At 38.4% G+C, this 262,744-nt stretch overlaps 5 protein-coding genes and 1 pseudogene across 5 annotated transcripts in view; 2 read left to right on the forward strand and 4 right to left on the reverse strand.

Moving 5' to 3' along the window:
• Positions 1–4,886, reverse strand: part of LOC148158198 (excitatory amino acid transporter 3-like) — a 12,163-nt gene extending 7,277 nt beyond the window's left edge. The window contains exons 1-7 of the mRNA XM_088006837.1: positions 4,613–4,886; positions 2,683–2,823; positions 2,323–2,415; positions 2,105–2,216; positions 1,770–1,812; positions 1,616–1,678; positions 121–308 (exon numbers count right to left, since the gene is read on the reverse strand). Coding sequence (XP_087862963.1) covers positions 121–308; positions 1,616–1,678; positions 1,770–1,812; positions 2,105–2,216; positions 2,323–2,415; positions 2,683–2,823; positions 4,613–4,670 — 698 coding nt within the window. The 5' untranslated portion in view covers positions 4,671–4,886. The remainder of the gene's footprint in view (positions 1–120; positions 309–1,615; positions 1,679–1,769; positions 1,813–2,104; positions 2,217–2,322; positions 2,416–2,682; positions 2,824–4,612) is intronic.
• A 1,947-nt stretch (positions 4,887–6,833) lies between these two features.
• Positions 6,834–35,484, reverse strand: LOC106908697 (microtubule cross-linking factor 2-like). The gene is made up of 19 exons (XM_088006838.1): positions 34,146–35,484; positions 32,757–32,910; positions 31,777–32,326; positions 30,476–30,782; positions 30,065–30,298; positions 27,890–28,024; positions 25,912–26,034; positions 25,108–25,338; positions 24,681–24,782; positions 24,375–24,542; positions 19,363–19,515; positions 19,073–19,189; positions 17,272–17,339; positions 16,329–16,470; positions 15,596–16,201; positions 15,043–15,301; positions 14,733–14,951; positions 13,428–13,846; positions 6,834–12,308 (listed from the first exon to the last, which is right to left on the reverse strand). The coding sequence occupies exons 1-19, from the start codon at positions 34,413–34,415 to the stop codon at positions 12,174–12,176; spliced, it is 4,392 nt and encodes a 1,463-aa protein (XP_087862964.1). The 5' UTR covers positions 34,416–35,484; the 3' UTR covers positions 6,834–12,173.
• Positions 35,485–74,273: 38,789 nt separating this feature from the next.
• LOC106919985 (nephronophthisis 4) lies at positions 74,274–242,961 on the reverse strand (the record flags this gene model as incomplete). The annotated part of the gene is given in 30 exon segments (XM_014990696.2): positions 74,274–76,290; positions 80,366–80,509; positions 81,768–81,947; positions 86,602–86,773; positions 88,374–88,459; positions 88,688–88,764; positions 89,145–89,301; positions 94,194–94,277; positions 94,904–95,093; positions 102,690–102,904; positions 103,777–103,967; positions 107,962–108,096; positions 120,497–120,680; positions 121,928–122,088; positions 131,479–131,666; positions 136,268–136,459; positions 138,708–138,865; positions 145,968–146,105; positions 159,789–159,841; positions 163,509–163,641; positions 164,146–164,364; positions 187,208–187,343; positions 192,123–192,307; positions 206,645–206,712; positions 206,715–206,771; positions 209,615–209,764; positions 221,122–221,186; positions 223,604–223,773; positions 241,791–241,925; positions 242,773–242,961. Coding segments are annotated over 30 exon segments (4,353 nt in total), but the record flags the coding sequence as incomplete, so codon positions are not given.
• A 1,372-nt stretch (positions 242,962–244,333) lies between these two features.
• Positions 244,334–247,643, forward strand: LOC148158199 (DNA fragmentation factor subunit beta-like). Its single transcript, XM_088006839.1, has 7 exons — positions 244,334–244,489; positions 245,439–245,565; positions 245,659–245,844; positions 246,475–246,554; positions 246,634–246,807; positions 247,030–247,130; positions 247,214–247,643. The coding sequence occupies exons 1-7, from the start codon at positions 244,367–244,369 to the stop codon at positions 247,461–247,463; spliced, it is 1,041 nt and encodes a 346-aa protein (XP_087862965.1). The 5' UTR covers positions 244,334–244,366; the 3' UTR covers positions 247,464–247,643.
• On the reverse strand, positions 247,557–253,039 carry LOC148158200 (uncharacterized). The gene is made up of 4 exons (XM_088006840.1): positions 252,839–253,039; positions 250,973–251,044; positions 250,472–250,831; positions 247,557–249,530 (listed from the first exon to the last, which is right to left on the reverse strand). The coding sequence occupies exons 1-4, from the start codon at positions 252,848–252,850 to the stop codon at positions 249,390–249,392; spliced, it is 585 nt and encodes a 194-aa protein (XP_087862966.1). The 5' UTR covers positions 252,851–253,039; the 3' UTR covers positions 247,557–249,389.
• A 1,686-nt stretch (positions 253,040–254,725) lies between these two features.
• Positions 254,726–257,702, forward strand: LOC106905177 (UDP-GlcNAc:betaGal beta-1,3-N-acetylglucosaminyltransferase 7 pseudogene; annotated as a pseudogene).
• The last annotated feature ends 5,042 nt before the right edge of the window (positions 257,703–262,744 follow it).

Genomic DNA, 262,744 nt, shown 5'->3' on the forward strand with positions numbered 1-262,744 from the left:
AGGTATGGTCCCAGTGATTTGCCCTTGTGTCTGACCTGAACTAATTAAGATCATTTTTTTGAATATTAAAAATGAACCTAATTTGGTAAAAGAGAGAAATGATGCAGTGCTTGATCTTACCACAGGATCCAGTTGAATATGATTTTTATTGCAGTGTTGACGCTTTTAATGAACGTCACGGTGACTTTGGCCTGGCCTCCCACATTGCTTAACAAGATGCCAATGGCAAAAGACCAGATGATCAGTCCTAGCATGTTGGTACCAGCGACATAGCCGCCCTTCAGTCGCGTCTCAATGCCATTGTGCACCTAGAAACACAAATGTGCTGTACCTAACTCTCTAAGAGCAGTTTTATAGGAGTACAGCGCATTGTTGGACAGTACATATCACTTTTTCACAATACGTCACACTAAAGCCATAAACTTTGATGCATTTTATTTGCATTTACTTTGTAAAATACCAATCCAAAGCACTGCATAATTGTGAGATGTAAAATTTACATGTAAAAATCTAAAAAGCATTTGTGTATTTAGCTAAACTTTATGCTGTAACTCCTTCATTAGCCAATGCATATCCAGTTATCCTCAGGTGTGTTTATTTGCCTTTCTTCTGCGGGGACAGGGAAGCTGACGGATGGAGCTATGTCCAGGAAAATTCAGGTTTAGGTTCAGATTTATTCATGTCTTTAATGGGTAATTGATGTTACAGTAAGTATAACAACTAAAAGACAAAGTATCAAAGTTAAAAAATAAAAAACAAAAAACTTATCAAAAAAGACATCAAATATAAATCAATACGTAATAAGAAGAGTACAGCAGTGTCGACCGACAGTTCATACAAACACTAACAATCAGATGCAAGTCCCCCTACCTTGTCTTGCACTAAAAAGAGAAATTGCAGTAGGGACAAAGGAGTGCTTGTACCTGTTACTGTTCATACTAAGAAGTCTGAGCCAGAGGCCAAAAGGCAGAAACTGGAACTCCGCATGTAAAGGGAGAGATTTGTCAGCAAGAATGGCATTAGTTTTCCTTACGATCTGTTTATAGGACAAATTTAGGGTGAAAATGAGGACATTCGCCTTGCAGCAGAACAGCCACATTCAGTCCATATCTACAATGGAATGGTTTAGGTGAAAGCATGACCAGATTATGGCTCCCTGTAGTCAAATCCAGGCTTAAATACAACAGAAAATCTGTGGCAAAATGTGAAAAGTGATGTTCCTCGCTCTTCCCAAAAAAACGTATTGTTGGGTCAGCTGGTTTTGTCTTAACCCACAGGTGTTTTTTCATGGTTGTTTGTCTGTCTGTTCCCCGGTGATGTATACCTCCTCACACCCAATGACCATACAGAAAGGCACGTCTGTCCCTCAGGTGGGGTGAGAACAAGCACCACCTCTCTCTTCACGTTTTAATTTGAAAGAAATTTAAAGCCGTCCACCGTTTTTCTTCCTCTTCACAATAAGGTACCCTTTTGTGTTGGTCTACTGTTTTAAATCTAAACAAAATACAGTGACGTTTGTGGTTGTAATGTGACAACATGTGAAAAAGCTCAAGGGATATAAAGACTTCGGGAAGGTGCTCTAGAAAAAGAGCAAAGATCAGAAGAAAATACTCACTGCTGTTAGATCAAGGGAGAGGTTAGAAGTTTGGATTTTAACCTGAACAATCTGTGTCTTGTACTGCAAGAAAACAAAAAGAAACTTTTTTAAAACTTTCCAAATCAAACATAGAAAGTTGCACAGTGAGTTGTGGAGCTGAATAAAAACATACCTGTTCGTAGAAAGCCTGAACGAAGCTCTCTGGAACCATGTTCCTATGCGAGTCAATGGAGAGTCAGACAAAAAATAAAATAAACTTGCGACCTGTCCAGGGTGGACCCGCTTCTCACCCAGCACCCCTCGCAACCCCACTAGGGATGGGCGTGTTAGATAATGGATGGATGGAACATGAGGATGTTTTTTTTTTCATAATATCAGAATTTCACATAAACCAAGAAAGTTTTAATTTATGATGGTCAGAGATAACAAAAATTTCTATTTTAACTTCTTCAGATCACAGCCTGAATATGCAAACCAGCAATTGTGTATAAACACTTGTCTTCTCACCTAATAAGATCCATGAAAATCACATGCATAGAGGAGGACGGCATATCTGTGTTAATGGTTGTGCCAGTTGTGTGATCCATACCAGGCTCGGTCAGGAGCACAAGGCTCATTCCTGCAACACAAAGTCACAGGCAGTAGGTCAAAACAATTACACAATACAATTACACTATGACTGTTTTGATAAATCTGTTAAAATGTGCTGCCCATTATAAAGTCACCAAGAATTACGGCCAGAATGGTACAGCCACAGATGTACATTGTTGTGTAGACGGCTGTTCTTCCAGGTAATCTGCTGTTTATTCCAATTACTCCTGAGAAAAGAGATCAGAACCAGAAGTTCACCTGGTGCCTGAGCAATGAGCAAGATAACACACAAATGTCTGAACTGATCTTCATCTTTCAACACTTTTTAGCCACAACAAATAAATGGTAAAAATGTCAGATAAGTCTTATATATACAGTCAAGCGTTTTGAGCAACATTGATACAGAATATCCACAAAAGAAGTGAGCATCTTTTACATCTATTTCTCTAACATTTTACAAGTTAACACATAAAGTGTCTGTATTTTTAGCTTGCCTGTAATCACACTTGTCACAATGAGAGGGACAGCAAATAGCTGAAGCACGTTGAAAAGCAAATCTCCTGGGAGTCTGATCCACTCCATTTGAGCTTTCGTTACAGGAACCATAATCCTCACCAAAAACCCAATGCCTAACCCTACGAAGGAAAAATCACAAATATAATAGATATAAGATAAAACATAACATCAAGATGTAAAAACAACCTTACCTTAGATAGACTTCATAACAGTCATGAAAAATAAATGGGGGTGCTTTAACATAAATGGTAAATGATATATTTAGTAGATATGTTTTCTAACATATTAAAGCTTTAATTGGGAGCAATATTGGCCAGAGAGCGCAGAAGACACAAAAAAAACATGTGAAGCTAACCAGAACAACTTCAGTTTAGACGCAATTTTTTTTTTTACCCTTTGTGTGGTGCAACAGGGTGGCACTGATCCAATGTGAGCTTTACAAGATTAATTTACTTTTTTGGTGGTTTCGGGAACTGATGGTCTGACTGAACAACCCTCTGCTTTCCTGCAGCTTGTCTGTGTCATTTGTTCCAGTCCTCGTGAGCGGCACACTAAGACGCCAAAAGGGTTAAATGAAATGGCTTCAACATAAGCAAAACTTAGTGACGGCGTAAGGAGCCATTGGGAGGCCCCCTAAGTGGAAATGTTTTTTTTTTTTTTTTTTTTAGTATTACATTAACAAAAACACATTATATATTATTATAAAGTTGTGATTTTTTTTAATAACATTTGACCATGTAGAAATCATTTTTCATACTGGCAAAAAGAAAAAAATAAACTGCTCTTGGGAGCCCCCTTGTGGCCACCCGAGGCCTCGCTTCACTATGAGCTGCAGTGCAGCATGTTCTTTCTCTCTATGGAACCATTTCATCTTCTTTTATTCTTTTATTTTCAGCAGTTTTTCCACCTATTGCTCTTTCAGTGGCCTTCTTCCCCTGTTACCTGCCAAGTTCTCTTCTTTCTTCTCTTGCCTCATTTTTTTCTTTTTTGCCACCAAACAAGATTTTGTCTCTACTTTTACATCCTCTGTCGTATGCAATTTGCAAGCATTATGAACTTTAAAAACTGCCAATCTAAGAAGGATATAATAAATTGAAATGAGAAATAATGTAGAAAATTCACATAATCAGTGATACGAAGAAGTCTTATTCTCATTGTAACTTTTTTGTTTTGGGATGTCACAAACAGGTATAATTGGGCCAGAAAAAATGATAAGATATCAGAAGATTTGGATTTTCAGTACATTGGTAGGAATAAGTTAAGATGTAATATTGAACAGCTTAAACAGTTTTATTTTGAAGGTTATAAGCGTAAGTGGGCAGTTGATATCTTTCATAAGCCAAAATTACCTTCTTATATTTTATTAATTGATGCCTTTAGTCTTGAGCCATGTGCATCATGGAACAAAGATCTATGTGCGCCCAGTTTAGATCTGGCACTTTGCTTTGGAGACCGGACGTTTCCGTTCAGTCTCAGAGGACGACCGAAGACGTTCTCTGTGTGATTTGGGGGAAACTGAGAGTGAAGCACACCTTTTGTTTTACTGTCCTTTGTACTTGAGTTTGAGAAATGATTTATTTACTAAAACACTTGATGTTTATCCAGATTTCTTTCTTGTATTTAACTGATGGAGACAAAAATGCGTCACTTATGTAAATATTTTGTGTTTCAGTTAGCACAGTTTATTTTGAAGGCCCAGCACCTTAAAAATAGGACACTTTTTATTTCAAGACTATTTATGTGTGTCCACTCGTATATGTATTATTGTGTCCTGTAAGCCCATGTGGGCTGGGCACCTGTGAGAGGGTGCACGACACATATGAAAATAAAGTCTATGAAATAGACTTCATGAAATAAACAATAAGAAATCACAGGATGATCAGAAGTAGAAAAAAAGTTAGTACTTGCCTAAGGCAATCATCAACAGGGTAAAACCCTGAAACAGGCTCTCCTTCAGTATAATCATTTCACGGTGGTCCAGTGAGCTGAGACAGATGGGCCAGTCTATCACAGCCGGTAAAGAGAATCAGTTACCGTTTTGTGGCCAACGCTGTGTAACTGCATGACATTTGTCCCCCTTTTTAAAAAATGCTCTGAAAAAAATGTATTTGGTCTCCATGGGTACCTTGGTAGAATAAATAACATAATACTTTAGAAATATTTTTTTTAAAAATACATTAGATTCTCAGTAATTTGCCGTGCTTGAAAACGAATCACGTTTCCATTGAATCGGTTTGATTGATTCATTTTTGCTCAAACAGTGTTCAAGTGATTTATGACGTTTCTGGTTTAGGAAGATCTTATTGTTCATGTTGGCATCTGAGTTCTGGGATTCCATTTTTTTTTGGAAAATGCAGACAAAGACTTGCATGGTCTCCTTGGATACCTTGATTTTGGTTCAAATATTCTAAGCAATGTTTATAATATATATATTTTTTTTAATGAAAAAGATAATGCATGTACAATGAGCAGATCAGACCCAGAGGATCTGAGTGGTTTGGACGGTTGATACAACAGCAACGGGTCTTTACTGTATTTTGGTGCAAAGCCCTTAAGAGATTTATAAACCAAGAAAAGTATTTTAAGGTTTAGTCTCTGAGCTGAAGATTTTCCCTGTGCTCTCATAATTCTTCTGACCCTGCCACAACAGCTCTAGCTCATGTCTCCTCCACGGCTGGCAACCACACAGCTTCAATCAAATCCTCCTCTTTCAAACACCAATTTACATCTTGGTACTTTACCCCCATCAGAGTCTTGACGTCCCGTCACGAAACAGGTCTTACCGTCCCCCTTTCAAAACCAAAGGAGACACAGCCTTTCTTTTTGTTCGTGTGGCTCCAGGACTTTGGAACTTCCTTCCTCTTAGATGGATCTCCACCTTTGCGTATTTATAACCTGTGTAAATAAACTTTTGCTGATCCATTTTCTTGAGTTTCGTGCATGTGGGTCAGAAACCTTAAAACCACGATGCCTGTCTCATCACTTCATGTGTCAAAGAACAAAGAGGAAATATTGCCAGGAGAAATATGAGGGCAAAGACCAACCAGTTCACCACTAGAATGAATCCTCTGTCACACTGAGCCAGAGGTGTCAGAGAGGACTTAAACTCCATCATGTGCATTTGTTGACTTTATCAGGGAAACAAACTGGAAAAAAACAAACCTTCCTTGACTCTGTCCAACAGCCATTTTATTTTGTCTTTCCATACATACTTTAAATAAGTAGTTTTTTTTTTTTTATCTAGATCACTAAATTTGTTAATAATTGCATGGCCAAAGTTAAACCTACAACATTTTGACGCTCCAATGCAAGAACCTCAGCCCCAGCCAGAGCTTGAATCACAGGAGGAGGTAGATTTAGAGGGAAGGCATGAAGTCAGCGGTAGAAAAACTAGAGCAAGCAGAGTCCAGTTTTCCAAAAACGACTGCACAGGCCCCAGGTATCCAATCTCGACAGCTTTCTACTACAGATGAGAGAACAAGAGTTCGAGTTTTCCTTAAGACGTTCCGTCTGCGGCCGCTCCGGTGGGTCACCCAGAAGACCAGCAGGGGCCGGCTAGATGATCCTTAAAGCAGGAGTAAGCAGACAGCCATGGTGGCTCACACGACCTTCCATTTTGACCCTGTGGCTCCCTCTACTGGTAGGAAAAAACACCTTGGTGACTCATGAGGAGTCTTTCTTTCCTCAAAAGGTTAGTTCAAAATCCTCCAATTGTTATTGAATATGACCATAATGAACTGGCAGACGGTTTACTTTCCTACTCACAAACTTAAATCCTCCACAAGAGGATTCAACCCAGATAACTAAAACACAAAAGTTGTTGATTTTTTTTTTTTTTTTTTTGCATGCTGTGTGCTCAATTTGTTGTTTCCCTTTTCTTGTGAGAAACTGAAGCTCATTTGGAAAACAAATAAGTTGGGCCCTTCAACGTACATCGGACTCTTTGTGTGTGCATCACAACCAGCTCTCACCGCATCATCGGGGGGGCTTCTTGATAATGTAGAAATTGCATTAATTATTATTCAAGAGAACCTCATTATTCTCTTGAATAATGAGGTTCTCATTATTCAAGAGAACCTCAGTCTGATCCAATGCAGAACAGAGAGGAAGCAAAAAGGCAGAGACCACATCAAAATCCATGACACGTTTATTTGTGAATTCTATGACAAACAGGAGGCAGTTTCATCTTATTTTACAAGCTACCACGGTCGGAAAAACAAAAATACCTTCAAAAATCCATTTGGACGTCTTTTTCTCACATCTTTCAATGTTTGCTATTGTTTTATTTCATTTCATTGTTCTTCCCCCCCGTCAGTCATCTTCAAAATGCAACTATATACATGAAAATGCTCAAGTGCCGTCTAAAAGGGGAGAGAGCTACATATTTCACAGCGACCTGCGTCAGATCAGCTGTTGACATTCAGCTATTCTCAAAGAAACAGAAGGGCAGGGAACAAACCGTTTCACTTTCCTGTTGCTTTACAATGTAGGTGGGAATTCTTCACCAAGTACTCGTTTACGTTTTTCTCCTTTTATTAATCAAGCACTGTTAAAAAGAGATTATAGTATGTTAATAAAGCTAATATACAGACTGTCCTTAATACCTCAGCTAAGAATAATTTACATAATCCCAGCATGTAATATTCTAATTAGTGGTATGGAAACATTACAAAAGGATGGAAATATTCATGTTGCTTTACTAGGCTTACCTAAAAATGGGTACAGGTGATGCTTGATACCCCAGAGCCTTTAAAAAAGTCATTGGCTGGTGATGTTTTTCTGCAAAATGTTTTAGTTAATGGGTGAAATACAATTTAGGGATTAGGGAGAGACGGATATCCGCCTCTACCAAGCCACATTGTATGTTGTAATGCAATTTAAAAATGATCAGAATCATTATGCGCGTATCATTCTGCCTCAAATCAAACAAGTATGTGTCCAGCATGTTTGCATACTTCTGCAGAACACAGCAAAAATGAAATAACAATAATAATGATTAAATAACGTTTCTCATCATGTGTTTGATTCTTCATATTATGATGCTATCTTAAATTTAGACCTATTCTCACGAAAAAAGAAAGAAAAACAGTGTAGGCTACAGACATTTATTGAAAAAAATGTTCTATTCTTCTTCATTTTGACACGTTTGGAAATCTGATAAATCAAAAATATTAATATCTAAGGGTTCACTTTAGCTCTCGTCTCATAAATCCCTTATCAATTGTGCAAAATACTACAGCTTTTAGATTTAATTCAACATGTATCTAAGCTGAATATCTGAACTAAGATGTGGTGCTTTTTTAAAAATAATGGAATCTATGCAGATAAAGGAAAAGGTTCTAGTAAAAACAAGACACTTTTGTAGAGGAAAGGCACTAAAGTGACCCTCTTGTTGACAGAATGACGTTGAAAATAAACCCCCAAGTATGTAGAGATTACATGAGTTTCCACTGAAAACATTTTCTGGCAGATTTACATGAATTTAGTTTTTATGTTTATTTTAGTCTATAGTCTAAGAGGTAGAACAAAATTCTGTAAACTGTCCACTTTTACGTTTGTGCAGACAATCAGAAATATAGTTTAAAATTACAATATAGGAATCATGTTATAAAGTCGCTTCTTATCTGGAACAGCACAACGGATATCCCATAAATCCCTGCCACAGTGAGCTGTTTGTTGGTTCGCAGTGTATAAAGCCAATCATGTTAATGTTCTGAGCACAACCCTGTTTTGTTGGTAGCACACAGTTTTAATAGCTTTGAGTTCCAGATATAAATGCAAAGGAAAGATTGAAAAAGACAGGTTATTATTTGAACGTGTTTGGAAATCTTCTGCACGCTAATCAGTTTGGGTTTTTGCAGTCTGGAGAATGAAACAATCTTTTTAGGATGGTACATATCCTATGAGCTGTGGCTGTCTTGTTAGCGTGCTAACTGTTTGTATGCGTTTGAAAGAAAGTTTAATATTAGTCCTCAAATTATTGGTTTATTGAAGCGTAGTGTCATTGACTTATGTAAAATTAACTTGTGCCTCCAATAGTTCAATTATGGTCTGATAAAAAGACCATAATGCCACACTGACAAGTAATTTAACTTTTTCTATGAGTATCTAGTGATAAGCTAAAGTTAACAGTTATCAAAGTCAAAAACGGTCATTTCTGGATAACTCTTCAACAGTGTGACAAACAGCTGCAATAATTTGAATCATATTGTTATGAAAAATTTCCATTCCAAGAAAAAAATTCAAATCACAGAAAGCCCTTTGAGTTTATTTTGGGTTCTAGAAAAATACTAAATATCTTAATGTAAATCAGCACTGAAGGAACAGTCTATCATTTAAATTTTTTGGTCAGATTTGTATAGTAGAATATTTTAATATATTTTAACAGGGATTTGCTTTAAATAATCAGGAAGAAATGTGGTCAGAATGACGGCTTTGCTAGATGAACATCTCAGCTAAATGTGCTAGCTTGTTGAAAGTTAAGCTTGGAGTTTTTGCAACAAAACCAAGGCGTTTTTCCTAAAACGGTTCAATAGCTCGATTGAAAATGAAAACATAAAATATCCAAGTCATATTTATTGTGTTTTCTTGTTGAGTTTAAATCGAGATTAAATTATAGCTTGTGCAGGAAAACGCAAATGCTTTTAAAAAAGTGAAATAAGAAAAAAAGGAACAGTAAATGAGATTTTTGGAAACCGTTGAAACATTGCTTAGCTGGTAAACCAGTCAGACATCAAGTACAGCCATTAAATCGAGGCCAAAACGGTCTAGGTGAACTCATGTCAGCGGCTGGAGAGGCAGCAGCTGGTTTTATGCAGTTGGTTTTGTACCCAAAATGAGGGCTAAAATCGAGACAGACAGTAGCACAGAGACTGTGGGTTTTCCTCAGCATGTTATTTAAGTATATGTACTTTCTGTAATGCCCTACTTTTAAACTGCTGAGTCATTAAACTGTGTGCATACACAAGATGGGTAGGTTCTCCGTTGAAGCCCACAGAAGGCTGCACACCAAGTAGCACCATCGTAACAAAACAGAGACTCGACAACAGATCAGCAGAACATCAATTAAAAAGTGAAATAGTAGATATTCCAGAAAAATGACTTTGTATTTTAAAAATGCCAGATGTGCAATCTATGCCACATCCAGCTACAGTTGTTAGCCTCTTGTCGCTTTAGCAGGATACAGTACATTAATGAAGAAAACAAACTTCACGAATAAAAGAAGTTTGTGTGTTTTAGAGAGTCTGGTTTTAGTGTGACAAAATATAAGACACATAATCCAACAGACCATTTGAATAGCAAATCCAATATATAAAAAAGGACATGGCAAGGTAATGGACTCAAGATTCGTGTATAAAATTATTCAGAGTATATTTTTATGTCTTGTCCAACATCATATTTCTGCTATTAGCAACCAATCTTTGTGACTTTGCAACAGTTCTGTTTGTGTTGATTTATGCTGCCCATTATGTCCAGCTGTTGCAGGAAAACGAACTCTGTGGTCCATCTTATAGTTAACTTAGTATTTCATCTTCATTTATTTATATAGAAAATCAATTTATGGATCTGTTTCAAATAAGTTAAAACTTCAGATATTTAAATATTAAAAGTCATATTTTGCAGATTAAAAAAAAAGGTTTAAATAACTTTTTAAAAATCCTGAAAGAGATTCCAAGTTTGTTGTAATGCTATGAACCAATTCAATGAGCTTTATTAGTAAGAAAGATAGGTGTTGGTGTATGTTTGTGACAATAAGGATACTCTGATATCTCGACTTTGACAGCAGCCAGTTAGTGTGTCTGTTCCAAGTATCTAAACTATGGAGTTCACTGCCTTGCAAAAGTATTCATACCAATCGCCCTTTTTTTTTCTTTTTTATACCAACCTATAACTTTTACTAAAGCTAGTAAAAGTTCATGATGGAGAAAATTTCAGGAAAATCCCGAAGGTGCAAAAGACTTGAGACTGTGGTTGAGGTTTACCCTCCAGCAGAACAACAATCATGAACATGCAACCAGAGCTACAATGGATTAGATGAATGTAAATATATGGTCAAGGAGTATGAATACTTTTGCAACGCGGTAGTTTATTTTTCCCAACCGTGTGATTATGATCCCAAAAGACGTTTTGATTTATTAGTAAAACTGGAATGCCTTTAATTTCTTGCTCCCACCATTGACTTGGGCAATCTGAAAAAAAAAAAAAACAAAACAAAAAAACCCCCAAAAACAACAACATAATAAATAAACATTAAAAAAAATTACATTTCTATCCAATGTGCCATAAGCTTAACAAAAAGGATCCTGGTTTAACTTAACAAGGAGGAATGATTCCCAAAGTGTGTCAGAACAGAAGCCATTTCAAGATGGCGCACAGCAGATATGTACATGTGTTTACCAGGTTGTTGCTCTAATGTTAAAGGATGCCAATACAAGTCTATCTCTGGCCGTCTGCTTCAAAATAAAGACATAATTTCTATCATCAAAGGTCAAAGTCATGGCTTTCATTTCACCCACGTTGTCTGTATTTCTGCCATTGTTCATTAAGAAAGACGGCACCAGAAAACCAAGCCATAAGATACATTTGCTCTCCAGGAACACTGGTTAAACATTGGTCTCTATAATCATTTCTATGGTTTCATTTTTTTGAGCCGTTAGATACCAACATTCTTCATTTTAGTTCAAATCTGGTCTTCATGAAACGCACGGCCCAGTGGTTTTCAACGTCTTCCTGTGCTAATAAGACACGGCGTATGCCACTCTGCTATGTGTCATTAAGCTGTGGCATTTTTTTTTTATCTGTGAAGTCAATTGTGCAAAGCAATCCGACACTGCGTGGCGTGTTAAGTGTGGGTCCAACACTGTGAAATCATCGAAACATTTAATTGTGTCTCGGTTTGCAGACAATAAAAATAATAAAAAACTGCTTTTGTTTCATACCCCCCAAAGTAACACATGATATCTAAAATAACTGCTCATTAAACAGCATGATGGTGGTAACATTATAGCATATCGTTGTGAATGTGTAGTATTAGCAGACTGATTGTAGTACCTGTTACTCTGATAGTTGGAGGTTGTGTTTTGAGTCCTGACATCATCATCATCATTATTTAACCTGTTGATTGGTATCTGTAGTGTTAGATGGCAGTTCTGGTTTCAGTCCTGCTGGTAGGTTTGGGATGCTGGCGCAGTCCTTGGCATCGGTCGCACGTCTAGAAACCGGAGTGGCGTCTCCGGGGTTCTGATTGAGAGAAGGTGGCAGTAGCTTTGTGTGGGGGTCCGGGGCAGGGGGCAGTTTGCGCTGTGTGCTGAGGCGGTGTGTTAATGTTTGGCAGTGGGCCTGTGTGCGTGGCAGGTTCTAGGTGTTTGTGTGCATTTGGTGCTCTGGGAGGTGCGGGGAAGCGTTTCCAAGGCAGTCGTGTTTGTGAAGAAGTGAATTTCCTCCGTGAGCGTCTTCGCTGGGAGGCTCGTCACTCGTTGCAGGCGTCTCCTTTCTCCTCGGCTCCAGCTGGAGAGTCCTGCGGACGGTGCTTGCAGTGGCGAGCAGCTGCTCTGGACGATCGGACGAAGCAGGAGGACGGAGTAGCACAATCGCAAGGTGCCTCCTGGGAGACAGAACAAAGTCACTTCATGCCCACATCATCGTGCCATGGTGTACAGAGCCTTGGAAACGTGTTCATACCCATTTAACCTTTGCACATTTTGTCATGTTATAACCACAGACTGTCATGTACCGTCATATTCAGTAAATCAGAATATATACGTCTCAGTGAGTCTCATTTGTCAGATTAAACGTATCTTTTGAAAATAATAACCTTTAAGCAGCAAACATGCTTTTCATTAAGCACACGTTCTTTGTTTTTAAAAAAAAAAAGTTTTATATTGCTCTGATGTGATGATCTGATTTTAAGTGCCATGTTTTCATTAACTATAAGTGGGAAATGACTGTAGTTAGCAGAAATAAAAGCTCCCAAACACCCGTATGTGTAATTAATCTGTATGAAATGAGATGCTCCTGAAATAAATGGGCCGTTCAGTAATACTCTAATTTTTTGAATGACTCTGCATTTTACTGGTTAGACCAACAGAACAAACTAAATAGTTGTGCTTTAGAATGAAAATGATACATGGATGTTTAAAAATTACAGCTGAAACTCTTGGGTTATGTCTGCACCTGCTTTTCATGTTGAGAAACTCAAACTTTTGCCTTAACAAATCACCCCGGGCTGATTCAGACTGGATATACATCATTTCAAGAGGAGTTTTCTAGTCTTTGCAAAGTTGACTTAATGCATTGATCTAAACTCTTTTGTTGTAGCCTTGGATGTAATCAATGCTCTCCTCCTCCTGGCAGTTCAGGCCATCATACTGCTACCATTTTCAGTAAACACATTAAGAGCACTTTTAAAGCTTTCTTTCTGATCAGTCTACTGTATTTCTTGGTCTTTGTGATGCTGTTAGTTCACTGATGTCCTCAAACACACCTCTGAAAACTTCACAGAACAGCTGAATTCATACTGAGATTACACTACACACAAGTGGACAACAAGTACTTATTCCATGACCTTCGAAGGCAATTGGTCAAAGTGGACTTTATTAAAGGAGATTTACCACATTTAGATTTTAAGTCCCTCTATAATAGGCTGAAGTTTATGGTTGTAATATGATAAAATTTAACATGTAGTAAAAAACTACAAACTGCCATTTCATTTAAAAGCACAAACCTCGGTTCCAGGTCCTGCAGCCACGCTGTTGCTCGTTGCTTCCTTCCCTCCTCCCATGATGCTGATCATCTCCTCCCCGGCCGTCTGCCTCATAAACCGCTTATTAACAATCCTGGTCACGCTGTCGTTGCCTCCGCTCAGTCCAGCCAGCGCAGCAGCCCCTCCGAGTGTGGGTTCGTCCACGCTGCTCAAGCCACCCAAGACTCCCACGCCTCCGAGGACAGCGAGGGAGTCTCTCTGCACTTTCTCCACAGACAGGGGGGCTCCACCCGGGCCGCGGCTGTTGCACACATTCCTGAAGAACTCCTGCACCAGCCCTCCATACCGCTGAGGGTTGGAATCGGAGCCGCAAGCAGCAGCGCCGGAGGGTTTTCCGGCAGCGTGAGGCTGCCGAGCCGGGCTGGCCGTCTGGCTTGACCCTATAGCAGCGCAGGGATCACAGGTTTGGATTATCACCAACAGGATTAACTGAAGTTACTGTGGGTTTAAGCCAGAACAAAACGACAAGACGTTTGGGCTTTTTTCTGTTCCATCAAATTACGATGTTTCTCAGTTTGTTCTTATGTAAGTGTTACTGCAGGGATTGACCCTTTGCTCGTGATGTCAACGTCTTCACGTACCACTCCACCACTACGGACGTCAAAACATCCGATGTGCAAGTAAACTCTTGTAAAGCTTGTCAAAAAACAGACAGTCGAGAGCCTAATATCTCTTTTATTTAGATGATTTCACTTTAAAAATGGTTCTGCACAGACAGACAGACAGACAGACAGACAGACAGACAGACAGACAGACAGACAGACAGACAGACATGGATGCAACCAAACTTGTCATTTTATTGTAAACCTTTGACAAGATATTGCAGTGTGGCGTAGTTACCCATCTATTCATTAGTAACCATGGAGAAAATGCTTCGCCTTGTAACTTTTGCATGCTTTTAAGTCTGCTTCGGTGTTACGGGAAAACGCCTTTTATAACATAGTGGTATAAATCATGGGGCGTGAAACTGGCTGATTAAACAAACAAATATGTCAGGAGAGGGAACTTATGGGTCGCTTTATAATCTGGCTTTATCAAACATTTGTAAGTGCTGCCATGTATGAGCCCCAAATAAATCTGTGTTACTTCGGCAAGACAAATTAGCTCGACTTGAACAAGTGAAAGCCGTGGCTATACAGGCAAAAACAACTTGGAAAAACAATCCCTCACTTCCAACGTCGGTCATGGCGCCTCAATGTGATTGGGTGGCGTATTTTGCAATACTTGAAAGACGACAGATTTACAGACCTAGATTATGCATCTCACCTATTTCACTCCTCCAAAGCGACTCTGTGCTTCCGGAGTGCTCCACTACGCTGAAGAGGCTGGAGAGGCCGTCGGTGAGGCCGTTCAGGACGGGGCTGTCCCTCGTCGTAGTGGAGCGAGCCCAAGCAGAGCCGCCACTCCCACCGATGGGCCTCTGATGTAGGCTCCACATGCTGCGGTCCCTGCTGGAGGAAGCGCCGTCCAGTCTGGAAGTGGAACCTGAAAATAGCGATTTGCTCGATCATTCGTCTAAAAACGCTCCAAAGCACCAAACGAACTGGGCTCAGAGGGAAGTGAGGAGAAGTTTTACCAGAAGACACTCTCCGCTGTAGCTTAGGCGACCCATACTTGGGCGAACAGCATGGCCTCTCAATGCGGCTGTGCACTTTATCCAGAGATGTAGAAATCTGCCGAGTTCGGGCGGATACCAGCGAGGAAGTGGTTGCTGGTGTTGGCCGAGGTGACCAGGATTTGGAGTGCAACCCCGTTGCCCTGCTGGTCTCTGTCTGCAGTCCGATGCTGACACCCTGAGCTGCAGTCTGGGTGGACTTGTTGGACACTCCAACGGGCTGAAGGAAGTTTAAAATGTTTCGGATTAACCTTTTTACCTGGACTTTTTTCCAGTAGAGCTAAGTTCGCAATTAGAACACGGAGATCTTTCTGTCTAAATCAAACATTTATAACATGTTTTAATATTACATTTTATTTACAAAGCACTTTTCAATACAAAGACAGGCAAGCTCATTGAGTTTGGCTTCCCTGCTATGAAGTAATAAGGACTAAATTCAACAAAAATAGCAGGAAAATATTACACATTCAAAACATTTACTGGAACGAGAATGAAAATGAAGGAGAGACGATACCTGACTCCCAGGCTCCTTGCTGGATTTCCTCTCCAGAGAAGAAGAGCGAATAGCTTGCCGGACACAGTTAGTCATCTCCTTCATGTCGTCACTTAAGTTGGCAGAGATGTCTCCGATCTCCAGATCGTGGAAGGGAGAACTGGATGTCATCCCGTCCACCACCCTGTTAGCCGCGCCGCCGCTGACACTGCTGCTGAAAACGCTCGGCATCGACGTGGAAATGCTGCTGCCTCTGCTCTCCAGCAGCTCCCGGTGCTGCTTGGACAGCGAGCTGAGCCACTGCTCATAAGAAGAGGTGAACGATGAGGCGGGTTGTTGGCGCTGAGCATCGAGAGCGTCCAGTGAGGCCACGCCACCGTCCGTGTCATTCTGCTTCAGAGATGAACCCCCGACGCTGTATTCATCAGAATCCAGAGGCTCCTGGTATCTTCTCCGGTGCTCCATACGCCTCACAGCAGGAGGGCTGTAGTAAATACGGATGCCGGTCCGGTCCGGAGCAGTGCAGCTCCTCTGCACAAAGTCCAAGTCCATCTGAGAGGCTGCGGAGCTGCTACAAGAACCACTTGGACCATCCCAGGTTTTACAAGTGTCAGCCATCTCTGGGGTCTAGACCAGCAGACAACAGCGTAGGTTTAGTAAATGTTCTGACTCAGTGTGTTTGTGTCACTACAAAAACCTCAATAAAGTTTACAAATTTTAGACCAGCGGCCGTATAAAAACCGTAGTTTCAAACCTCGTTGGTTATGCTGGTCCAGTTCTTCACGGTTACATCCCCAAACTCGGCTCCAGTAAAAAGCGGCATTGAACCAAAATGTGCTTTGTCCTTCGCACAGGAAGATCTGCTACCCTCCGAGTCCTCCAGTGTAGATTTGATCCTAGTCAAAGATGCAGTAACAGAAAAGTTATGTTCAGATGTCACAGTGACAAATTCAGTGTGATCTGCAAAAGTATTCATTCTTCCACATTTGCGACATTCCAAACCGCCCACTTCAGTGTTTGTTAACTTGGATTTTATGTAACAGATCAGCACAAAATGTTTATAATTTGTGAACACACACTGATCGCGCCTTTTTTTTTGCAAGTGTTAGGACTGTGGAAAACACTAACGCTGACCTCTTCTGGGTTTATGTTAATGGTTTTCTTTTTGCCTATTTTCCGTGAAAGCTAAATTTGTGGACAACACACTTTTCCTTTTATTTCTTTTCAAGTTTTTTCATAGGTCCATCTGAGCTGTGGACCTATGCCGCGCCTCCATTCTTTGCCTTGGATTTTATTTCGGGGCATCAGTGTAAAGAGGTCTGACTAATAAATGCACCCAATGCTTATAAAAAAAATACAGTACAAAGAAATCTGACAAAAAGTGAAAAGGATAAAAAAATATATAAATATCTTTGTGAAGCACCTCTCTTACTTTATCCACCTGCTTATTTGCACGTGTGTAGATATTGTATATTTTTCTTTTTCATACTTTACTTATTTTTTACTTTTTAGGTTTATTTGCACCGTGAAATCATTGAAAAGTCCCAGTGAACTTGTTCAAACAGATTCTGACACTGGTTTTGACTTTAACTTAAAGCACCGATGATGAAACGGCCATAAAAAGTGACGGTGATGACAACAACTAATGACTTGTTCAAGTACGTGGTAAAGTAAGCATGACTGTTTTTCACTGTCACCTCGGCGATGCTGATCCGTTAACAACACCCGCCGTGTCCACAGTGGATTCGTCACCTGGAGGCTTCGACTGTGAGGGGAAAAGAGAAGAGTCACGTTGAAAAGACTTGATCTAGTTTTTGCAGTCAACATTTAAACGACCGTCATGACACGTCTGAGCATCACGGCTCCTATAGCATTTCATTGTGAGCATGAAGTTGCCAGCCGCCTCCTTTGGAGTTTCTAGAAGTGAACTCTATAATCAGTCTGTGGCAGATCGAGGTTAAACACGGATAGCTATGCTGAGTCGGTGGTTTTTGCACTGGAGGTGAGATCTGAAGCTAAGAAGCAATTTCCCCTGTGAGCGGAGGAGGAGAAGTGGAAGAAAAGGACATCTGCAAATGCTGTGCCTATAGCTGCACTGACAACCTTTTTTTACTCTCACCGGCAGCACTGTGCAGCCCGAACTATCCGAATAAACAGAAATCTAAATGCACAGCAGGTGCCTTTAATCGGCAAAATTAGATACTTATGTGTAAAAATCAAAAACTGAAGTATAGTAACTGGCCGTCTTTGTTCTGCTTAAGTGTAATAAAGCAAGGATTACACTAAGTTGCCTGTTGGTGGCACTACAACTGCATCCCAAAAGCTTGAAAAGGTCCAAACAAATGACACATTCATAAGACTTGAGGAAGGCAGAGCGTGATAAACGCCGCTATCAGAGTGGCTGAGACAAAAAGCTAAATGACAAGCTGAACCTCCTCCCAGTTCTCCTGCACAGGCCTGGAGCGAGACAGGATGACAGCAGAGAGGGGGAAGGAAGACGACGGAGACAGACGCGGAAGTGGAAAAAGCGAATGAGTGGACAGGAAACGGGGCGGGAGAGGAGGGGAGCTCTCTGCAGGCTGAGAACTTCAAAGATGACAGAAAGACCTTAAATGCACCTCTGGGGTTTGAGTCAGGCACGGAGAAAATCCCTTTAACCTTAGAATCCCCAGAAGGTCGCAGCCTGCCTCAGCCCTCACTGACATGTTGCAGCAGATATGAGTGACCATGTCTTTCTGCTGAGCTGAACTTTTACAGAAGGATCCAGAGTTGGATGGTAGCCAGATACATTTACTCTGTCACATTTGCTTGAGGAGCATTTTGGGAAATGAATACTTTTAGGATTATTTTTACTTACTCTGGACTTTTTACTTTTACTTGAGTCGTTTTATTAAGAATTGTCACTACTCTTACTGTAGGAACATCTCTGGATACTTTATACACTGCGAGTAACTTCACTGGACGGAGAACAAGCTTGTTTAAAAAACAATCATCAGACACCAGCAGTTTCATCAGTTTTACGTTTGGAAAATTTTTTCCTTTGCCTGACTTTGTTAATTTGTAATTATACTATTTATATAAATTATTTATCTTTAAAAAAAACAAAAAAACAAAACTAAATTTAAACTTATTTTTATATTTTGGTCCATCTGATGCAGTATTTTTAAAGTATTGATTCATGTTTTGATCAGTTTACCAAAGACTTTTTCTACCTAAGTATTTTCTTGGACAGCTATATATATATATATATTTTTTTTTTACTCTTACTTGAGTTAAAATGTTGTCAACTAGGACTACTCTTACTCAAGTACAACTTTTGGGTACTCAGCCAGCCTCTGCTCATATCATGGCATTAACATCTGTGCAGTTACTGTTTCCGTCCACAAAAAGATGAAACCCAGAGCAGCAACCTGAACCAGCAGCATCGTGGACCCAAGACGTCCAGAGTGTTTCTCACTCTCACGCTCACATGGACCAACAAAGACCCACCCTTTGCACCTTCTCCTGTTGTGTGGCAGCGTCTCTCAGCCTCTGCTCCCACTGAGTTCTCTCCTGGCTGAACCTCTCCAGCAGCTCCAGCTTCTCTCTGCTCCAGTTCCTCTCTCCGATCTGAAGCTGAGCCGATCAACGGTCGGACGAGCCAAAGGAGGGAGATTCAAAAACAGCAGGATCAGTTGAAATCAGATGGTGGTGACGTACATCCATATCCACGTCCCTCGAAAGTTTTTTTTGTCTGCAGCATCAGCGCCAAAGAAGTCGTAGGTTTTCATGCTTAGACATCAGCTCACCTGCTTGGTTAAGTCCATCACGGCGGCGTACGACTCGGCGAGGAGGTGCTGGTGCTCCTCACGCTCCTTTTTAAGAGCCACCTTCAGGTCAAGAGGGTCCAGTGTTTCAGTGGAGGAAAGTGCTGCTGTGGTTTTCCCGAGTTTGGTCTCAAACTGGAAGGTGAAAACCAGTAAATTGAGTCAGAGTTCTTTCGAAAAGGAAATGGGATTTTCTTTTTACTAAGCAAACATGAGATCTCCCATTTCAGTGTCATCCACTAAAGTTATAAGACTCTAATTCGGTTCCCTGTTTATTTAATTTGTCGGAGATATTAATGTTTGACCAAACATGGAAAAAACTTGACTGACATTCTTTTTGCTGCGACACTTCACGAGATGCTGAAATGAAAACGTGTAAATGGAAGATTATAAGATTAGAAGTCAATTTAAATTAACAAATAAAAGGCAATGTATGAATTTATTGTTAAGTATGAAAAAGTGACATTGAGAAAAAAATAATTTTGACCTAAAGAAATAATTATAAATACCCTCTAATTCTTCTGCTCATCCGCGTTAGCAGCAAAGCTGCAGGTTCGGCCCCATTAGTTCAACATAGTTATGATTTTTCTTCTAATGTGGACTATTATTTTTGCCATTATAATCATGGTAATTGGAAATGTGTCATAATTGGACTGAAATGGAATATGCTTAAAAATAACTTTAATTTGCTTAGTGATTAAAATAATTTATACTGGCTTGTGTTGCCTAATTGCACTTTAAAATCATCCGGTCGGCTTTATAGAGTGAAATATTGGAGATGGGAAAATTGAATAGAAAATGGGAGAATCAACAGTGTTATAGGTTTTGATAATTTAAATTACAAATAACTCATAAGAGGAAGTCTCAGGATAGCAACATGTCTCATCCTGTATTGGGGTATTTGTGGACTTCCCTATCATCGCCTCTCTTCCTCTTTAGCCCCGTTTCACTCTGTCCTGTCCCTGCAGACTTCTCACTCTCTATTTTGAGCCGCATCGCCCCTTTTTTCACCCTCTCTTCTGTTCCGCTGTTGCAGATTCTGTAGGTGGAATCCCCTTAAATATTTATGAGCCGTTTTACATTTTCTTCTCAGCGTCTGCGTCTCGCGTCTGTGCTTCTGACAGTGCCGGCACATCGGCCTGACAAACGTGAAAACTCAAATGCCCACACGCCCACACCCAGACCTCCCAGACCCATCAATCGTCTCGTTGTGCCTCGGCCTGGCTGCCCGACTCGGCGGCATCTATGTGTGGTACTAATGAAACTGTCAGGCAGCCAGTCACAGTGAAGCACACTCTGACCGAGCCCAACTCCCGTCTCTTACGGCCGCGCAGTATTTCTTATTAATGACGAACACAGCTTAATGAGCCCCACAACTCAACGTGGTTTACTGCAGAGGTGCTGAGAGGGAGGCTATTTCACTGGATGCCAAGTGTTTACAGACGTGTTTGGGTCAAAACCCGATACTTACTGTTTAGCAACTTTAACTGTGTTTATGGAGGTAAAATCTAAAACAGTAAAGTGCTTCTGGAAAGGAAGGAAGGCAGCGTCTGGATCTTTACCAATAAGTAGGACGTACTTGTCACGTTTATGAGTATTTCATTTTTTAATATAAGAAAACTTGCTAAATTTGGTAACATGTAGGCCTAAGAAGCTGTTAAGTATTTTTTACAACATCCCCAGACACGTCTGTGATTCATCATGGCTGCAGAAGAATGAGAGAAAGTAAGACTTTGGAAGACGACAGGAAAGCCAGACGTTTTATCCATCATAGCTCGTAACCTCTGTCTGCTACGGAGCATGCTGGATCTGGAAATATTGACTGTTGGCAGAAATAGCTCTCCGTTCTCTAGGAATATACACGGGGACAGATGTTTCTCCTTTGCTTTATAATATTAGTAGTGCTGTTTTGCTGTGACTGCTCATAATATGAATTAGTAAAACCCTTTTTTTAAAAATCTATTTAACAACTTGCAGTGATAATGTTCTCTTTGCAGAGGTACTATGTAGGGAACAACAGTATTACTGTAATTAATGGTCTAATAAAAGCACAATCCTGTGAGGCTGATAGCACGTCTGACCTTTACATTACATAATAATTAGCAAAGCTGGTTAGTTAATCAAAAAAAAAAAATCAAGTCAAGCAGAAAGGGCTGAGGATAGAGTTACTTCTGAACCATAATAAATGGAAGATTGATGCATATTGATGATTTTGATGATGTCACTCATAAAAATGTAATGTTTACTTGTTTCTAAATTGTTGGTGTTTTTTGATTACTTTGTATTTTTGTGCTTTTATGATGTGAATCACTTTGAACTACCTTGTTTCTGAAATACAATATAAAGCATATAAACTTGACCGATTGAGCTTTTCCCATGTTGATGTTAGAACAACATGGATACATACGCCAATATACATACATATATTGGCGTATGTATCCATACGCCAATATAGTATAAAAAAGATGTAAACGGTTCTCCGGTTAACCTTCACAATAATCGAATAATTAATGGTTTACTAAATAATCATAAGTCCTAATGAGACACACTAGTGATAAAGACATGGAACTAAAACAAATATGTATTTTCAGAGCCACAAGGAGACATTGGTAGGCATGTTTCTAGTTAAGCTGCCTGTGTTTTATCACACATTAAACAAACAGAGCAGAATGTTGCGACCGCATTTGATTTTCAAATTAATATAGCAGATGTCCGCCTCCCTTCATGAGTGAAGTTAATGCCACAGATGTGATGAATGAGCAACAAGAGCTTCCAGCTGCTCAGCTTGTCATCACAGAGATGTTTGTAACAATCCCACAGTCAGCAAGGATGACTGGGTAACCTGCATTAAACAATATGAGGCAGCATCAGAAGGGAGGCCTCAGGCCTTCACAGGTTGGAAGAAAGCTGCGTTTGTCCTGCAAGCGCTCAGGGATCCTGAGATCATCTGTACGCTCTCTGACCGGGTTTGTTTGTCAGGTCGAACAGTGAAGATAATTTCCTGTCAGGCTGTTTGACAGGGAGGACAGTGTTTGAAATTGAGTTGACTTGTTCAGTGAAGCAACAGCTGGAGGACCTGCTGCGAGTTGCCAGGAAGTCTTGGTACTGATGTGGTCGGCTGTTTGTCGTATGGCTACACACACACACACACACACGCACACACACACACACACAAACACGCACACACACGAAAAACAAACACATGCACACACTGCACACTTTACAGTTTGCATCGTTGGCAGAGAAAAGATTACTTCCAAATGTGGCATCTAGACGAGAGCAACACCCACTCACAGACACGTCCAAGTGAGTTCACATGGCACGGAAAAGCCAGAGGTGTTCAGGTCTGCACAGACAAAGCAATCGATCGCTTCTTTACAGATTACAACGATTTGAATTTTTAAAGAGGTCTCGATCGGTCTCCGGTTTTTCCATCAGTGTTTTTTCTGTCTCGTACATACGGTTTAAAGATACGACAGGTGGTTTAAAACCTTTACACAATAATGCAACTATTTTTGTTTCAGTCTCCAAAATTTACTGTAAAACCTCCGAACATTACAACTTACATCTAATAATTAACACTAAAGAGGTCGCCGTCAGGGAAGGGAAAAGCGTCTCGTCTCTCTGAACTCAGGCTCTCGTCTACGACTGGCGATCAGGAGACAAATGATCTGGCTTCCTAGAATGAGGCCTGAGTCGTCGAGATTGGACCAATGATTAACGACGGCTGTCGGTGTCGGCGTGCGTCTCTGTGAGCGTTATTAGATTGGTGTGCTGAGAGAACCCCAATATCGCGGAGAAAATCCTCCACTGTGGATTATGTTTAACTTACAATGTGGTGACACGTGGCTTTTTATAAAGATGTTTATTTTATTATTTTTATTTTTTTTAATCACAGAAGGCCGATGCATATGCATTTTTTACAGGTAAATGACGTCGTAGGGACTTTCGAAGCAATTTCTTCCTACAGGCAGGTTAAAAGGCAAAATAAAACTCTCGTTGGGGTTGGAATATTTCTAAGTGACCCTTTTCACTCAAAATATTATTTGCGTTTAACGTCTTCACTATCCAACAGTGAAAACTGCACAAAGAAGAGAGAGCCACACCCCCGAAAAAAACAATAACACGAAATACATGCGGGGCAGAAAATGCACATAATCAATTCCTAAAGAAAACCGTAGACATATCTGACCTGCAACTTCATATCGATTATGTCCAGGACAGAATATGCATTAACATATATACAAAAGGAAAGAAGGATGATATCATACAATTAGCTCTGTTTTAATAGACCTCCCTGTCGGCAATAATTTATCTCTCATTCCTCCCCTGCCCCATTACACACAGGCTGTGTTTTATCCTAGAGGCTGTTAATTAAAACTATTACAGCTTCAGCTGCTGCTATGAGACAGAAAGCGAGACAAAGACAATCAAGAGGGGGAGGAGCCAGTAAAATCCTTGTCCCAAAGCCTATAGAGGAGCTGGAAAAGGTTTTACAGACAAATAAACTACCTGACCCCAAGGTCCGCAAAAATGTCACTATGTTTGTGTTTTGGAGATATGGTAAAGCTGGTTTAGTACTAATCATAAAAAACATTTCTTATTTTATGCTTCTACACCCCATCTTATCACCTCGCTCAAAAATACAGTTTTACTTCCTGGAAGAAAAACAAAAGTCTGCTCTGAATGTTCAGCCCTGCAGTCAAAATTGTCGAGCTGGACTGATTCACAGGGGGCCATACACACTCGTGCAAATTCTAAAATTGTAATTTTTTATGCAACCAAATTAAAACATGACTTGTAAACCCCCCTTGAACTTCAACAATCCAAGATAGCTAGTTACCTTCCATCTTTCTTGCATTTGATTCTCTCCAGCTCTTTTCTGTTCACACAAGCTTTGCTCATCAAGATATCAGTAAAAAACTAAAAATTGTCTTTGTCAAACTTAGTGAATTTTTTTTTTTGACTTTTCTACAGCAGCTCTGTTCTGTTACCTGCATGATGAGGCTCTTTAGTTCGGTTCTCTCCACCTCCCATGATGCTTTGGCCTTTGCGAACTGCTGAGTAAGTTCCTGGGAGCCTTGTCTCTCTTGTCTCAACTCTGCACTCAGGTCCTGCAGAGCAACCTTTAGGTCTGCCAAAGTGCTGCTCACAGCACTAGACTGTAACAGCACACAGACAGATCTAGTAAGGTTTTAGTCATGCACACATGTCACTGTGAGAGCAACATGTAAGAAGCTGTTCAAAACGTAAGTCAATGCATGCCCTATGCATTTTTGTGTGTGTGCTGGTCTGCTTGCCTTTATGGTTGGGCTGAGAGGCTGTTCGTCTGCAGAGGCTCTCTTGTCCGCCTGACTCTCCTCCTCCTCCAGCAGCAGGTACAAATCCTTCAGGCTGTTCATCTAAGGAGCCAATGAAAGAGCAGCGTCATCTACACTCCTCTTTCCAATAGTTCCTCAACCAAAAAAAAAAACAAAAAAAAAAAACAAAACACATAAAAAATATTTCCTATTTCATAGCCTCACATGATGAATTAAATGATTTAGAGCTTTTTTTTAGGGATTGGTGTTTTATATCTTGTCTTAGTTTTATCTTGTGAAAAACACAGCAAACACTTTTGATCTGTCTGAAATTTGTAAAAAAAAAAAAATATGTGAAGAAACTTTTTTTTTTAAGTAAAAGTTACATACTGCAGCTTTAATGTTTCTACTCTCCATCCACTCATACCTCCAAAACATCTTTCCCCTCTGCATCCTTCTTGCAGCCCAGCCTCCACTGCTTGAGGAAGCAGCGCAGTTTCAGACTCAGCAGCAACAGAGCCTGTTTCAGGTGCTGGGACTCTTGAACGAGCAGAGTCCTCTCCTGACCCCACAGCTTCTGCTGAAGTCGAGCCTGCAGGCCCAGGCTCTGAAGCTGGAAGTCCCGTCGGAGCAGGGCCTTCTGGTGCTCCTCCTGGAGCTGAGAGGGGAAGAACGTAGACAGTCAAGTTCAAGGCTGATGCATCACTGTCGCTGTCAAGCAATCCACAAATCTGGTCATTATGGAAGATTAGCCAGAAGAAATCAACAGAAGTCCCGTTTTCAGTTTGCTACAAGCCAAAGCGGGCGACACAACAAGCTGCATCACATCAAAATTAAACTCTTTGTCCTTTGTGCAAGACCATATAATTGTGACGGCAGAATCATCCTGTGGGGACAATTTACATCAGTGGAAACAGGCAAGCTGCTTAAATTTAGAGCAAAAAGCTATAGAGACATTGATCTTAGCCACAAAATGAAATAAAATGTAAACAGTTCAACACTTTTGCAAAGAACTGTAGTTAGTGACCAAGAAATAAAAAAAAAACAAAGGAGGACACAGAAACCACCCGAGGTTCTGCTCATTCTTGAGAGGAAACCCTGAAAACGTTGAGATTCACTTTGGAAATAATAAAACAGAAAAAGAGTTCAAGCACAAACACACTGATCCAACAGAACTAGATTTTTGGGGAAAACTTACTATTATTATTGTTTGCTCCTCCTTTAAACTGACCTGTGAGAGTCTCAGGCTGATTCCTTTGTGGTTCTGCCTTTCTCGCTCCAGCTCCTCCAGAGTTCCTCTGGCTGACTCCTTTTCTGTGGACAGCTGCGCCTGCAGGTCACTGAGCTGGACAGACTGGAGAGAAAAGGAAATGAGAGTTGACAATTATAACGAAGGGGAATTAATAAGTAAACATGTGGAAAGAGCAAATAACTGATGGAGAAGAAGTGACTAAGGAGGATTTACAAGAAAATGACAAAAATGGACCCTTTGGGTAAAAGAAAAGAGATGTGCCTCTTCACCTTTAAATCAACCCTGAGCTGTACAAGTCTACTGCGAGTCTTCACAAACCTCCTACATCTGTACTCATGCACTCTCCCATGGCTCATTTAGCTGCTGAGTGAGTGCAATCCATCGACCCTCCACTGTACCATGAATGTCCTTTTTTACCCTCCCCTGGGCTTGGCTCTCTACCTCCATCAACCCCAACCAAGAGCAACTTCCCACTCGTAAGAGAAATTACTTCTTCTGTTACAAAATGACTCTGGTGCAAAGAAGTATATTGAAAAATTAGGAATTAATTGATACAATATTAATTTCATTCACATTCTAGGCATTTACGTGAAGAAATAGAGTCCAAATCCAGTAATTCCAATGAATATGACTATAAAAGAATATGAGTTTATAGACATATTTGTCCATTCAATAATAAACTGAAGCTGAAGGTTTCAGGGGGGAAATCTGAGTGGAAGAATACATCTGTGCTGTCACACTAAAACCTGTTGAACAGATGGACAGACCAGATTTACTTTTTGACCCCGAGGCTCAGCACTAAATACCGATTTCTGGGTTTTTGCCATCCTCTGTCATCGCCCTCCACTTATCTGCCTCTCTCGGTTTATTTTGGTGTTCCCTGACCTATTCACCCTCATACTCATGGATAAAGATGCAGATGCATGAAGCCCTGGTTGCCATGGAAGCACAGCATAAAAAGGTCAAGCAAACAGCGGTCTAGTCTTACTCCTGGTGCCACTGCGGGACGGTGCGGTAGCTGTTTATTTTGGTTGTGACGATGTGCCGATAAAGTTTGTCCGACACAGAGCGGCATCTCACCCAAATCTTCCAGCTGGCTCACCCATTTGCTGCCGTACCATTGAAAAGGCTTCGAATAATTAGTTTATATGGTTATCAATTATTTCTATGAAATGCTTATAGAGATCTAAATCATAGTCAAATTTGAACTCGTTAAACCAATGCGAAGATATAGAACTAAATCTGTTTGGTTCTATGACTGCAAACTATGACTTTAAAAGCATTATATTTCAGCACTGTAAAGAAAGCAAACACACCCCCTGCTTCTCTGCTTAGACATCCCACAATCCTGCTGCGCTGCACCATTGTCAGTGTCACTTGCCCAAGCAAATACTACATGGCCCACCTCCAGAATCACATGTACAAACGGCGACAACGTGTAGATAAACATGGGTAACTAATGTCGGCCCGGTTTTGCTTATGGGGCCGATAATCTTCAGCACTCTGATGACTGCTCACACAAACACAGCTGCCAATTTGTAGCTGCCTGAATATGTAGCTACTGTATTTTATGGATCCCGATGTAAAGTGGAGTCGTTGTAAAGCGACATTAAAGCACAGCCTCTTTCTCTTCTAGCTTCATAAATGATCTTGTCTTGTGAAAGTAAAAATATAAAATGTTTGGAAAATTAAGTGCACCTCAGAAATCCTAGATACGTACAAAGTACGTAAAGCATGCAAGTGCTTAGAATGTAAAGGCGTCGTACTTTCTTTTGCTTTGTTTGGCTAAAGTATTATTACGCCGGTCAAAGTTTTATGCTTAGGCTTTTGGTGTGACCTCCGCTGCTGTCTGGTTAAAAAATGGCGCTGGCTTTCAGCCAAGAGATGCACTGATGGCGGACATAGTGGGTCTCCAGTAGGAGTTGTTTGCTGTCATGTTGTTCATGATTGAGCGTACCGTGGAACGATCCGTCTCCTTCTCCTGCTCCGTTTGTCCAGCTGCCCGATTTTGCGTGTTGTTGCTGATGGATTGGCTGCTCTGGTAAGTGCCATCTTTCTCGTCTGGATCTGATTGGTCCCTATAATCAGGCTGCTGCATGCATGGGCAAGTTAATGAAGAAGAAGAAGAAAAAGAAGAAGAAGAAGAAAGAAAACACACAAACAAAAAAATCATAGAGAAAAGATGTAGAAATGAGGAAGGAAACATTTTGGGAGGGGGTAAAAAAATTGAAGGTGACAGAAAACATGACAATAATAAGAAAAAACAATACAACCAAAATGGTGTCCATCAATGAGACATCAAGAAAACTAGGGGAGAAAAAACTTATGGGCCTCACAAGACAAAGAAAAGGATGTAGAGGAAGAAGAGCTTGGTCAAAGAGGAATATGAAAGTGTGGAGAAAAGAAAGAAAAGGACAATGGAGGGTAGAATGAACGGCTGAGGGGCAAGGAGGGAACGTTTTTAATGGAAGAGGACACAGAGTAGTGCAACAGATGGCAATACAGGGTTAAAATGGGAATGAGCGATAACGAAGGGGGACGGAGGGAGAGAAGGAGAAGAAAAGAAGGAATGGGAAGGGAAAGAGAAGGAGTAAGGCAGTTAGGATGAAAGGTCAGAGCGAAGGGCGGAGGGAGCAATAAGGCGCAGAAGAAGAGAGAGAAACGAGTGACGTGAAGCAATAAAAGGGACGAGTTGCAGCAAAAGATGTGAGGGGCGTAAGGAGACGTCAGAGAGAAGCAAGGTGATGAAGGAAGGAATGGAAATGAGCATGCGTGAGCGGTGGCAACAAAGGTGGTGTGAAAGGTGGGAGAGGAGGCGGGAGGGAGCCAACAGCAGAAATCGATCGGATATGGAGCCCATGCAGACAGAAGGAGGGACAAGAGAGGGAAGACAGGGGAGGAGAGATAGAAGGGGTTGGAACTGGCCTCTAATGGAGTATCGTCACTTGAATCTACCGATCATTTAATCACACCTTCTTAAAAACCAATAAGCTGGACCAGATCAGAAGAGAAAAATGATTTTACAATGCATGACTCTTTTGCTATTGAATCAGCTCTATGAAAACTTTTGCGATTTAAATGCCATTATCTAACTTTACTTAGAAATTTCAGTAGATTATTCCATCTTATCAAACCGAATTCCCCCATTGGTGAAGTCTAAGAAAAAAATGACGTCCATCTGTAAAGTCGTGTAAAGACAAAACAATCGAAGTTAATTCAAAATCTCTGCTGAGTTTTATTGTACTTTCTTGGCTCATTTATTGAATTTTACAATAATAAGTTACATTTAAATTTTAAAACAATCCCCACCAAAACACCAATATAGATCTGAAATAACTTCAGCTTGCCTTTACGTTTTTCAAACATCTGTGCAGGTTCCAAATCCAGCCAGAAAATAATAATAAAAAAACCTATTAAATGTTCTGATGTTCCCTCTGATCCGTTCTTGATATTTCAGAATCTCTAACTATTTCTTGTAAATTGCGTTTGCAGACCCACAATCAAATCATCCAGTTGTCATGACACAAAGGAAACAAGAACCACCAACTAAGACTTCACGATGCCAAACTCCAATAAAGGTAGACCTCTCATAAACGATCAATATTTGATAACCTCTCTGACCAGGCAACTGGCTCCATTTGAGGCTCCAAGCAGCATTAAACACAGGTTAGGAGGCATTAAAACAGCATGCAGAGGACATGCAGAGTTTGGTTTTGTTTTGCTTTTACGCCAGCAGCTCATATCTGACTTAATACTCTGCAGAGACCGGAATGCGTCCCACAGTTTTCCGGCCTATGCATGATGAGCATTGGAAATTGTGAATTTGGATCAACAGCAACTCCAATTAAACAGCTGATATGGCCAGGATGTTGCCGCAGATCTGAGCATGCTGTGTAAATGAATTTTTGCTCTGTGCAAAGAAACTCAAAAAGAAAGTAAGGTGGAATGGGACTGAGAGAGAAGTCGGCCAAAACAATGCTTAGGCACTAGAACAACAACAGATCAACAACAAAGAAACTTAAAAAAAACAAAAAAAACATACTAGAGAAATATAATTACCTAAGAATTCAATGGATCAAAGCAAAACAGTGGTAAGGAGTGAAGGAGAGGACTGTGCTTCGTGTATTTTTACCTTGTGCTCGACTTTGTTGTCTTGATCCTGGCTGTCTCCGGAGCAGGGGACGGAAGCGCAGGGAGACGCTGGAGGGGAGGCCCCTTCCACCTGAGCGTCTCTGCCCCCAGATGGAGGTTTACCCAGGCCGTCCACCTGCTCTACAAAGGCCTGCAGCTGGGTGTGCAGGGCCTGAAGCCTGCTGGTCAGAGCACCAACCAGAGGACGGTCCGCCAAATCGGAAAGCTCCGAGATCTGAAGAGCGGAAAGCGCAACCTTCATCACACGGCTTGTCGAAACCGATAGAGGGGATCAGGTAGTGTAATAACGAAAATGTATTTTCTATTGTCACAAGGATTTGATAAATAGATTTAAAGATGAATAAAATTTCACGTGACGCTTTCAAAAACAGACCGAACGGAGGGCGCGTACCTGGCAGTGAGGCTGAGGTTTCTCCAGGTCGCACGGCTCTGCTGCCTCATTGCTGCAGACCTTGTGATACAGCGAAGGAGAGGAGGAGGAGGACAGGCAGTTGGACTCGGGGGAGGTCAGCAGCTGTATGGCAGTGGAAACCAAACGAGCCTGGTCCCTCATGGCCAACAAGGCATCGCGGTCCTTCTGCCCCAGGCACCCAGAGAGCGGAGTCGTTGCCTCAGCGTTGTCCTCGATCTTCTTTTTCTGTTCGTCCATCTCCTTGGCATCGTTCTCACCACCCACTGGCTCTTTGCGATGAGGCGGGCTGACAAACAAGCAAGAGGGGACCTGTTATCGCCTATGTAGTCGTTACTGAAGACGATTTGTGTATCGAAGGAAATGTAAAAAAAAAAAGAAGTGACTAAAACTAAAGAGATAATTTGTAGTTTTGTTTCAGCTGATAATGCTGTTAAATGCAACAACTGAACGAAATTACATAGATGGGATGCACACTACATCTGCAAACCGATCGTAACTGATGTGTTCTTACTGACAAATATCTGGACAAAACATTTTGGCTGCTGATTCTCAGCTGAATCTCTGATGTAAACAAAAACATATAATCCGATAATACTGTGCAGATCATAGTTACAGGTCACTGATTAAAGGTTTGAAAGTGCAACTAGAGGATACAACTTGTTACAACATACATATCAGTAACTTTGGCTTGACACGATTTTAGATAAAATCCAGTGTCAAGGGTTGAGAAGCTTATTATCACATGCCATCACAGTGATACCAGACCACATCACAGCAGCTCTACAGTCCTTCCATCCCTTAGCCAGAATTCAAACGTGGAGAAGCAGCATTCAGCTTCAACGCTCCTCTAACATGGAAGACACTTTGAGAAAACCGCTAAATCTTCACGTCTTGTTTGGGCACGGCGGATGCGAATTGGCGTTTTCAATACTCTGGTACAACCCATCAAATGGCGGCATTTATGTTTGAGTTGTAGATTGTGCCTTTTTGAATAAATGAAATCATCAATGAAATGAACCAGCTGAACCACTGAGTTCCTGCAGGTCAAGGCTAAAAACTTGTCTTTGATGAGCAGCATGTGGAACATTGGTCAACAATTTGATTTTGACGATGACATTTGATCAAATCTAATGTTTGTTGCTTGTTTTGTAATTCATTGATATTGTTTGTATGGTGCATAGCACTTTGACCTGCCTTGCCGCTGAAATGCGCCATACAAACTGACTTGACACAATAACAGCATGCTGAAAGAAGCATCGGAAAACGATATCCAGACATACCTGAGAGGGAGGCACTCAGCCGAGTCTCCGGCTTCTGCATCTGTCTCCAAAGCCAGCCTCAACGAGGAGGAGGAGGACGAGGAGGAAGGAGCGTGGTACGAGGCGAGATCGCAGCGCTGCAGGTTGGACAGCAGCACGCGGTTCTCGTACTGCAGCTTCTTCAGTTTCCCGCTCAGCTCTCCCACCTGAAGCCTCGTCAGCCTCAGTTCCTCCTCGGGGGTCGGCGTGTCGGTGCTGATGAGCACGGCCCCGTCCTGGACCGAGTGGCTGTCGTTCAGCAGCCCGTCCGTCAGGGACATCAGCGACTCGGCGGACAGCGCGGACGTCGCGGGCGGGAGTTCGGATTTGTAGCGGTTGATCTCATTCATCAGCAGCTTGTTTTGCTCCTCCATCTCGATCAGAGACCTCCTCAGCAGCTCGGCCTCCTCCTCCACAAACTGCAGGTGTCTCTGGAGCTCCATGACGTTTTCGGACGAGGCCCCTCCGCCAAGCACCACGGCCCCTCCGAGCCCGGCCCCTGGACCAACGCTGGAAAGTTCTTGGTGGCCGTCTAGGAGTAAAGACAGTCGTTTCAGAAAAAAACTTGGAAAAAAAAAAAAAAAAAACTGTCGACAAAATTCTGAAAGAGAAAGTATTTAAGATTTAAATAGATATAATAAAGATTTTCACATGAGGAAACAGCTGACAGATTTTAATTAACAGTTCTAAAATGTGTCCTGGCACCTCGGCTGAACAGCATAGGATGGCAAAACGGGCAAAACAGGGGGAAAAATTGCTACTGATGTTAACAATGTGTAAATAATTGCACAGTCAGTGATGAGAATGTGAGGTTTAAGTTTCATCTATTGGTGATGTGTGTACCGTATGCAAGATGTGCAATATTACTATGTCAATTGACATGACTAAATGTTTCCTTATTTATTGTTTACTTTTTAATCGAAGGAAATAAAATAAAATGAACAACTAATAGGAGTAGCCACCTTGTGAGCCCTTCATTTCGTCCATTTCGGCTCGGAGTCCCCTGTTCTCCACCTCCAGCTCCACGATGCGTCGACTCAGCAGGTTGGCCTCCTCCTCCACTAGCTTCAGGTGAACTCTGACCTCAGCTTCGCGAGTGTGTGGAGAGTCGGCAACCTGAGACAAGTCAAACAGGGCAAACAGTGACCTCAAGCGTCTCGACGGATGTTTGCCTGAAAATGTTTAGCTGAGAGTCTGTTTGCGTCGCTCGCACTGTTCAGTGCTTTCTTTTTTAACTCATCTGGTATTTATCCCTGCTTTGTCGTGATAAATGTTGTTAGTAAACCGTGTTGTCTGTTCAGATGCTTTTGAAGATTTTAAGGAAAATAAAAAGTTAATACATGCACATACAAGCAATTAAAATTCTATTGAGTTGTTAAGAAAAAAAAAATCAGTTTAATAAAATACAAAAAGTTTGAGTTTAGCTTTAAAGTGCTTTGGTGGTTTTTAAAGCAATGCAACTTTCCCTCTGCAGGGTTTTTCTCAGGCACACCCACCGGCATATAATGACCACATTGGCCTCTTGAGTGTTTTGTGGGAAGAAAAGAAATGCAATAGTTTACCACTATAATACACTAATGCTGTAATGAGACTGTTTACCAAACCACAACTTGTACAAAACAGCCAGCAAAGACGTAACATTGTTTATGGAGTTCCCACACATTTAAAATGCTAAACTTTTCCAGATACAATTTTTCTTTGTTGTCAGGAAGGAAGGAAGGAAGGAAGGAAGGAAGGGAGGGAGGGAGGGAGGGAGGGAGGAAGGAAGGAAGGAAGGAAGGAAGGAAGGAAGGAAGGAAGGAAGGAAGGAAGGAAGGAAGGAAGGAAGGAAGGAAGGAAGGAAGGAAGGAAGGAAGGAAGGAAGGAAGGAAGGAAGGAAGGAAGGAAGGAAGGAAGGAAGGAAGGACGGACGGACGGACGGACGGATCCAACAACAGAAAATTATCATGGGAGGCAAAACAAAAGGAAAGAAGAAAGCAGGGAAAGATGGATGGGCAAAAGGGAAGGAAGAAAGGACAGAAGACAGGAAGGTCACAGCAAAGAGAGAAAAACAGGGAAGGAATCAGAAAAGTCTAGGAGGGAAGGAAGAAAAGAGGAAATAAAAGCAATAAATAATGAAGGAAGGACAGATGAAAGGACATTCAGAGTCTGGAAAAACAAATATTTTTCAACATTCTTATTTTCTGTCTCCATACTCAGACCTGGAAAACGCGGATGTTAAATTCCATACTTCTCCAAACTGAGTTTACAACTATTTACTACTCATTAGGGTAAAAGATAATCCTCCATGCTTCCTTTTCATATCGTGCAGCTAGCAGCCTTTGAGTCCTCGTGGTCCGTCCTCCTCTCACCTCCTCCACGGTGAGCGAGCTGTTGACGTCTCCGTACAGAGACCTGTACTTGGCCAGCTCCTCCTTCATGGCCTCGCTGTCCTTCACCAACTTGGTCAGCTTCTTGCACATCAGGGCCGACTCCTCTTTGGCAAAGTGGAGCTGACACTTCAGGTCTGAATTGTCTTCCTGGAGTGACATGACAAGAGGGAAGAAAAGCACTGGGGTGACAACGACAAAGACGCTACGCTCCCTGATGGCAACTCCCAGTAATTTCTGTTTCTGATTCATGGTCGTGTAAAAATGTAAGACCACCACATCGTTTACCAAAACGTATCGCTTGAATCACTTGTGCTTGTGGTGCCGTGGAAAATACATCCATAAAAATAAATAATAATAATAAAAAAATAAATAATAATAATAATAATTACACACCTACGTGTATAATTTAATGCCCATGGAACATCACAGCCAGTTACTCATCAAACCTGAGTGTTTACCATTTTACAGAGAAAGGAGTTGCATATATAGAGAAAGGCCCTTCATGCAGTTTGTTAGACGGGGAGGAACAGACAACCTGACAGCACAGATATACACAAAGCATGGCACAACAACAAGCTGACCAGTCAGATCACTTCAACCACAAGATTGCTCCTCTTTGAGCCTGTAGCATTTAAAACTAGCAAAACGAAGTCCTGAGCTTTATGAACTTCAGCGCTTTAGATATCTTCACGTCGTCTTGGACGAGAGCAAAAGCCTCTCCGACAAACTCTTTAAACTTTAAAGGAAGACATTTCCGAAGCTCTGTCTGACCGACATGTGGACCGAAGCCACTAAATGGTGAGGTCGGAGTCCTGCTGCGTTTGTATTTTGCTTGAATTACAAGAATAAAAAGCTCTTAGGGGGAAAACATCAGCAAACACACTCATTAGTGGTTTGTCTCAGACGTCATCTATCATCTGCAGAGACTATTCGATACCTCGACGGCGAGAGGAACATAAATGTGCTGGCAAATTGTCGAGGAAACGTTTAGTTCGGCCTTCTTGTTTTAAAAAAAACTCTTAAATTTGAACCTAAATGCATCTTTCTCTCATCCCAAACCCGGCTGCTCTTGCTGCAGCTGACCTCAGGTGACCGAGTGCACACATTCCCCAGCAGCAGCTCTGTGGCTGTTTGTTTTACAGCCCGTGGAGCGCTTCCAACCACATTAAACGAAGCGAGGGCAGCTGAATCTACAGCCATTTATGGTATGTGGTTTGAGAGGGGAAGCCAAGGCACGTCTTGGCGGCGCAGCAGAGACTTTGGTGAAAAGAAATACCTGCAAACACTCAACGCGCTTCATTCTGCTGGGTGTTCACCTCGTACATGTGTGACTTTTCTGACCTGACGACAACAGCTAGTGCGTCCTGGGATGTTTCAAAGAGGGACATTCATTTGCTACAAAAAACTGATATTTATGGGGCTCCAAAAGTACAATTTTAGAGATCGAAATTAGGGGGGAAAAACCAAAGGCAATGCTTGAGAAAGCAGACAAATTAGATTTCTCAAACCTTGCATATAAAAGTGAAGGAATCATCAATAATTAACTATTTATGTTCCCCTCCTTTCTGCTTGTCTCTCTAACGATGCAAACAGAAATCGTGTGTCAATCAGAATAGGCAGATTTCCTGCATTATTAACACCAACCATTATTGGTGTTAATAATTATTAACACTTGACCAGCAAGCCAGAAGCTGAAACATCTGAACACACCATTTAGAAGTCATAAACACTCTTTGGTGTGGAGGTTCTTACTGCAGGGTGAAGCTTAAAGTTGGCCATTTGCCGCATAAGTGAGATGTTTAAATATAAAGCCAGATGACGTCCACAGAAGTAAGAAGCTATTTAAAAATACAGTTTATTGAGGGAATGAGACGGCAATACTTTCAGCAGAGGAATGCTGGGCAGAGGACAGCAAAGCTGCTCTGTTCAATCCGTATGAGCTTTCCATTTCTGGGAAAGCTCCCTCTTGATCTACATTCAGGAGGGAATACAGATAGAAGTAATGCTGGACACGGTAAACAAGATAACGACAAAATATATGATGCTAAACCCTTGTAAAACAGGGTTTATTTTACTATAAAGACACAAAAGATACTAAATTGGAAAGGTGATCACTTTAAAACAACTGCCCCCCTATAGAAGGGTCATAATCCCTTCTTTGCTACTAATATAAACAATTAATAGCTACTAAAAGGGAAGGTATTAACACATTTTCAATGTTGTTTTTCTACCTTTTTTGTAACTGTTTATGAGAAATTGGAATAAGCCCAAATTTGTACAAAAAGTTTACCAAAAAAAAAAAAAAGACTGGAAAGTAACCTCAATGCTCTGATTTGTGATGTTGCATTATATTATTTTTGACAGCTAAAAGCTTTCCCTACCTGATCTCTGATGAAGAAGTGCCACTTCAGTTTTCATTTTAATGAAAGTGCTTCTAACAGGAAGCCAAACTGGGAAACCTAAGCTGTGTTATTCTTCTCCTGGCCTTGGTTAAGACGTCATTGCTATGGCGATGCTGATCAATCCCATGGCGATCCTAATCACTGCAGGGCCGCTGATAAGAGCGCGGACTTACAGCGCTGAGGTGGAGGTAAGGCCTACAGAGATGCTGACACACACACACGCACGCACGCGCGCGCGCGCGCGCACACACACACATACACACACACTGTCTGTTCATCCAAGCATTTGTTCTGCCCAGTGAATCAGACTCTAATCAATCATCATTCCTCCTCTCAAAAGGCAAAAACAAACCTTCATCATGCAAACACACACTGCACATACTCTGCAGTGCAAGTAACCAAGCTTATCTGGCTCAGCACGTTTCCATGGAAACAGGCTACTCTCTGTCTCTCCCTCCCTCCCTGTCAGTCTCGCTCTCTGGAACTCATCAGCAACAACAAAAGGAGGAACGGAGAGACAGGTGAAGAGGGTCGAGCAAGAGGGAATGGCAAACAGCTGTTTAGATTATGATGGAAACATGAAGTTAAAATAAATCTCCTTCGTCATGATCAGAGGAACAGCAGTTAAATCAGCACAGGGGCTTTTTTTGTCTGGTTCTCCGTCTCGCCATCGGTCTCCACCTGCTCTTTCTTCTTCACCACCTCATCCTCCAACAGAAAGCCCGATTCCAACCACTTAACTTTCCATCTCCTGCTGGGGTGTCCTCACCATCGCCCGTCCCCTCAAACCCACTCGGACACCAGTTTGTCAGGGGGCAAACGGGCTATTAGAGGCCCCGAACCCATCAATACGACCGTCCCCTGATAATGGAGCCATCGATTCTGGCAGCACTCGTGTGGGAGCTGTCGGGTCGGACTCTCGGCTCGGCTCTGAGACTCTGGCAACAAATGGAAAACTGCTGGTGGATGTGCTATTAGAGACATTAGTGTACTTGTTTAGGTACCACAGCTGGACTTAAACAGCCTTTAACAAATAAGTTGATTTTTTGTTTTAAATATTAATAATAAAAGTACAAATATATTTCACTTGAAAGCAAAATAGCTAACTTCTCTACACATTGAGCCATTGGTGATATTCATTTAAAACTTTGAATGCATGTAAATAAAAACATTTACTCCTCTTATATTTGAATCCACTTTATTTTATGCTGAGACACAAAACACAACAGGCCTGTGACGGGAACCCGACTGAGGCATCCTTCCTGCAAACTAGACTTTGTAGTTTTCTAAACCTGCACTGATTTTCTATGAGCAGCGCGCCAAGAATAAACTGACTGACCGGTGCGTGGAGCATACAGAAAACTAGACTTTACCATGACAATTAAACAGCTCAACAAGATTTGACACAAGATGCTGACTCAGCGTGCCAAATGCTTTTCCTGAAATGTGTCGCAGTTCTCTCAAATTCACAGAGTGTCTGCAAGATGCTGAAATGGCAGAAACGGTTTATTTTTCTCAGTCTGTGAAGGAACCGTTTTAAAGATTAAGACTTTAAAATACATTTTTTTATTTATTTTTTTTTCCTCTTTACTCCTCTTGTAAAGAGGAACATGACTGCAGGTCTGGAAGAGAGACACTTACACCACATTATACACCATTTCCCATAGATTCTCTATAGGATTTGGGTCTGGTCTATAGACTGAGTTATTTTAAAACATAATATGCCTTGATCTAAACAATTTCGACATCCACCTCAGAGTCATTTGCAGCCACTAGCAGTTTTTCTTTTTTCTAGAACTGCTGAGCTTTCATCGATCTCCCCATCACCTCTGACAGCTTCTCTTGCCCTCCTGAAGAAAATCATCGTCGTGACCAGAACGCCTTCCTCCACATGTTGTAGCAGTAGATACTCACACCTGTCGCACCTGTCCCAGCATACTTTGCTCCAACGTGGTGTTTTCCCTCCCACAGAGTTCCTGTTTTTAGTTTACTTAACATATGAATAACACATTATTCATATGTTAAGTGTCTAAAATCACTTAACATATGAATAATGATGTAAAATTAGGGCTGTTGTAAACGAATATTTTAGTAATCGAGTAATCTATCGATTATTCTTACGATTAATCGAGTAATTGGATAAAAAAAAATTATAAAATGAAATATTGGTAAATCTGGCATAATACCGGTGTTACTATCAGATATCAATATCAGTCCAATTTTTCATATTTGAGCATCCCTAACAGTTGCTTTTTTGTAGTTTAGAAAACTAACCTGTAACAATAATAGCTCACTTTCTAAGTTAACCAGAAGAAAAGTTATAGAAAAATCTGAAATTATATTGAATTTAATAACAAAGAGGCAGGCTCACAAATATGCTTATAAAAAATGTCTACAATCCAGCTTTTAGTTTATGTATTCATCTTCAGTGAGTTTAATAGATTAATTAAACTCACCTTGCCACCTAACCTGTCACGCTTTGGGTTTGAAAATACGGGAAATGCCGCCTGGAGTGGGAGGAGAGGGCGAATGAATGAACGAACATGGGGTGGAGCGGAGGAAATAGACCAGCGGACTGACGAACCGTTAGACCGGGGGACGAACACGGGGGGAAGCAATACGGGATATTTACGACACCTTCACTGGTCACACTCAGAAACTCATCTACCAGCCATGTACGATGCGCTCCGCCACCCGTTTCTTCAGACCGGGATATGAAATTTATTGTGCGGTTCGTCGGTAAAGCTACATTTCCACGGTAAGCATCAGCTACTCAGCCGCCCGCCCTGTTCAGGCTATCCGCTCACCTCAGCGCTCTTCCCGCCGTTCGCTTTCAACCAGCAGCCCCGGAGGAGAAATGCTGCCGTACTCCAGGCATTCCCCCAGTCATTTTAAGGTCGGGCATTATCATCAATCAATAAAATCCCCACGGGCCAATCTTGAAAATTGGACTTTATGCCGCTGAGACTTAGCTTTTGTCAACAACTCAGAGGCGGAAGTGAGAGCTTCGCGCAACGCAAATGAAGTCCCGGCCGGAACACGGTGCGCTAACTAATAAAACATAAATTAACGAAGCTTCGAGGCAGGTAAATTTTCCTCGAGGAATTTTAGTAATCGAGGTACTCGAATCATTCGAGGAATCGTTTCAGCCCTATGTAAAATCATAATCAAATGTTTCCTCCTTCCTTGTCGACCTTACGGACAGATTCCAGCATGAATAATCCTCCTTAAAATAACCAATCTGTCCTGTGGTTCAGCTGGGCCTTTTCATAAATAATATGCCGAAGCAACACTGAAAGTGTACTGGGGGCTCTTCATAATTTATCGTGTGGAAGCCCACACACTGTGACCAGAGCCCAGCTCTCATGTTTCTGAGACTGCAGATCTCCAGTTACGCTGCGGATAAGATAGCGAGTTGACTTGCGTTGCTCTCTGATAAGATATTCAACAGCTTCTGAAGTACCCTCCCCCCTTTGGCTGTCTGTCCCTGCAGTGGAGATCGGTCTGCAAGAATTTATTTTCATATCTTTCACGACAACTAGATTCTAAACCAATACAGCAGACATGATGGTGGAAGGAGAGGTGGAGGGTTTTTGTGAAATCATTGGCAGAAAAGACTTAGTACAAGATTAAAAATAACTGAACTTGTGGAAGAAGGAAAAGAACCGGATGGTTCAGGGAAGCAAACAAATGACAGAGTCAGAAAAGAATGTGGAAATAAAAAAAAGACTTAATTTCTCTTCACAGTAGTGAGGACTCTCCTCTCCTCCCTCTCATCTGATCTGATCTGATGTGCGGTTCAACCAGCCATAACACACAGGGCAGGGCAGGACAGGGTTGAGTAAACCAAGGAGATCAGATAAGAAAACAAAACAAAAAAAAAAACTCCCTGCAATATGAAAGTAGGATGGTGAAATATGATGACATGGAATCAATAACAAACACAGCCAAAGCAAAAACTGTGAATATGCAAGTATGAAAACGAACCGTCAACATGAAGCAGCGCTAAATTAAAAAAAATAAATAAAAAATGTTCAAGCAGTCAAAACAAGAGAGAAGTTTAGAGGAAAAAAACAACAACAAACATTTATTCTGAAGATGTTCAAGTTGATCCAATCGAGTTGGGTTTTTGATGGACTGGGGCAAAAGATTTCCCAAAGAGAAAGCGGAGATACGGTTTGTCTCACTGGGAACGACAATGGATGAGAATCAGAGAGATCGAGAGGAAGCGGAGCAGAAATCAGATTTGATTCTATTATACAGACACATGAACCAACCAGGCATGAAATCCAGAGAGTCGCATGCAGGGAGAACAGAACCTCTAAGTTCGAATTAGCCTGACAGTGGATGGCTTCTTCTTGATTTACAATTACGGTGGCTTAAAAAAAGTACAGATACCCTCTGTGCTTTTACTCATTCATGTCATGTTCAGCCATAAACCTCAATCTGTGTTATGGTGCATAACTGTGAAGTGGAAAATGTGTGTGCATGTGTGCAGATAATGGAGAAATTAAAAAAGAATTTGGCTAACAAAGCTTTGCACTAACACACACTCCATCTTTGTCTCCGTCAGGCGAAGGTTTGGTCTGAGAAACAGGACACCGGCATATCAGCATTACCATTACACACAATGGGACAAAAATTCGCCACAGCGGAGCCACACAATGGTTGCATAACCAGCGTGTGTGCTGAATGTGACTGCGTGTGTAAGATTAAACCGGATGGTAGCAGATAGAAATGGATGATTGACAGATCAGAGGAAGGGCGATAATTACACCCCACTGACCATTAGGGAGCAGCAAGGAAAAATCAAACCAGCAGTCTTTTTTTTTTTTTGCCAAGAGTGTTCCACCCCCCCAAATAATCTTTTAGCAAAAAAAAAAAAAGGTGGTGATTTTTTTAAATGGCTTAGGCCATAATTTTAGGAAGGTGACAGCGTTGTAAAACGACTAAATTAGTATATTTGGAAAGGTGCTGGATTATTATGTGGTCGGGGAAAGGATTTACGTGCGACAATAAAAAAAAATACACATCCTGCCATTTGCCACATGAAGTGATTGAAAAAGCACAGACTGCTTAAGCTACACAGTGCACAAACCCTAACATGCTATTTATTCTCAGTGAGAGATGTTAAGTAGCTCCCTGCAGTTGTTTGCAGGCAAAGCGAAGCGGCTCAGCGCGCGTCAGAACGCAAAAGATAAGAGGGAAGCAACGCCAGTGTTTTCCCAAATCCCCAGGCTTCTCTGCTCATTACTAAACACACACATGCAAACACTCCACTTCCACACCGAGCGCATTGACACACAGTCTGTCATACGCCCATCCCGCTAATGCTGAGGTGGGAAAATAATCAGCCAGTTTGCTATCAGCTCCCGGAACATCAGATCACTTTGGATGATGCAGAGTGAACTGAGAACCAGAAATGAAATGTACCAAAATACCCAATGCAGAGGTTTCAAAGTGTTGTATCAGGTTAAATGTTGCATATCAGCAAGCAAGGCATCTGGTTTGAATGTTTACCCCCCTATTTATGAGCTCTGCAAGAAAGAAATTATGGTAATAAAATTAAAATGGGAGAATGCAGCAATCCTGGACTTTACGGGGGAAAAAATGTTCATGAGAAGTACAAGAAAAACTACATCTGATAAAAGCTGCACACAAATGTTTAAATAGCAGCATCTCCAGCATGATGTACCTACTTAAAGATAATTGTTTTTTTGTTTTGTAAGAGAACTTGGAAGAAAACTCAAACTTGGGCAACAAACCAGAAAGCGAGCAGTAATAAACGCAACTCCCTCCGAAGAGCAATGAGTTCATGTTTGTGTTTTATTTTTGGAGTTGAATACTTTGAAGGCAGAAATAAAACAATTCCTTCTGTGTTCTCGTCACAGGAGTGGAGGTGTGAAGAGAGAGAGGAAAAAAAGATGGAAGTAAAAGATGAAAGAGCTAAAACGCGAGGAGAGAAAAACGCGAGGAGAGAAGAGAGGGAGAAGAATGTAATCTGAGTGCTTGCATTATGCAGAGAAGGGGGAGATGCACAGAGCGAAACATATCAATCAAACCGTTTCTGGCTACTATACTGTCTGAGACGTTAACTTCGTTTAGTTTTAACATCAGCATGAAACACCAACTGAGCTTCTAACTCATCAATGTGGTAAAGGGCTATTTCACAGCTTTCTTTGGTAGATGGACTTGTATCAGCTTAAACACTGAAATGAATAATTTTGTAGATCTGAACTGGCTAATCACAGCTTGTAATCTGTGACTTCTGTATTTTCATATTTCTATTTTGTTCCTTAAACAAACTACTTGACAACCATGTAGTTAAACTATCCGCTTATTTTTTGTTGGAGTTAAGTATTTTCATTTATTTCAGGCATATAATCAACAAACCTCACATCTAATTTAATTTGATTGCAAATTTATTACCTGAAAACCTTTTTAGAGAACCGTTCCCATTGAATTAAGCTCTGATCACAGTTTGGCCAACTCGACTCTTATAACATCTGACAGATTGTGACTCCTGATCACACACATAGCAACTCAAGCCAGAAACTAAAACAACGCATGAGTTGGACAAAAACCTAAAAATTGAAATACAGATATACATTTGTTGATCCTTTTTGAGAGTTGTTTACTTTGACCAAATAAGGAAAAAGTCCATAACAAGACAAATGTTTTACCATTTGTCTTGTTCTTTCTTTACACTTCTATATTTGGATAAAATCAAATCTCACATTTTTCTAGAGTATTTAAGACAATGTAGGAACCATGTACATAAATCAGGTGGTTCCCCATCGAACATTCAGTCCTGACAGACTTGGAAAAATTCTAAAATGTATCTTTATGCCTTTCCTGAACTACAGTGACCATACAGTAACAGCTAATGTCGTTCTTCAGATTCCTGTTCTTCTCAGTCCATCATAACGCATGTTTTAAGTTTTCCCACCATGAGGAAACAAGTGATGCAACAAAAGTGATGTAATTCAGCTCTCACTGTCTCGTGTGTGTGTGTGTGTACAAGCGCAGCCAAAGCCAACAGGCTAAATGCTCAATTAGCATAACATTAGCATAGCATTAGCAGAGCAACAAAGAGCCACTGGGCCGACTGGAAACGGATGTGTTACCCTGCATGCAGTTTCCAGAAAGAAAAATATAAACTCTTGCTTCTGTTGCTTTCATTTGTCACAAGTAATCACAGGCTGTCTGAAATATATGTAACCAGAGGAATAAAAAAATTAAAGCAGGGTTAGGGCGTTACAAAGAAAGAGAGAAGAAAATTGAGGAGAAAACAAAGAAAGGGGCAGACAGGAGGTTCCCTTTGTTACCAGGAGCACCGCTGCTCACTCCCAGCCTCTTCCATCAATCGAAAAGCTTCCGTTTATCTGCCAATAAGTGTGTATATGTTTGGGCCGTACGCGTGCGTGTGTGTGTGTGTGTCAACTGTGTGCTTCTTAAGGGCAGTGTGTTAGTGGGTAACCTTGAGAAGAAGAACACATTTCAAACACAACACGACTGCTTTGACTGAGCTGAATTATCCATGTGGTGAGTATACAGCCATCATCTGGGTTTAGCTGCCACTTTTGGTTCTCTACAGCTGTGAGGTAGATTTAAAATTCAATACTTTAAAAGTTTTATGATTCTCTTAATTTTTTCAAATAGTTAAAACATTAAAGTCCTACGAGCTCAGTGAGTTGGAGGATAAAGAAGAGGTCAGACTTTGTTTTATTAATATTTAATGCCATCACCTCCTCTATTCTGAGGAGCAAGCAAAGAATGCAGCATCCATTTCAATCTCCCCCTTATCCTCCCTACAAATACATGCATCAGCAACCACAGACCATGGTACGTTGCCGTGACGACAGCTTCTGCAGGCTGTCGCCAAAGCACACTGTTGGCAGCACATTAATGAGAAGACAGAAACAGGAAGAGGAGGAAGGACAGTAAATGGAGAGGGGGTAAGTGTTGGCGGACGAACGACAAGCGATGAGAGAGGAAAGAAAGGAGGACTGAAGGAGTTGAATCAAAAACAAAGTCATGAGTCGGGATTTGAAAATGTCCAGACATTTGTTTTGTTTCTTCTTATTGTTTTCAGAAAGTGGGAGTAAAATCATCTAAGCGTATCTCCGGAAAGCAATCAGCTGATCCCGATTTACATGATTAAACATCAACAGTAACCTGAAAGCCCGCTCTGTGCATTCAGCGTTGGACTAACAACCATGCGATAACGACAGGGCGTAAATAAGGAAAAGGCTCACGGAGGGAGATGAGGCTCATCACAACAATACAGCCAGTCCTCATAAAGTGTAAAACTGTAACCTCAATATTGACACAGAATGAATTAAAGACCTAATTGAAGGGTGTGAAATGTTTACGGCCACACTTTCTGCTCTTTCATTAAGCTTCTTCCTCTACTTCCTTTTGCAGCGAGACAAGGGAAACAGTGTTCTTCTGGGCGAGCTTAAGAGTAACGATAGTTCGCCCTGCGGTTCAACTTTCACAAACATGATTTACTGTTCAACATCACTGCACATTATTGTGAACGTGCGAGCCTTTTATCCCCTTCAGCCATCACAACAAGCAAAACCGAAAAGATTAGTAATGATTGTCTGCATCTGATTTCCTCAAAACTAAACAAAGAAAAAGATCCGACAATAATGAACAAATTACCCCATTTACAGCTAAATTCACAGACGGCAAATTCTTTAAGTTGTGTTGCAAACATTTTTACCCAAATGTTTTCGTACAGTTTAATGTATCACCATTAGGGTTTCTGAGTCATTTAAATCTCAAAACTAGCGAGTTTTCAAGACATTCGCTGTGCCAGTGTCACCAGCTGAACGGTTTATTTGAAGGGCTTAAAGCAGCAAAACCTTTCTTTCGTCTAACTAAAGCTGATGCCGAAACCAGGCGTGGTAAACCAGATTTTCAGATGCCTAAAACTGACAAAACACTCACTTTTTAAAAATCCAGATCGAGGTTTGTTCCTGAGGTTTCTCGTGTCACTTGAAAGAGTAATGGTTCCTACTGGGTTGTTTGGGGGTTGACAGATTGCTGCAGCAAGGTAAAGCACTGAGCCTAATGTTAACATGCTTATGACTGATAGCTCTAATAATAGCTTAGTGGGTAAGAATTAATAACCAAGTGGCTGAGAAAATGGATTACAGGAACGTGACAGACTGAGATTATTCTGCCGGCTATGATTAGCTGGTCTTAGCATGTTTACTAACTGTAACAGTATTTTCTATTTCACTCAGTTATCACCTGTGTTCATCTGTACTTATGAAATCTAGACACCTGATGAACACACTTTACATTAAAAAGCACGTGCCTGTACAAAAAAAAAAAAAAAAAAACATGCTGCTTTTGATATCTTGAAAACTAAAATAGTCAGGAAGTTAATTTTAAAATGTCACCCTGCAATATCAATACAGGGTTACACAAACACATCTCCCCCTCCATGCCTACTTCACACAGAGAAACCATATGTGAACGCAACACAGCAACACACAGGGTCTCCATCTGGTGAGTGTGACACTGTGGACGTCCCAGCGAAGCCCAGAGCAGCCCCCTTTTAGACGCTATAAATAGAGAGCGTCGTGTGCAGTTCACACCTCCCTGCTCCCTTTCTGTCAAACTGAGCTTTGTTGATGCTTTCTGACAAGGAAGCGGCATCTAATGAGTTGAAATCTGAAGTTAACCTCCTGTTCCTGAATTGCAAAGATTAGAATGAGTCAGAGTCTGAGATCTTAAAAGACAAAAGAGGAAGACGCCTCATGCAAGTGCCAGATGTAACTGTAACAAGATGACAAAAAATAAAATAAAAAAATCCTCAGATGCTTCAGGATTATACTTGGTCCGTCCAAATATGGCAAACCCCCCCCCAAAAAAAACTGTATATAATTTGAATGCTCTATCTCCATTCTTAGACATGGTGGTGGCAGTATCATGTGGTTCATTGGAATTGACATGGAAGATGTTAATTTTACAAATCCAGTAAAATGTATAAAAAAAACCTGGTTGTAATATGAGAGTGAAACGTCCATGAGTCTGAATTGAATTTACTACAATAATCTAATATATAAAAAAAATAAATAAATCTTGCTACAATAGTCAACATTTTGACAGTACACAGCTTTATTTATGTTTCAAACAGGCCTCTTTTCCTTATTTGTGCCAACACATGCAATACATGCAAGGGTAGCTTAGACACCCTTGCATGTATCTAAGCTACCCCTATTTAGATCCATGCATGGGCTAACATGCATGTCCACAAACTCACCCTTCTGACCTGCATGTGGCTGGTAGGAAAGCGTGATTCACAAATTTAATTAGTCAGAATATCTTGTCACGCGCCGCCTTACACCTGACAAACACACAAGGCAGCAGTGACAGCTGCTAGTTTTTCACAGGGTGCTGCATAAGAAAGAGTGAAGTGGAGCACGTATGACAGCAAGCTGACTGGGTCCTTCGGTAATTGGCAGTTTGAGCTGCATCAATGTGTGTGTGTGTGTGTGTGTGCGTGTGCGTGTGTGTGTGTGTGCGCGCATCACATCCAGCTGCAAATAGTCTCCTGGATAAAGAAAGCTGCAGATACATTAAACACTATCAATGACCACAGACGTAGTAATAAATACTGTGTCAAACATTTGGCTAATAATTATAACTTTGGTCAATTAATTAGAGTATATTTGATTTAAGGTACAACAGATAAAAGACAGATAAGCCCCGAGTCTGTCATAAAAGCCAACGCGCTGAACCTGGTGGTGCTTTAAATAATAACCGCCTGTTTTATCTCGGTGAAAGCAGAACAATATCCGGCGCTGGCAGACATAAAGGGCTCGGCTGACCTTTACATGTGACTGACAGTTCAAACACAAAGACCAACGCGTTCACCACACACACACGAAGCGTAATTTCAGCAGACACTCATGACACTCCTAATGTAAACGGCGTGGCCCCACAACTCATCTTGCTACTGTGGCGACGTCTATACAGCAGAGAGAGAGAGAAAAAAAAAATCTTTTTGTAGAAGTTGAAGTAGTTTTTGTTTTATTTATTTGTGGTTTAGTTTTGGATTTTAAAAAAATCTTCCAGTACCAGTGTTAAGTTTTTGGGGGTTTTTTTGTTTTTTTTTTAATAAAAAATAAAGTTTAATGATGTTTAAGAGTGCTTGAAAATGGTTTCAAAACAACATTATTATTTATTGTAGTAATTGCGTGGGCAATTTATCATCCAGATCCAGATGCTACAGCTGTAGAGTTGTTTTTCCTTCATAGACCTTTGAGATTTTGTTGGAGAAAACTGAAAACGACACACCAGTGGGTCTTTGTACAGTATAATGATCTACAGTAGCAGAAGTTGTAATAAATCCTCCTTTGTGACCATCTCAGTCACAATACTGTAGAAAAACTGTGGAACAGAAACTGTCAGTGATCCCTCTACCTATGTGCGTTACTGCGAATCGCAACTTTTTCAAAACGAGAAAAAATAAATACAGTATTTTTTTCAATTCTTTTGCAGTAAAATAAAACATGATCATTTTAAGTATTTTTTACACGTCTTTGTCAAGGGTGTCAAATCACGTGTCTTCCTCTCCATCTTCTGGGTTTCGTTCCCTATCTTTCACAGCATAAAATTAGATCCTAGAGACCATAATTGTGTTGTTGTCTGTGATAACAAGCGTCTTAGGTGAGCACACGCTTATGTGTCATCCTTTCACGCCAGCTGGGACACATCTGTCTTCAGAAGTTCATCACAGGGCGCTAAACGCATCCGTCTTCTTCCTGCCACCCCGTTTGTTCCCTTCGTTCTCCTCGTGGCCCTCCTTCCATCCCACTCCAGCGATCCTGGAAATCGCATGTTGACAGGAAATCAAACAGGATATGACAGGCTGATTGGAGGCCTAACTTCTTGCTCCGAGCGAAAAGAGATGATGAGATGCTGTCTTGTCCGTAATCGTTTTCGCTGAAGGGCAGAAGCTGTGCCTTTTCCAGGAGTTTAAAATGTGTGAAAACAGTTAAGGGGAGGGTGTTTTTAATGAATTAATTGCGATATGCAAAGCAAATGCTGTGTGTTGCGACACAGTTTGACCTGATTTTATCCAGTTAGAGAGGCGGCGGCGGTCTGGTTATAAAAACGACCAAGGCAGATGCTGACCCTGGCACAGAATCAAACACAAATGAACACAGGGCTTTTAGCTGTTAGCTTTGGGTGAAGGAATGAGCTAAATGTGGTTTTAAAAGGCCGGCTTATCGACTCGCAGCATGGTGGAGGTTATTACACAGAGGGGGATGAGTGCAGGATGGACGGCGCTCCTGATAGCTGATAAGCAACCGAACAAAGAGGCAATCATACAGGGTTGTTGTGTGGCTGTTGCTGTCTGGTGACCAGATTTAGAAGCTACAATTGTAAGCAGGCTAAACATAAAGTACAAAAAAAAAAAAAAAAAAAACAAGAGTCAAAAAAGACAAGAAGATAACTACACGGTTTGTGGAAAGTTATAGTCAAATGGAAAATATAAAGTAAGCAACCTGCTAAAACAAGAGACATTTTGGTTGTATCTTTTTTTTCTGAAGGGGTGAGCCAGTTTTATAAAAGAAAACACACATTCAGTGTTGCACCACTAGGGAGTTAAACCCAGAAATCTGCTCTCACTTGTTCCACATAAAGGGCGTTGGGTCATTTTCTGATTCTGTTGCAATATTTTTTTTCTGCGGCGAAGGCTCTGGCAGAGATTAAGACCCCTGAGAGGAAGACACAGAAATGCCCGTATGCGAGCGCTCCCACTCAGCCACTTGGACTCGCTCCACTGCTCCCATCAAATCAGTGCTGGGACCAACTATGTGGTGGCTATTAATTTTTGACCTCAGTGTGACAGACGAACACAAAACTGCATTACTGAACCTCCAGAAAAGTGCAGGGGAAACCCCCGGAGTGCCCAAAGAAAGCTCGGGGAGGGAAAGTACCACCAAACACTCATAAATCCTGGGAGAAGCCGACCTGTCTGCGCTTAATGATCAATTCACTCTACAGTCAGATACCTTTTCTTCTGTTTGGCAAGGTTAGAATAAGAAGCTAAAAGTTAGGAATGTTATTTAAGCCACTTGGGGATGACACGAAAAATTGAAATGTTTTTTAGCCACTTTTTAGAGATCAACCTAGCATGGCCAATTGGAGTTCGCTGGATTTCACCGTAGACATTTTTGCATGTGTGTTACACTCTGGAAACGTTAGTCAAAGGAACTCAGAGAGCGAGGAAACCCTTTCAGTAAATAGCCACTGTGGAAAAAGTACAGACTAAATTCTCATACTCATCTAAATAGAAATGATGCAGCTACATTCCTTTAGCATGCTAATTACATTTAGCTTTACAATTCTGAGAACAACTTACAATGTTGCCGAGCTAAGGCTAATAAGTGCATTTTTAGCCAACCTAGAAGCATGTATAAAGTATATACAAGGTTTTTTTTTTAGTTAATCTTTATTTATCCAGTTATGCCCTTCAAGACCAGATATCTCTTTTATAGGTGAGACCTGGCCAAGACAACATCAGCTTCCTTAAAAAGCTGCCAAGATATTCCCATATTTTTAAAATCTCTCAGCGTAACAAGGGCATGAAGTTGAAGCTCAGATTGTAAATTGTTCCAAACACGAGGTACAGGAAACCTAAAAGCTTTCTGGTCCAGGTCAGTTTGTACTTTTGGGAACAGCAAAGATTGTAAAACATCCATAGATCTAAGCTTGTAACTCCCATGTTTCCTTATTAAGTGACAAGACAGATAAGAAGCAGTAGCACCCAGAATAGTTTCATAAATAAACGCATACCAATAACTGAGCCATCGAATATATAAAGATGTCCAGTTAGCTTTAGAGTACAGCAACCATATTTGCTCCCCTGAGGTTTTTTGTTTGTTTGTTTGTTTCATGAAGTTAAGTCAACTTCACAGTTTCTTTTAACTGTAATCACACAGGGTGCACGTCCAGAGCCTGCTAGGCTGCTGGGGATGTTTGTGCTAATTATGAGAAGGTCTATTTGAAGGAGCAATGGAAGCTATTTGTAAAACAGGCCATGGGGACATTTCATATCCGCCTCATATAATTAATGGGCAGTTGACTCATCAGTTTTCTTGAAGCCCCGCTTATTACTTTTCCACCCGTGCAATTATGCACGACTATGCCTTCCCGCTGGATTTAGAAAAACTGAAATCTTTTTTCAGACAGTGAAACTTCTCATCGGCTACAGATGGACGAGTGAATGAACTGTAACAGGGCTGGCTGGTCATTTAACCACTGATGGCTCGGCTCTGTGTCACGATTCCCTTCAGTGTCCGTGTTTTCACCCTGATGACCCAAGACATTCTGTAAAAAAAAAAAAAAAAAAAAAGTTGAAGAGGACAAACCCTCAGTAAGCTGACCTTGACAATCGACCACTTTCAAAGGATTTGCTTTTCAGCATCACGCACAGGCCAGGTACGGCAAACTATACAGCTTCAAGAGGCATGAAATGTTTTTGAAGTTCAGCCCAGATGAGTTAAAAGCAAATCCACTGAGCGCTTGTTTGCCAACTCCACAGAACCAGTTACTCTTTTTTCTTCGTCTCAAAGAGGAATACACACTGAGAGTGGTGTTTTTATTTTTAGGACCATTTTACGTTTAAAGACATATATTAACATGCTGATTCTTCTTGTAACAGCTCTGTCCAGTTTATGTTTATTAAGCACTGACCTGGCATGGGGGTAAACTTTAACAATTCTGATTTAAATGATTTCAAAACATGTTTTCTTAATTGCAAAGTTATTTTTACAGAGTTCTCGCAAAATAATATATAAATCAAACAAATGCTATGTCAAATTATATGTAAAATTTGAGCATTTCTACGACTATGTTGAAAACTGATGGGTGAAATCTCCACATACTAGATATTGTTCTAATGTGTATCTTGGATGCTCAACAATCAATGCTAACTTACAATAGCTGTTTTAGCTAAAGGAGCACTCACGTTTCCAAATTCGCCATTTTTACAAACTTATTCACAATATATTTCGAGTAGATGGTTTATTTTGGAAGAGAAATCTGAGAGAGAAATTGCTTCAAGTTTGAAATATGAGCTCACTTCTAGCCGCAGACTGGGCCAATAAAATGATAGTTAGGATCTGTCCACTGATGTGCTCAAGCATAGTCATTTTTATCAACACTTGTAATGCAGAAAAATTCAACATAACATAATATATACATCTCCTTCCTGCAGTGCTTTATCGGTGTGGTCATGTTTTCCTGGTGAAAATGCGATCTCTGCAATGTTCCTTGGATGTCCTCTAGAGCAAAAAGGACAATCATAAATCGTCTTTACTGTAGGATTACAGAGTCATCCAGTCCACTGAGCATGTCAGCCCTCTCACACCAACCAAACCCGTATGATATTAAGTACCTAAATTCTCATTTTACAAAATTGAAGGTTTTTTAGGTGCGCCTTATAGTGTGGAAAATACGGTAGTAGCCATAGCAAATGGAGGACAAATACATGACCTGCTTCCTTTAAAGATATTACAGGAAAATTCACAACTTTCCCCAAATCATCTGGCGTCTTTGTAGAATGATCCTCAAGACCCCAGAGCTTTTAACCTATGGATATTCAACAATGCCGAAAAATTCAAGTAATGTTAGGAAATACAAACTGAAGAAAATACGATTTAGAAGATTTCCCCTTTTCAAACTTCATTTAGTGTGGTGTGCTCCTGACTGTTGAGGTGAGAGCAAAACCTATTTTAGGATCCAAAGATCTCTGTGATTTACTCAGAAGGAAGCGTGCACTAGTATCTGCTAAGGGGTTTGAAGATGTCTGAGAAATACTGGAAACTAGCCGTTCCACTGTAATAAATTGAAAGTGGAGGCCAGTCACAACAATTGCCAACACACTTAAGTCTGTCTTAGCAAGTTCATTAGGAGGTGTCTATCAATGCTTTAGCTCACAGAGAAAACATTGATAGACAAACCTGTCGGAACTGAGTTATGTGAATATGACAAGAAGACATTTTTGGCATAAAGCAACAGAGTTTTCTGGAAACGAACCAACCAGCTAAGAAGCATGGGGCTGGATGTGTCATGGTGTGGAGACGCTTTGCTGCTGCTGGACACTTTTACAAAAATAATTACAAAAGATTAGACAAGAAAAATTTGCTTTTAACAAACTCATTTAAGGTGCTTCCTATTTTTTTATATGACTGTTCATTATGTTAGAACACATATACCTTTATACCCCAGTGTTGCCTGACCTTTGCTTCTGAACAACCTTTACTGTGCAGGAACCAGAGTTGGCTAAATCCAAGTCTTTAGACAGCTGTGTATTACAGTGTCACTTTATTTGTCCACGATGATCACCTTAAATGGGTGGTAATTAGATTTTGTCACCACAGTGCTGTTCCAATTTTCTCATTTAACATTCATCTCACTGCCTGTCCCCGTTTGACTCGATTATTATCCTCTTGTAATGCTAAGATGGGATCCTGATGGGCAGCGCCAAACAGCTGACTCTGAGCTCCTACTGTTAATCTGCACTGTCAGGTTATTTTTCAGACAGGATAATGTGCTTTATTGTTCGATTATTAGCCAAGTCAGGCTGGTGTTTGGACAAGACTGTTCTGACAATTTACAAGACAAGATTTAAAGCCGTTTCTCACTTGTTCCTGTCCACATACGTTTTTCCAAGTATATCAACTGAATACGTTTGTCTCAAGGAACAGATTTAAAGATCAGAAAATCAGCCCCAAGGTTTTGGCTCTGGATTAATGAATAAGCCGTTGCTTTCAGTGAGTCACTGTATGGATGCCATGTGTCGTGTCGTCTCTCTCCCTGCTGCCTCATCTCTGACATCTACAGATGTGCTTTCTGATCTGCTGTTCACTGTAGTTTAAAGACTAATGCTACATTTGTGACGGTAGCGATGGGACTCTCCTGACCTACATGAAATGTCTGCTGGCACTTATTCATCGGCTCCATCTTTGATCCAAAATGTTCATCTCTCGTGTCACCTCGGCTGACACAGAATGTGTCGAAGTCTGTGAAACAATTATGTCGTTCCCCTACGCTACCCACTGCACTAATAGTGTTATTTAAGGTACTTTGCAAAAGTATTAATATGCGTTCAATTAAATTTACATTACAATAAAGTTCTCAACTTTATTACAATGAGAACAAATGTCCCCGTAGAGACTTTAGTTTGTACACTCCTAACTTCATTATGATTAGATCCTTGTTTTACATACATTAACTATAAATGAAGGTGACCCGAATGTAGATATTTTCTCTACGTTAAAACAAGGTTGTTTTGTTAGTTCTTACATGTACTAATTATTAGACATGTTATGCATGTTTGATTAAACTGGTAACTTAAATGGATCACATGATTGGGAAAGTCAAGGTAAAATTGATCTAAGGAGTCCAAATTGAACATTTTAACATAAAGTCCACAACATAAATCACAATGCAGATATCAAACGGCACATCTAGGACAGTTTCCAAGAGGAACTATAGTAGCACTTTTGCAATAATAAAAAGAAAAAGGTTTAACGATAACAAGCTGCACATAAACAATAAACTCAAGGCTCCTGTTTTATTGTTATCCCAGTCTTTGGCAGATAAAATTCATCTCACGGATATTGATCGTTTCAACCCAGACAGTCGTAATGAATCGGACAACAGATTCATGAATAAAATATTATTCACTGTTAATGGTGCGGTTAAAAGTGCTGATAGACTCCAAGAAGAAGAGGCAAATTCAATCTAGCCAGCGTGTTTTTTTTCCTCCCCAACAGCTCAAAGTCACTTTGTAATCTTTAACAGGAATTACCACAGTATAACTGATCTATAATAGAGGACTGAAATGCCCTCCAGCTTGTTTTCCTCGTGACAAAGTGATACTGAAACGGAGCAGTTTCTTGGTTTCAGCGTCGCATTAGTCAAGTTTCCTCCTGAATAATGGATAACGGGTCCGGCGTTGGGTTTGTCGATGGGAGTTTGTTTCCCTCTCCGTTTTACAAATAGCATTAAAGTCACAGCAGCTGCAGTATTGAGGATTATGTTTCCAAAATATCATTTGCAACTTCGCTATAGACAGTAAATACTTCCTGCCATGTGTGTTTGTGCATTAGAAATGCTGGCCACTCTCTACAGCACTCCCAGTGGTGCATTCATCAGCTGCAGGTTGCAACTTTTATGTTTGACAGTTTTTTGGAACCATCACCCTCTATACCAACTATAACGTAAAGTATAGTTTGTGATGTTTGGAGGAGGATCATTTTATCTAATCATAACTACTCAATCTGAGACATTAGTGTAATGACTTCATATTATTAGAGTTGCAGTCTCTGTAGAGTCTTTCAGACTGAGCTTGACTGGAGATAAAATGTTTGACAGTCCCACAGAGAAGGAGAAAATGGACGCCGTGTCCCTGAAGCAGGAAACTGGGATGACGGCTCTTTATGTTGTTTACAGTGTCAGCTGGGGTTGGTTTGGGATCGGTCCCGTCCAGATCTCAGTATACGGCCCACAACCTGATACATTTCAGACAGATGAGCAGCAAACACAGATTTGACATGATTTGATTCGTCCCTCATCCTGGACTCATCCTGATTCAGAGGTTTGATGCACCACAACGCAGATGTGAAAGATTTGGATGATGCAATAGAAAGATGTTTTGCAAAAGAATGGAAATGTTTTTTTTTTATTATTATTTCTATAACAAGAAATCCTGGTATCATAATTGTTGTGGTATGTCTCCATAGTAATGATTTATTTGTAGTAAAGGTCTTTACCAGGGTGCTGGGGGGCAGTAATAGCAGGTAGAATATATAAGATAAATAAAGCTTCTCTGTAAAACTTGTCCTGTTTCACGTTCGGTTAAATAATTAACAGAGGCACGGTTCTTAACTTAAAATATGACCTATGGTCCTTTACTTTATTATCTTTAATATTTATATGCAAAATTTGTCATATTCAGCATTTGAATTATTAAATCAGGGCCACAAAAAAATTTTCTCAGATCACAGTTGATCCTTAATTTCAATTATAAAGAAATTTCCCTGAGGAATTCATGTGATATTCAAGACAGAGGAAAAGATGGATGGTGAGTCTGAAAATATATCTGAGAGCCAGGAAATCTCCTGCATTTAAAGACACTGAATAATAATAATAATAATAATAATAATAATAATAATAATAATAATAATAATAATAATAATAATAATAATAATAATAATAATAATAATAATGGGAGGGCGGATGTTTCAGCGATGGATATTTTATGTGTTTCACCTTCACCTTGAATTATTTAATTGAGCATTTGGGTTTAACAGATCATAACATGCATGAATATTCACTTATACAATAAAGTTTTGTAATAAAGCAGCCATATTATCCAGTTACAGTCAGAAGTTTATGGACTTACCTCTATGAATGTCATGTTCATTTTGAGCTGTTAATGAAGCATTTAAATCTCTCTCCTCTCTGCTCTGACTCTCCTGATAGAAATAATTACGGCATTAGTAAAGGCCTGTTAATGACCAATAAGTTATTATCAGCTGTGCTGAGGCAGGAAGCACACAATCTCTACCATTATTTGCTAACTATCTAGATCTTCACTAACCTTCAAGTTTTAGACCCCCATGTACTTTTTTATAATAGTTCTTATATGTTTACTAGAATACCACTGCTTGGGGAAGTAAAATCAACCAAGATGCAGATTTTCACCTAAGCACAAGCTTAGTTACTGGTAAAGAAATTAAAATTCATGCAACATATTAATTAAATGAATTTCACTTTAAAAACACATTTTATGTCACAATGTGAGCCTTTTCTCTTTTGTTTTACAAACACAGTAAATTAGATAAAATAATAGAAAGCTCAACATTTGACTCTGCCCATGACTGAGGGATCTCTTGACTCATATGTCATGTGTCAAGGTCTTTTGAAAAATGAGAGCACCTGTGCAAATTTGTTTCCATCCAGCCTGACTGGTGTCTTTGTTCCATTTAAAGTAAAAGAACTGAACATTGTGAAGGACGTATGACGTACTGGTGCATCACCTGACAGCACATCTGTGAGGTCCCCTCTGCTTGAGGAATCTCGAGGTCTTGGAGCGTCAGAAAAATTGATGCCCTTCATTTTTTCCCCTGATTTTCTGTAAACCAAGCAGGCAGCTTTTATTGGAAAGTTGGTGGACGGGAAAGTAGAGAATGACACGCTTGAACCGGGTCCAGCTGTGATCAGGGAATTTAGCCTCTTTACACTGCATGAGCTGCACATCAACAGCTTTTAGTTATGTAAAATATTCATTTAAAAACTTTGTGTATGGCACGAACATTTATTTCATTAAGTTAATAAAATTCAACCAAACAAGTAATAAAGATGACTTTTAGTAAAGAAATGTGAAAAGTGTCTCCTTGTGTAATTATGTTTGCATTCAGTACTTGAATCTTTTGCATGAATCAGGTAGACGTGCTGCACTGCTGACGTGTTCAGGAAGCTCATGTGGTTGTGATAGCAGCCTTCAGGTCGTCTGTATTGTTGTTTCTGGTGATTCTCATCTTCCTCTTCATATTTCCTGAATCCTCAATGGGATTTAGGTCAGGCTGGTACGCCGGCCAATCAAGCACAGTAACACCACGGCCATAAAACTGAAAAGTGTACGATGTGCAGCACAGCAGTGATGTAATTTCATGTATTTCAAGACACTGTGGATGAAAGTAAAACCTATGTATTTATGTAGAGTAAAATATGAAACTCTGCATCATTTAGTCTAAGTTTCCATCCAAGCCTTGGGACAGAGCCGTGTCTATTTTTATCAAGATGAGATGTTTATTTTTAGCTGCACCTCTCCCAAATGTTCTCAGCATAATGTGTGGGTTTGGCCTAGATTTGGCCTGCACACAATTTATAGGGATGCTTCAATATTTACAATATTTATGTCAGGCTTACGCTTTCTGTGTATGAGCACTACAAGTCTTTTCTAATGGCTGAGAAGTAATTAAGAGCATTAAATTACAGACACAGAGCAACTGCCAATCTTGTGAATTAATTTTTTATGTACATGGAGCAGTCTGTTAGAGATACGAAGTTTAACTAAAACATTTGTATAAAGAATTATTAAGTTATCAGCTTGCATATAGGTAGATTTGGACAAGTAAAAACGTTTTAGGGGAAGAAACTGAAGAAAACAGTTGATTCAGTAACTTTGTTCAATTTACTTTAACTGCACCAAACTCAACGTCTAACAGCAGTTTTGATAGCAGCATTGTTCCTAGCTGTGACCCTGATTGACTGAGCACAACCACTATAGCAGTTTACTCTCAGTGCTAATAATCAGTTATTAAAGCTGATACTGTTGAATCAGTTTGTAGGATGGATTTAAAAGTCAAGCATGGCCTGGGTGGTGCAGTTAGTGCAATATATATGTATGCTATAGTTTCTTCCCTTTTCTCCTGCCTCACTGCTTGTCCAGACAAACCTCTCTGTGTTTTGCACCATGCAAACGCTGCAGCTGTCTCCATGGTGGGCAAATGATGCTGAAGCTGGTGTCTGATTTGTAGCCTGGCTCGCACTAAAAGTCATGGCTAAATGTAATCACATCTAGTTCTGAATTACTTTAGATGTTTCAGACCTAAGCATGATTGTCTTTACACTTCACAGATTCTTTAAACATTATTTCACATTCTCAAAACCTCTATTGTACTTATGTTTTTTTTTTTTTTAGTTTTTATTTCGAAGATAAAGGGTGGAATCAAATAGATCTATAATTTGTAGTTTTTAGTTCTTTAAAGTTCTCTTTAAGGACGTTTTGTTTGAACTGTTCTGATAATTCACACAATTTCTTTATTTTATCTTCTTTTTTCAGAGCGTATAGAGAATAAAGGGCTTACCAAGGCCAGTATTCATGCTACAGCCACCCAGCTCCTCTAGCTTCTCAACTGGAAAAAGGTAAATGGCTCCTTCCAGGTATGATATCATTGTTAGAATTAGCACAGAGGTTCAAATGTCCTGCTGATTTGTTCATAGTGGAGAAGGAAAGGAAGACGGACTGGAGCCTGACGGCGCTTTCCCCTGTCTTGGTGATGAGATATGGGTCAAGCTTCCTAGACACGTCCTGGGTGGAAACCCTGGGGCAGTTTCAGATTTATATTAGAGGAATTTGAAAACATGAAGCCATTACTTAATTAATGATTCGACTTTTAGTAAAGGATATTGTGCTTTAGAACTGGCAGGATCAGAAATAACTGGCCTCACACAACCGATGTTTTTTCCCTTCTTAGTTAAATGTTTGGTCCCAAGAATTTTCAATTTAATCAACACCTTTTCTCATTGTCCTCATGACATTTTTCCTTTCCCGTTTATCTATGTTCTCTGTGTAACTTAAACTGCTGATTTATGCTTCGTACTTCTCTAAACATCGTCACAATCCTGACCAAACACCAGAGCAAAATCCACTGCAAAAGTTTGGGCTGGGTAATAAATAAGTAAGTACCACCAAACAAAAAGTCTTGAGTGCTCATCTCCTGTACAGGTGCTGGTCATAAAATTAGAATATTGTGATAAAGTTCATTATTTTCCATAATGTCATGATAAAAATTAAATTGTCATATATTTTAGATTCATTGCACACCAACTGAAATATTTCAGGTCTTTTATTATTTTAATTTTGATGATTTTGGCAAACAGCTCATGAAAACCCAAAATCCCTGTCTCAAAAAATTAGAATATTATGAAAAGGTTCTCTGAACGAGCAATAAAAATAATCATCTGAATCAACAAAGTAACTCTAAACACCTGAAAAAGATTCCTGAGGCCTTTAAAAACTCCCAGCCTGGTTCATTACTCAAAACCGCAATCATGGGTCAGACTGCTGACCTGACTGCTGTCCAGATGGCCATCACTGACATCCTCAAGCAAGAGGGTGAGAAACAGAAAGAAATTTCTGAACGAATCGGCTGTTTGCAGAGTGTTATATCAAGGCACCTCAGTGGGAAGTCAGTAAGAAGGAAAAAGTGTGGCAGAAAACGCTGCACAATGAGAAGAGGTGACCGGACCCTGAGGAAGATTGTGGAGAAGGGCCGATTCCAGACCAAATTAAATTTTCATCTCCATAAAACTTTTCAGCAGATGGAAGCATGAAGTGCTCCAAAATCTTCTGATAGCTGCTGCATTGATCCTGCCCTTGATAAAACCCAGTGGACCAACACCAGCAGCTGACATGGCACCCAGACCATCACTGACTGTGGGTACTTGACACTGGACTTCTGGCATTTTGGCATTTCCTTCTCCCCAGTCTTCCTCCAGAGTCTGGCACTTTGATTTACGAATGACATGCAAAGTTTGCTTTCATCCGAAAAAAGTACTTTGGACCACTGAACAACAGTGGTCCAAAGTGCTGCTTCTCTGTAGCCCAGGTCAGGCGCTTCTGCCGCTGTTTCTGGTTCAAAAGTGGCTTGACCTTTGACCTGGGGAATGCGGCACCTGTAGCCCATTTCCTGCACACGCCTGTGCACAGTGGCTCTGGATGTTTCTACTCCAGACTCAGTCCACTGCTTCCCCCAAGGTCTGGAATCGGCCCTTCTCCACAATCTTCCTCAGGGTCCGGTCACCTCTTCTCGTTGTGCAGCGTTTTCTGCCACACTTTTTCCTTCCTACTGACTTCCCACTGAGGTGCCTTGATATAACACTCTGCAAACAGCCGATTCGTTCAGAAATTTCTTTCTGTTTCTCACCCTCTTGCTTGAGGATGTCAGTGATGGCCTTCTGGACAGCAGTCAGGTCAGCAATCTGACCCATGATTGCGGTTTTGAGTAATGAACCAGGCTGGGAGTTTTTAAAGGCCTCAGGAATCTTTTTCAGGTGTTTAGAGTTACTTTGTTGATTCAGATGATTATTTTTATTGCTCGTTCAGAGAACCTTTTCATAATATTCTAATTTTTTGAGACAGGGATTTTGGGTTTTCATGAGCTGTTTGCCAAAATCATCAAAATTAAAACAATAAAAGACCTGAAATATTTCAGTTGGTGTGCAATGAATCTAAAATATATGACAATTTAATTTTTATCATGACATTATGGAAAATAATGAACTTTATCACAATATTCTAATTTTATGACCAGCACCTGTATATTCTCAAGTTGAACATTTATATTAAACAAATACATTTCCTGCATACATTATTCCATCAACTTGACTTTCTGCTGCTATTCAAAGAGTCCTGTGGTTGATATGCAGTCGACATAATCTCTACCTGATTCATCCATCAGCCACAACATGGCAAACACTCACTCCGCTCAAACATCCAACATCACTCCTGCTGTGCTGCCGCCCTCCGTCACCCAGCCTACTCTTTTATCAGAACTGCTTATGTATTAGTATTAATTAATTCAGAGTTGGATAAGCCATGCCAATATACTGCCGGTTGTCTTCATAATTGCTGCTTTTAGCATTTTTGGAATCAGAGCCACGCACTTCATCATGATGAGAGTGCTCTCTAACTGGAAGCTTTAAACTTGGCGTCGGTCCATTTGGTACTTTGGTTTAAGCTCAAACTGTGACTGCTTTAAAACTTCAGTCATGACGCTGAATACATGATTCACGGGTTTGGCTGTTTGAAATTCAATCGTTTGCATTAGAAAATCATGCGTCTTACTTGCACAAGCAGCAGGGATCCAAGAACGGGAGAGTCAGTAAAACGTTCTGCTCGCTAATGGCGCCGTGTCATTCTCACAGTGTTAAACAATGCAAATGTAATCGTATATATTAATGCGCAAAATAAACCTCATCTCCTTTTGTGGCTCTGAGATCATTAAAGACGAGAGGGATCATAATAGCTAATCATCCAGCAGGTGCTCCAGCAGAGACAACCCCAACGCTGTTAATGTTTCTGGACTTCCTGCAGATGTTTAATGATGGCTCTTCATTAAACTCCTCATGTTTAAGATCTTATAGGAGCCTGTAATAGCCTGTATCACCTTCATGTCTCAGAGGCAGGTGTCTGGCCATATGCTGCATCAATTACACTAAGATTTGAAATGACTTGTAATGTCGCTCATTACAGGAGTGGCTGGCAAAAGGCTCTCTGTCCTCAATTTCTGACATTATTTATACTGCATTTGCAAGGTAAAGTTTGGATTCATGAGTAAAATGTAATGTTCAGAGAAGCCCAGTGGGGATTCATTCCTTATTTACTTTTTTTTATTTTTACTTCCCCCATTTCCGTCGTTTGAAATGGCCATCATCAATAGTTCTCCAGACTTTCTGAGGTTCAAGTTTTTTTTTCTTTCCTGCTGTTATTACTTTTTTTTTCACATTTTTAAGCCCTTTCCACTTTGTTTCCAGGAAGCCCGACGAGAGAAAAACAACAAAACAAACAAAAACATCTGATCTGAAAATGTATCCACAGCAGAAAATCAGCATCTTGAAGAGGATGGAGCATTTATCCCTGTAGAATTCAGCTATGTTCCTTATATTCTAAAATATTTATTGCAATAAAAACACAAACGTCTGTACAGTATTTATAAATCACAATCTACCGTACCACTGTTTTCAAAGCTGCTGAGTAATTGTTAATCACATTTTTGTGACACAATGAGAGACTGTGACGGTGAGCCATTATGAAACAGAAAGTGCACTGCTTTATGTGGAAGATGGCGTGCCGCGTGGCAGCAGAGGGAGAAAGCCGGTCGTTTCATGGAAATAAAAGACTTTTCTAATGAGAACATGTCAAATGGATGTGTGGTGGCTTTCAAAGACAAGAAAAAGGAAACTAGTTTTCTTTTCATGAGCACTCTGGGTATACAAAGGCTCTGCTGATGTCCAATGTGAAATCACGTTATTAAATAAATCAATAACCACTCTCTTCAAATGCTCCTCTTGCTTATTTACGTATGGTATTTAGTAATAAGTTGTTTTTTTTTTTTTTCTTAATGTCTTGGACGAATGAATGACAGATGGGATATCAGTGTTTAAACTTTCTATCTAGAGGCTACATGGTAGCATTTGCTTAGAGGGAGTTTTTAGCACATCATTAAGATGTAAAGTCAATTTTAGACTCACAGACAACGAACTTAAAATCACACTTTGACAGCTACATTACAGTGGCATAGTTAAATCCTTAGGAATAAGATGTGTTAAAAAGTGAGACTTTCAACTGCTTCCATCCAATGCTGCGTTCAGCTACACAGCCAGGAAAATATTGTTTTTCACGTAGTTTTTGGAAGAAATAAAAGTGTTTGTGAATGCCGGTCCACTTCAGAGTAACAGTACTTATCAGAGCGAGAGCAAAACCTACAAAATCTGTTTCAGTTCTGACATAAATTACGTTAGAAAAGCATAATTCAGCACCGTAGTGAATCACAAATGGTGTGGGTTTGTGACTGAGCACTTTTAAATCTTTGGGTATTGTGCTAGTTCGCTAGGAATCCAAACCCTTCCTCTTAGACAACATTTCCCCGGACGGACTTCTTCCTGCTCATTGAACGAATCACCACAGACATATTTCCAATATGAACATATGAACCCAAGATGGGGAGCCATTGTGAGTTTGGCGTTTCCTACAGAAGTTATCACTCTCCGGGAACTTTCAGCTGGTTTGTTTTTCTTTTTTACACATTTCATACATATTTATGGTGAAATATGCCCTTTGACACAGAAAAGACATTTGTCAGTAAAATAGTAGGAAATATATTTACAATTGGTACAAATCAGCTATATTCACCACCAAGTAACTATGGAGGGGCAAAAAACATATTGATTAGGTCAACTTTGATATTTACAGTAAAGTCTGGTTCCTTGGAGGCAAAGGAGAACTCAATATCTTTTGCACAGTAGGTTACTGTGTGATGTGAGAGACGTCCAAAGACTTTCAAATATTTCCTATGAAGCTTCAGATCCTAAGGTCACAATAAAAAATGTTTCTATTCTTTGATTCTTCCACGATATCCTTATTATTCTAAATCAAAAGTACAAAAACTGACTAATTAACAGACTACTAATTAATCCCAAATTTCCATCAGAGAGCAAAAAATGAGATTATAGAAATATTATTTTATTTTTTTCATGTTACTTCACTGCCCAGACACACTGAGGAGCAGGAGCAATATGTGCGTCTGAAGAGGTTTTACTGCTCTGTGACTTTTGGCACCACTGCAGCAGCCAAGTGGGCCCAAGAGAAACACAAGAGTCCTGAACACATCACACAATCTCCCACCTAGCAATCATAACATACTTATTTTAAAAGTCCTTGAAGTCACTTCCACTGTAGAACAAGAAGGTGACAGACAGGAAGTGTGTTTAAGCACCCACTCAGCTGATGTATATAAAAAAAAAAGTCCCTTGTGTTGTCCACAGTGGGTTTCTGTCTGCTTTAAAAGTTGGACTCCCATGTATGAAACATTGATGCTTAAGTGTGTGCACACAAAAAAGACAGAAATAAACAAAAACTTGTCTTTTTTTTTTTTTTGCTAAGAATAAAATGACAGGCAACAGAAGCAGACGTTTTCAGGCTCTTTCATTTTCTTAAAACTTCCTAAAACACGCTGCTAAGTTTGAAATGAAGATCCACTGGTCCTTCAAACAAAACGAGGACATGGCTGCTATACCGCCGCTTTGATTCTGACCATTCAGTTTTAATCTGTCTCTTGCGAGTCCTTCAGCTTTATGGAGGCGGAACATTAGACCACTGGAGAACCCTTTAGGAAGTGGGCTTTTATGTCTTTCTCTCAGATTTTCCATTAATCTGAAAAAGCCCCTGAATTAGCATTTAGACCATGTGGCATTAAAACCCTCCATTAAATCCAAGTTAGGAAATAATGAAGATGTTTATAGTGCGGAGAGGGTACATGTGAATGTGATTTTATGTCATCCTAATCTGGAAAAAATAAATAAATGAATGAATACACGAAAACATGAACTGCATTAGACCGTTGTGATAGCTGGAGATGGTCTGTGTGATTCCGCTGTGGAGAACCCTGCTGCTTTATGAACTGTGAGCTTGTCCACACACATCTGATCACTTTCCCTCTGAAGGGTGGATGAACCTCCATTGACCACAGGCACTGGAGGCTGACTGGTGGGGGGTGAATAATAATGTTTGGCTTTCTGTCTAGAAGTGGGACATACAGTCTCTGTGGAGTCAGGGCAGCAGTGCAAACAGATAAAACTCTGACTTTTGCCTTCATTAACAGAGCAAAGTGCGAGAATGGCGTGAGTGCCGTTTAAAAGGTCGCCGGACAGGACACACCCTCCCCTGTGCACTTGCCCTACTTCTTAACATGTGACTTGCTGTTCAAACGGTGTAAAAGACCTCAACAAGGGCTCCGGGTTTGAAGAATTAATATTCAGAAAGTCCTTCCTCAGCACACTAGCTGATTCCTAAGTTGTGCACAAACACAGAGGGTAAAATGGAAAGGCTGGTTTGGTTTTCCTCAGGCAGGATTCAGTTACTCAGAATAATCCCAGAAGAGAATCAGGAAGATTGACAGGGGATGCCACTGCAAAACAACTTCTGTTTCACAAGATCTAAGTGAACGTCTAACTCCCTGGACAGAACGGTGCAGAAGTACATTTCAGTTTGATAGCCATAAAAGTAACTGATTATGGCGGCGCTTTGTTTTTATGTCAGAGGCAATTGTGTTCAAAAATACTTGCAACACAAGTAAATGGCTTAATTACTTTGTTGAGGCATTTGTTGAAAAATTACATTCTCCATAGCAACCAATTTACTATACTTACTTTAACTGAGAGTAGTTAGAAAGGAAAGTGAGGAACGAATCTTTATGTGGGTTGTGCGTGTAACACAGGAGTGACGATTATTAAATATATTAAATCAATGGGCCAATAGGTTTGGCTGTCGGAGCAAAGTGGGCTGTTTAAATGAGACACAAAGGCAGTAAAATGAATTTAAACAACCAAACTGGCTTTAGTTTAACATTAAATTGACAAAAAGTTGTACAAGACTTATGAAAATAAAATTACACACAATTTAAACAGTAATAATACTTGGCCAAGTGCTATTTTCCAGTTTTAAACCTTTTGGGTAACCTGACTTCTAAACTGTGACAGAAAAACAGATTAATCCAATTCAGTTCCAATTCAGGTTCGACTCAAACGCCGTTCACACGAGGAGCATGAACTACGCAGCAGTTTGCTATAAACGTCCCAAAGTAAAACTCAAGTAAAAAGTTACTTTTCATTAAATTTGTAACTTTTACGTTAATTCAACACAAAAAAGTAAGATGTCATCACTAAACCAAAAGAATTAAGTGAAATTAATGTAAATAAGTCCATAACATGAGCTACAGCCCAAATGCACTTTTTAGAGACTACCGACTGCAGCACCAATACAAAGGGTCTGGTGGCTCAAGTGTCCTTTATTCAATAGTACCTGCACAGATCCTAGTGGGTTCCTAGTGAACCCACTAGGATCGGGTGGATTTCTGGGATCAGGAAATCCAATGGGGAAAAGTAGGACTGCAGCTTCGTTTGGCACCCAATGTCTCTTCACACTTTCCGTTTGAGTTGTTTCAAGTACCAAAGTCGGCTAAAATGAGGGCTGTGGCTGGATTACAAATGCCCTTTGAGATGATATCCATCTGCGACCGGCAAGGAAGTGATTACTGGTGGTAACTTTGACAGAACATCACTTTTAAAAAACTTAAAAGACTAGCTTCTCTTAAGTTTAACTAATGCAGAACTCAAAAGCTGCAATTATGTCATATCTCGCCCCCTTCTATTAATGCTCCTCTGGTCTTCTTTGGAAGAGCAGGATGCAGATTGATCCCCAGAGTCGAATTATCTCTGACAAAAGCAGAAACAGCCAGTCCGTTTGGCCAACAAACACATCAACAGCAGATTGTTATTGACAGCTGAAGGTCCTGCAGGACCGCCTCAGCAAAGACACTTGAAGGATTCTAATTCTCTCTGTAATCAGACCTTACAGACAGCCAGAAATTCAGAAAGGGGCTAAAGCTTTTGATTGAGAGTTACTTTTAATAGAGAAAGAGTTTGGGCTTCTGCCTCTCTCCCCTAAGAAATTGCCTGAGCATTGACCCTTAGCTTGATAAGGTGGACACACAGGTGAAGACCCAATTTATCTCTCAGAGACCGGCTGCTAACTCATGAATATTTACAGTATTTCCAAGCAGTGCACTTAGGTCAGCAGGAGTGCCCTCTGTAGTTGACATTGCAGCTGCAGGTTAATAATAGTAATTTAGTTTGTTTTATAGGCAATTTGATTAAGGGGAAGCTTCCAGTTGTTGCTCATCATGAGAAATATGAGTGAAGAAAGACGAAATGGATCTTTTCATATCTCTGACTCAGACAACTTTGACTTTAAATACAAGAAGGTAAAGACACAGCCGGGATTTTCTGGGTATACATCCCATGTGTGGCCTATTAGGTTATTACTAATGAACATCATAATAGATGGTCTGAATGTATTTATTTTTTATTTACTAGGCAAGGTGTGACAGGTCAAAATGTCCTCAAGTTTGATGTCAATGTCTTTCTTTTGTAAGAAAATCGCTACTTTTTTCTGCAGAGTGTAGCATCTAACAGGTAAATCACTAAATATGCACTTGAAAACCCCAAATCAGGGTCTTCATTTTAGCAAACATGTTTAAGGGGAAATGGAAAACAGAGGAAGTAGAATTGTAATGTGGCAGTGATAGTTGTTCCCGCACTAGAAGAAAGTCTCAAATGTATTAAACCTCAGCCTGCTGGATTGTTTTTTGCTAGTTGTTTACAGTACTTCCCTCACTATAAACTTTTACGTTTGAGCAAACAAATTGTAGGCATCTCATTCGCCTGCACAGCTACCATCAAGCACGGTTACGTTTATAGTTTGGATTGTTTATGGGCTCTCAGAAACTGCCATCACAGTAAAAGCTGCGGAAACATTATTATGCCACCGGATGAGTTATGTGGATACTTCCCAGCAAGGAAAAGTGGAAGGTTGAAAGAACCTCGCCTTTCCTGTAAACGTCTTTCCGTGCGCTCTGGTTTCCGACAATTGAGCGGACGCATCTGTGCAACTGTTGCCTTGCAAATCCATCCATAGTGGCTGGTTGGCTTCGGCGGCACGAGGGGTGAGAAGACTTGCAGGCTGATTTCAGGATACATCTTAAATTCAATTAACAGCTGCTGCATGCAAAACACCTGAACTCAATGGGGTGGAAAGTATTTCAAGAAAAAAAAAAAAATGCAGTGTTGCTGTTTTGTCCTCGACGCCTCCAGCCTCCATGAGACGGTCCCTTGAGTAAATACGCCCACGTTTCTCCCTGGGGGTTTTCTGTGTGCACAGTGCTGTGCAAAACTCTTAGCTACCTAACAAATTTCTTCTGTTTTAGGCATTTTTCACCCCTTACCTGCTCCAGATGATCAAACAACATATTACCAGACAAAAATAAAGACATTTGGTTTTTAAATGGTTTGAAAAACACACTCCATTTTCTGAACGAATAGTGATCCGAGAGCAAGCAGCCAAATTAGTTACAAAGTGATTAATTGACAACACAGTCAATACTTTAGAGTGGCCTTTACAAAAAGACCTGATTTATAGGCAGAGCTGTTTCTGTGAGTGAGGCAGCCTGCAAACCTGACTCAATTATAGCAGGTCCTACTGGCAGAATGGGCCGAAACTGTGTGAGAGAAGCTTGTGGAAGAAGATCATTTGATCCATTTTACACAGTTGTACCAAACCCCAGCGAAATGTATTGATTGTGATGAGAGCAATATATATATATATATATATATATATATATATATTTTTTTTTTTTTTTTTTTTTTTTGTATTATTGAGGCATATAGGAAGTATAAATAATTCTGGTAAACCTTACTGACCAAATTATTCTGATTAAATATCAGACAATGAGGTCAAGTATGCCATTATCTACAGAAACAAACGCTACCTCGCAGAAACTCCAGCTGGAACAAAATATCTCTTTCTTTCAAAAAAAAAACAAACAAAAAAAAACCGGATACTTTGCTATTTGGAAATGGGCCAAGTTACATTTCTGAAAAATGGTGTGTGTCATAATGTTGGGTTTTCTGTGTTCTCCGTTTAGTTTGGGTTTATTTCTAGGTTTCAAGTGTCTTATTTTGGGTACTGCCGGTTTTCCCTTATCCACTAATTAGTTTCAAACCTAAGTTGAAATGAAATGAAATGAAATGAAATTTTATTCGAACATGATACAAATATAAAAATAAAATAGTGCACAGTAACAAGAAGTGCATAAGAAAGAAGAGAAAATACAGATTTTTTTGTTTCAGTTAACATATCATGCTCAAAAATGAATAACCTATGAATAACTTTGATTTAAAAGCATAAGACGGGGACAAAAATCCTTATTCTTGATTGGCACAGTGTTAAGGGAAAAAGGTTTCAGAGAAAGAGCTGAATTCTGCTAACTTTAGCCTAGCTCATTTTAAATGCACAAAGTCAACAAACAAACATAAATACTTTAGCTTCGGGAAGACTTCATTAAGTATCAAAGCAAAACAAGCGCCTTAGCATATTTCAGAAGTTAACGAAATCCACAAAAATGAGAGACGGGAAACGTACAAAAAACAGAGGGAGCTCTCTCCGAGACTTTTTGCCAAAATGGGGTTACGAAGCCGTGACTCAGCAGGGAGGCCGCACGTTGGTACATGCAACAATTATTGTCTGACATTTAAAATGTTTAAAATTCATGAAGTAAAAAGTAGCAGTGCATTACCATTACAAGAAAGCCTTGTTTTTTTTTGTTTTTTAATGTCTGCAAGGGGTTTTATTTACTTCGTGACACTTCGCAAAAAGAGCAAACATGGGATGTGTCACGGCAGGGGTTTATTTCAGCTGCAAATTTATGCCACTATCTGAATTTCTGTGTATTTGTGCTTCAGTCAAGTCATCACTTGTGGACTTGGCTGCCTTATTAAAGCTTTACTTTCACAGCAAATCATTAAATGTACAGCGCTCGCTAAAAACATTGGCACAACTCGACTGTAAATTGATGAATGTAGCTCATCTATTTTTTTTTAAGCATACATGAGTCTTTACTCCTGTTGAATTTTCATAAATAGCTGTGTCCTTGTTAGTCTTTGCCTACTGAGCTCGAGTTCGTTCAGGGCTCAAATGTTAAGAGCTGAAACACAAACAAAGCCTAAAAGCCGTTTAAAAATCTTCTGTAAGATTTTTTTTTTCCACACAAATTTAATGGACTTTTTTTTTTTATAAATGAATCAGTTTCTGTTAAATCTTTGCATTAATTTCAAATTACATGCCAATAGTATAGTATCAAATTCTGAATGCAGAGTCTAAAACTGGAAATTGCATTGCAAAGCCATGAAATGTTACAAAGAACTATTGATCTAGTTTCTAGTGAAAATGTCTTGGTGTACTTGAAATAAGACAAAACTTACACACAAGCAACTTTTCAGCAACACGTAGGAGCTGGTTTTAAGTAAATAATTCCTTAACGTTGGTGAAAAAGTGTTTCACTAATAAGACATTTTTCCCCCATGTTAAAAGAAATGGATTGAATTTGGGAGAAAATATGTTGTCCAGTAGGAGCTCTAACAATTCAGACTCCCTGATGTTAAAACTGCAAAAACTCAGTTACTGTTGATCTCTTATGTTTCAACTCCCAAAAAGTAATATTACAAAGAGCATATTTTCATCTCAGAAGTATCTAATGAATCTAATTCTTTCTACCAGTTTCAGACTTACTGCCGCAGCAGTGCACCAAACTGTGTCTGAACTCCTGCATAGATGTACGGAAACGTGCATATTTAAACCTCTGCAGCCAAAATACGCTTCGTCTTTAAAACCTCATCATTATGCACTTTGCATAATTGTGTCAGTCATAAAATCTTTAAAGGAGTGCTGGCCCCCACAGTTATATTGGTTTATCATAACATGGGCCACATTTTATGGCCACATGAATTATGTTTTCCAGCATCCAAAGCAATCAGCTGGTAATAGATGTTTTTACTCTCCAACAGAACTATGGCCTTAAAGGCTGAAGGGGGGGAGGGGATCAATCTTTCTGCCACAGCTTTCGGTCCTACTCACCTCCTTCAACCTTTCCTTTTTCAACTTGAGTTAATTTGCACTTTCAGATTAGTCTTAGTTTGTAACCTTGATCAAAGTTAGTCAGAGAGGAAGAAGGAAGGGTTAGAAATGTCATTGATTTTTACATTTCAGTTTCACTCTGTGGAGCGGTTAATGCGATCGGACATGGCTTTCATGTTTTGTTACAGATGTGTTCAAACCCAGGAAGAACTTTAGTGCCGTACCATCTCCTTCCTCTATTTACTGGGTAAATAATCATCAGCTCTCCAATGCAAATATAACGATGATTCATCGTTCATAAAATTACCTCTAGGACATTTTTGAGGTTGGAGTTCTTTTACAGCGTTCCTAAGAATATTTTCTTGATTGAAGACAATCAATCCTTTCATGTCCTTGCATTGGAATTTTACTCTGAACACAAGGATGAAATCCACTACTTTAGGTCATTCCTTCGTTGTGGAGTGAGAATAGAAATATAGAAATGTAAATTATTACCACAATTTCAATAGGACATCGACGCACCCTGAGGAGCAGTTTTAATGGTTTTCACGTAATGGAGACCTCTAATGTCTGCAGAGACGGACCCCTGAACCCACTGGGCAGTGAGCAGCCTGCCCACAAATGCACTGTGTGAAGAAAATTCATTTTCCACTGCCCTCCATGAGACCCACTGCGCTGTTGCAGCAGGAGGAGCTGCAGCAGCAGCAGCAGCCCCCCAGTGCCCCCCGAAAAAAGTTCAGCCAAAAGCATCAGCTTCCATCTAATGGTGCTTAAAGTTTGCTGCTTACTGTGCCAGCGTCAATATGTATGACTGGCACTGATGTATCGGGCGTCATGATTGTAAATCCCTCCCAGTTGTTGTAGAGTACCGGTACTCGGCTGTGAACGACCGCTTTGTATTTTCAGTGTGGCGTTTGCTCCGCTGCAGCAGCAAACCCTCAACCAGCTCAATGAGCTGTCAGCTTCACTGATGCATCAGATGTAAGAGTTTCATTTGATACATCAAAGCAGAGAGCAAGCCAGATATTTTGCTTGACGTAGATGAAACATAAACGAAGGAGGTTGCTTAGAGGGACCAAACATCAGAGCAGCATGAAATAATGCAGTGGAACCACAAAAAAGACCACAGCATGACATACCGGTTGAGTGAATTTACTGTATTAGCTCTGAAAATGTATCTGCAGCAGAGAAAAAATTGATTAAAATACCTCATCTGGGATTCCTGATTAAATTCAGTGGGTTACCTTGACGTGCCCTGTTCCTCAGCTGGACATTGTTTTGTAGGTGATAAAGGTTACAGATGTTAAAACAGCAAAACCAAACACACAAAGCATAGACAGTGAAAACAGATATGTTGTTTTTTTTATTCACTTCATTAGTATGAAAATACAAAGTAAACATGCAATATAAGTCATTACAAAGTCTGCGGTCAATAATCCAAACATCATTTTACATCAGGTGCAGTTTATGGTAGTCCCCCCACCCTCCACACACACACACACACACACACACACACACTCTTTCTGCTAGGGAAGAATATGATTTTAAAAATCTAACAATTAAATTGTTTTGTAATGTGGTAAAATATGGACATTTAGGGTCACTAGGTTTCATGATTTGCAAATACCTAAAGCATTTCATAAACGAGCCAAAAAGTTAAATCAAGGGGAAGAAACTGGAGCAAAAATCACTCATCTAAGCAGCATTATGCTGAATTTATTTTCATAAAAATAAAACCTGCAATTAGGGTGATAAATGTCACTGAAGTGATTTCTTGATTCTGTGGTTTTAGCAGAAATAAATATGTTGTGAATCAAAGGTAAATTAATGATTTAATAGGATTAAAACATTTTTCAACTGGAGCAAAGTCAGCTTTTTTAATCTAATAAGTAAAAAAATGAAAACTTTTGCATTTTGTATTTACTCAGATGATCTTTATTTGATATAAAAATTTGATTTGACAATCTGTGTGAAAAAAGTATGAAAAAGAAAAAATATAACATTTTGTACAAAACGAGAATCACCAGAGGCATGAAGTGCACACCTTGTCCTAGGTTAAAAAAACAAAACAAAACAAAAAAAACAACAACCTTGTATTCATGGAGGAAACAAAATGAAGAGGTAAGAAGATTATTGCTTATATTTCTCTGTTGTGATAATATCAGAATAGAAATAATTCCTCCCTTTTTAATTTTTTACTGCCTCAGAGGAAAGATGGTTAGATAAGAAATGTGAATCTTCTGTGTGTGTGTGCGTGTGTGTGTGAATCTTCTGTGTGTGTGTGTGTGTGTGTGTGCGTGTGTGTGCGTGTGTGTGCGTGTGTGTGTGTAAGGCTGCCATCTACTGAGATCAATTTTGATGCTAAATAAAGTGACAGGAACAACGGCGCTGCCTCATCCAGATCAGTCGTGGCTGATAGAGAGGATCCTGCTGAGACGGGTAACAAGGTAAATGAATTGCAGTTTATTAACAGCTCCTTCTCACACTTCATCGGAGCTGTGAATGTTCCTTCAAACTTGTCAGTGACAAAAATGTCAGAACTCCTTACGAGCTGCGATGTGTCCTTCAAGTTTCAAGTGTTCCACAGCAGCATTAATAAAGCCTCCTCTCAGCCGCGTCGACAATCCAAACCAGCGGCGTACTGTACACGAGGAGGAGGGCTGGTTGCTAGGTTGCATATTCCTTCAGTTGCGAAGCGCTGTGATACACTGAGATGCTGCTGTGTGAGATGTGTACCCACTCGCGAGGCTCCAGTAGGGCACCGCCGCATACAAAAAAGATGATCGTAAACACTGACTGCGACATGTAGTCGTGGATTTCCTCTAATCAGCCCCCGACATCGGGAAGCAAATACAAAGGCAGGCTCTCCGACGGACAGCTGGACAGGTCCCGTCTAACCGCCCTAACAAGGTGAGCAGACGATGAGAGCTGTTGTGGTGGATGTCAGCGCTTCTTCAGGAGGAACCGACAACAACTGGACTGGCACCGCTAATAAGGTGTCAGAACAACTCTGCCCTTCGCTGGGAGAACAACCGTTCGGCTCCCACTCAGGACCGCTGCAAAGTCCACATGTTCCAACCACAACAGGGAAGAGCTTCGCACAAGGCAGAGTGCAGCCTGGACATAACAACATCACATTCCCCCATCAAGAGATGCTGTGGGTTACTCAACCGAGATGGGAAGAGGGGGGAGCTGAAAATGTCCTGTACACAGAAGCAGTGGAACAAGACTTACAATATGATCATTTGACAGTCCTTTGTCAGACAGAACTTCAGTTTCAGTGATGCAGATGTTATGAACAGTATCCATCAGGCAGAAACACAAACCTCCCCCCCACCGCCCATTCCTTTTCCACTTAGCGATTTCGCCATGTAGAAGACTTACACACACCTGTGTTCTGTAAGGCAGATGACGCTGTTGAGTAAAATTAAACGCAGAGGTTTGCCATTTTCACAGTAGTGAAATGTAAACACCTGTGTTCTACATGTCTGTGGTTTGGAACATTCTGGGTTAGGAGAAGATGGCAGCCTTTTGGAAATCTCAAGAGCTAAACTGTAAAAATGAGACAAACATCTGGCTCTCAGTTTATGAAATGTACAGAAAGATGGACTCAATTATTCAGACACATTTTTTTCCATTTGATGAATGTTTAATAAATGACTGCTGAATCTGTTGGAGATTTTGTGTACTTTAGGTTAAACGTATGTCGTTTCAAAACCTGCCAAAAACAGGTTTTGAAGTCATGTACTGATATTTGATGAGGCGTCAAACTCATTTTCTTGTTAAGCCATATCAAGATCATTAATGTTCTCAAAGGGCTGGTTGTGTCAGAATGTACCAACAAAACCCCAAAATACACTTAAAATATTAATAAATTGCTGTCTGCATTCGATAAATACTTCTTAAAATTAAACATTTTTTAACGTCTTTGTAATTGATGTAATTTGGTAACACACTTAATAAAAACGTTTGTCATCACTGATAGAATAATATTGAAGTACACAACTGTTATGTTGAAGGGTCCATCTATGTGAGCCTCTAGAGGTTTTGAGTTTTATTACATTTGTCCAAGAATATGACTAAGAGAAAGTGTATTTTTTTTTTTTTGCATGCATCTTAAAGGAAGCTGATTTAATTTACACATATTGTTGTTGAGAAGCACAACGTTTGGGGTTATGCAAGAAGCGATTGGCGTCAGGAACGTCGTGAACAGGGGCAGTAAATAACCTGCACATAAAGTGTCAAGACTTTACATGAAGATCAGCACAACTGGCCAGAACGTTGTGAACATTGCGACAGGATGTTCCAAAGTGTAGACGACAAAGTAAACAAAACTTTATCTGCCTATTTTCACGTTGACTCGAAACATCTAAAGACAATAAGGCATCCATACGATGAACCCGGCTTAGTGACCGTCTTTGTTTTATTTGTCTCTGCTGCTGTGCTGAGGCTTATTTTGCAGCCTGCATTCTAATGAGACTGAAAGCGAGCAGGGGAGGGAGAGCGTGGGGGGCGGCGGCGGTAGCGGGTGAGGAGGAGGAATTGTGTAACTCTGAGTTATATAACACAATATGCATGGCCTTCTCTTTCTCTGTCTCCCAGCTCCTCAAACAGGGAAACACAGAGCGCAGCAAGCAGCGGGAGAGCGTGGAGGGCTTAAAAGGGTGCTTGTGTTAATGAGGGCGCTGTGTAGAGATGTGCGCCTTGCTAAATAAAATCATACCTCATTACAGCGGGGTTTCTAATAACACCGGCGATGAGAATAAGTTGTTTAAAAAAGTGGGGAGACGTGAAGGTCGAAGCGCCAGCTTGTCCTAGATGAAAACCCAACCGTCAAGTGGCATTCAAGTGGGCTCACTGGGTAATTGGAGCGAATGAAATGTTACTGCTTTCGCCCTGATGTTGCATTCGGCTGGTTTGAACTGTCAAACATTTGCCGGACATGTCCGTGGATGGGAACTGGGAATCGGCCTCAACCGCTACAGGAAACTGTGAGCGTGGTGCTGTCTGGGTTTATGATAGGGTTAATCTTTTGCTGTTTTTGAAACAAACTAATTGAGTCAACGGTTTACATTTATTATTTACAAAGTACAAAACTGCAACAGATAATTAGGGCTATGCTAAGAAAATAAAAATAAAATGACAAGAATAAAGTCATGATATTACGTGAATAAAGTTGTACAAGGATAAAGCAAAAATGTTGAAATAAAGGTTAAATAACAAGTAGGTAAAATTATGAATATTCTCATATTAGTACAACTTTCTTATTGTATTAATTCTACTTTATTCTCATAATATTATGCCTTGTACGAGTTTACTCTCGTAATATTCTAATTTTATTCTTGTAATTTTATTTCATTTTTTCATTTTGTATTATTAGTACGGCCGCAATTGTACAAAATCACACAAGTAATACAAAAAAAATGCATCAACAAATGTTTTATAAAACTAGACCGAGTGATAAAATATTACTCAAATACAAGCAGCATTTTCAGACCGATGCTCAAGAATAGTTGACTTTGACGCAGAACGTTTCCTCGGTTTTCTCCTCGGAGTTGTTGACGTAAACCAGGATCTCTGCAGAGCCCGAACTCTGGCTGGGAGCGAATCGCAATCCGATCGTGTAACTCTCTCCACCGCCAATCTGAACACAGTGAACAAAACAAATGCATCCCCTTTACTGTCCGGTTCTTTTTTTTGTTTTAAACAACATAAGCTCTGTATCAGTAAGTCTGTATGCAATCACATTCCATAAAATATGATTGCAGATAAGGCAAGTTGGTCAGATTAAAAGTACCTTTCGAAGATAACAACCTTTAAGCAGATATTAAATATATTTTTCCATTTACTCACATTTCTGTAATATAAAATGCATTTTTATTGGTTTAATATTCTAATTTTACATGTCATGTTTTTTGTAAGTGGAAAATCATAATTAAACACTAATGGCTTCCAAAAACCCATCTGGGTCTGATTCGTCTATGTAATGTTTCACTTAGTGATAAAGTTCCTGAAATAAGTGGGCTTGCCAGCAATATGCTGATTTATCGAATGGGTCAGTATATGTTGATGTCCTGAATCAATTTGAATCATCAGATCAGATTCAGTGTACTTCACCCTTTATCATCGCTTAACTGGAACTGAATTCAAATGTGTTACAACTCAAACAATAAACAAGTCATATCTGTTAAGCTCTTCAGCAAAAACCGAACCGTATGTGTCGAGTCAGACAGATCCTCAGAAACAAATGAAAAAGTGATGGCCTTGTTAGGTGAAGCGCTCTCAGAAGGCTGTAGCTGCTTTCGTAACAAAGCTAATCGCATGTTGGAATGGCGTACTAAAGTTATCCTCTGCAAACACCAGCTGAGACGCCCGTCACTGACAGGTAGAGAACCTGCAGCATTTATAAACGCCGGTGAGCAAAACGCAACAGTGATAAAACGTAGTGTTATGCCACTGCACTTTAAAGCTACTGAGGCTTTGTGCGTACATGTTATATTGATTTTATTAAAGTTTAACTGTCAGATTAGGACTCCGTATCGCAAAAAGCCAAGATGACTTGGATCAGGAGAAAAGAAATAAATAAATAAAAAAAAGGTGTCCACAAAAAGCACATGGGTTATCTGCATGGGACATTTATACAGAAATTACTTGGAGGTTGTGTTTGCACAGTGTGTATAGTTTTGACACAGCATGAAGAGAAAAGCCACAATAAATTGAGACTTGTGAACCCAAAAAAAAAAAAAAACTGTTCAACTGAGTTTCTTAAATCCTAACAATATAATATTAATGCTGGATGTACAGTGTGTAAACTTCAAACCAGAATTGTGTATGTACAGTTTGCTGATTTTTTATTTTTTTTTTGCCTTAGAAGAAAAGCTTGTAAATGAGCACACTGGTTTAGCTTGTGATTTCTCTTTATAATGAGGCATTCCAATTGGTTTCATACAGCTCTGTTTATATTATTACAGAGGTCTGTTCCAGTATATCTGTGTTCGATAAAGACAGAAGCTTTGAGCTCGATGCCATGAATCTGTGGCTGTGAATTTACCAACGCTGTGAAGCAAATAAGACCCAGAGAGCCCAATAAGGAAAAACTGGCCAGAATATACAGGCTGCATGTTATATACTGAGCTGAGACCATCCTCTTGAATGAAATAGTAACACACACAAAAAAAAAATCAGTTTATATAAAAGGTCGGGATAAGGTTTAAAATTTGTTAAATGGGACACGATGCTGCACAGACGCAGCTTTATGTACATTAAATTAACAGTTTCTATTACAAAAAACAGCTGAACTGCTTTTTCCAACAGCTTTCCAATTTAATTTCACGAACAACGTCTGAAAGGAGAGAAAGAAGTATCGCTCCTCTGTTGTTGTAACTCCCTGACACTGCCGTCCTCACCTCTTTTTGTATAAATTACCAGTTTTGTCCACACAGCCTGCAATTTTCATTGTTCTCACTAATTAAAGAGAGAAAGTGCTGATGTTTTTGTTGTCGGGGCTCATAGCCCACAAGGTCATAAATTAATCTTTTTGTTTATATTCTCACGGTATTTCTATCAGCCATTATCCGTTTTTCGTTTACATAACATCGGGGGGGGAAATAAAAATAATCAAAATGTGAAATTTACAGAGCAATTACTTTCCTTAAACCTTTATGTGATTTACCGTTTTTCTGAAGCTGTTATATAAAACAGAAAAGACAACCTTCTCGCTTGCTTGAGGCAACAGGGACAGCAGATCCTTCATGAGACACCTGGAGATTCACCAGGAAGGTGGGAAAAACAGAGGCTGCTTTTCACTCTGCCCACCTCATTTATAATGATGCACCGTCTTCGGGCCAAACACAGCAAGGCTCCTTCAATGTTTATGTGCAAACTGGCTCCTATTGCGTCTCACATATTGTGTTTGTCTCGCTTGTTTTGCTATTTTGTCAAACCTAAGCAAATGATAAGGAAATGACGGCAGCAACCTAAATGTGTTTTTTTTTTTTTTTTATTTCGATGAGGGAATAAATCAGCAGGAGAGGCTGCAGCCGACCACACGACAACAAAGCAACGTAAAGAACTGCTTTGTACTATTCCCCTCCATCTGATCTGAAAACAAACAAGCGCAACACTCGTCGCAGCTGAGGCCCAAAAAACAAATGTGTTGAAATCAATGCAATCTTATTCACTGCCAAAGACAAATGTACACATCGGCAAGACTCTCTGAGATTAATGGTATTCCTTTTAAAGATGTGTGACAAGTATAAGGGTGTCTACTACTAATATTCATACAATATTTTATACTTCACATTTGAAGTAGACCAGAGCATTTAAAAATATACTTTGATGTGAAATGTCACTCTACAAAATGAAAACGATATCACATCATTCAAGTCGTACAGATGTAAGATGATCTTCATATCAACATGGCTACACATATTTTAAAAGTTTGAATCAATTGAAACAGGAAGAAGACCGAAGAGTGAGGGGAAAAGATGATACAACAGTTTCACAACAAGGATAAACAACCATTAGATAAAGCATAAATGCCTATTGGTTGTTTTGGGAATGAACACAGAAAATTTGTTCCTGTCCTCCAGTACAAACGTAGACCTATGCTGGTGGCTAATTTCTACTTTAACTGGAACAAAAGATAAAAAATTCGCCATACTATTTATTAGCTATGGGGAATAATCTTGTGATACTATGAGCATTCTGCACTTTTGAAGCAACTGAGAACCTTATCAATGTTTCAAATAAAAGTATTGTTGCCTGTTGCTTTAAACCAAGAAAAAGTGTTATTATTCTGCCTATAAAACCAAAATAAGTACCCAACAAAATGAATAGAAGTGGTTTATCAAAGACAAAATGAACCTTCGTTCAAAGCCATCTCAATGATCAGATCTAAGTCCTGTTAAAAAAAAAATCTGTGGTAAGCTAAAGATAGAGATGTCGTCTTCTCGAGGACCCAGGACACTGGATTAACTTTTCTGTCCTTTTAAAAAGAATAAAACTGTTGAAATTCCAAAAAGTGCGGCACTGGAGAACTAGAGAAAACTATTAGGTTTTATAATGAATTTCCCCCTCCTACCTAAATCAATATACTCAAACCAAAGCTTGGATTCCTTATTTTACCAGCAGCGATATTACCACTTCTGCAAGAAAAGATTCATTTATTTTAAGGCTGATTACACATCTTTCCCAGGGTGTCAATAGGTGTGGGGGCTGCTGTTTTATTTATTAGCAGTGAATGTTAAAGAATTATTCGTTTATGAATAATCAATATGTTGGCTAGACCTTTCTCCAGGTTTTAACAAGATTAGTTTTGTGCAGATAGATAAAATACAATCAGCAGTGTTGAATGAGAGCCGGGTTGTGAGTAAAAAGGTGATTCCAGTTCGAGGCTCCAATAAACCGTCACTTTTAGCTCTTCTACGGCTCAGACTCGCCTCTGTTACAGTTTATATTAATCAAGAGTTTGTCACAAATTGTAATGACTCGACGTCTGGTGGGGAAAAAAGGATTGATGTTTCACTTTCTGCGCACGCATGTCACGGATCATCATCAACACAGAAATTATTCACACCGTGTTAACAAGATTAATCCTATAATCTAGAGAAACCATCTGTGGAGGACACCTGATGAGCTTTGGTCAAGGCGTTAATCAAAGTATTGATTTGAGTCTTAATGAAGCGGAGAGAACTGTAATGCCTCCTGCCTTATCTCACCTGGAACTTATCCTCTCTGAACTGGAGCAGGTCGGGATGGTCGGAGCGGAGCAGGAACGTCTGTGTGCTGGTGTAAGGGTTGGTGTAGGTAATTTTTCTGGAGCTGCCACGCCCATTACCAGCTGGGACGGACACTTCGAATGCCTGCACACACCCACACGCAAACGGTTTATGGCGCACTTGCTTGTCACCGACTTGTTTTGCAAAGTATGGTTAGCTATAGTGTCAAAAAATAAAAATAAAACACAAGGAACAGCAGTAACCCCTGGAAAAATGTGAACTGCACAAGAAATAGTTTGAGTTCCTAAATGTACATTTGAAATTACGAAGAAAGAGCAACGATCAAAAGTCACAACATGGTTCACGGGTTACAAATAAATCTGGAAATGACTTTTTGGCATTAATTTAATATCTGAGAAAATAGGAAAGAAAACTAACACAGCATATCTGAAGGTTGCACCAAATCAAACTTAAGATTTTAAAATAAAATGCTATCTTGAATTCTATTAAATTAAAACTGCAGCTATGAGGGATGGTTGGGGGAACTTGCTGCATTACAATCAACTGCAGGAAAAACTCTGAATCTGGCTTTCTGCTTCTCACAGCGCATATCGCTCTTCACAGCCACAGTTCCAGCGGAAAAGTTTTTCTACTCAGCCTCGCCTGTGTTGGCAGCAGAAGTTGGTCATTGACAAAAAAGAACATCATCCAGCCAGCTGCCGATAAATTTTCACATATTCATAATAGACATAAAAAAAGTAAAAAAAAAAAAAAATAAAAAAAAAATAGCTTGCAAGCTATATTAGCTATATTAGCAGATTGGTGGCTTCCACTGCCTTGAGTCTCAGAATGCAATGAAGATGTTTGCATTATGATTATGATTAACAAGTTAAAGACCAACTAAGATTTTTTTTAATGAATTTAAGACATTTTAAGACCTTTATTTTAGACACTAATTTAAGACATTTTAAGGATGCGCAGACAACCTGTGCTGTAGGTAGTCAGTAATCAGTGGTGTCAAAGTAAATGGATGACAATGTTGAAAACATATATGGAATATAAAATTAAGATAATTAAATGCAAACAAAACTTACACTGGAATAGAAGCAAAGAGGGGTGAGAGAGAAGCCCATCCCCCCGCTGCATAGCAGCCAGGCTTTTAAAAAATTTACACAGTTAGAAAATGCTATAACTGTGTAGATCCATTACACATAGAGTGAAGCACATTATTTCAAGCCTTTATTTCTTGTAATTTTGAATTTTTTTGTTTATCTTTAGCTGCCACATTTGACCAACAACAATTTCGGTCCTCAACATTTCTCAAAACTTTTATATAAAAGAAAAAAAGAAAATCTAGACACAGAATTTCTTTTCAGAGAAGTTCAGAGAACGATCCTCTCACCTTTGACAGGACAGGACGGTGGACACGGAGACACAGGAGCCAGGCGGCCACCAGCCTTTTCTGATCCATGTCCACAGCGTTCACATACAGGAAGCGGCTGCCAGCCTGCCATGGCTGAACCCTCAGCTGGAGCTCCTGCACAGCGGCGGGAGGCAAAACAAACACACCGGCCGGGTCCACCTGCAGAGGAGGTGAGGGCGGGAAAGGTTGATTGGACCTGGCAGCAAGGTGATGAGATGCTGGTGATTAGGTTATGAGAACGGCGACAACACAATGAAGGCAAGCAGAGCCATTGAACAAGTGGCAGAAAGAGCGTGACAGGACAAAGACGAAGGGGTGGAAAGGGACGGGGCTAATAAGACGGGGAGTTTAAAAGAGTCAGAGAGAAATAAAGAAGGTGTCCTGTTTACTGAGAGTGGGCCAGAGAAAAGTAAGATGTGGTGAAAAAGGTAAAGAGAAGGGAACAGACAATGAATCCAGAGACAGCAGAGGAGGAAAAAGTGACATACACAAGGATGCGAGATTGAGCTCTACTGTGCAGCTGTTTTTCAATCTGCTCAGAGAAAAGCAAAGCTATTCTCTGAAGCTGAGCTTTATCCTGTTTTGTAAGACTCCTTCAGTGCATTCCTCAGTCAGCCAAACCTGCTGAGAGCCAGATCAAAGCTGCCACTGATGCATACGGTGAACTCTTTGAAAAATACATCTGTCACTTTCTCAGACGGTACCCTATTTCTACAGGGTAAACATGTTTGGGTCGCACAGTGAAGCGCGCAGGAGAACCGTGACAGTCCGTCATCCCCTTCTTTGAATATGGGTGAGTATTATGAAATAACTCTGACTGAGAAGCACTGTCTGGCTGCTCCAGCTATCAGATATGAAGAAGAAAACATCTATTGAAAATAAAGGGCAATATGCTGTGCACAGAGCACATTTCCATGTGTTCAGATAACAAAGTCTTTTTTTTTTCTTTTAGATCTGACATCATTGCAAAATGCAGACAAACCTAAATTGAAATGACACGCTGTCAGTGCACACTTCAGTCTCGTTAATGACTTGAATCTGAACCGAGGGGCTATTGCAAAGGAGACCGCTGTTATTCCTACACTCCATGCTGCTTTATGCTGCTCGAACAACAATTAGCAGAAAATAATTTTTGGATGTGCACTAGGAACAAAAAAAAAAAAAAAAAAAAAAAAAAAAAAATCCCTTGCAGCTTCTCATTTGATATGTAAGGTTTCAGCTGGCTTTGCCCAATCAACACAGAGGCACAGACAGCAAACATAAAGAGGAATGATATCCAGAAATTAGAGGTCCTGTGACATTTTCAGATTTTGTTTTTTAGCAATGCATCTAAGTGTTAAGAACTCATAATAACTGAAATGTTGGTCCAGTGGTGCTTGTGTGCAAAATGTTCTTTGGATAACATGCAGTGACAGAATAGCTTATGAGAGCAGGTGGCAGGAGGGACACAACACTTTGTTCTCCAAGGTAAACTGTCGCAAATCACAGTTTATATAATTAAATGCAGTCCCATAATTTTGGGTCCACTAACCGAGTTTGCACTGGATCCAATTGAAAAAAAATGTAAAACAACTCTCCAGCAGAGGTCTTTTTCTGTGTATGTTTTAGTGACTGTGTTTTCCACTTTTCCTAATTACTGTTGAGTCAAGTACATTTAGTTTATTGCAACTTGAAATCAAGTTGAACTGAACTCAACTTTTGCTAAAAGTTGTTTTCTATCACCAAGGTCTCCCATCGACCAGTGGCTGTCGTGCTTTCTGTGGGAGTAGTAGTAAAAAGAGACTTACTTAATTATTTTTGACTTTAGATTCTGTTATAATGGTAGAAACAGTTAATATCTTGCTGGCAGTAGAATTCACAATTATCCAGATCCCAATGATTGCTACAAAATGGAGGTAGAAGGTCGTAGGCCAACAGTTTTCAACACAAAGAATGGAAGATGTACAGAAAAATATTGAAAAGTAAGTCAATGTGAAAATCAAGAAAAAAACAAACAAAACAAAACGCTGTAATGCTATTGTAATACTGTCTGAAACGATTTGCATTTTCTCCACCAGAGAAAATCACACGTTTCACAAAGGAAGACCATTGGTGGCACATAGCCTCCTACTTCTATTTTCCATGTAGATAATTACCAGCTTCTCTGTAAATGACTGCCCAATGCAAATGTAGTGACAGCTTAAAGATATGTAAAATAGTGTTTGTACAAACTACTGTGATGTTTTTAAGATTAGAGTTGTTTTAGGCCACAGCTTCCGTCTTTGCCCCTCTCAGACTTGCTAATACAGTATCTATAAAAAAGTTCTCATTCTCTTGGATGTTTTACCCTTGTGTTGCTTTTAGAAATCAGTCACAATCAACAAAATGTGGCTTTTTGGGAAAAAAATGACAGAAGAACCCTTTGCAACTGCTACATAGAAATGGTTTGAAAACAACAAGACGGAGGTTCTGGAGTGGCCCAGTCAAAGCCCCGACCTCAAAATAACAGATAATTTGTGGCAGTGCTTGATATGTTGCAGCCTGATAGCTTGAACAGTTTTGCAAAGAAAAATTGAGTAAACCAGGATCAGCATCAGTAAATCAGCATCCAGGTGAGTACTGACTTGAAGGGTGTGAATATCTGTTATTTTATGTTAAATGTCTTTTTAATTGTTACTTCTGTATAAATCAGTTTTTACTTTTATATTAAAAAAATCAAATTTTGTCACTCATGAACAGTTTGCAAATGCAACAAAAAGGGTAAAGTATCCAAGAATTACGTGTAGTTTTTATAGAAACTATAGCTTTAGCCTCCAACTATTCTCAGTTTACAAATAAAAATGCCATGAAAATTATCTGCTGCAGGTGCGACTGTAACTTTACAACTTTTTAACAGCAGTTCACTTCAGGAATGATCTACTATCCTGTTAAGATGGCGTATTGAATTGCTGCAACTGCAGACTCTAATCCTTCCTTGTCATCTTTTTCAACATGCATTGTGTGAAATAATTTTACACTGATAGTGTAGAAATTGATTCAGCTACTTATCTTGCCCAACAATTATTGAATAAAAATGCTGAACTGAGCGCATTAACTTCAGCAAGTGAGCATATTATTTTCTAACTATTTTAGGATTCAAGTTGTGTTGTGAGGTACAAAATACTGACAAATTAGTTCACTTCATTTCATTAGTCATTTAATCTAATGACTAAATGAAATGTCATTAGACAAAACATTTGCTTTATTTTCTTTAAAGAAATATCATTGAACAGAGCAAAATCATTCTCCAAAATGGAAAATTCTATTTCTAGTGGTTTTAAATGAATGCGCTTTGGATAGTTTGTCCAAAAAGTCACATCCTAAGCTAATTAGATGACTCCTAAATTAGACCCAAGGGAACAAAAAACCTATTTGACAAGTAATTGGCACATGGCAAAGCCAGAGCAACAAACCTTCTCCAGACAGGATGATGCAGCCAATAATGGCAGGAGCAACATGAGTACCCAATAATTGAGCTGTTGCCATCCATTGGAGCAGAGAGGGAGATATTATGTATCCACCAGATCGCCAATTGGCAACAAAACATGACGGAGACACACATCAAGGTTAGAAAGCTCACGGAAAATTTGGATACTGAATAGAGCCCTGATGATACACAAGACAAGAGATGGGGACAATCCGCTCAAATATCTGTATGAGATAAGATGCAGACATCGTCATTCTTGGACCAGATATCAGGCTGAAGTCGCTGATCCAGACATGGCTGGCTTTTACCCAATATGTTTTAAAATATCTCCTTCTTTGGAGTTATTTTAAAGTCAAAGGCAGATTTTTGTTATTTAGTCCTTGTAAAAAAATGTATAGTAGCAAATGTGTAAGTGTGACAGTAAGAATCTCAGTTAAACAGCAACAGCAAACCCCAAAACATTTTATTGTTTTGAATGTTTAACTTCTGTCTGCCACGTAAGGCTTGGACATGTCAGGGGAATGTTGACACAAGGTAGAAACATTTACAGTTCAAAACAATATGTAGATGCTGGAGATGCTAATGGTGCTAATGTCTAATCAGAGCTGTTAAAAACAGCCTAAAACATTTCACCATCAAATTTCAGGGCTTTCTTGGACTAAAATAAGAAACTACTGCTTTATTGAAATCATCATGCGTGACTTTTCTCAATCTTTCATGTACAAACACGAATACGCCTTTGCTCATGAATAATTAATGTTTGTTCATGGTAGAAAGGCTTGCTGTGGAGGGAGTTTATTGCTAGCTTTTACAGCTCTTCAGACCACTTTACAAACATTTACACACCAATAAAGTTAAAGATTTCAGAGTGCCAGTCTTTTTCACGCTGCAGTCATGCTCTGACTGCAGTCATTTGCGGTTTTACCAGCCTCCCCAGTTTCAGCCGTCTTTATACAGATTTAGCAGCTCTTTCATATGATGTTAGTATAAGCACAAAATGACCACTTTGGGGCCTATTATGTAAATATTAAAATGGGAAATAATAATACAACTGAATGCTGACAGTGATCATGTATTGTTTTTGTAATTAGTTGCAACACTAAGATAAGAACTACACTAAATATTGAATTAAAAACTCCTTTAGTCTGTTTAATATGCATTGAATGCGTCAAATCATAACAAAACACAAAACTGAGTATCAGAATCTCTATTTACGACTTTCCTAAACCTAATTTATTAATTTACTGTCACTTTAATTTAGTTTGGGTTAATAGAAGCCAAGTCACCCACAACATGCATTGTTATATCAGCTAAAATCAAGACACAAAATAAATTCACTTTACTCCTTTACAAATTAAAACAGTCTACCTCAATTTCTTTGGGGTGTGACAGGAAACATTTGATCTTGCGAACGGCCTGTTTGCCCCTCAGAACCAGTGACTGACAGGTTCTCTGGCCAGTCACGCAGCTGACGTCCACCCGCTCCAGAAAATGCACGTACACCTGCCAGATCTGAGAGGGCGCCGCCTTCCACTTGTCACTGTCAACAAAGACAAAAACAAGAAACACACACGGCCGAGAAAAATTAAGGCCCCCACGGAGATGCGGCAGGTGCAGCTTGAGGTTGGAAATCATAAGAGCTGATCAACAGCTCTGCGAGCATTTTAATAAGCACAAACATCATCGCCAATCAGAGCTGAGATAAAGGGAACAACGTCTCAGGAGCCGTAGCTGGATGTGAGAGTGGGAGGCAATGTAGTCACCTACTCGGTTCTGCTCAGCACTCGAGGAGCCTTTGGGGATATTTGCAATAGAAATAAGGCAGAGTGAGTTTTCAAGGGCTGGTGGAACATCAGTAACATTTGGAGCTGCTGATGAAATGAAGTGATATCTTCAGATGGCGAACAGATGCACACACAGAAGAGCATTTGGGGTTTTCCAGTCACACTTTCTTTTAATTGTTCCAAAGTCACACCACAGTGTTAACTACTGAAAGCAGTGGATAATAACTTTAATATTTGACGTCTTAGACGTGACATATATCGCGAATACTGTCGTTCTCCATTCAGCTATATGTACAGCTTTGATGGAAAATGAAAAGCACTTAGTTTAAGTAGTGGTTTAAAGTGTTTCAAGGGATTTATACTTATTGGCACTCTTTTCCCTCTTTTTCTCACAAAGTCACAGAGGCAGATGAGAAAGCTGGCATGAGAAGTGTGCACCTGCCATTAGGACCAACTCGGGGTTCAGTGTCTTACCCAAGGACACTTCTGCGCATGGAAAGGAAATGCTGGGGACTTTGCCACTAGCTTGCTTTACCAGCTGAGCCACTCTTATAGAGTGAAATAAAAACTGTCTGCAAGTTTGTGAACAACTGCTGGTAGCTCCTGTACAAAATGATGCCTCTACATTTAAAATGGCATCTACAGTCTGTATCATTGGTTACATCATTTTGGAAAAAATAGGATCTAATCTCTGAATGCCTTGCAATTGCATCCAGATGCCTTCAATTTGTAACAATGTATATTTCTTTAAATGTTTCTGTTGCATACAACATAAAATAGCACATAATTCTGAAGTGGTGAAAATGGAACACATAATATATTTCTTTAAATTAAGCTTTGAAAAAAAGGCCATGCAAGGACTAATTAGTTACTCCAAAATCGATTGCTTTCAGAAGACACTGAATGTGTGAACAGCAGAGAACGTCAGCTGTTCTCTGAAATCCTCAGAAGTTTATAAGGAAACATTAATAAATAAACAGCAAAGTGAGCAAAAAGGAACAGGTCAAGGAGAAATATATATTTAAAACCATTTCTTCCTTCTCAAACATCACAAGAAAAAAAATCTAATAATATACATCAAGGTGGCTTTCATGTGAGAAAATGCAAAAAAAAAAAAGATGTTCAATACTTTTGCAAGACATTATATGTCTTATTGAGGTTCAGTGTAGAACATATTATGGATTCTGTAATATCCATAATTCAGGTCCACTCTCTCAAAAAGAGGTGCCACTCGCTTAGAGAAAAAACTTGTTCAAGCCTATATCAACATTTCAATTAGTTAAAAATGGACAAGCCTTCAGGCTAAACTGTGTGTGTATTCACCGTATACAACCTCCCTGGGCAAACAATACATACGTGAAAACCATGACAAAGAACATCTTTATGTGTGGACTGGGACTCCCTGGTACTTTTAAGTACACATCCTGAGGCTCTCCAGGAACCTAAACAAGAACAGCAATTAAGAAAAATATGTTAAACAGGAGGTGTAAAATGACTAAGAAAGCAATGAAATGTATGTCTCCAGTATGGCGGTAGATAAAAACTCATGCCTGGGGAATTCCAAGAAAAGGCTTTCTACCTCTTTAATCACTAGTGTAGCAATCTGCAAAGGCTACTGTGGGTTACTTGTGGTCAGAACAGAAACATGCAGGAAAGTAATGATGTCTCACCAGCATCCTCGTCTGGCAGACGATATTAGGGTCACTGCAGTGCACAGAAATATCAGAGCAGGAATTTGGGTCTTCGGCTGGTTGACACACAAACAAGGAAAACAAAGAAAATGTTAATGCTTACAAGAAAAGGCCACAGTTAGATGGCGCATCTAATCATCATTTATAAGAACACGTCCCAAAAATTAGATTATCATCATGGACTTTTCAATCTTCTCATTTCCATCTCCTGCCTTGGTTCCCCAGGTACCGCTAAAATGCAAATTAAATTCCTCTGTGACTGAAATTAAAAAAACACATTTATCTCCTGTAGATATATATATATATATATATATATATATATATATATATATATATATATATATATATATATATATATAGTCAGTGCAGCACAAAGGAGCGTTGTGGCTTAGGGAAAGATCGATGACAGGAGGTTGTCTGAAAGAAGCCTAGCAACCTGTTGAGCCTTGCCACGCCGGCAGGCGGATGGCCTTTTTAAGGAAACAAAGTTCAGGGTGGTAAAGTCGGAAAGTCTGGTCCACAACGTGGGGCGTTGGCTCCACGTTGACCTGGCAGATGGCCATCGGCTTTCCATCGTCTGCTCTGAATGTAACCTGTGGAGAGAAGAGGTGGAATATCAGTGGGATGCACTGCAGGCTTGAAGTCAAATTGAATTTTCCTACATAAAACGACTAATGAAGGGCTGTTCTCTGTGGAAAAGAGGACGAGAGGTAATTCTAAATAAATCTTTCACGCAGATTGTGTGTAGACGTCTATCGCCAGTACTATCAATAAGCATGTGTAATAAACACAGCATAATGTTGAGGAAAATTTACAGCATTTCAATCACCTTGAATGTGTGCAAACCTGGCGAATCGCGTACAAAGAGTAGCATGGATTTTCTACTAAATTCTTAAGTACGCCAAAGTCAATAACAAAAACTCTATAACTTATATTTTACTGTATGGTTGTGACTGCAAACCACAGCATTCACAGCACCACAAAACATAGTTCTTGACAAATGTTCCCATTTGAATCAGGCTTATTTTGGAAAGCACTTACTTTAAAAAGTGTGATCTATATCACTAATCTGCACACATCAACTGAATTTATTCACATTTTCGAATATATTAATAATTACTGATTTTCTCATAGAACAATGGAGAAAAAAGCAAAAATTAAATCTCCAATCATACTGTCAGGTTTTTTTAATTTACCATTAATAAACTTATTGTGACTACAATAAATTAAACCTTTCATAAGACATTGTTTCACAGTAAACAACAAACAATACAATAAATGCCCACCTCTACTGCACATGGACAAAATATATGCATACAATTGTTCGTATACATGGATTCAAGCACAATGCCTGTGAATATTTTAATCATTGTGGAATCAGCAGGTGGATGAGGGAATATCAGACTCCTCCCTCAATACAGCTCCATTTATATATACCTAAATAGATGTAAAATAATCTTTGCACAATCAGTTCTCTCGGCTGCATGGCCAAATATCATGTGTTCTTGTGAAAACAGGGAAAACCGAGCAGGTCGTGAGTTGGACAGCATCAACCTTTCATTTTTTTTATGTGTCTTATCACACATCCGTTAAGGTTGTGCAGCACTTAAAAGGATGTTGCACACTATTCCAGAAAAACAATGCAGAAGTGGGGGATGTCTATGTTCATTCATAAAATCATTGTAAACTCGGATTTCATCAGGAAGCAGGTGGAACACCCTGAGAAGCTTATCCAGTTAAAACAGGAAATCCACTTGAAAGATTGAAAGTTCACTCACTTGAACGATATTATACAGTAAAAACAAGATAATGTCTTTCTTCACTTCTCGCCTGCTGAGTCGTCATCGGTTCCAAAACAAACTGCGGTTCACCAACCTGAAGGAATCCCCGCCTCCTTACACGTGTACATTTATTTATTGGTAGATCAATACGAGTAAAAATTCACATAGAAAAACATTTTCATCCTGCAATGACGCTTTTAGTAATGTGAGCATGGTTGATGGCTCCACATACATACATGTGTACAGTGACTCTGCCATGCAACGCTGCAGGAAGAGGATGTGAGCAATGGACAAGAATTAGAGACAAATAGCTTCAGGTCCACCAGCTTGTTTAATTATGAGATCCTTAACCAAACTGGGCCTCAGATGTTCAGAAAAATTAATTCTCTAATTCCTTATTTTTATGAACTGGCATAAAAACTATACATATCACAACCATTTCCTAAGGAAGTCAACAAGCTGGGAATCTTTGCCACATGTGCTACAATAACACATTAAGAACAGTGTCAACTAGAATACCAATTAGTTGTGTCTAATTATTTAAATCTCCTATGATCATTGGAGAATGCTTTGAAGACTGTTGCATAAAGTAGCCAACAGCATGTGCATTAATCAGGATGTGTTTATGCTATAGTTTAATCACTTATATCATTATAAACGGTCTGTTTTATATCACAGACTGTTTGTAACAGGGTTCTCAGACTTTCTATCCAAAGGACCAAACTGGATTCCTGAAGTGAGAGCCAAAACAACTCGGATCAGCAAATCCTCTCTTTTAAACGTGTTTTCAACTTGTGAGATAGACAAACGGCACTTTGAGTTTGGAATTGTCAACTTAAAGAAAGTTTAACTTAACTTGGTCAACTTAATTATATTTCATGCCTGAATAAATAAAGTGTTTATTTCAAACAAAGTAGTCAACAAACGTACGCCCAAAACACTTAATTGTTTCATTATAGAAAGAAAAAAAAAAAAAAAACAAATCTATAAGGTTGCATTATTTCTTATGAGTACTACGAATACAACATTGTTTGAAGTTAAATTTGGGTAGAGACAAGAAGAAGAAAAACTGGGATGCGCTGCGTTTTCCCCCAGCACTCTAAACAGGCAAATAAAATTCATACCAAAGCAACCCTGAACAGTGTCAGGAACGTGTCTGATTCTTATGACTCAGCCACGGAGCTCAGTACAACACCTCTCCAGAGTCTGTAAAAGCTTTCCGAGTTTTGTTTTTGCAGTCAATTTATGGTTTAAGTTAGACTTGGAGGTTTTCTTGCACATTTTTCTCGGTGTCTGAAGCCTCGACTTGACCTCTCCCTTCACTCAAGTTCCTAATTAAATTACAAACTGCGGAGACAACAATCTGAAAAGGGGGATCCTTTGATAACCTTCTCTCCCTTTCAGAACATCAATTAGGTGAATTTCCCGAAGGCTAAGGAGCTTCTTAGAGGAGCTGATGGATCCCAAATTGGGACTCCACTGAAGAGGCTTTTAGGCAGCTTAGTGAAAGTTGCATCACTGGTGAGAAAGACAGCTGTAAAAAGCTAATTACAATGCGAGATCTTGGCACAGGTCAACAAGAGCTTTGCTAAACTTTACCTTAGCTCCTCTTCTTATGTTTATGCTTTTTTCTGTACAGTACTCAGAAAGATGTAAAAAAAAAAAAAACTTTTAAATTATTCAGTATTCTAATTCAATGTTCACAATATTGAGATGTTGAAAAGTGATTTAAAAAAAAAAAAAAAAAAACTTAAAGCAGCGCTTTCAATCTGTACTTTGCTACAATACAGAGGTATCCCCAGCAGTCTGAAAGGCAAACATTTCCAGTCCTGGAAGCTAACCTCAAACAATTTGCTTGCTGAACGCAGAGCAGCTGTCCAAACCGTGGGAGTATCGGCTTCGCGGCGACATGCTGACCTGCAGTTGTGGCCTATATCTGCCGATGTATGCTGACTGACAGCGGGGCCAGAGCTGGCATACTGACAGCTCTGCTGTTGGGACTTGTCAGTTTTAGCGGGATACAGATTTGATCCAGACCTGACCTCTTTGACCTGTTGACATGATTTTTATTTTTTTTTTCTTCTTTGTTTGTTTGCCTGCTCCGACTTGCAGTGCTGACCGACTCAGAAAATACACAAACTGGAGGAAAGGGCTGGGGGCGGGAGTGGTGCACAAAATACTTGGCAGACTGGCACATATTTATCAACCCTGTGTAATGCGATCAAATCAAAATACTGCAAATGAACACCAGGAGGATCATGGTGTAACGCAGGTTGATGAGGACATTTGAAGACGCTGTTTGTAAAGGATTAAAGCTCCATTCTGCAGATACATGGCTCAGTTCTCTGTTTGTATCGGATCATCAGAAACATTGCAACATCTTGTTAGCAGCTGTGACTCTTTTAATATGAGACCAAAGATAAACATGCAAAGACTCCATGTGGATGAAAACAAACACCCTTAACACTCTTTTCCACCATGAAACATGGCAGTGGTAGTGTCATGCTTCTCTTCAGCAGGGACTCGAACGCAGGTGTTAACACCAGATGGAGTGATATGGAGCCTGATCCTGGATCAGGACAAAGACACAGAGCGGAGGCGAAGCTATGGAATAGTTTACAGGATTTCTGCAGGTTTCACCAAATCAAATTTGACGCCTTTTAAGACCCTTTTAATTTCATTCTCACATTTTGTGTATATTATTCACGATAACACAAAAACATTTTCAACAAAACTAATTCCCGTTGCTCACATTTGTGGACATCAACAACAAAACTAATGGCACGAAGTCCTTCTGTCCACATATGTGTACGTCATGTTTAGCAGCATGGTAAATCTCTACAGATACTAAATGTTGTAAAATTGTACAACAACAACAAACACTGAACACTTTTATAAATATCTGAACAAAAATCAGCCATACATTTTGATAAAAGTTTTTACCAGAGAAAAGTTTGGATCAAAAGCTGCCATGTGAATTTTGAGGTGTGTTATCAGCCATCTTGACTCTAACCTGTAATGTGTTCTACTCTACCACTACCACTATGTGGCAGTATAACAACCTCACATGTAGACATCAGGCCCCATATAGGGCAAAACTTTGCATTGTGGACTAGACAACCCAAAATGTGTTGTCCACATATGTGGATGTCAGGTCCTAGGATCTTGAGACTAATAGATACATCAATTAGAGGCTAATAAAGAGAAGTTAATTTAACCACAGATTTTTACTCTTTTGTCTGGCTAGTTAATAGTTTTCACTATTAACTAGTGAAAACTAGTTAATAGTTTTCACTTTCTTTTTTAATGACATGAGTGTAAAAAGTGAGAAGGTAAGAAATGCTGTCCTGGCATGCCTCAGGGAGTTGTCTGTGGGTTTGTGTGCATACAAGACTGTGAACTTTATGATGGAGCTTAAAGTTAACTGATAAAAGCTTCAGATCCAAAAATCTATTCAGTAGTTTGAGATTAGGCATCTTTATCCTCTTTTGCCATGTCTAACCCATTAAGACATTATGTAACAGATGGGCATGTGACTTCATTTTGAAGCCTAAGATGTATCTTTACATTAAAGGTTTCAGATAAAAGGTTTTTCAAAGGAGAAAACACAAGCACATCCAAGATAACTAGAAATCTGCAGCTGGAGATAAAACTAGTTCAAGATCCATAGAATATTGTACAAGGCGTAATGGGACACTGTGTACCTTGATAATTTTGGCATTAATAATGTTGGACAGCGTCTTCTTGGCCATCTGGGAACCTTTGCCTGTAGGCAGGAAGCTTGGTCCCTGTAAGGATTCGATAAAAACACACAATGTTATCAAAACTGAGCCTCTACATATAAACACCAATTTATTCTCAGGAAATACATTTACAAACCCCGCCAAGAAAACTGTAAATGGTAACAACAGACAACAAACGAAGGGCTTCAAGCCACCAGCAATCCTCTGAGGATTAAACAACATCTGACGTAAGTGACACTTGTTTTGAACCAAACTTGTGACAAGAAATAAAATGAGAAAGCCGGAGCATCCTTTAACTAGATCAGCTGTGATTACTAAACACTGAGGTGCGGAGACATTTTCCTCAAGTCTTAGCCTTGCTCCACATTTTTTTGCAAGGCTTCTTCGCAGCTGAGACACATATTTGATGAGCTCACGACCAATATATTTCAAAAGATGTTAATGTACTTGAATCAGCATTAACAAAACAAACAAAAAACACTAGTGTTCAGAAGTCCCTTTGAGTTTTCTCACATGGTAGCATGAAGTCTGCTTCCTACGGTTAAAAAAAAAAAATAGAAATAAAATCTTTTTAAACGTTATATTGTAAAACAATAAACACGGGGAGAGGAAAAAAAAAGAGAAATCTCAACAACAGTTCATTCAAAGTCACCCTCTGATCTGAACTTCACCTGGACAGATATGGTGTGGTTGCACAGGAAGCTCTGGTACTTCAGGGGAATGTGGACACTTTCTTTAGGCCGGAGATAAACCCTGGGACCAGGAGCTGCTTCTTCCACGTGAAACATGTTCTCCTCCAGCGGGGTAGAGGTTTTCGTTATTGCTTTGAAGTAACGCCACTCCTCGGTGTCAGTGATGACGCTGGATGAAAAGATTAAAGGACAGAAATGTGATCAAAGCAAGTTTTATATTTTTTTTTAGATCACAATGCGACTTGTTATGCGATCAAAATGGAAACCGTGTGGTAGAGCTGAAGAGACAAAAAAAAATCTGATTTCTGTTTCTGTTTCTGTAGAACGACCAAATGCTGGTACGGAAGAAAGCAACTTTGGAACATGTCTGCGATTCGAGAGAAACTCCAAAAAGTACCAAAATGGGTACATCACACATTTAAAAGAACATATCTGAAGACTTGTCATAAATTCAATATAAATTTGTAAGAAAATCCATGATCATGTATTAAAGAACCATCTTGCTTTCATGCAAGCCCAACAGCGCTTTAGGATCATGACTCACTTTGTTTTTCACTTTTTCTTTTTAAGAAGCAAGTTGCTGTGGAAGATAAGATTAAAATAAATCACTTAGATGCACTACAAACTGCAAATCGAAGCCTCTGCAAATTTGACAAAACTTGCATCAGATCAAAGTTTCAAATCTGTTGTGAGATGACTGTCATATATTACTATGCATTTCAAAACAGTACTGTTTTTCAGATGTCTTGAAATGCATGTAGTCTTGTAAGATTGTTTTATTTTAAATTTAATATGCACAATGTTTGGTTCAAACTGGTTTTGTTCAGAAATGATCGTAAAATGTTTTCTTCATGACAAACTGATCTGATGGAATGGACACAAATCAGAAACCAAATTAAACATTTTAAAAAATAATAGTTAGATGTGATTCACATGAAACTAAATAAGTACTTAAACATTCAGTGCTCAAATAAAAATTATAACAGGAACTGGAAGAGTCATTGAACATATTTTTTTATGTTTCCACAAAAAGGTTAAAGCTGATTGTAAAGATACATACAATCAAAACATAATTCAAAAAGAAAACCAGAACACCAATAAATGCCTTTATTCATGCATATAGTCTAGTCTGTAAAATGTCAACAAATTAGAACCTTCTTAAAATCAGTAATAAACACTATTAGTTTAATAGTAAATAAACCAGCAACAAAATCCAGCAACAAGTAAACCTAAGTACCTAAATGGAATGGAAAATAAAAATGATACGTGAAACCAAACTTTAAGTTTTAGATATTTTTGCAAAACCATGTGTAAGAAAACACACTTTGCATGACCCCTAAACAGCACTGTGAAACATGGGGATGTTGTTTGAAACATGATGGCCTCATCATGTCTCGCTTCTTCAACAGAAGCTGGCAGAGAAATACCCAAGTAGGCCTGCAGCTATTATTGCGGCAAAAATGTTTTTCTACAGTGTGTGGTTGCAGGAGGGCTGAATATAAATAAACTACAAATTTTTCAAAATTTGATTTGCAAAAAAACTATCTCTGAAAAAAACATCTAGTGCTCCTCCTACTTCACAATTACACACCACTGTGTGTCTCTTTGTCACATACAATCCAAACAAAATAAACTGAAGTTTGTGTTTGTAATGGGTCTTTGTGTAAGAAAGGCACATTTAATAAAATTAGTCATTATTTTTTAGTACATAATCTCCTGAAATGAAGGTAACCAGCCATTTCATACATAGTTATGAGTTGGGAGGCTTGTTGATAATGCACAACTCAGTATTTTTAAAAGCCATGAAGAAAACCTTAAACGTAGGCTGTCGTGTGCCTCGCTGGTAGAGCAAGTGCACCTCTAATGTCCTCTACGATTCGATTCTCGACCTCAGCATGCTGCATGTCGTCCCTTTCTCTCTCTGCCAATCTTGTCACGCTACTGATGAATAAAGACTTCTGGTGACACAAGATCTTAAAAAATAAAGGGAAATCTTAAGTCTGAAGTCTAACTGGCACACACTCTACTGAACAGCCAGGAGTAAACTTTCACTAAACTCCTGAACCAAGCAGCTACACTTCCACCACACTTATTTGCCTTAAATTATTGACAGCGTGTATAGAAAAGGTGTAAAGAGGGCAGAAATTGCCCCAGTTGGGTCCCCTAATAAATGGATTTCCAGGGAATAACGACCAGAACGCGATAACCCATTCCAAGAGACGAAATGTCTTATCTCTCCTCCTCTTTTTCTCTTTGTATGCAAAAATTTTCACACACAAATGCATTCAGGGAATGGTTGCTTTAGACTTCAAAGCTTTGAAGCCATGGGAGTGGAGGGGGAAATTTCTTATCAATAGGAGACTGGGAGTTTTTAAATTTTTTAGAGCTCCATCGTTGCCAACTTTAGGCAAAAGATGCTACAGTCAATTCTGTGAAATGTATCTGGATATTCCCACAGTGCGGTCTGAATAAAACATTTTGCCCTTGGCATAGACAACAAAGAGGTTTTTATGGGTGTTTGTTTCACCTGCGAGTTTTTATTGCAAACTGTTGGCCGATTAATTATTAAATAAAAGTAAAAACAGCAAAGTAAGAGAAACCAAAAACTGAAGAATAAGACGACCGAAATGCAGAGCTGAATACAGCATAGGGAAAAAAGAAAGAAAAGAATTATGGGAGCAAAGCAGTACAGCCGGGAGGAAACACACAATCTGCTGGCCATCAGTCTTCCAGCACACAGGGCTCGGTCAAGCAAAGTGCAAAATTCCCAACAAAATAGATGGCAACAGGTAGCAAACGTGTCCATCAAGAGGAGCCTCTGGGCCTGAAAACAAGTGCTGACATCAAAGCTACAGCTAGCTTAGCCTTTCACTAAGTACTCTGTCTTCAAAGACTGATGCTGGAATTGAGAGGTAGGGTCAGCCTCGTTTCTGGTTTGTTTTTGTAGAACAAAGACCCGACCCAAAGCTCGCCCCAGGTTCTCAAGAAACCTACGTGTCAAACATCGGCTGAAATATTGATGAGGAAGCGACAGCAGAGCAACTTTGGTGTTTTGACCAAGCTGCTGCTCATGTAGTCCAACACAGATATTATAGACAGTTTTACTTCCCCGCTGAGATGGAGAAGAAAACAGATGAAATATGTTTTCATATTCATGAAAACATATTTCATGAATATGAAATATGTTTTCATATTTAACAATGGATCCTTGGATCCATTGTTATCCAAGGATAACAATGGATTTCACAATGATGTTCTTTTTGCCTCAAATTGTGTAAGATCGGTAAGAGTTGGCCATCATTGACTTGGTTTATTATTCAAACTTTATGGGCTTTGTTAGACCATTTTTCTTGTTTTTGGAGTAACCTCGTCCAACAGTATATGTATGTATTTTTGACAGGACACAATATTCATTTTAAATATATCAAGAGGTTGGAAATGCTGCTGCATGCATTTGGTGTGTTGATCTTGAATTTGGACTACACAATAAACCTGTAAATATCACACGTGTCACCCCATTTTCTCCTTGATAAGCAATTTTACACTGAGTGGGAAAAAAATGAATAATTTGATTATGATGTAAAAAGCTTTAGATACAGGCCAGGAATGGGCATGAAAATACATCTGTTTGCAAGGATTTGGCACATGTAACCTTCATCCATCTTTATGGACAATTTTGCTCCACTTAAAAAAAATAAATAAATAATAATAATAATTTTGTACGTGGGTGCAATAGGCGCAATTATTTATTCATTTTTTAACAAAATGTGACACATTTTGGAATTCAACTTTTAATTACTGGAAAAAATCAACAGAAATCTAAAATTAGGTATTACTTTCATAAGGTATTAAGGGAAAATTAAATCTGCTAAAAAAACAAAAACTGTCCTTTCACCATATCTTAAACAAGTCCAGTGCTGCTCAAAGCTTTTAACCCTCCAGCGGTCTTCAGAGATGAGATCATTTAGACCCCACAAGCCTTTAACACTGTGCGCAGTCCGACGGGGTCGCACCGACCCTTTGTGCAATTTTACAAGTTTTTTTTTTTTTTTTGTGTGTGTGGTTTTTGAAATTGATGGTCTGACCGGACAACCTGCTGCTTCACCCTGTCTGTGACATTTGCTCCTGAGCGTTAAATATTCAGAATTATTCTGAATCTTAACATTGTATATGCTGTTTAATTAATTTGTGTAGTACTTATAAAAAAAAGCTAAGTGAGTTGCTTTTCTATAATAAATGTTTGGGGACTGGAATTATTTAGTTTTTTTTTCTAAATTAGTCTTGGATGTTGCAAAGACTATCCAAAATATTTTCAAATTTGATGCAGATTTTAAAATGATCAGCAAAAAAAATTACAGCATTTTATGGGCAATGAGTTGCACATTTTTTTCCATCGTTTGGCTCATCCTGCAACTTGAAGTCGGATGCATTTATACATGTTTTTTTTTTCTCCCCATTTTCTGACTGATGACTTGAGTGATGTGAATTCATGCAGATGGACAAGAAACAAGGATTTAAAGTACTGTCATGATCTTGATTATGATGACCACAGTTTCAGGTTGTTGCAGTCAGGTAACACAATGAGAGGGTCACTTTTTACACAGTTTTATTAACATTATCATAACCTCTGTAACGGTGACTGGTCCATAACTATCTGTAATCTATGGTTACGTGTCCTAATCTGCTCGCAATCTCAAGGTACTTGAGATTTTTGTCAGTGATTGTGTCTGAATTATTCAACATATCTACATAAAGTTTTAACAAGTAGAAAATAAACTTTTTAGTTAGTTTAAAGTATGTGAATAACTTCTTCAACTTAGGGTTTATTGCACAACTCAAAGTCAAGTGAGTCACTGAAACTAAAATCTTTCCAACATTTTTTTATTTGAAAGGGTAAAAAAAAAAAATCAATAAATTCATAACTAAAACATTCCCGGTTTTATCAAGTCTCAAAAAACTGAATTAAATGAAATCATAATTTGAATTCCTGTCTTTAATCTCTTCCATGTAGGGAAGGATAATCCACGACACATTGAAGATCAACATGCAGGAGAGTTGCTTAAATATCATTAGGCCATAAAACATACAGTGCACTTAGGGAACTACGAGTTTCACTAATGAAACCCAGATGCTGCAAAAGACACATGTCCAATAATGCAAAAGTTTCGTTCTTCATTCACGCATTCCAGCACTTGGTAAAGGTGAAAGTGTTTGGCACAAATTGTCACACTGCCTTGTCAAGAAATAAATAAACAAAGAGGGTGCTAAGCCAGTAAGAGGACAGATAGTGGGATTGATGACTCTCAATTAGAGGAGGCCCAGTGGCCGGGCTAATGCCATAATGATTTATCCATGGTGTGCCGCTGCCTTTGTTGATCAACCTGATATATGTTAATCCAAAGCTCAGGCATGATTGGAATCCAAAACAAAAGACTCTGTGAAGGCGGGGATTAACAATGATGCTAAATGAAAAGAAACGGGCACGGCATGGAGACGGGGAAAGAAAAAAGTGTAAACATCAGGAATAATGGCTGCCGTGTTTGGATTAAAGGGGTTATTTGGCATCTTGCCAGGATTACAGATGCATCTGTGTCAAGGACATGTTTGTGTTTCTGAAGGCGAAAGAATCTTCATTGTGTGAGAGCCTATCAAGTGTCTGTGAATAATGAGCAAAAAAGTTGACGCATGATGCCATATAGAAATGTTCTTGTAAACTGAAATTATCTCCTTTGTCATTGTTGACGTAAACATGTGAACTGTACCTCCAAATAATCCGCCTCTATTTGGACTAATCAGGAATAGTACAAATAAATATGCATGCATATTTATTTGTGGTGTTCGTGTCCACACGTAGAAAGTATGAAGCTGGTTCCAGCTGATACTGTGAGGACCCACTGTCAAATCGTCAGCTGCAGCGGGACTCTCTCCGAGACGTTTTGAGCCCTGGTGTAACATTTTCAGAGAGTCTGCGTTTCGGCAGACTTTGCCTCAGGGAATTGCCCACAGTTCATAGCTTCATGACAAGTACGGCCCAGAGGCACAAAGTAAAAACAAACCAAAAAGAAAGTGTACTGGTGCAAAGATGGACGTTCTTTAGCATGTATACTTGAAGTTTAAGGGGGAAAAAAAAAACTCGAACATCCTACAGGTGTTCAATTTTAAATCCAAAATCATCATTGAGTCTGATAACAAAGAACAGGCCAGATAATGTATTAATTCAAATGGAGGAGGAGAGAAGAACAGATGGCATGACCGAAAAGTGGCACTGTTAATGCCATTGTGAGTAATAAATGTTTGGCTCCTAAATAAAGATGTAATCATCGTAGAAGTGTTGATTGTGGGTCGCTGTTAGTTCCAAAACATTACCTCACAAATGGAAAGCGTTTATAATTTCGCTATAACATTTGAGTATGTCTGCAGCTGTTCACTGAAGAAACTACAAATCTGTTTTCAAAACCATGTTTAAAAAAAATCCTTTTTGATAAAACCTACAGCCATAGCGGCTTAAGTTTTCCTGTCCATTTATGCATTTTTTCACCGTCTCCATTACAGACAGCTCACCTGGCCCAGTGCTTCTGTGCCTTTTTCTGGTTAGATTTGAACTGATTCTGGCCTGAAGTGGATTGTATATAATTTGATATGAATTGGACCTCTTTGACTTGTAAAGTGTCTAGACAAAGTTTAGCTGCCCTAACTTTATGTACTAACTTGTAGTGTAATAACAAGAGCAGTGAAATTTTAAAATGGTTGAATTGTTTAGTTGTCAATTAAGAGCCAACTTCTCAGTCTGCTACACTGGAGTGTGTGAGGTGTGAGAATACATTATTCCACAACACGGAGCACAAATAGGCTCATGAGCTTTAACATCACAAATGGAAACACGTTCACAATGTGTGAACACAGCTTAACGTAGGAGCACGGCTTGTTACGATCTAACAACAGAAAACACATACGGCACAAAAAAACACATGTTCACACCTACTGTGTTAGATTGGAGAGCCACCAATACATTTACAACATCCTTCCAGTTTAAAAGAGGCAACACATACTAAGCAATCACAGCACCGTGTTAACAAATTAATAAATTAAGAAGTATTGGGAGCAACAAATAAAAGTTGTGTGCGGCTATAAAGAAAATGTGGCTCGACATGTCACAGTAAGCGGGTTAAAACCAACTTTGAAATGCAGGTAAAGACGACACACACGTGGATGAATCCGTCATAAACGAGTTCACTAAAAATATATCGGTGAGGAAAAGTTCAACAGATTTCTTGTTAAAAACAAGAGAACATTAAAACATAAAAAAAAAAAATTATGTGTGAAAAAAGGTGAAAACAGGTACAACGAAACTGATCTCTTTAGTTTTCGGGTGGCATTGAACTATAAAGACGGCAAGATCCGCAATGATGTTACCGATTTTTTATTTTTCATAAACTTTCAAAACACTCAAACAATTGTTCCACATGGTCATAATGGGGCATCTGTGTGCAAAACTGTAACATAAAATGTAACATAAAAGTACTTTCCAGATAAATATTCAAGCACATAAAGTTATGTGTTTATAGCTCACACCACACACTTGTTACTTTGACACACTCTAGAAGTATCACGCTGTGGCCATAAAATGTCTTAATTTCTTTAAGAAAACCTTTGTTTTTATTTTTTTTTTTCAAAGTAAGATTAGGTTTTTCAAAAATAAACTACGGTAATAAAGTTGCAGATAAAGGTAGATACCACACCCTCCTAATGGTCTGGAGAGTCTCACCTGAGCTCAGAGTCGTCGCTGTGAATGGTGACGGTCTGAGGCACATTGAAGGGATTCTTCAGGACAAACTCCATGTATTCAGCAGAGCCCAGGCTGGCATAGAGGAGGTGTTGTGTGGTGATGGCCTGGCTCAGCATGCTCGCAATTCCCTCTGCTTTGCTGTACTCGTCGCTGGGTTGATGTTCTCTGATCAGCTGAGTTGCTGGATTTAGACCCTGACACCAGAAAAACAACACCAAAGGACTGATAAATGTTTCATAGTGGCATCATACTACACACCATCGTGGTCTTCACCCAAAATGTTCTCTGTGAACTGCTACGACAGTTTCCAGAGCAGTTTTGTGATCAGTCTTGATCTTCTGCGCAGCGTACTTGTGCAGCAGCTCATAGCTCCAACGCTCTCAGAGCTCAGTGTTCAGTTAATGACTTTGTGGAGTAAAATGTCATCACTACTGGTAGAAACACTGGCCAATGTACAGCCAGTAAAACTCAGGTTGCACTGAATCAATAATTTTCTCCATGACCTTTCGGTGACTATTTCAAGACATATTTTAACACTTCACTGCTTCTCCACTGATTGCTTTCTTTCTACACAACACAGTACAGTTTGGATAAATGTTTTGCCAACCCAGCAGGCAGGCTTACTGCTGCAGACTCTCCGTCTACGTCAAGCGTCTGGAATAAAAACGAGGTATTCCAATTTAACAAAGAACAGCCATATTTGGGAGTGTTAAATACTGGAAATATTTTTCTAAAAGTGTTGTCAAAATGTCTTTTTGATTTTAAAAGCATACACATAAATACATACATGTGCGTGTGGGCATGCATGTGTGTGTGTATGTCACTTGTTTTGGAGCTTGTACTCTGCTAAGAAATGAAACGCTGATTTTTCAAAAATGTTTAGCAACAAAATTATTAGCAAATCATACATATTAAACATGTTGGTATGTAAAACAGCAGATGGTCATTCTTACCAGAGTGACTATTAACACTGACCTGCATTCTCTCATGTGTCAAAAGTCACTAAGTTTCTGTGTGGTGTCGTGTTCATTTTGCTGACCTTACCAGTAGTAAAGTCGGACATTACCATAACATCGGCTGCTGTTGTGTTCTCTTTAGCCTCCAGTCGATGCACTGCAGCCATGCAGTCCAGCTTTCGCCGTCTGCTGTCGCTGTTCAGGCTTTGTGCTTCAGGGGTGATGTCCTGAGCTCTGATCCTGTTTCTGTTCAGCAGCACCAGCTCTCCATCCAGCCTGTGTTCTCGTGCCGTGTTCCTAGCTGCCAAGTAAAAACAGGCCGAATAGAATCTGTTCTCCTCATGTTGATAATGATGATGCATTTTCCTTGTTCACACCTTTCAACACTCCCAAATGACACTTTAGAAGAAAAATAATACAAATAAAAACAGATGGAGATAAAATGTTTGACTATGATCTCCACATTTTCAAGTGAGAAGATTCTCTGATGCCTTCTTTTGCCTCAGTGATTATGTAGTTATCAATTATTTTCATTTATTCAAGTGGACCAGTCACAGAATTATGAAAGTATTTAAACAAAGCTTAAACTACAGTGTTGATTTCCAGAAAAACAATGCCCCCCTATTCCTAAGCTTGGAGAGAGTCTACATTTTCGCAATGGGGAAAATTAACCTAGTCTCACTGAATGCAGTCATAAATCATAAAAAAATTAGCAGCGCAAAGGAAGAAAACAGTACTTGGTACATCGGTAAATTGCATAAGAGAGAGAGTGAGCTGTAAAGTGGGCCTTTATTTAGGCTCTTCAGGAGCATTACCTCCTGTGTTTGCTGTACACCAGACATTAGACCTTTTCTAATTCCCCGCACACTCAGTTTTCTACAGCGATCTGGGAACATCTCCTGTGCGTTAACCCAGTTCTGTTTGGTTTTGTACAAGTGGTAGAACAAACTTTTTAATGCTTCTGCATTTGCTAGTATTTTGTCCATTTGAAGTGGATTTTTTTTTATATGCCAGATACTTTGCTTGTAGCTGATCAGTGCTTTCTGCTGCACCACATACAACTAACAAACTGAAGTCACTTGCTTGTATCCTGCTTTCTATGAACTTTTTTTTTTTTTACGTTTCTACCATTTTGCAAAAGAATCTTAAAGTTCACTTTCACAATATTGCACCATGTAAAATGCTGAATAGATTAGTTTAACCAAACTAATTATAAGTATTTAAGCTAACCAAAGGAATTGGCAAGATGAAAATTAGCAGAAGAAAAGGTTTTGTGTTTGCTAAGTTGAAGGAACACCTTGAACATGAACAGTCACAACAAAACAAACATATCGGTAATTCTGACACAAAAGGAATTTAGCTGTTTTAAGTTTTGTAGATTATTAGGGAATGTAGTTTGTCAGAAGTGCAAGATTAATTTATATAAGAGCCATTTCTCATTGTGGCAGATTTGACTCACTTTCTGATCTGCAAGTTCCACACAAGTAGGATTTTTGAATACTTATAGTCATCTTACACAACCCCACTCTAAGAAGATTATATTTCTTTAACCAGCAACTTTTTCTCAAGTATTCAAGTTTTTCAAGTTTGTTTCAGCCTGTTTATATGAAGTTTCCATCTACTTGTGCATAAGTTTTCTTTGGGTATCTCAGCTTGCCCCCTCACCTCAAACAGACGCTTTTCATGTTTGTTTTTTTTTGGCCAAACTGCCCTCACAAGTCAGAACAAAGTGTTTGTTAACCAAGTGATAGATGGCTACATTTCCAGGGTGTACTCAAGACCTACATGATTTCAAACAGAACAAAGTTGGGATACGAACTGGAAGAGTGGATGGAACATTTTATTTTTAATATTTTTTTAAGGCTTTGTTGGCGCTAGGGCCTTTATTTGAAAGTAGTTTGACAGGAAAGAGGGTTATGAAAGAGGGGGGAGACATGCAGCAAATGTCACCAGGCCGGAAATCAAACCTGCGACCATCGGCAAGAGGACGAAGGCGTCAATTCATGGGCTGTGCCTTGCCCTTGTGCCACCACGGCACCCTGGATGGAACATTTTAAAACCAATAAACAAACATTGCTAATCTTTTTTATTGGACTTAATTAATCCTGGATAAATTTGGGGTATTACAAAACTTTCCTTGTGAAGAATATTTCTAGGTTGCATGCTTCCAAGCAAACTCTTTGATGTCTGCTATTCTTTTCTCCCCCCCCCCCCTACTCGTATGACTCCTTATCCTTAGACATTTTTCCAAGTCTCATCAAAGCCGTATCAGGCTGGGAGCCAGTGGGCTAACCTGATAGTGTCTGGCTATCCTTCACAGCCACCGGCAGGAAGAAGTGGGGCAGGAGAGTGACACAAACACACACACACACACACACACACACACACACACACACACACACACACACACACACACACACACGCATACATACACCACCCAATGGTGTGTAGCTTCTCTGCTCACTCCGTCTTGCTGCTGTGACTGGACTCCAGTGAAAGCAATTAGGCAAACTGTATGCTTAACTGGCACACCAAGGTGAAGGAAGGAGAGAATGTAAAAGAGACAATAAGTGGACATGCTGTGGTGGGGAAGACATGTAAGAAACAGAGCAAACAGTGAGCAGCCTGTGTTTGCATAGCAACAAGAGGTGTGAGTAACTGATTGCCACAGTGTGTAAAGCGATTGTGAGGTGAACCTGCCCATGAAACAATTTGTAAATATGTTTTTATACACAGAATCTGAGCTATATTGGGCTTCTTAGCAGCATAACTGTGTATCAGTGCTTTGGTCACAGTGAATAAAGCTAAAATATTGGTGAAATGACATCATTTCTGCAGGCCAGTCTGCAATTCTATACCTGTCAGATGCATTTTGTATCACACTGTGCAATTATATGCTTGTTTTATATGTCTTATGCGAAACCTCGGGCTCTGAGTGTGTGCGCTTCAGAAATAGTTAAAATTCGAGGCAAATTTACCAATAGCAAGCCAGTTGACTGATGATGGCTCGCTTAATTGAGGGAAAAATTGGTTTCCCCCTGTGTGTTTGTGTGCCTTTGCTAAGGCTATGCTTGCACACACAGACACACAGAGTCAAAAAAAAAAAACAAAAAAAAAAAACACACACAAACAGGATTGTGGCTAACCACTAGAGATGCCTGTGCAAGCTCAATTAGCCTGAAAATTGAGTGGTTCGCTGGTGCAGCCAATAGAAAGAATGTGAAATGTATCTGACTGAGCCGATCAAGGCGGCGGCAGCAGCACGGTCAACGCCCAAATAAAAGACGCTAATTCCTCTGTGACTGAGGCTCCACTCAAACATGGGCTCAGACACACACTGATAGCTGAGTGGAGACACTGCAATGTGCAATAACCTGACTCAGAGGTAAACAAAGTTGTTAGTACTCATGGCAAAGGTTTGGAATAAATGCACTTGTTACTGCAATAGCAAAATTTTACATTGAAAACTGAAACAAGTCCTACATTCAAATTGATTATTGTTAATAAAATTAATGTCAATGGATAGCTGACAGAATTATTGGTGCCTCTAAATGCTTCTGAAAATGTTTTCAGTTGTACTTTGTATATTTTTAAGGTGATCAGAATTTGTAGAAACCTTTCATTACTGACCAATGATGCATTACACGGTTTTAAAAAGGCAACTATTGGACTTTTTTCTACATTATAAGGAATGTTTGGGAGTCATGTAAGAAACAACAAAACACATTCCTGTCCCACCATTACAATATTTATAAACTCTACTGGAACTTCATTTGTTGTCATGTTTTTTTTTTTTTTTGTTTGTTTTTTGGTCAGATTAGATTAAAGCTAAGCTTTTTCGCAACATTTCACTATATTTGAAAAAGTACCTCGTGCCGACTTAAGTAAGGTGGAGGGTATGTGATGCTGTGGGCCTGCTTCTCTTCCAAATGACCCAGTCAACATTATCAGAGTGCATCTCTATGAATGCTTTAAAATATTGGATCATTTTACAGAGAAATTGAGCTGCCTCTACCAGTAAATTCAAGGCTTATATAAAATGCGAGGAGTGAGACATAGAAAACAAAGCACACAGAGAAACTAAAACCATCTAGAGAGATTGTGCAAAGAGGAATGGTCAGAGATGCCTCTTCCTTTATGTTGTCGTCACTTGTTATAAGGTTTTATTTTTCAAACTAATAGAGCTTGAGATTAAGCTACTGCAACCAAATCATCTATTTTTTTAAACATTCTTTCCCCAGTGGCAGCAACTAATTTGTTGGTGCATTAAAACATATTAAGCTTGATGTGCTGACCGTTAAGTTGAAGGATGTTTCGGGTTGACAGGCTTCCTCCTCTAAAGCCGGTGGTGACTTTACGAGGCGTGATGATGTGAGAATAAGACGATATCCCGTCCGCTGCCCTCTTCCTGCTGGGGTCAGCTGGACATCCTGCAGGAAACAAACGGCAAAGTTATCACTGTAAGTGTGTGATGACAGCCATCAACACTCTGATGAACCTCAACTTTAAAGTTGAAACAGATCAAAATTGTTTGTCTTTCAGGAGCAGGAGACACTTGAAGTGCCGCAAATCCGATGTCAGGCCACTTTTGTAGAAATGAGAGATAAACGGATTCCAGTAGCATTAAAAGTCATTTTTAACTCTGTATCACTCCTATGTGACAGGGCTTTGTTTCAAAGTTAATCTTCCTTAAAGGAGAACTTACATTTAGAACTTCTACATAATTAATCAGGTGACTATAAAATGTGGGTATTAAAAAGATCTTAAGGATATAATGCAAACAATGATTCCAAAGATTTGAAAATCTAAATATTCAATATTTTGAGAAGTCGACGGAGGTCGGAGTGCACATTAAAATGATAAGACAGTTCTTATAGCAACATACTCTACATTGATTTGAAAAAAAAAAAAAAAAAAAAAACAGCAAATCTTTATCTGTGGTTTTCATATTTCTAATAAAGTCCTAGCTAATTTCTTCCACTAATGTATTTTTGCTTATATGGTGATAATATATTTTTATCCTGAGGGATAAGTGCTGATAGACAAGAGAATATTCTTATCTATAAATCATTTCAGTAAGAATTACATCAGAGAAATCTGAGATGACAAGAGGCACAAAGAAGACAAAGTAAGATTTTCCAAAATGGAAAAAAATAATAAAATAAAATAACTCCCCTGCAATATACATATAGTATATTGCAGGAAAATTAGCTTACGTGAGTCCAATAAATTTTAGCTTGCAACAGGAGTCCACTGAGTTATTCTGGCTTAATCAATGATCATAATTTGTCATATTAAATAGGAGTCAACCAGCCCAAACAGAACTCGGCACCAAAATAAAGGGGAATGGAGGAGAGTAATAAAAAGTTTCCAAATAGTCATGAACAATTAAACTCATATTATACAGATTTTTATAACATTTTTCTACATAATTTATGAAAATACTGAATAAGTGGAAAAATAATTGATATAGTTTAATGCGACAAGCATAAAAGTCTGTAGGTACAAAGTAGAAGGAATCAGCACTGGCTAACAGAGAAACTAATATAGAAACATTTATGAATAGTATTGATTTAAAAAGGCTAAGAATTTTATGTAAAGTTTTTGACAAAAGTCGACCAGATCCGAGAGAAATACCATGACAGAATACCCCAATGTTAGCAAACCTGGTTTCCAACAGCTTGTTCAGCAACTGAATCCAAAGTGAACATAAATATTAAGAATTATATCAAGTACTATCCTGTCTACCGTTGTAGTAGATGACACTTTGCATTAATTAAGACAATTATTATCCAAATGTTACTGGATTATGTGACTTGTACTTTCTTGTAATAACTTAAAACTTTTTTTTTCACCTACAGAATCAAAATGGTATCAAACGTCTAATATTTTTCTTAGATGTTTGTCAAGTAAAGAAAAAACAGCAGCAGCAGTTGCAGTTTAAACTTTTAACATAATCTCAACACAAATACTGTATTTATGTATCAGCTAACACAAATGTAAATGAAATGTAAAGTGGAGTAAAATGGAAATATTTTTTAACTAATACGTTTGTGCTTGTGTAAATGTACGCAATAACAAATTACAGGCAACAACGTAATATCAGTATGCAGGTGAGAGAGTAATAATCCGAGATGTAAGAGACAATGGGGTGTACAAACATGATCAACACTACTGATGAAGAAGAAAAACTAACTATGTCAAATACATTTGTACCACAGAAAACCGAACACCTCATGTTCTTTAACTATTAGGCTTCTCTAACAAATTATGTAGACTAACATCATTTTCTTATCTCAAACCTGCTGAGATCCTGTGGAGAATTCATGAAAGAAAATTGTAAGTATGAAGAGCAAAACACCTGAAAACAGAAACTGAGAAGCAATATAAGAGCTACAAAAAAGTTAAAAAACAGCAACAACTTTGCATAATTATTTGGGGAAATTTACTGCTTGTATAAAATATATAAAAGAAGCTGTTATCAATGTCATTAGTTTTTTTTTATCCGTGCTCACTGTTTATTAGTGTTTTTATATGTAAAAAATCCTGCTGATTCTTTAGAGAAAAAACATTGGAATCTGCCTGAGGACACCAGCAGGGGCTCCACAAATAGATCTCATCTCAGTTTGATTTCAGATAGTTTAGTTTGACGAGAATGTGTTGCCCCAGTTTTCCCAGCAAGTTTTCTTGCTTCTTTTCACTGAGACTCGTGTCTATAAGCAAATATGACAACACAGAAAGCAAATTCAGTTTTATTAAGACAAATTTGTCTCTTGATGTTTGATCACACACTGCATTCTTAGGTCACCATCAGTGTGAGTCTGTGGTAGAGGCACAATTATCCACAGAATTAGCATCTGTACAACAGCTGTACCTTAGCATGAAGTTTTTGACATATCAAGCCAGAATAGGATCCAAGGTAAAAAAATAAAATAAAAAAAAATTTAAAAAAAGTGCTTGGATTAGGAGTTATTTATTCAAAACAGCTTTTAAGGCAACAACTTTTTCAAAAAGTCCAAAAGTTTGCGGTTGTCATTTGGAGCTTGAAAGTGTCACTGGGCTTTTGTGTAACGCTCAAATGGAATGTAGAAGAAAATGGATTGAAATTGGTTGTAGATGCCAGACAGATGTGTTTGTGAAAATCCTAGTAGATCAGCAGTTTATCAAGTGCTCAAAGAACCATGGATTGATAGACAATTGTCTGGAAAACAGAAACTATCCAGTGAACAGCTGTTGTGTTAACGCCTTGTTGATGTCAGAGGTCACAGAATAGGCCGACTGCTTCAAGTTAGTACAAGAGCAACGGAGGCAAATAACCGTGTGTTACAACCAAGTACAGAGAAACTTATTGAACCTCGAAGCGTGCAGGTGACAGTAGCTGAAGACTACACTAGGCACCTCTCCTGTTAGCAAACAGCAGGGTGCAAAGGCTACAATTCAAACAGGTTTACTAAAATTGGACAGTAACACATTGGAAGTGTCTCAGGTCCTGATCTCAGTTTCAACATTCAGCTAGTAGAGTCAGAATCTGCCTTCTGTAAACCGTTTGGACTGTGGTGGTGATAGTTTAATAGAGTGAAAGATTGTTTTCTCTGCACACTTTGTACCGTACTGTTGCTGACTGTGTCCATCTTCTTATAACCCCGGTGTTCCCATCTTCTGATGGCTACCTTGAGTGGTGCTTTGTGCCACTCGAAAGCTGAAAAAATCTCAAATTGGTTTCTGGAACCTGAACACTAGATCACTGTACTAAAATAGCCTCCAGTGTCACCACATCTCAATTCCACAATGCACATTTGGGATGTGATGGAATGCCACGTTTGCATCATGCATGTGAAGTTGATACATTTGTAGTGACGGCAAGAATCTGCCATGTTAATAAAGACCAAAACCTCTCAGGAATGTAAAACTTAGTAGTCGCTGTTGAGATCTTATTGAGAGCCTCATCTGTTCTTGCAATTTGCACTCCATCGAGTATTGCAAGTATAAGAAGTCAGCATTTACTTACTCAGTTAGCGAGGCTGCAGTGAGCTGATTAACAGAGGTACCTTTCCCAGCTTGCCGACTGTAAATTAAATTCCCATTTTTAACAATGTGAATGATGATTGCAAAGGCTCAATCAGCTACTCTGAATCACCGTTGTTAAATACAGCATCAGTATTTTCGCACAATTTTAAGCCTAAGAGCTTAATTTGAAACAAATTAGACCTAATCTACAGCCGCTGCCGGACAAAGAAGGTAGAAGTAAAACTGATCAAAGTGAACTCAGTTTTTCCTCAACGTTTCCAGGCCCTAAATCTCAGTATGCCAAAAATGAGGTGCAAACCTGAAACAAATGTAGCATTTTCTGAGGAGCTGTGCAGCTCCCCGTTCAGGGTGCACTCTCATCGCGTATGAAATGTAGCGAGAGCAGCAATTAACTGCCTCTTCTGCCCAGAACTGACACATCAGATAGCTTGCAGGAGTTTCAGAGGGGAAGCCAAAAGCATCCTCCAAATCTTTCAAAGGAGAATCCTTTCATCAACAAACAGATAATAGGCAGCGGCTAAATGAATAATGTGGAGTCGGTGTTGCTATGCAAACAGAGGCAGACGGTGCTGTTCTGCAGATTAATGGGAGAGGTGTCTGCCATCCCAAAGCATTTTCCTCATCATCCATCACCCTACACTGGCCACACCATTCAGTCGGGTGCATTTGCCCGAGTTATATTTCCTCAAATATTGCTGTGAACATATCACTTATGCTGTAGAGTTTAGAGAGCACATCCAATCAAAAGCAAATGTCTTATTCCCAGTGCCTCGTTGCAGATTTTTCCATCCGTTATTCTTCCTGTGAAGATATCGCATCTATGGTGGGTTTTTGTTTAATTATCATCACCATCAAACATAAGATAGTGTTACAAGTAGGTAATAAAAATAATGCGATGATGAGGAACCAAAATTATTTGGATGTCGATGCAAGTATGGATGTCTTGCTCTCAGTCATATAAACCATCCACAGCTACTGAATCAAACACAGAAATTCAAACTTCAATAGAGAGAGTGTTGCACACTCTGTGTGTGTGGAGAAGAAAATTTGTGAACAAAGACTCAGGAGGTTGAAGTCTATCAAATTTATCAACTGCCTGACGCTGCCGCATGACAACAGCCCTACCTGCCCACCTCATTTGCCCTGCTAGCAGTTCTTGAGGTTAAGGCCAAAACAAGCCACTGATTTGCTGGCCTCCAGAACAAATGAGAGCGAGCGCCAGGGGGCTTTCAAAGTAGCCTGCGGTATTCGATTTCTTCTGCTTCGCCATTCCAGGCCACTGACCTTTCAAAATAAGCAGATTCAGCCTCACCTTAAGGCTAACGGCAAGTCTGATATAGTCTGGCGTAATTGTGCCAGCAGTGAGAGCTTTTAATGACGGAGAGATACTTCATGTGGGCTGTCATCTATAGCCAGACTAACGGCCAGGTAAATTTCACTGATATTTTGTCCCAATTGTGGCAGTATTGAGGAAAAATAATTCTACTCTCTCCAGCTGCAAAAGTCAGTTTCTTCAGGGCTTATCAGGCCGCTGCAGATGAGCAGCACTGTCAGGACTGCACAAGGCTCTAATCGCCCGTTTCCACTGTGCTAAAGCAGATATACGCTTCCTGCTTGTGTGTCCTTCTGCGCGTCCTGTGTGTTAGTTGTGGAGAAAATCGGACTTAGAAAGAAAGAATACAGATTCAACTGAGTCAGCAATATTATTTCATACAAATAACATTTTTTTAAAAATCACAGACAATTTTTCTGAAAGAACATTTAGTGATTTTAAATAAGATGCAAAAGTCTGTGTTTACCACAAGACCCACAGACCTTTCATAGAACTATATTAACTGTGTCTATGGTTGAATTTGGCATTAAATTTGTAAATAAAACTTCTTTTTTTTTACCAATATTTATGAAAAACGATCAAACCAACAAGGATTTGAATTTGTGATTTAATTTTTATCAATCTTTGAGGACCATCAACCTTATTTCTCAATCCCATAAGGCTTTAAGTGGACTTTATTGACAACTGTACCAGCATTGTTACATTTAAACAACCAGTCACTTTTGCACAGGAAAAAATGGCTAAACAGAATAATATCGCACTACCAGTCCCTACATCTGTCAAGTATGTATGATTAGATGCCAACAGAAACAAGTCTGCTGCAGCTGATATCATGCCAGATGATGCTAATATGTTAATTCCTATAAGAACACCACCAGGAATAGAGTGGATATTTACAAAAGGTATAGAGAGAGACCATCAAGACTTATCAAGTTACTCAGCAAGACAGAGAGAGAGAAAAAAAAAAACACAAGCAGTGACACTTTAAATTAAAAAACAAACTACATGCCACTTGTGCAGCAGGACAGGTCTGCTAGTGAAAACACAGCAAAGATATCACATCACCCTCCAGTGTCATAGACTATGCATGAAGCTGTTGAAGAGGAGAGCTTCTTCAGTGACAGACTGCTGCATCCTAAGTGCAGAAAAGAGGGTTATTGCAGATCCTTCCTCCCAGCAGTAGTTATACTTTATAATATCACTGCTCCCAACAAACTCAATAGGTGTTGATATCCCTGCTGGTATTTGCACAGCTTTCTCCTTTCAAATAACATTTCCACTCTTGTTTGCACATCTCTGCTGTTGCACAGTTTTTATCACTTGTTGCAAACAGTCTGTTTTTAATTCACAAATAAGCAAGTACACTTTGCAAAGCTTTGCATATACCTTTTTAAATAACATGAGCACTGTTAAAGGCTGTAATTTAGAACTTACAATACATCATGTTATTCTTCTGTTTTCATAGAATTTATATCTTCAGTTTTGTGTGAATGCACATGCTTCGATTGCCTGTCAGCTTGCTGCTGTCACACCAAAAATTTCCCCACTGTGGGACAATAAAGGATATTTTTATTCTATTCTGTCAGTCTGATCTGAGAAATGCGTTAATCAACAGAATGTGATGCAGAGACCACGCTGAGGAAGACCCGTGGTGGTGGATTAAGGTGTATGCTGTGAAAAGACAAAGTGATCTGTAATGGCAGTTTGTGTTGGTGTGTTTATTGAGAAAGTACGATCTGAATATCTGACTGATGTTAGATCACAAAGGATTAGGAAGCGTTAACAATCCGCCATAGAGGAAACATCATGGGGTCGTTCATGGGACAAATTCGATGCATTTTAATGTACTTCTGATCAAACAGATGACATAACTTTATCCTGATATATGCAGAGAAAACAAAAGGGAGTAGATAATAACTATCATTGTTCCTGGAAAACATTTCGCACACAGAGATGTGTCTAGAAACTAACGATAGATTGGTCATTTTTAATGAGCCACTGTTGAGTCAACATTATCTCTCAAAAAGCTTTGGGCTTTAGATCACAAAGAAATCATGGATTGAAAGATTACTCGTTATTCGCTCTCTGCTCCTGAAGCTGTTTATACGTCAGCATAATTCTGCTTTGACCAAATGCAAATCTGCTCATCAAACATTCTTATTAAATATGTCTGCTTTTTGTCTCAGCCTTTATTGAATGTATTGTGGTTTTGTGGATAAAAATCAGTTTTGTAGATTCAATAATTAGTCTTAAAATGCAAGCCAGCAGTTGTTATAGCTTAACCATTCTGCATCTGCTCAGTCAATTGTCTGGTGGTCGTTCTTGTTTGCTAAAAGACTGCAAATGTTTCAACAAAACAAAGATTTTTATTACTTAATCTCTCTACTATTCAGCACATCTACTTTTGGGTCCTTTACCTTTAAAAAAATGACTGCATTGTAGTGTGGCTGAATGAATGTGACAATTTATAACATTTTCTTTTTATGAATTACATGTGAGTCCTACTTTATGATGATTAAAAGATGTGCAGTTTTTCACTCAGAAGCCTAGGAATCCGCCTTTCATTTTTAATTCAGCCTGCTGCTGATAAATTCCTAAAGCATTAAAGATAAAACATGACTGATAACATCCATGAATCAAAAACAGGAAATTAGATGTCAGTATGTAGTCAGCACTGTGTTGCTTTTAGAGTTTTAATAGCTTAGACAAAAACTAAGTTGATTATGTAATTTAATGTGTATAGTTTTAAAATATCTTTTTTTTAAACTTTGGCCATAATGCCTCCAACAGTAATTGACAAAAAGCTAATGTTTGCACTGCATTAATTTCATTCGTACAACAGCAGATGAGGCATTTAATTGCCTCGGCTCTCCTGCTGAGTTCTCCTTTTTCAAAGGAAAATATTTATTTCAAGTCTGATTTAAGTTAAGCAATATCTGTATTGCTGTGTTTATTGCAAATTTAAGAAATAAAAAAGCTTAAATCGGTATGGCGGGAACTTTTGGAAACTCAGTGAATGAAAAAAGAATGTTTCCTAAAGACGACTGTGGCATATTCTATTTTGGGACAATTTTATAACTGTGAAGAAGTGAGTGAAGAAAGAACATTTAATAGATGCAGTGCAGAGATCAGGTAAAATGAAATATGCATCAATTTCTTTTTTAAGAATTTCTGACTTGGCATTTAAAGGTCCTTTGTACATGATACAAAACCATCTAACAGTTTTTTGCAAATGTTCATAAATTAATACACAGTTTCACTCCTTTTTCTGATCGTTGTGTCACTTGAGTGCATTATTTATGTGTATTCATTTTATTTTAGCTCAGCGGGAGAGTCTAAATTGCTGTCCCTCCACTCTGTTAGGTTTGTCATGTACAAAACACAGGGCATTTAAAATTTTGAGTTTAATTTATGCGCTGAGTTTACAAGGTAACAAGGCACACACCCCTGCTGCAGCATGTTTGCTTGTTTCAAATGAAAGATTTAAAAACTCGGCTTTGACCTGAAGCTGTGTTTAATAAAACATAAGGTAAATCTAAAAGACGTCTCCGTATTGGTCGAGAACTTTTTTCCTACTGATATTGGCAAAAAAAAACAGGCAGCACTGTCTGTTATGCTCGAGTGAAATCCCTGTTTGCCATTGGATAGGGTAGCTGCCCTGCTGTCTGCTGTCAATTTAACAAGAGATGAATAAGCAGGTATGCAATTAAATAGATCTTTTCCACTGTCATGTAAGTTAAATTCCTGTCAGTCATGATGACAGACAGCTAATCAATGAGAGAAACGGCAGAAAATCATGCTGGCTGTGGCCCCAAACAAATGACCATTTGAGAATAGCGCATCTGAAAGACAAGTCAGCCAGCTTTGGCTGGTTTTTAGGACAAACCATCAGCTCTGGCCACACCTGGGTCTCCTTACACACCATTTATCACGCCTCCCAGAGCCATCAGCGCTGGGCGCCAGAGAGGAATGGGGTCTCTGCTCCTGCAGTACCCTGCAGGTTATCAAGCAGGCTGATTTGTTGGAAACCATCTCATATCAAAACTGGCTTCAGTATGTCAGGGGTGTTTATCAGAAGAAACATTGGGCAATTTTCTATATACTGGACCTTAAAAAGGCTCAAGGACATATTCAGGAATTTATGACATACCATTAAGCTGCTTGACTCACCATTCTGACTTAGCACATCTTTCTACCAAGCACACAACTCCTCCCTTGTTGCATTCATAGAGATGAACCCCTTAAAGCCGCCTTTACCTCACAGTTTACGCTGGAGTCCCAAAGGAGCATCTGTACGTCATCAGTCACGGCTTGGTCAGTCCAACTTTTTGATTCTGTCTGGAAGTCGTTCAACCTTCTACTGAACTAAAGAAAAGGGTTGAGATTGATGATTTGTCTTCATTGTGCTTCTAAAATAATTTATAATTTTTGAAATGTTTTCCCCCTTCGTTTAGCTGCGACCAAAGATTTCAATTTACTTATACAGGATTTACTTGGTAGATCAAACCAAAGTGTTTTTAAGGTAAAGTTTAGAAATGAATAAAATACTGACATTTCAGTATTTCAAGCTCAGGCAAATTTGATGGAAAGCCTGTATGAACATACATTTCCAAGTCTTGCCTCAAATATGTATTTGGATCTAGGTCTGTACTTTGACTGGACCATTCTTATGGCATGGATATGCTTATATCTAAACCATTTCACTTTGGGTCTGGCTGTATATTTGGGTTTGTTGTCCTATGAAAGGTGAACCTCGTCCTTAGTTTCAAGTTTTTTGTAGCCTTTAAAAGAGTTTTTTTTTTAACAAAAGTGCTCTGTATGTAGCGTCATCCCTCACTCCTTTAATTCTGCTAATAATGAGAATCCTCAGAATTATGCTGCCACCATCATGTCTAAAGATTGGAAGTTTTGTTCAGGGTGATGTGTGGTGGAAGTTTTGAGAAGTTTTGATACGTATTTTTGCTGCTGGATAATATTCTACAGACAACTGATATCTAAAGGCAATCGCTTACCCTGGATTTTGCTCAGACTTATCAGATTAAAAGGGGACAGATATACATGCAACAAAAAAAAATAACCTTCTTAGAATTTTATTTACAAAAATGCTAAATACATTTCTGTTCCCTCACATTTCATAAAAAAAATAAATAAATAAAACAAAAAAAAAAAAACAGCAACATTGAAAAGTTTTAAGAATAGAAGTACGCAAGGCAATGTTTATGTCGACATTTATGTATGTGTGGCCATGCATTTTTGGGATATTCATATTGATATTTGATGTTTGATATTCATAACTCAACCAACCACTCAATCTGTGGCTTTACATTCTTTACTCCCAAACCAATAACCATGCTGATTTGTTAAGGCTTGATGACAGAAACTGAGAAAATGTGACACTTAATAGTTACATCTCACAGCTGGATTAACCAGTAAGACAAAAATAAATTGTGGAAGGGGAGAAAGAATCGGTGTCTTTTCTGTTGTCTCTAGGAGACAACAGAAAAGTGAAGACAAGGAGGAGTGAAGACGGATGTTAATATGTGAAAATGGTAGCAGCAGATGGAAGCAAAAACAAATAAAAGACCTCACTAGCAATACCCTCACAAAATTTATTCCGACTGTCGGCCAGGCCGCCCTGATGGATATCTAAGCATTGATGTGAATTTACAAGCCAGACAAAAACCCCTCTCCCCATCCCGACCAATAACCCGTTACCTGGCCCACTTTTAACCTGCTTTCAGTGATAAGCACAATAAGAACTTGCTGGCATATTAAGCACCAACAAAGCCAGTAGGAAGAGTTTCTTCAACCTGAAAAAGGACACCTCGTTTATGAGGTGGAATATCGTTTCAGCAGTTGATTAATGGCAAGGAAGCAATCGTCAGCTGCCATTGTGCCGCAGGGGCGTGCCAGGCCCAAATTGGATGAGTGCAAGGGAAGAGGAGAAGTGTTCAGTTGCCAGACAGAGAGGGACTATCGCAGTGAGATATTTTTTGCTTTGGCACCGTTTGCTTTACAAGTTTCCACACCTCTGTCCTCCCCGGTCGCTGAGATTATCCATCACTTCAAAACTATACACTCAAATAAAGAGAGCTGGCAACATTCATTCATAATCCCAAGCTCTAAAGAACCAATATATCCTGAATAATTAATGCCCACACACATTTTGGATGTAAAAGGATGATCTGGGATGTAATGAACAAGGATGTTTGCTCAAAAGCCAGCAAACACAACTGCTTCTCTCCTGTGTTGCTCTGAGACAGAACAAGGCTTAGTCTCCTTTAGAAGTCAGTGTTGGAGAAATTCACAATGAAACATCTGCCTGGGAGATTAGATGTTTTTTTTTATGTTTAAAATGAATATGTTTTTTCTAAAACATATTCACTATTATTTGCATCAGTTGCAGTAGATGATAAGAAAGAAAAAAAATGTCCTTATAGATATAAAAAGTTATGGAAGTGCAATGTTTACAAAAAGAAATCACAAAGATGTTGGCAGATAAGACATTTGAGGATGAAGTCTTTAGGGTTGTGATGCTCCATCTTTGAATTTCATTTGAATCCCATCGATATGTGAAGACAATTCACAGGTAGCCACTGATTCAACTGGAATAATCTCTAATATAGTATTTTGGTGTTTTAATGATAAAAAAATGTTACACACATGACATTAACTACAAACGAATAAGTAAGAAAATCCACAGGGAACGTTTGTAGCCTGCTTCCCCTCAACCTTGGCAGCAGAATCTGAATAATAAAGACAAATGTTCTCCCAAAACTGCTGTAGATTTTCACAGCACTCCTTGTGCAGGTCCCAGCAAAACAATTTAGGGAGTGGGATAAACATTTTTCAAAGTTCATATGGAGTAATAAAAGTCCAAGAGTGAGATACGAAACCCTGCAGCTGCCTAGGGAGCAGAGGCGGGGTACGGCCCTGCCTTGCCTTGTGGATTATTACATGTCAGCCCAGATTAGTCCCCAAGTTTGCCGGTGTAACCCAAACTATGAGGCTAAACAAAAGAGCATTGAGCTTTCCTTATTGGACTTCCTTATAGAGTCTCTTCTGGGCTGTCTGGACAGGCTCTCCCAGGTCTACCAGTAACAAAACCTGTTTGTAAGTTTTTTCTTGAAAAAGTGGGGAGATGTAGTTAAAAAAAGTCATCTTCACAAGGAGATAAAGTTAATCATTGCTTTCCCTTCAATCTGACTAGTTTATTATTTTTGTTAAAATATAGGATGTTTAGTGGATCAAAAAACAACTAAAATGGAATCAAGGTAGAGATTTTTTGCATTTTTTTCAAAATTCTATTACTTTTGACTCGACAACTTTGGTCCAAATAAAAATTCCAGACACCACTGATTACATAACAAAATAGTCCTATTTCATGTAAATATTTTATTATAAAGGTGTCGATGATTACACCAACAATCTGAGTTCTGAATGGGAAGCAAAAGTTTTTCTGTACTTGCCTATGCTGCCCGTTCGTATGTGGAGCCGGCCTCTGACAATGGCGTAAACCATCATCGCGGTGGATGTTGAACGCAGATGCTGATCTGCGTCAGGCAGTAAAGTATCCTCCTCCACATAGTCTGTGGTCAGGATCTCCAACTCGTGAAGAGCCTGGACGGCGGGCTTCCCTTGACGCAGCAAGTACTGGGGAGGAAAAATGTACAAATTAAGAGGAATCGAAGTTGTACGTAGCATGTGAAAGAAAGACAAAGAAAATAAAGACAGAAACAAAGAGAGAAAGAACAAACCAACAAACCAATGAAAGAAAGAAAAACTTCTCAATATGGATGATGGAACTAGATAGATGAAGCTGGGGTCTGAACTGCTCTAATAGATCTGTGTGATGAAGAGTTTTGCATATTTCAGACTGACGTCCACAAGAGTGGATCTGTCTGTCTACTTTTTAAACAGCCAAGAAATGTGTTGATCTAATCCACTGCCACAGGGAACCGGAGCAGCATTATGAAGTAACATGTTTATTAATAGACAATTGACCAACAAATAACAGATATTTTGGTACTTTCTATCTTAATAGTCGTAGTGCTTGAAACTGTAAACAAAGAGTTAAAATGAAATGCATTTTTCTGTTTAGTTCTTGCCACTAAACATTCAGCGAATGCTGCATGAATTTATGACACATGATGCACTTCCAGACAGTAAACACTGTTGAAAATTGATGTACTTCTTTGAGTTTCCAATTTGACAAGTTAATGCCCCATATGTCAGTATTACGAGGCTTTATGATATGTTGATATTGTTGGGTAAAAAAAAAAAAATGAGGGTCAACAATATCTGAAGTATATGTAATAAATTTCAAACTGAGATCAGAGGAAACCATCTAAAAGGAAAATGTATTCTCTAAAATAGGTCTGCAGTCTGTTTAGGTTGTCACAGATCAAGAGAGCAACACTTAAAGTAAATAACAGGAAGAGAGATCAGGGAAGTTTATCTATTTGTTTGAGGTTTTAACCTGCCAGTTTCAGAACACTTTGGCCTTAAAATAAGAACCGTGTTCTGGAAATCTGAGGCCTAAAGTTACGATGTGCATAGTCTAAAAATATGCACAGAAACTAAAAATAGTGTTTTAGTAATGAAAACATATAAAACCACACTAACTGCTACAATAGGATGCTAAAGAGGTTAAACTGTGAACTCAAAATCATTTTGTTTGATTTAACATAGTAAAATCTCATTCTTATAGTGACTTTTCTCTGACAACAATGCGATTATCAAGAAAAAGAAATTCAACCCTCCTGTTATTTCCCCTTAAAATAAATCATCTAACAACTGTTACTAGCAAAACAAAGGTTTGTTAAATCTGGATCATAAAAAATTGATAAATGTGTCTCTAATAACTACGTCAGTCCGACATCCAACCTTCAGTCATTTACCTTGAGCTCCATGGCGGTAGAACCAATGAGGAGCAACGAGTCGCTGTCCCAAACATCGATGTGCATGGTATGAAGGGCCAGGTGGCGGAGGAACCAGCTTTTTTCTCTTGGCCTCAAAAAATCGTCATCAACTCTGAACTGAATCTGCAGGCCTGGAGAACCTTGACAAGAAGGCAAAACACTTCATAAAAAGTCTATTTGAAGACCCAGATGAACATTTGTTCTTTTCTAATTGTTAACATACAGTACGTATGTAGGATACGCTACCAAATTGTGTTCTTTGTAATCAAAATTGCGCAGTATTGCTGGGTTTACTGAACTTTCTTTTGGCTAAGGTGTTGACATGGATGTGTGAGCCTGAAAGTCTCCCTCACTAACATGAAGGTGCATATCTGATGCATGATCATAAATATTTATATTACCCTTTTCCTTCCACAAGGGTGACATTAAATTTGAGAAAAGAAAAATTAAGAGGCAACTCAGCTGTCAACCTTATGGATGCCACTGACCTGGTAATATAGCTGTCAACCGAGAGTCAATAGGCTTGATAACTGAGAACAGAAAACCTGAGAGCACAGAGCCATTCCACAATGTCGGCCACCCTTGAAGGTTACAGCAATTCAAGATGACAAAAGCTGCTTACAATTTCAGAAAAAACCTCAAGAGCGATTTTACAAACTGTTTGATTAAGCCGTGTCTTCATCTAAGAAATCTAAACTGAACGTTTCAAAGACTCAGAAATGAAAGTTTCCTTTCCGTCTAACAAAGTGTTAAACATCAAGACTGAGAATCACACTGTGGCCGTTCAGAAAGCTAAAGAACAGTTTACTTAGAATGTCTGCAGAGTAAAATCCTGGATGCAAGCTGTGAATACCTGAAGCAGAAAAGCAGGGGGAAAAAAAACAAACAAACATGCAATAATGGCCCTGTACAACAGGCTGAGCTGGTACAGCATGCATACTGCCACAATCCCAAACTAACCCGTGTGTTAGTATTATGCACGACTGTATCAAAGGTTTGAACGAGAGGCTAGGAGGTAACTGGACGATCAGAATTCTTGCCCAGAGCCTCCCTCCAGCCCTGTATCAAAGCCTCAACATCGCCTTTGCTCCCTGGGGATAAAAGTACAGTGGAGCCACCAGCTGAATAGAGGTGATGTAATGAGGAGCTTCGGTAAGAAGCCCATGCAGTTAAAAAGACCAGAAAGCTCCACAAACTCAAAAGAATATTTTCCATTCTTTGTTTATTTTCCCTCTAACCGTCATGTTTGTACTCCTCACAACCACTTATTCAGGAAAGAGCTCCACAGGGGCTTTGCTTGGTTATCTCAGAACAGTAGATTTCCACTAACCTAATCTAACAATGAAAACTTAAAAGTGTCTCGTACTACTCGGCTGAATGTCTTGTGATTTCTGTAAATTAACTAAGATTCTGCCTGCTGCCGTCCACAAATTTCAATGCAGCAGATTGAAACTGTTATGATTTGAGGTGCACAGGAAAACCGTCTGGTGTCGGACGATTTTTGGTGAATGCAACAAACTTGAGAGATACTCATTTACTTTGAAAAGAGCACTCTTCTGTGTTGAAGTTGTTACTGACGGGGAAAAAAGGTTGGTTTTATTTAGTATCAATGAGGTGCTTATATATGAATTAGTCGACTAAAGTTGGAGAGACCTGCTCCAGGAAATTCACAATCATCGCTGATAGTATGCTAATTTAAACTTTAAATCATCTTGTCTTTACTTAATATTAGCAAAATCCTGCTTAAGAGCAACTTCTCTCCCAAACACAGGATGGAAAATTGCAACTCTATGACAACAATGAGACTTAAGGTGATCTTAATAAAGACAGAGCTTTCATGCTTGAAACTTGTGTTGCGCAAGACTCTGTGCAACAAAATATAAGTGTCAGAGTTGCAAAGGTGCCCATAGGGAAATAAAGTCTAATATGAGATGCAGCTTCTTTCCTGGGTGATACAGAATCAAAATTACAACCATTTTCATTTTCAATGACAGGCATGTAAGAAAAAAAAAAAAAAAAACATTTGATAGAATTTACTCTTCAAGTTTCTAGATTGAATTTCTTATATTTACCTACAGCACATAGAGTATGCATTTAAGGTAGTAGGCAAGAAGGTTCTATTTCTCAACCACAAAATTACAAAAAGAACAGAAAGCGTTTCTCCCCAGAGACCTCAGAAAGCTCTCTGCGAGGACCCTCCTGCATGTGTTTCTGCAGAGCGATGTCTCCCTTGTTAGAGAGCACATTTAGTGGGTTACGGTTCAGCTGTGAGCCTTGAAATGTCTTCACTCCTACAGAGGGGAGTAATAATAACAACCCATGAGGAAGAGGGACAGAAGGGCTTCCTCTGCAGAGTTTGCCACACTGAAACCAATTGCTTAGTATTAAAGTGCAAGAAAAGATGGCTCAGTGAGTCTTCAAGGAAAATAGTGATTATTTTCAATCTAGATGCACAACTGAACAAAACAATGCAAATTTAAATTGATAACATTTTCTGGAGATAAAAAAGTTAGAATGGTACAGACAGTTTCTTTACCTTTTTAGATAGTGTCACTTATCAGAGAAAAGAATATCAATATTATGTTCTTCGTGAACACGACTGTGCAATCTTATTCACATGTAACATTGGGTTTTTAGCTGCAATAACAAAAGTTATAGTTATGTTCTATCCCCTTCTTATTAGAAAGAAGCTAATAAGACTTGACTTATTGTTTAGATTGTTTTGAGATAACAACTGTCAAATTAGGGTTGTGATGATCAAAACGTTGGGTTTTAGATGCAGCTAAATACAGCTGGTAATAACCCAACAGTACACAAGAGCTATTTTGTTGTTTTGTTTTTTTTACAAAATAACTTTGCTTAGAGGATTATGAATCTTTTTACAAGGTAGACAATATTATTACATGAAATCTTGCTCCTTTAGACCATTTCCTTTCTTCACTCCTCCAATCCACCGTTTTCTCACCTCTCTCTCTCTCTCTCCACTTGGAGTAATAATTCTCCCAGCATGCTCTTGGTTTGTGTGCTGTAAACGAGTAGCAATAAGATCGCGGAGGGAGAGCGTGAGAGTGAGACAGGATGAGCTGTGTCTCTGCTCAGAAGCAGGAAGAGCTGACAGATCTGGCCCAAGGGGTTGTAAAGCGCTACATGTGTGCAGCAAGGTCTGCCGACAAGGAGCGGCACCCAGCAGACGTCCCCCTAACCTGGATGGCCTGTTTGGTGTTTGCACAGCACGCTTGCCTGGGTTGAAAATCCTGCTGGGGATCAACAAGCCTAACAAGACGGTGAAGGCTCCAGGCTAAGAAAATAGTGTGGATGCAGAGTGTGTATTTAGAGTTCTTGAGACTGATGCAAGCCCCAGCATAAAGCAAGGCCCAGGCTACACCTAGAAACATACAAGAGGCAAGGAAAAGTATACGCTGCTTTAACGAGAGGTACTTTTTTAGAGTCTTTTTGCTTTGGACCGATATGCTTTAGGATTTTATTTGTAAAAATATGAAAATATTTGAAAATTGTACTCAAAATGGCTTAGATAAAATATAAAAACCTTAAAAATGGTTATTTTGAATTCTTAAGAGTAACTTTTTATTGATTTTTCTTTTGTTTTAGCAAATTAATTTAACATGTCACTAAAAGGAATCTGTAACTTCTGAACCAGAAACCCCAACAGCATATACCTCAGAAACTAATAGTTTTTCACAATCAAACCACAAATTTTGATGTATTTTATTGAAGTTTTGTGCAGTAGATCGACACAAAGCAGTAGCTACGATTAGAAGAGTTTAGAAACAACTCTTAATACATTTCCGAGCCTTCCTACAGTTTGTAAGATGGATTTTGGTCTGGATTTTAACTGGGCCATTCTTACACATGAATATTCTTAGATTTAAATTATTATGCTGGCGTTACAGTTGTTCAGGATTCTTGTCCTGTTGTAAAGTCTCCCATCTTTTGCAGCCTCTTACAACTTTTCGTGCAGGTTTTTCCTGCATCAAGTGATAAAAATGGCTTAGAGGTATTTTTATTTTAATGTCTGTCAGCCATTAAACTAAAAAAAAAAAGGTTTCTTATGAATATTTCACTATGTAGAGCTAATCTACATAAGATATGAGCTTCATTTTCTGAAATGAGTAACAAGAAAAAAAGTTTTTTTTTCCACAATATTCTTACGTTTTGAGATTTATACGTGACTTCTACAGAAGGCTTTGATGTAGGGATATCAGATACATCTTAATGTATATAACAATTCATTCAGTATGAGGTGAGACTGTATGGTACTCGATCAAACAAAACGAGACAAGAACGTAAGAATAGTTTGGGGGAAATAAAGAAAATGCTTTAGATTTTATTAGGCGTCGGTACTAAAGCAAATATTTTAAATCTGGACAAGACTGGCTTCAATTTGAGAACAAACAGCCCAGTCTTTTAATATCACACAAGAGATATTATCTCTTACAGCTATGTTTGCCATCTCCAAAGGTCAGGGAAATAGAAATGAATTCCAAACAAGTTATTGAATGAAAGAAAAAAAAATTAGGCAGAGATGAAATTTTTCAATATGTCAATAACCCTGATGAACACACAACTAAATCAACATCCAAGAGGTTTATGAGAACACACCTTGAAAGCATCTAGCTTAAGCCCATTTAGCTCCACATTAACTCTTCAGTGTGAAGAATATGAAGCAGGTTTGCTTTAAACGGCGTCCAAAAATCCTAAGGCAAGATCTACAAAATTTATAGAAGAATAACACAGGAGCCTTGTCGCTGTAATTCCTGCTGAAGAAGCTAAAGTACTGACTAAGTGGAGTGAATACCAAGCAACAAATCAAGCTTTCAGTTTTTTGCAACCATTTTAAATAACTGTTGTGACAAAGCTAAACCAGAAAAATAGAAAGAACGCTAAAAGCTGCATTACTAGACTTGAGCTGGAAAACAAAAGGACAGAGCACACTGCCTCTGAAACATGAACTTCAGCCCGATTTATTGCCCTCTAAGGGCTCTCCGGATCTCTCCTCTGTTTTTATTTTGTACACTCTATTCTTTTGCCATCCTGACGTTTTCCAAGAACCCCTGTATTTTAACGTCAGCAGTTTATCTGTGTTTATCAGTAGAGGAACTATCTTTTTGATATTTATTTTAACAAATCTTTGTAATCAAGACATAACTGGTCTGTCTCACCCAAATGTACTTGCAACTAAAGATTTATCACATTTCCACTTTTACAAAGGTGAGGCAGTTTAAAGCTTAAGTAGAAATCAGAACCATAAAAGCAACCATTCTGATTTTACTGCATTTTAGATGGTACCAGTTATTACTGATGTCTAAGTTACCCTTTGACCAAAAAACCTTGTTTTTCCAACAATAAGCACACAACAAACGTATCTATTACCAAACAGATCATCTAATGTTTGGTTTCAATTGGTATTTTTTTTTCTTTTTAATGAATATTTATACACATCTCAGTTTTACAAATCCTAAGAGAAAAAACAAATACGGTTGAGGATTTGTATTTAGGCCGTGACACGAATCTGTTCGTGTGTTATATTCACAACAGATGTACACACAAGGCCAGCTGGTTATATATAATGCCTCTTTAGTTGGTACATTGTCTGTGGCTCAAACTGGCTTTGTTTCAATCTGAATTCCCCACAAGGGGGAAAAAAAGAAAGAAGCAAAAAGCTCCAAACACGCCTTCAAGATCAGACAAAATCAGCTATGTGGGACATGCTAAGGAATCCTTTTACTTCTACCTCTGAAATAAAATCCCTTTATACATCAGTCTATCTGGGTACAGTTTATAATGTTACTGTAACAAAATTTCATTTCCAGTTGTTGCAAATGATTTATTTAGCACTGTGTCCTGTGGTCTAAATGAATCCAAAATAATAAGCATGTACACTATGAGAAGTTAAAAAGCATTAATGGTTTAAATGTTCAACTTGATAACTATGAAGCCTAGATGGTCAATGTTTTTATTACCTACCAACAAGACTTATATTGTTTTGGCCAAGCAAACACCCTAATGGCGTTGCTACTCCTCAACAGTGGCTGCAAACTCTTTACCCACTTAGACTTTAAACAACACAGTAAAAACTGAGGGAAGCAGAAGCGATAAGCTGCAAAAAACTGGCCATTTAAGTGTCTCATATCATCAAACCAAATTTTGTATCACATAACGTTAACCAAACTAAAAGCAAAATGCCATTTTTTAATGATTTCATTAATAACGATAAAAAGCTGTCCAAACCAAACCTGGCCAGTAGTAGTTGCCCCCTAAAGCTAAATACTGGCAGCAGCACGGCCCATCAAACTTTTATGAGAACTGCCAATGAGTGTTTTACATCGCTGCGGAGTAATTCTGGCCCTCTGCTCTTTGCAGAATATTTAAAATTCAGCCACATTGCAGGGTTTGAGGACAAACAACCTCTTTATGGTCATTTCATAGCATCTCAATTGGATTTAAATAAAGACTTCGATTAGACCACAGCAAAATGATGTTTGTTTTTTTTTGCGTGTGTGTTTTTTTTTTTTTTTGCAGCTATTCAGGGGTTTAGATTTGCCAATGTGTTTTGCCTATTTGACTTACTGCCTAATAGTCCTGTTGTGCTTTAAGCTTAACAAGCACATCAGTGTTCAACAGTGTGATGCTTGTTTTATGAGACGCTGTGCTACATTTACACGAGATGTGATGATATGGTCAAATTGTTGCCAGTTCATATTCACACAACAGTTTAGGGAGACTTACTGGTAAATGTAAGACAGGCCTTTGAATTTAGAAATAAACTTGGCATTGATCAAGTCTTTGCTCATTCTGTTTCTTGTTGATCAATTATGAACAATAACAATAACTACACTGAAATCTGCAATATTTTTATATCCCTTGTGGCCTGACTGAGTCAATGTGCTCTTAGAATAATTTTGATTGGTTGTCAACTAATTTGATTCTCATCCCTTCTTAAATTTCCTGAAGTCAGAGTATCTTGTTTTGCCTTTTGAGATCTTTCAACCTCCTTCATGTTGTCTTGGGTTTTTTTTTATAAGTACTTTCTTGATTCAACAAGTTTGAAAGTATTGAGAAATTAAATTCAGGTTTCCAAAGAAATGTGACTCATCATAGTTCATTCATGACATAATAAAGGGAGTGAATACTTTTTTACAAAGGGGTTACATTGGCTTGGATAGTTTTTCCTCAAAATAGATGAAATCATCTTTTCAAAGCTGCTTTTTGCTTTAACTTCAACTGACTCCATCATATCACAGGACATGATTCGAGGATTCATTCTATGCTCCAGAATGTAAGAGCTATTTTAAAGACAAGAGGGCCAATGTTGCAAAATGCTGTGGCTGATGTCTCAACTCTAATCTCTAATCTGAATCCGTGAAGGAGTCAGAAACATCTCAACAACTTGCTGCCTTGTTTGAAAACCTTGTATTTTTCACAGTCAGACAGTCGAACCAGCTCAATTCTAGGAAACATTTTGAAGTTTGATTGCTTCTGCCGTGTTATGTCTTTTTTCAACTTTTGTGTTTGACGTGTGATTTCAACCTGAATAGCTTTTAAATATAGAACTAAAAGAAGAAAACTTTGATCCAGTTTTCCTCCGATTCTCTTCTCATCTCACTAAATATTTCTCTTTCACATATAGAAACAGCTGAAAGAAATGCATTCAGTCTTTGGATGTTGAATTCCACAGGTGTCCACAAACCATGGTGCATGCAATGTAGAAAACCTAAAAAACAGAATTGTCTAGGTTATGAATATAAATCCTTATCCAGAAGCCTAATTTTAAATCGTAATATTTCACTGAAATTTCAACATGAATAAAAAAAATGAGGTAAATTAGTGAACAAATGTATTATGTTATGAATGTTATTTATTGTGTTATTTTCTTAAAGATAATTCAAACATAGATGGTTTTATATAACCTAATATACTGAATAATGACTGATATTGTGTCCAGAAGGTGACTTGTCAAATAAGGAGAAGTCATTTCATTTACTTATGGCTATTTTGAGAACTAACTATATGTCTGTGTTTCCTGTCAGCAAGTGACTAAATAAAAGGTTTTATGCTTGTACAAAAAAAACTATCTCAGTAAAAAGGTCCTGGAAACAACAGCAGAGGACATTGCACCAAATGACACAAAATCAAAAACTCAATATTAGAGGCCTTAAAGAAGAATCTCAATTATACTGCCAATGTGTAAAATTGCCAGATCATAGCCAGTGAAGTACAGCAGCTTCATTTGGGACATTTATATACACTATGGCAAAAAGTGATTTAGGGATCAAGTATGTAAATGATTTAGTGGATGAATGATGGAATCCTTGAGCAATCAAATGCGGGTAGTAATGCTTAAAGTTTTTATTTTTAAGTAAACAGTAACCAATTTGTGTTTATATTTTCTTTTTCTGAAAACTTTAAATGACTAAAAGTTGTTTTAGATGTCTGATTCAATTCTGACAGCTTTCAAACTATCCAGAGGGGCAACTATCTGTGAACACAAAGCTCTGGACTCCAGATGGACTGGGCTTTACGCAGGAATCCCTCTGGCAGCGAGTCAGGAAAAATCACTAAACTTAGAAGAAAGAGTGTAAGATTTTCTATACTGTGTTTTTGTGAATTCTTCTTGTCTTAGTTGCTTGTGTAGTTCACTCAAAGGCATCAGCTCTACAAAGAACATTGAAATATTTTCATTTTATTCTGCTATTTTCCAGAATCTTATATACATGTGTTTATTAGAGTTAGGCTCAGCCATTTTTAAATATAAAGTTAATTTTTGTAGCCAATAAAATAAAGCAGCTAAGAACAAAGACGTCAAAAATCGACATCTGAGGAAACAAGAAAAACAAATTAGCATCTTGTTAAAACATAACCTTTGAGGTTATTTCCTAAGACAAGGAAGAAAAGGTTCAGCAGTCGAGCGTTTGTCTGTAGATGATCAGGTGAATATAAATAGACAGGGAAATATTGACAGAGCTGGACTGGAGAGCGTCTTGGGAATGGAGACATCGGTAGGTGTACGAGTTTGAGGGAAATGTGGAAAGGAGTGGGGGAGGGTCATTTGTGAGCTCAATATCACACTCTGTCAGAAGCTGTAATATCTCCTCCATTTCATTAGCTATGACATGAATAGACTCAGACTTCACTCAGCTGACTGAAGGAGAAGTGTCGGAGCATTACATAACCTCAAAGCACCATTGAACACGGTTACAGTCCGAGGATATTATTGTACAACGGTAACAAGGAAAGTGGAGATGGTAATCGTTTAGTCATTGTCAGGGATTACAAAAGGGTTTGACCTATTATGAGCAGGGACAGGGAGTGTTTTGATGGTAAGGTAAAAAAAAAAAAAAAAACAGCCAGTATTTACATCATGAAAAGCACCATCACAAAAATACCTAAAGATATTTTGACAAAAACTATGAAATCAAAAACGCCAATCTTGACCTGAAAGACCTCCATAAAAATACATGTAAACAACAGCGAGGAAGAATAAATCACGTTTTTTAGCCTGTTAGCCTTACCAGTATTAACAGATCCGTCTTTGTTGATGGTGGCTAAGACACAAGGAAGTGCCTCATTAGCTTTGGGTTGAACCTTATCGCTGGTCAACAGCTTAAGTTGCTGCGAGGTGACAGGTGGAAAGCGATAAAACTGGAAGGTAACATAGATGTTGCGAGGCCAGTCACTTTCAACTCCTGCTCCTGGTATTCTGTAAAAAGAACAAAAATATGTGACATATTTAAAAAAATGTAAAAATAGGTTGTAATCAGATGTGATGGATTCCCGAGTTATACAAAAGTTATTATTTTATGACAAAAACTATATTAAAAAATAGCATGTACTACTAAGAGTAAACTGTATTTCAGAAAATGGTTTATAAAAGAGAGTTCTGAGGAAAAAACACTAAATAAAAAATGGCTTTAAAATCTTATCACAGGAAGCTTTTGTGCAATGGAAAAGAGGAAATAGTGTTCAGAAGCCGGTGCATAAATACACCTCCATTCAAGTTCATACAAATGAAATCCTTCTTTTGTTTTGAAAGAATCACATTTAGGAAAAAGAGGCCTTTGAGACTAAGAAAATCCCAGTGGTTTGTATTGCTTTTCACACAAACGCCTCCCTCTGAGTGCAATTTCACACACTGTTGCAAATTTTCAATGCAACACTTCAATATTAAGTTTTACCCAAAAAGACTCCCAGTGAGCGTGCAAAAAAGCAACTTTAAGCAGTGAATTATTGAAAAAAGAAAAAAAATACACTCAGGAAACAAGCTCAGCTGCTTCAGCTGATAAATAGAAAAAAGATTTACGCTTTAATAATTATTTTGAAAAGAAAAAAGCAAAGCAGGGAGCAGCACTGAAACTAAACAGGTGGTTAGAACGTCACAGTTTAAAGTGGAGGTGAACCCAAAGACAGCTTATTAAAAATTGGTCGCCATGCTCCATTGTAAAAGCAGATTCAGAGTGGAGACGCGTCCAGCTGAAAGATGCGATTCATAACCATGAAACCTGAGACAGGAATAAAATTACGTCTGGCAGCAGCGTTCTAACTCGTCTCAGTGATACTGCTGCACAGTAACAACTAACGCCTGCCGTACCTGTTTGTCATAATTATGAGGTAGCTAACCCACCCTCGCCCCACTCAACAGAGAAGCACACAGGTCTGCAATTAGCTGTAAGCTTGAGTGTGTGGGTTCAGGTAGCACTCCAGACTGCTTTGGAAAAGAAGTTGAAGAATTAAATCAGCTTTCTTACCAGCGCGTCATTAAATCCGAGATAGAAATCCATACTGTGTTTTGTTGCACCGTCTTCTGCTTTTTATGTGAGAATATTGTAACTTACCCACAGGCTTTAAACATTTGCTGTTATACTTTAACAATACCAGAATCGAAATTTCTCACCTTGCCTGCAGTGAGGATGTGATTAAATTGTGAGCCTTTATGGAATCCAAGCCTGACTGCACTCACAACAACAGGGAAATAGGTTTTCTTTGAACTATATAATAGGTTTATACCAAATAACACATCTGTGGAATTTATTGTACCAAGCTTCAAGATTTTTTTGCATTAGTCATATTTTTTATAGGCATTTTGCTTTGGTCCTAGTGTAAAACTAAAGCCATGAGTTTTAATTTGCACAAAACCAACAAATTGAAACAGTCTCAGCAGCAATACAGCGGACGCCTATGAACTTGCAGAACTCCACGTTGGCTCTCTGGAAGTGACTTTTTTTTTTTTTAACCAACATTTCACATTGTAAAAGGTTACAGAAAAACATAACCTTGTAAAACTATTCACATTATTACCCACTTCAATGAACTGAATTGACCAACAAAAAGCACGACATTCTTGTGACGTGGAAGGAGAGTGGGAATGTTTAACATATTTGTACAAAAACTCACAAACATTTGTCTTTGGCCACCTTGAGTGTGGATTTTGTAGAACCACTTTTTGTTGAAATTACAACTGAAAGTCTTTTATAATGCACCTCTCTACTTTAATGCTGACATTATTTTTCTACTCCAGAGTCACCAGAGGACTCTTGAGTTCTTCACTGAAGAGAATCAATTGCACTGATGCTTAAATGCAGCTGAATATTAATGTCCTCAACACTTTTAAGATTTTTACTTGTGAATAATTTTAAAATCTTGTTATTTAACACATTTAGTTGGTCTACTGCATAACATCCCATTAAAACATGCTAAAGTTTGAGGTTGAAATTTCAAGGTAAAAAAAAAAATAAAAAAATTAAATACTTCTGCAAGACAATGTTAATGATGAGTATACATCAATATGTAACTATGTATACAAACATCAAAATTAAGAGAAAGTTAAAAAAAAAAAAAAAAAAAGCACAACATTTCAGTTCGTAATCTCTAAAAAAAATGCCTCAAATTAGTCTTTGGGATCTTTGCGTCCCATTCCTGTTCAAACTTCCATAATAGTGCATAGCAACATGTCATTAAAGAATGCACCACAAGCACTTTGGACAGAGCGATCAATCATTCAAGGTGAGGCATTTTATCGACCTAAACATGCATTTTCAGACTCAAAAGAGTCTGCAGAAACATAAAAGCACTTGACATATGAAACTCAGCCCTCAATCTGAATATTTAACTTGGGAATATGAGTCTGGTGTAATTTCCTCGTCTGTCAATGATCCGCATGTACGTGCTGTCAGTTAGAGGTTCTGATTGTAATTGCTCCAAGCAGAAACGGCATAAATCCAAAGATCCATAAATAGGCAATGCAGACAGCTTCATGTATCAGGCCTCTAATCGAAGAAAAGTTGCACAGAATTGAGGTTGGAATGAGGAGTCAAAGCAGTGCGCTGATGAGTCGGTGACAACCAAGACAAACGAAAAGGACTGCTGATGGAACGACACAAAGAGTGAAGGCTTTTGTTGACATCCCTCAGCAGCCCCCCGTCACTGTCAGCCCCTGTCAGATGGGACGACTACGCCATAGGTTTCCCTGATGGGACAATGACAGAGGTGCTCTTCTGCCTGATTTGACAGGAAATATGGCGCCTCTGTAATACAGAGCATACATGCCATGAACGGGTATGTAATTGACAGGCAGGACTTTGTGGAGGACTTATGTGAATTGAAGTCTATCTGTAGAAGACAGAAAAAAAGAAATATATATAAAAAAAATGTAAGGTGTCTAGGCAGGAAGTGGGCTATTATCCTTAGCCGTCAAACAAATGTCCATCTACAATATCAATTCCTCAATGCAGATAAAAGGCCAGTAGTTTAATGGACGGAAAGGAATGTGTGCTCTAAGTGTTTGGGTTTTAAAAAGCCCAAAGTCAGAACAAAACAAATGGAATATTGTATTCCTGCTTATGGAACAAATCTGTGGAACAATCTGTCTAAAGAAACCAAAGAGAGTAGATCAATTTTTACTTTTAAGAAAATAATACAACATAAGATGCGATCAATGTATGATGAAGTATATTGACTCTGTAGAATGTTATATCATTTACAAAAATAATGTATCTACTTTTTTGGTGATTTTTATATACATTCCCTGTTTTTTGTTTGAAGAGGTATCTGTATGGACGGTCGATTGATAGCAAGTTGATTTTTGAGAGAAGAGGTAAACTAAATAAGATCCCCCTCCAACTACTACTTTTCATTCTAAATGTTTATTTATGTCATCATGTGACAAGTTCATTTTAAACTGTAAATTAATGACAAATCATTTATGTCACAATGCATCATTTCTGACTCTCCCACAGATTAATGCAGCAATGCTGTGTGGATTTTCATACCCCTTAAATATTTTGCCACATTACAACCAAACACTCCAGTATATTTAATTAGGATGTGATCTGTTGTGTTATGTGACAAAATTGTGCAAAATTGTGAAAGGGGAGTGACATAGTTTATGCTTTTTTCCCCCAAATAAAATAATCCAAGAATTGTGAATGAAGTCAGATTTTCACTATGTTCACTCTGCAGCCTGAAGTTACCTGAATCCATTACGCGCCCAGAATCCAATCTTTTCATGACGGTCTAAATAACACAGATCAGATCTTTAAAAAAGCCACCCAGGCCACTTGGATATGTGGTCCTAAATATCAGATTTTTTCCAAATATGACCTGCTTCTCTATGACCAGGTCGCATTCACCCGACCTGTAAGTCATCGATACTTAACAAAGGTCACTATTCTGCGTCCTGATATGATATGCAGGACGCATATACCGTGGCAGACAATAACAAGGATTAAGTTGTCAATGTGCTGACAACAATGAAGTCGGCCATCCATGTTTAGCTTCTCCATGAATCAAACCAAGATGCTCCTCTGGGTTCTGATTGGCTGACCAGGAGTGGCACATTTCTTCAGATATTAATAGTAACACTGGGCGGAGGTGGAGGAGCTCAATCTTTTCACACATCATCCGTCTCATCTTCTACTGTCACGACATAATAATTTTAACAAATATGTAAAAAGCATATCTTTAGTAATCTTTTATGCCCTGACTTTAAAAGTGAACATTTGTCGTTTTTTCTTTCACTTCACAATTGTTTTGTTTTTTTTGTGTGTGTGTGTGTGTGTGTGTGTGTGTGTGCGTGTGTGTGTGTGTGTGTGTGCGTTGGTAAATTACATACAATCCTAAATTACAGTCAAGTTTGTTGCTTTTCTAATGTGACAAAATGGAAGTTTCTAACCTATCTCGATCCGATCGCTACATATGGAAAGAATACTGTGTGTGTATTGATGCACTGTGCAGGAGGACACAGGATGCTGCTGAGAGTCAGCATCATCAGTGCTGCTGTATGTGTCACAGCACTGCAGACCTCACCTGGTAAATGCCAGAAACTCAAACACCAGCAGGTTTCCCTGTAAAAGGTCAGCCTCCTCCCGCTGAGGATCGAAGGGCATAGGTTCAGTCGGGTCCAGGACTTCTGCCACCTGCCCGCTGCAGTCAAGGATTTCAGGAAAGCCGGCGGAGAAAAGGTGTGCCAGAGAGCTCCTGGAGCTGACTGAGCAGGAGCTGGAGAAAAAAAAAATCATCAAAGCAAAATGTCAGATCTGTTGGAGCACGGCACACAAGACGTCTTCAAATGTGTTCTTGACGCTTGACAAACAACAGGAGGTAATGTGTTGATTCCCTGCTGCACAGGCCTCATTAAGGTGATTTACTTCAAATGAGACAGGAAAAATGACGAGAGCTGGGTAAAATACAACACCTGCTTATCAATTCAGACCTTTCATCGTTTTATCCCGCCTCCTTTCTAATTCGAGATGTTTATCGTTTGAGCGATAACGTCAACTTTGTCACTTCGCCCTGTTTAACCGAACTTGAGTTGCAATATCCGTCTGCACTAAACATAAATGTGATGAAACGATGATTAGACAGCATACGGATGTCAGCAATATCCATCAAACAGCAGCTCCAGGATAATAGTTATAGGGGAGGGAAAAAAGGGGGGAATGGGTGGGTGCCAAAGCTCTCCCTCAGGATTTTCAAGCATAATTGCCAGTTATCTCTAATCATAGTGGCCACCTGTTTCAGCAGAACTAAGGTAACATTCATAACTTATACTTTTAACACTGACTCGGAATGCCATGGCTGTGATAAATGCAGCACACAGATGGCTGGCTAAAGTGCAGGCATAAGAAATGAGCAATAATGCCATAGCACTAACACGGTCGGAGTCCATTTGGTAAATAGCTGAGACAGTAATTAAAAATGTCCAAAGAAAGAAGCCTTGATCAAACTAATCAGGGTGACAGCAGTGACAAGGGGAGTCAATTGTGTTTTTCTCCACAGCTGCATCAATTTCATGCTTTATGTCACTTTCCCATTTCTTAAAACTTCTCTCTTAATTTAGTCACTCTGGATTAATATTCAGGCCGTCATCTTTATTTCAAAAAGGGGCTCCATCTGATATGCAGAGCAACTTGGATTAAACTTCTTTTGACTTTATTGTTCCTCCCCAAAAAGTGGGTCATTTCAGACTGGAAACAGTCAAAAAGATGTTCTGGCTCTGAGTGAAGAGGCAACGATGTTTCAGCTCGCTGAACTGAACAACATGGTGTCTGGATCCAAAATGCCGGGATTGGGAAATTGTTTCAGTGCCAGCTGCTTATTTACAGATGCTGCTCACCAATGCAAGGCTTTGTTTCTCTGTGTCTGTGCTCATTATTTGCAAAGTGTACTTTCTCTTTCAGGAAACTAACTGAACAAGCATAGAAAAACGATTGTTGTAAGTATTCACCCATGCATGTGTTGTGGGGGGGGGGGGATGGAATATGTAAGTGTAAATTTAGAAACATATTTTTAAAAAACGAATATGTTTCTGTGTGAAGCTGAAACTACAAGATTCACATGGATGAACTCCAGAAACTGCAGCAAAGATTAAAACCAGGAGGAAATAAAAGATGCATTATAACCCAAGCAGAACAAAATATTTATTAGGAGGCAAAAAAAAAAAAAAAAAAAAAAGCATTAGCTGTAATTAGGTGAACAATATCAAGAGACTACTTTTATTTAGTTTTGGACGAGCAGTTGGTCTTGGATTGTAGAGAACAATGTTTCACTTCCACTGAGTTTGGGAGATGACAATAAACGTGAGTCTTCACATTTGAGTACCCGCTAAAAAGGTTATTTAAGATTTAGATTTTCTGTGGTCTGATGGGTGGAGGCTCCCCACATTATTGTACAACACTAACCACATTTATTGGCGTCTGTGATAAAGATGTGGGAGGAGTTATTCAATAATCTGTTATTGCAGTAGCATTGATTTGACGGAAACTTATTAAAATAGATTTTTAATAAGTTGATGTTAAATCAATCCTATTCATTTACTTATTTGTCAATGTATTTATTTATCTATTAATCAACTGAAAGTTAAGTCGAACTGATTTCCCTCACCAATAGTCAGATGTCAGATGGGAAAACTCAGAAAATCTCTTGAGACCAAACATGAACAAACATGGATGACTGGGAAGAAGTAGATGTGTCCTTTAAAAACGGAAAACTCTCAAAACAAAAACAAGAACCAAGTAAGAGAAAATCCAGGATATGTGAAGATGACAGAACATTGTTTTTATCCTTGGTCATTTGGTATTTATCGTGCACAGATTTTTAGTGTTATTCCATGATGCTCATTTGGAATATTTTACTATTTCTTAATGAATTTTAAGCAGGTGACGACACCATCAGTCGAACTGTCCTAGAGGATTTAAGTGGCATTAAATCCCACTACAATCAGGGACACACAACGTGAACACCTCACCTCGGCACATTCGCTCCCAGAGTAATGACAGGAGCATGGATGGGGGTGAAGGGCAGTTCTTGAAGATGATCTCCTTCTTCGTCCTTGGAGGTCATTTTGCCGCCTTCCCGCTGAAGGTCCATCTCCAGGTGGGTGATGGTGCTGACAGCCGAGCAGGCCTACAAAAAGACACAAGGACCAATCTATAAATAATGCAATAAATAGGATTAATGCAGCAAAACTGCTGCAGCAAGGCAGAAAACAGGGAACCAGCTCTGTTTATCCGCACTGATAAGTCAGACTGTTCCCCATTAATTAAGTTCACTTTCACACTCATCACTCAGAATGGCATAAAGCAAATTCTACTGTCCAATTACAAGCCGATCACACAAAAGTGTAGGCAAAGACACATGAATCATAAAGAAATGACTCAGTACAGTACAATCATGAGCAAAGAGAAATAAAAACCAGGACAAGGACTGACTTTGCTAAACACAGCTGACAACTGGATCCATGGAAAGTAAAAGTGGGTTATGAAGGCCTGGATTAAAAGAATGAGGCAATAAGTAAAAAGCTTGCAGTGGATTTGTCAAAAATGATTCTGGAAATTGCCTAATGCTCCGACTGCTCCAACCCTGAGCTTACAGTGGAAATATATATCTTTTACACACAGCAGCCACGTGTCACAGGAGGAGGTAAGGAGCTTACCCTGGTCTGGGTTTACTTGGTCCTTGTCAATGTTTGCTCTGATTCTAATTACTCATCTAGAATAAACAAATGGAGATGCAGCAATAAGGTTTTCCTAGTTTTCTATAAAGTTTGATTTTATCCGACTCTGATGTTCTTATTCTAAGGACACATGGTGTACTACTACTTACTTTGATGAAGTGATTTTAAATCCAATAAGTTAGAACATGAATAAATTAAAAGCTCATCCCTATTTATGCACCAAAATCTGATTTTGAAATAACCCCCCCCCCCATTATTTTACATTCTGTTAGTTTATCTGTTTATCGATTGTTTTTTTTAATATGCATTTAATAACTGGGAAAACATAAAATTCAGTCGATCAAGAATTATTGTTTGATTCTAATGTTAGGCTAATATCTTGGCGCCTCTCTAATTACAAAAACTTTAAATAGTTGCATTTAATTATTTTTTTGTCTTTGGAAAGAAACACAAAACGCAACAATAAAAAAAAATGTGGTCTGACATTTTATCTCTATTAAAAAAGAAACTTGGAGGAAACCAGAGGATGTCAGAAGTGAAGGAAGCAGTTTCATCATACTCACTCACTGCGTCCTACAAGTTATAGGTCAGATTCCAGTTTCACTTGCAGCACATCACTTTGAACTACAACAGCTGAGATCCGTGTGCTTCAGATGAACGTTTCCGAAATTCTAGTTTAGTGATTCTGGATTTGTGTCAAATATTTTTCAGAAACTCAAAGACGTTTCATTAAAGCATCATAAACCAAGGTGGAGTCCAGTGCAGAAGTATTCATAGCCCAAGAACGTTCTCACATTTCTTCAAATTAACAAATCAAACTAGTATATATTTTAAAAAAATGACGTGATAGTACAAACAAAGGTTTGAATTGCTGAGTGGAAATAAACTAATACTTTGTTTTCACATTTTTGCAATAATATATTGAAGACTATATTGAAAGAAAACCATGAGAATTCCTGATTATAGTTTGCTGAAAAAATAACATAAAAAATGTGATATGGTCAAATGAGACTTAAAGTTTGCTTTTCATCTACATGTAAAACAACTAGGTATAGGTAGCATCATGCTGTGTGCATCTTTTCCTTCAACAGGAAAAGGGAAACTGGTTACCATTAGTGTGAAGGTGGGTGAAGATCAATACACTGGATACAAAAGACCAGTGGAGGTAGAAAAGACCTCTACTGGTCAGCAAGCACATCAAGCCTAAACCATACAACCAGAGCTACAATGGAAGAGTTTAGACCAAAGGACGTTCATGTTAGAATGGCCTAGTCAAAGTTCAGATGTGGATAGAGTGTCTGTGGCTAGATTTGGCAATCGATCATTACAAACAGTCACCATTTAATTAGAGTGACCTCCAAAAAAGAATAGTCAAACATTTCAGTACAGATTTAGTGCAGATGAATACATGCCACATTTTTGTTTGTTAAAACAAAACAAAAAAAATTGAATTATTTTCCTTTCACTTTACAGAATTTGTACTGATCTATCACAAAAACATTTACCTAAAACACACCGAGGCTTTTCCAAAGCACTGTAAGTTTCAGAGCATGATTTTATAACAGCAGAGGAAGGACTATGTGATTTTTGTACACGCACTATTTTAGTGGAGACTGCATAAGAAGAATTCAAATTTGTCTCCACCATTTTCTAATTCCACTGCAAAATTTCAGCTCCACTGATCGCCTCTCGCTCAGTTTCACAATGACATCTTAATGAGGCTTTAACATACAGCAGGTGCCCTGGCAAAAACACCCATCATATAAATGAGACTGACTATTTAGATGGATTATTCCATATGAAACAGAATGTTTTTTTCTTTATATTCATGATTACAAATGCTGTAAACAGCCCATTGTATATTTTGTCCATTTCTCCTAAGCCTTTGACCTCGAACCTACTTGTTGCCAGAGACAATAGAAACACTGAAACTGTAATAAATATGAATTTAATAGGAGTCTACACAACAGCTTCTGAGGTAACATGTAGGACTGACTTAAAATGATCAAGGTTTATGTTTTTCTTTTATAATTTTGTGCATAATAAGTGGCAATATATTTTATGCTCCACTTAAGGAAGTCAAAACTGAAGTATTTTCCCTTCTGAACACTAGTTTTTAATTAAGTAAATATTATTAAATGTAATTTATGCAAGCAATGTTTTTGTATAAAGGTGTCAGAATTGTGGGTTTGCTTTGGTTTTAAATTGACTTTATATACAATTAATAGCAGCTGATAAGATATTAAAGACAGTTAATGATTTGGAAAGAAGTTCTTGCATTGTTGCCATTGTGTTGGTACAGGAAAACAACAGCTTCAGTTCTTAATATGACTTTAGTATTGAACATTTATGGATTACTATCCAAAATACATCCCATATGTGTGTGTTTGTGAAACAAATTAAGAAATAATAACTCATTAATTACATCTGTAGATGTATAGCCTGTATAGATTTTTAGCTCATCGTGAGAGGGGAGCTCACAGACAAGGAATAATGTGGTTTTTAGTGAAAACATTAATCCCTCCTTCACTGTCACAGATACACAGCTGGAAGTTGGACCACACCAACAATTATCTATAGAGAGCTAATGAAGACATTTTCTAGTCTATGTTTCCTTTCTGGCTTCTCACACACAGTTTAGCTTGCCTATCTGAAGACAGAGTTGAATATTATTTGACTTTCCATCAAACATGTCAGTAATAATATTGGCCAATACCATGTTGTTGTATATGCATAAAGCACACGAGTGTACAACATGTGATTGAACAGCCAGCATCTTAAACTCTGAGGTTAGCATGGGATGAGACAGTAGCTTTAAAAATGTTAAATGGTCCAAAGAATTGGCACCTTTGAACTCGCTGACATTAAGCTGTTGCAATGTGATAACACATAGATGAGTGATTTTCATGGGCAGGTGTGCTCAAGTTTTATGGTTACAAGGACAAATGGAGGTTTAAACAGTAAATTCTGAACTGTAATTTACTAAAAGAAACCACCTAGGGCATTATAAATGAGAACTATTTCCAGGCAGTGACGCAAGGGTCAGATATTCCTTAACTTTATTAACTGCTAGCTTTTGAGTTGCCCCTAATGTAGAAACCAAAATTCTCACTCTAAACACAAAATCAGCTTGAAATGAACAAGTAAAATTAAACAAAATGTTTTTTTGGCCAAGTATGGTGTCTCACAGGAGAAAGGCATTGGGTGTGTCGACTTCCATTCATTCATCTATTTCTTTTAATTAACATTTTATAGTAGCATGACTGGGGTATAACAGTAGCAGTCCAAGGAAATTTACAGAAAGCAAAATATTATCTTAGCAATTTATCTAATAGATACAAAACATTTCTTGCAATGAGAAATGATGGTTTTTTTTTTTGTTTTTTTTTCCACTTTCTATTCACTTTAGACTGTAAAGGCGGTGTTGTTGTGTGGCGGTACAACTTGAAATGGGTTTTCTAACTAGACAGCAGCTGTTTTATTATGTTTCTCCCATCTATTATGCTTGAAATCCATACAGCTTAGGCTCTGAATCATATTGCCTGAATAATCCAGGAGCTGCGAATGAGTCTTGCTGAAGATAAGAGAATAATCAGGAACACAATATTGCAAAAAAGAAATACAATTGAATTTGGCTCCCAAAGACCAAGTCGTGCTGTGAGGAGGACTGCCAGAATAAATTTCTAGTCCAACTTTTATCTACCAAGATTATATCTGTTTTTTGTTGTTGTTAAAGATAGTATTTTTTTAACATTAGTCAAGACACTACAGCTGGATAGATAGCAAAATAAGTTTTGTACAAAAATGTTGTGTTAAACATATTTTACCAGCAAATTTATTCCCTTGCCTTTGTTTAGTCCCAAACTGTCTGTTTTAGCCCTTTATCTATGCACACATTTGTCCTCCTTTACAAGACAAACAACTGATCCAGTTGGATATAAGGATCAGCATCTATTTGCTTCACTCATGTCAACACTTAATGCCTTCAGCTCCATGCAGCTTTGCAGCCTTAATATGAGGAATGTTAGTGTTTCTGAAACCTCAGCAATGACTCTCAAAATATGTCAAATCAGGGAATAAATCTGAAAGATTTTCTACATTTTCCATGCGATGATGCTGGATTTCTTCGAACAGCGGTTTTCTTCTCGCTACTCTTCCATAAAGGCTAGTTTTGTGAAAGAAGCTGTTAATAATTATCCCGAAACCATGTTTTCCACTTATTCAAAGTGAATAGAGGATCTGTGAAAAGATCCAGAGCTGCCTTTTTCTGCTTAATTTAATTCTTCTATAATTAATACTCTCCTTGCCAAGCCATGTTTTTGTAGGTTTGCAGTTGGGCTACATATTAGAATAATAGATTGAACATTCACAGCTCGAGATGCTTACCTTCCTAATTTACACTGAGTCCACTAATGTCCCCCTTTATATAGAGGTCTAGTGATTATCAGAGCCATCATCCAAGTTGAAATATCCAAGTTTCAGGAATACATCAGGAAGATCCTAAGGGATGAAGAGCTTGGTGAATGTTGCAAACAATAAAAACTGGAAGAGAAGAAGCTGAAGGAACCATTGTGGGAAGAAGAACAGCTGATTAGGATGTACCACTGACAAATAGCTGAACTTACTGATATGACCAAATCCTGCCAAAGGGGCAGAAACTGAAAGACAGCACAGAAGCACAGATCTACCACACCAGCCAAGATACCAAATGCAGGCTGTGCAAAGAAGTCCCAGAACAATGTAAACATCTCACAGAAGGTTGTAGGTTGAAGGCTGTAAGATACTAGCAGGAAAGGAAAACATGAAACACCATAACCAAGTGGCTGGCGCCACGTACAGAAACATCTGTGTGGAATATGAACTGGAGATGCCTAGGTCAAAGTGGGAATCACCTCCCAAGGTGGTGGAGAATGACCGAGCCAAGATCCTTGGGGACTTTCAGATACAAACGGACAAAATGGCAACGGGCCAACCATGTGATCACTGGTAAGCAGCAGCGGACAGCTGTTGTGATTGATGTCGTCGTTCAAGTGATGGAAACATCAGAAAAAATGAGAAACTGGAGAAATGCCAAGGGCTCAGGAAAGAGCTAGAAAGAGCCTGGCAGGTGGAGGCAACAGTAGTGGCCGTGGTCATCGGAGCGCCAACAAATACCTGGAGAAACATCCGTCATCGCAGTCCAGAAGAGCACAATCCTCGGACCAGGTAAAATAAGGACCCAAGCCTGAGATGAAATCTCTCTGTCTCTATATAGGTGAGAGAGCAGTTGTTTTTTTTATATACACTTGTAAATTACAACATGTTTCACTCCAAAATGCACACTTTTGGGAAATAATGAATAAATTAGAAATAGTAGTGGATTTTGTGTACATGTACAAAAATGTGAAAAGTTAAAGAAGTGTATATATTTCTCTACTAATCAGTTTAGAATGTGTATGTGTGTGTGTGTGTGCGTGTGTGTGTGTGTGCGTGTGTGCGTGCGTGCGTGCGTGCGTGTGCGTGCGTGTGCGTGCGTTTGCGTGTGGTTACTTCATCTTTCCTCACTTTGTGAGATTGCACCACTGTTTCCAACGTGCTCTGCATCACTTCCCAAATATGTGCATCATTGTGGGGGAACATGGTCTAATTTAGCAGAGACAAGGCAGCTTTCAAAGGCAAAATGAGTCCTAGCCAATTCTCAGCAGCAAACACCCACAACAGCGGGGAGCAGGTTACTCCTGCATCATTCCAGTAAATTATTCACCAGAGGTATTAAAATCCGCACAGTGCAGCTGACTTCCTCGGCTTTGCAACAGTATATGAGCTGAGTGCATTAACAGTATGCCCTTCATTTCATCGAGCTTGTTAGGAGTTGTAGTTTGTAACATCATTTTAAATGTGCATCATTAAGTTACCCTAGATCAATGAAAAATAAATCTATCGATGTCACAAAACTGGCTTGAATTTATAGATTAAGGTTGGACTAGATACAAAACAAGTAGATTTATTAAACCCTGTACTAACAAAATAGCAAGGTAGCATTTACATAAAGATAAAAAAACAGATTACATAACTAATAATATTTATCTCGAATGCTGAAAACAGGAAGAGTGAGTAAATCTTGAGATCATGAAATTTGTGGCACAACTCTGTCAAAATCTGTGAAATGACAAATGCTCTTCATACAGTCCATCTAATCTTGAGCTATTTTACAACGAATAATGGACAAAACTTTCAGTCTCTCAAAACACAAAGACACAAGAGACGTACTCTAAAATCTCACACAGCGTCCTATAAAACACATTGAATTTCCGGGTGTAATGTGACAAAATATGAAAAATGTCAAGGCGTGTGAAGACTCCAGCAAGGCTCTGTATGCTTGAACTCAATCACTCCCTCCATTGTCTTGAGGATATTCAAACCGTTTAGCATGTTTTGTGTAGAAATGTCAAACCTGTATATGCTTGTCGTTGTTAAATGCTTGTGCGTTTCCTTTGGCATGTATGTGAAGTTTCGGTGCAAGACCATGACTGTGTGTGTGTGTGTGTCAGGAAACGGGGGTGGAAATCTTACGACATGTGACAGCTGGTGGGCTGATGCCAATGGGGAAGGATGGAGCAGAGAAGGAAATGACTGTTGCCACGGTAACGCCGAGCTGGAGTGGCTGATGGTCGGGTAGCGTGAAGTAGCTGCCAGCTGAGACAGTGAGAGCTGCGGAGAAACAATGCAAACGACTTGCTGTTATTATTATGATTACCAACAACAGTGGTAAGAAATACACTTTGTGCCAGAGAGACACGTGCTGCCTCAGATCACAACAGCAGCCCATTACTCTTTAACACTTAGAATCCCATCAGACCCCCTCACCCCCTGCCTACACATCTACAAGCTTGTCTTTCCCAGCACGCCCAGGTTAAAACTGTTTTTCATCTCCCTTCTGATACTGAAGACATGTGAAAAAGAGAGCAGTTTTTTCTTTTTCTTTTTTTTTTTTCCAGTCACAACTTAAAGATTATGTAAAAGTGGCATCGGGAACACACCAATTACTACTAATGGGGGATGCTTCAAGCTTGATACAAAGCGAAAGAGCACCATTGCCTCTCTACTTGGAGTCTACGTGATTCATATTTGCTACTAATGGATCTTAATTGATTGCTTAAGTAGATGCTTTTTAATTGTCCTTGTTTTATCAGCATATTTCCTCTCCTCTGCTTCCAAGTGGTCAATGGTGCTGCAAATGCAAATGAACAGCATTAAGTTTCTTATTTTGATGCTCTCTTTATGTATAAAGAGCAGGAGAGGTACTTCTAAACTAAGGCAAACAAGGACACTCCAAACTTTATTTTGCAAAGCAATTTTTTCCAACTTACTGAGTGAATTTAAATGTTGACCATTTGATGTAATGATTGAAAAAACAGTATTTAATATAAAACACAATTCTGGAAAGAAGATCCACTCACAACAGTCAACAAAGTGATCAACCAGAAGGTAGGTGTATCAATACCTAAATCGACAAAAAAGAGAAGACTGAATGAAAGTAAATACAGAAATGCAAGCAAATCTTTAACCTCAAGAACATCAGGGCTAGATTGGACTTTATTAAAGAAAAACATCTAAAAAAAAAAAACAACAAACATGGCAGGACATGCTTTGGACAAATAAAACTATATGGTCAACATCTACCAAAATGAGGCACGCCAACGTCAGAGGCAGTGACGTGGGCTTGAATGTGCATTGCTGCCATTGGCCCTGGGACACTAGTTTATTGACGATGTGACTCTGGACAGAAGGAGCTGAATGAATCTTGAGGTGTTCAGAGATGTACTGTCTGCTTAAATCCAGCTAAATTAAGTCAAATTGACTGGATTTCAGGACTCAGACGGAAAATGACCCGAAACACACAGCCAAAGCAACCCAGGAGTTCATTGAAGCTAAGATGTAGAATATGCTTACAGAGCAAGTCAGTCACTTGATCTTAGTCCAAACAACTAAAAGCCACAGCAGTAAAAGCCTATAAGGGCATTAAGCAGAAGGAAATTCAACATCTAGTGACCTCCATAAGACCAAGACTTTAGGCTTTCATTTCCAGCAAAGGATTTTTAACCAAGTTCTAGAAATGATCATTTTATGTTGAATTATTTGATTTAAGTCAAATTATTTTTGAGCCCTTAAAACCAAGATGTTGCATATGAACACTTGCTTTATTTCCTCATATTTTTAGACAAGTTTTTTGGTTTAACCCACAGGAAGAAAGCATAAACTCTGCTCTTCAGCTGCATCTGTTTGAGTATTTTACATTCATTGTGATGTTGATTAAAAGCAAAATTTAAAAGTCGTCGCTGACCTAATATTTATAGACTTGACAATACATGCCACCAAAATACTATTTTAAGCTTTGGATAAGGTAACTCTTACTAAATCAAAAATGACTAAGGAAAAAAGTTAAAGATAAAGTTAATGAACAAATATTTTGCTGAATTAACTTTCAAATAACACTGTATACCTGCAATGTTTCTTAGCTAATAGGAGGCAAACTATGAATTCTGCATTTAAAACTCTTAAACCAATGCAGCACTGCATTCATTTACTGGTATATTTTAAATATGTACTGAAAAACAAAACAAAAGAACACTGGGAATCAGCAATTTTCTATCTAAATTTGCTTCTTAGCAAGTTTACAGGTCATTGTTTTATATTTTCCTAAGATGAATTATTGCACTGATCAGTCTATCTGAAAAGCTTTGCTAAACTGATATGCCATCTATGGAGAAAATAGAATAGACAACAGAAACCGTAACCTTTGTATCAAAGGAATCCACTGTTTCTAAGGCTGAATTTACCATTTAACAAGGACAGCATCCAGAGCTGACAAGATGCTGCATCACAGCAAGAACATTTACAGCTTCCCCTAGCGGCCTAGTTAAAGGGAACACTTATTTTTATAACTTGTTGCTTAGCAATACGGCCATCGCTGACAACACAGAGAATGTTCTTATGAGCCACATTAGGTTTGACAGGAGTTCACGCATCCTCTCCATTTCACATGGAGAGTGCTCCGGGTTTAAACAGACATTTAGCTCGCTTGCCTAACACCCATAATCAATACTGCTGCAAATAAAACATCAACAACTTCAACACCTTTTTACTGAAATCATCAGTGCAACCTGCAACCACACTTAGACATAAGTTGTCTGCAAAGCAAGACGAGTGTTCTGACAGCACATTTGAAGGAAGCACAGAACCTGAGCTGCGGATAGTGGAAGCTGAGAACAGGTATGCTTTAAATAGAAAGGAATAACAAACCACAGCAGCGTGTGACTTTCAGAGCTGCGTTACTGACTCTGTGTTCAACTTCTCAGTGAGGTAATCAATGTAAATGCTTCCTGTGTGCTACATTTTATTATATGGGATATTGATATTTACATATATTTTCCAGCCTAATAACAACAGATAGATCTAGGTAAAGATTACTGGTATTTTTTTTTTTTTGTGGAATATGTCGAAATGCAATTATTACAAGAATAAGCTGAAAAACAAATAAAAATAAAAAGGTCCAAAGAGCCACTTGCAGCTCCTGAGCTGAAGGTTGCCGACCCTTGACCTAGTTCTACTGCTTTTGCACTATAATGTGTTTTACACATCATTCAGGAAATTGCTACGATTGTTAAGTTAAACGATGTAGAAAGTTGTGATGTAACTAAATGGAGTTTAATGCTTATGAATAAAGTTCTGAACTTTTTAAGATTTTATAATTTGAGGGATAATATTTTTACTTGGGCCCATGAACAGGAAAGGTTACATTTAGAGGCATAATAGGATGTGCTCATTTGTGAAAATGATGGTGAACTCATTGATATATCGATGGTGACCCCATCAAGCTTTATGAGTCATGGATGTGCCCAAACAAGAAGCACAGATTTATCATCAGTGTCCACTACAGCTGTTAAGCTGGGTAAGTTAGACTGTAGAGGTAGCGCTATTAATGGATTCCAACCCATAAATATGTTTAACAATATAGCCTTCTATAGATTATATATAGCTATAGAACTGGCACAGCAGGCATCAATACAGACTGAGTGGAAAGAATAGATCACAACAAATGATATGTTAGAGGGCTTATTGTGCCTTTCTAAAGTATGAACAGCTGCGTTTATGTAGAGATTGAATAATTCACAGCTGGACTTTATTTTCTGATTAGGTGATTATTAATGCAGTTGGTTGCACTGGATTTTAATTTGAGACATTTAGATTTTTCATTGGTACCATATTGAATGAGTAACCATTTTTTTATTTTTTTTTAAAGCTTTTGAATTTGGTCCTAAAAAGCAGTACTTTTAGATACAAATGTCCTTTTAATAAAAAAAACAACACAGAGATTAATGTAAAGTTATGTTTTTATATTTTCCCATTCTGTATTTCATCTTATAAATGAACAAATATATATATAAAGATCTGTTTACATTCTCTTCTTATTTGGATAATCAATTTTTTATACCCATCATTTTAAGCACAAGATGTACAGGACTAAAACGGGCTGTTTTGGTCACCGAGATGATGGTCAAAGCATCCACACATTTCAAAATGCCACAAGTGTGAAGGCCAGGGTAATGTCACAAGTCAGGCCCTGCAAGTACTGCTGAGCCAAAACCCATTTTACACACAGATGCAAGTGAGTCACCGCGCTCTGCACATCGAGGGTGTGAAAGACAGAAGACAGACCAAGGATGAAAAGATCTCTCACACACACACACACACACACACACGCGCACATGCATCCACACACATGGAGACATGAAGATCATATGAGGCCAAAAATATGAGCAGATGATCTGCTTGGCTGTCAGGGCACACAGGCTGAGCTCACAACTTTGGCAGTCAAACCTATGCCACAACTAAATGCCCCACTCAACCCATTCTCTTAGAGGCAGCGCTACCAAGCTGAGCCAATTTGGGTTTCTAACAAATTCTAAATGGCGCCAGTGGAAGCGTCCAGTTCTCTGGGTGAGCTTCTAAAATTGCACCGCTCAAGAAACACAAAGCTAAGCCCAAACATATTCATATCCCTGGCAGATTTAGGTTTAAAGTAATCTTTAATATTTCACTAAAATATTGATGGCTTAGATTGGCCCAGCCAGAATCCCAACTCGAGTCTGACTGAGAATAAAAATTGAGCTGACTCTATAATTAAGTTAATAAGGGGCAGAAATAAGTTTATAAGACTGGCAGAAGCCATCGTGATGTAAAGCTTGTTAAATATTAATACATTAAACACTTTGCTACTCAATTTTAAGCTCTCAAACTGAAACCCCCGTAACATAGTTGGGTGTAAATATGTCACCATTCACAACTCTCAGGCGCTAATTTAATGCTGTGCTTGGAAAATAAATGCTGATAGTTAAAAACAATTGCCAGAAAGGGACATTGAAGGAGCCACAAAGCCTTGGTAAAAATTTGTTTTTATTGTAAGTATGTATGAAAAATAATCTAATGGAGGGAAATACCATATGACAAAGGATTTCAGTAGAGCTGGGATCAAGTCATTGTTTTGCATATCACAAGTAAGTCTCAAGTCTTTCCACTCAACTCCAAAGTCAAAGCAAGTGTCACGTCTTAAACAAGTTATTTGACAAATTACAGAAATTAATCTGACTAATAATAGTTTGGAGATTCAAAAAGCATTTTAAAATGTTTGTTCAACCACCAGAACAACCAGCAAGAGGGAGTGAACTTTAAGAATGTGTTAGTATTTTTCACAAGAAACACTACCAGTCGGTTTTTTAAACCAACTACAACATTACAAAACTGCTTTCACAGCATTACACGAGTAGCATCAGATTCTTTAAATGTCAAAGTTATTCATGCAACTGTATAGAAATAAAGCTTATATGACAAGTCATTATTATGATCACAGTGTTGCTATCCGTCAGCTTGGATGCTCCACATTTGTTTGTAGTTGAGGCTTAAAGCACTTAGATTTGTCGTGTACACACAGTAATCATTCAATCTAAATAAGGGAAGTACTGGAAAACCATCTATCTAGCCATCTGTGTGTCAATACAGTTTTGTATTTGCACACTAATACTTGGATTAGAAAGACTGGGAAAACTAGAACTACGAAATATTATGAAATTTTAACTATAGAAATGTGTAGGAATCGTACATAGGAGTTGAAAGACAACTTTTTTCCACATAAAAGATTTATTTTTCAAAGGTTCATTTTACACCTGAACATAAAAATTCAGTGCCTTCTGATAAGCTTCGGTTTAAAAACTATTTATACAAGAATTAGGCTACACCAGTTTGGGTTTTGCAGCTGGAGTTGAGAGAAAACAAAACTCAGCTGCGTCCACTGGGCAACCCACCTGTCACTCAGTGCGGTGCAACCCTCAACAGTGATTAATTTGACCAGGGCAGAAACATGTTTATTTTTGCACTAATGCTGGTCATTTTTCAACTTGGGGGACCAACGGGAGTTCTTAGACCTTCCCCAGTGTCCATTTAAGAAACTGCAGTTTTTGGTATTTCCATATTGGTTTCATTTTTCACATGGGGAAGTTGTTGGTCAGCACTGGCACAGGACAGGACAGAGGACCCAAGGGGAGACCTGGCAGGCAGGAGGATTTGGGTTATTGATGATGAATAATTTGAGAGGAATGCAGGTACAACACACCGTAACAGAGGAAGAGCAACAAGAACGGGTTGAAATGCACAAGAAGTTCAAACCACTGTCAGGCACCCTGCGGAACATATTGGAAAAAGAGTTTCTCTCCAGGAAAAGTAGAAAAAAAATGTCACAGAGGCAGTATTTGGAGAGAATGTTAACCCCTAAGCTGAGACGCTTTCACAATTTGTTCTGAGTCCTCAAATGTTCCAGCTCTAGCACCATGACTTCCTCTGGGTCAGGTGTTTTAATGAGCCACATCAGTGTTCATTTGCCTCTTTCCCGAACATCTGCATGGGAGGAAGAGAAAGAGCCCGTAGCATGAAATCAAGGTTTCAACAGGAGGTCTCAGAGATAGACATGCAAATAACAAGAAGGGTTTAAGCCAATCCAAAGAGGGAGTCCAAAACAAAAAAACAAAACAACAAAAAACCACACACACAAAAGAAAAGAGTTTGGAGTTTGGAGACTAGTGGGGGTAGCTGTTTGTAAGAATGGGTAACAATTTCACATAAGAGGAGAGAAGAACATTAGGAAAAGGCTGAAATGTAACAAAAATACATTAAAAGAGCAAACAAAGATGACAAAACTATATAAAAAAATTAGGTTTTAATAAATAACCACAGTAACCAAGATGACACCATCTTTATCACTGAGAAACAATGTGTTTTCCTACTTCATGAAATTCTTGGCGTCAAATTGTTTGTGTTCTCTTCCTGTTTTCTCACCCCCCACCGGTCTAGGCAGATGGCCGACCATCCTGAGTCTGGTTTTCCTTCAGACCTTCTCCTGTAAAAAAGGGAGTTTCCTACACTATCACCCACAGTGTATGCATCCACAGCATGGGGAGAATGGTGAAGTTCATGAAAGTCGAAAACGTTGTTTATTCTTGCCAGCTATGCTTTACTAAAACCCATCGTCTTGAGTTAAACAAAATGAAAAAATAGAATCAACTTTAATTCATGTGAACTTGTTAGTTCACTAGTTTCATATTAAACATGATTTAAATGAAAATCTAAATGTGCAGTTTTTAATAACTACAAATGAAACTCGTCGTCTCACCACTATATTTTCTGTTGGGTTTTTTTATGGCAAATCTTCAAATGTACTCTACAGCCATCAGCACCTTGTAGAAAGTAACCCTGGAAGAATAGGCATTAGTGGCAGCAAAAGAGTTAAAGTTTACCTTCCAGAGTTAAGATCAAGATCAAGAATCTGTGGTAAAACTAGACAAATTATATTAGCAGATGTTTTCAATCTGAATGGATGTTATTTTACAATGAATGAGCAAACTGTCAGACTACATATGCTAATCTGGTAAAAACATAACTCAAAAGATTGGAACCAATGTACTTCTTTTATGAATTATTTTAATTTTTGAACATTTTTCTTGTTTATCACAATTATTCATGACTATCACTTGAAATCCCAATAAAAGATACCTGCGGCTGTAAGGTGACAAAATAAATTCAAGGTTCTTTAACAGAAAACCTTTCAAGCTAATGGGCCTTGTAAGATGTGAACATTGAAGAGAATCGGTTCCAAAAACACAAGTTTATAAAAACTTAAAAGTTTCCCTTCTATATTTATGAGGAAGTTAGTGAAAGAGCTTCAAACATCAAAAGGCACAAAAACAATTTGAGCTTTGGCTCACAGAAGACTTTTGTCTTTATTCAGTTCAAACGGTCTTTTCTCATAAATTACAGTTTAGCTCCACGAATGAAATAGATCAGAAACTGTGAGATTCTAACTCCTTTACATGGGAGAATAAAGGCTGGAAAGCAAAGAGATTTTTATTCTGAACGTAGAAAAGCAACCTGCTATTCATGTTTAGTTTACAAAAAACGATGAAGCAGCACAACTAGTCTCTGTGAAGGAAAGGAGCTAAAATTAGGCTGCAGAGTCGGTGCCAGTTGCCAAACAAGCCCATGCCAAGTAACAAAGTAGAACACAGCTTCACCTTCAGCCCACTGACTACACGACCACCTGGGTCGGCAGAACATGAACGCGACCCTGAAGCCTGACTGCTGCCCAATGTGAGAACTCATGGGAGAAATAATCATCAACAGAGGCAAACAAACGCCGCCGCCATTCCAAATACAGCCTATAAATAACACAAAATCTTTAGCACCGTGGCAAATGGAGAGTGTCAAGGATCAATAATTTATGCAAGCAAGAAGAAAGTCATCAGGCTTCTACAATGCCAGCAAACAAGACAATGTGCAAGGAGCTTGTTTAAAGAGGCGTATCGGCGGAGGATGGTGCAGATTAATCAACGTTTCGGATCCCTGTTGAAAAGGATGGGGGCAATGTTACAAAAGGGAAAATGTTTGTGCTGCTCTTCCCATGTCAGGGTTTTTGTAAAAGTGGGAAAAAATGCGGCCATGTCATGCTGAATTAGACAGAAATGCGACTTCAGTGATCAACAGTTCAGCCTCACACAGTGTTTTTCTGTTTCGTTCATTTCTGGGAGGACCTGGATGGCCATCAGATAACTGTCCATGCTCTGGATATTAAGAAATGATAGAATTAATAATTGCTGTGTCACATCTTGATTTACCCAGAAATATATGGGCGTGGACTATGTTTGATGGGGCAAGAAAATCGCAACGTTTGTTGCATTTTCAGCTGGTGCAGTTTGCTTTCACACTGCACAGAGACCTAGGTTTTTAGATGGACCAGAGTTCAATTTTTTGGTCCACATCAAGCTTGATTACGCATTCACACCTCCCAAAACAAGCCAGACCTTCTAGACAAACAAACTAGAGTTCAGATAAGGCTGGCTTTAATTGAATGCACCCTATGTCGAAAGCAGTCTGACATTTAAAACAGGCTGAATGCTGAAATGCTTGATGTCTCAAACATATGGTTATGGTGTTGTAGAACAATTGCCGTCACACCTTTAATTCCAAACCACATTAGTATGGAGAGAGGATTCTGCAACAGCCTTCACTTTTATTTCAGCTTATCCTGAGGAAAATATGTTACTTTGGCAACAATATCATCTTTTTCTGAGAGATTGCAGTTTTGTCAACAGATTTTTTTCTACTTTTTGATTCCCATAAAAGAAATTTGAAGGATTAAAGGGTTACATTAAAATACAATTCAATGAAACTGAAAAACAGCACAATCTTAAATGTGGTGAGAGCAGCATTTTAAATGGCACTCAAGGCCAATTTTTTCACCAGCGTACTTTTAACAGAAGGTTTGCTAACTCTTTGTAAGACTGGCTGCTAATGATGGTGTTTTTGAATTCGGCTTGCGATTATCCTGAAATTGTCAGAAGTGGTCCCTAATTTTTCTTCTTATGCTTCCTCCCCCCTCCAGCAATTTGTATTAACAGCTTATTAAATCGACTTATTCTCTTTTATGATGTTATATTTCTTTATTGGGGCAAGCCTAATTGATTCTTTTGGGAAATAACAGCTGAACTCTAACCTCAAACCCTGAAAATGTGATGTACTGAAAAGGATCTTGTTAGCTGTAAAGGGAACGTTCAGGAATGTGATGAAAGACATAAAAAAAAAAAGTAGTGAAAATAGTGGGGGGTTTTTTAACTTATATAATTTGAGTCAGTACATTAGAATAAATCATTTGGGAATTGGGAATTAAGCTTAAAAATTTAGATCCTCTCGAGAGTGAAGAGTGTATTCAGTTAAGCACCTTTTCTTAACGTCCCCTAAGAGCTGCCCAGAGTGACCACAGACGTCTGTTCTCGGCTGCTGGGAGCTGCTCACTTGTGGAATCCCACCGCCCTGGCAGCTTAATCAAAATAAGGTCGATTTGTAGAGTTCAGGGGTGCAGCGCTGCTGTGGCTCGCAGCCCCCGCCGGTTCAATTTAAAATGAGTCGACAAACTGACCCACTTCTTGCCCAGGGAGCCGGCATTGAAACAGAGCTGATATCGTCCCTCCTTCGCTTGGACTCAACTGTGTTACTGTGTGCACGCCTGTGTCCTCAGCCTCATCCTCATAGAGAGAGCACCATTTATCACAACTCCCAGTCCCCATTGGCACTTCCACTCTGGCTGAAGGATGATGGTTACGCCCCGCAGCTCAGCTGAGCTCAGCCAGGACACACAATATACACAAATCAGCAACACATATGTTCGGCGCATATGGTTAGTGTAAAGTTCCTGCTCAGAACCGGATAGTAGAAGCCGTCTGAACTCGCACTCGATGTCGTGGAAGGATAATCACGGAACAATTAAATATATTACAAAGTTAGAGAGGGATTGATCAGTACTATATTAGCTGCCTGTGGGAAGCCTCTGACATAAACAGATGCTAATGTGACATTTAATCTGATTGGATGCAACTAGGCGTGATTATCATCATCAGTAGTCCCCCACCTCCTTGCAAGGTTTCCGAGGTGATTCAAGTGTTCTGTGACTGACACAAACAGACCTTTTGTTGTCGTTCATCAGGAATGACATCTCCAACAGATATGCACCCACACACTTCTGTTATTTCCCTCTCTGCTATGTGGCTGCTGAGTATTTCAGAAAAACTCTGCTGAATATTTTGACATCCGCAATGTTCCCGGGTGCTCATACAGGTGAAGAAAAAAAAAAAAAAAAAAAAAACAGACAGAAATGTTTGTAAACAAGCCTGTTCTCAATTTTATCTCCTGCTTACAATGTTGGGAAACCCGGGACAGATAAGTCATTTATCTTGACATTTAGCAAAATTTATAGGTTTGACCTGCTATATTTGAGGACAAACAAGACAGTGTAAGTGTGTGTTAGCTGAGATTTATGATCCTTGTCTACACAACATGGGGAAAGAAAAAACAACACACAAAAAATTGTAGTCTTGCATAAAGACTGCTCAACGAGCTTCTGGCTCCAAACAGGAATCATTTTATAAGTCTTGGCTAAACCACATTGTTGAACAAGGAGACCTAGTGGTAGAGGTTTTTTTAAAACTCTGTCATAGATGCTATTTGAGCTGAAAACAGAAATACTGCAACTAATGAAAATGCCTTAAAACCTTTCTTAAGATATTTGATCAGTTCATAGTTACAGTTAGCAATAAAAGGTCCTTGGTTAGGTTTAGATTATAAGCACAGTTATAATGACGGTCAAATAACTTACCTTCAGTTGTTAGAAAAGTGCTACATATATATCAAACATAACTTGATAGAAATTTGACTTCGCAATTTAACAGCTCCTGCTCTTTTCGAACACTCCACCTTCAGCACATCGTCCATGATGTCATCTATGACCATTCTTAGGAGCACCTGACTGAGATGTAGCTCAGCAAGTCTCATATGTATATGTTAAATAAAATACTTTCCCTTAGAAAGTACTTTCTAAGGGAAAATACAACTCACTTTTAATTTCCAACATAAAAGTGAGTTGTATGATTCAACCAGACCTTAAATACCATGTTCACCTCCAGATGTAACAAGTAATATTAGAAAAGGACTGCAGGAAGTCTGGGGAAATACTGGGTAATAAACGGCCAATGCAGGAGCCTCTGGATATTGTGGGCGACCTTCAAGCCTTCGGGTGCATCTTCATGAGAAACTGTCATGCTGCTGTGATCAATACAGTCACATAGGCTCTGGAGTACCTTGAGCTCACGTGACTTAAGGTCAGCCAAGTTTGTTGGTGCCTCCAAAGCTCTACCCTGAATGTGTATTACAAAGAACCAATATATCAAATCAGAGAAGCTCCGGCTCTAATACACCAAGTCACATCAGTTGAACAATGAAACAATGGACATGTGGTTAAAGGACTCGCCAATTTAGTTTGTGGAAAACAAGCATTTGTTTCAAGGTGCTACTGCAACTAAGTAAATCATACACATATCATTATGAGTGTGGCATTTGATTACAGATTCATCTGGTAACTCTTTTCCCAGTAGGTCTGTGGTTATTTCAAGAAGACATGGCCGGACATTTTGCTGTCTCAACAACTTTTGTGTCCAGGTATTTACAGGTCCTTCTCAAAAAATTAGCATATTGTGATAAAGTTCATTATTTTCCATAATTTAATGATAAAAATTAAACTGTCATATTTTAGATTCATTGCACACCAACTGAAATATTTCTGGTCTTTTATTGTTTTAATACAGATGATTTTGGCATACAGCTCACAAAAACCCAAAATCCCTGTCTCAAAAAAATTAGCATATTTCATCCGACCAATAAAAGAAATGTGTTTTAATACCAAAAAAGTCAACCTTCAAATAATTATGTTAAGTTATGAATTCAATACTTGGTCAGGAATCCTTTTGCAGCCTTCAATGCAGCGTGGCATGGAGGCAATCAGCCTGTGGCACTGCTGAGGTGTTATGGAGGCCCAGGATGCTCCGATAGCGGCTTTAAGCTCATCCAGTGTTGGGTCTTGCATCTCTCAACTTTCTCTTCACAATATCCCACAGATTCTCTATGGGGTTCAGGTCAGGAGAGTTGGCAGGCCAATTGAGCACAGTAACACCATGGTCAGTAATACCAGTGGTTTTGGCACTGTGAGCAGGTGCCAGGTGATGCTGAAAAATGAAATCTTCATCTCCATAAAGCTTTTCAGCAGATGGAAGCATGAAGTGCTCCAAAATTTCCTGATAGCTGCTGCATTGACCCTTCCCTTGATAAAACACAGTGGACCAACACCAGCAGCTGACATGGCTCACCAGACCATCACTGACTGTGGGTACTTGACACTGGACTTCTGGCATTTTGGCATTTCCTTCTCCCCAGTCTTCCTCCAGACTCTGGTACCTTGATTTCCGAATGACATGCAAAATTTGCTTTCATCCAAAAAAAGTACTTTGGACCACTGAGCGACAGTCCAGTGCTGCTTCTCTGTAGCCCAGGTCAGACGTTTCTGCCGCTGTTTCTGGTTCAAAAGTGGCTTGACCTGGGGAATGCAGCACCTGTAGCCCATTTCGTGCACATGCCTATGCACAGTGGTTCTGGATGTTTCTACCCCAGACTAAGTCCACTGCTTCCCCCAAGGTCTGGAATCGGCCCTTCTCCACAATCTTCCTCAGGGTCCGGTCACCTTTTCTCATTGTGCAGCGTTTTCTGCCACACTTTTTCCTTCCCACAGACTTCCCACTGAGGTGCCTTGACACAGCACTCTGGGAACAGCCTATTCGTTCAGAAATTTCTTTCTGTGTCTTACCCTCTTGCTTGAGGGCGTCAATGATGGCCTTCTGGACAGCAGTCAGGTCAGCAGCAGCATGATTGCGGTTTTGAGTAATGAACCAGGCTGGGAGTTTTTAAAAGCCTCAGGAATCTTTTGCAGGTGTTTAGAGTTACTTTATTGATTCAGATGATGAGGTTAATTGCTCATTCAGAGAACCTTTTCATGATATGCTAATTTTTTGAGACAGGGATTTTGGGTTTTTATGAGCTGTATCACTTTAAAAAATTACTATGTTCTAAACTGAAAAAAAGTGTAAATAATAAAACTAACTGGAAGTTTGGTTGTTTGTATTTTTTTTTTTTTGCACAACGCTCATATTTATTTGTGAAAAAGAAAACCACAAGTAATTTTCCTTCTACTTCACAATCATACACTACTTGGTGTGTTTCTACCAAATAAAATTCCACTGAAATATAGAAAGATTTCTTGTTTTAACTTAATGAGTTTGAATACTCTTAAGGTACTGAATTTCTATTTTTAAAAATGTGCAAAAAGTTGGCATTCCAGATAGATGCTGTATATCATGTGACTCCATAGCATGTAACATCTGGATTGTAATGATTAAGAAGGTGTCTTACCCCGGGGCCTCGAGGGGATTCAGGAGGAGAGGTGGGAGTGATCTGTTTTCGACCTGAAAAACAAGCAAATTAATTAAAAAATAATAATAATAAAATCAAATTTGCCAACTTCAATCCTAGAAAAGTGATGCTTTTCATATTGCATTCCTGCAGAGGTCTACATTTACAAGTCACCTGACAACACACCAGCTTCTTCAGTTCAGAGTTTAACAAGTTGAAATATTGGCGCTGTAATATCTTCTGCATGCTCTGAGTACATCGAAGGGGATTATTTTATAGTTTGGTTAAAGATTTAATGGAATATGAGCTAGTGAGAGGGAATCGAGGTTAACTGTAAAATGTCATCTTATATAAACTGCTTCTCTACTGATTGGATTTGAAGCAATCTGGCATCCAGAGGTATATGAATAAACCGTAACATTATGTACCGAATAACCCGGGCAAAGTAAATAACTCCACAGAACACTGGAATCCCTCACTATTTTCAAACATGACAAATCTATCCAATTTCACACAGATCAAGAGCCAGAGTCAGATTTAGACAGCTCGCCGAGTTTAAAGAGTAACAATGCTTCCTTGAGATTTTTTTTTTTGGTAGGTAGCCATGGCAATGGTGAAATGAAAGGCGTTCCAGCATCTCCTTGTCCTCCTCTCCAACTCTGCCTCACTCTTTATGCTGGGCTTCACTGGCCTTTTGGAAATTGCTTCAGTTGCCTGCGGTGTCTTGCTGTAGCTCCCATCTGTTCAGACTGCATGCATACAGAGTGGACATGTTATGAGACTGGCTGGCTTTCTCTCACAAATTCGCTATGGCATCAACCCCCCCGGCAACCATTTTCTTTTTAGGGTCTTGCTGTTTTCTCACTGTTATGCTTTTGGAGCCCGTGGAGAATTTGATTCACCTTGTTAGTAGGACTGATGTGCAATTGGCCGTTTGTTTGGGATCAATGAGTGGCTATCGTGACAGCTGAACAAACAGCTCTCCACCCAGAGTTGGACAGTTGTTTGCTTTACGAGAGGTGGGCTGCATAAGAGTAAAACACTAAGGGGGACATACAAGGAACGCATTTAAACACAAACCCCTCGAATCTATCCACATTCTGTCATATCATAATCACAAATTTAAATTTATTCATCTGGACTTTAGGTGACAGACACAAAGATGTCTGTCGCATATATCCTGTCCTTCTTGAACTGGAAGGAAAGGATACATGATTTTCAACTTTTTTTTCTTTTTCACACAGAAATATTAACTTGTAGAGAACTTTTGTGGAAAGAGAACGGCATAACTGCACAGACTACGCATTCATTTAAAAAAAGCTGCTAAGATGCCGATAGGAATTTTGAGGGAGTTAGCACTCAAGTGAAAAAAATCTGTCAAATGGACAGTGCGACTTATTCACTCCCCATATCTGGAGGGAACTTTTGGCCTAAAACAAACACAACCCATAAGTACATCACACCTTTCACCTAATCTGACAGAACGGGCAAAGGCAGCAACATTTTGAGAATTGACAAAGTGGAAACACTTTAAACCTCTTTAAACCACTTTAAACTTTGAATCCCTCTGATCTGGAGGAGCTGCAGGAATCCACAGCTCAGGCACGGGAAATTTCTTAATAGGACAAGTAAGACCTACATGGAAAAACTATGTAAAGGAGGAAGATAATTCAGTACACTACCCTCAACAAAAAATCTACACAGTGAAACATTGTGGAGGCAGCATCAGTCTTTGGGGAAGATTTTCTTCAGCAAGTGACAAGAGAATGAAAGGCTTTCAAACATCCATCTGCGTATAAGCTATATACTGTTTTTTACTTAGTGATAAAATTCCTGAAATAAATGGGCTTTTCAATAATAGTATTGAATGGACCTGTACATGTTAAAATATCAGAAACAAATTCATGTAACTGTCAAGACAAGAAAATAGAATTAATTCAAATCTATAAAATCACAATTTCAAGACCAAAAAGGAAGTAAACAGATTATAAGTCCAAACTGAATGTAACACGTCCTCTATAGTCACCGAGGAGATGTGGGAGATGTCTTATTGTACATAAAGATGACGGTGTAGCAAAAAAAGAATGAATAAATCCATCAGAGATCATCAACATCAATCAGATGTTGAAATCAAAAGAAAAATTCATAATATCACTCTTCTTTGAAAACAAGCCCAAGTCTTCAGTCTCCTTTTGTGACTCTGTAAAAGCATTTGAACGCTGATTAAGATGTCATCAATAGATGCAGCCAAAAGCCTTGTGACGCAAGCCCTGATCAGCACTATTCTTCTCTCCTGAGATAAGTAAACAGTCTCATTAGGAGGGAAATAATCAATTACCCAACCAGGGTTCACTCGAGTTCCTAATGCATCGCTGGGATTGAGTGGCTGCGTTACCACACTTTTAAATCAATTCACCGTCAGAATCACAACAAATCAGCAGTATAGCCTTCGATAGGACACGCAGACAGTGGCACATCATTTATTCGCGGGTATGAGCGGCCACAGAATATTTAATCAGAACTTGGATTTAGCGGGAGACTTCTTTAAAGCTCAGGATTCAAAACTTAATTTAGCAAAGATATTGTGGAACTGACATGCTTAATTCGTCGGGGTAGAATGGCGGCGCTCTGCAGGGCAGGAGAAGTTCAGAAGCATCTTTTTTTCTACCTTGCGCTGACTGCGGTTCATTCAGATCTGAATTGTGTAAAAAAATGTAAACAAACGAATGTGTCGCATCGTCAAAATAAAATATTAGAGTAATGTGATAGGCTGGAATTGATAAGAGGTCAGAATGTTCAGCTGCCACTCCAGTGAATTCTTCAGCACATGGCTGCACTTCGTGTCAAACAGCCTCGGACTGCAGCTGGTGACAGCAGTAGCGCTCTACTCTGATGCCCTGCAAACTTGCTGCGGTGGCACATGAACCGCTCCTCCATCTGCTGCCAGCTCTGGTTGCATCGGCCATCCAGCTTGTAACAGAGGATTTACAAAGCAGAAAGCCTCCAGAAGACGTCCAGCTGGTCCAAGGAAGTGGAGTTGCAGGCCAACCATAAGATGAGGGACTCAGTGGCAGATTAGTGGTTTTGAGGAACGTCACCACAGTGGCCTTGCTGCTTCCAGGAGGGGGAGAGAGCCTGGCAGTAAACTAACTTTACAAACTAAATAGCACTGGTGGTTGTGTATAAATACTAATAAATGGCTCTATAAACAAAATGAAAGAAACATTAAGAACATAAATGAAAACTACTGAGAATGAATTTGTGAATGCTTTTTCAAATCTCAAAGTCTGGGAAAGAATCTACATCCTAAAGGGAATACTCACAGCCAGTAATAAAGAAATACTAAAGACAGCTTGAAATGTGATCCTTCTTAGGATTTTCTTTCTTAAGAAAATGTAATGTCACCCTCAATTAATGAGCAATGATAACAGGAAGGCAAGGAAGAAATATTTTTGATGCCATTACAATTCTTCAAGAGAAATTAGCTAAACTTGGCAACAGTGATTCAAATCGGTAAATACACAAAAAAACAGAGATCTGACATGGTTCTTATTGGTGCATTTTACCAAACGGTTAGAAGAAAAATAAAGTTCAAGCTTTAAGAGGAAGAAACGTTTCACTTTCTGTAAAACAATGTTTTCTCATGTCATTTATCCTGTTGCTTATAGAATAATTAATGTGACCTTAAAAAGTCCTTGTGAATTAAATGAAGATATTTACTTGGTGAAGGTGATGATCTCTGACGTGGCACATCCTCCTGCTTAGTCCTCAGAGATACCCTGGGGCTGGACGGCTTCTTTTCCAAACTGGAAAACAGCCAGAATCTTATCACATCCTTTGCCTCCAAGCGTTCCTTAAGAGGAGAAAGTTTAAGCCATGTCAGTGTCCAAAAAGAGAAACGTTAAAAGAACCCTTTAACTCCAGTTAAAGGGAACAGCACAGATTCTGGAGCCAGTTAAGGGCTGAAATCAGTGAAACAGCAAACATACGAGGAAAGGAGACTGTGCAAAAAGTACTTTGAAAAAACAGTAATAACAACAACTATGTGATAATTGACAGCATATGTGTGGAAAATCTGAGGATCTTAACACTTTTTCTTTGTTTAACTCTCGTTCTAAAAGGGAGAAACTTCCAGACAATTTTCAGTCAATGTGATTAGAATATTTGGAGCAAAGCTTTAAGCGGTCATCTTTGTTGAGACTTGACAATACGGACAATTCACAACAAAAATAGTGGGATTTTTTCCCCCCTACAGAGACAGCACCATCTTGCAGTTGTCCAAGAAAACTAATTAGTCTAAAAACCTTTCTGTATGTTTTCAGACATTCATATAATTCCCTTTGAGCTTTTGTGTTACCTGGACTGTGCTTGGAGCCGAGATTGCAGCCGGGCTTTGAGTCTGGACAGACGCTTCTGTGCTATAGACCATCACTCCGAGAGGATTCGGCTTTGCACCTCCTTGCAGAACAAGCTGTACCTCTTTGCCTTTCCAGTGAGCTGGCTCCTGGAAGGGGCACCAAATCCCCCAACGAAGGCACTGCAAGAAGGCAGCTCTGGATGTGGAGGTAGCAGACAGCTATGAGAATTGAAAACCAGAAAAAAGAAAAGAAAATTTACACTGTCATACTTGCCCAGTTCTGCTGAAACTTTCACCTGGAATTGGAGTAGTTGTCTACTTATGTAGGATTAGAAATTCTTACAAAAAACACCCTATTATTAGGGAAAAACTATAACTTGGATATTAGGATGGGCAAAAAGTTGTCTATACTTTGTCTGCATTGTTTTCAGAAGCAATGGGCTTTTTGAGCGTGCAGATGTAAATAAACTGAAATGTACATAAATTGTCATCACACAATAAATGTGTGGAACAGAGCTATACTGAAAATGACTGCTTTAAGTCATTCACATGTTTTCCAGTGAATGAATGGTCACTAAGACGGAGTTTTGCTGTCCCTTATACTCATGGCTAACAGATCTTAATGACCTGGATTGTTAAGATGAAAAAAACTAAGTGTACAGAGAAAAATTTACATAAATATTAATCATTGCAATAGTTCACAATAACATCGGAAAGCCATTTTGCCCCAAAGTCATGCAGCCCTTTTTTAACCACTAAATATAGCACCTTAAATAAAGCTTCTTGAAATACAGACAGTTATCATGTATTATTCTACACATGGTTTCAGCTGCTTCACTGTGTATAAAACCGGTTTAGAATCAGGGCTGTTCTGGTTCAGACATATAAAGAATGGAGGAAAAGTCTTGTGCTTTAAATCACCCACAGCAGAAACATGAGATTTTGCCGAATTGATTAAAAAACTGAGCCTTAAACTATTACAATCAATCAAATGTGGGACAGTATATATTACCCATACAGTACAACCTGCAAGTCCTTGTTAATTTAGAAGAAAGTGCAGCATATTATGGTTCACTGAGGGAGTACAATTCCCCTAATCACAACTCGTATGGCTCATACAAAAATCCGATGCAGCGGATCATTACTCATACAAATGCTATATTTAATCTAAATGTCATACAGAACCTTTAACCAGGTATAATATGAAAAACAAGAACTGCAGGTAATAATTTAGAATCAATTTTAACAATTTCTACCGAGTGACCATGGGAAAAAAAACTGCAACAGTAAATGATTTATCAACTTCTAAAGCTCAGGTCTTTGGAATGAAAAACATACATTGTAAAACAACAAGAGATTGTACTACTTTAAACTAAGAGAAAAATTTAAATTTAAAACTGTTTAACAATTAAGCATAACGCGGTGAAGAGAGATAACATTATGAAGAAGCTAATTGATAATTTTTAATGGGATGCTGTTGTAAAACTACATTTAGCAAATTATGAGTAGAATGTTATAAAGCAGCAGAGTGCAGGCTGGGAAGTTTTGTTTATCTATTAAGATTGAAAGAATAATGACAATACAAATTTCACTTGTTAATTATACATTTTGATTGAAATTCAAAACGCAGTACTTTAACTCAAGGTTATGATGAAGTAACTCAATCTCAGTATAATGTAGGTTACATTATACTGAGATTGAAAACCAGAGTCAGAAAAATGTCTTCCAATGGTTGATTTCCAGTGAGCTTCGTGAGAAGATGCCCAAATGAAAGCAACAAGCCTCCACCGATTGATTTAATCCATTTCCACAGAGTTCTATATCCCCTTATCCTCAGCGAGCCAGAGAGTCGTATCTGATGTACTGTGTTTCACTAGTGGTGCACAGCAGGAGAGCGGGAGCTGCGTATGACACCACAAGAAAAACTGAAGGGAGGACTAAATTGCTAAAAGAACACGGTTGTTTGAGAAGAGGCTTACTGGTGACTGAAAGCTCACATCAGCTGTTTGCTAACACAAGACCAGAATCATTCCTATCCCATTGTTTTCAACGCTGAACAACATTTCTGACTCACTGGCTTAGACCAGAATTAAATAACCACGTAACCAGACTTGAAACACGTCGTTCTTTTTTCTGGAGTTCAGCCAGTCACTCAGGTCTGGTTGAAACTAATGAAATCAAGCCAAAAATGCAGTTAATCAAAGTTGATTCAACACTTACGGGGTGACATTACTATTTCAGACATTACCATGCTGATCTGAGTAACCTTTGCCATTCACAGATAAAATAATTTGAATAATCATTTGGCATTTTTTGTAGTAAGGTTGGTTATCTTGATTTAGTATTACAATCCGTTTGATGGTCTGAAACACAAATGCATAACAAAAATCAGCAAGGGGGCAAATACTTTGTACTGTAACTCCTCTGAAGTTTTTTTTATTATTATCATTATTATTTCCAGAAACTTTTGTTGCCTTTCAAAAATCATCCTTTCAGCTTGACAACAACACTTATAATTAATTTAGCCACAAGAGGTCTTTACAAGCTAAACAAAAGCGACAATCATTTTGTTCGTTGTTGCGAAGACTAACGAGTGCAATCTCTGCTGAGGGCAGATTCAAAATGTCAATTTATTTTGCATTATGCAAAGTAATCTTGCTGACCAATTAACAAAGCCCAAAGTCGAGTGCTCGGATAGGTTAATGGAGCTGACATTTTGAACAGTGCAAGGAATACTGCACTCCAGCAGGGACGCAGCGCTCAAAATCTAAAGGTTAAAGATCTGAATATTCGCTTTTTATTATTATGTAAACAAACACCTTATATAAACCCTTTAATACTTCATATGTCTGTTGTTGTCCTTCCCTTAGTTCTATTTCAATATACCAATCTCAGATTACAGCAGCTGCATTGTGTATTTGATTTGTGGCTCTGAAACAAGTGGCTTTACTCGTTATATACATGTAGTCAATAGCTATGCTTGACCCAAATACAAAAAGGACCTGCTTGTTTCACGACGTGCATTTACTGCTTTAAAGTTTTAAGAGAGCCCTAAATCTGATCAGCACCCCATATCCTCGGACACGTAGCCATCTTAAAATTATGATTTTATCCCCAAGAAGCACAGGTTTTAACAGCGTTTTCTCAAAACTGGAACTGCAGAAATATATGGCAGCCATTAAACAGATAGATGTGTGATCCCTCCTGAGACATTGCTGTTTTCCCATCTTATGCGGTCAAATTAATAAAATGTTTTATGTGAAACATTAAATTAAACTATTTCAGTTCCAAAGTTATGATAAAATGATGCAACGAGCCAAAAGTCTTTTTATGGCCCAGAAAGTAGCCGGTAAAAATTGCGAGGAAATTTAATTGAATGTTTTCCTTCTCTACTCAAACCCTGCCTGCCTGCCTTCACCACACACACACACACACACACACACACACACACACACACACACACACACACACACACACACACACACACACACACACACACACACACACACACACACACTTCATCTCTAAAATGTATGCATTCCAATAGAACACGACTGAAGGAGTAAAATGAGTGTTCAGCATATGACATAAAACTAATTTCTTATATTATTCACTGTATTTATTGCAGGAGTGATTTGGTAGCAGAGACGCCCGGCTGAGCCGTGAGAGAAAAGAGGAGACAAAAGACCAATCAAGGGGCCTTTTCTGCTGGGACGCTTGCAGCCTTTTATCTGCCCCACACTCAGTTCTTATCACAGACTTTCAGTCTTCCCCAACATAAGAAAGTATGAATGACTTTTTCTTCAAAAGTCCTCACAGTAAGTACAAATGAGGACAAAAAGACAAGAAATAGCTGGTGTAAATACCAACTAAAACAAAATATTAATTCACAAATGTTTAAACCAAAAGATAAACTAAAGATATCAGAATGTGTGTCTATTACTCACTTTGTAAAGCTAATTTTCCCAACAAAAACCTTGTTGTGTGGATCCACTGCCCCCCTGAGAAAAATCTTAGGACAACTGGGTGAGAGAGGTAATACTTCTCCTGCCACAAGCGATTTTTTTTTTAAATCAATTTCTTAAGGCCTGAATATTGTATTAGAATAAACTGGAAGAATTATGTAACAGCTCTTTGTGAAACTAAAAACTGCATTAATCCCTGTCATGATCTCAGTGTGGTGGTGTTTTAAAGTGCTTTGAGAGAGCAGGATCTACAGATGAACAGCATGGCGTGTTGACAGCTCGGGCTGGCAAAAAAACATGAAAGAGGGAATGTCAGAGACTCAAAGTTTTATAAAAACAAAGATTATAATAACCCCATTCAGAAGTGCGTGTGAAAAACTTCGTATTATTCATCTTTTAATCTGTACATCTCAGAACCGCTAACAATAAAACTGTGCCACAAAACTTCTTGAATAAAGTGCAGCAATGTCATATTTATATGCAGGTACAAGGCTTTTAATGGCTTTGTGGTAAAATCAGAGCACAGCAGGAGGTAGGTTAGCCAATGTATGCATAGGTTGAAGATTTTTATTGAAGACATAAATGTAAGAAAGAAAAAAAAAAGGCCAGGAAAAATCGACTTATTCTGAGCGCCACAGTAGCACACTGAGTCTTAATCAATTGCATGCTGGCTGGTGACAGCAAAGAGACACTAAATCAATGACTATATTTTAGAAGAAGTATAACTTTTTACACTTCGAGTGTTATGGACACGGAAAGAAAAATTTGAATTAATCAAAGATTTTGTCTTTTGAATTAAAAGTTTGTTGTAAGGCTGGCCATTATGTCCAAACAGGCAGAATGATCAATGGGTTATTTCCCCACAGTGTGATTACACAGCTGATTTGAGTGTTAAAGGCTATATTCAAAACAAGCCATTAAGTTTCAGTTAGAAAGAAAGCCGGCACGTTTCCAGAGTGCGCTTGGAAGTGAAGAATTAAAAACGTAGGCCCAAGGCGCAAACAAGGAAGGAAGGAAACTTTTTTCATAAAGTTCGACTGAAAACAATAACAGGCAATGTCACTTCACACATAATTGCTCCATGTAGCAAAAACATTTTCTAAGGGGAGAATCCATCAAAATGGATTAGAAGAGCAATGCTGCATTGTTTCCAGACAAATAATGAAATTGTCTGTTTCAAACATTTAACAGGGAAGAAACAAAGACTCCACCGCTGTGACCTGAAGCAGGAAGGGTAATCATCTAACTTCTGCAGGGCATTAAGAAGATGAGGGAGAGGGGAATATTAGTTAACTGTGTGCAGAGGACAAGTTCTGCACATCAAAGACGACGGAAAACGTTTCCCAGCCGACAAGAAGAGCTGGAAGCGGAGGCACTACACCAGCCTGATTCACCACCGAAACATCAACAATCATAGAAACAGACACACAGCCTGATATGTGACGGCTTGCCTGACTTCCTTGAATATGTCCGGATTTAGGGGGGTAAGAAAGAGAAAGCTTGCAGTAAGCTGAGATAAAGCGCTTTGCGAAGACATATCTTTGGAGAAACTCAAAGAAATTGGAAAGATATTCAGTGACTTGGGGCTTTCTAGAGTGCAGCAAGAATTATTCCTAAATTAGGAGGATGTGGGCATTGGTGGAAGACAAAGTCTGACAGTTATTACCATTACTGCAGTCTGTTGAGCTGCTCAAGTCATTATTTCAGCCAAGACCCTGTGACAGGAACCGGCCCGTAGCCTCCTCTACTTATACTTCAGAAGGAGAAGCCTTACAGGACTGAGAGAACATGCATCAAGATCATTCATTTAAAAGGTCTTGACTGCCGATATTTTAATATAGCCACATTCTCCATACATACTCCATATAAATTCAAAATCCTGTGTACTCTATCGAAGGAAATGGAAGTATTTACATCGTTCTCAGAACTGCTGATTCTGAAAATTAAAGATTTTGATCAAAGTTTGTTTGACTTCTCAGGCAGGTTGACTGAGATCACTTCTGTAAGTGGTTGCTCATATTGTAACACAATTGATTGAGACAAATAGTGCAAGATAGTGCATTTAATTGTATGAGATTGTTTAGGTTTTCATTAATCCATGTCTGTCACAGTTGTCAATCTTTCTCCATTACAAACCATTTATTCACATAATTAACTTGCCTACAGCAAAAGAATGCCTGAAAGGTGATTTATTTGTAATTGCTTTTGGTCTTTGTGCAGCTTTGTGCATTTTCGATTTCGATTTTTTAAATCCGACTTTATTTTGTTTAATTTAATTTCCCTTTGGGGTTAATGAAGTATTTTTGAAATTGAATTTAGTCATATGTTTGGTACTTTTTGTTTTATCTGTCCAAACAAAGAATATTTCATTTTGCAAACTGTGTTTTTACAGCAGGCTATGCTGACATCCTGGAAAAATGTCAAACCTCCTGTTGACTGCATAATTCGCACCCAGGTCCAAAACTGGAAATATGATCTGTGATGGCATGGGCGTTTATGTTGCCCAGTGGCAATAGGGCAAAAGCATTTATTAATGACATGACAGGAGGCAGAGGCAGCTGGATAAGTTTTTAGGTTTGGAGCGACATTCTGTCGGTTCACATTTATCAAATGCAGCGGACTTGACTTAGCAGCACTTAGTTTCACTTAACAATACAGATGAACAATGATTCTCAACATACTGCGGGGAGATTTTGTCAGGAAACAACTTGAGGAAAATAAATCTACAGTTGCTGAGATAATCATTTGCTCCTTACCCAACTAAGATGCACTCTTCCTGCTGAAAGCAACAAAAAGAAGAATCCTCAAACAAAGAGCAACTAACCAGAGGCACCATTAGTAAAGACCTTTCAAACGTCTCAATGTAACGTTACAGGCTTCAGGCACTAAGTGCCTGTCGTTTTCTTAATATGTCAAATTAGCCGAGACTCTAAAAAAATAGAGTATTTTGACTTAAGAACCCCAATTAAAAAAACCTGAAATAAAATTTTACAAGCAGATTATTCATTATAATTCAACTAAACATGTTTCAAACAGATGAAAAAGCTGCTTCCAGCACCGAGTCGCTGAGTTAGTCTAATGTGCTTCACCTGCCCCTGGTTTAATATTGGGGAAGATATACCACCCAGTGCCTGGATTGACATAAAGTTTAATGTGACGCTTTATGGATCCTCAGGTTTTTTTCCCCATACATCACCACTGGCAGTTTGACATTTCAGTATTGAGTAAAATGCCAGGCAATCTAAAACAGATGTCTGTTCTATAGGGGATAAACTTTAGGAAACTCAAAACTCTTATTATGTTTTGCAATCACATAATTATCACATAAACCACAATCATCAGTCACATGAAAGAGAACAACAAAATGAGCCTTTGTTTCAGCTTCCAATAGGACAAGAACCGTAAACCGTTTCAGCCAGGGCTGCAATGTAAGGGTGATCTTTAAATCCCACTTTTCCGGTTGTTTTTTCTTTTTGTTTGTTTTGTTTTGTAAAACTAGTTGGAAAACGATGCACACCTGAACATCTAAAGACAAATGTAACTCATTTCAACATACTGTCTATAGCTTAAATATTAGAGCATTAGTAAACACACTTCTCTACTGAAAATAATGTAAATGAAAATAATATGTTTTAACCCTAATAGATACATCTTGACCAAAATATGTGACGTATGTTACCACATGGCTAGAAGCATTGCATGATGAAACAATTAATTACCAGTGAATAAACAGTTTAAAAAATAAACAGAAACACAGTGGTTATGGCAGTTTTTTATTGTTTTATTTATTTTAAAGTAATTTTTTTAGCGTGCAAACAACTTTTATCATGGGTTACGTGAAGGATGCATGATGTATTCTGCATCCTAGAGGATCCCAGATTGGGTCAAAAGCGCAGAATGTTGGCATTAGTTTCTATGCACCACAAATTTGGAATAAACTTCCAGAAAACTGTAAAACAGCTGAAACACTGGGTGCCTTTAAATCTCAACTTAAAACCCACCTGTTTAGAGTTGCTTATGGCTAAATTAGGATTAGTGTGTGGGTTTTGATATCTTCAATGTTTTGATGTTTTTAATGTTTTTATCTGATGTTTTTAATGTTTTTATCTTTTCTTTTTATCTATTTATTAATTCCTTTTTATTTCTCTTTCTTACTGTTTCCAAGAGGTTAGAGTCCTTGTCAAACGGCGTTTTGACTAAAGTCCAAAGGGTTGGAGTCCCAGTTGACGGCGTCTCAACTAAAGTTATACAGCTTTTTATTTCTCTTTCTCACTGTTTACGTTTTAATGATGTTTTTTAAATCTCTTTCTCACATGCCGTTTTTATTTTAATTATGTAAAGCACTTTGAAATGTCTTGCTGCTGAAATGTGCTATACAAATAAAATTTGATTGATTGATTGATTACTGGAGTTCTTCATAAACAAACAAACATGAAGTGCTGGTAGAAATCCAATTACTTTCTCTGGGCCTAAAATTAAAAAGACATACGCTCATAGAGATTTGCTTCTGCCTGCATTTTAAAATGCTAGGAAAAATGTTAAGAATATAGTTGCACAGAGTTAAGAGAGAGCTTGCGAGAGATCTGTTTGGTGATGCAGCACTTTTATGCACTGAACATTTTTTAATTGCTCATACCTCTCGAATAGCTCTGGAAGTGAACACCTCTACAGTCGGCAGCTTTGCCTGCCGGGTACAGAAGAAGCCAGAAAAACAATGCAGGAGAAAGAACACACAAGAAGTAGGATAACTTGAAGCCCAAGAGGCATGCTGTGGGTTGGCTCGCACTCTAAAATGTGTGCCTGCTAATGACATCCCACACATTCCGAGGAAAATTTATAACCGGGGCAGATATGCAGGATTCATGTTTGGAAAAATGTTTAAAAGTGTCCCATGTTAAATTTGCTTTCCACAGGAATGCCTTGCTTTGTGTTAGAATTATCTATAATTCCAAATTAAAAATTTGAAGTTTTGTAGTTGCTGTGTGATAAAATGTGGAAATGTTCATTAGTTATGGCTGTAAACCACTGTTTCTGTTTTGTTGTCTTTTTTATATAGCAATCTACCATAGCAGACCAATCGGAGTGACACATTTCCACCTACATATGCTCAGAAATGTTGGAATTGTTATAGGAAAGCAGTAATGCAATGGTCAGATGGTTATTAATTCCTCAAAGTGGGAAATAATTAATTATTCCCATTGTGAAAAAAATTTAATAACTATAAGTTTATGATATGTAAATTCATAACTACCAACTATGCAAATACCATTGCCAGGTAAAGACACTTCATTTTCTTTCTCTAAAAATAGTCCTGCAAAAGTGTTTGATTGAGCACATGGATTGTTTCATACACCATCAAAGACTTGGCTGTTCTGCTCTAGATATAAGAGAGCATATGAAAAAGCATAATTTAAATAGGCCTGCTTCAGGTTTAAAGTGGCTCTTAGCACCTCATTTGGTAACTGTGTTTAATCAAAACCCTTGCTTTCTTCGCTGAAGCTGCTTTACAGAGACAGCATGGTCTAAGTTTGAGTTTGAACTCACAAGACAACGATTAGATGTTCAAACATCACCACCAATCGCCTCTCCGGTTGCCAGGGCGCCACATCCATCTGGAAAAGGATGGCACTGCTGGCAGGCACTGACAGGGTAAGACTCACCCCGGGCCTATCGCAGGGGGGAGATTGATGCACTTCTCGGCGGGGGAAGAACTGACATTCATTTTAATTAGGCAGGCAAAATAATGTGTCTGTGGCACGTAGCTTCCCTTGCCTCATCTTCAACATCTCCTCTCATGGAGAGAAAGGAAAAGGCGTCTCCAGGGAAGAATGAACTCCAGAAAAGGCCACCAATCAGGCCGTGTATATATCACTTCTAAGTCCTCATGACATTATTTTTCTTAGGATGTTTGATTAACATTTAATTAACATTTGTATGACATTTCATATCAGAACAAAAACAAATATTTAACCGGTTTCTTAAAAAGTGAGCTTCACACCAGTGGGAAGATTCATGTCTGCGTAACAACGAAGGTAACACCAATTACCTTAGCAGCACCAAACACTGAGGGGTGTTTTTTTTTGTGTGTTCTGGGGATAGTGTCATTGTGGCACAAACATTTTAATGAGTGTTTGATTGCTAAAAGCTTTGGTAGATTCACATTAATTTACCAAACACCGCACAACCCTTCAGGCGCACAGAGAGGCGACACACATACAGCCACTTAGGGGCAGTCATGGGAAAAACACACAACAATCTATACAACATGTACCGTCTGTGAGCCAATTAAAACCCAAACAAGAGTCTCCGTGGCACCAAGGAGAGGCTGTACACTGACACCTTTAATAAACTCTGCTGCTGCCAGCCATGTTCCTACCTTCTGCTCCACATACCGTTTCTCTTCCATCCCCTTCACACTGACATCTCAGATACAGAAATAAAAACATGATTAAGAGGATTTTTTTTTTTTTTTTTTATGTGTAGAGCTCAACTTGGAAAAGGCTTTTTCTCAATGTAAATCAACTCAATATCAACTCTAGTTTCAGTTAAAATCCTTACACTGTTGGGTATTTATTTAAAAAAAAATGAAATGTAGAAATTAACTTGATCAACTGGAACCCCTGCGGAAAGGGTTATGACTCAAATTAACTTTCAGATATACCAAAGCACGAATACATCTTTTTAATGTTAGCCATGCTCTAAACTAAACAGTCTGACTGTGATATTTCATTAAAACTGCAATCTAAGGTTCTACATGTTTTAGGCAATGTGCTGTCAGGACATTTGAGCAGCTCTCTGAACTGAATTAGTCATGTTAAGGGAGAATATTGAATGAAGTGCAATAGGTACAATGCAGTGTAATTTTTCTTTAAAGCAGCTGAGTTTGTTAATACAAGCTTATGCAATTATTAAACTAAACAACCCATTAAAATTTGATTTTTATTGTACAAAATCAGGCACGTGCAGAGGAGGGGGGTCTGGGAGTGTTTGAGCACCTGCCCCCTTTGCTCCTTGCCCCCAAGTGCCCTTTTGGTCTTTTTTTTTTTTTTTTTTTGGTATTATTTTTCTAAGCCCTCTTCTGACACATAATAATGTACTAACATTATTTGTTTTTTGTTGGGGGTTTTTTGTACAAAATAAGCCTTTTGTACAAAAAAAATTAAAAAACTAATTTTTGTCTTGTGAACTTAAAAAGTTATTTGCCAAACATAAACTTTTATTTGCAAAACTCAGTAGGCTTTTCTCATGGTGACATGCATTAATAATTACATTTTTGTTTTTCTTTTTTTCGTTTTTCTGCAGTTCCACATTAAAGTTTGATGCAGCTCTGCTTTCCTGAATGGACCATCTTCATCTCCACTGCAAGTGTAGCAAACAGGCAGCTCTGTTTTATAGATTACAGTCCACTAAAAGGTTGCATTGAGCCCTTGTTTACATTTTTAATAGTGTAATTCTGTAAAGACAAAATATTTCTGGTGGTCCAGCTCTGATTTACATATCTTCCTAAATTGTGGATTTGAATATGGCAATAATTTCTCATAACAAAATAGACCTGCAGAAAGAAATTACTAATAAAATATCTTACATATGCATAGTTGTATGCTTTATATAGAGATTTCCCTTAGCTTTGATTGTATATCTCACAATTTTGTTATTTATCATTGTTTATTAAACTCTGAAAGCTGTGTGGCTTTGATAATATTCTGTCCTAGAATGAGGTTAGATGTGCCCCTTTTTTTTCAGCACCTGCCCCTTTAGTGGTCTCTGCATGGCCCTGTACAAAACATATTTTTTGCCATTTTTGTGATTGACGTATAATGCGGTGACATTAGGTGGAGTAGTCAGGGGGTCGGCTGATTAAACACTTTTGCTACCTACTGTTTAAGGTGACACTTAATAAAAGTGAGGCGTTTCTACGGCATGTCTGAACATTTTTTTAGATCACTAAACTTTTGAAGCTTACACGATGTCGTTTACAAGAAACCAGATAAGATCTGACAGTTCCATCAAACTTGACAGCTGCAAGCCAATAAAAGAAACCCCTCTTTGAACACTCACTAAGAGAGTAGCACTTGGGTCCCAAGCTAAACATTAAGGCTAACAGAATACATCGAGAAATTCTTGGATCTTCAGTATAGATCAAGCAGGTTATTGTCAAAAGGGACATGCGGTCAGAGGAGCCAGGTAAGGCAATCCCCTCAACAATCACTATCATTTTTATTTATTTATTTTTTAACACTAATATAGTGTCAACATGCTTCATATTCTACAGAAAACAGAAAATCCCAAAGGGGAATGTATGACCTGACTGAATTGCATTTGAGTGCAATTCTGTTTCAATTCAATGTATTTCACAATAAATGTAATATGGCAACTTTACAAGAAGGATAGATTAATAAAGTGAACAAAAATCAGTAATCTAGCAACAGGTACCATTACACCCTATTGACAGATATGTCCTGAGAACGTTTTAAAGTCCATTAGATGAAAAACAGAGTACATATAGTTAGTGGCAGCAGTAGCTCCTTCAAAGACTTTGTTCAGGAGAGAGGAAGTTGAATACAGAATGGCAGAGGAGCTTATTGAGGGCTGTCTAGTGGGCTCCTCCAGGAATATGTCACAGTTATACACAGTGGGGTTATCAAGCAAGACAATGACCCAAAGCACTTTAATAAGTCCCCAGCTAAATGATATAAAAATTTAATTAATGTCTTGGTGTGGCTTAGTCAAAGTCCACACTTATATAACAACTCAGATGCTGTGTCATCACCTTAAAATGCTACAAGGTGACTGCATTAACAATATTCTTTGAAGAAGAGTGAGCCAAACCTCTTCCACAGTGATGAAAGAGAATTATTACTAGTAATCATAAACGGTTGATGGAAGTTGTTGCTGCAGTTGTTATGGAACAACCAGCAGTTAGGGGGCAATTACTTTTTCCACATTTGACCAAGTTGATTTGGGTTAACTTCTTTCCTAATGTACTCATTTTTTGAAAAATTATTTTGGGTTTCCTTGTATAATCTCTGTGGGAGAACTTTTAGGACTTGAAACCTGTCTGTGACATCAAAATGATAATCAGTTGAAATATGTGGGCAGGAAAATACTTTCTCATCGATTCAAAGTTAGTAGGAGCCGGAGCAGAATTAGTGGCAACTGAGGCCATTAATATTTTGAAAAGGTATTGTTGCATAGGTTCAATAGACCAGAGAAAAATAATCTACAAAGCTCATCTAAAAACTAACATGAGAACAGAGACTGCATTATAAAATGTCTTGGAAATGGTCTCATTTTTATTAAAATTTTTGTTGATGAAACGCCAACCAGTTGCTTTACTTTGGGTGTAACCTGCACTATAAATCAAGTTACTAATAACTAAAATTCCTCTGTCTGTTTAGTGCGCTATAAATGACCTTATTGTCCACATTTGAGGAAATACGCTCTCTCCAGCCCTGCCTCTCTCTCTCAAGACATAATTAAGGAGATAGGACACTGAAAATGTCTGATAAGCTCCATATCACCTCTGTTAATCAGCCTCAGCTGTTGGCCAAAGGCAAAACTACATTTTAGTCCTCATTTTTCCCTTTTTCTCATCTCCACCACTTATGAAGCAAGTAACGGGATCCTTCAAATATAGTATGAAACGTTCTGACATTTTCCTCACTGACAGAGGACAGCATCATGATTGTTTAGGCATATTTCATAAAAATGGTAAATACAATGTTGAAAAATAAACTGGTGTCTTAAATTCCTGCCTTGCGTTAATCCAGAACTGACATGTTAATTATATTGAAGATATAAAATTATATATACAGTCAAACCAAATGTTAAGCAAAAAAGGCTTAACCGATTGTCAAAAGAAATTGGACCACAAAGAAGCTACAATCAGCTATGAAGCAGAAGAAATCCAAATCATTCTGACTGCTATGTTCCTGTAATAAATGTAATTAAATTTTTTCAATAAAATGTGTCATTTGATGAATCAAGTCACTGTATTTGCTGCAATTCCTCGAATCATTAAGTCATTCTGTGATTTACACAGAAGAGATAATGAATTTTTCAATTTAGGATTGTTTGAGATGATAAACAAATTGTTGAGAAAATAAATTTAAAATAAGCTAGATTTAAAACATGTCTTGATTCAAATGGCCTAATTGTGGTTTTAAAATCAGTAACTTATTCTGGCTCTTTGACCTTTAATTTACCTGTAGTTACAGCAGATGGTTTGCTAGGATCGTTTGAACTGCCTTTTGTCTGTGTGGGAAAACAATACAGTGGAAGTTCCAGCTTTTCACACTCATCTGTGAAAGGCCGTAAACACGGCAGGGTTCCTGGCTTCAGATAAAGGGTCAGAGATAGCTCCTGGTTGGAGGAGCAGAGATACGCCTTATTTGAATAAATTAAAGAAAAGAAGATAAAACTTTCTACATAGAGTAACAAATCAGATTTGCTCTTGCAACTCTCCAAAGATGTCTTTGCTTTTCTTTCTTTCCTTCTTTTCCAAGTCTGTCAGGTAAATGAATGTATGTCTCTGTTGTTCTGCAGTTTCTGTTGTAAGTTTATGCATTGTCTTATATTGGATTAAACTCTGTAATTCTGTGACGTCAATACACATTGCTGTTTTCCTTGTGGCTACACGTGGCTCGCCGAGAGGACCTGGGATCCAAGAGGAAGAGAGAGACAGACTTTTTCCTACATTACATTAAATTGCTACATTAAAAAAATATTAAAATCATACAAAGTACCCTGTATGAATATAATGCATTCAAGAAATAAACATACTACCATAATCTGATATAAAGTTTTCCTTGCCACTTTTTTTACTCATCATAAATGCCACCTTAGTCGGACCTTTTCTCTTACAGACGACGTTGTTTTCTTTATAATACTGTAGAATGCTCTGTATTCCCTGCTGCCAGATTCAGTTCTGCCTCTGCATATATCCAGATGAGAGCTCAGTAAAGGGCAAAACAGTGAGTTTGTTTAAAGGTCAAGCATTAATGGTTACACTTTCTCAGACGCTCGGTAATCAACTGTGCCACTCACCAGGCTGAGTCGGGGTTAAAGGTCGTACAACATGAAAAAGCGAGGACGGCAACGCTTTCATTAGCCGTTCTGTGCTGGCCCAGTTACACAAGCGGAGAACCTATTTCAGTACATGACGCATATCACAACTGTCAACATCCTTTTTTAGTAATTTAGGTTTGATATCATGTAACAGCTCGGGAGGGCTGCCAATTACCGTTCCAAGAAGGTGACTCACATCTAGCAGTGTCTCTGGGGCAAGAGCAGAAGACACTGGCAGCATGAATCCAACTATCTCCTTTCGATAGAGCCTTAACTTTAATTCTGCTCACCCATTTAGCCTCTACGTGTCTTTTTTTTAAGACTTTGACCAAAGAACAATCACTCAATCCTCATGTCAGTGTTTTGGATGACTGCTGCTTTCGTCACCCTCATGACAGATTGATTCTTTGGAAAAGGACAAAGTCATGCAGGCCGTCAGCGCCTTCATCCTCAATTTCCCCTGGACCAGCCCACCCATTAGTGATGAGCTAGTGCTTGTCAGCAGAAGAAGACAGGCAACAATATGCCCCATCGTGCTGTATTAAATTGTACAGTTTGTGACTGCATCGCATGGCTCAGTAGGTGAACAGTGCCAAGCTTACAGAGGCTGAAGAGAGACAGCAAACAGCAAGCAGCAGGGAAGAGATGCCTGAGATGAAGTTAAGGTGAGGATAAATTGATGCTGACAGGACATAATTAGGAAAGCTGCCATTTCCTAACATCACTTGTCAGTGATCCAAGTCTTCTCACAATTTGTCATACTGTAGAAGGTTCTTACAAAAACTTTTGAGTAAATAACTAAGTACAAGAGGTGCTAAAAGGTATAATTTTCTTTAACAGCACCCCATGGCTCAATACCTGCAGAACCCCCTTCAGGAAGAAGAACTTTAAGTCATTTTCTGAATGACTAGATTTAGTGTCTTACATGAAATAGTTTTCTCATGCAGCCAAACAGAAAAACTCCTTTCTAGGCTGTATCTAACCCCTGATTATTCACCATGTGAGCTTTCATACTAAAGGTAAGCATCGCAGAATCACTGTCGGTATCAAGTTAAGTACAACATTGGCAATATACAGTTCTTTGCATAAAATGTGTCTTTGAAGACGTTCAGCATCTTCTTGTTTTTATCCTATTCAAGAGCCACTGCTACTGAAGAAAGTAACTGCCTGAAGTCCAGTGATGTGTTCTGTCTCACTGCACTTCAGCGCTACTGCATTTTAACCGCAAGAATAAAATGCGTCATTTGACATCGTGCACTCCAGCAGTCCCAGCGTGTCTTTGTCTTAAATCTTGAGGCAAGCTGGTCACACTGACCATCTGTCATAGATAGATACATCACACCCTCAAGCTCCCTTCAGATCCCACAGCAGGGGTGTCAAACTCCGGCCCTCGAGGGCTGGTTTACTGTAGAGTTTGGATATGCGTCCACCACACCTGAATCAAATGGCTGAATTACCAACTCGTGCATTCAAGTTGTACAGAGTCCTGCTAAAGAACCATGTGTGATTTAGATGTGTTGACAAAGAAACATCCAACTGTTGCAGCACTTTGTGTATTTCAGGTTCACACTGTCCATTACAGTAGTTCAATCTGGTTAGTAAACTGCTGCAAACCCATATTCAGGTCTCTTCTGATGCAGGCAGTGGACTAATGTGGAAGTACAATGTGCTGCAGCAAATAGTGAAGGATGAAGAGTGCAAACCGTCAAATCATAAGCAGTGAGAAGTATGCAACAAAGTACAATAGGACCACTGATGAAAATAAAAAAAAAAAAGTGAAATACTAAATCACAAAGTAGAGCGACATTCAGAAGGTAAAAGGGAGGAAGTGGACCTACTGCATTTGACCTCAAGAGAAGTTGATTACTTGAAGTTCATCAGCCCCAGACACAGTTGGAGAGCAGCCTATCAGGAATATACCCTCTTCATTTTTTTTCTATCCAGCCTACTTCATTAAAATCGTTATTCTTCATCCCTCTGATTGCTGCAAGGAATGTGAAATAGAAGCATAGCTTAAAGATTTTGAGAGATCAAGGGCGACACTTGGAGACGTGACAGAGGGACCGACCAAACAGCAAAGTCTGGTTGTACATTGCTAAGTGGGAAAGAAGAAAAATGACGACACCACAAGAGTTTCTTTCTACATAACCTCAGGCAACGATGGCAATACAATTTTGTATTAAAAGAAAAAAAAAAAAAAAAAAAAAAAAAAAGGAGGCCATCCTTGCGCTTTGCCTTACAGTGAGAGGCTGGCTGGCTTTCAACACAGCACGGACGAAGCATCCAGGCACTCTGAGAGCACAGGGTGATTGCCTCTGTATTGCAGTGGTAATGTTTTGAGAGTGAAAAGGGATTTCAACAAACTACTTTTCCTCTCTTCGCAGCCACCTTAGCCCCCTCAGAAAACATCAAAAGACATAAGTCTATTTAATCTGAGGAAAGAGCAAAAACAAGGCAGACCGCACCTGTCATGCCACTACAGTTCAACACAAGATGGTTGTCAATGTTGCACCAAACAGCGCCATCTAGTGTTGAAGTTAGAAATGAAAGCCAGAGCAGTATGGGAGAAGCAAGTACAAAAGTTTACTAATCAATGTGAAACCTAAATAAATATCTTTTCGCACACATTTCTATGGTAAGGCACAATTTCTTATTTGTACAGCAATATTCATGCACAAGGTAATTAAATGTGCTTCACAGATAAATAGAGGAAGTAAAGAAAAATATATTTTTAAAAAAATCAGGCATTGCATGAATAGAAAAAAGTATTCAAATTCTGATTTCAACAAATGAACAGCAAAAGCAAAATAAAATGAACTGATAGTCTTCTAATCTGAAGCTGTAGTAAATGCAGCGTTTTCACACTTGAGTTAAAGGAACAGCAACAGTTTCTGCACATCTCCAGTTGGTTCCAGAGATCAGCAGCAAAAACATAAAATACAATATACTGCTCCTTTCTTTCTTTTCTTTTCTTTTTTAAGTTTTGGTCCTTCTCCACTAGAGCAGCTTTAACCGATTTTGCCCTACCGAATTCATGCCAATTACAAAGTTCTGCATGTTTTTCATACGCACTTCAGGAGTAGTACAAACCACGTAATGATTGACGGCAGACTGCATTTGTTGGCCCATGATTTATGTCACTACAAACTCCAAAAAACATCTCAACTACCACTGTGGACCAGCAGACACGAGTCTGCTATAAGAGACCTGTATGGTGTGGAGGAGGGTAATCATGAGTTTAATCTTGAGCAGCACAGGAGCACATCTGTCAACTTTTAGAGTGGAATGACCGTGATTTAGCAGCCCTGCAAGCAGCACATCTCTTTGAAGAACAGGCACGCAATGAGGAAGGGAGAAACTTTGTAGCTGTGGCAAAAATTCTGTCGCAGTTATAGTTTTGCCCCAGAAAAAAAATGGAACTGCATAATATGAGTTTTACATGATCTGGATTTTATTCTATGTTTGGAATTTTCATTCAAGTAGTGTTCATTAATGGATGTTGTTTACATCTTTTGATTGCATAATCAGTATCCAAACAGTTATATTGTGTTGTATTTGGGCCAATAGCTTTAGCATGATACTAGCCCACGCAAGAACTACCATTTTTTTTTTTAACAAGTGATACAACTTATATTTATTTTGACTTTGAGTCCAGGTAAACTCACAGAAGGAATTAAAATAAAAGCAAGTTTTAAGACATTTTCTATCATTTGTATTTTAAGGAAAAAAGTGAGGCAAATAAAAAATAAATTGATTAAAATCAAAAATCAAATTTGGTATAAAAAGAAAATCTGAGATTTTATCTTTAGGCCATATCGCCCAGCTTTCCGCTTCACCAAGTCTACTGGAGTGCTGATCTCTAATCTTGGTTTTTGGGACCAAAAAATAAAACAATAGCCTCTTTTGCAAAAGATTTTCATCAAATAATTACAAACAACAAGCCATTTCTGAGCTCCCATTTTTACTTAGACAAAGCCGTGTGTTATTTCACACAGCCGAGGGTTTACAAAAAAAAAAAAGCCCAATCGTGGCAGAACAGAATAACAGGTAATGTAGTGCTGCATCAATGTCAGAACAAAACCTGTGTCAACCGTGTTCACCAGTGCATCCTTTCTCAACAACAGAAACAATAGCTGAAGAAATCATATTGTTGGCTGAGATTCAAACTTAAGCTGTACATCTACCTTCTTAGTTCTCTCATCAGTTTAACGTCTGAATCTTGTTTTGCTTGAAATTTTGCTGCTGGCTGATGACACGTCATCACTATGTCACTCACTCCAATTGTGAAAGCCGACTTGCCCCTATAAAAGTCTGCAAATGCAGGAATATGACTAACTTTTTTGGACAGTGAGGGATGAAACAGAGGCAGAATGATCTCAACCCTTCTTGGTGCATTGGTGTTACTACGAAACCATGGAAACAACTGAATGGTGCCTTAGTTCCACCATAAAATGTTTGTAAAAAGGATGACAAAAGTTATGTCTTTCTTAAACTTTGCACAAGTTTAAGAAAACAATGACTTACTGATATTACAGACAGAAATAAAACATTGTGTATCATCAGTAAATTTTTGGTAACCGAAGTTTTATTATTCACATGTTGGGGGAAGATTTTAAATATTAGTAAGTTCTTCCTCTAACGTAGAGGAATTCCACATTATCTTAGTTCACTCAGAGTTATAGATGACATATTACACAAATTAGCCCTAGTCTACCACAGAAGATGTCAAATAATCTGGAAACGTTATCAGGCATTATGTCAAACATAAAACGTAGACCCAGACAAATGTAAATTATAGAATATTCTGTGTTTTCCATTACTCTAAAACTCTTTTCCACCAGTCATAAATTAAAGAAACAAATTAAGACTCCTGGATTACATTTTGCTTTGGAAGCATAAATTTAATTGAATCTCTATAAGCAATATCAAAACCATAATTGGTTATTCAACTGTTCTTAGCGAAAATCTTTAAGTGTTCATAAATCCATAAATAACACCAAATGTCTTTCTTTTTTTTAACTTGGTGCTCTTGATCAACAACTTTTATGACGTTTTAAGTAAGTCAGTAACTGAGGTGTCTAAAGAGTAAAAACAAAAAAAAAACACATTTATATGCTGCTTGATTTCCAACTGAGAGAACAACTCCAAGTCTTGGAAATGTTCAAAAAGTCTTAGTAAAGTTTGTGACGACTATCCAGCATGATCATCCATATTTGCTGTCATCAAATGGTCTGAAATCTAGTTGGCAGAGCTCGGCTGACTTCCCTGAAGGCACACCTTAACTCACTACCATTTCAACACTTTTGAAGTGTCGCATCTCTGACAGCTGAGACAGTGCATGCACAAGTACTCTGCCTCATCATGCTGTTCTTGGCTGCCAAAGTCACAGAGCATAAAGCTGTAGCCATCAGCTGATATTATCATATTGGGAGTCTTACTGCAAGATGAAGTTCGGCAGCTGCGTTTCTGTCTTTTAGGAGGAAGCACGAGAGAAAATCCTTATCAGTTAACAACCGACGTCGGGAGAAACACGTGACAACTTGCATGCAGATGTATCAGCACGCGCTAAAAACACCCACACGACAACGAGAATTCTGCACTTTTTTAAATATCTTTCACTTCATCAAACATTGGTGGAGTAGAGAGTGGGTGGAGATCTGTTGCTATTCTGAGATTATCTAGATAGCAACTGGATTGATCCAACAGGTTTATTAGAATTTCTGAACTTAGGTGAACATTTTAAAAAAATGGTGGGGAAAAAAAACCTTCTGCAAAAGCATAAAATATATTTTATATTAAGTGATTGTATGTAAAAAAAAAATGAAATGCTAGATGCAACGGAAGTGTCAGTATAAAAACCTAAAATGTTAGTTTGTGCTTGTTTTAACTATGGGGATCATGAACACCCACAGTAAAGCTAATGAGCATCATAAAAGTCACTGCTGGCAACAGAAGAGGATATTTCAAAACCAGCAGTGCAGTCACAGGTTTTGGACCCTGTGGCACCATAACTTGAGTTGGTTGGTCATTTTCTCATTTTGGATTGATATCCAGCGGCAACATTTTTGAGTGAAATCTCTCAACATTGATTGACGGGCTGATGTAAGTTTTAGAGCCGACATCTATGTCCTTCTCTACTTTAACCAACGCTAATCATCGAGCCTCAAACCCAGAATTATCTCCTTAGCCAACTTAGAACCAGCGTTTAATTCTGACTTGATCATCATTCCTAATGATCTTCTTAGGAATAGACTCGATATTCACAGAACCTAGCAATGTCATTACTCCTTACTGCATTATGTTTCTCAGACTAGAATAAGCTGGACGGTACAACTACGTCACTTTGTCTAATTATTATCCATTATGAGTCAACAGGGTCACAGAATATTTTAAACTTTATGAAACAAACAACGACATACATACCTACACAGAAAACTGCCTGTCAACAGGTTGCTATGGTGAGAAAAGACATTAGTTATTATATTAATATTGATGTACCGTGTCATCCAGGTGACATTGTGACTGCTTGTTTTTCTGCTGCTGTTAATTGCTGTCCTATTGACCCTTCATTGTATACGGGGCTGTGCTCAGTAACATAGTCGGAGCTTAGCCTCAGAATGTGCAAAGTGTTGAGGGCTCACCCACACACATAATTACCGCAGTCTTTTTGTGTATTTTGTAATGCTGGGAGCAACTGCTTAGTATCTACTTATTTTACCAGGATGTGTTGCCAGCGTGGATCTCTCCATCACCGGGTTGTTCAACTCATATGACCAGAAAACCTAAACATGAGAGAACTCCAGCTTAATTTAATACTGCAGAAAAAGTGAGTATCCATAAAATATCTGCTTCTAACTTAATATAGTCAACAGTTATACAGTAAAAATTACAAATACAGGGAAGAATTGGGATAATTTGGTTTTAAATTGGAATAAGAATTTACTGTCACAGTACACATACAATAAGGGATGTTTTGTGTTGCATTTTTTTCTGCAATTTCTAATATTGATTTTATTGTAATGTTTGCATTGTGAACCACAGGAAGAATACTCTACTAGAGTAAGGACTAATGGAGAGCCTTAAAAAAGACTAAACTGTAATCTGTATGACCACCTTGGTTAGTCAAAAGGAATCAAGAAAATGTTAGTTTCTCATGCACAACATGGAGGTGTGCGTCTGTCTGCCCTAGCTGGAGGCCTTTTTAAAGTGGAGCACTATGCATACTAATCACTAAGTGCAAGCAACCTGATCTTAGAGCAGTTCTTGTTTATCAATTCCTTTTCTATATTTTCAAAAGCACGAATGTTTGTTTCACTTGCTTGTTGAGATATTTTTGGTTATAGCCAGACAGGATCTCCTGGCAAAGCAGCTGCAGTGCAAAAAGATATAATAAATATAATAGGCTAATTGGATTGCTCCTGGCTTAATGTGGATGTGATTGGGATGTAGTCCTTGCAGAAAGCCCGGAGGCTCAGTCACTGCTTCCAGCAGACTGCTCTTAGCAGAACTTACCTAGATGATCTAAAAATAATGATCCCCCCCTCCCAAGAGTTGTATCTGAAATTATGCTAACTGCATCTCCAAATATTGTAATCTGGTTTATAACTCAGAAATCTAAACTTGGACTATAAAACCAATAAATGATTGATAATAGAACACCAGCACGTCATCTACTCTTCCAATCATAGCAGCTCGGAGGTAAATGGTGCCTTGGGGGCCATCGCTGAAACCATACACTGAAAGTGTTTGGATTCAAACTCCTTAAAACTTATCTGCACAAACAGGAAGCTCAAACAGCAAGACGAGAAGAAGGGATAATTCAACTCCGAGCAGATCTTTTTGCACATATTACTGTGGAAAATATGCTTGAGTGTTTGAAAGCTTTTTTTCCCTCTCATTTTTATTCATGTAAAGATGTTTTCTATAAAGATAACTTCCTGGCTGGGGCCCATTTCAAGAAGAGGTAGATACCAAGCCAGGATCTGGATTTAGGATTAACCCACTCCATAATACATGTGTGTCTCTCTTACCATAGTCTCTCGGCCTATGGGAGCGGAGAAGACGTACTCTAGCTGAAAGACGATTGCCAAAGCCTGATTATTGGCCATTTTGATCTCCAAGCTGCTGCGAAGGCCCAGCATCTGAGGACGTGACGATGTTGTTGAGCTAAAGAGAAAGCAAAGAGATATCGATGTGTAACGTAGGTGTGAAAAATGTGAAGGCGGTAATGACGAAATTACAATGCTTTTCCAAAATGTGAAAGGTTTTAATATTTCTCCTCCTATAGCTATATTTTCCATTAAAAGTGAAACAAAATCAATGTGCTGGAAGATTTACAATCCCTTGCTAAATATTTCCTGGCAAGCACTTGCCTCCTGTGTGAGAAATGAAACGGCTTTCTATGTATTCGTCATTCACAGTTTGCATACACCAGAGGCGGGAGCATACTGTGCAGTGCTCGCGTGTCATGAGGTGGGGCCGAGTGCCTTTTCTTCCTCTCGCTTCACAGATTCTCTGGAGTCAGTTTTCCCCCTCTTTTTCTCCAGTTTCTAAAACCATCCAGCATAACACAAGCTGAACAGACTGTCAGCTATCACTGACAGCACCAGTGAGAGTCAAACGCCATAATTACTGCCTACACTATAGGGGTATATCAAACCAGATTTACAACAGACATTCCCCTCTTCAAAAAAAAGAAAGAAAAAAAAAGGAAAGAAGTGCAAACATTTTTTTTTTATTATGGAGAAGATGATGATTATTGTGGTCATAAAGCAGAAGTCGCCAGGCACAGATTGTGGGTAAGCATCTTGATGAGTTTGTTTTATAGTTAAATGTTTGTACATACATTTTTGTCATGGTAAGAGACCCGTGTTATCACACATAATCATAGTTTCTCCAAGGGTCTGGTATGCAGCAGAGAAAAAATACATTTTGATGTGGATATCCGCTTTCAAGAATTTGTGTGTCATGTTTTGAGTTCCCTAGCCTATTTTGCCATTCCAGTTTTCTCACCTTTTAAATGGAATTATTTCATCCTTCACGCTACTGTTTTGTGCATTACTATTTTATAAAACTGCATAAAATATCCCAGCCAATTACCCTGACAGGCACAGCTTAAATAAGAGCGCTCACACTGACAAGAATGTGTGGAAAAATGTCAGAACACACATTCGGTGCATGCAGTGGTTTCTAGTAAGGTTGTCCAGTGACAGTATGTGGGCGAACAGTGTTATGTTTTCAACCAATTAGGTATTTTGGAGACAGTGCTGTCAGCACAACCACATTTCCTAACGCCATTCACAATAGGTATAATTAAGAAAGGACGAACTTCGAGCAATGAAAGATAGCAGAGTTAGGGCATCATATAGAAACCGGAAAGGAACAGTTTGACCTTCAGCCGTGAACTTTATGTTCGCAAACAAAGCCAGAACCTCCACGTTATCAAATCTGCTTCAAAACAGAATACTTATCAGAAATATTCTCATTTGTGTTATTTTGAAAAGGGGCAGCACAGAAACGTAATAATTTTTTTTATATATTTGTGGGTAGAGTAGGAAAATGTGAAAGACTTACCCACAGAATAAAAATATTTAAGAGACTGTCATGACAGATATTCCCAATATTTCTGAAAGAAAAAAGTTATTAAAAATTTTCAGACCTGCTCCTTAAAGGCTCACTGATGCACCCACACACAACTCATTAATAGGAGCTTCTATTTGTGTGAGCCAAGAGGTTTGTGCCGTCACCAGAGCAGCGACTGTGGGTTTCTGGGGACAGCTAGTGTATTCTGAACAAAGTGAGCTGCAATGCAAAACCTAACAGAGAAAATGTGCCGTTTCTGGACAGCTGGTAGAAATTCAGCCACAAATCAGAGGAGCCTACAGGAAAAATGCATAAAATTCACACGTGCAGAACCTGTGTCAACAGGTCATTACACATGAATGTAATTCTGTACATGTGCAAAATAATTGGAAATTGAAACGCGAAAATGTGATAAAGCTCATGAAAATGTTCATGTCTTAATATAACGAGATATATGAAACATGATTATACTTGCTTTGCATACATTAAACACAAGACTTTTGAATAGCTGTAAGGTTTAATGTGTGAAGAACATATAAATTTACCTGTGAAACCCATTAGATTACAAGTGATCTCCATGGGAAACATGAAATACAGTAAAACAGGCATTTTATATGCAAGATCTATATTGTGTATTAACATGTAAAACCTCTGGAGGTAAACATTTACCCATGTTTTAACATTTCTTAACATATAAAACATATTTCCCACACTTTGGTGTACTTATTTTCAAAAGTGTTTTCAGTAACCTCATTTGGAACATGCAATCACATTTCTACGTTGAAAAAAAACTCCCAAAACATAGAAACATGATGAATTAAGAAAAACAGTTACTCCTAAAATATTTATGAGATTTCAGAATGCATTGTGCTGAGTGCCAGAGATGAGATTTCCTTTCACTGAGTGGATTGATAACCTTACATCACAACACCCGGTTCGGAAAGGTTGACATTGACTTTTTCGTGGTCTCAATAAGACTCAAAGGCCAAAGCATTTCTTCTGAACCGTTACATAATTATCAGGAAATATTGGTGTGAAAAATAAAGTTGTTTCATGTAGGTCAAAGATGATGTAGTAAATATATATATATATATATATATATATATATATATATATATATATATATATATCAAGTTGTTACATTCGCACAACGAAGACTTTCTGAAACATGAGAATTATTTTAAATTCAATGCTGAGTTTACTAAATCTTATAAGATTCATGAGCTCAGGCTCTGATCTACTATTGCCTTGTGCAAATTCTGTTGTGGCATTAAAAATTTATTTAGTATTTAATAATGAATTAAACTGCAAAGTAAGTAGCTAAAGTGTGTGGACACTGAATTCTTGCACCTGCTTCTGCAGCATAAAGATTTTTCTGTTTCCTCATCAAATGGTCAGTTTGGTCAGGGAATTACCTGAATAAATCCAACAAACAAATATTAACTAACTTTGCTTAGGAGGTAACTGCTAATTGCAGCATTATTCACCAGAGACAAAAAAAAAAGCATATCTTAAATTATGCCCTTGACACAGATGATATAGCTGTTGTGTGGAGGAGGTGCAGGTAATGAGCTGTAGTGGCGGGAGGAGGAAGTGCATAAACAAAAAGATTCTTCATTTATGCAAATTTATTTGGAAAGCCAGAAGAAGACATTAGAAAAATTTGCCAAACCTTTTATCTGAGCTGGGGAACGCAATCTGTTTTCACACTTCTCACATTTTTTTTTTTACATTTTGTTCTTAGTTTGGTTTCAATGGATGTACTGAAACTCTACTGACTGGATTTCATCATTCATTTCCTTCTTTTTTTGCCATTGTTGCCTCTGGATGCAGCAAAGAAGAGCATTACGGAGTGGAGGACTGCAACGATACAACAGCAGGCTTTTATTGGCCATCAAACTCTGCAATAAAAGCTGTTTAAGACATCCCAGGGTTTGAGAGTAGACAGCAGTAAAAACTGCTATTTGAGCAAGACTTTACAGTTTTCACCATGACAATAATACACTTCAATTTGTGACCATTAAAAACTGTCCAAGTCTGGTTAAAACAGACAAGTATTAAAATAATGTGACCTATGAGCAGGTCTGTATTAATGTGATCAGTTATGAGGCGATGATAGCACCTTTGCTTTGTAAAAGTATTCATACATCTTCCACAATTTGTCATAATCAGAAAATTCAGTGTGTTTTATTGGGATTTTATGTGATTGAGCAACATAAAGATGAATCTTATTATGAAGGAGAAGAAAACTATTCCTGGTTCTCACTCAAAATGGTTTAAAAAAATGATATGTGGCATGCTGTTTTCCTCCTTTACCATAATAACCCTAAAAAGGAAATCCAGTGCAACCAGCTGCCCTCAGATGTCACCTATCTACTAAATACAATCCAAATGTTTGATTTATTCTCTGTATAAATCCAGACATTTTGTGATTTTGTGAAGGTCTAAGGTTTTTTTTTTTTAAGAAAACATTAAAGAGCAGCGTTATGAAGACCAAGGAACAACACAAGTAAGTTTAGGGAGAGATTAGTGGGGAAGTTTCAAGCAATACTAGATCCCACGCTTTGAGCATCTCACTGAACTTCACTGTTTATTCCATCAACAATTCTGGCATCTAAGGAAGAGTGGCAAGAAATTATTTTCAAAAAGTCTTAAGAAGTTACAAAGTATTAATTTAGCTGAGTTCAAGGCAAATGCATGACACCCTTTCCATAATTTTTGGCAAAAATCATGCATAGTTTTCCTTCAATTTCTAATTATGGACAACTTTTTGTGCGTCTACCACATATGTATAATTTTGCACAAGTTTCTAGCTTTAAAATGACCAAATGTGAAAAACTTTGAGGTGTGGGAGCACTTCTACAATGCACATGTATTTTGACTATTTCATTTAGATGCGGAACATTTCTACATAACCCTGCTATCAATCCAACCGCAGAAAAAAAATCTAATTCAAAAAAGAAAAAAAATTGTCCCAGCCATCTAGATATACAAAGGACAGCATGTAAAGCAAAAATATAGTGTGCTCTGCAGTTCCAGAGAAGAGAGAGCAGAAACGGACACCAGGAATAGCACTTTGCCCTGATATGAGCCAATATTATACTCAAATGACATTAATGCCTAGCAAGCTTTCTTCAACTATAAATCTTTTTGCTGACTTTATTAAATAAACTTTCAATCATTTCTCGATCAGCAAAAAGAACAGTGCTTGGAGAAGCTGATGAAATACCATAAAAATAAGCACGCCAAAAACTATTTTTGCACATCTGCAGATCTTGTCTGACATCAGAGTTTTGCTTCACCATCCTCTGCAGCCTACAGCTACAGCTCCACTATACATATACATGTGTAACTCCTGCTCACCTGTCCTTGACCAGCGTGCTCTTCTTAGAGGTGCTGTCTGTTCGGCCTCTGACTCCTGATGCAACGGGCTCCAGGACCACCACTTGGGGCTTATCAAGGAAACACCAGCCATTGTGCACTCCGACGTGAAGCCTCCGTTCTTGAATGACAACCGTACGTTGGGCATCCTCAGGTTCAGGTTGTTTCTAAGAAACAGAGAAGATCACAATTGGGTTATCACACACCCAAAGCTAAAGCAGTTGACATGAACAGTGCATGTGGATGATCTTGTTGATTTCAACAAGATTATTGTCTAGTGTTCAATGTCATGCTCATAAAGAAAATTGAGTCTCTGATGGAGATTTGATCTTAACCCCAACTAAAGATTTAAAGGGGGGGATGATATGTATTTTCCAGGCACAGAGTGTCATTTCAGAGCACCATTAAATGACTAAGTTACCTTCAGTTGTTATGAAAATGCTGCATACATCAAACATAACTTAAAAGAAATTTAATTTTCCAATTTGATGCCTTGAAATCGACATATCTCTTTAAGAAGCTCATACTCTTTCCGACACGCCACATTCAACACGTCATCACAACAATGTTCCTCCATTACGTAATTTACAACTGTTCTTAGGAGCATTGGACTGAAAAGTAGTTTGTATGATAAGCTCTGCAGAGGAGCGGTTCCACCAGGTATTTGCTCACTGCCGCTGCCGCTAGTCTAGAGGAGCTGAGTGAATGAGGAGTGTAGGAGACTGCAACTCTAGGGTAATATGCGGCATTAAGTGAGAGTAAGTAATTCAGCACCACAGAGGACCGACAGAGGAAATTCATGGATTCCTGAAAGGATACAAGCAATACCAGGTGTGCTTGTGATGAGGAGATATCATTATAACATCAGATAAAGCTAAAAAAAAAGCCTAATTTTACATCCCTTTAAAAAACACTTCAAGCCAACTATGCCTCTCATCACAGTTTTTGGGGCAACGGAGAAACCTCTCTGTCTTGCTTTCTAGAAAATACTGTAAAGGAGAAAAGACAGCAGAAGCAGCAGCAGCTTGCAATTGTAGCCTTTATTTTGGCAAAAAAAAAAACGCCAATTAAATTGCGAGAATTAAATATATATCATTAATCCCTTCTTTTGTAATATCACATTCACTGGTACATTCAAACAAAATGGCTTTTTAAAAAATATGTATCTGATGGTGTGAGTAAAGCAAAAAAAAAAAAAAAAGTTTAACTCTTATTTTTTATGAAGGCATACTAAAAGAAAACTAGAAACTCCACGTCCAATCATGTCCTCATACTACTGTCAGCTTATTGTGTTTTCTTCCCCTGCAGACTGGCAGTCAAGGGGCCTTGTACAACTTTTGAACTCCATGAGCCGCAATTATAGAGGAGCGAGCAATTTTTAAGTAAAGACTTTCTGTGGACAAGAAAATCTGTTTGCTGAAATGTTGAATTAGTTGGTAATAGCAGTGGTTTGCCGAGAGATAAAGTAAAACTTCTGACAAAGATGCAAAGGTCTATTAAGAATGCTTACTGAAATGTATTAAGGCTCAGGACCGCACTATAAATGCTTAAATTTTGATATTTGTTTATTGAGACTGAAAATATGCTATTAAATATTAAATGATTTTAAATAGTTTAACATTTAGAAAACCTGCACAGCATGATTAAGAGGAAAATAATGTAGAGAAGCTTAGCCCATTAGCTTAGCCACAAATATTATTGTCTCCATGCCTTGTTGGACCGAAGCCGCAAATCATGGTGAAGTACATGGACATATTTTTCAATAGGTTTGCATTTAAAAGTCCCTTTGACTGATATTATGTCACATGTTAATTTCCAAGGAACTGAATAATGCAATTTCATTAGTTATGGGTCAAAATCATTTAAATGACCACAGATAAATGTAAAACTTTATCACTACATAATGAACTCAAATAATGTGTTGTACTTTCAGAGCTGAATTACTAAAATAAATGAGCCTGTCAATGATGTATATTTTATAAATTCACCTGTACAGACAGCCTTCAAGCTGAGAAAATTGACAGTCATTCTCTTTAACTGCTGCTGAAGGCCTAGTTAAACATCCATTGATGCATTTTCCTTGCATTGATGCTTTCATCTGATCACTGAAGCGTACAGAACACATGTAAATCACAATCTGATTCTGAGAAGGCCTGTAAGCGAGGGACTACACACTTGCTGCTATTTGTTAAGTGAGTGACAGTTGTACACTGGCTGACTGCAAACTGTCTAACCCTGAAACGCAAAGACACCATATGCTCGCCTCTCGTTCCTACTCCTTCCTATTTGTTTCATTTCGGTGTTCTTCTCCCTATAATGTCTCCTACTCCCACTCGCCTTTTCTCTTTCCTCTCTCTTTCCATTGTCATTCTCGCTCTCAGTCCCCCTAGCAGCTTAAAACCTTCTCCATATCCACCCACACCTTCTCAATCAAATTAGCATATCAATTCAGACGGGGGTTTTCTTTTAAAGCAGCAACAGCAGGAGCAGCAGCCTAGCTTGCCTGGATACCAAACAGCCCACATGCCTAACTACTTACTGTTCTTCTCAGGTTACATCTATGCAACGCTTGACTTTATCCTCATCTCATCCTTTTTACAACCTACCCACCGTTTGTATTTTTCATTTCTTCTAAAGCCAAGCTGCACAAAAGCTCGACAACTCATGACATTTTCTGTTTGGTTATGGGAGATTAAGGTTCTTGTCAAATCCTAGCCTTTTTATCCTGTCTGGAAAAAAAAAACAAAAAAAAAACAAAAAACAACCCAATTCCTAACCACAAATGTGATATTTTATTTCAATATATGATTATTTTGGTTACATATACTGTATATATTCAAAACTATCAACTGTCTTGCCTTTATTATGCGTTTGAGGTATTCTGTGTAACTATGCTTGATAAGTACCTGCAATATGTTTTACATCAATTTAACAGCATTCCTGATACATTTTGAATCATCCCGGCTGTAATTTGACTTTAGGGCAGGTTATATAACCGTTTTAGTTTGCTCACACAGGCTGATGCCTTAATCGATCGCAGAGTTACAAGAACAAATGAGGATGCATCAGAAACTGCAGGTGGTATCGTTACATTATAGTTACCTAAAACAAGTAAATATTGCGTACAAAGTCTACATAAACATAATCATGATTTCTCTGCAAATCGATTTACATATTCTCTTCATCGCTTTGAATAACTAAAATATCTAGAGGTGTGTGTGCGTGTGTGTGTGTGTATAGTATTGGATTTTAGTCTACTTTGGAAGAGATTTTAACCTCAAACAGTAAAAGCTTTTTTTCCATTTGTCCAATGCTTAGTGAAACAATTTGAGCTGATTTTAATCAGCATTTTACTTAATTTATCAGTCTGTCATTGTGGTCGTACTTGAACTCATAAGAGTACTGCAACAATAATTACCATTACATTTATGACCCATCATGCCCACTTGAAAAAAGAAACTAGAATGTGCCTATCGGATCTGTAAACTGAAAACTGACATTTAATTACTATCATACAAACATTATTATATATATATTTTTAAATGTGGTGAGTTTAATTGTCTAATCTAATTTATGAATATTTATTTTAAAGATATTGGTACAATCAGGAAGGTCAATAGCAGATATTTTCCATGTAAAGCGAATTTTCTTTGCATGCCTGTTATCTCAGACTTAAATTGTTCATCTGGCTCTTAAGTGCTTCTGCTCTAATGCAGATGAATAAATGTGTTGATAAAAGCAATAAAGCAGCAGTTTTCATACAGACATCTGTTTGTTTTCATTCATATTTAAAGACTTAATTGTGCAGGTTGACTTTTCAGCAACACAACTAACTGATCTGATATGACCAGAATAAACTAAACTGAAAATAGTAAAGACGCACCCAGAAATAAGCAAACAACATTTTTTGTGTGGAAGTTGTTAGTATAAGAAGAGTGAAAGTTAGCCATTTTCAGTATCCACAAGGTATTTGAGGAAGCACAAAAGATGGAGGGAATAAAAATGGTATGAAGTATTTTGACTGCTCATTACTGCTGTTTTGCTGAATTAGTGAAGGGGTGAACTGACCCAAGACTGCTTTACTTTGGGTATACACATATATACCGATGAGAACTTTTGGCAACGTCAGCCAGGCTAATTATATCAACCAATAACACAAAATGCAGAAGTCAGTTGAAAATATCAGCTCCACATCATGTTGCGTTTGGCTTCAAGTATTAAATGTTTTGAAGCACGCGCTTTTGCTTGTGTAATGTAGCTGTCATTGATATATATAACATGAACATCGTGCCACGCATATGTTAAGTATTTATGTATATGGAACACCTTGTGCACAGAACAATAAGTAAAGCTCATCTTGTCCATTGTTATGTCAGATTGTGGCGTTTTATTTTGCATCATGCAGCTGATGTAACTAAGCTTTATAGAGTTAAGATGTTATACCGCCTTTAGTCTCGCTGTGACAGAGTTGCAGCTATCAGCACAAGTGTGACAGGATATCTGTAAATAATTGCTTTCAGTGACATTCACATCATAATGATGGTGTATATTTCCACAGATTGTCTGCGCTCACTATTTCCCTTCACTGCAGTCTGTGAAGGATGACAGGCAAATGGGTTTGTCTTTTGTTGGACAGGTCTGTCATGAAGTGTGTCAGAGAAAAAATAAAAGAAAGACAGGGGAAAAAGTTGTTTTGGAGACATCCGTTAAAATGCTGTTTTCTGCTCCTTCTGTCCCTCTTTTCTTGAAAGTTCCTTTTTCATTTATTTCATTGCTCCCTTTTTCCTCACTCTGTCAGTTTCTCTCTCTCTCTACCTATCTTGCACACTATCCTCTTTCTTCCCCTTCTTGCCTCTGTCTGCTGTCGTCACATATTTCTTCCTCCCTTGCCGGAATATGAATATTTTAGGGCTAAGAAGCTTACAGGAACAATGAAATGGCCCCAAAGTTAAATTATACTCCATTTCTGTAGTCACTGAAGAGGGAATTCTCAAAGAGATGAATACACCGGTGGATCAGGGGTGTGCCCCTCACTTTTTTTCTCATTTACACAGGTCCTTTATTTAATTTGTTTTTATTCATGTGTTTGATATGTCAGTAACTACAACTTGAATTGCTCAACTTGGGATAGAAGTTGCACAAGCTAATTTTGGACCTCAGCCTATACTTGATATAACATACTACACAGTGGACCTATTTGCCATTCAAACAGAAATGAAACTTGAGACGCTGATATACCTTGCCACAGAGCTGTTGGTTGGTGTTTAGATATTAGCTTAGGGCTCAGACATTTTGCACTGTACTTATTAATCAACCTTAAGCCATGTTTGGTGGTTCTAAGTGTTCAAGTATTTGCGGTTTTGGCTCTTCGTGAGTTGCTGCGCTCAAACGTCAAAAGACTTTTCCAGTCAGTTTTTCCATTCAAAAAAGGCAGCTCACATAAGCACTACCGGGTCAATCTGACAGCAACGCTCTTCAGTGTGGATGCTGCTACTGGATGAAGAACTCTCAAAATTGGTTATTCTTAGCAATAACCAATTGCTAAGTGACGTGTTTATACGTGTTTATACTATAAGGTGAGAGGAAGTAGAATGACATAGGAAACTATTTTCTAAATGAAACTATTTTAAATGAAAAAAATTATTGCTTTACTAATACACTATTAATCTCCTGGTTGTGTACTGCAATGACAACAAGTCTTACTCTAATACATGCAATATGCCTTCTACAAATATTCCTTCAACAAAACTAATATAATCATCAGGTGGATCAGTGGTAGAGTGTACACCACACATGGGTTACAGTCCACAACACAGCTGTTCAAGGGTCGATTCCCGTCCCTGGATGTACTAGATGTACTTCCCTTCTCTCTCTGCCGTTTTTTCTGTCAAGCTACTAATGAATGTAGGCCAGTAGTGCCAAAAAAACCATTAAAATATATGAAAGAAAATATGCTGGAACAACACCAGAAAAAGACATTGTGGCTGATCTACAGGCTGAAAAGAGCAACAGTGGTTAGTGTCTCTTGCATCGTTCCACTTTTGTTTTAAAAACTGAAGTACTCTAAAGTTTCAAATGGCACTTTCGTAATAGAATCAGGAGATTACATCTTATGAACAAAGCTTGTTTTAGATGCAATTTACTGCTCCAATTGCTAAGTGAGGCAGGTGGGGGGAAAAAGAGGGTGACATATTAGTAAGCAAAACTAATTTAGAGAGAGACAATAGCAATGTAATGGAACTGCTGAAAAATGAAATGGAGTTTATAAAAACAAAAACAAAAAGATTTGAAATAAATGAAAGTACATTCTTGGAAAATTTCAGAAAAGCTAATACCTTTATGGCAATGGAATTAAATGAGTGGGAAAGTTCTCCTAAATGCTCACAACAGAGAACAAGGGTCAGGATAGCAAAATGTTTGACCGTCCACACCTTCAGTAAAGTTACATTTAAATAAATTCTTTGGGCTGTAAGACATTAACGTATTTAAATCTTGTCAATGAGTTATTTATAATGTATGTATAACAAACTGGTCACCTTACAACAAACATGTTTTGTGGTCCACTGCCCATTTCATGTCATTTCAGGTTTGGAGAATTGATCAGACCTTTCAGTGAGTCATATAAAGGCACAAAGAGCAATTTGACCCTCTGCATCTCCAAGGGCCATTGGCACTGTTGCAGCCTGTGGGTTGTGAATAAGGTTCATTATCCTAATTATCCATGCCTTTTATCCACACCTGTGTGTGGATGAAAGGTGTCCCTGGAGGGACATGTAGGATGATCACAACTCTTAATTTTCCAGCGCTCAGGCTAGTTTTTGTTGTGAAGATTTTATCTTTAATGTGCATTTGGTCATTTCATTTAAAACATGTCTTCCAAAAGGTTTGTTGATTTTTAGTTTCTAGTGATGATTTAAAAGAAATGTAAATGCTTACCATTAGAAATATATAAAAATACATAAATAATGTGTTCCGTTACATTTGTTCAGGAATAAGCTGCCGTTTGGCTAATCAGAATACACATACTACAGGTTGTATTTTGCCATTTTATATTACTCTTTTCTCCAGTAAAAGACAATCTGCTGGTCAGAATACAAAGATGCTCACTGAAAAAAGTAAGCTATAGAATTTACCTAATAAATCTGAGGTAACAATTTGCATCGACTCTTTTGGGGTAAATTCAGTACCATATATTGAGTATAAAATAACTGAACAAAAAATATATGAAATACTTAAAGAAATTGGGTAAAATTTACCTCATATTTATGTATATATTCAACAGCTACTAACTCAGTTAAATTGGGTAAAACTATGTCTTGTTTGCTAGTAGGTAATACCTGCTAATTACAAATAAAGGTTAATTAAAATCAGTTAATAACATTACTTATTCTGATAAGGTAAGATTTACCCCCAAAAAAGACATTCAGATCATACACCTTCTCAATGTTTTTAATCCATAAAGTCATCAAAAACAAAAACACAGAATAAACTGCAGCACAACAGTGTCACAGCACATTTCAAATAATGAACCTGCGTTATAACCCAACAACTTCAAATGTTTCAGTAATGTTGGACAATAAAACATATACCTGTTTTAGGACATCCAGACTGCTCAATAAGAAAGGAGTAGATCAGAGAAAAGGAGAAGTGAGGAGAGAAGAGCAGAGGTGCAAGGGATGTCCAATCACATGAAGATTTTCTTATATCTAAACTCTTGTGTTTCTTCAGCCTCATACAAAAGTGACTGGCCAAATCTGCAATCTGCAGGTGTATTTATACACAACAAATAACTGAACTGCCTTGTTTATATGCAGCAATAATACACTAAATTATCAAAAAAATGAATAAAGTGCAGTACAACAGCTTCACACAACATTTCAATGAATAAGCCGAGCCAATTAACAAGGTAGTTATTTTACTGCGGAAAGTAGCTCTGACAAAAAAATGCTAAACAATGGCAACAGCTCATTGTTTTTTTTGTTGTTGTTGTTTTAGCAATCATAGATCTCACACGATCTGGGCTAGGAGCCTAACTGTGAATATATCTCCTTCCACATGCTAATCAATTCAAAGCACACTTGTGAAGCCAACAATATCGAAAAAAAAAAAAAAAAAGAATTTTGCTCATCCGGACTAAGGTCTTTACTGTCACCATGACAATGAGAGTGTGAGTTGGTGAGAGACAGAGTGAGTTGCTCCTCACACATTGGATATTAGCTCCCCCATATTGAGCATGAGTCATCTATGGCAAGAAACAGTTGCAGCATCATTAGCAGGCTGCTCTCATCCTCCCACTCCCCCCACTCCTTAACGAATTTTAACTGGCACTGAGCTCTCACTGATAAATCATTGTTGCCCTGCTGCTGAAACACACAATTCCAGCCCAAAATTATTAAGTCAAACACAGTCGTGCTGCTGCCAGTCTGTTTCCTGTTCAGCTTCCGACCATTTGTTCTCGACTAGTATGTTGCACAGCATATGTAAAATTGCACAACCACGAGACTAACAGATCACAGCAAAGTTGGTTCCACACAGAAATAAACTTCCAAGCTGCATGTGTTAAATATATTTATCTCCTTAAAAAGGTTTAATAATACATTATTGGAAGAAAGTTTACCATTTCTAAATACAAATGTTTGTTTTGTATAAGTGATATTTTTTTACCTGCCTGGTACAGTCATTATTAAATAAAATCTGTAATAACTCGAAACCTTCTTTAAAAACACCAAATATTGCTAAACATGCATTAATTGTTCCTGGATTGCCTGCTATTTAAATCCCACCTAATAGCATGTCAAGTAACATCGAGCTAGGTATTTCAGCTTTCCAAACTGCATTTTGCTTCAAATATGTTAGATGTATTCAACAGACAAAACATTTTCCACAAATAATTTGAAGCTACATCCCACAGAAAAATCTGAGGATAGGTGAACTTCTAAGCTGCAGATGGAGCTTGTGTGGCTTCATTTGTCTTTATTTCCACTAGTGTAACACTAATAGATTGAGATTTTGTTTTTAGTAATCTTAGGTTGGTCAGTTCCTCTTCTTATTAATAACAGAGTTAACAAATAATGTTTGTCCACAACCACTTTCATCTTGACCTGAGGCTGACTCATGGTGATCCAAACACCAGTAATGCCCGAGTTAATTACGGTTTTAGCTTTAGTCCATCTAATTTAGGACAAAACAGCAACAAACTGGATTGTGACTTAATTTCCAGCATTTGATTTGGTGGTGGAGAATAGATAATCAGCTCAGGCTCAAAATTTAAAATACTTAGACTGAACTACAGAAAACTATATAGCAGATAAAAGTAAACGCAGATTTTTAAAAGTAGTGGAATGCTTTATTAAAGTGCCATATCGAAAGGAGTAATGTGATGGTAATGCAGCAGTTCTGGATAAACGTACAAAATTTTAAAGTCATCTTTCATTTCAAATTTTCAACCACCTCATTTTTTTTATGCCAGCTTGGCTCATCGCAGATCCTCGATGTTGCAATCTGGCCACTCGCATTTGCATTGCTCCTCTTTTCAAACCTCTTGCATATGTACTTTCCTCTTCGCCATGTCATCTACAAATCTAGGTAATGTTTTCACACACAGCTCAGAGGCTATACTGTCTCTGAGGCAGGTGTATTTTTGGGTGTATACAAATACACCCAAAAATACAAATAGATGTTCTCAGAAGTACTGTGGTTATTTTACGTACCCTTGTTTGTGACATCATCAGAAGAAGCAGGAGAATATCTGCAGGTTTAGATTTGATCATATAATGAAAACAATTTATTACAAAATACCAAAAATAAGCATAGTATACACAGTGTTGTACATATTTTAAGTTTGTTCATATCACAGAGAAAAAGCTGAATGAATTAAGATGTGAGAATGTTGCCCATAGTTCATGTTTCCCCAGTCATTTATGTGTATTGCATCATGGCAAAACCAAATCCCATTTTGAAAATATTCAAACAGCGTGGCACAGGAGCCAACTACTTTTTTTTTTCATGGAGATGTTATAACCTGTCTATTTAATATAGTTTATTTTTCATGTTTGCATCACCAGATTAATTTTGAACATAATTCATGTCATCAAAGTCCATCTTTTTTTTTTTTTTTTTGGATGTCTTTGATGTTGCAGGGACCTGTCTGAAGTTAAAGTCAACGTTCCTAACATCACCTGCAATTTCACCATAACACAGGAAGTAGAGAAATCTGGGGAGTTCAGGTTTGCTCTGGAGGAATTCAACTGGACTCTCTAACATTAAAAATAAACCCAGTGTCCATCAAGTCAATCTAACAGGTTTTATCCGTTTCTACCTGCCGTTGTCACAGACGACCCATTGGCAGTTCAAAAGTGAAACCAAACTGACAACGATGGTCAGTATCTGCTCTTAATAACAATTTGACATCAACATGGTTTAGAATGACAAATTACAAATAGTCATGTCATTCCCCTTTGGTTTTCTCTCCGTCGTAATAAGAATACAATCCAAGATGAAGCCTCAAAAAACGGATGATTAAAGTATGATTTTTTATTGGTATTGTAGATGGATGATGTTCATCTGTCTGATGTAAATGACTGAGTTAAATGTCAACAATACTTGTGTTACTCTTTAAAAAGTAGAAACACATGTGACTCTGTAAGGGCTTGAAAACTACTACTAAATTTAGCAGATGCTCATTACGTATTTTTGTGTAATTATATGAATGAAAATCAAAACAATAAACAGATAACACAAATAACATCATTACAACCAATTACTGATGTTATACTGTTATATCAGTTTTCTGATTTCATTTTTAAAGATTAGATAGCATACTGCGTTGTTTTTTTTAAAGTTTTGAGTAAAACCTGTGATATTCACTCCAGGTGATCATACTGTTTAACCTTGAAGCAGCTCATGTATATAGCATATATCAAATCTCTACATTCAGCAGACCCAAATGCTGCATTAATCACAGCTGTAGATTCTTAGATCTACTAACTAAATATCTCTCTAAAACATTTAGAAACTCTAAATAATATAGAGAAACAGTATAACATAGTTAAAAGTGAATAAATGTATCTTTCCTCACTAATCTGCAACGCATCGTCTGTCTTGTTTGGCTCATAGAGACTAAAATCGTTTGAAGTTTGTTTCAACTAATGTCTGGATCCTCTGTCATTACAAAGAGCTGCATCCCATGGATGGGTGATGTGAGCCATGCCATTAAGCCCCATTCCTTTACACTGCATTGGTTACAGTGGTGACCAGCCGGCAGCCAAACCTTCCTCAGAGAACAATGTGCGAGACGCCTCCCATTTCAGAAATGCTCAACCTCCTTTGTCTTTTTTTTTTTTTTTTTTTAATAGTAGCACATCCACAGGGGCAGTCCCACTTGGAGCAAGTTTTGCTCTTTCAGTACAAGTGAAAACTTCCTGGAGCTTTGTTACCAAACTCTTTCTCGTTTCATTAAATCAGCCTTAGGCGTTTTGTTCTGCCTGCAGCATGGCATTGGTCCTTGCCTGCTCCCCTCCTCCTCTTCATCCACTTCTGTTCTCTCTGGTCTTTTGATCAAAAGCTGCGACGGTACAAAAATTCTGACAATATCTCTGGCGCTTTCATCAAGAGAAATAGATTTTATTGGGGCGGAAGGTTAGCAGTTGTGCTACAAGTCATTGAAGGTAATAAACCCTCTGGCTTTGCTCAAGCTGGTGCACTATGGCACGCTTTTTCGAGCAACCCTGGAGGTGAATTGGGCCAGTGTTTTTAACAAGAGGTTACGGTGTGTTTGGAGAGGTTCAGGACAGCAGTTTAACTCAGTCTAAGGCTCACAAAGGTGAGCTATAAATGTGTGGGAAGTAGCTAGAGTAGTTCAAATTACATGCATGTCCGCTTCGGGTGTAGAATGTATGAGAAAGCGAATCATAAAAGAGGCTGGATTGGTCAATGGATGTGAAAATAGCAATACTTATAGGGACATTACGTGAAGACTTTTGGAGCTACAGCTAACAAAGAATTCGTCACATGCTGTGCTGTACAGTCATCTGCCTCCTTTTCCAAGGTCATTTTTAATACCAAACCCCCATTTCTCCCTTGTAACCAGAGTAAGCACATACGTTGGTCTCAAACACTTGCATGCACGCACATTCACCAAACAACAGGAAAACTGAGTCGACGGGTGAGGTGTCACCGTCACTTCGTAGACAGCTTGATGACAATCCAGACGGAGTCACACGTTTAAAGGTCACACACATATCAAGCACACACCCTTTTTCCTTCTCTAGCTATTTCTGTCGCATATACACACAGACACACACCCACACTTTAATTAAAAGCTGTAATCAAGCTGACTTCTGCATGTATTAACACTTCTCACAGACGTGAGAATGCCGTCATACAGCAGTAGCTATAAAGAAGGAAAGAGCTGTGAATACCAAAAAGAGAAAATTATTCACGCTAACATGTCACTTAGCTCACGGAGGGAAACTTGTACTTGACTTTTCATTGTCTGCACTTGGATATAGAGAAGGTGTTATACACATATCCACAGAAAGACTTGACTGCATACGCAAGAATAAAAGTTTAATTGTTTAATGCTTGAAAATAAGTTCAACAGCTCAAAAGGCTGATGAACACATCACTTTGAGCCAAAGTTACGTCTACATTACTAGACATTCTATATATTTGTACAAAAGAGTAGGCAGAGTAAGGTAATCATCATCATTTATCAACTACAAGCTTTTATTAATGCTTTTACAGATTTTGAATGTTCTGCAGTGTGAGAAAGTGTTTGTCCCCATCCTGATTTCCTATCCTTTACATGTTTGCCACACTTCAATGTTTCAGAGCATCAAACCAACCCAAAAGACAACATAAGCAAACACAGACTTGATCAGGAACTTCAGTGTTTCTGGCTCTGACTTCCGAGCGTCTGGCTAAGTGGTTCTCCTAGCCGTAGCATTCTAGTTAGTCCAGACTTCTTGCTGGCACCTAGACATTGCCCTGATGAGAAGGAAAGCACCCAATTCATCCAACTTATGATTAATTGTCAACTAAATTAAAAGTAGTCCCAATCAATTAACTAGTAATGTCCACTTAGACCAACTTTCAGTGTTGTGGTGAGGGACCCTCCAGTTATCCTTAAGCTGAGGCAGTTATAATTGAAGTAAAGCTGAAAAGAAAAGTAAAATGTTCCAAATAGATTCAAAGGTGGGATGGAAAATGCACTTTATGCAGTCGTGTTTTGAAATATGAAGACTCGTAAAGTTTCACCTTAATAGCGCTCCTTCAGCTGAGCTGCATGGCAAAACAGCACCGACTTCATAGCTGAAAATCACCGATTTGCCAAAAAGGCAAGGATGTGATAACAGAAAAGCGAAGGGTATCACACATTAAAGTAGTAAAATGACAGGAAAAAAAGGCATGATGAGAATAAGCGAGGATGAATCTGAGGGCTTTCATGAGTTAAGGCACTTCATGGAGCCAAGCTTTAACATTTTGAGACATAAATTAAAATGAGCAAATAGAAAGGCAAAGGCCAGTTTTATTTTTAAAAAATTCAAGGAGAAAATGCAATCTCTGACACACTAAGCATGAATTTATCAGGTGGTGGTCCAGTGTTGACTATATGCTTAACATAATCAACTCGCAGTGCCCTGCGTTTGACTTTGAGGATTCGAGCCCGGGAGTAGCAAACAGCAGTGAGACGGTTACAATGACGGACAGCGTTGTCATAACAATTCTCATCCCTCCCAAGGACACATCTCATTTAAGCTCAAGTGAACAGATAGTGTGCAGCCACTTTACATATATTTGGTAGTCCAAAGCTGCACCTGTCAAATAAGGTTAACCATCAGGGTTGCTATAGACAAGAAAAAGGGAAGAAAACAGATAAGCTCGATCTACTTTGCAAAGGATATGGCCTAAATGGCAGTGGCAGCTGTAAAGTGGGCCTGTGCTTGTATGCCAAGGAAATGAAAAGTGGGATCAAGGAAATCATCAAGCTCCAGAAAGCAGTGTTGGCAAAGGTGTGTCAATGCCATTGTGCCCATCTATAATTTTAAAAAGTGTGGTAAACAGTAACCTCAGAGTGATGAATTGTACGCAAGATAATATTCAGGCATTGTATGTGTGCCTAGATAGGAGAGTGACAGCGCTATTTACTGTTTGTTGAGGTAATTTGTTCTCCCTTGTAAACACATTCTGTATAATATGCATGAAAATGCTGTAGGATGTAAGATAAGGTAAAAGACACACTGCTTTAAGAGTGTAGATAAACCAGAATGCATCCCTCAGTCTGCACTTGGAGCTCGTTTTTCCTCACTGAATTTCTATTCAGTTGTAAAAGCAATTCAGCTGTCAGAGCTGTAGCATCCTGCAAGATTTTATATATTTAAAAAAAAAAATCCCCCAATATGATTACATACCCATCGCAAGAAACTTTATTATGGCTGCAGAAAATATGTCAAAGGCATATGAAAAGTGAAATGATTGTGCTGGTTGCGAAGACTTGGCCTTACTGTGTTTTGGCAGTCAGCATTGATGAGCTGCAACAGAAGGCTCTCAAACTTCTCCAGGGAAGGCTGGTCAGTTTATCCAGGGTGAAGGGCGTCATCTTGAGCAGCTGAGGCCTCAGCAGAGCGTCTCCTGAGAACAGAGAGAGTATGGCGTCAACATACACGCACACGCATATACCCAGTATTTACACGACTCTTTTCAATAACCTTCAAAGCCCCCACTGAGAGAAAAGGGGTTTTTTCTTTGGGGCTAATGAGGAGGGTAATACACCATCTTTGATAGTGTGATAGTAGTGAAGTCTAGCATGACAGAAATGTGACTCAGTACAGATAAAACAATGAATCACTAATTTTTAACCAATCCATACATTCATGGGAATTGCATGTAATTTACCAAAAATAAATTCTAGCATTATAAATGACTGGAAGCACAAAGGTGACTGATTCTGACAGACAAGGTTACATCACTGTTTTTTGAAGGTATGTATATAATTTTTGTCCCAAGAAATGCTTTGTTGACTGGAACTTGATAAATGTTCAGCATGTTCATTATTGACTAGTGACTAATCAGGGCATGCTGTAAACAACAGTCTTCAGTCTGGATGTTGGTACTGAGTGAGGAAGAGTTGCAATTTAAGAATTTCGGTATCAGTAAGGCATTTAGAAAAGAAAGGGACATGTGAAAGGTTTAAAGTTCTATTTTAAAAAAATCAGTACTTTTGTATGATATCAGGGTGACACCATTGTTGTTGTTGATAACAGGAAGGCTAAATGAAGAACTGGGTTATAATCTACCAAGATCAGAAAAATATTGTATTTTAGAGTACAGTATTGAGAGTAGATTGACATCTGTTCAAAGTCCTTTTGTCAGCTTGTAAAAAGTCAGTTATAAGGAACTGATTTAAAGCTAATCAAGTGATAGAAAATGTTGACTGTAATATATTGGGTAACTTTTTAAGAAGAAACCTGTCTAGAAAAATGGACAATGTCTGCAAGAACACTGTCCATCATAGAGTTTGAGTGGTACTCAAAACTCTATGATTGTTTTGTGTGCTTTTAATAATAAAAATTAAACCAAAAGAGACCATATTAGAAAATGTTCTTGATATAAATTGAATCAAAACTGATTTAAATGAAGTATTTCAGTCAATGGATGAAGTTTGAAAGTTTGACTTCCAGACACAACAAAAACGGGCAGCTTGTTTATATTTGGCTAAAGAGTAATGCCTCTATCCAGTGTTTCATTGCAGCTCCTGTCTCAGAAGCACAAAGTCTAGTTACTCTGAATGCTGTGCGAATATCAAGCTGGTGGCTGTGGTCTTAAAAGGCAGCTTAGGTCTCTGCTGCTCACAGCCCCAGAACATGAAGAGGATTAGCTTGCTACCATACCTCCCACTGACTCCCAATGATTATAGCTCTGCTCTGTCAGACTTCATTACGTTCCCCCTTAGAAACTTACTTTCTAAGTACTGCAGACATTTCAACTTCTGCTGAAACCAAGTTTCTAAAAAAAGACCACTGTGATGAATGTCCTGTATGTTATTGTGACAGCTGGAGGAAGATGAATGTGCAGTTTTGTATGTAATAATGGATTACGCTTGATGTACCAAATACGATAAGTTAAGCCAAGTCATATATGACTAGATTAAATTCAAAAGAACGTATTTAGTTAGTTTACTTCTTTGTTCAGCAGTTTGGCTGAGGGCCCAAAGAGCAATGCTACAAAATCTGTACTTCTGTAATTTTGGAATGAGAAGTCCACAAAAACACAAATACGTCTTTGTAGATTTTTGTTAACTTGTGATCATAACTATGTAAAATTAAGTGGTAAAAATCCTGTCAGAGGACAAAGTATGGTATTTGAAAAAATATTGTCTCAATACGTCTTTCAACAAAATAAAGAATCGTTCAAGAAATGAACAATACGGACTAAAATTAACTGCTAAGTTATGAATGGCTATTAATAGTAAAAATCATTTAATAGAGCAGAGTAAAGAGTGTTTAAATAAATGTTCATTTTATGGTTATCCATGTGAGCAAAAAAAAGATAAAATACTGTCAGCTGTTTGGATGATGGTTGCTCTTGAATGTTGCAATATTTCTCTTATATTTAACTTTAATTGCCCAGCTCCTGAATTCATCTGGTAATGCAGAACTGGGAAATCCAAATGTTAAAGCAAGACAGGAGTGTCCAACAGCAGCTGTTTCCGCAGGCACTTATAATGAGCACCCAACCTCTGCTTGACTGATTCATCCAACACCATGAGAAACTAAAGCAATGAAAGCTATTAGCAACATCAACATTTTTTGGTGAGGCCAAAAAAAATACTGGCATATTTTACAAGCTCAAAATAATTTATTTTTAGAGTATTTCTGGGAACCCAGATATCACATTTCCTCCTTGTGATACACAGATAATTTAATATTTCAGATGATGCAGGCAAAAGACTGATAGAAAACTACTACACTTTTCAACAAATTGAGCTGCTTGGAATATTTACAACAGTGAAAAAACACATGCAAGCATAATGTGAAAACTGCAATGTTGCTCATTAACACCGTTTTAAAACCAAACCTGTCAACCCAATAACCAGATGTAGGTTGAGCAACAGAATCCATGTTGGTTACCCAGGCTGAATGCTCAACTAACTAGCCAGTTTCTATCAGCTTGTTATGCTTGTTTTTCTTGAAAAGGCCAGAGAGAAAAACAATGTATTGCACTGTTACAGTAGCAGTAGGAATAATAGGAGCTTTTCTGTTTTAAATAATAATAATAATAATATGTTAGACATTGTTGTTTGAATTTTTTTTATATACTAATGCAGACTGTAAAGACCGGTAAAAAATAATAAACAGGCTCTTGGATTATGGCAGAGAAATCCCCCCATACATTTCCTAATACTCATCACTGTGCAATCACAGTTTATTCTCCTAAACTGAAGCCTCATGTTTCACCAGATGTAAAAAGCTCACCTGCTGGAGAAGGAATGAGCCCAGGTATGTTGTCCTCTCCAGACACAAGAGCATGCTCAGGCAGCAGATGCACTGCAGAATTCAGTGAAGGATGTGTTTTCATCACACAGTCCAAATGTGCTCCATCAATTTCCTTCAATAGGTTGCCATCTGCAAAAAGACAACAAAAGGCATAATTTCATGAGAAGCAAGCAAAACTTTTTGCTGAATACAAACGAGTTCAATGTGATATTTCAACCTGGCCATTAGCATCAGCCCATTCAAATAAAGGTTATCCATCTTTTTGGTGTCAGGTTCTAATATCCCCTCCAGGAGCAGGGAAGTCACCTGGCAACATGGCATCCAAAGTGCACCCAATTTTTCAATCTTTCATTTGGCTGTTTGTGACGTAGCTGCAATGTTCCACTCCGCTGCAGGCATCATTTTCACGGACTAAAACTGAAATGACAGCCATTCAGCTCGAAACCCAAAGAACCGCTGTGGCGCAGATGAGGCGCGAGACATGAGCAATGAGTTAGACATTGTCATCTTTCACGGAGGTCATTCAGAGACAAGTAGCAACCCACAACTCCTGTCATCAACACAAAGCACAGCTCATTTGGAAGGTTGAGGATAGTAGTGTTAGATACGCTGACGTACGTTGGCTTCGATCAAGCCTGACCAGCATAACAATCTTTCACCGTGGCAGGGTTAATGACTGGACCTTGAACAGCACCAGTTACGACAGAGCAAGCTTCAGTCATGCTCATGAGTGGCTCAACAAGTTGGTACGGCACAATCTGGAGGGGAGTCATTGTACATGGAGAAATGATGCTTCAACTTGAGCTCACCATTTTGATTTCTAATCGTTTCTGAAACTTGGTTGTTTGCTTTATTTCCCTGTCAGCACCCGTGAAAAACTACCACTTCAACTGAACACTTATAGACCCATTAATTTTGGCACATCCCATTCTTTCTTATTGTATACAGTCACCCGCTCCCCTTAGCTGCACTCTTCTGCAAACTAAATACACAGTTCATCAAAAGAGGGGTAAACATTTACTGTCTGAAAGCACTCTTGGACTAACAGATTGTTTGAAGAAAGTGTCTGTAGTAATTGAAAAGCTTACATTGAGAAAAACATCTGAAGAAGACCTATACATGGAGACCATAAGAACAGTTTATTGAAGCTTTACAGCCTCTTGTTTAAGAACGACAAACAGCACTGTCACTATGAACATCCACTAAAATTATGAATGTCTGACATTCAAATAAGAACAAGCACTGCTGATTTACAGGACCTTTCCTCCATATACAGTCTCCATCATTCAATATCAAGCAACAAGACGAAAGAAGAGGCATTTGAACATCACATGATGCTGCTCAAATGCCTCAGAGTAAAGCATATCAAACATCAAAAGGATCAAATCCAGGATTTAAGCTGTGATCAAAATACTGGGGGATCCAACTGAGGACATTGTGACTTTAGACTTCTCCATTTTTGGACTTGGTGTGAAAATGTAACATTTATTTTGCCAAAGAAAAATTATGTTAGCCTTTGTAATTCTTCTACAATAATGTTTTGAAACCAATAGTAATCATGTGTGCTGAAGCAGGGGAATGCCTAAAATTTGCAGGGCAGTGTGCCTTCAGAACCAGGGTCCCCTTGGCCATGTCCTGTCTGGTGACTAGCAATAAAGACACCAACTGCCATAAAAAAGGTATAAAATAAATTGTTAATGTGATAGCATACACAATTCTACATATATATTTATTATGGGGTTTTTACATTTATATTTTGTTGAACAACTAAATCACACATATCATTAAGAAACATGAAACTGTCCAAGGATAAATTGATTAATCGTTTCTTTATAAACCTGCTCCTTTGTCAAATAACCAAACAAACTGAAAAATCACGTACAGTTAATAGCTTATCAAAAAAAAAAAAAAAGGTTGGCAATACTTTGGCCATTTTGAGGGCAAAGCAACTGCCTTGATCTTTTAAGTCACTGTGGGGGAGATTGAGGGAGAAGGATGAAGATGGACTGGATCCCTGCGTTCTTCCCTCTGCTAGTGACTCATCTCTGTCAAAAAGCTTCGACTCTCTCCTGCAGCTCGCTTACAACAAGAAAGGTGCTTACTTCTAAAAATGAAAATGGAAACCTCCATGGTTGCAGCACAGTTTAACCTCTTCTGCAAACACTTTGAGTCACAGAAGAAGCTTTTATTGAAAAGCCATTTCTTACCGTAACACAGCAAAAATGAATGAAGAAAGGAGAGGGAGAAAAAAAAAAAGCAAAATCATATTACTTTCTTGCCACAGATGGCGCCCAGGTGTCAGATTCTTTTTCATCATTTATGTCTTGGTATTTATTATGCATCAGGCTCATGTTGCAGTCAGATGCTGTGCATAGATTAGAGAACTATTCCAAAATATCCTTACAGCAGTACCAGTGGTGTGGTACCTCAGAGTTGGTTGAGCAGCTACTTGGCAAGAGATGTGAAAAACGGGAACCTGGAAGGCTTGGGGGACAAAAATGACTCAGAATGAGGAAAACAGAAATTGTAACTCTGGGAAAACACTAAAACAGAAGAAACAGCATGCGAACACGACATGAAGTAATATTTATATTCATCAGTGTCAACTAACAATCACTGACAGAAGGATTTTAATTCCACTATGTAATATGTTATAATCACACATGTTCTGTGCAAAAATTGGGTTGGCAGTATAAATTATTTCCACACTGTTAGGTCCTGTGGAGAGCTGGATGTGATGATTGCTGGTATTACAACACAAAAGGAAGCCAGGTATTCTGGTCTACATTGCAGTGGCTTGCAGATCATGATTTCTGGTTGGCATGAACAATTCTTTCTAAATGCTAACCAGAGCTAATCTGATCCGTGTTTCAATGGAGTGTTAAGATACACACCTTTGGGTAAATAATGTGTCGGCATCGCTTTAGTTTATGTAGCTACTTCTTTTGTTAAATCAACAGAACAACACGAATCAGAAAAATTCAGTGCTAAGAGGTCCCAACATGTAGACATGAATGCTACTGAATATATGCAAGTGTTACTCAAAGATCACACCAAATATTTCCTTTTAACATAATTATTTTAACAACATAATCTCATGCTATTCTATGCATATGCTCTGTCTGCACCATTTAAGATCTAATCATCTCATTGCCAAAATGTTGAGTGGTTTCAATAAATAAGCAGCTCAATCTATTTTCTATATAGTGTAGCTAATAAAATATCGGACTACTTGGGGTAAACACTGCACATAGAGCGTTGAACTTTCAGCCTAAGATGGTTAAGTAATCATTAACTATAGAAAAAAATGATTTTAGTGATATTACAGTAAAAGCAACTTACGCTATAAACATGTTACACAGTAGGGGTGTATTAAAAACAATACCTCTGTTAACAGGACAGGACTTTGTGTTGTAGCATGCTATTCATTGCCTTACATCTAGATTTGTATAAAAAAAAAGTGTTCATAGATACACCAACAAAATATGACCAGAAAAGAGAGTGGATCTTTTCTGTACTCTTCCACTGAGAAGATCAATCTGCTTTGGACATCTGGTGAAAATTTCACTAAAAGTAATAAAGCCCAGCAGGAAAAAAAAAAAAAACATTTCTGGAACTTTAGCCAAGACTGAATAAGTGATCGAATGTGTACTTGTAAGAGATGCTGCCTCTAGTGTTTCTGTAGCATTCAACTTGCTCATTAGTACAATAGAGACATTTGAATATGTTACATGATGAATACTGAATACATTTTTAAAAAAACTAAAAACACAGCAACAAAGTGGGTCAAACGACACAGAAATTTTCATATGGTAATTATGTGGCACTTCTTTCTCTGTCTAGACTTGTTGCTTTTACTCTCAGATGCTAAATCTACTCATTTTAATTGTGCTGCATATACTATTAATTAAAAGATTAAAAGACAATTATCCATTTATTTTGAACAGCTCGTTTAATCTTAGGAGTTTTAATCCAGTTTCAGCATCTAAATGTAGTTACATATATGGATATCACGCCTGTGCTCTATTTATTCATGAATGCCATTTGGGGGGTGGGGGGGGGGCATTCAAAACATATTTTAAAAAAGTACCTGAAGTAATAGGATGTGCAGCACGTGCATAAAAATGACCCTGATAATATGCATGTAGAACTATATTCGTATGTAGGACATATCAGGAGTTACCCTGCATACATGAACACAATGAAACTCCCTGTTGATATACTTTAACCTCCTACCAAAAAAATGCACAGCAGAGATGATAATTCTCCATAAAATTTTCAGGAACCTCAAGCTGTCCAAAAACATACCAGTGCTTTTTTTACTGTTACATCACTCAATATTTTCACTCGCTGCATGTTGAAGGGATGAAGAAATCGTACCACAGGAGACAAGATGGAACTGCAGAGAGTCTAACACTGCTCAAAAAACATATCAATAATCAAACACCTGGTCGTATTTAAATCCACATCTGCACTGCAGAGAAAATGTTGTATTTGAAAATTCATACCTTCCTGATCATTCGCAGTTTTAAGATTTTCCATCAGGGAAGTATTTTTAGCTCCATCAATGCATGCTTCTCTGTATGTAAACGTGCAATAAAGATTTGTGCAAGTAAAGAAAGTAACAGCTTATGTTGATTTGCACCAGAAAAAAAGAAAGTCACAGCGATGCCCTTTTCTAAGCCGTCTCTGTATTTTTACAATTCAGGTAAGATTAAGCAGACGTTTATTTGAGCCGATTAGCATTTGAAGAAAAAAACAGAAAAAAGTACACTAGAGCTTTTCTTGAAGGAAATATATTTCTTCACTGTAAACTCAACCTTAACATAGTTTTCATCTCAAATCACACTAAACTCCAAAACAAATTATTTCCATCCTGATGTAAATACTTTTGATAAACATTTTCTTCAATACTATTTATGTTGGATTCATGCATAAACAGTTTTTTTTTCTTTTTTATCTAAAATCAGCAATGGTTAATACTTAAATCTTAAATCAAGTGTTTCATGTCAGCAACAAACATATGCTGTGCGTGGATAAAGCAAAACAGATTATACTTGTTCACAGAATTGAAAACAAAAACTGTTCAGGATTCCTTTGAAGTTCACTGAAGAAGCAGTAAGTTTTGTGTAGGTGATGAAGAGGAATGTATAAATAAAAACCATGTTAAAGAAGCCAAAGTGTTTCTTCATCTATAGTACAAGGAAGCATTTTTGTTCACCAGAAACAAAACATGTCACAGCACTCTTTTCTTCCCCTACACACAAAGTGAATGCACTATTCTATGGCACAAGATAAAGATATGCTAATGTGAACACAAACTACCATCTGTTTAACACATTAAGAGGTCTCCAGAGTTGCCCCCCCCCCTCCTTCCTTCTGATTTTGTCTTTTTTCTGTTCCTTCCCCTTTCCTCCCAGTTGGTAAGAAGAGGAGCTCAGATCAAACCAATATGTTTATGCCTCCTTTTGCACTGTCTTCTCCCTCCTGTTTTTGCATCCCTGGATGCAATAAACTTTATGCAACTTCTCTCCTGTTGTCATCCCTCCTTTTCTGTCTGAAGACCCAGACAGAATTTTGATTTGTCTGCCAGGATTAGTCTCTTTTTACTTAAGCTTCTTTTTCTGTCAGCATCAGAACCAACAGCCAGTTCTCCCTGTGTTTATGAACATAGTCACTGTATTTCAGCTCAATCCTCAGGCACAGATGGAATTATCTAAAGTAATAACATTTAAGAAACAATGATAATTACATTTTGACTCACTATTGAGAATTTGGACATTTCATCACTTTGAGTTCCTGCTCTTAACCTGACTATGAAAGGCAATATTTTCAAGAGAGAAGTGTGCGTTAGAGTCTGTGTGTTAGCATTTCCTACATTGTGAGACCCACTTTTCAAACAAATACTACGCTGTGAGGAGCCGCTGGTCCAAAGAGGGCTACAAAAAAAAGCATTGCCGTTTTTTAAATTAATATACAAAACTGCACTGACTTCCATTCATTTTTCTTTCTAAGTCCTTGTGAAGATAGAAAGACGTGTAATGCGTCTTTGCTTCTGTATGTGTGTGTGTGTGTGTTTTCATAAAACCAAGCTAGTGACTGGCAAGGCATAAACACCAGTCACTTGGTAGAACCTACACTGTATCCCACCCATCACCTTTTCTGGAATCTACTAACATAACATTCCTGCACATCTAAATCCACACACAGTTCTTTGACTAGATAAAACAAGTACAATTTCTTGGATTTCCAACAAATAATTTAAATTACTGACATTCCACAACCGGTATGGGAAATATGATAGAAGATCTGATAGTATAATTTATAGACCGAGATCTAAAATTCTACTTTTTGGCTACGCTTCCATACAAGCAGAGAGGAACTAGCAGGAGTACTGGGATGGCTGTTTTCATTAATAGGGGCAAGGATTATTCTGTATTTTTTATGGAATAAGTGGAAGCTTAGAGGTATATGTAAAAAGTTTATTTGAAGTTCTCTAAAGAAGTAAATTGAAGACTGAAAAAGACTGAAAAACACATTATTGCTCCTGAAAACAACGAGAACAAGCAACAACTTGGTATATTGGCCTCTTCTATCAGAAAAAGTTCTTTGGTCCACTTATTTGGTTTGAACCAAAAACAGAATTACTTTTTTAGTTTGGTCCAGTTTGCTTTCACATTGTGCTTTGTTGCAAGTGGATTACGATTAGTAAACAAAGCTAAAATCATTGCTTCAACCAACCAAAATGATGGAAGTGGGACAGAACAGAAAAAAAACAAACATTGGATGTCATTTCTGTCGTGAATGTTAACAGAACACATGTTCCAGTATTTACAACTGCAATACCATTTTAAATATGGAGAGCAGCACATTCAACGCTGCAAGCCAAAGACGATCCGGTGGTCTGGGTATCCTGACCAACATGCTGCCAAGCAACGGTGGCTTGTGAAGCCCAAAATAATAGTTCTCTTATAATATCTGGGGCTCTTTCAGGGAGTGTGACAGCGAGGAAGAGCAAGACTTTCAGTAGACAACAGGAAGGCTAAGCAAAAATTGCTCTGTTTTATCCCTTTGGGCTTCCAGATGGAACATTTTCAGAAAACAGGTGCCCAAATTAAACAGCATTTCAAGCTGGATTTCTTCATCAATATTCTGAATTGGGCCGGGGAATGTTGACATCTATGTTCATGCCAGTGGTTTTCAATCAAGTTCTGACACATTTGCTTTTACATTGTGAATTCATTTAGCACAACCTGATCTTAAAACTTTTTACATAATTTGTCACTTTGCACACACACAATGCACTCACTGAGATTATTTATTTTTCCTTTAGTTTCACATTGAGAAAAAAAAACATGAACACATTTTCTTATGCAAAAATCATGACACTGCCTTCCAGGAGGTAAAAGATTCTCATTTTTGACCTTTTCTTTCTGTCTGATTTGCTGAATGTTGTGGCACTTTCTTGTGTGCTGTAATCACAAACGCTACATTTTACCACAGTCAGTGGATAAATGCCGACCTACCAGAGATCTCCTGTGGACAGAGTAATACAGCTGCCCTTGTAAAGGAAACAAGCACCAAAGTTTAAAAAGTAAGACACAGATTTAATTTCTATTTCTCAATAACAAAGCTTCTTACAAACAGTGCCTTGCAAAAGTATTCATATCCCTTAAACTGTTCAAGGGATATGAACAATTATCACTTATTATTCTCATTATCTTCAGATAAAAAACATCGCAAACTTATGAAGCAGACTGTTCTGATAATTTTATTATGGAAGTACCTTTGGGAAAAAAAAGAGCTTTTGGGATAAATTGAAATATTTAGTTGTTGTTTTTTTTATTTCACTATAAAACAAAAATATCTATAAGAAACAAGGATGGGAACAACAACAACCGACTGAAAATGAGGATTTCTCATCAAGGAACATCAAGCCAACAGTGTTAGACATGCATGTGTTGCCTTAAGGTTATAGAGCACGCCCAAGAGTCATGATGGCTTATTACTTAATGATGAAATTAGATGAAACACAAAAGCTATTGGTTTTTTTTTTCCAACATGTTCATCTCATGGGAAAAAAAAGAAAAGAAAATGTATCTTGTTGTGATAAATCATAATCTTCAAAGGGCTGTTTTTAATGTTATTTACATAACACGATGAACCAAGCATGGTTTTCTCTAAATTATACAAACAACTCAAACATTTGAAAAACATTTAAATTTGTAATAAGTGCAGGCTCAACCTTTCGTGGCGTCTACATAATGATCCTGATCCTTTAGATTGAGCGGGTATAACAAGTAGAATAATTTGAAGTTTATATAAATATATATTTTTTTTGTTTGTTTGTTGTTTTTTTTTGTTCTTTTTGTTTTTACGAAAAACTTTTTTTACAGGTGTTTTCTGGGTGCTTTTAGGGGAGTGTCTGAAAGTATTGTTGGGACTAAATAGCCACATACATAATATACTTTTCAGCAACAGTGAGTAAGCCTCTTACTCTTATTACTGGAAATTATTTTAGAGTGTTGTTTACACTTTGTATAAGAGATGGGCTGACTTCTACCCTAAAAGACAAAACAGGATCCTTATTCCCGAGTTGAAGTTCACTGCCTGGCCAAAGAAAAGTCGCTACTAAAGACAAAAAGGCTGCACACTCGCCTTTAACTTTGATGAGAGCACTTATCTGCTGTGGCATTGTTTCGATAAGCTTATGCAATGTCAAAGGATTTATTTCCATCCAGTGTTGGATACATTTTTCACCAAGATCTTGTATTGATGATGGGAGAGTCCAACCACTGAGCAAAGCCTTCTCCAGAACATCATAAAGAATCTTAATGAGCTTCAGATCTGAACTCTGTGGTGGCCGATCCATGTGTGAAAACAATATCTCATGTGCTCGAGTCCAGGCTTTATGCTCTCTTGCAAACTAATCAGTTAGCCTCACTGATTAGTGGTTTTCTCATGGCTACAGTTCGAATCACTTGAATTCCCTTCACACTGTGTGCAGAAAAATGCTTTCACTTTCAATATTAAACTAGTAAATACTGTTGTTTCTCTTCGATTTGGTGACACCAAAAGTTTAAGTGATCACTGATCACGGTCATTCGGGTTTTTTTTTTTTTTTTTTTTTTTCCAGACATTTTTTCCTCAAAGACAATGGTTCCTCACTATCCTTCCATTATAATGCAGAATAATGCATTGGATAGTTTTCAACCTAGTTTTAGTAGTTCCTGCAAACTTCCTAGATGTTTTCTATTCCTCAAGCATCCCAATGATTTGACCCTTCTTAAAACAGATTAACATCTTTTCCATGACCACAGGATGCCTTTCCACATGGGTGTTAATCAAATGTGAGAAGCTACTTATTGTGTCAGCTGGGGTTAAATAACTTACCGATTTGTTCAGTTAAATTTGGGTGGTAACATTTTAGGGGCCATACTCTGTATTTTTTGAAAGGAGCTAAAAGACTTTTCCAATTGATAAACCAGGACCAGTGCTTTATGCAAATCACGGAGGAAGACTGTGAGGTGCTATGCCAATAGCACTAACCTTGATGAGCATCTCAGACTTAGTCACGCTACAGAATATGGTGACGACAGGAGGCTGCCATCTGAAGAGGAAAGGAAAGGTGGCATATGGGCGACACAAACTTCAATCGGTTAGTGCTTTGGCAGAGATACTGGCATCAGAGTGTTTTATGTCACTGGAGATTTCTTCCAGTAAAACATGTTCTGTCATAATTTACTGACTGCCGACAAAACATATCTCATAAATACGTACTGTAGTCATAAATGATTTTAATTCAAATTTAAGCAATAAAACTAAAAATATGTTTTGGAAGCCATGAAGATACGTAATCAAAATGTAAAGTTACGAATCACTTCACCTTATGTGAATAGACTGCGGTTTACCATTAAGTCATGATAAAATCCAATCCTGTGTCAGGAATTATAAATATTAAGAGTGGACTTAAAGTTGATTAATCAGTGTGTAACTCATTGTTGAAACCCACGTGAAAGCTGGAGAAATGTAATAAACTGAGGAAAGTCTATGAACACCCGTCAGGAACAAAGAAACAGCATAAGCCAACTGTTACATATCAAAGCGGGGATTATTTTAATTTTTGTTAGTCTCCTCTCAGAAAGGTGTGTATTTGTATGTTCCATGCAACTATAAACTATATAATGTTAACGCTGCCTTTCCATTCTGTAAAATGTTTATGAACTAGTGCTGATGGGGCTTTAGAAAGAGATTTGTTTTTGTCTGTCGATAACTTCAAATATGTAAAATGAAGTCTGAGAGTAGTCCTCATTAAACGTCATGAGCTTTATTCTGAATGCAAGTGAATGAAGAATGCTGTAAAACTACAATATTCACTGTAAAAAATAATGTATTGACCAATAGGTTTTCATACAGACAATGTGACAGATTCCAGCAGTATAATGATTATGTTGAAAGCTTGAAACTGAACTACGGTAGGAGATGTATAACAATTTATGTTTATAATTGTGTCACTCTTGTTAAATTGAACTTTTAACCTCAATTGTATCTGCAGCGCATCAACAATGTCCTTTTCCTTCTCTAAGGCCAAATTGCATAATGTTGAACTTATTACAAATTAAGTAAATAAAAAGTCTGACCCTCAGGGATTTTTTTCCCTTCAGAATTCTTTCACACAATCGGGAAGGAAATTACCACCATAACGACGGTGCTTTAGACATAAGACACACAACCGAGTATTTCACAGTGAAAAGATAAAAAGCATGTACCCATGCTACAGTGGATGAAAGTTAAAGTGATATAAAGGGGTTTAAACCATATAAAGGTAAACAAGAATGCCTGCAACATGACTCGTAAAACAGAGAAGCAGAATCCCACTAAACAACAGGTTGACATTGAATAATTCAGGGAGCATAAGAGTCCGTTTGAGAGCAAGCTTTCTAATATTCATGTGACATGATAGCCAAGACAGGAACTCTGGCTCTCGCCGGGCACAATGTTATTCACACGGTAAGGCACAGCAGTGTTTTGTAATTCATAGCCCTGGTTTTAAGCCAGCTATAGACATATCAAAACCAACCATGAGCCTCAGCAGTAGCTAAGTAGTTTAAAAAAAAATTATCAAATTTTAAACTAAGCTGAATCAGATATCCAAGGACAAAAAACACCTCTCATCCAAAGGTCTGACAATAACTTTCCAATTTTGGAAGAGGCAGGCGATGAGCAGTTTCTCTTCTCTAAGCATAGTATAGCTAAAAATGGTGGATCAAGAGGTATAAGCATTTTAAAAGTCACCTGAAAGTAAAGCAGTCATTTATTTACTGTCCTAAACATTTGCCATCTTGACTTTGAATCATATCACATGGCTAAAGATCATGTGGATGCAAGTACCTCAGTAAACAAAGGAAGCCTTACCACCTTGGAAATAGAGGCCCCTAAATCCTGCATGTATTACTCTAGAAAAATGGTGGACAAATTATTCTTACAGTCAACCGAATCCTTCAGTGAGGGGTGGAGGAGGCCTCTTGGTGATCCATGGTGTAGATTCAGCCTGTGGAATAAAGTGGAACAGATCTTAAAAGCAGGCCTGCAAGCTATAGTAGATCTGACAATCTTAATTTAGCACTTGACCCGTTTTTAAGGGCATTGCACTGATTGCATCATTAGAAAAGCTGGGAATCAAAGTATTACATTCACCAGTAATCAGATAGGTTGTGCTTCTCATGTCTTAGTCTGCCTGCTTTCAGCCAGAAACGGTTACTGTTGAGGTAGTACTCTGCATGATTAAGATGCCTTGCTAAAAAGACATCCTTCTTAGAATCCAACTGGACTACAGTTATTGAGATGTTCCTCAAAACCTACGAAGGTAGAAATCAGTTTTACATGCTGCAATGCAAAGGTAATTTAGGTTGCAGTGCGGTTTGTGGTAAAATAGCTGCTTTCACCAACTGCTGTCTGACAGAGGGGATTTGGGGTCAGTTCATCTAATGAGAGGCTGACTGAAGAGGCAGCAGAAGGACAGGAAGGACTAAAAAAAGCAGAAACCTATCAAATATTATTGTAAACAAAAGCCAACATGGCAAACACAGTAAGACAGCAAGACAATGAAAATCATGTAAAAAGTTGTAAAATTGCTTCCTTTCAAAACTATTAGGAGAAAAGTAAATCAGAGTGAATTTTGCTTCTCCAACATGATACTGATCATTTTTGTGGTCACAAAGTTTCACACTATTAACGGCTGTTACCATCACCAACAATACAAAATATCAGGTTTACAAGAACAAGAACAGTGTTTTTTTTTTTTTTTTTTTGCCTTTTTTTTTAGGAAAACTAAGAGTTGCCATGTCTTGTCTGACCCTCTCTGTGATGTGATTCTTTATGGCCTACCACTTCATGGCCAAGTCTTTCTTGTTCCTAATCGCTTCCATTTTGTTATAACAGCCGACTGTGGAATATTTTGTAGTGAGGAAATTTCATGACTGGACCAATTTCACAGGTGACATCCTATCAAAGTACCAAGCTAGATTTCACTGAGCTCCTGAGAGTATAACCCATTCTTTCAGTGATTTGTAGAAGCAGTCTGCAAGCCTAGGTGCTTGATTTTATTCACCAGTTGCTATGGAAGGTATAAAAATACCTAAATTAAATTATTTGAATGAGTGATGGAATACCTTTGGTAAAAGTATTACAGTTTTCTACTTTCCACAATCTGAATTGGTCCCAATGGTAAAGAAGAACAGAAAAGAAATATATTTTTCTCTTTTCATAAATAGAGTAAAGCTTTCATAAATGTCAAACTGTGTTTTAGAGAAACAACTTAAACCATCTACTTCAAGCTTTAGTCTAAGGATTTTCAATTGTGAGCTAAAACTTGTCAAAAGAAGCCCAGATTCCTTAAAACATATGCCTTTAGTTCAGCACCAATTAAAAACCTAAAGGGGAACCCACGTTGGGATCGCTGCAGTACCTCTCATTAATTGATGTGGGTGAATTGGCCAGAACAGATTAATACTGGACTTCAGTCACAGATATCCGAATGGAAGAGGTTCAAAACCACAAAAGTGTCTTGCAGCGATGCCTTGCAGCATCTGTCACTAACCAGACACTGAACAGAAAATTATATAGCAGCAATCTTTGCAGCCATTAATAATCATATTTCTTTGTAGAGCTTAAAGTTGCTCGTAACATGTGACTTTTTTCCATTGTTTTCTACCAGATAAAGACGCAGTCATATAAATTATTTACACCTTACATATGTTTTTAAAATCCATGTTGTCAGCCAAAACAGGGCACCTAAGCTTAAAGCATTCTTTTATATTCATACCTCATAATATACTGCTCAAAAAAATAAAGGGAACATTTCACTTTAATTTTGTGTGTGGCTCCAAATCCAGGCCTCCATTGGTTAATAAATTTGATTTCCATTGATGATTTTTGTGTGATTTTGTTGTCAGCACATTCAACTTTGTACAGAACAAAGTATTCAATGAGAATATTTCATTCATTCAGATCTAGGATGTGTTATTTGAGTGTTCCCTTTATTTTTTGGTGCAGTGTAATAGCTTCATCTTACCATATGAAGTCCCATCCTGTTGGCGGCAACATGGCATTTTTGGAGACAGGCTTCAGTTTAACGTCATGTTTTAATATTGTGAGCCTATAACCTTCTCATTATTAAATGTGTCTGTCATCATCCCAGCTACATTTAATTAAACTGTCCAACACCAGAGCAGACTGAGGTGGCTTTAAACCCTATAGGGATAATAGCATTTCTGTCGCGCATGCTGTGAAAAACTCAAATATTAGAACTATTTTTTACAATAACTAAAAACATGTACATTACAGGACCAAACAACCTAGCTGGATAGAAAGCATCAACCTCCTGCATTATAAATACACCTGTCCTTTATGTCCTAATGAGAAGGCTCGTTAATCCATGTATGTGGTAATTAAGAGTTCAATAATCACCTTCTGTCTCCATTAGTACCTGGACCCTCTGGTCTGTTGGTAAAAAGCTCCAGAATGCTGAAGCCTCTCCCCAGAGACAGATAGGAGCCGTCTGGTTTGGTTGATAGCGACACTAGCTCCACAACGACCAGAGTGCTGGGCAGCAGCAAGGACGTATGCAGGTACAAAACCTGAGAAATAAACACATGGGACACCAAAAGAGATCATCTAACTTGCAGTGTTTAGTTGTTCAGAATGCTTTGAGATTAATTTCCCATATCTTAAAGACAAAAGCCATACGTTTGCAATAAATATTAAAGTTTTTCAAAATTAAAGGCAATAAATTTACAATATTGAAGCTAAAATATTCACTGACATTGTAAAGTAAGAAGTTAGTAAAAACACACTTTTTCTGAGATTGTAAATTCATTCGGGACAAAAAGTGTCAAGTTCTCCAAGACTTTTCAAGAATTCAAGGTACATACACATGCTTTCCATCTCATAATTTGAGAGGTTTCTGTTTTGCAGTTTATTTTTCACCTTGCAGTTTATTTTTCACCTTGCGCAGTTCATGTTTCTTTTAATTTGTACAAAGGCCCAAATGTACCATCATACAAAAGAGCTCATCTCTCAGGTCCTTTTACTATTTTGTCATTCCTGTCCACAACACTTTAAAAAACACTCTTGGAGTGAGAATAACCAACATTAAAGCATTTCAAGCATATTTATGACCTAGTTTTCCAGCAAGAATATTCTAATTGCTGCACAGGTTCTCGTCTTTTTAAAACTCACACATTTGGCACTGGAGCCAGCTCATTAACACCTTTAGCTGTCTATCATACATCTTTAGCCATGTGTTTGTGATAGTTACAGAGTATAATAGGATGGAAAAGGTTTGGTCTGGAAGGCCACATATGTTGTGTTAAAATATTAATGTTCTTATCTACATTATTTCTGCCATCACAGAAGGGTGGACTGAGTTAGCCAAGGGCACTGATACACAATCCCATGATTTTATATGTGAGCAGGGTATATTGCATCCTTGCAGTAAAGGAAACAAATTATGATCTAGCAAATAAGAATAAAGCAAAAGAATACAGACATGCATAGAAACTGTTTGTTTTCTTTAAGCCTGAGTGGGACTGAGCACACTGATGAAAGAAGCATGATGAAGACGACATGTAAAATAATAATAATGACCAATAAACAGCATGTTGAAAATCACATCAGGGAAATGACCTATAAACAAGGACAGATGGTGCACTGTCCCAGGGTACTTTACTTGGCTAGAAGCATCCACTGTTGCCGTCATTCGAGCAGTTCAGGGACATTCAAAATAAAAACATAACACCAGCGTAGCATTTGGAAGGTAATTCCTAATATCCCAAGGACACTGCAGATTCACATTAGACATGCATTAGAATAAACTGAAAGCTGTTGTGACAAAACTGTAAGGAATTTAATTTGAGACATGCACAAAAACAAAACAAAAAAGAAAAAAGCAACCTCGCTGGATTGATTCATCTCATTTTAGTCGTGTACCTTGATGAAGAATATCCGTATCTTAGAAAGATGAATTAGCTAATTTTATTACAGCTGTTGCACTTTTTGAGCTTTGATGATGTTTGGGACAAATCAATACGATTGTTGATATCCTAAAGGAACTGAAATCAACAAATGTTCCTTTCAGGACGTGGATGAGTTGCGTTGACCTGCTATTTCTGTACAAGCTCAGAGATGGTAATACCTTTTGGGAGCCTTTTTGTCTGTGCGAGGTAGATGCAATTGTATACAGGCTCTGATGTGTTCAAATTGGAAATAATAGCCTTCCTGTGCCAGAGCCACCCTGTTTTACTCAGCACAAAAGCCTGAATACCATAAGGAGACCTATAAATTCTCTCTGATCCACTGGTTGTGGGGAACAACTCATGTTATTTTTCTAAATCACCATCAATACCATGATGTCATTGTCAGAAAATAAGTTAATCTGAGCTACCCTGAAATAAAGAGATTCTCCAAGCCCTGTGTAACTTCAGATGCGTAAAGGTCCATATAACCCGCATGTAAAATCACACAGACTGTAAAAGGGCTTTTTTTATTTCTATTTTTTTTTCCTTTTTACAGACACCATCTAGTAAGGCTAGTATTTTTCCAAATACAAGAACTTCAAAGAAAGAGTACAACATAAAGGGTAAAGTTCTCCTAACACTGTGATATGGATTTTTTATCTGCTGATTTTTTTACATCAACAGCAACTTCTCCTGCAAAGAAGATTGTTTATTTATACCCAATATGGCTTAAAAGTTGTGAAGATAATGCAATTAAACTCACCCATCTAAAGCAATTTGACTATATTTTCAAAAGATAAATAGCCCCCATCTTGCTCTCACCAAGATCATTTATCAGTTCTAACCCAACATTGACAACAAAATCTAAGCCTGTTCTGTTCTATGAAGAATAATGTGGCAGGAGGCCCACCGTGTCTTTTTCCAGAAGCGTGTTGCATATAATTCACCATATTGTTTCTGTTCTTGTTGGTTTAGTTTTTGTTTGACATGATTTTCATTAATACAACAACATAACAGAAGAAGGCAGCTCTGGTGGGGTTCCTTTTAACTTCTGCTGTTCACAAATCAACTGCTTGAGATCATTTGTTTGTCAGACATTTGGTCCTACTTATCACTACAGCTTATAGAGGAACTCAGAACTGATTCAGCGACAAGGTTTTAGTGTGCATAATGCTTTGTTTGGTTTTCATCACATTTGTTCATGTGTTGGCCAAATACTTTGGTTTCATCTGGTCTAAAGGGCATTTTCCCATAAGAAAAAGTTTGAGAGAAAAAAGGATTTTTAAAGGCAATATCATCAAATAGATGCTGCAGATCAGTTTTCTGTTTTTCAGCAAGTACGTTTGTGTTTGTTGTTGGCCCATAACTGTACTTCAATTCCCAGGTGGCCAAGTCAGACGGCAGCACCATTTCGGAGTCTGGTTCTGCCAGAAGTGTTTATTTATTTATTTATTTATTTATTTTTATTACAAGATAGTTTTCCTTCTCTATCCCAACACTTCCATCCCAAGGGCTAGATATGGAATGAAGTTGAAATATTTATCACCATTCATTGTGTTCATTATAGAGCACAATGAATGTGCTCTATTCATTGTGCAAATAGGATTGTTTCTCAATCCTATTAATATTATCAGTAATCAAATTTGTTGGTGTCAACTGAAACATTATTATATTCTACCAGACCTTTTTTGAACTGGACTAAATTGACATATATATATATATATATATATATATATATATATATATATATATATATATATATATATATATAACAGAAGTTTAATTTAGTTGTTCTGAATTGATATACTGAAGTCAGATTAATTCAGTCTTTATATAGTTGCGCTGTTACGAGAAGTTAAACATGCAGAGTCCTATGGAGTCTAAATTTAAGCTTTAGGGATTTCTATAATTTCTCTGGGCACAGCATGCTCAAATCTAGAAAGATGGGACCACTCCTACAAAGTCTGACCTTGAATGGGTTCCACCAGTAAATATACTCTCTCACTCTAAAATTATGGACCCCAGCTTGTTTGGATAAAACAGAAAGGGTAACAACAATCTTATGCCCAAGATCACCCTCTTTTATTCTTGGTACTGTTTAGAAAAGTATCACTTTGTCATGGTATCGTCACTGACAATACCATGGTAGGCCACCTTACATTCAGTCCAGTTACAGTGTTCAAATGCTGCTTTAGCAGAAAGATTTGGGATTTGCATCTTACATGACTGAGTTACATAAGTCCCTAAATGAAGCATCAAGCCTTCTCATCAAACCATTTCATCATAAAAAAGGGTGGGAAGTGTTCAGCCAAGTGTCATCTTTCCATCAATGCAGGCAGAAGCTGATAAACAGCTCCAATCAATGCAGAGACATTTGACTTGGTAATGAAAGCAGACTGTCGGAGGACAAAAGCCAAATGTTTGAAGGTTTTAGAGGGTATTTAGTATACTTTGAAAAAGGCTCAGAAACAACTCCTTTGTCTTGCCAGTGTTGAAAGTTAAAAAGAAAATCTCTGGAAAAGTTAGAGAACATTGCGGTTATTAATGGCAATTCCCACAAATCTGGGTTTTATAATACGGAAAATTCATGCATGCAATTGCAGAGATGCGTAATAACGTGAATGTTTGCATAGGAGCAATAAACTAAAATGAAAGGGACTTTTAAAGGATTTCTCTTCTTCTCTCTAAAGGATGAGCTCCCTTCGCTGTCCCATGATATCTCTTACTAACAAACAGGCCCGGATTGGCAAATCGGGAGGAACGGGACAATTCCCAGTGGGCTGGCCTGACGTTTGCGCCACGTTTTCCTTCTGTTTTTGTGTGCATTTTTTTCGAGCTTTAAATATCTGTATAATACAGCACCATATAACTGGTCAACTTTGTCTTATAGCCCTTCAGTCCAAAGAAAGCTAGAGCACCAAGAACCAGCCATAAGCCCAAAAGTCCAGACAGGACAGAAAGGATTACTCATTCAGTGAATATGCTCAGAATTAACATAATCAAGACTACAGTGTGGAACTGCTTTTTATGAAAAGTTCCCTGAGATGCTGAATGATTCAGCTCATTACAGCTGACCTGAACTGATCAGACTACTTTGTAAAAACGGAAGATTTGTGCTGAGAATTATGACCATTTTTAAAATTTGATTTAGTGTCAGAGGCAGAGCCGGGAGCCGAGAAAGAAATTCTCATGACCAGTTCACTGCTCAGGCATATATTAATTTTCCATGGTTGACCATATTTCTTTAAAACTACTCTTATGCAGAGGGGAATAAACACAATGGGGTCATTGGAAAGTTATGCTATACAGTAAATAAACTTGCAGAGAACAGTGGAATTTATTTTCTTTAATGATGAGGATTAGATATCTGTTTGATTGGACTGTAGAAAGGATCTTCTTTCCTGTGTCTCTTACGTATCCTGCTGTGTTTCTGGGCCTTCATGATGACCTCTGAGGGCTTCACAAAACAGATGGAGTTTTGTGGCAATTAAATTGCAAACAATTTGCCTCCAAGTTCCTATTAGAAGCATTCTGAAAACATTCTGGTTGGATTTTATGTCATTTAGAAATCAGACTGAAAAAAGGTCGACAAAGCATGCACGCAGCACTACAGTTTTATTCGTTAACAATTTTGAAAACTACATATCATTGACCTTCCTCTTTGTAACTATATGTTACTTCTGTTGGTTGGTCAGTCACATAAATTTCCAATCAAATACTCTGAAGTTTATAGTTGTAACGTACAGAATTGTGAAAGAACACAACAAACACTTTTGCAAAGCACTGTGAAGGAAAGCTCTCCCTTACTGTAATGTTCCTAGATTTTGTAATGATCGGAATAACTGCACAACTAAGCAACTGGTCTATATTTTTTCATAAATATGCAATACTTGGTATTAAGGGGTAAAGTTTGGCAACAGATATGTAATAAATTGGGCTTTTGTCCCACATAATAAGGTGATTTTTAAGGGAACAGGAGAACAGGTTGTTCTATTTTGCACTCAATTGCACCTCTAGGTTTGTACTAAACACAGAAGTCAGTTTGCTTCTGTAAAGTTCCATATTCATGATGTTTCCCAACCAATATAAACAAGTTTTTAACAGATATGTACAATAAAACAATGCTGTGAGCTCTTGTTACTGGAAGGCCACTGAAGTTCTGGGAGAAGTCATTTAGCGAAATAGCTTGCATCTGCAGCAACACCAGGCGCCATATGTCTGGACTAATGAGAGGTTATGCTTTGCAGCAACAAAGCGGCACTTGATTCTCGCAGGGGTAAATATCTAAGAGCTGTAACTTAAGTCAAGATGGAAGAGGAGCAATATGGTGATATTAAAATAACTTAAACATGGAGGCATGTAGTATGAAGTCACTGTCAACAGCCAACCTGTCAGCAGCTTTTGAAGCATTATGCTAAGAAGATTCATTTATGGGTGACAGAGAACGTATCTATGACTAGCGAGAGGTGAATGGGAATGTGAGAAAGCAATACCGTGGAAAATTAAAGAAAAACAAAAGACCTCAAGTAAATTTTTTTCAATTACTTTGGGTATGTACCTTCGACAGCTAAGAAAAAAATTACAGTTCTGAGTCATTAAACTGGATGCCAGTCTGCCTCTTCTTAAGTGAAATAATCAATTTTCTCAAGGTAGAATGCTGTTTTATAATTTCACTTCAGACTAAGATGGTTTTAAGGAAATTATTTTAGGAAAATGGAAAAACAACCTGCACTGACCTAGAGCTTGCTTTTTGTATGCAGCTCTTACCCATAAAAGCTTAATTTGCTTCACTATTTGTCTTCTGGTGCTAAATGAATCAATTAGGACCCTTTCACACAGCTATGAAAGTATAATTTACCTCTCAACCTGGAAACGCATGTTCCAAAATCAAGGTGTTAAAATTACTTACTTAAAAATCATCACCAGTCTCTGGGCTGGAAAAGGACTCGTACCACTGTACACAAGAAGCAGGATGGTACAAAAAAAAGTTTGTACAAATTTCAAAATATTTCTAGAGCAATGCAGCAGAGAAACCAAACCACATCTTCATAAGAACCATTAGATTTTAACAAGGAGAAAAGAAACAAAGGACATGCATTTGTAAAAGCCCATTTGCTTATTGTTAGGTATGGTGGGGAATGGAGTAGCAGTGGACATTTTTTTTTGATTCATACAATAAATTACAATTCCAAAAAATTGTTCATACTGTCAGGATTGTTAACTTTACAATCAACTCCACTGTTTGTTCAAAAAATGTATCAAGAAATATCAGTAAATTTGAGAATATAATTAAATGCAGTGACTGTGTGCAGTCTAGCAATACAAATAACGCTTCTTCATGTGACGGATGACCTAAAGAAACATATTACAAATGAGCTTGTTTTTCAAGAGTAATATTTGTGTTTCTGGAGCTATAAATGCTCCTGCTTAAAAAGTTGGGTTAATGTTATTGCTTTTCACACATTTTTACTTGTGGTGCCATGAATCTGACCAACACTGTGCATTGACTTGGAGACTTGGACTTAGATAAGAAGTTACATGTAAGATATGCATGCTTGGATTAGCTAGTGACACAATATCCAGATTTCAGCACTCAAGACTGACACTGCTGCACATTTTCTTCACAAATGTGAAAAAAAGCTTCTATCTGTGGATATAAGTTTTTGCTAGACAACTGCTACGTTCACTGCATCTCAAAAGCCTATACTATGGGACTTTGCTGTCAAGTGTTCAAGTCATCCAGCTAAAATCAAAGATTCAGAAATAAAGCAGACAAACGCTTTTGGCAGCTTCTTGGCTGCAATGCTTTGATATTGAAGTCTATATATGAAGATCTCTGATACAAGTCTGGCAGCAGGATGAGGATGAGAAAAGAGATAGAGGAGGTGAAAGAGAAAGGAGGAGAGATTCAGCGAGTCATTTTACAGGCACAGAACCAGTGGGTATCAGTATCACAAATCCTTTTGGTGTGAAATTTTGTGACAGTCACAAGCACAGTAGAGATGAGAGATGGCAGAGTGGATGATAGAGAGGCTAAGAAAATGACAAGAATTGAGGCTTCAGGCTCCCTTATGGCCAATATGTCACTGGATTGCAGCAAGAGAGATAAGACTGGTATGCATACAGTATGTGAGACAGGTGAATAAAAAAGAAAAAAAAATTCCAACAAGACAAGATTTTTTTCTGTGAACATTACATGCACTAGGTAGTTACACAGCATTTGGAAAATTATTGATATGCAGGAAATACAAATACATGAGAGATCAGATGCTGGTGATTTTACTTACTTTCCTACATTTTAAGTTTTAGTCTCTTCAGACTTGCTCATGCCCTGAGGGACTCCTTGTCAACAAAACTCAGTGCTGTACTCCACTGAGTTTCATATGAAAATTATAATATTCTCATGGTTTAACATATGGAAATATCACTCCATACATGTCCCAGCAGGAGGTTGATGCTGGGACAGTCAACCTCCTGCTGGGACAGACTATTTTTTGTGACCATTGTCAAAACAGTTCACTTAAACAAATGGGAACCAAAACCGCAAAGTAATATAAAAACTTTTGAAAATTCTTATAGAATTAGTATTTATATGCCTAATTAATCAAGATATCCAAAATATTTTGTAGCATACTGCACTTCAAAAGTCCTGCATTCATGATCATTGGATGAGATATCAAAATTTATGGAGCACAAAATAGTGTGTTAATGAGTAGAAGCAATGGAAATAGCTGGGTATGATGCAACAGTCAAAAAAAATGACCGAGGCCAAAAACTCACAACAACTGCATGTAAAGATATGTCTAGCACATGAGGAAAACAATGGAGGTTTTTCTAACAATACTAAAAAATAAAAAAAACTTACACAAGATGGGACACTCTACACTATTTACAGTTTACAGTCGTCATTGCCATTTCAATATGTCAATCGCAAATGTCTGTTTTCAATATTAGCTAGCTCAACCCTTCACTAATCTGCAGTCATCCTGCTGTAAAATATTTGCTCATGCTAAACACTTCCACTTTGCACAACAAGATTGAATGAAATTGACAAAAATTATTAAAATGTTCAGTCTGACATAGGAGAAAGAAATGTGAAGAAAAGTACTCATAAGTTCTACATGAAATTAGGATATACATTAAAATGTAAATGTTTTAAAGGAGGTCAAACCTTACCACAGATATCATACAAAGAAAACACAAAGCTTGAGCAATGTTGCCAAAGGTTCTTATTTCATCTTAAATCAAGTTTGTTACACTAACAGTCTTACTAGTTGTTAACATCAAAACTGGTTTCAGTTCCAGAAAATGACAATATACAGAATATAAGAAATCTGTAAACAACAAAAAAATCGTCTAAATTTTTGCTTCAGTCCCCCTAATGTCCAAAGTTCTCCATCTGATTCAAACAAATCTCTACCATCTACAATTTTGCCAACAAGAAACTGAAGTGCTGGCTGGGTAATTTTTTACTTTGTAACAGAGGTTTTGATCTCCTGACATTGCTAAACTCTGAGTGAAATGTTTCACAGTCTTTGGGTGCTGGCTGAACGGTGGAGGGGCAACATAATGCTGCAGGATGGCAACAAGGAAAGAAAACAGTGTCTCCGTGCCAGACTTCAGACACAAAGAGGCAAAGATGGAATTGACACGTCAAAGCCAGGAACAACAAAGTACAAGACAGGCAGAATCTTTTTCTTTTCCCTCAGTCTCAACACGCGCCCACACACAAACAGGCAGCGCAGACCCCAGGGAGAGCTGATAGCAGAAATATTGGGACGAGCTTGCTGTGTGTGGATCTCTCGTATGTGTGTTTTAGAATCCGAGAGTTTGCGTGTTGATGTGATAGGGAGAGGGGACAGGAAGAGAAGAAGAAGACAGGCATGGAGAAAGAACAGTCAAATGCAAGGCAAGTATGAATACGCAGCACACACTAAAAATGAACACACACACACAGCTAAAACCTCCTTGAGGCTCTCATCTCTCTCTGTCACCTCAGCAGTAGCTCTTGTGGGCCCTTCAGTTCCTTTGATTGTGCATACACACACCCACAGTGTATAGCTGTGTATTAGGGGATGTGCCACTCCACTGTGTAAAGCTGTTAAGCAGCAGCTGCTCCACGATGTGTTTGGTCCCTGTGGAACTGAAATATTGATCAGTTCTCAAGCAAGGCGTGCAGTCTTCAACCCCATCGTCCCCATGTATAATTGAAGTGTATATCTTTTAGTGTGGAATGCCAGTTGGGAGAAGGAATTAAGCACAGAGGTAGACTGGAGACGGGTCCTTGTGCTATGGAAGCTCCTTTGTCCATCAATCATGCGACCTTTTGCACAGGCGGTTTTCATGCTCGGCGAAGCGCCGTGAATTGGAAGAGAAAGGGAACAGAACAGACTCAGATTCGATCTAGGTTGATGATTTACAGCCAGACATTTATCTGAGCACTTAGCAGCTCTGAATAAAGAATGACAAATGCCTCCAGAGCATTTTGGGCAAGAGAGCTTTGACCCAGGACAAAAATATCTATAAACCTCATGAAAAGATCAAAACTAAAAAGACATCTGTTCACCTAGTTATTTTTTCCATCTTGATTGGAAGTTGAGCTTAGAAAAATGTCTTGAATGTTTCAATTGGTGCCATCTTCTTTCAGCTGCAGAAAATCACAGTGTATAGTTTGTGCACAAAGTCGGTGTTATGATCATACAGACTACAGGTGCTAAATAAGTTGAATAGCAATTGTCAAAACATTATTTTTAAGGCAGCTTTTAAGACAAAAAGTGGTCTCAGCCAGCACCACAAGGTGTGCCTAATGATGTGGACAATAAGTGTGTAAGAAGTCATTTTTGTCAATCTGCAATGCAATAAAAAAATATGCTTGTTTCTAAGCGCACAAATAAAATTTGGTGACATTTTCACATAATTCCAATAAACAAACTGGTTCCAATTCACGGCTTAAGGTACACAAGAGATGTTAAAAAGCTCTGGGGTTTAAAGATACGACACTGACTCACAGTGTAATGAACTCACAAATGCTCTAAGTAACACTGCGCAATAATACAAATGTGTTAGAACATTTAAACAAAAAACAGAAAAATAGAAATGCACATCTTTTTAAAATCCACACTTAATGAATAGGCTAATATCTTTCATCAAATCTCCATTGTTGTAGTGATTACAGAACAACGCTGAGCTGACAAACCAATGGGGTGTAAAATGTAAGCAAAAGTTAAACCAAAGGTTGTGACTGCAACATTAAAACAACTGCACACACTGCTTCACCCTCATTTATCAATGCAAACCAATGGATTATGTGCCGTCATCCTCTGACTGCAAAAAAGAAGCACATAGTAAATTTAAACTGACCAACGTGTGGAGAAAATTCATCATAGAAGTAGCCAAGAGGCCCATGGTAACTCTGGGGGAGCTGCACAGATTCAGAGCTGAGGTGGAAGTACCTGTTTAAGGAGCAGCTATGAGGTATGTCCTCCACAAATCTGTCCTTAGAGTGGTAAGAAATACAGCCACTGAAGTCATGTCTGCAATTTCTCACAACCAACATGAAGCTGTGCTCTGGTAAGATGAGACCAAACCTAAATTATTTAGCCGTCATATAAAACATCACGCTGAACACACCATTCCCATACTGACATGTTGTGGTGGCCACATCATGCTGATGGTTTTCTCCAGCATGGAGAGGGAAGTTGGTCTGGGTTGATGGGATGTTGGATGGTGCAAAACAGTAAAACTGAAAGAAAAGGCTGCAAGTAAAATTGTCACAGGGATATGGGTTCCTTTTTCAGCAGGCTAATGAGACAAAACATGCATGTAGTGCTACAATGGAATGGAAAGCATGTTCATGTGTTAAAATGATGTGAAGTTCAGGCTACAAAGCTGTGCAGATACGCCCAAAAAGACTTTGAGCTAAAGGTTTTCATACAAAGCACTGACTCAGTTGGGCTGAATACAAGTAAATGTAATACAAGTAATATTTTATTTTATTAAGACATGTATAATTTTCCCTCCACTTCATAATTATGTTCTATGTTTTGTCGGGGTATCATATTATAATTGCTATAAAGTACGTTGAAGTTCAGGGTGAAAAAGTTCAATAGGCATTTCAACTTCTGCCATGCACTGTAAGCACCAACTCCTTAAAGAAAATGCCATGGTTTTTGTTATAGAATTATAAAAAAGTCTAAATCTAACATTAAAAATAAATAATAAATGTACCGTAATAAAATATTCAGTTTGTTTCTTCTTCAAAACCCTTACTGCAAATGTTTGTTTCTTACCTCCAGGTCTGTAGATTTTAAAAGTAGATTACTAAACATAACAAAAATCATAAATTCAAAAGATTATCACAGAGCAGAGTCCAACTGCAGATATAGATACCCCCTTAGCTACAGGACAACCTAGAGTTAACCTAGAAGTAACAGTTTTAACCCATAAAACAAAATTGAAGCCAAGGAAGGTTATATATTATCTAATGTCTATTCTTTCCGACTGGATTGGAACGGGGGTCCTACAAAAGAACTTGGTAATCACCTGTTCCCTAAACGCAGCAGCAAGGGGCACAGTTCCTTCCTACACAACAGCTGAATGTTCACGCTTGACAAGCTGTGAAACACATGAGCAAAAAAAAATATGGTAGGCTGCAAAACACAGTGTATCGCACACAAAAAAAGAAATGCAGCCGAGTTCAAAGAGATTTTCTTTTTTCCTTCAGCTGAACATGTCTTTGCTTTTAGAGAGGGTGGTGAAAAAAATGGAAAGAATGAAAGCTTCTTTGACTGGAGCTTTGTTACAGCAACAGCAGCTTCATTTTGACAACATATTGCGTGCTTTCAGAGAGTGGAAACTCATGCTTTACAGCACAACTGTGACTGAAGCCCCACTTTAAACTAACTCATTTTTATAAAAAGAAAAAAAAAAAAAACCCAAATCCTTACGAAACAAAATTGGAGAAATTGCAGGACTGATGCAAATACTTTCCCCATCGGTAAGATTCTGTCTTCTGCTTTTCACTTCTTTGAAGTCGTGTAATAAGGCTATCTGATGGCTGACGGTTATGTTGATGCATAAGTGAGTGAAGCTAAGTGTTTTTAATCACCATCTGTATCTAAGACATGGCACTCCATCTTGCTGAAGGTTTTTTGTTGTTTATAAAAGGCATAACCCTAGGCTTTTCTTTCAATATTCTAACAGAAAACTTTAATATAAACCTTTAGATGTACTAGTCCTAACTTGAAGCATTTGGAGACCTAGATAAACAGAGGTTTGTGTTGGTCATGAACGGAGCTTGGCCTTTTCCTCCCAAGCCCAGCTGTCGGTCTGATAATGATGCACATGTGAGAAGAAACCACTGGTTCCCTGTAAAGGCTAGGGAGCTCAAATGGAGTGATCACAGAAAGAGACAATGCAAAAAAGATGCACATTTCTCCCTTTCCTCCTCTTGTTTCTCTTCTCTGTGTACGGACAACACAACATTGCCCTCTGCTGACAAATCTGCAGAGAAGACCAATCTGAAGTGCAATATTTTAACCGCCATTCAAAGGATCTGAGACAAGATTTAATAAAATCTGTAGCAAATTTTATAAAATTTGCAACAGCCCCTAAAAAAACGAGCATTCCGAAGATTTTGCAACATTAAAATTACTTTGCTTTATTACAATAAGAAAAATCCTGAAACAGTACAGACAATGAAGGTTAAAAATTAACCTCCCGTTTTTTTTTTTTTGTTTGTTTTTTCTTGGGGTGGGGATTTAAACAAAGGTTTGATCTACAGTCAGTGGATTTGATTTCTGCATCTGGTCCATAAAAAAAACACTTCAAGGAGACTCAACAAGCCCATGCAGCTTACTTAAAAAATAAACTGCATTTCACTAAAAGAAAAAAAAAAAACTATTTACTATTAAAGGAGCTGATATATAAAGTAACAGAAGCAACAACATCGTAATGATGTCATGAGTTCTGGTTAGGGACAAAACACAGGTACAAAAAATGAAACCGAATTAAAATGGAGCTCCCTCTCTCTCTTTCTGCCTTTAATCACTGCACATCTTTGCTTTTCAGTGGATATTAAAATCAATCCATCATGGCCTGAGTGGGGAGGGAGGTGCAATTTTCAACGTGCTAATGCAGCTTAGGAGTGAATCCCCACCCCACTGACATTATTTGGATATGAAACAGCAATTTGCCACTCATAAACACGAGCATGAGTGTGAGAGCAACGGGCCAAATCTAATAAAAAGAAAAAAAAGAAAAGAAAAAAAAGCTGCTGCAGCTCTCGTAGCGTGGCAGAGAAAGGGCCAGACCTACTTTATCATCCTTATAGGATATGATGTGGTTTATATTATTATCCTGGATGGATAATGGGATTTAGATGCTGATTGGGATACCAAGTGGATTTTTATAGCGGCTATGACTATTGTGTTGGATCAAAGTAAGGCCGTGCACAGCGAAAATGCTGGATCAAAAGAACATCAAGCAGATGGTGGGTTGGGGGGGAGAAATGGAGAAAACTGATGGTTGCAAAATGGAAATCAGAATGTGCCATAGCTGTGACTCATTTATGCCACTGCTAAAAGATTTTTGCAACACTCTCTTTTTCACTAAAAGATGCGTATTTTACACACAAACACGCTGCAAGGTGAGGAGGCAAATTTGTATCGCCCTCAGTAGGTTTCAAATTCGGGAGCTACAGGGAGGCTCTTCGTTGCTCCGATCCATTTATAAAGCAGTGGGTGACTGGCCTCCAGCCTGGATTCACAGAGACATTCAGATGTTTGAGGGAGAACACAGGCACCCCGCTGCTCCCCAGATATCGGCTCAAATATAACAACATGGAGCCTTCGGATAAATTTTCAACTACACTACGTGGAGCTATGTTTTATTGTTAATATTTGTTGGCTTTAAAAAAAAAACCCTCTGGCAGGCAATGTCAAACTTTATTCGACTTCAAGATGTCAAAATCCTGCCATCAGTTAGACTGCGATTCTGCATCTGACTGGCTTTTTACAGTCACAGAAAAAAAGAATATGTTATCAAAAGAGCTAAACATCTACTTTGTAGTATGTCACCAAAAAAACAAGCAGTTGACTTTTTTTTTTTAAAAAACTGTATTGCGTAAAAAAACAAGGGGGGTTTTCTTTTTCTCTTCTTCTTCCTTTTATGGCACAGATGCAATGTGTGCAGATGGCTTTTCTCAGGCATTTTAGACAACCTGCCACTGTTCTACTATCGATCCATTCCGCACTATATCTATGTTCTTTAGGTTACATGAAACAGTACAGACCAGGGCTCTTCAAACTGTGGTTCTGGAGGAAAAAATAAATAAATAAATAAATAAATAAATAAATCAGAAAAAGTAACAGCCTATGCTAGGGACAAAATTTTAAGATTTCTGTTACCTAAAGCTACAGTGAGTAAGGAGACCAAAGGCCTGATCTTAAAAGGATACAAAGATACTAAATTACTCGTACAAAAGAAAATATTAAATTTCCAGGTGCAATTTATAGGCGTGTTGTGCATGCAATAGATGCATGCACAAAAGCTGAAAGCAATGGTGGTGCTGGAGGCATAGCAATGATAAAAAAAAATATTATAATACATGTCCTTTAAGTATTTCAAAGTCATAAAACATAATAAAAACAAAAACTATTGTTTACCAGACTTTGACTGGGCCATTCTAAGACATGCATATGTTTTGATCTAAACTATTCCACAGTAGCCTTGCTGTAAGTTAAGGACCTCTGTCCAGTTAGAAGCTGGACCTCCACTCTAACATGAAGTCTAACAGGTTTTCCTCCAGTCTGACTCCACATTTAGCTTCATCCATCTTCTTAATCTCCCCACCACATGATGCTGCTACCACCATGTTTTACCAAGGGATGGCCTGTTAAGGGCAATATGCAGTGTTAGTTTTCTATTACACACAGCACATTGCATGCAAGTAAAAAAAACTAGTATGAACTTAAGTTCATACTAGTTCATAATGTTCATGTTATATCCAGTCTGACTGATATAACATGAAATGTAATGATGAACTTGAGGCGGTATCCACATGAGCCAGCTTTGAACAAATTTGAGCACAATCAATCTTACTGAATGCAGTACACAAATACAGTGATGAAAGTATTTCATCATTAGTAATAAAAATCACTCAAAATGGTAGTTTTATTTCTTTTATTTTTCTTTTACAAGCTGTTAATTTTTTTCCCTAAAATTCTTAAATGTACCACCATTTTTAACAGTTTGTTGTTTATAAAGAATAACCTGATAAAAGAGGTTGCTGTGGTGGCGGAGGGGTTAAGCACAACCCACATATGGAGGCCTTAGTCCCCGACACGGCAGTCGCAGATTCAATTCGCGGCCTGGTGACCTTTACCGCATGTCTTCCCCTTTCTTGTCAATTCACTATCAAATAAAGTACACTAAAGCCAACAAACCCTTTAAAAAAATTACTTGATAAAAGGATTATAAAGCAAACAGTATAGTCTACGAAGACATTGGCGTTTTGACACCATAAAATATTCAACACAATCCAAGTTCTTTATCTAACAGCTTATAAAGAATATAGAAAGGGTTGGGGGGTTTTTTTGTTTGAAATTTACAATAGTATCAATTTGTTAATGCTCATCGCAGGACAAAACAACAACATTGTTGACCATCAGGTTTTTGGTCAGTGGAGAATTAAAATAAATTAAAGAGTGCCATAAAGAATCCTGACATGTAGACGAGGTTTAATTTCTCTGTAGTAGACTTAGTACTAGTTTTTGTATCTCACATATTTGATTCTTACAACATCCTATTTAGCACTTTCAATAAGTTATGAGGAATTTCATCATCAAAGCACATCTTTCAGAGAGGACATGAGATAGCGTGACATAAAAATGGTTTCTCTGTTTCCTTTGTCTAATGATGATTACACAGTACAAAGGACCAAAGGAATGATGGCGGAGAAATTACAGAGAATGAACAGAGGGAAACCATAGAGGTGGCTCAAAGATTAAAGCTGGGTGTTTTTGAAGATGGGAAGTTTAAAACACCAGCACGGCACAGACAAGTAGTGAGTGTTGGCCATGTGCTGCACCATGGCTGACCTGAAGATGTGGCTATGGTTCTATTTAAAACTGAAAGACGCAGAAAAACTCATTTCCATGCCGAGTGTTTGTCATTATAATGAAGAAAGCATTCTCTCCTCTGAGCAGCATAATCAGCACATCACTAACTAGAAGCTCAAAGTAATGATTTGATGAATCAATTCAACTAATCATCAGTGTACCAGAGCAGAAGTTGTGCTTCAGGCTCATAATAAGAAATTACTCCAGAGTGATTTAAAAGTAGCTGTCTACAAGGCTGTTTTTCTAAGCTGCAACTAAATCTACAAACTAAGCTTAAACAATGGTTGCAGAGCTCAGCAGTAGAAATGTCCTGAAAACAGAGCATGTCCAGTATTGTACAAGCAGCAGCAGTAAAACAAAGTGATACTTTAGGTCCTACTGTACTATTTGGGTCTATTCAAATGTCCAAATTACAACATTTTGAGTTAGGATGTCAGTCTGCCTGCTGAGTGCAGCTCTGAACAGGACAGCGGACATTATTTGCTGTTTACTCTTGGCCAGGACTTTCTTGGAAAATAAGTTTTTAATCCCAGTGGGTTTTACCCTGGTAAAACAACAGTAAAAATCAATAAAGGAAACCTCAGCCCCCATATTTCTATGGGTCGGTTGCAATTATGTTTTACTATTCAGATTTTGGATATTGGCACACAAACACTTGACTGTCACTGGGTAGACCATGGAAAGATTCAGTCCATCACAAAGAAGCAATGAACATATAATTAAGGACGAATTTATAAACATTGATTGACTCAATATATATTTGTCTGAATAACCCCAAACACCAGTAGAGAACTCTAATAGCACAGCCAAGATATAAACTAGAAGAAAAAATTTCCTACAATTAAGGAAGGAGTTCCTTTATGCAATAAAGTCTCTAAAACTAAACTTTCCAACATTCTCCAGAACCCAGAGAAGCCTAGCAGGAATGTTTGGCACAATTTATGTCAGTTATGCTGCAACAATCTGTGCTGTTCTGTCTTTTTTATTTTTAAAATGAACTCAGCCAGACATACCACTTTAAAAGTATCAATACACCATTTCAACAGAAACAAAGGAAACCCAAATAAAGGAAAGGTAAAAAAAAAAAAGTTAAATGCAGTTTTCAGTGATAATATCTGGGTTTTGTTTCCTTCTGAAAGTTTTAAATATGGAAGTTGTGCAATACAACTTGGATCAATTTTTGGTAATCACCAACGTGATTGCCAAACTGTTGTGATTAGTTTTGTTTATGCTCATATCAGTCTCGAGAGCACAGCAGAACACAATCCAATCATAAATCTTTATATAAAAAGAGTTCATTTTCAAATCTTTTGAGTAGTAATTAAATAATGGCAGTGCTCAATTAACACAATTAAGGGTTGAATAGCGATTGATTTCAACAAATAATCATTGACTGAATGCTTATGAAGACAACATGAGAAGAATTCATTACAGATCCTCAGAGCCCTGCAGCCCATAAATGCTTGGCACTTTGCAGCTGCAGTTGTTATTTCAGTGAAATGTGTTAAGACAAAAAGTTACCTCGTTGAAGGAAATCTTGTTGTTTTTCATCTTTTGGGATGAGCTCTTCCATGTTTTTCCAAAAAAGTGCTGGAGTTTTCTGTCAAACAGAGTCACTCGCAGCTGGTAGGTCACATCTTCCCCAGCTGACAGATCCTGTGGGTCAATAAAAGAAGATGGACAACTAAAAGCTCTTCTAGATGCCTAAAATAATTAAGCGAATTATAAATAAATCATATGAACATGAAATTAGAAGGTAGGAAGCTCTAACCAGTCTGAGCTTAAAATATTGTGCAAAGGAATACGGGCAAAACATTCAGTCTCTAGGCAAGCAAATCAGTAAAAGAAAATCCACAGCCAAACTCAAAAGTATACTTTTAAAATCACCAACTTAGGGGACTGAATACATGCAAAAAAAAGTTTAAAGATTATTATTTTAAAATATGTTAAAAACCACGCATTATTTTTCTTTGACTTCACATTTATGTACTGCTTCAGACCGGTGCACAAATCACACGAAAACACACGGGCGTGTGGTTGTAACGTGTCACAATGTGAAAAAGTTCAAGTGGCATGAAAACCTCTGTAAGTCACAATTTAACACGATTGTGCTTTACAGTCGTGTTAAATTGTGGGTCATATTACAGGTCTTTGTGATTATTTTTCTATATAATATCAATAAAAGTGGACTGAAATACACAAAAAAATTGCTGGACCTAACTTGTTTGCTTAAAGCAGTGTTCTCAAACTGCAGTCCTCGAGAGCCAGAGTTTCACAACTTTAGTTCTACACTCTTGAATTAAATGGCTAAACTACCTTGGCAGCATGCATTCAATCTCTACAGAGCTCTGCTAATGAGCTAATATTGGAGCCAGGTGTGCTGAAGCAGAGAAACATCTAAGTTGCAGGAAACCGGCCTTTGAGGACTAGTTTGAGATTACTGGTTTAAACCCAAGAACATTTATGCCATATACAGACACAGAGAACTAATGTTTGGAATTACCTGCGGGAGTTGCGCTACAATAAGCCGGCTGAAGCTGAGCTGAAAGCCGTGGTTAGCGGTGAGGTGGTTCTCCACAGCCAGGCGGACTGTTTGGCTGGACGGGGGAACCAACCGGTTCTTGTGAAACACTTCTTCCCAGCTGTCAGCCATGCTGTTTCACTCTTCTGCCTTCACCAAATCATTATCAATAAAAAGATTTTTTTTTTTAAAAAACCATAAAATAAAACAAAAAAAATCTTTAAATTACCTGCGGTTCTACTTTGGAATAGAATTTCTCTTATTCAGATTTTCAAACATGCGGCCGCCATGTTGGAAATCCAGCTGTACTATATTTTTTTAGAGGGGTGCGGAACAGTATAAGCATTTTAAAAAGTAGCTTTGCCTGATAAGAAAAACAATCTTATACTAATACTAATTAGCTTAAATACTACAATATAACACAATGTGTTTCAAAGAAAGAATTATCACGAAAAAATAAATTTTGCAATTGGGGTGTTTAGCCGGTCTTAACCTGTTCTTTGGTAGAGCCCACCGTGCTGCGTCAGTTGCCATGGTAATAATGTGATCTGATATTTAACAGAATATTACAAGCGAATGCTGAGTAAGTAAATATAACACACACATTCCCATCTGCAGTCCCTTGACAGCTTACAAAAGTAAAATAAAACATAAAATATAACACTACAAGTTGCTTTCTAATCAAAACACAAAACCTCGTAGCGACTTACTGGCGCACACAACCGTACAGTTAATGATTACATATCAGTATTTCACCGTTCTCCAACATTTGGAGAAAAATTGACAAAATAGTGTTGCCTATATTATTTGTTCTTTTATTGGACAACAAAGATAATGAACTGGAGTACCCTAGTTCCCATTTATAATACAATATAATATAATATAATATAATATAATATAATATAATATAATATAATATAATATAATATCAATGATGTATTAGAATTAAGTTCTTTTAAGGCAATTTCTTGAATATTGTTTGGATCGATGTTGTGTGTTAACAAGAGCCTACTATAAATTCTTGAATTTTAATGCAGACTATAGCCCTAGCATTTTTATATTTGTTTATTGAGAATGAGAATAATATTAAATTTGATCTGATAATTTTAGCACAAAAAAGTTAAAAGGTGCAAAATGCTGAAATTTTACATTTAAGATTTAAATGAAGGTACAAGTTTAGTTATGTTACAACTGATTGTTGTGTTTACAGAGCTACAGTTCAATTCAGTTCAGTTTGTTTATATATCTCCAATTCACAAAACATTGTCTCAAGCCACTTTAAAGTAATTTCAATACAATCACATAGAGCAAAAAGAAAACACAAAAACAAACAGCAAATTGTAAGTTTATTTGATTTGATGATTTAGTCTATTTATTTTAAAGGTGACCGTGCAATTTATTAAAAGTAATAAAACATAATTCGCTAATTAAAAAATCCAAAATTAGCTATGTTTTAGTGATGATTTCTGACTTTGTCTTAAGATAGCCACTAGAGGGCAGCACAACATCACTGCCGCTGCGTTACTGAGCGTAAAGAGGAAGAAAAACAAAGGAAGCGGTTTGTATAAATTGTGAAATGTTCGGACTCTTCAAGAAAAACAAACCTGTTAAAATTCGAAGTTATAGTGGGGACAGAAAATACGGCATTGCTTCTAAAGATGTAAAGGAGCTGATTAAAAAGGGCTGTAAGCTGTTACAGGTAAGCCGTATGTTTTTTGTAGTTTAATAACTTTCGTCGCTGCCTTTTTCTGAACCTGCGAGAATGAAGAGGGAAATGATAACCATGGACAGATAAATAGTTTTCTTTAGTTCTTAATTGAAAATAAGGCATTTTAATAATCCACGAACAAGTTGAACATTGAGTGAAGCGATGGATGGAAAAAAAAAGATGTTTTCCAGAGCTGTGATACGTCAGTTATACAGATAAAGCTTATATCTTTAAACTAATAGTTGATTTTAATTAACTCAGATTCAGAATATAACTTAATTGGCCGGAAAATTCTGACCTATTAATTTCGGCATATTGAATATTTACTGGAGAACAAACGTTAATATTTTTGAAATAATCGTCGTTGGGTCAATTATTTTTTTATTACACATAGGTAGAGCAAACACATTTATAAGCACATCTACTTATATATGAATTAAATGAGTGAATTACATTTTCTTCTCCTGAATAAATTTCACGTTTAGGATTGTGCTACTAGAATGAAAAGATTAATTTACTTTCAGTTTCTTTTTGTTTGTGTGTTTGTCTGGGATGCCATCAGATGAGTCCACATCTGGACATGTTTTTGTATTGCTGTCTGTAATATAATCTTTTTTCTAATTTACATTAAAATATCACAATTCTGGGGAACCTTTGTGCTCTACCCCTAATGAACATTTTAGTGTGAGATTTTGTTGCTGCATAAAAACAAGTTTCTTGAGATTATTTGGCTTTTTACACATTTACCAGCAAATGTGACTTTTTCCAATTAAGCTGCCTGCATAAGTTTCTCATAGACAAAGTCTTAAGTCTATGTCTGTGTCTGTGTGTGTGCAAAATTTAAAGTCTGGAATGAAGCAGCTGATCTGACCTAATTATGTGTTTGTGTACTTGTTGAGCTTACAATAATGGGATGTTCTCATGTTCTTCACCATCCCAGCTGCCACTTTCTGGTGCTCATGTGTGTTTATATGAAGATGGAACTATAGTGACAGAAGAGTTCTTTCCCACCCTGCCTGATAACTGCGAACTAGTTCTTCTGTCAAGGGGTCAGACATGGAGTGGAGGTACATGAAATAAAATTATACTTGTCCTCCATATCATCTAAAACACCATTTTTTCGTGTGTTATTGTTTTAAGCATGTCACTGTTTCCTGTAGTTGTTTGTGACATTGGTCGGTTGCTGAACACCGATCGCCACGCTGACGGTCTCATTGAAGCAGCGAAGGGTCTTCTCGCTGACGAGAAATCTTTCAAGAGGCGTAAAGTCCTTACTGACCTGCTGCAGAACCTGGAGGACAGATCGGATCTGGAGACCAGAGAGGAGGATGAAGACTGGTTTACTGGTACATACCATGGAGCAATAAATTAAGATGGTTGATTCTCCCACTTTTTGTACCATTTTACTAAGACCAATAAATCAGTTACTTACATAGGTTGCAGCCATAGTTTACAGTGTATATGTTACCCAAAATATGAATAATAAGGCAGATTTTTTTTCTACACTTACTAGTGGACGGTTGAGTCCACTTTCTAAACAATTGTTTGTTTGTTTTTTTCTTTTTAAATTGTAATGATGATGAATGACTCTTGTCTTTGGTGTTGGTATCCAGCAACATCAGAGCAGCACTCTACAAAACATGCAAGGATCTGTAAATGCTGTACATGCCTAAAACCAGCTTTTTATCTGATCATCATACTTGACTGAACATGTTTATGTGCTTTAAGAATTATTTACCTGTTGTGCTTACTTTTGTAGGTATAGAAGATAAAGAGCAAAAAGAATCTGTTCAATTTAAACTGTACTTTTTTTTTAGATAAATAAAGGACTTGACATTTTGTGGTTTGTAAAAAAGGCCAAATCTTGATGCTTTTTGACTGTTAAAACAACATGTCCACATGTACCCTCTCAATGAAAGATTATCTCCAAAGTTGTATTAAACTTAACCCTTTGAATTGTTTTGGTTCTATTCCAGGAGTCGATGTGCGATTCAAAACAAAGTCCGCCTACATGAAGTACAACTGTGAAAGCAGAATACGAGGCTACGTGAAGGAGGTGAACCCGAGGCCCGCTGAGACCCAGCACGTTTCCCTGCGCAAATTAAACGTTTCAATTTCCTGTGTCGATTTTTCAGGTGGACAATGCAACCAACAGCATACAGAAAGCTAAAGTGAAGGAGGAGTTTTTAAAAGCATCAAAGTGCCTGGTTGAGATGCTGAAAAATGACAAGTACAACGGTAAATACTTCGATAGGACTGAAAAGGAGTCTGGGCGCCTCTGCACTAAGGAAGGATGGTTTACCTGTCAGGTACGGCAGAAGTTAAGCTTTGTTGCAACGGGATGGCCTCTGCTCCAATTATCAGACATTTGTGATTCCGTTTATTAGGAACAGAAATATATTGTGAGAAGCACAGCAGACGTACAGTGACTTAAATTGTTTTTTTTTTTTTTTTGTTTTTTTTTTACCATTTTTGAAAGACGTGGAGCTGCTTTGCACAATCCTCACTCTTCCTCTCTGTGGTCTCCTCAGGGATCGTTTGAGCAGAAATTGTGCCAGTTGCTCCATTCAATCAACCCGTATGGCAGCAGAGAGAGCAGGATCGTCTTCAGCACTTGGAACCTTGATCACAGGTTGGATACTTCCCGTTCCTGGCGTATTAAAAATAGCAGGAAATCAAACATGTTTTTTTTTTTTCCCCTCCCCTTTTCTGCAGGATTGAAAAGAAGAGGACTATCATACCCGCTCTGCTGGAGGCTCTGCAGACTCATAAGACCGCAGACATAAACTTGAACTACTTCTACCAAATGCTGTTCACCAGGGAAAACCTGAAGCTAGTGCACATCGTCTGCCACAAAAAGGGAGCGCACGACCTGACGTGTGACACCAATAAGATGTTCAGGACTAGTAAAAATGCAAGGAAAGCAAAAGAAGATACCAAAGGGAAGAAAAAGCATTGTACCTAAAGACGTTTTTACGCCAATGTTTTTTTTAAATTAGTTTTTATTTGCTGTGAAATTGATAACTTGTCATTCATTGAACAAAATGAAACAAAACAGTTTTGTAAATCATGAAAAGCTTTTTATTGTATTATGTAGCACAATAATGTAAAATAAATGGATGGATTAAGAATGTTGCCCAAATAATGAGACATTCAATCAGTCTTGAGTTGCACACACTGAAGACAAATGTTATTTATTTTTACATAAATAAGGCAGTAATAATATATAATATTTCTGTTAAGTGGTCAGATCAATCAGCTATATACAAAACCTGTGGATATAGTTCTAGTGCAATTGCAGATAACCTTTTATGGTTATATTTCTCAATCAAGTTTGTTCAAATATAGTTAAAATACAGATTCTTAGGCAGAAAAATCAACTTTGTCATTAATAACTTTAGCATCTATAAACAGTATGAATACAAAGAATAATTAGCTGCACGTGTGTGTGTGTGTCTGTCTATATATATATACACGTTTATCTACATACAGACATTGTTACAAAGCTGCCAAAAACCTTTAAGGATGGATTTTAGACACTTGGTGAAAAATGGCTGGAATATGACATTCATCTCTGACCTTGTAATAAACAGATCTGCTCTTTGGGCGTTCTCCAGCTTTCTTTCCTCGTAACATTTAGGTAGCCTGACATAGGCTTGCATATTTGTCAATCTGCTGTAATTTGCATGAAATTTTCATCAGTGTATAAACTTAATTTGTTATACAAGCACCATTAAAATGTTAAGTTTAATTCAGCAATGTTTGGCATCTCAGAGTGAATGTTAAAGTGGTTGGATCCTGATAAGATACAGCTGGATAATGCAGCATTACAGCAACCCTGAAATGACAGTACAGTATACAGCATGTATACAAACTGCCTGCAGAAAGTTAAAAGGATTGCGTTGAAACTATTCAACTTTTAAGTGAATAGTTTATTGTAGTTATTCAAATGATAGGAAAACAATATCAGATTTGTGTTCAGCACTTCCACAATCCAGACATTAAAGTACACTGCCTGGAGCAGAGATATTGTCATTTAGAGCACCTTGACGTTGATATTTTTGCATCAGCTAATCCATACTCAAAAAGAGCAGTAAGAGACGGAGCAGATTTTCAACTTGACTGGCTCTGGCCAGTCAAGTTGAATCTTTTTTTTTGTTTTGTTTTGTTTTACCTCATCAATAAGTGCAACAAAAAACCACGCTGTGTGTTGCAATAACACTGTTCAGCATGGAAGTTGTTAAGAAAGACGACTCAACACTTTCAATTTTAAGATGCTTATGGAAGGACAAAAAAAAATGGATCTTCTGAAAGCTCTTGGAGAGAAAACTTAATTGGCTACAATCAGCATTAACTTGAGCTTAGCGCTTTACAAAAATTGGAAATTAGCAGCACGATTCTGACTGGTGCGTTTCTAGTCAATCTGTTGTCCTCCTCATATTTTGTTCTTTTTTTTAAATATCTCCTGAAGTGCCGCTGAGCGCTCTGAAAAAGGTAGGCTACAACCGAGCGTGGATTTATGAGAGTATATGCAACCCTATATACAGTTTCAAAACAAAGCACTTGTGTGTTTGCTTACATATTATAATTTTTTTTACTGATTGTTGGCATGTGAGGAAATGGCACGAAAGCATCCGGCACCAAACCGGATGCTTTCAGCGAAGAACATTTCCGCGTTTACAATCGCACTTTAGCACCGCTAGAAACACTGCCAATGAAGTATTTCTTTGACAGCCAGTACCACTAACCATCCTTCATTATCCTCACATCAGTGATGGCGCTGAGACTTCGACAGATGAAGAGGACCGACTGAATGCAGCATCTGAGCAGGTAGTTTGTTGTCGCTTCTTCCAAAGTGCTGGGATGTTGTTCTGTTTTAACCGGCTCTTCTCTAAGTGCCGGGTTCGTCGTCTCGTCGGAGGGCGCCGTGGCTCACCTCTTCGCCATCGCTGTCTTCCTGTGCGTAGTAATGCCGAAACCTCTCCTTCCTTCGAGCGCTGGGAGAAGTAGCAGGTGATCTCCGAGGAAAGTCCTGCAGGAACAAAGATTCGTACAAGACTTTTGACTTGGCACAGCCGTCTGTGAGAAATCTGTCGTTTGACCCTCCCTTCAATGTTTTCACCTTTTATAGACATTTTAAAAGTATTAAAAAAGGTCATTTACTCTGAAGTTACCTTGTCATGAATTCAATCACGTACCAAATAGAGAACATAAAAAATAACCACAGAATCCACCAGATGCGAAAATCCATCCAATAAAGATATAAAATATCTGTCAACCAATAATGAGGAAAACATTTTGAGGTAATTATTATTTGTGGGGTTGTCGATGTGCAGATGTGCTGCTTAGAGCTAAGGCAAGCTAATTTGGTTTTAATTTATATCAGCCACATGCTTATCTAGCCTAAGCAGGAGAAGAAATTGTAATAAACTGTTTAAAAATATTAAATACAAAAAAAGCACATAAGAAAGCAATTTCAAAGGATTATTCTATTTATATGGCGTTGGGAAAAAAAAAACAGGCACTTGAGGTGGCAGCTCTAAAAATATTTTCCTGCTTACCTTCCTTACAGAACTATCGTCTTGTACTAGTTTAAGCAGAACAGCAAACTACTATACGTTTAATTGACAGCAACAAATTTCAAATCTTAAACAAAGGCGGCTTTCCTTTTTTAATATGCAACACATCTGGCCTCCAACAAATTAAAACTGACCGAATAAACAAAATGTCCTAAATAATGGGAATTTGATACTTGCTTGGAAAAATCTAGGCATATTTAAGGACTTAAATTTCTTTATAGTTATTGAATGATTATTAAATTTTGAACTTTTTAAGGCCCTACAGAAATTGTGTAACCACAAAAACAAACTGATATGACTTGGTGAAGGTTCAACCTGACCTTTTCTGACACCTTTGGGCTTTTTGACTTGTAATAATAGCAGCTTACACAACTTGCAGACCACAAAGCCTCACCTGTACAATATCCAAGTTCCCAAAGAACTGCTCCACAGGAAGGATTTGATTACTGTCGTCATCTGGGAATAAGACTCTGCTACTGTTTTCGGGTTCCACACATTCAGGAGCCTGCTCCTCCAAGACGCTGTTAGCTTTGCAGCTGCTGACCTCCTGCTCTGACCTCAGCTCGTTCTCTTTGCCCTCCTGACCTTCGAGCTCAGGTGAACCCAGGCACCTCCTCCTGTCAGCAGCCTCGTGGCATTCGCAGCTGATACGAGACAGTTTATCTGCGGATTTGGATGTCCTCAGCGCTGAACTGTCCTCTGGTGACAAATGCATCTTCTGGCTTTTACGGTTTTTCTTCTCCGAAGCTGAAACCTGTGGCAGAATGCGTACATCCAGAGAGGTCAAGTGGTTAACCGTTGCCACTTAACAGTCTGTACAAAATATACTTAAAACAAAAACAGGGGAAAAAAACAACAAAACAATCAGATCAAAAGCTGTGGTCTCAAAACCAACCTTTCTAGAGGCTCTGACCTCAGAGCTGCTCTTCCTCTTTCTAGACGTCATGTTATCAAGTTGACTAGGCATCTGGAAAAAGAAATGCATAAACAAAACCAAAACACAGGCTGCTTATTCCTCAGTAACCACATATCATTATAGCAACTACTTAGTTAAATGACTTGGCTTCAGTCAGTCAGCTGATGCAGCTGCTGTCACCCTAGCAGGTCCCAGGGAGCTGAAGCTATTTAGCTAAATGTTTTCACAAAGCCTCGCTGGCAACTCAGATTACCTTCAGATTATTGGAGGTCTGACTCGGCCTGTAAATTGATCTTAAGCAATATGTTTCTCTAATTTTCAAAGGCTCACCATAAACCATATAAAACCGCTTGTTCGGCAAAACGAACTGACCACTTCATGGATTTTACAGGCTGGGTTAAAGTCAGGACAAAAATGAGTTGTGCTGTTGACGTCTCGGGTTAGGATTAAGCACTGCTTTTGAAATTAGATTAGAAGGTGATTCCAAAAGCAGCCTGCTGCGTGTGATGAATAGTGGTTTATGTATATCTGCACAATTAGTTACACGTCATCTCGGCCAGCAAGCAAAAAATTAACACGGAGAACGAGACTTGAATCCAGGCCTTAAGATTTCTCTTTGAGTGCGTTTAGATTTTTGAGATAAAAAAAAAAAAAAAAACTGAATGTGAGACTACTGAGCAGCACTACAGCAGCTACTACTAAGCTTCAAAAGCTCCAATTGTTCAAAACGTCACTTATTTTTTTAGATGTATACCTGGGAGACAAAATCTCTGAAGCGTCATGTACGACCAGCAAACCTCTCAATAGAAACAAAGCAAAGTAAAACTTCACAGACGAGTCTTTTAAGATGCTTTGTTAAGTGAAGAGCAACACACACTTCAGTTTCATAACTCTTGGTGAGGCTGAAGGTTTTGGCTTAAACGCTTTCAATCTGCCAGTAAATTTATAGCAGAAGTTCCCAACTTTTTTAATCTTCTAGCTCACAAAAAAGTAGAACATTGTGATCCCAAATATATTCCACAGCTATGCATCATCCCATAGAGAAGATATTCCTTCTCATTTTTACAAAGTTTTTTTTTCCCTCATTTTAAAACCAAAAAACAGAAATAAACAGACTCATCTTTAGAAAGGACAACTCATTTCTTTGTAGATAGTTATCAAAAATTAGAAGTCATCATTTTTTCCAAAGGTCATGTAACATTTGCAGCTGTAAATGAGGTTCATTTAGCAGGGTTATGGACAAAATAGCTTTGGATTATAAAGATGCAGACTCTTTCTTAAACTAAAAAAAAAGTCAAAAATGTTTACTCAAGAAAACTATTATACTAGCTTAATGTGAAACATTAGTTTCTTCATAGTGTCCCATTTCACGGATATTTTCACCACCATCTTACTTAATTAACAAGAGACAGGAGTAGAGCTAGGGGTAACTGTAACTGTAACTGCTTTAACTGTAGAATATTTTCTCTACAATATTTATTATAAAGAAACTACTGCAATTAATCCTGAGCCCCAACGACACCCACCCAGCCCTTTTTGACGAGAAATTTCAAATAAAGTCTCAAATTACAAAACAATCACAGCTCCAGTCCTCCAGCAAATACCGAACATTTTCTCCATCTCGACACCTTTGTCCAGAAACATTGCTAACTTAGCCTTCGCCAAGATTACCCGGTGTTACAACAAGGGGAATAACGGCTTATGACCCCAAAGTGTCGGTGTGTGTTAAAAACTACACGTCGAAAAACAGTTTTATGCTTTTACACCCCAAGGTTGAAAGCTAAAATACTTTAATTACATAACACGACGTTACTGGTTTACTCGATTAGCTACACTCTCTCTTACCTTGTGCATCATTCGCCGCCGGTGCTATTTCGGTTCCAAATATCTAGCTCTTTGTTAGCTTTGTGACTAAAATGACAGCTATAAGCAACTATTAGGCAGTGAAATTTTTACAAGCTGTGCCGCCGTCGTCGTATTCTGCTTGTCTGTCTGCGTCTGAACCGCCGCCTTCTCCGTGTATTTCCTGCTGTCAGGTTCAAGCTGAGGTCATCGCGTCCCTGTACTGGCACTGCAGAGTACTCCCTGGGCTGCGTTCAAAATATCTTCACTCGTTCACTAGGTAGTGCACTACGAAGGGTTAGCGACTTTCCTCTTTACGGAGTCGGGTAGTTGCAAGAAGTATCAAGAAAATTTGAACTTAATCTTCATTCAGATCCTTTATTCAGCCTAAAGTAATAAGTGTGTTCCTAGTTACATCACATCCTAATAAGAGGAAGAGCTACAGTTAAAATGTTGGAATGCAGCCTACATGTCTGCGGACGTAGCGGACGAAACTAATGTAAATATGGGTTTGAACGTTATTGACCAAATAATTTACTGTGAGGGGTCAGTCTCTTTCTACACAAAAATATTACATTGGGTTGTAAATACTGAACGGACATTTATCCCTGTTAGGGAGGGTTTTTTCCTCAACAGTATACCCAAACACGCATTTTAACTGCACATTAAATGATTTCAAAGTCTTCCTGTTAAGAAAAAGAGAAAAAAATCATAACCTACAACCTTTTGGTTTTAAACTTTGAGTCAAAGAGATTGTATCATCTTATTTAAAAGTAATCTCGACGATCCTCGCTTTAAACTAAACATCTGCAAGTTGCAACTGACTACATAACTATGCCTAACTATTTATGTTATAATGTGTTGCAATGAAATCTTAATGTGGAGGTAATTATATATATATATATATCTTTGGTCTAAATGTGTGGGAAAATTCTGTGTGGTTTGCATAGGAAGTTGAGGTAAAAAAAAATGTCACGCCTCATGATCAATGTAGTTCACACATTTATCCATAAGAGGGGGCAAGAGGATAATCATTTTACAACTTGTTTCTGTTTGGTTGCAGACGATTCTGCCACAGTTATTGCATGTAGGTACTTTATGTAAGATTACAGTTCATAAAAGGTAATATTTGGTTGGTTCACTTGGAATGATCAAATTCACGTAGCAGACAAAATTAGTTTTAGAAAAAAAGATGATGACGTGTATTTCACTGAAGGGAAGATATATGTTCAAGAAACCATTTCCCGAAATAAGGCAATCATAAAAATACAATTAAAAATCCCAATTTAGTTTACAGCATCTATTTTCAAATAGTTATTTAAAAGCACCAGACAATACAACATATAAAGCACCAATCACCGCGCCACAAAATCTCACAGATACTTCTCTCAATAACAAATCTAGAAAAAATGACAAATGGTGCATTGAAAGCACATTAAAAAAAACCCAGACGACACATAGTTTAATTTTACAGTTAAAAACTACAGCAAAACAAAGATAAAAACTATTTGCAAGAAAGAAGGAAAATAACCCTTATAATTGTAACGGGTGGGACCACCCGTTACATAATGAATGGTAAGTGGCATGCGCTTGTATAGCGCTTTATCAATTAGTCCAGGGGACCGCAAAACGCTTCATACTATTTACAAGCTAAAAAATAATATTAACCTGTTGATCTCGTGTCTTTTACTTTTTTCCAGTAAAATACTTAAACAATTCTAAAAAATAAGTTTCGTTTCGTCCCTTAAAGAAATGCATACCCTTTACTATTCACAGAACCTGAAAGGAATGGATTCTTATCCCTCTGTGCAGTCAGGAGGTCATCCGATTAGTCGCGGATTGATTGTATTGCGCGACAATGACTCCAGGCGTTCAGCTGGAGGAGAAAAAAAAAAGTCAGCCCTGCAGCAGATCAAAGAGATCTATAGATCAATAATCTCAACTTGATCACACAGACTGCTGCGAGGTGATCCAGTCTGTATTTATGCAGAATCTCAACTTCCGGAACCCGAACTGGTCAGAATGCATAAATATATTCTTTAAAGCACATCATCACTTCACTGATGAGCAGAAGTGTAAGCTACAGTATATTTAGGATGCTGTGCATGTCTTTTACAATTTGATGAAACAGTTTCTCTACGCACAAATATGATGCATCAGGCACCTGATGATGATTAAGAGCTCTGCCCTGCTTCAGGGCAAATCCCCGGGGGGTGGGGGATATTTGGGTGAGGCGGTCCTGCAACAGGTCTCCAGTCTGCGAGGAGACTTAAAGCGACACGAGAGCGACTGCGAGCCATGAGTCTCTTTTTTTCCCCCAGCCACAATAAACAGTGATGTGTGACAATCGTCCACGTGGGCTGAAGTGGCTCACAGAGGGACGACTTCACTCTCCCGTAAGTGCGCGTGAGGATGGAAGGCTGTGGACGCTTCCACGAGGACGCACGGCTGTGAAACAGTATGAAGACCAAACGCGCGGCATCTGAGGGTCCCGTGGCGCCACGGTGACAGATATGGATCACTTCTTTCGGAGAAAGCGGGCAGGTTTGGTGAAGTCCTTGTTGAGTCTCTCCCTGGTTTTCGCGTCTGCTCTGATGATTCTCAAGCTGAAACTGTCGGAAAAAGACGCAGAGGGCTTGAAAGGCGCACAGAAAGCGGACTGGTGCGGTTCGGACTGTTTTCCTTCAATACAGGCACCGGTACAGTCCAATTTCTGGAGACTAAATGCCGCGGCGCAAAGCAAGAGAGTGGACTCGCAGCGGGTGTCCAACGGGACCCCGACCAGCTGGGAAGTACAAGTTCTGAACTGCAGCGAGGACGAATTGGTGAAGAGTCAGGGTTGGTTCCGGCGTCTGGACCCGAGGTTTCACCAGTTTGTTCTGCACAGACACTGTAGGTACTTCCCCATGCTCATCAACCACCCAGAGAAATGCGCGGACGGAGAGGTGCACCTCATCATGGTGATCAAGTCCGTTATCGAGCAGCACGACCGGCGGGAAGCTGTGCGTAAAACCTGGGGCAAGGAGCGCACAATTAACGGAAAGAAGATCAAAACTTTATTTCTACTCGGAACCCCGACAACAGGTAAAGACACAAAGAACCTCCAGAAACTGATCGAGTACGAGGATCGGATCTACAAAGACATCCTGCAGTGGGACTTTATGGACACCTTCTTCAACCTGACCTTAAAGGAGGTGAATTTCCTCAAATGGTTCAACATCTACTGTCCCGGGGTGCAGTTCATATTCAAAGGAGACGACGACGTATTTGTGAACACGCACAACCTGCTGGAGTTCATCGGCTTCAAAGTGGAGGAGCGCAAAGACTCCGACTTGTTTGTGGGGGACACAATCTCCAAGGCGATCCCCATCCGGAACCGCCAGAGCAAATACTACATACCCAAAGAGCTCTACGACCAGCCGTACCCGCCCTACGTAGGGGGTGGCGGATTCGTGATGTCCTCCCAGCTGGCCAGGAGGCTCTTCACGGCGTCGGAGGACGTGGAGCTGTACCCCATCGACGACGTGTTTTTAGGGATGTGTCTGAAGAGGCTGAACGTGTCTCCGGAGTTGCACTCAGGCTTCAGGACCTTCGGCATCACCAGACAAAAGGTGAGCTCCATGAACAGAGAGCCGTGCTTTTACAAGAGCCTCATCGTGGTGCACAAACTGAGCGCGCAGGAGCTGCTCAGGATGTGGAGCGCAGTGCACAACAAGGATCTGGTTTGCGCGCAACGGAGCTTTATATGAAGGACCCCCCCAGCATGAAATAAACTTGATCAATACATTCATTAAATCGTCCGGAGGTTTTCGTTATTATTCCGACTGTATTCGATCTTCAGCGGATTCGATGGAGAGAAACGCAGTCGGTGTTCTCTGCGTGTCAGATAAAACTGTCTGCAACCTGGCTGAACACCGTGGACCCTAAGTGGACCTCTTTTGGTTGATTTGTAACTTGTAAAACCACTATAGCTCCAACTAATAAGAGGTGAACATTTTCAAATTCAGTTTGTGCCATCTACAATCCTGAAGTCCTAATGTGAGACACAACACTTCATCACGGACTTTGGGAGAATAGCGTTTTAAATTTGCAGGTTAAAACGTGACTCTTTCCATCACTCCTCTGTTCAGGTAGTTCCTGAGATTTTATTCTCCAATTTCAGGATTTTATAAACTAGGCATGGGCTGGCACTAGATTCCAATGATAAGACGGCCTTGAGTAAAACTACTATAGAATCATACCGACACAAAAAATAAACCTAAATTGAAACACTGATGTGGCAAATAAAAAATAATAAAAAAACCCACCATATATATCTTTTTTTTTCCTTTACAAGTTTCCTTCAGCTAACTGACAGCTAACACCTTCCAGCTAACACCTTTGTTGCTGCAACAGGTGTTGCAGCAACATCTGTCGCAGCAACAAGTGTGGGAAGGGCACTGCTTTGTTAGTCTGCATTCCATTCAGCTGGAGAACACGCTTATTTAAAGAAATTACACCATCAGGACACTGTGATTAAAAATGTTAGTATATGTTAAACATCTACGGTCCATAACTGTTGAAAATCATACCGCTGCCTTGCTCATGCCTAATTTTAGCTGCAAAGGGAACTTTATAGGTTTAGAGTAAAGAACAGTAGTTATTTGATTATTTTACAATGTATTGTAAAAATGTAAAAAATAAAAAAATAAAATAAAAAAAAGAGAAAAATATGTGGAAGTCAGTCAATATGGTTTATGGTTGATGTAACTCCTTTGTTTTTGATTAAGAGAAAGTAGGTCCCAAGACCAAAGAAACAGGAACTAATGTTAATAGCTCTTGTTCTCTGTGAAAATAAAATCGGGAATCCCGAAGTCACTTTGTAAAATGTAGCATGTCTGGTGTCATCATTTGATTAACAGCGACGTCTGGAGAGCCTCCCAGCTGTAATTTGACAAAACTCATTAGATTCTGGCGCTCTACAGACAGTAAGGTTGTTTTCACCTTTATTTCGGCGCAGCCAACGACCGGCCAGCAACTATTTTTGGCTGGAACATTCTCAGAGAAATGTGGTTGTTTCAACTTTATTTACAAAAGTCATTGTCATTCAGCTTTATTTCATACACACAAACACATTTCCGTAGAAAAATAGCTATTATGCAAACATGTCAGAAGAATTACTGACTACAGTGCACAGAAAGCGCCATAAAAAACCGTTATAAAGTCACAGCATATTAAAGTCCACACAAAAGCATGCGGTGTTAGAAACTAAATATGCTGCATCTTATAAAACAGCTGCTGATCAGGGGTAGCTCCGTCGTTAACCATCTTTGACATTGCATGAACAGCTTCACGAAGTGAGAAAAGCCAGAGCTCAAGATTACATCAAAAGTTTCCAACCACTTCTGTCATTTTCTCTGACGCGTTTCAGTTAGCGCTGTCAAGACATTTGCACGCTAAAATAATAACTGAATAAATACTCTTGTTAACCTTTGTAGTGCGACTCTACATGGTGCAATAATCTCCCTTTGTTTCATTATTTTTAAATGTAATATTCTCTACAGCTAAGATTTAGTTGGGAACATTCATTTATTTGCAAGATTGTCATTTGGAAATTTCAGGAAAATAACTGGTAACAAAATTCCTTTGGCAAGGCGTTACTTCATTCCCTGTGTACAGTGCAAGAAAGACAATGTCAGGGAATGTGAGGGCAGACGGCTCACTGATGGCCGCAGTAAAACTTGGGCAGATCTGCAATGGCTTTAGGAAGAAAGGACCATCAGCGCTGTTGCCATAGAGACTTCAGCCAGCAGCTTGTTACTTCTGCTTGTTTTAACACACTTACAAACAGGTTTAGATTTGTGCAGACGATGGCATTCAGCGGAAGTTCAAACATAGGCATTTACATAGGCAGCATGAAAACAATACAACTTTTTTTTTTTCCCCCTCACTGTCTGACATTTAATCAGACTTGAGTTTCAGTCAAAATTTGCAATACTATTTGTATTAGTTAAATACATTTAATCTTGCTAAATGAGAGATCTTTGTTTCCTTTAAATTCATAAGTCAACATAAATAAACCTGTGGAACAATTTTCAAAAGCTCAGACTAGGATGCAGTGGCTCTGTAAGCTTCAGATATGCTGGTTCAATTAATGTTGTTGCCAATTGAACTTTTAAATAATATTTTTATTTTACTTTTCTTAAAATCTGACATTTACATTAATTTCTTTAGTCTTTTGAAAATTCTCTTCTAGTCTCCAAGACTTAGTTGAAATATTTTGTCTCCTTCCAACAAGGCTCTGGAGATTTCACATATTCTTGTGTTGGAGCTGGTTTAAAGGTTTGCAGGTCGCTTTGCTCACACACACACACACACACCTTTTCAACTCTCCCCCACAGTTGTAACAGTTGGCCCTTTTGTGGAAAGTCATGAACTTCCTGGTTGATCGAATAAAATACCGCTTCTATATTTCTCATGATGCCATTTATTTGGTGAAGTGCTTCATATTTGGGACAGTGTTCTCAGAAACGTGAGCTTCCCCCTTTTTTTCCTAGAATCTTCACTACAGCCAAAAGCTTCAACTGTATTTTGATCTGAGCAGCAAAGATGTTTCCAGAGACTAACGTTATTTTCTCGGAGTCCATTTTCAAACTGTAATCTGGTTGTTTATGGTGATTTTGGAGGAAATTAATCTGCTTTGTATGTGACCTTTCGGCCTGTGTTGGTACGGGTGTCATTTCTCTCTGGACAAAGAATCTCTCAGCAGGTTCAGCAAGCATCTTTGCAAAGGTCTTTTGCTTTGGGTTTGATTGTCGATATGCATGTTTACCAAAACACGTTAATATCTGGGCACATGGGAGCCATGTCCTTCTAGATCTGTATGGTGATTGGACCTTCCCTTGTTGCTTATACTTCTGAATAATGCTTACAACAGATGAATGTGACGCTTTCAGACGTCTGGATTTTGATCCACAATCCTGATATCTTGGCTGGCTCCTTTAGATTGTTTCCATGATGTCACACAAGGAAAGTAGCGACATTTCTATTGTTTTGTCAAAATACATACACTGCTGTGCCTTCAACTAGAAGCAAACATGATATTATTGTCACCTGGGCTTTCCAAAATTGTTTAAAGGCATGACAATCTCCACGTATGTAAGCTTTTAAATATGAAGAAAATAATAATAAATAAAAAAAAATCCTCTCATTTTTCTGCTATGTAACCAGACAAAAAAAAACAAGATTAGGTCAAAATCTTGACCTAAGATTTTTAGGTTTTGACCTAAAACAAGATTATTTGTTTTAGGTCAAGTAATTTTATTGACCTAAAACAGAAAAGAGTTTTTATCTGGCTTGCTGATGAGTAGTGAGAAAAAGAAAAAAAAAAAAGTAAATTTATGGTTTTATCTTGATGCGATACACAGCATCAAAACAAATTTTCTCCATAATGCAGTTCAATTTTTTTTACATAAAGGAGAGAGAAATGAACGGCTCGTTCTGCCGTAACGGGCATCTAGACGTTTCCGCACAGAGCATTTCAGTAAGCAGACGTGACATGTCCCTGGTGATGTCAGACTGATGTATTCAGTGTTGTGTCAGCTTGGTGAAACTTTGCTTCCAGCAGAGTGCCTGCATTGTGCAAAACGTGGGCAGTGACTGAGCAGAGAAGTTGGACTGAAAAGATGCAGCTGGCTGCATAACTGGAAATGCTGCATCACATAGCTTTTGAATTTTACCCAGCAGCTGGGAATATAAATAGGCATACCCTCAACATGGCTTCATTTTTCCAATATAATCTTTACGATTAAAATTACTGATAGTTCCACAGTAAGGAATGGTAAGATTTCACTTTAAGCAACATATAAAAGGCTTTAAACAGCATTGACAGAAATAAGACTGCGAGAGACGAGAAGCCTTGAAGGGGCGTATCACTTTACAAGCACACAGTGTATGCGCTCACATTTACTGGCCTCACAGGTGTTTACTGGTAGAGGTTTAACCTGCGGACAGGACAGTGAGGCAGCTGATATTCTGACACAAAATAAGCTTTTGTTTCAAACCCAACGGGCTGAACTAGATCACCTTAATGATGAATTGCAGTTTTGTGTCCGCCTACTTGAGTGCACGCCCTTTGTCAATAACTCCCAAATGAGAGGGCAGGGAGGGAGTTGCTTCTTCTGATTATGTACCATCTTTGGACGATGGAGTTTGTGACCGACCAGCTTCAGCGCTTTCCTGCAGCGTTTCTCCTCGCCATGGGTGTCAGGAATGGGATCCGGCTGCCTCTGCCCACGGGCCCGGTTCTGGTTCCGGCTCCGGCTCTGACCGACAACGACTGCTTTGTTCCCCCACCAGCCCTACCTGGAAAAATGAACACACCCACAAATGTCATCCTTAAATTTACAGTAAAAAGGGAAATTCACCAACGCTGACTCCAAAGAACGCAGCCTGCATGCCTGATGACGCGACTATAAACAGGAAGCGTCCGTGAATAGATCATGATGGCATGACTCAATTACCCTTTGTTGGGTTACAGCCACGGATAGTAACGCATTTATTAGATTTTATTTGATAGGTCAACACTTAGTGGAGTGTAATTTGGTAGGGACGGAAAATGGATACATCGTTTTCAATTAAATAAACTCAATTGCAACTAAATGACAGTGTCACCAGATTTGTAGGGCCTGCTAACGTGCTGTTGTAATTTTAACAGAAATGCTCTTGTTCTGTGAAGCATTCAAAGGTTTCTTAGCAAAATCTTGGTAAACCTATAACACCATGACGACCAAAGAAAACACCACAGAGGCAATTATGTGTCTTTCCACTAGTACCTACACCAGAGGTGTCAAACTCCAGTCCTCCAGGGCCGCTGTCCTGCAACGTTTAGATGCGCCTCTGCTGCACCACACCCAAACAGAATAATTAGGTCATTAACAGGAGTCTACACAAGAAGGAGGCAATTAAGCCATTTGACTCCAACGTTTTCTACCTGCGGCACATCTAAAAACGGCAGGACAGTGGCCCTTGAGGACTGGAGTATGACACCCCTGACCTACACAGTTCGGCTCAACTCTGCGTTTCGGACTGTTTTCCATTACAATTGAATACCTATGTAGGTGAGGTCGTCACAGAAGGGTGGCCCCAGAGTACAAAACATAACATGAGAAGATTTGTATACACAACAAGCACAAAAACGTCTGCACCTCATTGTCAGAACAAACTCAGTGTTGCGTTGCCATTTTCCCCCTAAAGCTCCAAATAGCAGTTGTCATAAGACAGTGCTTCTCAATTCCAGTCCTCAGGCCTCCCTGCCCTGCATGTTTTAGGTATTTCCCTTCTGCCACACACCCGGATTGAATCTGTGGGTGATTAACAGGCTTTTGCAGTACTGGATGGCTGCAGAAGAGAAAATGCAGTCATCTGAATTAGCTGTTCTGGAATAGAGGCACATCTAAAACATGCAGAGGAGGGGGGGCCTGAGGACTGGAATTGAGATGCACTGCCATAAGAGAAGCAGAGAAGAGTCCCGGAAAACTCAGGTGGCAGAACCTATTTACAGGACAGCTATTAGTCATGCCTTTGTGTAAGAATGGAAAGAAGAAAGTCAACAGAAGTCCAGTTAAGCTGTGAAAACTACATAAAGAACAGAATAAACATGCTTAAGAAAGTGGCCTGCATGCAAAACACTTGAACACACCATCTCAACAGCAAAACATAGTGGTGGCGGCATCATGCTGTGAGGATGCTTTTCTTCCTCAGGGACAAGGAAGCTGGTCCATGTACATGAAAGAATGAATGGGGCCATGTATTGTGAGATTTTGGGTGAAAACCTCTTTCCATCAGCAAGGGCAATGAAGATGAAACGTGGCTGGGTCTTTCAGCATGACAATGATCCCAAGCACACTGCCAGGGCAACAAAGGAGTGGC

Source organism: Poecilia mexicana, unplaced genomic scaffold, assembly GCF_051168715.1.
Source record: "Poecilia mexicana isolate PSO_F unplaced genomic scaffold, ASM5116871v1 scaffold_7, whole genome shotgun sequence".
Lineage (NCBI taxonomy): Eukaryota > Metazoa > Chordata > Actinopteri > Cyprinodontiformes > Poeciliidae > Poecilia > Poecilia mexicana.

Bases quoted from the DNA above. Each gene is read 5' to 3' on its own strand.
- LOC106908697 (XM_088006838.1), bottom strand. From the start codon at position 34,415: ATGAATCAGAAACAGAAATTACTGGGAGTTGCCATCAGGGAGCGTAGC. The intron at 14,952-15,042 runs GTAAAACTTCTC...CGCTATTTTCAG, and splicing joins ACAGCGGAGAGTGTCTTCTG to GTTCCACTTCCAGACTGGAC. The intron at 13,847-14,732 runs GTGAGATGCATA...GCGCTGCTATAG, and splicing joins GCTTTGGAGGAGTGAAATAG to GGTCAAGCCAGACGGCCAGC.
- LOC148158200 (XM_088006840.1), bottom strand. The intron at 250,832-250,972 runs GTTGGTTTTGAG...ATTCTGCCACAG, and splicing joins AGGTCAGAGCCTCTAGAAAG to GTTTCAGCTTCGGAGAAGAA. The intron at 249,531-250,471 runs GTGAGGCTTTGT...TTGTTCCTGCAG, and splicing joins GGAACTTGGATATTGTACAG to GACTTTCCTCGGAGATCACC.
- LOC148158199 (XM_088006839.1), top strand. From the start codon at position 244,367: ATGTTCGGACTCTTCAAGAAAAACAAACCTGTTAAAATTCGAAGTTAT. The intron at 245,566-245,658 runs GTACATGAAATA...TGTTTCCTGTAG, and splicing joins GGGTCAGACATGGAGTGGAG to TTGTTTGTGACATTGGTCGG. The intron at 247,131-247,213 runs GTTGGATACTTC...CCTTTTCTGCAG, and splicing joins ACTTGGAACCTTGATCACAG to GATTGAAAAGAAGAGGACTA.